The 248,078-nt window shown below is 59.2% G+C and overlaps 23 protein-coding genes across 41 annotated transcripts; 15 read left to right on the plus strand and 8 right to left on the minus strand.

The window, feature by feature from the left end:
• The first annotated feature begins 4,507 nt into the window (after nucleotides 1-4,507).
• Nucleotides 4,508-8,140, plus strand: AQP5 (aquaporin 5). Its single transcript, XM_054807072.1, has 4 exons — nucleotides 4,508-4,913; nucleotides 6,352-6,516; nucleotides 6,768-6,851; nucleotides 7,427-8,140. Exons 1-4 carry the CDS (start codon nucleotides 4,551-4,553, stop codon nucleotides 7,610-7,612), a joined length of 798 nt encoding a protein of 265 aa, XP_054663047.1. The 5' UTR covers nucleotides 4,508-4,550; the 3' UTR covers nucleotides 7,613-8,140.
• Nucleotides 8,141-20,123: 11,983 nt separating this feature from the next.
• LOC129197970 (exendin-3-like) lies at nucleotides 20,124-21,298 on the plus strand. The gene is made up of 3 exons (XM_054806810.1): nucleotides 20,124-20,253; nucleotides 20,954-21,106; nucleotides 21,226-21,298. The coding sequence occupies exons 1-3, from the start codon at nucleotides 20,153-20,155 to the stop codon at nucleotides 21,296-21,298; spliced, it is 327 nt and encodes a 108-aa protein (XP_054662785.1). The 5' UTR covers nucleotides 20,124-20,152.
• Nucleotides 21,299-25,653: 4,355 nt separating this feature from the next.
• SLC4A8 (solute carrier family 4 member 8) lies at nucleotides 25,654-44,674 on the minus strand. The gene is made up of 25 exons (XM_054807252.1): nucleotides 44,494-44,674; nucleotides 39,022-39,103; nucleotides 38,179-38,313; nucleotides 37,749-37,884; nucleotides 37,379-37,539; nucleotides 36,285-36,473; nucleotides 36,059-36,147; nucleotides 35,781-35,938; nucleotides 35,335-35,422; nucleotides 34,707-34,853; nucleotides 34,435-34,526; nucleotides 33,764-33,938; nucleotides 33,497-33,630; nucleotides 32,590-32,835; nucleotides 32,379-32,484; nucleotides 31,317-31,478; nucleotides 30,494-30,607; nucleotides 30,008-30,169; nucleotides 29,164-29,415; nucleotides 28,309-28,377; nucleotides 27,649-27,822; nucleotides 27,412-27,549; nucleotides 26,878-26,975; nucleotides 26,277-26,381; nucleotides 25,654-26,032 (listed from the first exon to the last, which is right to left on the minus strand). The coding sequence occupies exons 1-24, from the start codon at nucleotides 44,536-44,538 to the stop codon at nucleotides 26,294-26,296; spliced, it is 3,240 nt and encodes a 1,079-aa protein (XP_054663227.1). The 5' UTR covers nucleotides 44,539-44,674; the 3' UTR covers nucleotides 25,654-26,032; nucleotides 26,277-26,293.
• A 2,148-nt stretch (nucleotides 44,675-46,822) lies between these two features.
• On the minus strand, nucleotides 46,823-53,755 carry LOC129198159 (TRAF family member-associated NF-kappa-B activator-like). The gene is made up of 4 exons (XM_054807256.1): nucleotides 53,708-53,755; nucleotides 51,929-52,051; nucleotides 50,406-50,938; nucleotides 46,823-49,304 (listed from the first exon to the last, which is right to left on the minus strand). The coding sequence occupies exons 2-4, from the start codon at nucleotides 52,044-52,046 to the stop codon at nucleotides 49,140-49,142; spliced, it is 816 nt and encodes a 271-aa protein (XP_054663231.1). The 5' UTR covers nucleotides 52,047-52,051; nucleotides 53,708-53,755; the 3' UTR covers nucleotides 46,823-49,139.
• On the plus strand, nucleotides 52,795-65,955 carry GALNT6 (polypeptide N-acetylgalactosaminyltransferase 6). 2 transcript variants are annotated; one of them, XM_054807253.1, is made up of 11 exons: nucleotides 52,795-53,058; nucleotides 58,161-58,778; nucleotides 59,627-59,799; nucleotides 60,742-60,891; nucleotides 60,985-61,219; nucleotides 62,498-62,615; nucleotides 62,714-62,914; nucleotides 63,434-63,565; nucleotides 64,408-64,509; nucleotides 64,607-64,759; nucleotides 64,910-65,955. In XM_054807253.1, the coding sequence occupies exons 2-11, from the start codon at nucleotides 58,291-58,293 to the stop codon at nucleotides 65,021-65,023; spliced, it is 1,866 nt and encodes a 621-aa protein (XP_054663228.1). In that variant the 5' UTR covers nucleotides 52,795-53,058; nucleotides 58,161-58,290; the 3' UTR covers nucleotides 65,024-65,955. The 2 variants fall into 2 exon arrangements, with proteins under 2 accessions (XP_054663228.1, XP_054663229.1); XM_054807254.1 differs by lacking the exon at nucleotides 52,795-53,058 and adding an exon at nucleotides 55,806-55,854.
• Nucleotides 65,956-67,004: 1,049 nt separating this feature from the next.
• CELA1 (chymotrypsin like elastase 1) lies at nucleotides 67,005-69,031 on the plus strand. Its single transcript, XM_054807004.1, has 8 exons — nucleotides 67,005-67,081; nucleotides 67,192-67,274; nucleotides 67,381-67,481; nucleotides 67,732-67,857; nucleotides 67,961-68,097; nucleotides 68,390-68,535; nucleotides 68,636-68,785; nucleotides 68,900-69,031. Exons 1-8 carry the CDS (start codon nucleotides 67,018-67,020, stop codon nucleotides 68,915-68,917), a joined length of 825 nt encoding a protein of 274 aa, XP_054662979.1. The 5' UTR covers nucleotides 67,005-67,017; the 3' UTR covers nucleotides 68,918-69,031.
• Nucleotides 69,032-69,689: 658 nt separating this feature from the next.
• BIN2 (bridging integrator 2) lies at nucleotides 69,690-77,759 on the plus strand. The gene is made up of 12 exons (XM_054807003.1): nucleotides 69,690-69,782; nucleotides 70,907-70,987; nucleotides 71,114-71,168; nucleotides 71,356-71,450; nucleotides 71,635-71,730; nucleotides 71,811-71,918; nucleotides 72,017-72,102; nucleotides 72,802-72,877; nucleotides 73,091-73,173; nucleotides 73,489-74,260; nucleotides 74,409-74,489; nucleotides 74,642-77,759. Exons 1-12 carry the CDS (start codon nucleotides 69,705-69,707, stop codon nucleotides 74,741-74,743), a joined length of 1,713 nt encoding a protein of 570 aa, XP_054662978.1. The 5' UTR covers nucleotides 69,690-69,704; the 3' UTR covers nucleotides 74,744-77,759.
• On the plus strand, nucleotides 75,300-79,474 carry SMAGP (small cell adhesion glycoprotein). 3 transcript variants are annotated; one of them, XM_054807009.1, is made up of 4 exons: nucleotides 75,300-75,436; nucleotides 78,291-78,363; nucleotides 78,520-78,597; nucleotides 78,686-79,474. In XM_054807009.1, the coding sequence occupies exons 2-4, from the start codon at nucleotides 78,333-78,335 to the stop codon at nucleotides 78,856-78,858; spliced, it is 282 nt and encodes a 93-aa protein (XP_054662984.1). In that variant the 5' UTR covers nucleotides 75,300-75,436; nucleotides 78,291-78,332; the 3' UTR covers nucleotides 78,859-79,474. The 3 variants fall into 3 exon arrangements, with proteins under 3 accessions (XP_054662984.1, XP_054662983.1, XP_054662982.1); XM_054807008.1 differs by lacking the exon at nucleotides 75,300-75,436 and adding an exon at nucleotides 76,208-76,342; XM_054807007.1 differs by lacking the exon at nucleotides 75,300-75,436 and adding an exon at nucleotides 77,899-78,092.
• A 137-nt stretch (nucleotides 79,475-79,611) lies between these two features.
• DAZAP2 (DAZ associated protein 2) lies at nucleotides 79,612-84,247 on the minus strand. The gene is made up of 4 exons (XM_054807006.1): nucleotides 84,121-84,247; nucleotides 82,438-82,559; nucleotides 81,684-81,926; nucleotides 79,612-80,978 (listed from the first exon to the last, which is right to left on the minus strand). The coding sequence occupies exons 1-4, from the start codon at nucleotides 84,131-84,133 to the stop codon at nucleotides 80,850-80,852; spliced, it is 507 nt and encodes a 168-aa protein (XP_054662981.1). The 5' UTR covers nucleotides 84,134-84,247; the 3' UTR covers nucleotides 79,612-80,849.
• A 605-nt stretch (nucleotides 84,248-84,852) lies between these two features.
• POU6F1 (POU class 6 homeobox 1) lies at nucleotides 84,853-107,571 on the plus strand. The gene is given in 15 exon segments (XM_054807277.1): nucleotides 84,853-85,125; nucleotides 85,850-85,907; nucleotides 96,477-96,542; nucleotides 96,544-96,565; nucleotides 99,148-99,167; nucleotides 99,170-99,244; nucleotides 100,050-100,242; nucleotides 102,025-102,146; nucleotides 102,615-102,840; nucleotides 103,465-103,700; nucleotides 104,100-104,228; nucleotides 104,417-104,635; nucleotides 105,433-105,571; nucleotides 105,898-106,072; nucleotides 106,627-107,571. Coding segments are annotated over 14 exon segments (1,977 nt in total). The 5' UTR covers nucleotides 84,853-85,125; nucleotides 85,850-85,898; the 3' UTR covers nucleotides 106,973-107,571.
• A 1,068-nt stretch (nucleotides 107,572-108,639) lies between these two features.
• On the plus strand, nucleotides 108,640-126,803 carry TFCP2 (transcription factor CP2). Of its 2 annotated transcripts, none has more exons than XM_054807234.1 (15): nucleotides 108,640-108,952; nucleotides 114,395-114,546; nucleotides 115,150-115,226; nucleotides 115,558-115,663; nucleotides 115,830-115,936; nucleotides 116,607-116,759; nucleotides 119,047-119,157; nucleotides 119,942-120,030; nucleotides 120,534-120,582; nucleotides 121,093-121,186; nucleotides 121,834-121,924; nucleotides 122,866-122,972; nucleotides 124,175-124,317; nucleotides 124,996-125,047; nucleotides 125,179-126,803. In XM_054807234.1, the coding sequence occupies exons 1-15, from the start codon at nucleotides 108,831-108,833 to the stop codon at nucleotides 125,214-125,216; spliced, it is 1,491 nt and encodes a 496-aa protein (XP_054663209.1). In that variant the 5' UTR covers nucleotides 108,640-108,830; the 3' UTR covers nucleotides 125,217-126,803. The 2 variants fall into 2 exon arrangements, with proteins under 2 accessions (XP_054663209.1, XP_054663208.1); XM_054807233.1 differs by having other exon boundaries at nucleotides 108,641-108,952; nucleotides 120,534-120,612.
• A 1,321-nt stretch (nucleotides 126,804-128,124) lies between these two features.
• CSRNP2 (cysteine and serine rich nuclear protein 2) lies at nucleotides 128,125-141,753 on the plus strand. Of its 8 annotated transcripts, XM_054807012.1 has the most exons (7): nucleotides 129,819-131,274; nucleotides 131,365-131,513; nucleotides 132,366-134,188; nucleotides 135,843-136,098; nucleotides 136,539-136,798; nucleotides 137,895-138,191; nucleotides 138,420-141,753. In XM_054807012.1, exons 3-7 carry the CDS (start codon nucleotides 134,138-134,140, stop codon nucleotides 139,293-139,295), a joined length of 1,740 nt encoding a protein of 579 aa, XP_054662987.1. In that variant the 5' UTR covers nucleotides 129,819-131,274; nucleotides 131,365-131,513; nucleotides 132,366-134,137; the 3' UTR covers nucleotides 139,296-141,753. The 8 variants fall into 8 exon arrangements, with proteins under 8 accessions (XP_054662992.1, XP_054662987.1, XP_054662986.1 ...); XM_054807011.1 differs by having other exon boundaries at nucleotides 129,819-131,513; nucleotides 132,728-134,188; XM_054807013.1 differs by lacking the exon at nucleotides 131,365-131,513 and having other exon boundaries at nucleotides 129,819-131,335; nucleotides 132,728-134,188.
• Nucleotides 141,754-142,035: 282 nt separating this feature from the next.
• Nucleotides 142,036-147,670, minus strand: LETMD1 (LETM1 domain containing 1). Of its 2 annotated transcripts, none has more exons than XM_054807020.1 (9): nucleotides 147,514-147,670; nucleotides 146,732-146,877; nucleotides 146,480-146,595; nucleotides 146,275-146,357; nucleotides 145,396-145,582; nucleotides 145,184-145,285; nucleotides 143,936-144,088; nucleotides 143,533-143,629; nucleotides 142,036-143,034 (listed from the first exon to the last, which is right to left on the minus strand). In XM_054807020.1, exons 1-9 carry the CDS (start codon nucleotides 147,636-147,638, stop codon nucleotides 142,964-142,966), a joined length of 1,080 nt encoding a protein of 359 aa, XP_054662995.1. In that variant the 5' UTR covers nucleotides 147,639-147,670; the 3' UTR covers nucleotides 142,036-142,963. The 2 variants fall into 2 exon arrangements, with proteins under 2 accessions (XP_054662995.1, XP_054662996.1); XM_054807021.1 differs by having other exon boundaries at nucleotides 146,732-146,844; nucleotides 147,514-147,661.
• Nucleotides 147,671-147,786: 116 nt separating this feature from the next.
• Nucleotides 147,787-170,906, plus strand: SLC11A2 (solute carrier family 11 member 2). 5 transcript variants are annotated; one of them, XM_054806907.1, is made up of 19 exons: nucleotides 147,787-148,114; nucleotides 148,862-149,024; nucleotides 149,741-149,819; nucleotides 156,078-156,164; nucleotides 157,479-157,615; nucleotides 158,372-158,497; nucleotides 158,753-158,872; nucleotides 159,908-160,014; nucleotides 160,696-160,766; nucleotides 160,850-160,917; nucleotides 161,053-161,208; nucleotides 161,617-161,775; nucleotides 162,059-162,145; nucleotides 162,722-162,841; nucleotides 163,089-163,238; nucleotides 163,558-163,631; nucleotides 163,791-163,944; nucleotides 166,487-166,540; nucleotides 169,633-170,906. In XM_054806907.1, the coding sequence occupies exons 1-19, from the start codon at nucleotides 148,104-148,106 to the stop codon at nucleotides 169,708-169,710; spliced, it is 2,001 nt and encodes a 666-aa protein (XP_054662882.1). In that variant the 5' UTR covers nucleotides 147,787-148,103; the 3' UTR covers nucleotides 169,711-170,906. The 5 variants fall into 5 exon arrangements, with proteins under 5 accessions (XP_054662882.1, XP_054662884.1, XP_054662883.1 ...); XM_054806909.1 differs by lacking the exons at nucleotides 147,787-148,114; nucleotides 148,862-149,024; nucleotides 149,741-149,819 and adding an exon at nucleotides 151,090-151,204; XM_054806908.1 differs by lacking the exons at nucleotides 147,787-148,114; nucleotides 148,862-149,024; nucleotides 149,741-149,819 and adding an exon at nucleotides 151,103-151,201.
• A 5,222-nt stretch (nucleotides 170,907-176,128) lies between these two features.
• Nucleotides 176,129-178,809, minus strand: TSFM (Ts translation elongation factor, mitochondrial). Its single transcript, XM_054806916.1, has 6 exons — nucleotides 178,636-178,809; nucleotides 178,040-178,189; nucleotides 177,410-177,538; nucleotides 177,190-177,312; nucleotides 177,008-177,092; nucleotides 176,129-176,752 (listed from the first exon to the last, which is right to left on the minus strand). Exons 1-6 carry the CDS (start codon nucleotides 178,675-178,677, stop codon nucleotides 176,331-176,333), a joined length of 951 nt encoding a protein of 316 aa, XP_054662891.1. The 5' UTR covers nucleotides 178,678-178,809; the 3' UTR covers nucleotides 176,129-176,330.
• Nucleotides 178,810-179,399: 590 nt separating this feature from the next.
• EEF1AKMT3 (EEF1A lysine methyltransferase 3) lies at nucleotides 179,400-180,952 on the minus strand. The gene is made up of 3 exons (XM_054806811.1): nucleotides 180,657-180,952; nucleotides 180,139-180,250; nucleotides 179,400-179,890 (listed from the first exon to the last, which is right to left on the minus strand). The coding sequence occupies exons 1-3, from the start codon at nucleotides 180,927-180,929 to the stop codon at nucleotides 179,400-179,402; spliced, it is 876 nt and encodes a 291-aa protein (XP_054662786.1). The 5' UTR covers nucleotides 180,930-180,952.
• Nucleotides 180,953-184,362: 3,410 nt separating this feature from the next.
• METTL1 (methyltransferase 1, tRNA methylguanosine) lies at nucleotides 184,363-186,630 on the plus strand. The gene is made up of 6 exons (XM_054806918.1): nucleotides 184,363-184,508; nucleotides 184,854-184,984; nucleotides 185,440-185,624; nucleotides 185,863-185,976; nucleotides 186,235-186,336; nucleotides 186,428-186,630. Exons 1-6 carry the CDS (start codon nucleotides 184,417-184,419, stop codon nucleotides 186,557-186,559), a joined length of 756 nt encoding a protein of 251 aa, XP_054662893.1. The 5' UTR covers nucleotides 184,363-184,416; the 3' UTR covers nucleotides 186,560-186,630.
• Nucleotides 186,631-187,613: 983 nt separating this feature from the next.
• Nucleotides 187,614-193,849, plus strand: LOC129197999 (25-hydroxyvitamin D-1 alpha hydroxylase, mitochondrial). The gene is made up of 9 exons (XM_054806913.1): nucleotides 187,614-187,913; nucleotides 188,839-189,029; nucleotides 190,844-191,040; nucleotides 191,647-191,847; nucleotides 191,929-192,083; nucleotides 192,167-192,333; nucleotides 192,747-192,828; nucleotides 192,923-193,120; nucleotides 193,201-193,849. Exons 1-9 carry the CDS (start codon nucleotides 187,710-187,712, stop codon nucleotides 193,312-193,314), a joined length of 1,509 nt encoding a protein of 502 aa, XP_054662888.1. The 5' UTR covers nucleotides 187,614-187,709; the 3' UTR covers nucleotides 193,315-193,849.
• Nucleotides 193,850-195,190: 1,341 nt separating this feature from the next.
• On the plus strand, nucleotides 195,191-200,099 carry CDK4 (cyclin dependent kinase 4). Its single transcript, XM_054806917.1, has 8 exons — nucleotides 195,191-195,299; nucleotides 196,540-196,790; nucleotides 197,281-197,416; nucleotides 197,511-197,678; nucleotides 198,621-198,730; nucleotides 198,883-198,933; nucleotides 199,050-199,185; nucleotides 199,459-200,099. Exons 2-8 carry the CDS (start codon nucleotides 196,573-196,575, stop codon nucleotides 199,549-199,551), a joined length of 912 nt encoding a protein of 303 aa, XP_054662892.1. The 5' UTR covers nucleotides 195,191-195,299; nucleotides 196,540-196,572; the 3' UTR covers nucleotides 199,552-200,099.
• Nucleotides 200,100-200,216: 117 nt separating this feature from the next.
• Nucleotides 200,217-203,371, minus strand: TSPAN31 (tetraspanin 31). The gene is made up of 6 exons (XM_054806919.1): nucleotides 203,174-203,371; nucleotides 202,373-202,540; nucleotides 201,582-201,662; nucleotides 201,139-201,288; nucleotides 200,911-201,039; nucleotides 200,217-200,813 (listed from the first exon to the last, which is right to left on the minus strand). Exons 1-6 carry the CDS (start codon nucleotides 203,234-203,236, stop codon nucleotides 200,739-200,741), a joined length of 666 nt encoding a protein of 221 aa, XP_054662894.1. The 5' UTR covers nucleotides 203,237-203,371; the 3' UTR covers nucleotides 200,217-200,738.
• A 1,347-nt stretch (nucleotides 203,372-204,718) lies between these two features.
• LOC129198001 (uridylate-specific endoribonuclease C-like) lies at nucleotides 204,719-207,432 on the plus strand. The gene is made up of 6 exons (XM_054806915.1): nucleotides 204,719-205,030; nucleotides 205,654-205,856; nucleotides 205,958-206,074; nucleotides 206,447-206,553; nucleotides 207,020-207,162; nucleotides 207,278-207,432. The coding sequence occupies exons 1-6, from the start codon at nucleotides 204,756-204,758 to the stop codon at nucleotides 207,390-207,392; spliced, it is 960 nt and encodes a 319-aa protein (XP_054662890.1). The 5' UTR covers nucleotides 204,719-204,755; the 3' UTR covers nucleotides 207,393-207,432.
• A 1,016-nt stretch (nucleotides 207,433-208,448) lies between these two features.
• Nucleotides 208,449-221,968, plus strand: AGAP2 (ArfGAP with GTPase domain, ankyrin repeat and PH domain 2). Of its 3 annotated transcripts, XM_054806893.1 has the most exons (19): nucleotides 211,646-213,112; nucleotides 214,936-214,994; nucleotides 215,075-215,162; nucleotides 215,594-215,679; nucleotides 215,760-215,901; nucleotides 215,996-216,130; nucleotides 216,443-216,564; nucleotides 216,658-216,810; nucleotides 216,978-217,064; nucleotides 217,153-217,257; nucleotides 217,339-217,501; nucleotides 217,584-217,703; nucleotides 218,274-218,420; nucleotides 218,758-218,817; nucleotides 219,130-219,281; nucleotides 219,374-219,464; nucleotides 220,144-220,366; nucleotides 220,454-220,709; nucleotides 221,084-221,968. In XM_054806893.1, the coding sequence occupies exons 1-19, from the start codon at nucleotides 211,825-211,827 to the stop codon at nucleotides 221,288-221,290; spliced, it is 3,684 nt and encodes a 1,227-aa protein (XP_054662868.1). In that variant the 5' UTR covers nucleotides 211,646-211,824; the 3' UTR covers nucleotides 221,291-221,968. The 3 variants fall into 3 exon arrangements, with proteins under 3 accessions (XP_054662870.1, XP_054662868.1, XP_054662869.1); XM_054806895.1 differs by lacking the exons at nucleotides 211,646-213,112; nucleotides 218,758-218,817 and adding an exon at nucleotides 208,449-208,709 and having other exon boundaries at nucleotides 221,084-221,955; XM_054806894.1 differs by lacking the exon at nucleotides 218,758-218,817.
• Nucleotides 221,969-223,391: 1,423 nt separating this feature from the next.
• On the minus strand, nucleotides 223,392-226,341 carry LOC129198000 (glycoprotein-N-acetylgalactosamine 3-beta-galactosyltransferase 1-like). The gene is made up of 3 exons (XM_054806914.1): nucleotides 226,157-226,341; nucleotides 224,909-225,570; nucleotides 223,392-223,694 (listed from the first exon to the last, which is right to left on the minus strand). Exons 1-3 carry the CDS (start codon nucleotides 226,317-226,319, stop codon nucleotides 223,527-223,529), a joined length of 993 nt encoding a protein of 330 aa, XP_054662889.1. The 5' UTR covers nucleotides 226,320-226,341; the 3' UTR covers nucleotides 223,392-223,526.
• Between the last annotated feature and the right edge of the window lie 21,737 nt (nucleotides 226,342-248,078).

The raw sequence follows: 248,078 nt of genomic DNA on the forward strand, positions 1-248,078 counted from the left end.
AACCAGGTGATTATGTGAAAAATTCAGCTTTTAAGAGTTTCCAGATTTCTGTTACATTATTTATGACTTTCATGGGTGCCTTGGAGCCTGGTCGTGCTTTTGGTTCCCCTCTGCCTTGATGCAACCCAACCTTCTCCACCCCAGAGCTGGCCCCTGCCCTCCAGCCAGCTCCATGCCTTCCCATCCCAGCAGCACGCACAGCAGGCTGGCATTGCCAAGGCGAAGAGGGGAGATCGCTTACCCCGATGGCAGCTCTCTCCCCACATCATTTCAGCATTGATTCTCAAGTGTACTCCTTGAAATCTTGAAAGGAGACTGCATGGGTGAAGAAGACATTTCTATGGCAAACGCATTTTAAGAGGAAAAACACCACTGCCCCAAACACAGCTCTGTCTGAATCCTGAGGACACCGATAAATGGCTGCTGGCCCGTAAGAATTCAAAGTATTCATCTAGATGAGCAGAAATGCAGCCTCTTAATGTCGCTGATGGAGGTGGCTTTGCTGGAAAGGGCTGGACCTGAAAATCAGGACGCCAGGGTTTCCAGCCCAGCTTTCTCACCGCGTGATCTCGTACAGGTCTTTTTTCTAACCGGCCCTTTGCTTTCCCTGATACACATTATTATCCTCATGTGACGATTTAATGATGATTTCAATGCAAATTAATTATTAAGGATGCTGGCGTTTCCATTGCAGACCAGCCCCAAAGCATTTGCATCCACTTGTACGCCTCAGAGACCGCCAAGTAATTTCTAAGCGAAGAGCAGAGCGATGCTGTTATTAAGCATTAACACTATTCAGCATTTAAAGAGCATCATCCCTGTTTACAGACTCACGGGTTACAAGGTCACTGTGACCACCCAGCTCAGCATTGTGGCCACCAAGGGCTGGGGGGCAGCTTTAGGACCCTCTTCTCAAGCCAAAGCGGTGGGACAGCAGCAAGGGATGGGGGGGGGGGGGGGCATCCCCAAAGCCAAACTTGGGCTCACAGGTTTTTGGTTTGGGGTTTGTTTTTTTTTTTTTTCTCCAAAGCTGGGTCAGGTTACCAGGGGAAGCAAAAGCTTTGGTGCTCCAGGGCAGGAGAAGGTGGAAACACCACCAGCCTCAGGCCAGGGGAGTAATCCCTCAGAGAGCGCAGGCAGATCGTGGGTTAGATTAGAGAAATCCTTGAAAGCCCTGTCTGAAACACCAGTACAAGACATTGCCTCGTGCTAGAAAGCAGCGAGGCTTTGCGCTAATCCCACCACTTTCCCTACCACCACGGCAAGAAGCAGCCCCAGGAACTGAGGATGAAGAAGGGGAAAGTTTGCTGCTTCTTGCTCCACTTTTAATTCCCAGTGCATATTATTTTTTTTCCTTGCTGCAAACTCCCAAAGCTGAGCCAGCAGGAAACAGCCTTGATCTTAAAAACAAACTAAACCAAACTTTCTCCTCTGGCCATCTAATCCCAATTAATCACAGATTCCAGTGGAAGGAGTTGTCTCCTGTTACTATTATTATTCCTGCTTGTATTATTGTGCCAGTTTTAAGGTCCTGGGTCTAGATGCAGAGCCAGGTGAACGGGAGGAAAAAAAAAACCCAACAAGAAACAGGCTGGTCTGAGTCTCAGCAGCATTTATAATCCGAATTTGGCCACCTACAATACCATCTGCCAGGCTTTGAGGTCCACCCCGGAGTTGAACTCATCAGAAATCTGGGCTGCCACGGAAATGACAAATTAATAGCAGCCCCGCGCGGGCTCAGAAAATGAAATCAGCAAACTGGGGACAACAGGGACCAACACACGTATTCAGTTAATAACACACACGCCTCCGTGGGTGAGGCAAAGCCTTGGGCGAGGATGAGGTACCAGCTGCCTTCCTCCCACCCAGGCACCCTGCTCCCCGACCCAGCGGTGGGCTCAGGTCCCTATCCCCCTCCAGCACATCATCTCCAAACCGCGTGGCCCCGCAATTGAGTGGTAGGTGTGGGTGATTTTTGGTTGTGCTGTTTGCGTGCCAACACCAGCGAGGAGGAGGAGGAGGAGGGAGACAGCTAAACCTGTCCTCCTTGCAAAAAGCCTCCTCGTTTCCTTTCTTCCAAAAGCCACGGGGTGAATGAAACAAGGCGTGCATGACCCCACCACGTAGGTGTCCGTCTGTCAGCAGGGACCTGAGTAATGCCTTCTCAACGTCTTGCCTAATTCAATTAAATTTGAAACATCAAAGGCGCTTTCGGTTCATACAAGCTCCTTGGAGGGCATGCAGCCGAGGAGAGGAAAAGGAGCCTTCCCAACGCCTTCCCAACGCCTGCCCAACATGGTTAGACATCAGAGAAGCCAAGCAGGAATTCCCCAGAGAGAAAAGTCTAGCAAACAGCCTCAGGAAAGTGGGTTTTGCATGGCACATTGTTAGGGAAACATCTTGTTTCTCTCAGGAAGTTTTCCCCATCGTTTTCAGCCTTGTTTGATTACATCTCCTAGCCAGCCGGAGGATTTTGCTAGGACGTTATTACCCGCAGTTGGGAATCTGGGAGAGCATCTTTCAGCTCAACGCTGCTTTTTAGCTAAAGCGAGGCGTGCGGCGAAGGAGCTGCCAGCAAAACGCGGCCACCTCCGAGGGAGATCTGTGGCGGGCGCGTTACGAAAGGGTTTGGAGGATGGGAACAAAGCGCATTTTAACCAGCTGGAGCCACAGGCAGGGCTGAAGGGAAGTGGCAAGCAATTACTCCAGCTGGAATCCGGCCAGGGTGTCTTGAAATACCAGCTTGCAAAACTTTCACCAAAACACGCCAACGGACCAGGTGTTTCTAGGATAACAGATCTGGCCTTTAACTCTGCAATCTTCCCCAGGATCAGCAGAACCAGGAGAAACCCATTATCAGGAATTAATGCTGTAACGGATCCTCAGTCCCTCGAGACTCTCCAGGTCTGTTTGCTGAGCTCAGGACTTTGCGTACAGCTGGAGGAGAAAGACCCATTTATTTTTCAGCTCTGGAGGAAGAAGTCCGCTCTTCTTGCTCTGAAGAGGAATCCCTCCTAGCTTTTGACCCTGCAGAATGTGTGCAGGTCTGACAGCACCCAGCAGAAGGCAGCAGTGGATGCAACCTTTTAGCGCTTTTTAAATTTAAAAAGGGATTTAAATTATTTTACCAGTCTCCTGCATATAGCGCTTTGCTCCACCGCGTGCTGGAGTGCGACTGCTTCTGCAGAGGCAGCTGTGGATAACTCCAGCCCGGGCTTGCTGCATTATGCACGGAGAGATGGGATTACTTGAGAAAGGCGAGATGCAATCAGCCAAGCAAGGAGAGCAGATCTGGCACCCAAACCCATTTACAAAAAAAATAAATTAATCCTGGCGCAAGGCTGCGAGGACCACAAGGGAACCAAGAATTCATTGTTAAGTGTCACTGGAGCCTTTTTCCACCCCAAAACCTCAGCCCCCCAACAGCTCTCTGTTGCGCAGCGCTGAGAGCCTCCCCTCTCCGCTCCCTGCCAGCCGAGGATTTGCAGCTGGACAGATTTAGGATGGAGGACAGCGCCACAGGAACATAAAAGGAGACATGCAAACATGGCCTGTGTCCATGCAAAGCCTGTGGCTTTATGCTGGCATTCCCAAGAGCAAAATCATTGACCTCGTTGAGCAATAGCTTGACAAGCAAAAAGAAAAGAAAAGGGCCTGAGATGACAGGGGTAGGATACACCCTCCCTGGCTACAGGCAGCGAGCACCCCCCAACCACCAACCCACACGCCAGCAAAACCCACACGCGATGCAGAAAGGCAGCAAAGGTCCACAGTCAGGCTCTCCAGCGATCAGCCCTCTTGATCCGAGTTGCACCGTCCCATTCAGCCTCCACCCAGGCACCTCGAGGAAGCCCCAGATTGTTTATGGCTCCCCGGCTATGCAGAGCATCCCCCAAACCCTGCCCTGCTCCCCGGACAATTGCAAGCTGCTTATTTCCTGGGGTTGAGCTGTCCTGACAGCCTGGGAGCAGCTCCAGGCGCTTAGCTTCACTTTATCCTTCAACATCCCGTGTAAATCGAATGCACCGGGACCCCTGCCCCGGGAGAGCTCCTCCAGCTCGACACCGGCAACAAGACTTTTCAAACAAAACTACGGTCCTCTCCAGTCTGCAGGTAGAAAGAGGAAGGGAATATTAACTACACCTCTGCTAACGAAACACCCGGCACCTGGCGAGAGGTAGTAAAAGGGAAAAGCAGAGGAGGGACCACAGCATCGTTATGCAACCGCGTTATCTAACGACCACAGAGACACCCTATAGGGGCTCTTTGTTTGCAGAGGGACAGAGAAAGAAATGCCACCAATATCTGAGTCATTGGTTCACCAAGAGGCTCCGAAGTTATTTTCAGATGGAAACTTTTCCAGTTTCACACGATAATTTGGGAGGACTGGCTAATTCCCTGGCTCCACCCACCGCCTTGTAACACAGCTCCCTGCTGCTCTTGCATATATAGATAGGTATGGCCCTACAACTGGGTGCAGACAGAAGAGCCTGGAGACAGAGGAAACCTAAACTTCCTTCCTTCCTAGCTGCCCTCCACCCGCTCCCACCATGAAGAAGGAAATACTAACCCTGGCCTTCGCTCGATCCGTCTTTGTCGAGTTCATCTCCACACTCATCTTCGTCTTCATCGGCCTCGGCTCAGCCCTGAAGTGGCCGTCTGCTCTCCCCAGCATCCTTCAGATCTCGCTGGCATTTGGCCTGGCCATCGGTACGCTGGTGCAAGCGTTTGGGCACATCAGCGGCGCCCACATCAACCCAGCGGTGACCATCGCCTTCTTTGTGGGGAACCAGATCTCCTTCCTCCGGACGCTTTTCTACGTGATTGCCCAGCTGGTCGGGGCCATTGCCGGGGCTGGCATCCTCTACGGTGTGACACCGGTCAATACTCGTGGCAACCTGGCCATCAACGCGGTAAGTCTCCCCACCTGGAGATGGTTCTACCTTGCTGCGCGGGCTTTCCTTTCCTTGTGAACGAGGAGCTGGTGCTGGCACCGACCCGGAGAGCCAAATCCATAGGGATGGTTGGTCTCAGCACATTGTCCTGCATGCACAGAGGGACAGGAATGGGATAGGAGCAAACACCGACATAGCCAGCAGAGTATTGACATGACAGCTTTATTGTGCGGGGTAATGAATGGCATGTTTTTTTCCTCCTTTAATAAGCGCTTCCTTTATCCTAAGGGCCTGAGTGAGTCACTCGCACCATTGAGATGTTCTTGACTGCAGCCTCTCCACCTGGAGATTAGTGCTGGGATAGGAGCCGCGCCAGGACAGAGGGGGGAGGGCAGGGAGCAGAGCCCAGTCAAACCAGTATGGGCAGGGGGAGCAGAAGCCCACTGTACTCAGTGCGTTGGTGGAGCTGGGAAATGGAGGTGGATGGAGAGAGGTGGTGGTGAAGAGGTGAAGGAGCAACGTGGGGGAGGGCACGGAGAGGCTGAGAGGGGCAGGGTCTGCTCTTGGAGGAGGAGGGGAGATAGTGGGACCCTCTGATAAAAGCGGGGATAAGGAGCACATCTCAAACCCTTGGAGCAGTGCTGGAAAACCACCTGAAATGGGAATGGTGGAGCTACCGCTCCAACCACGGCCAGGTCTGGACCCCTCGGAGCAGCACAGATGTGTTGCAGAGGGTTTGATCACTAGGATGAGGTGCTGCAATGCATCTTATTCCCACATGCTTCATGTCCCAGGTCAGTCAGCTTTAGCTAAAAAACGAAGCTGCGATGGCTTGGGTCGCTTTGCCTCTCCCATGCCCAGTGGGGTTGAGTCCATCTGACAGTCCCCAGTGGTTAGCACAGAGGCAATGATATGATGACAGCCCACCTTACCCCCATGACACACCCCAACCTTCTTCCCACCCCTCGCTCTTCATCCCATGCCCCTCCGTGGTGGCTGCTGGCTGCTCCCCAGCCTCTTGGGGAGGTGTTCCACAAAGTGCAGGGGAGGAGAGTCAGGATACGACGGTTTGCAGTGAGCAAGGGGGAAAGAAATGCAGGGAGTGGAAAGAGACACACAAATTGGTGGGAGATTTGGTGGGAAAGCACTGAGTGTTGCGGAGACAAACAAACAGAGAGACTTGGAGAGCCCTGGGAAGGGAAGGGCTTGGGGGAAGAGAGATTTTGGAGCATTAAACACAAAGAAAGAGAATTTCTTCCCTTATGGGGAAAAGGGCAGTGAGCTTGAGCAGCAACCAGCAATAGCACCTTGTGCCCCAGGGCTGGGCAGAGGACCTGGAGGGGCTTCTTGTGCATGGCTTTGTCAACCCAAATCCACCAGCAAAGCACCTAAGAGTCCTCCTGGTGATGCTGAGCCCCAAGACAGTTGATTAATTGTCGATCTCGACTGTTCACAGCTCAACAACAACACAACCCCAGGCCAGGCCCTCGTGGTGGAGATCATCCTCACCTTTCAGCTGGCCGCATGCATCTTCGCATCCACTGACAACCGGAGGAACGGCAACGTGGGCTCCCCGGCACTGTCCATCGGCCTCTCCGTTGCCGTAGGCCACTTGGTGGGGGTGAGTGTCCAGGCAGGAGGACAGGGCTCCCCAAAACACTCTCATGCAGTTAGTCCCGGATAGAGCTGCATTGGGAGAGGCAAGATGGGACATACTGGGGGGCTCCTTCCTCATGATGATGGGAGAGGACCTCTACCTCTCTGCAAGAGAAAGAGTATCAGGCACTGCTTCAGTCCCTGCCTTTGAAAAGTTGGTCGTATCTGCTAAGCAACACAATGCATCTTAACTTGGTCTCCTTTCCACACTGACAGATCTACTTCACCGGCTGCTCCATGAATCCAGCCCGGTCCTTTGGGCCCGCGGTCATCGTGAGGAGGTTCAGCCCAGCACATTGGGTGAGCATCAGCAGCATGTCAGGGTGTGCTGGCCCAGAGGCTGCCAGGGCCAGATGCAGGCAACGATGGGAGAGGGCAGCAACTGCCACAGGGATTACAGGGCTGGGTGTTTCAGAGGCCATCCCAAGAGCAAAAGGGTAAAACAGGGCTGGAGAATGGGGGAGGTTGTCCCCCTTGATGCATAAGGAACAGGTTATCCCCATGGCACAGAGCCAGCAAGGAGACAAGCATAATTCCCCCCGTACAATGGCACACCGAGCTAGGGCATCATCTGAGGTCAATAAAGCCCAGAAAAGGCCAGCTTAGGCTTTCCACTCACTGGTTCAGACCCAGCCTTGCAGAGCAGGCTTCGTGCCTCCTTGCCAACACACCACATCTCTGCACTCATGAAGAGCTTGATGTCTTCAGCAAGCAAAGGTTGAAGGCATTTCAGCCCAAGAAGTCTACTGGACAGGGTATTTGCATCTCTCCATGGGCTAGGAGATGTGGAGCAGTGAGGGATGCTGGCGTGATGGCTGGACCTGGTGCACCAGTCTCCAAGACCTGCTCTCACCCTCTCCGTTATTGCTTTCTAGGTGTTCTGGGTTGGACCCATCCTTGGGGCTTGCTTGGCTGCTGTGCTGTACTTCTACATCCTCGTCCCCTACTGCATGAACATGTCAGATAGGGTTGCCATCATCAAAGGCACCTACGAGTCAGAGGAGGAATGGGAAGAGCAGAAAGAGGAGAGGAAGAAGTCCATGGAGTTGACCCCACCGTAGGAACAGTTGGAAAAGCCAAGCAAAAGGAGGAGAGGAGGCCCCACACATGGGCTCATGCGTACACCAAAGCCCAGGAGTGAACACATCCAGCTACAGTAGACTCTTAAGCAAAAGTCTTTTATCTCAAAGACCATCTGTGACTAAGAAAGTATTGCAGTGTCTGTGTATATAATCCCTCTACGTGAGCGTCAGTGCTAGAACCTATCCTAGCTTAACCGCAGCCAGCTAAGCCCAGCAAAGGAGTCTCAGTCTGGGGCAGCCTCTCAGCTGCCTCCCTGCCCTCCCAGATGCCAGTTTTGCACAATTTTCAGAGAGGCCTGAAACCACATGTTCTGACACACGCAGGATTTCACCCCTGCATCTGATGGCCCAGGGGAGGGGAACACCGTGTAGATACCAGCAAAGAAGAACGACCGCTTTGGGCAGGTGGGTGCAGCAAAACCCCCTGCTTTCTCCCCACCACAGGGCCCACGCTGCTCATAGATGCTCTTTCATGCCTTACCTGGTGCTGGTGAGTCCTATTTATTCATGGCTGCAGAAAGAACGTGATTTTTGGATTTTGTGTTGAGATCTTTGTGATATAGTATATTATTTATTGTGAATAAAGGAAATTTTAAGAGAGCCGTGGGTGCAAACCTGCTTGGGTATCAAATTTTAGGAGCAAAAATGGGTTAAGGTGGATGCAAAGCCATCCCAAAGAGCCAGGGAAAGAGCAAATACTCGGACCCCAAATCCTGCGGCAGCTGGCACCACGAGCAGGAGGGCTGGGAGGTGATAGTCATTAAACCCAAGAAGGAGAAATGGGCACTAGAGTTGGAGTTGGGGGGAGAGCAGGAGGTGCCCCACAGCAGGGCGCCAGGTCCAGGGCAGTTTGAAGCCCATCTCCGAGGCTGGCATGGGCTGGGAGGAGCCGGCAGCAATCCTCCTTCACGCACTTTGCCGGTTTGACTCAGGCACGGCTTTCTGCCATACCAGTTCTCCCAGACGGCTCCACAGGTGCCCTCAAAAACTGACCCACAACCCTCCCCAGCCCCCTCGCCGGGTGCCAAACCCACACCTTCACCCTGACCTTCTGCTGTAGCCCTGCTCTTCCAGTTCTGCCACAACCCTCTGCCAAAGCATCTCGCTCCCAACCTGGGCACGGGGACACTGCACGCTGGCACTGTCCCAGCCGTCCCTCCCACCGGTTCCCTAAATCCAGCCCCATACAAAGCTCTGCCATCACAGGTGGAGGAGAAAAGGAGGTAGAAAAGCCCTTAGTTTGGATCACCAGGTCAGCAGCAGAGCTAGGAAGCTAGAATTGCAACCCCACAATCTGTCTTAACCCTCCCACCTCACGCCTCTGCAGGGATGGGCCAAGATCTACAACGCTTCTGTGCCTCAGTTTCCCTTTTCATAAGGAAGAAGATTAAGCCCCTTCCTCATCAGGAAAGGGCAGCACGCTCGCACGCAGCACAGCCACCAGCCTCAGGGAAACATTAAAGCACCTCCAGCTCCCAGAGATGCCCCCTTAGAGTGACCCACAGGGCTGGGGCAGCACCCAGCCCACGTCACAGCAGGTCAGCACCTCCAAAAGCCACACCCCAGTCTCCTTCCACTGCACCCCAGACCCTAAAGATGCACCCAAAGGGGGCATTGAGACCCCCCCAGAGCAGGCAACCCTGGGCATCCCCCCTTGCTTTGCTGCTCTAAACCCCATCAACCCTCGTGGCGGAGAAGAGACCCAGGAGTCCCGGCATATCCCACAGCCATTCCGGCAGTGGGAATCGGGGGCCACTGCAGCACCCCACGGAGGGACCCAGCCCACACCAGCACCACCAGCGTGATCAACACCCGGGAGAAGAAACCCAGCCTGGGTGTGAGCCCTCCATGGGGATGAATCAGAGGATCCTGTGGCAGCAGCTTTGCGTCAGCACAGAAAGCATCCAGGACCTGGCTCGAAAACAGGGGCAGGATGGCCCCACGCGGGGCTGGGGTCAGCAGGAAGGGGGCACAAGCGATTAACCCCCTTCCCCAAAGCACAGGCAGAGACAGACCCTAAACCACGGGGTAAATGGAGGCTGGAGCCCAGCGAGCACACCGGTGAAGCATCCTTCATGGTGCAGAGGTTTGGTGCTCAGCATGGGCCCCGGCGCACTTTCCCCATCCGGCTTCTCGCCGGTCCACGTTGCATTGAATCTGGGCAGAGAAGTTGCATTTAACCCAGACCAAACCCTGGCATCCAGCAAGCGCCATGACCTCACCTCCGCCAGGACGGGCATGGGGCAGAGCCTGGGTCGCAGCTGGGAAACCCTGAGGTCCTCCTGCCTGTTCTCACCTGCCCAGGAAAGGCAACAGCAGCGCTTAAAAACAAATGGAGAATTATTTTTTTTTTATTAAAAACATTCAAGCTTCTTCAGCCCCATTTTGAATGGGATTGTCGCAGCTGGCCACCAGCCTTTCAACACTCCGAGCAGAAATAGCCATTTCATAGAAAAAACCCCCTTTATTTCAGCAGACACAGCAAGGGCCGATATAATCCCTGCGCATTCAAACCAGATTTACCTGTAGCGCACAATAATGTGGTCACAGCTACGCCACGCTCGTTTTCCCAGCTTCTCCCCCAAAACAGGGGTTTCCATTTCGGGAGCAGCGTCCCAGCACTCCTCCATCCCACACACCCACGCTGCTGCCTACGCGTCCCTACGGATCCAACACCACTTCGGTTATAAAACTGAGCTATATTGGTGCTTTGCATTACCAGCTTTTTTTCACCCTATTTTAGAGGTATATCACCAGGTGAGACATTACACCAAAGCGTACCATCCTCGTACATATCCACCCTAATTAAGAAGGGGGAATGGATGCAGTTATTTCCTAAATATGCCTACTAGCAATTTCTTTGCACTAAGAGGATTTCACAGACTATCTCATTCTTGAGTATCTTTTCCATTAGCAGGTAATTACTGCATGGCTTTAAAAATTTCATTTTTTTTTTCCTAGCAGGGAGGAAAACCCCAAATATTTTCACATGTTGTAACAACCTAGAAACTTTATATGTTTTTACACATCAAAGGGCTGTCAGTCTGTTTAAGGAAGGTCTCCAGTAGCTCTGTGCATCATTTGTCCCTGCAATGAGCTTGCTGGGACAAGGGAAGGAACCAGGTGCTGGAGGAGAAGCAAGACCCAGTGGCAATATCTCAATTAAAGATTTCTCAATGGGTTTCAGGTGCTTCTTTGCTTCAGTCCCTTGCAAAGGGTCAGCCCCATCTCTCTCCATCCCTCTGCCCCAAGTGAGAGGCAATAATGCTCCACGACTCAGGAGTACATCCCTTCTACCCTGCTACCACCTCAGACTATTTTGCAACCCCAAGTGCAAAAAGCACTTTGCTTAAAGCCGCGGTTTCTGACTTCACGTGAAAAGCATGAGGCTGGTTTCACCTGGAGAACAAAGCAGAGCAATGCCCAGTCCTGCTTGTTGAAAACAGGATGAGAAATGAAAAAGAAACGCAAACAAATACCAGGGAAGGTGGAAGAGCACTGCTGAGGGGTATTGCAGCACGCCAACCATCCCCAGAAAACCCAAGCAACACAGGGCAGCACCCCCCACCATCTCCAGGAGGATCTCCACCACTTTGCTAGAGAGTCTCGAGCATTCAGGGACCAACTCCGGAGCAACGCGAGCCACAGAGAAGCCAACCTAGAGACATCCTCCCTCTACATGTTGCTCCGCACCACACAGAGATGCGCAAAGCTGGAAAATAAAGGAGTTCCCAGTGCATCACCCAGGGCTGATGGGCAGAAACGCTCCCGACAGAAGAGAAACCTCTGCGCAGAGACATGGCAGAGGCTGGCATGGGTGTTGGCGTTAGTCACGGCACAGACAGTGCCAGCACCCACCTCCTTTTGAGCGCAAGCACTGAATCTTCCCCCTCCTACTCAGCCTCTGCCCAACCTATAGTTGCTGCAGTACCAATTCGTTACAAGCCAGGAAACAGCTCACACGGCCTTTGAGGGCCAACAGCCACCCTTCCTGTTGTCAAAAGGCATCACCCCGGCCAGGTAACGCAGCCTCCGCCTGAAGATCAGCTGCTGTAATTTGTATTTTGCTCACTGACTTGTATCATGCACAATTTGGGCTTGAATGCAATGGGTGTCCTCACCTGGGCCGAGCTGCCCATGCTCACGTAAGTGTGAAGCCACCAGTGCCCTGCTTGGGCCTTGCTTCAGCATCATCTCAGTGCACCAAGACCCTGCTGTGTGCATGGGCAGCCGCAGCCCTATAATACAGAGAAATTCAGGATAAGATGAGTTTTGCCCTCAAATAAACCATGCAATTAAAGAGAAGAAGGGCAGAAGATGTGCAGAGACTGGGGAGGGCAAGAGTAGATGTGAATGGTGTCTCTGTTCCCCCCTCAACACCCTCCTACAGCCCCAAAAATGGCTCTTTAAAGCCTGGCAGAGTTAGAAGTCATTAGCAGGTGCCCCAAGGTAGAAGGGAACAAGGGGTCAGCCTGCCCTGGCACCAAGCATGGGTGCTCTGGAGCAGCACCCATGGGAGAGCAATGGGTGCCCTGGGCATCTCTTGCTGCCCTCTGCTGGGATGCTCCATGGAGAACAGACACAGCATCAGGGAAACCCTCACCAGAACAGGTCCATCCGAGCAAAAAAAACCCCACTCTTGCTTCCACCCACCCTTCCCCAAAGACCAGCCACGCTACCCCACATGAAAACAAGGTTCCCTCCTTCCCCGACACGTGGGGACCGCAGGCTCAGCGCCGGCTGGATCGGGGCTGCGTTTCTGCTGCCAAGTTTCCTCTTGCTCAAACTTTTGGCCTCCGCTTTCCAGGATACAGCCCGCCGCTGCCCGTTTGTTCTTAATCACCCTCCTGCAAACAAGCAAAGTCCAATGGCAGCTGATATAATGGATCCTTGTGCTGCTGGGTGGTGCCATCAATAAAAAAAAGAGCAATAAGTAAAGAAGGGAAAATAAAAAAGCAACCCTGCAGCCCCAAGGTCTGCCAGACAAAGGTGCTTTGTTGGGAAAGGTCAGGTCCGGAGCCAGGAGGGTTTCCCAGGCACAGCTGCCGAGAGCAAGGAGGATGCAAGGATTTAGCAAGCAAGGAGGGGATTAAGTGCAGTTTTGCTAAACCACGGCCCAGTGGAGGCCTCTGAACTGTCTGAGCTCCCACCCAGGGGAGATGCACGCTCAGGATTTGGGCTCGTTTACTCAAAAACAAGAGGTCCCCAAGGTCATTGCCTCCAACCAGCATCAGGATGCAGAGGAGCAAGGGAGGATGAGCCCTCGAGGACGAGCCCTCGAGGACCCTTCGCATGCAGCAAAACTGCAGGACTAGGCACGAGATCAGGGAACTGGTTCAGCTCAGAAACAACCCCCAAAAAATAACCACTAACCAACAAAATAAAACAAATCCTCTGGCATGTGTCCTCCAGGAGGCCATTCTCTGCCGGCTTGACATTAATCCTGTTTGGCAAGACAGCAAGAGCTCTTTTGCCCACAAGCAAGGTGCAGCTGCAGGTTGATATAAAGCCCTCTTGTGCAGCCTGGAGAAAAAAAATGTCCTACACAACGTGCCTTTTTAAAAAAAGGCCATAAAAAGAAAAATCAATTCCCCTTGCCCAACAATTCTTTCAGCTTTTAACAACTGGGATTTTTCACCTATTCCCAGGAGCTGTATTTATTTGGTGGCAGAGCAACCCTTTTCCTGCCAAAGCCCTTTCTCCACTCTTAAAAAAAACCCTCCCTATTTTTTAAGCTAGTTATCCAAACAGCCAATTGCTTTCTCACTGTGAGCCATTGCCCCCCCACAGATCAGAGTCCATAGGAATGATGATAGCTGTTATCAGCACCAGCCACCATCATAAAGGGAAGGGATATAAAATGCTATCAGCTTATTTTGTTCCAAGTAGATAAAACATCTATAGGTGTTTCACAAAGAAATCCCGTAAGAACAGTTAAGCAGTGGATAAAGCCTTCATTTGAGTGTGTAAACATGCACCTCCTAGCACTAGTGATATTCGCGGGCTTTTTATCTATACGGCTTTGTCCTGGAATTTTGCCACATTGTCTGTGTTAGGATTTTGCTTTGGGTTTTGAGCTAAAACCGCAGCTGAATATCATTAACCAGCAGAGCTCAGCTCTCCCTCTCTGCAGGCAGCATCCCTGCAAGAACAAGAGCCTGTGCTTGACTCTACTCATCCCTTCCGTATCATTCCACCCCCAAATACTCATTTTTTCATGGAAACAGCAATGCATCTGAAGAACACACCTTTACTCCTGCAGCCACCCCAAATTTTCAGTGGTTCAAGCAAAACAACGTCTCGCTGCACTAATAAGACTCTTCCCCAGCACATCCACCCGCATCAGGGCAGGCTCCAAGCCTAGCTGTAAATGAGACATCCCGCAGCACCGGGATCATCAGGAGCAAACATCCAGCAGCAGATTAGCTGCTGGGTTTTCAGCTCGTGTTCTCATTATTTTACCAGCCCTACAGTCTCAAAACTAGATCAGAGTGGTCAAAACAGATACGCACGAGTGCAAGGAGCTTTTCCACCTGGGCATGGGAGCTGCAGGTCTGAAGACAACCCCTGCCCCAGTCTGGTGGGACTCAAATCCTCCTGTGCAAGGCTGGAGCACCGCAAGAATAAGTTCTGCATGAATGTCTTGGAGAAAGGAGGGCTCAGACAACTCAAAGTTGCTGAAAACTGTCGGTGCAAGTGAGCAGACAAACCTTCGGTCTCCAGGTGATGAAGCTGAGGTCAAAGGGTCCAGATTCTGCAGCTGCAGCAGGGTGCAACTTCCCAAGTTTATCATTTGACATCCCCTGGGGTAGATTGAAAACCATAGCCAAACATCCCTGGCTGAGCAAATGCAACTTCTCTATATAAACAAGCAAGTGAATCTTGAGGCATAATTTGTCATCTAATTGCACCAACACACCCAGGATTAATTGTTGCATTTGAACATGAAGAAGTTTTGATTTATGGCACAATCAGGTTTCATCAGCCGGTTACCAACAATTGCTGCCAAACTAAAAGCCATTGCAGACGGCCAAAGAAGGTCTCTAGTAGGGGATTTTTTGCAGAGCTAAAGAATCAAGGGTTATTTAATCACACACAAGCCTGCTAAAGGCCCAGAGAAATCAAGAGGGTGAAATTAAAACCTCTGCCACATTTGCTCCAAACCCTACTGAGGGCTTTTTAGCCCGTGCACAATGGTGACTTGTCTCATTAGGGTCTATAAGATTTTTATGGCATTATGGGCGCAAAGAAGAGGCAGGTCAAAAAAAGAAACCTGACAAAGTTTTCCATGTTTCAAAGCCAAGGGGCCATTCAGCAGAAATAAACTATTAACCACCATCTCCCTTTGTCTCAAATAAAGAAGGGTAATTAAAAAAACCACTCTAACCCTAAATCAGGATTTTGGCAGGCTGCAGGCACATAACCACTGAGGCGCTGAGCCAAACCTTCCCATGGCCACACAACCCCATGGGCATCGCCCCAGGAGCTCCCCACACGCTCACAGCTTCACTTGCCCAGTTCAGCTCCCGCAGGGCCCCAGCACAAACCAGCAATCGCTTGGTGCAGGGCCAGGGTGCCCTGAGGGACCGAGCCTGCTCAGCGCACCCACAGCTTGCTCAAAAACCACCTAATAGCATCTGGCACGGCTCACAGCAACCGCTCTTCTCCAAAACCAAAAGGGAAGCACCCACCTCTTGTTGCAGAGCATCATGCTGAGAGCGCACAGGGTGCAAGGAACAGCCAGGGAGCAGAGGAGGATGGCAGGCTTGTAGAGCTGAAGGCCATGGAGGGGCTGAGCACCAGGCTTTGTAGGCAACGAGGGCTCGGCCAGGTGTCCCACATCCTGCTCCACCTGCTGAGGCTGATTGCTGGGGTTTGGCCAAAGGAGGTAAAATGCACTGGTTAACCCAGGTGGAAGGACAGAGCCTCTAACCTGACCTTCATGTGATCCCCAAGGACCACATGTGAGTGCCCCACGCTTGACCCCAATGCATTTTGCCTGCAACTCCCCATTAGCTCCCCCATCTCCCAGTCCAGCGCAGGTGCAAGCTGGTCCTTCATCCAACCACCCATTAATGAAACCCGTTGCACTTCTCCAGGCTCACATTCAAGTTTCCTATGTGGGAAGCACGTCCTTGGCTGTGGCACCAGATGGCTTTCCTTGCCATGCGTGCATCATCGACATTTAGTGCTCAGGAAAGGTGCTCGGGGACAGGAGAGCGATGGGAGCTGGGGCCAAGAGGGACCTCACCCAGTTTCTTTTTAACAAGAAAGCGATAAAAGTGATAGATTCATCAAAAATGGAGATCCACCATGTGGTAGATAGAGCCTGAGCTTGATTTCAGGAAGGGCTACATGGCATCGACCCCTATTCTTAAGGGCTCACAGCTCCAAATGAGCTCGTCACAGCCTGCCACGTAGCTCGGCACCATCTCTGCATCCCACCGCACTCTTCCTCCCTGGCAGCGAGGGTCAGCCACAAGCACAAGCCAGGAGGCTGCGGGCCCTCGACTCTGCAGCATCAAAGGCAGATACTGTTTTCTGCCCCAAAGAACATGCACAAAGGGGAAAAGAGGCAGGAAAATAATCCACATCCCTTCAGAGCTGCTAAAATACTTACTGGGAATGCAGAATATCTTTCTTTAACAGCCTTCCCCTTGCTCTTAAAGAACACCTGTAAAGCAAAACACAGGGAAAAAAAGCCCAAAAGATGCTGAAACCGAAACCGCGCACTCGGTGTCACCCTGAAGGAGGTGTTTCAGGTGAAACCACTGACCCGAGAAGGTCTTTCTTTGCCCAGCTATGCCTTGGCAGTAGCCGCTGCCAGCGAGAGGCAGCACGCTCTGACGCACAGGTATAAAATTGCCTCTTGTTGTGGTGGGGAAGAGCACAAGCACCTTCAGCCGTGGGGAAAATAAGAGTGGAGAGCACTGATTCCTGGGCCACCAAGCTCTGAAGTGTGGTTGCCAGGGGGACACAGTGGGAGCTTTTTCCATCCCTGGCCCTCTTGCGCTGGGTTGGATCCAAAATGCATCCCTGTGGGAAATGAAGGTCTTGTGGAGGATCCAAGAAAGTGAAGTCAAAGCATTTTTTTCCTCCTTGCTTGCAGCAAATTCCTCCAAAATTAACCATCACTTGGTTTGACTGCACCTGCAGCTACAGGACAGTAGTACTGGAGCAGTTTGATGCATCTAAGATGACTTCGTGGTTGCCTTCGAGGCATCCAAGCATGCCAACCTGACCCCACCACACCAGGCAGGGAAATCGAGCCCCAAAGCAGGAGCCGGCTGGTGGCAGAATGAAGCTCAGCAGGTCTGTGTTGTAATTTAAGAGCAGGCTTAAGCATAAACTCATCTTGTTTCCAGCCTGATTTTGGACAGCCCAGCAAGGCCACGTCCCACCATCCCCATCAGAGCAGCCTGGCTCCTCCAGCATCTCCCCATGCTTGCAGAGACCAAGACTGGCAGAGGCGGGCAGGTCGGCCACACAGCCAGTCCTGGGGGGACCTAACGGGACAATGCAGCAAAGGTTGGATGAGTTTATCTAAGGGTTGGTGGACATGGAGTACAGTCCAGGAGTTTTCCCCTTATCAGCTTCTTGGTCCATGCTCCATCAGCATGGGATACTCATGTGTCCTCAAAGGTGCTTCTCCAAAGATACACACGGAGCAAGAATTTAAACCAAAACCAACCCAACTGGGCTGTGACATCAACGTGCTGCCACCGACAGCATCCCTCAGCCTGGGATCTTCCATCCCCGAAGAGAGGGACATCAAATCACTTTGTCCTTGTGGGGACAGACCGGGTGTTTTGGGAGCCACCGAGCAATGAGGAGGAGGCTGTGAGGCAGCTGAAGGACGGGTAGAGGAAGGACAGGCAGAGGAAGGTCAGGCAGGAGAAGGATGGGCAGAGGAAGGTCAGGCAGGAGAAGGATGGACAGAGGAAGGACAGGCAGAGGAAGAACAGGCAGAGAAGGATGGGCAGAGGAAGGATGGGCAGAGGAAGGACAGGCAGGAGAAGGATGGGCAGAGGAAGGCTGCCACCTGCTGTCCATAAAAACCTCTCCAAGTCCTAACGTGGGACAAAAATCCAGATCTGCATGTGCTTATTAAAACAGGTCCATGTCCCCACAGTGCTGTCCCGCAGGGTGGGACACCCACCAGGAACTCAACCCAGGTGGGAGGGGGAAGACCACAGAGGACACTTGGAAAGGGGAGACTGTCGCGTCCCAATGGGCCAGTGAAAATCACCCGTGGACAGTAGAGAAAGCATCTTGTAGGACATTTCTCCAACCCACTCTGACAATGGGAGCCACAATTAAGAAAACCAAGAAGCAACACGACACGCGCTGCGTTGGCCGAGCTGAATTTCTCTTCTGAGCCGCCCCACCGCTGCAGATAGCTCGTGTGCCTTCCTGGGCCAGGGGGACATCGCAAATAGTGTCATCGTGAGCTAATTTGGTGGCATTAATAAATATCCCATCCAAGTGATGGGTAGGAGATCTGGACCTCTCCTCCGAAGGTTGAGCTAATTAATCTCCTACTTTCCCCCTCTGATGTCAGGGTTTCTCATAAGGCCATTGTTGGCCCTAATTAAAAGGCTTTTCAAGATGAGTGTCCCCTGAACACCAGCCGTATTTTGACAGCGACAATAATTACAGAAATCTCTTTGGTAGAATAATAATAATTACCCAACTGCGAGAAGAAAGGTCCCAGGAGCAGAGGACTGTAAGTGGTGGAGAAATCAGGACTTGGAGCCCTCATTTCTTCTAGTGGCTGGTGTTGGGCGAGGGAGAAACATGGCCCAGCTTCCTAAGACTTGCTTTTCTGCGCCCATCGATCATGCACCTGGGAAAAGGGCACATTTCTCCCCGCAAGCAGTGAACTGTAGAGACTTAGCCAAGAGTTCCCCAAGTATCTCAAAGCCACCCCAGAAATGCAGCCTGCTGTCAATCCTCCAAATGAGCAGCCCTCAAAAGCTCCTCTGACCTCCCAGCATCTTCAGGGAGCTGAGGGCTTTGCTCCGTGTCCACCTGGAGCTGTCAGCACCCTCTCCCCTCAGGGACGGATCTGGTTCTTTAGGGCAATTTTGCTCAGTTTTGCTCTACTCAAGCCTTTTTTTCCCCCTTCGCTGGACTTGAGGATTTGAAAAATGAGCCCAGTTCCTAGGAGACACCCCTGCAAAACTGTTGCCCTTGGCCTGATGAGTTCCAGATGTTCCTCCAGCTCCTGGACTGAGCCTGGATGTCCCATGGGGAAAAGCACTGACCCAGAGCTGCAGCCACCCACGGTGCCTCCTGTCATCCCCAAATCAAAGAAATGATGGTGAACGGCCCCAATTTCAGACCCGGCCTTGGGGGACAAATCCAGGCTTGGATCCAAAGCAGGGGCTGTCCAGTTGACGAGCTGCAATTTTACACTGCAGAAAGCAGCAGCAAGTGCTTGGGTACCCAAGCGCTCCTTTTACATTTTTGCTCTTACTTTTTTTGTAATGTTTTTAACTCAAACCGAAGGTGTTTGAAAGGGCAGCCCCGAGGGCAGAGAAATCATTTCTCCACGCAAGATGCGCTGTGGCAATAAGGGGCCATCTCACCTGAAAGGAGCAAACCGATAGGTCACTCCTTCAGTCCAAGAAGTGGGGAAAAAAAAAATAGAAAAGATAAGAGAAACAGCAACAACAACAACAACAACAACAACAACAAAACCCCTCCTCGCTGAAGGCGTAAGCTGGAAAATACGGCAGCAACTATATTTTTTTGCAACAGCCCCACTTAAAAAATCCTGTAATGATTCATAATGACCCATCCAACTAAAAAGAGGAGTACCGATGACCTACCCGTCAGCTTTTAGCATCCTGCTGGCAAGCTTAAAAGCACTGGTAAGGAGTTGAGTTTAGCCACAACCAGCTCGAAGGAGGAAAAAATAGGATCTTGCTTTTAGGAGAACGGTTGTCTTTGCAGAAGGTAAGTGCCTTTTCCTCCCTTCTTTAGTACCAATCTACGAAGAAATTAAACCAGAGCAATGGAAGTGCGTGGTGATAGGCAAACAAAAGTCGAATTTTCAGCAAATGAGGGGGAGGAGGGGGGGGTGGCATTTTACTCCCCCTGAACTGCTAAGGCATCCAGCAAAGATAAAAAAACGTACAACTCTAATTAATCAGCTCTTCTGCAAGGCGCTTTTCTGAGCAGCTAATGGTCGGCAAAGTTCTCCAGCACTCTGGTGATAAGCTCAAGAGAGAAATATTGCTCCTAGACAGAAAGGGGGAGGTTCGTGGTAAAGCGTATTGAAATGAATTATATCTTTATATTATATAAACCCGTTCTTGCGGCTGTGTGCCTGCGCCTGAACAACAGTAGACGTGAAAATGCTGCCAAGACCCCCAGGAAGGAGATTGTCTCCCACCGGGTCTGTCCCGTGCCACGCTGCCAGGGCTCCCGCGCGGGCTGGGAGTGGGGGGGGTTCAATGCCGATTGCAGCCCTGGACATTTCTACCTCGACTTCTGCCTTCTCCAGAAAGACAAATGCAGATCGTCCGGTGGCTGTACCTCTCCGGGCTGGTGGTTGCCATGCTGATCCCGGCAGGGCGGCAGATGAGCCCCAAGGACTTGGATGACACGTCCAGGTACGTTGGTGGAGCTGGCCCGGGGACATGGCCGGCGTGGGCAGGGGCTGTCGGAGCAGCTCAGCCCTCTCCGTGACCGTTGCTGCCGGCTCTCCCAGCTCCAGGGCTATCGCAATGTGCCGGTTTCTTTTGTATTTCTCCGGACGAGCTCCCTCCCGGCTCTCTACCAGCCCACGCAGGGATGTCGCCATCCCCCTCCCATGGGGATGCAGCGGGGCACAGCCAGGATGGGGCGATGCTTTGGGCTGGGTGCTGAGCCCCGCTCTACGCTGGCAGCTGCGTGGGAGGAAAATCCTTTGGGGAATCTTCTGCCAGGGGGGAATTTGTGGAAGGGGGGGACCCCAATGTCAGCTCTCTGGCCTGGAGCTGGAGGAGGTTGATCTAAACCTTGGGGCGGCACCACGCTCCCTCCCTCCCAGGCATGAACCCACCACAGCCGAGCAAGGAGTAGGGCAAATAATATGGGATAGGATAGTGCGTATGTATGATGTCGGGAACAACCCTGGCCTGGCTTGGCAGACCCTCCCGAGACTGCAAATTATTTTTCTTTATTATTAGAGCTTTTCTGGAGGATGCTGCACACAGTAAAGTACTTTACAGGACACAACCCCCGCTCTGGGCACCTCCCGCAGGGAGAATGCAGGATGCCACCATGTGCATTAAACCACATTTTCTTCCCCCATCCTTCTCTCCCGAGCAGATGGCAGTCGTACGAATCCCAAAGCGCCCAAAGCTTCGCCTCCAACATCAAGCGACACTCGGAAGGCACCTTCACCAGCGACTTCACCCGCTACCTGGACAAGATGAAGGCCAAGGACTTTGTGCACTGGCTCATCAACACCAAGCGGTACAGGTAAAAAGAGGAGAGGGGAAGGGGACCACGCTGGGAAATAACCTCCCACCACGCCACGATCCCAGTCGATAACGCAGTTTTAGAAGTTTTCTCTCCACCTGTTTTCTTATATTCGGCAGCTCCGCGAAGAGGTCCCCGAAGGAGGAGCCCCGTGGCGTCCCCTTCCCGGCCGCGTTCCCACCGCTCACGTAAGTCAGCCCAAACAGCAGACGTGGCCCATTAAAAACAAATAAAGGAATCATTTCAAAACGTAGCCACAAATCAGCGGGTGTGGTGCAAAGTCAGAGTCTGGCTTCCTACGCCTGACACTGCTTCTCATTTTTGCTGGCTCACGTGGCTTCTCTGGTGTTTACTCGTAATAAAATAAAACAAGGAAAATTAAGCTGCTTTGGGGGAGAGTTGATAATTTACGATGGGAAGAGGCTGTTTTGTTCTTGCCGTGCTCCGTGCTGACGTTTTGCATTTCATTTCAGTCTCAACGCGGCGGGATCATTTGCATTTACAGGGGATATTACCGTGTTGCGGTCTCGTCGAAGCAAAGCATTTGCTCCTTTGCGAACGAGAAAATCCGCTGTTCCCAAGCTCCTAAACCGATGTTAGGGGGAGTTTCTAGTCCGTGAAACTGTTTGGTGGTTGTTTGCTTTTTATTTTGAAGGTACAATTAAACGGCAACATCAGCTTTCCAGCAGCATCAGCCTGGGGATAGTTGCACCCGTCCATCACCGCCAGCGATGGGATGCTCCACGGGAAGGATTTATCCATCACACGCAGCCGCATCAATCAATCCCTTCGGTGTTTCCCAGTCACCTCCTCCGAAAATTTGCACCCGCGGATCAGCCTTCCCTTCAAACCTGGATTTCTCCGGCTTCATTTTCTCTCTAACAGCTCCGACAGTGCTGTAGATCCTGCGGCTTTCCCTAAACCGTAATAAAACCTTTGTTAAATCCGGCAGCCGGTTGGTGACGTCTCCAATGCTTCCGAGCATCCCATCGGGATCCCGCGCGCCGCTGGTCCCAGGGGATTTTGAGGCACCGGGCTCCGATCCCCGGCTTGGCTCAAGTGCCCCATTTTTCTCTCAATTCCTCGAGTTTTAGGTAAAAAGGTGATCGGGATGAACCTGCCTGACCCCACAGACCTGTGCCAGAGGGGATTTGGAAAGAAATTTTAAAAAAAAAAAAAAAAAAAAAGGAAGATAACTAGAACCTTTGGATTGAATGGTAATTAATTGTGTTGCAAATGGTCGAAAAAAAGCCACAAAAGGCAGGGGGGAGGATCTGCTCACTCTGGATGGGGCAACTTCTCTCGTGTACCAACACCTTCACCCCCCCAGTCCCATTTCTGAACTCCCCGCACACCCCCGGTCTGGCAGAGGTGACGTGGGTGATGCTGCTGTCCCCTCCCTCCTGCAACACAGAGCTCACTGCCATCACTTGCATAGAGAAATTAAAAGAAAATAATTTAAAAAAAAAAAAAATTAAATAAAAAAAATAAATAAACCCCCAAACCCACTGATTTCAACTCTTTCCCCAATCAGTTGGTTCCTGACCCAACATCCCAGGGAGATGGATTTCCCCCAAATCAGCGCTGCCCACTCCAAACCCCCCCTTAAAAAGCTCCAAAGATGCCTCCAACTCCTCTCCTCCCTTTAAAAGACTCGGGAGCGGCACAGCAAGACACACGAGACTTTTATTACATTCTTTTCCCATTACGTTCAATGGGTGACAAGAGAAAAATCAGACAGACACGGCTCAGGCGGGTGGAACCCGTCAGCCAACGTCAACCCTTCACGGACGGGACCCACGAGACGGCGACACAGATTTATATTATTTGAGTTTCACAGAAGGAACCCAAAATCAATCAAATAATAATTAAAAAAACCAAACCAACCCCAAAACACAGAAAGATTCAAAGTGATAAATAACACAGATTTGCTTGATGGATTCCCCCCCCACTCAGTTTTATTTACAACACGGAGCATTTCCAAACTAGAGCATCTCTTACCATAAAATAAATATATTTCAGCATCTCCAAAACGAAAAATATTTTCTGTATTTCTAAATGTAGCACATGGGGGGGAAAAAATGAAATAAAATTTTAAAAAAAAAAGTGCCAGCACTTTATTTATTACCTTTTTACATCTTTTTTTTCCCCCCTTAGGGATTTCCATGCACCTACATTTTAGGAAACTTCTTTCAAAGGGGCTCCCGGGAGATCTGGGGAGCTGTTTTAAGGCACCAAAGATGAGGAAAACACCCAGCACCCATCCTGCATCGATGGCAAAGGGGCTTTGCTGCCAACCAAAGCGTCACGGGTCACTTCAAGGATGGGTTTTTTTTTTTACTCAGCAATTCTAAGAACACCTTCGAGAGGGGTTTTTTTTTCCCCCCTCGTATAATTTTCCTCTGCACAGGGCAATATTAAATCCTCCCAAAATAAGGAGCCGTCCCTGGGTTTCTGGTGTCTAACGGGGGCAGGCAGCCGGAGCGCTGTGTCTCCAGCCAGGCTGGGGGGTTCCAAACACCACTGAGATGACCCAGAGTCACGTTAGAAAGTAAGACATCAGCTTTCATTTCAATTAAAAAAAAAGTTAAAAATTATAATAAATAAATTTTAAAAAAATAAAAATCTAGCCCTGGAAGTAGCCAAAGCTTCAAATGGAGAAGCTGAGGCGCGCCGAGAAAGCCTGGTTTGCTTTTTAAATAAGGAACTGCCCAGGCAGCTGCCAAATTTTTGCAGCCCCCCGAGGCCAGGGGAGATGCAGATCCCGGCGGAGCTGGCCCCAGCCCGCTCTTCGTTCAGCCCGGCCCCGTTTCCCTTCCCGGGTGGGTTTCTGTCTTTTCTTTCTTTCCGAGCCGAAGAGACGCCAGGCACGCGCAGGGAACAATCCCAGCCTCCGGCCCCTGCCAGGAGGGAGCCGAGTCCAGCCCTGCGCTCTCCTCTTACGGAAAAGAACAAGGACAAAAGAAAAACTGGCCGCTACGAGAAGCCAAATAATTTCATTTAGGGACAGGGCAGCAAGGGGACTGGTACCACAACCGCCCAGCTCCACGCCCATGCCCGTCACCGGCTTAACGCTTCTACCTCCACGGGAATTCAAGTTTATTTTCCAACTGGTGGAGAGCTCAGGGCTCTCCCCCACTGCGACCTTTTCTCCCTGGGGAGGGAGGGACGGCACGGGGGAGCAGCACAGGAAGGCAGCATGGACGGGAGGTGCACGGAGGAAGAGCAGCGAGAAAACCCAGGCTTTGCACCTTTCCCTTCCTCCAAGCCCTTTTTTCCCTTTTTTTTTCTTTTTTTTTTGGCCTCCCCTCCTTTTTGAAGAGCTAAACCAGTTTCCTCCCCCTCCACCGGTCATCCCGCCGTGCCGGCAACCGTCAAACTACGGTTTGCAAAGCCCCATCCCGTAAAAGCGTCCGATTTTGGCCCTGCTCGGTGATGTGCCGCTCTCACCCTTACAGAGCCATTTCACATTTTCTTTTCCCCACCCGCACGTCACTTTGGGTCGGTTTGATGCACAAAACGGTTCCCGCGGCGGATGGGAGAAGCCGATGGCAGGAGGGTTCGTGCGCCCGTCCCAGCTGGGCGCGGGGCAGCGGCCGCAGCCGCCAAGAGCCTGGAGCAGGTGCTGAGCCCCCAGCAAGGTGCAGGGCTGCAAGGGGACCTTTTCTTCTGGGTTGTCCTCTCCTCCCAGGCTCCAGGGCCACCCGACTCGACCGCATGTGCCTGGGGTGACGCCGCAGCCCAAGGACCCCCCCAAAACGTGAAGGGGGCACGAGAACCGTCTCTGCTGAACAGCTTGTTCCTGCAAAGCGGCAGGGAGAGGGAGGAGGAGAAGGCAGCTTCCCGCTTTCCTCCCAGCTCGTCCCACCCTGCGAGAGAAAAGACTTTGCAAGGACAGGGCTGAAAAAAGAAAAAACAAAACAACCAACCCCTAGAGTCCCAGGGAGGTAAAAGGAAGGAAAGCGGAGGAACAACGGGGGGGCAGCCCAGGGACGCAGAGCCCCAGGTCTCACCTGGCCGCTCCCAAAACCATGCGCTGTATTCGAAGTATTCGATTTTAAGTGGTGCCTTATATTCGGTTTACGGCCAGGGGACAAGAAAGGGGCATTTCTGCATTTTGCAGCTTCCAGGCTGATGGCAGAGCCAAAGGAAAAGAAAATAAATGCAATACAATAAAAATAAAAATAAAAACAAAATAAAAATATAATTAAAATAAAATAAAATAAAAATAAAATAAAATTAAATTAAAATAAAATTAAATTAAAATAAAATAAAAATAAAATAAAATAGAATTAAATTAAAATAAAATAAAATTAAAATAAAATAAAATTAAAATGCTGTAAAACTGGAGGGCAGGGAGCAAATGCTTTTCCTTCGCCTTAGCCCAACTGCTCGGACGCTCCTTAGGCTGCCCCACCAGGGAGGACGTCCCTCTCCCACCTGTAAGGGACGTAGGAGCGAACGAAAGCCTGGACCCCAAACCAGACCAAAAACCCGGCCGTGATAAAGAAGAAAACGGAGAATGCGTCAAGTATAACAGAAAATTATTTTGAACATTCAGAGTTTATATTTGGAAAAAAAAAAGAGAAAGGAGAGGAGGAATTAGATATTAAAAAAATAGCACTGAATGATAAAGCGGTAGCAGTCCCTCTACCACTACGAAACCGCGACAAACACACGCACGTACGCACGGAGGCTCAACAACACCGAACTCCCATTGACCGTGATGTGCACCTCAGTTTGCTGGTCTAGAGATACGGAATGCCTGAAGCACACCAAGGGTAACTGAAGACGTCTGCATGGCTTTAATGGGAATCCTCCAACTGGAAAAAAAAAAAAGCAGTTTCTCCCCGTGTCCGCGTTGGCACGTCCCTGAGTCACGTTCTCGCTCGTCTCCTTCAAAGTCAAGATTCCTAAACATGAAAACTGGGGAGGGGGAAGAATGGGGAAAAAAAAAAAAAAAAAAAAAAAAAGGGAGAGCATCATCAGTGGAAGATGGGGTTTGAGCCCCGTTCGTGGGACCACCGCGGCAGAGAGGAGCTGGTTGGCGTGCCACCGTCCTCGCCGCTGCTCGTGTGCTCAGCGTTGCCGGCCGAAGCACGGGAAAACCGTACGCGCGCGTCTCGTCGCTCGCGGAGGAGCACGGTCACGCTCGCATGCGGTCCTTTACCTTTTTCCTCCCCAAATTCAGACTGTTTCTGTGTTCATAGGGAGAGTCTTCCACACGGTCGTTTTCGACATTTCATCCGAGATATTAATCTCGGAAGGATCGGTCCTGCAATAAATATTTTACAGAGCAATCCGTGATTACGGGAACTGCTGCCGCCAAGTGCGTTAGCACCAGCAAGAGGACCAGGGGGGCCCGGGGAACCAAAGCTCAGCGTAAGCACCAGAGGTTTTGCTGGATGAGGAGTTTCGGGAGGCAAGCCTGTAGAACAACAGCTCCAGGCAAAGGCTCTTGCTGGCGTTTAGCCCTGGAGCGGGCTCCTAAGCCGCTGCTGCTCCAGGTCGTGCCTACACCACCTCTTTCTTAAATATGAGGATCTCCTGCTACCCTAAAGTCACTGATGCTGCAAGTTTTGGGGGTTAAATGGGAGTTGTGCAGCCGCTCTGCGCAGGGGCAGAGCCCCGCCATCGCCTCCGGCAGCCCTGCCCAGAAATTTGATTTTCCCGCCGAGCGGACCGCTTTACTGAGGGACGCTCGATAAAGACGGTGCCAAACACCTTCAAACGAATCTTGCCGGGGGTCCTGGCGCTTGGTGGCACTTTACCTGTCGCTGCTTTGCTGTGGGATATCCGAGTCGCTGGTCTTCCCCAGTTTCAGTTGAACCGAATTTGCAGCAGCAGCTTCCATCATCTTCTGGGACTCCTGACGGAAAAGGGACAAATCAAGTTCTCGGTCTTTAATCAAAGCGGAGATAAACTCAGCACCCAGTAAAGACGTTGCACGCTGTCCTCTCCTCCTGACCTGCGGCAGCTTTAGCTATTAGTGCAGTGGGGTGAAGACCTTTCACTCCAAATACTTTGGGGGGATTAAAAAACGCTAATATGAGTAAACCTTTCCGTAGTATTAATAATAATCATCATCTTTATTATAGGACTTATTTTTAAAATTAGACCTCTATTCCAGTGTTCAGCTCACTGCTAATTTAGGATAAAAGGTTACGATGTGTGATCCAGGCTATTAGGATCCGTTTCTGTTTAGTTCTGATCTTGCCCCGACATTTAAAGACGAGCTGTGACAGAAAGACGCAATCTCACAGCCCGAGGGAGATGCCCGGCCCCGAGCACCCAGCAAGCTTCACCTCTTCTTCTTTGGCTTCATTTTTGGCATCGTCCAACTTCTTCTTCTTGCTTTCTGGCATAAGGTCATCCAGAAAGCTGAGCTCTCGCTTCGAGAAGCAGAAATCCATCACTTTCCGGACAAAAACGAGAGCCAAAACCTTCACGAATAAGAGGGAAGATGCAGCGAGGTCAGAGATGATGCCACAGCTCGCTCCGACGCTACAAACACCCCGACGCCGAGCAGCACCGGCTCTTACCATCATGGGGAAGATGATGGCGGCACGCGACACCTTGATGGCCCAGAGCAGGACGAGGCAGATCAGCTGGATCATGGTGAAGCAATGCACCTTTCGCAAGGGGACGTGCCGCAGGTAGATGAAATCCGGCTGGTGTTTCGCCGGCATCCCAAACAGCTTCAAGCGATCGAAGAACTGTAAAATAACAGTGAGAAGTTTCTGGCCCCGGGGAGACGCGGAGGGAGTGTTCAGGATCTCACTTGCAATGAGAAATCCTGGATCCCACCGCGTTCCTCTGCGAGCAGCACCCAATTTTCCCTCCGCTCCATCTATAAACCGGCTTGCCCGCGAGAGCTGCCCACCGAACTGCAATTATTCCGCGTTATTCTGTTCTCAGCGTTTCTCAGCACGCTGAATCCCCCAGCAAGGATTTCCACCAGCCACAGAAATCGCCTTCCCTTCACGCTGAATTCCCCCATTTTCCCGTAACCTGCCCTGAACTTGCCCGGTCCTCCCGGCCCTATACGCCTCCTGTGCCTCCTCCAATCTTTTTCTTACACAAAATATTTTGATCGCTTGCTTTCAGAGAGGGTTTTTTTCCCCCCAATGCCACTGCTTTTTTTACCTGCTTCTATAGAGATGAAATACCAGGGACCCAACACGCTGTAAAAGAGGCCGTACCTGAATTCCTCTGAGCGACGACACACCCATGTAGAGAAAGACGCCATAAAGCACAGGCATTGGTATAAACTGGAAAAATAAATACAGAAATTAGTGCTTTTTTTTTTTTAAATTGCATTTTCAGTATTACCACTCTCTTCTACAGTCCCTGCCTAAAATTGCCTAAAGCCTTCCAGCTTCCACAGGGTTAGAGAAGTGTCGGATTTTAACCATCAGAGATTTTGTGCGTGCGAATGATTTAATGCTCTGCTTTAGGCTGAGCTTTTGAGTTACACTTCATCAGAATAATCCTGTTTTCCAGAAAGGTTGGAGGAAAATAGGTGATTTCACCCATGCTACCATACGCCGCGTTCTGCGACGGTAGAAAAACATTTCTACGTGTTCTTGGGGCAACACACAAGAGCAGCGTGCCTCCCATTAGCCTAGAGATGAGATTACTTTGTGGGAGGAACACGCAAGGAAGCCCACGGGGACGATTTCAGCGCGTTTAGCTACTGGGAACGGCTGTTCCGAGGCATCTGGGGGAACAAACTGCAACCGATAACGTGCTGCCTGGTTGAAAGAGCAGAGGTACTGCTCTAAATACGCTTCATCGTAACCCATAAACACGGGTGGGCCTGAAAGACATCTGAAAATCCAAGCAGTTGGCTTGCTCGCTTGGCTCGAGCGTGCCAAACTGGGGTCTGAAGGGCTGGGAAGTGCAACCGAGGGTGGTTCCCACCACGGATCGAGCCCCAAGGTTTGGGATCACCTCCTCCTCTGCTCCACAGCTACTCAGGCCTGGAGAAAGGGGACTAGTTTTGCATAACCTCCAAAAAGCTCGCGGTTGTTGGGTGGTTTCCATTTTCCTCTTACCTTTAACACCGAAGTGAAGAAGACTGAGCAGCCCATGAGCACAAAGATCATCAAGCCAGTGACTCTCTGCTCTCGTATCCCCAGAAACTTGGGTTGTTCTCCTGGAGCTGAGCAGCCAGACTCTACTTTGAGGCTATTCACGTGGGTGATGGACAGGACGGTCGCAGCCACAAACCACGGCAGCCCCATCACGGAGCACACCCCCAGCATCACGGCCACCATGAAGAGGTCCAGGTGGTACCCGCATCCTTTCTGCGGGGAGCGAAACAAGAAACAGAGCATCTCACGGGACAAGAGCAAGGACAACGTCGCAAGTCAGACCCAAACAACCCTGTTTGAGCTCAAGTCGACGTCTTGAAAATTTAAAACAAGAACTGGAAACAAATAAGGATGTATCCAGTCTTTGCGCAAGCACCTTGCATGACAATCTGGCAGCAGTTCAGACAAAGTGGATTTGGGGAGTTTGTATCTACTTCTCAACAAAAAAAACTTACTGTTTTTCATTCATAAAGACATTTCTACCACTTGCGAGTAAGATATGACTCTCAGTTATCCCTGGCAGCACATCAAAATGGTTCGTTCCCCAGCTGCTGCTGACATTTTAAAACAAAAACGTGCTTCTACAACGCTCTAAGCTTAATATGCTCCTCCGAAAGATTGCTCATCTGAACTCCCCTGTTGTCGTTTGCTCCCTGTGTCATCATTAAGCCAGGAGACCATCTCACCACGCTGCCTGACGTTGTTCCAAACCAACGCCTTCACAAGGCATTTGGAATTGGAGCTTCTCCCCGTACCTGCAGCCCAGAGCAGGTTGGGGATGGGGTTGTCTCCGGCAGCCCCTTACCTTCAGCCTGTGCTCCTTCCTGTTCACGATAACAGCAGTGATCTGCTGGTCCATGAATATCAAGATGGTGCAAAGCAGAGCTGGGATGAGCGCAGCCAACACCGTCCACCAAGGGTTGGGTCCTATGGGGTTGATGAACCACCCGCGGTCATCTCTGGTAGGCTGCAACAAAGCACACACATCAGCCTCGTCTCCCAGCCCAGCTACTTCACCGGCTTGGATTGTCCCCTCCATCCCCATGTCAGAGCATCTCCCAGCCCTGGTTTCACGTCACCCCGGGGGTCAGCAGTGCCACCATCCTCTTTGCAAGCACCTGTAGCTATTTCTCCTGCAGGTACCTAGTTTTGGGGCTGTCTTCTCATTTCCAGGAGGAAACGATGCACTTGGAGGTGGAGGAGGAGATGGTCACACCACCAGCATCTCCTCCAGACTCAGCCCTGTCCTGCCCCGGTGAAACCCGCTCCGTGCCACAACACCCCCCGCTACCTTGAACATATGGGGGACGTGGAGCTTCGGTGACGGGATCCCAATCATGAAGTCAATGAGCACCATGATGACGATGGTGAGGAAAACAGCAAAGTCACTTATTGTGGACCGCACCTGGGGCAAGAAACCAGAGCTGAAAGGGGCATCGCAAAGGGGGCCACAACATGAGATGGAAAAATGAGACAGCAACAACATTAAGGCTGGTTAACAAAATCCCACCACTCTGAGGACATGCAGCCAAATCCCTTGGTTAGCTACTGTTGCTGTGCTTGTCTCTGTGAGAGCTGGTGTCAGACAATAAAAAAAAAAAGTTTAATTAGGTGGAAGGGGGTTGTTTGAATTCAAACCTTAAGTAAAAAAAATATTAAAAAATAAGGAAGCAGATGGCTGCCACTGCAGCCACGCTCACCGCTAAAATGGGAATAAGGCACTGAGGCATCGTATGTTCCTCAAAAGGAAGAAAAAGTGTCTTTTCCTATGGCAGCTCCTCGTTTGAACCAACTTTCCCCTTGAGCATAATGCACAGAAGGTAAAAAAAAAAAAAAAAAAAGGCAAATAACCCCCCACAACTTTGGAAGACCTCATTTCCCACTGCCTGAGCAAAATATCGCTCAGGGGCAGGTCGCGAGGCAGGTGGGAAACGCTACGGTCGTTTAGCACTCATGGAAACGAGGGAGGGACATCCAAGCTGCTGGAGAGTTTGGCCTTCAAGGTCAATGTTTCCCAGCTTGACCAAGCGGTGGCAAATACTGCTTAGCGCTCCGGGAAAGCCATTTTGGGAAATGAGCGTGGAGACTGCTGCCGGCCACCATCTTCTACCTACTCTGGTTGGGAAGTAACGGCTGGTTTTAAACTTCTTCAATAAGCTCGACAGGACAAAGGTGGAGAAGAAGAGGATGCAGCACCAGAAGAGGACATTAGGCGCGTAGGGGCCATTGCGTCCACAGGCAGGTCCGTGAAACTCTCCATGCAAATACCGACATTCCTGGAGAAACAGAGCGTCAGGACACAAAGGTAGTGCACGTGCGGCAAGGAAACCTGGGATAACTCGGGGCTTTTGAGGATCTTGGTCCAAGATCCATGACCTGGTAACTGCTGCTGCTGATGGAGATTTATATTTAATGAGCAGCAGCTGAACAAGTGACACATTGAACCGCACAGAGGAGAGCGGAGAGGCGAGATGTGATGGGACACCATATCACAGACCCATGGCACATCCTCCGCTCGAATGGCAGGCAACCGTGGCTGAAGAAGACGCCAAGAGGGGAAGGAAACACTGGAAGTTCTTGGGGATAGAGAAAGAGGGAGCAGGGAAGGAGGGCTAAGACAACCGTGGAAGGAAAGGAGAAGAGACGAATCGTCCCTTCCCAGCGAAGGGCTCCCAGGACATGGCCAAGAGGGGATGAAGATGTCCTGAAGAGCCTCCCATCCTATGCCTGGGCTTTGCTTCCAGCAACAGCAGCCCGAGAGGCTGCTCAGACGTGCAAATTTATGCATGGACCTACAGACAGTGCTGAGTAAGCAAGCAAGGACTGGAGTTCTTAGGAACCAATTAAGGAAGCTAATTACTACCTTCAAGCATGAACTTAAGTCCTCCAACTTCTACAAGAATCAAACCACCCACTTAACCTTGCTCCTGGTCAGAAAAATTGTCCTGCGACAGGGTCAAGGAGGACAGTTATTACCCACGATGTTGGGGGGACAAGGTGGACTCTCCTTCCCAGGACCAAGCGGGTTAAAACCACACGTTAGATTTAAAGAATGACTTTGCAGAGCAGCACTAGCACAGTCTGAAGCCCCTCATCACCCGAAGGGCTCTGACTTTTGCAAAACGTGAACGCCCCTGGACCCCGCGGCCGCGGAAGTAGTGGCTTGGGGCACTTACAGTCACCGTGAGGTTTTCCCAGGTGATGCCAGACACGTTGATCTCGTTGCTCTCCCAGAAACGCAGGGTTGCGTTGCTGGGATGGCTTGGTGCCTCACACTTACAGCTGGGAGGAGAAAAGCCAAGACGAGGGTGAGGGAAAGGCAATGGAGGTGCAGCCCTGAGCTCCTGCCAAGGGGCAGCAGCCTTTTAGGAGGAAAAAACAACTCACTAGTAGACGGTGAGGAAGTCGAGCTTGCTGTGCATGTGCACAGGGTAGGTCTCTCGCAGGTGACTCAGCTTCTCCAGAGCCTCGTAGATGAAGATGATGCAGATGAGGGAGGCGAAGGCTTCTTCGGTGAAGCGGGTGATGTAGCACACCAAACAGCTGGCGTCGGTGGCCACCAGCACTATGCAGAAGAAGGCAGTCCACAGCCCGATGCAGGCCCGCAGAGAGAGATAGGAGAGCGCGTACTCCCTGGGAAACCAAAATAAAACAAAGGGTGGAAAGGCCAGGAAGAGGCGCCGAGCCGTGCCTTCCTTCGGGGAAAATCACAAGCAATTTAGGAGCACGTCAAGGCTGCAGATGGTAAATGCAGTTTCCATGTCCTACTACAGACAGCCTTGGGGCTGCGGTGCAGGGTGCGGACCTGCAGGAGGAGAGGCCAATTATTTCATGATTGTTATTTAACAATTAGCTTGTGTTAAGGCCTTGGAGGCTAATTGAGGTCAGGGCCCTTTGTGGAAGGTGGTGTCCTCCCACATCACCCCCATGCCCTAACACCAAAACCCCGGCTGATTTTGCACCCAGTCACCTGCTACCAGCAAGCTGGGGCTGAAGAATAAAATTAATTGCAATAAGGGTGTCTCATCTCACATCAAAGTCATCACAACACAAGAATCCCCATCCTTATGGCTTCTCCTCTTCCTGCTTCATTTTAACCCTAAAAACCCCAAACAACCTCATCCATCCTTCAGAGACCAAGGGCTCTTGCACCATCACATACTAAAGCAGCAGCGTGCAACGTCTGCGACACAGAAAACAACTGAAATCTAACAACTCTCACTGAGAAAAAGACAAGAAAAACATCTTTTCTCCACCAGTGCCTCCTGAAGGCTCTCGCGGCACTCGGCCTTACTTGCAGAATTTGTAGAGGATCTTTTCGAACACGAGGACGGGTCCGGTGCTGCCGAGGATGGTGAGAGGTTGGCCAGCAAAGAGGGAATACACCACGCCGGTCATGGATGCGCCCAGCAGTGACTCCATGGCACTCTGTCCAGGGAAGAGGCAGCGGCGAGGAAATAAATCAATGGGAAAAAGAAGAAAAAACCCAAAGCAAATTCACTGCAGCGAAGATTTTGCATGAGTTTTGCGCTCCCCCACGCCACCCAAGAGAGGTGCTCACTACGTGGCCGTTGGTCGCCTCCCCCAGCAGTCCCCCGAAGGTGATGACAGGGGACATGCAGGCACAGTAGAGGAAGAGGAAGGACGCCAGACACTGCAGGCTCAGACCATCCCGAAAGTCGCTCCAGAACCACGGGGCTTTGCGCTTCACGTCCAGGATCAAACCTCCAAAGAGCCTGGAGGAAGGAAAAACAAATAGACTGGTTCCCTGGAAGACCGCACAGAGGGGTTTTTGCTGCAGAAGGACAAGCCCAAGCAGACAGTAACCTTCATCGCTAACCAGCAGCAGTCTCCTTCGGCCGTTTTATACCCGGCAGAAACCAAGCAAGCACAAAAAACCCCTCCAACAAAAAGAAAAAGGACCAAACCTGAAAGCCCATCCCCTCTTACTGCAACTGTCCCTTGCTTGGAGAAGCAGCAGAGCTCTCCCTGGAGGTATTTACACAGCTGCTTCCACCCCAAATCAAGAAAATCTGTCTGCAGTGGTGCTGTGGCTGAGCCCAGCTGCCCAGATCTCACCTGCCCAGCCCAGGGGACCGAGCTGGTAATGTGAAGCCCCTTCACTGAACCAACTAACCCCAGAAAACTGCTAAAAGGGAAGGTGCACGCTCCGATTCTAGAGGCAAAGAGAAAAAAAACCCAACAAACCCCACAAACTATTAAAGCTCACACCTTCCCGTGCGCTCCAGTTCAGGACCACTGTGTTTCTCTGGCTTGCTGTGAGAAGCACTGTCATCGAGAGCTCCTGGCATCTTCCTTTTCTCCTGTTAAAAAGGAAATAAGGCAAAGCTATGGATTCGTAACCACTGGCTTGTTGGGCTTCTGGTCTGGGTATGTGACTGCGTCAAACTGGGACCTGGTGAATCTGGGTCCCAGAACAGCATCCCCGGCCGGCCGCCGTCCTGCCTGTCCCCCCTCGCGCCTCCCTCCGCCGCAGCACCCACCTGCGAAGGGACGTTTTTCGGGGGCTCGATTCGGATCGATGGATCCCATTCTCCTGGCGGCAAGACCGTGACCTGATCCAGAAACTCGTCGATGCCGGCCACGAGGTCAGCCCGGTTCTTGGCTTTATAGGCAACGTCATGGAAAACCTGCCGACAGGAGACAACCTGCTCAGAGGACAACCCATCTCCGATGTCCTAAGCACTACAGTAAGCTCCTGGCTAAATGCAAGATCATTTTCCCCAAATTTCCTGCTTGTAATGGCAGGAAATATTCCCCCAAATGGAAAAATCTGTCCATCACGGTACTTGTAATCATCTCCTCCACAAGGTCCCCATCCCTCATGGCACACCATACCCTTTTGCTTAAAGCGGGGAAATTTCACTGGCCCTGGCAACGCCACCACTGGGGACAGGGTGCTGGGGACCCCGGGGAGGTGCAGGATGCACACCGGGTGGGATTTCAACCTCCAAGAGGTGGGGTGATACAAATCCGTGCGTTTGCTTCGGCGTGTGAACGAGGGGTGGGCTATCTGGAGAGGTGTGGGCAGTTGGGAAGCAAATCCTCTTCCTCACTACTGCAGAGAGGTGAAGAAAACCAAAAATGACCCGGAATTCTCTCTTCTCGCACCTCATCCGTCATGATAGTAGCCATGGACCTGCCGATCTCATGGTACTGATGGGCTTTGCCTTCTGGTCCAAGCAAAACAAACAGGAACCTGGGCAAGAAAAACACAATGAGTGAGAAGAACGTGTCCTTGCTCAAAGGACACCCAAGGAAATCCCTGGGAGCCCCCAGCCCCGAGCGCAGCTCAAGAGGGGACACGTAGGCTCACCGACTCCGCCATGAATTTGAAATTCCCCGAAACCGATCGCAAATTTAATTTTTGGGCCAATTTTCATTAAAATTGGCCAAGGGGTTTAAAAGACACAGCAGGGAAGGGATGCGAGTGGGAGAAATGTCCTCACTCCCCCTGGGCTTCTTCCCTTGGGACGCCAAACTGATGCATGCACCTTGATGTTCTTTCGTTGGGTGGGGGTTTTTTGAAATAAAATCTTTGTGCTTCTCGTTCAGACCTTGTTGGGATGGGAACTTCCGTCATGCCCGAGAGGAGGACAGCCGGGGTCAGGCGGACAAATGCCACGATGGGCTGGCGAAGGAAATCCAGCTCTCCTACGAGCACGTTGGATGCTTCAGCCCCGGTGGGAATTTTCTTCATGAAATGCAGCTCCGCCTAGGCACAACAAGCGATTTTCAGGCAAATACCCCAAAAGCAAAGCCCTCAGCACTCTGCAGCCAAATTTGCAAGACCAAATCTGACCCTAAAGGCATAAGAGAGCTACGAGCGTCTCACCTTGCTTAAGTCCATCGCATTGCTCTCATGGTTCACCCCATTTTTAGCTTCTGCAGTGGTAGGAGAAGGATGCGGGGTGAGTGTTTGGGCTGGTAGGAAAAAGAAAGACACTCAGAAAGACGGACAAGGAGCAATTGGGATGCTTCTCCTCTGCCAGGACAAGTCTGATGGGACCAGAGCCCTGCAGGAACCCTCACCTGGTGCCAAACCCTGCAGGAACCCTCACCTGGCTTGTCAAGGAGGTGCAGGTCTGACTGCTTCTTGCTCACATCAGCAAACGAGCGGACGATGGGAAGAAGGTTGTTTCTTTTCTTCTCATTCTGATGGTGATGCTTCTTCAGTAGGACTTCTCGAACTTTTGCCCGCACGTGCTCGTCAAACTCCGTGGACTGGTCTTGCTGGCCCAGGATCATATCTGGGGATGGCAAAGGGAAACGAAGCCGTCAGAGCAGAAACCCCCCCAGGTCCCCCCCTCCTGGGGGAAGGCTGTGCCACGCAGGATCCCCTGACACAGGCCCAGCCTTGCTTAGCAAGACATTTTAATACAGTTCAGCCTTTGCAGCGAAAGCAAGAATTTTCTTTTGCTAAAAAACACGAGCAAAGTGCTTATTCATCACTCTGCTAAGATAATTATTTCCCATTCAAAATAATGCAATTTTCTTGCCCCATCTGGCCTTTCTGTCTGACTCCACACATTTAACCAAATTATAAGCAATCTATAGCACAGACTTTCCCGGAGTTTCCTCTGCAAGTTGCCGAGCCCAGGGAGAAACGTGCTAAGAATGGCTCCGACTTCTCCAGCTCTTGAAAGGGCTGAATGGAGACCTGCCAGTCAAAGGTAATTTCTCCAAAGCTGCTTTTTCAATTAACTTCAATTATCTTCCCCACAGAAATACACTGCTTGGTCACCTGCCAGATAAACTCTACCTTTAAAACTCTTAAATCCTGGATGTTAAGGCAAAAGAAAAAAAAATAAAATGTGAGGAAATGGCTTGTAATAAATAGTTTCTTTAATGAGGTTCAGCTCTTAGGCAGACTCCGTATTTCTAAGAGCTAAGCCCTGACACACGCTCCTTTTCGGCTGGAGAACATTCTCTAATTGCTTCTCTAACCCCACAAATTGCTTTCAAAAGGATCCCATATTGGCAGAAAAAGCTGGTGTGACTGTTGCACGCCCAGCCTGCATCCAAAACCAACTTAAAACCAGAGCGGGGTTTCTGGAAAAGGACGCGCCGTTGGGGCAGGGTTTGATTCGGGAGCGGAGGGCACCGCGGCAAACCGAGCTCGGCCGTTCCCGCAGAGACACGGCGCCCGCGGTACCTGCAATCTCTTCGATGCTGTTGGCACAAATGTCCAGCAGCACCGTCCCGTTGATGATGCAACTCCTCAGCTCAAAGAGGCTGTGCAAGGACAGCGTGGCCACGTAGGGCTTGCTCCAGCGCTCGCCGCCGTCTTCCACGTCCTCCTCAAACTTCAGCCACCTGCGGACATCAGGTGCGATCAGCCCCATTGCGAGGAAACGGCCTCAGCTCCGCAACCCCTTTAACAGAGCTACAGGGCGGCGAGAGAAGGCTCCTCGCATCGGCACCTGCAAAAGCTTTGCCAAAGTCCCGGAGAGCGGAAAGCAGAGCCCGCGGGCGCTGCCGGCGAGGGGACTCCTCTCCCACCGCGGCCGGCAGCGGGGATTTACCTTGCCGTTTCCTTCCACTCGGCATCTTCACCCTCTTTCACGCAGATCTCATCCAGCTCGGTGAACAAGTCATGGGGAACGTGCTGCTCGTCCTCCTCGGTCCCGAGGATGAACTGCACTCGCTGGGACGGAGTGTCTGGGGGCAGAAGGCAAAGCCCCGTCCCGTTACCGTGCCCGAATACGGCCCGTCACGCTCATAGGCAAAGCGGGCATCGATCGGCACCATAAACATCAGTTTAAAGAAATAAAAAAATAAAAAAAAAGAGAAGAAAGAGGAAAGTTTGGGAAAAGAGAGAGGGTCCTGCTAAATGATGCCGCTTTCCCTCGGAAGAACAGCAAGCCACTCAAACCGGCACGGGGACCTGCTTGCAGAAGACCCCAGCACCCACGTAGCCCCGAGGAGTTCAGTGAACGCTGCGGCGGGACTTACAGTGGTAGCCCTGCTCCGTCGGGGCAGAGTCCTTCTCCCGTTCCCGTTTCCGATGCTTCTGGCTGTGGGGACGGTGATGCCGGTGGCTTTGCCTCACCAGCGGCATCCGCACGCCCACGTACAGGGTCCGGTGGCCTGCGAAAAAGCGGCGTTTGCATCGTTCTCGATACCGCGGAGACGCTTGACGCAGATGCCGCAATTAAATCAGTGCAGCCATCCCAGGAGGAAACACCAACTTCTCTTAATTTTCTTTTAACTGGGTCCCTGAACGTCACAGACCTGTCCTTTTTTTCCAAGCCTATTTTACTCAAACTTTGCAACGAGAGAGCAACAACAAGTGATGGTTCCCGATCATCTAAAAGCGCCCTGAAAGTATCCAACCTCTTCTCAAAGTCCAGCTTCAGCTGGACAACGCTCAGAATTGCTCGTTGAGCAGCAACAAAAGGTAATTATTTTGAAAATCTTTGTATGGCGCAAGGCGACAAGAGAAGATCGAATCAGTCCCACGATAATGAACTCCAGAACAAAAAAAAAAAAGAAAACCACAGCCCTGAGTCTGCAGCCGTCAAATTATTCTCCCACCCTCTCCAAGCTGGGAGCAACCTCTGCGAGAAAACAAGCCGTGAATTATCCAGCCCCGTGGCTAAAACTCACACCATGGCCTCCACTTAAAAGCCGTCATGTTAAAAAAGGTGAAAAGAACTGTGCTTATTTATTTAGAAGCACGCCACGTTTTGCTGCGCGTGATGCGTACGCCAAGCAAGGGACGTCGCAGGGACTTTGTGCGACGGGAAAAGGCGCTGGGCTGGCGGCTCCTCTACCGGGATCTCAGCAGAGACTCACCTTCCAACTCCTCCTTCTCATAGTGAATATTGACGACGTTGCTCGTTCTTCCTTGGTCAATCACTGCCTCTTCGTCGTGTCCCTGTTTAGAAATGAGAAGGGAAAAGTTGCGCAGAGCTCCCTTACGTCCTCCTGGCCATCGTCCACCCCCGCGTCCACCCAAATCCACGAGCATCACGCCTCCGCGTGCCTCCTCCTCCAGGCACAGCCCTAAAAGCACGGACTTGGAGGAGGTTTCTCTTCCCATACCCCAGTAAAACAGCCCGTAGCATCATCTGTATCGTAGACAAGGCGAGTCTGGAAGTATTTACTACAGGAGGAAAGGGCTGAGTATTTCAGACCCAAAAACCCCCCCCCACACCTCCTGCTTTGTTCTTACTGGGGAGAAAAAAAAAAAAATGCACTTTTGTTCACAGCAAGTTTCAGTCTCCAAACGTGATACCTGCAGGACTCACTAGATGGCACCTGGCCACAGGACATGGCCACCACCAACCTCCAATGCCCTCAAGAACCTGCAAGGACAAAGCTGCTTCTTCAGCCCGAGGATGCTCGGGCTCCCCTTGGCGCAAGCGCGCGTTTTACAAAACCCACGATTTTTCTCCTTGCAAAAGCCAAGGGCCGAGAGCTCGTGCCCTCCTCGCCTGAAACGCCACTGCCGGCGCCGCAGGAAGAAAGAGCGTTTGCACCTTAGAAGCCGAAGGAGAAGTACAGGAGCAAACAGAAAGTCGTTGTCTTGCTTCTCTTTTCCCTTTGCCGCCAGGGCTGGGGAAGGGGATTACTGGGATTACCGCCTTCAAAGAAATAAAAACCCGACCGCCTCTCACGCTCAAGTCGCAACCGCAGCTTTGAAAGGGCCTCCTGGAAACACTTCATATCTTTTTTTCCCCTCGTCAGGCTGCACTTTTAATTGCTAGGAATGTCTCAGATACAAAAGAAAATATGTTACCGCTGCTCTGTTTCTCCTTCCTTGCCTGCATGGACAGTAACTAATCCAAGAAAACCTAAATCTGTTCACCCGTGCAAAGAGAAACTCTGCAATTCCCAAACACCCTCTAGTTTTCACCAGGTTTTAAATTATTCCTTTATTAAAGGCACAAAGAAGAACGTTTGACACTACTGAATTGCTGACTTCTGTCTTTGCAAGTCTGTTCCCGTCATCGCAGCGACCAAAAGCTGTTCAAACACCAAAAAAAAAAAAAAAAATACTCCGAGATTTGCACCCAGTTGCTCGATTTGTGAAACCAAAGTTTCAAGAAGAGCAAAATACCAAGAAAACTTGGGGAACTGGCAGGGCTGTTGGAGGAAATTCAAGAAGCAAGAGCTACACCGTGCACTGGGAAACAGCCCAAAAGAACCAAACCCATAATTTAAAATAAAACTTCAAACGCCGCGCTGGCATATGCTGCCCGTCGTACTAATGATGATGCATTAATCACAAAGACTTAATAAAAAAAAAAAAACCCAAACCCAAAGCCAGAGAATAAATAACTTGTTACGATTTAAGCTGCAAACACTAACGCGAAATCTGCTTTTTATCCCCCAAATTCCTGCTTCGACTGAACAGCGTCACCTGCCACCGCGCGGCAGCGATGCTCGGGAAAGGCACCGGTTAATTTAACGAACAAGAGGAAGAAACGCTCCTGTCTGGAAACGAGTTTGCTGGTCCCCGAGTATTAATTTCAGAGCCGACCTGTTGCTAACTCCCCGCCAGCTCCCGGGACTCGCCCACGTTACCCGGCAGCCGGATTATCACGCGCCCGTGGCTTTCCCATCCTCTCTCCGATGACGGCCTCCGCCACCCTCCGTCCCCTCTTAGCAAAAATGCATCCTGCTCCCCTTTGGATTTGCCAAAAAAAAACCCCAAACCAAAAAAAAACCAACCCCAAGAAACTCCAAACCCCATGCTGGGAAAAGGCAGGGGATGAAAGGGCTTAATAAAATCGCTTTAAATCGCAATTTTAAAAAAAAATCGCTGTTTCAAAAAAAAAAATCACAGTTTCAAAAAAAAAAAAATCACAGTTTCAAAAAAAAAATCACGGTTTCAAAAAAAAAAAAATCGTGGTTTCAAATAAAAATCGCGGTTTTAAAAAAAAAAAATCGCTATTTAACCGAAATCACAAGCTCGAGCGCGTTAGGTGGGTGTTGGAGTGGGAATACACAGGGCGGTTTGGGAGTCAAACACCCCGCGGGCGACACGGGGAAAGTCTCCGTCTCTCTTAGAAACCGTTTTGCCCCCGTACTCCGACCAACGACGCTCAACCTGCTGCCAGGAGCCCTCCCCGGCACAAAGCATCTCCCCCCTCCGCATCCCTCTGCGCTCCGGGGAAATGCCGACGGGATTTCGGGGAGAGGTTTCCAACCGTTTGGGGCGGGGCGGGGGGGCATCGGGGACGTCGGGCCCCTCGGCAGAGCCCCTACCTGTAACTCTTCCAGCAGCGTCATTTTGTAACCCTCGTCCTGGCTCATCCCGACGTCGGTCAGCGGTTTTGGGGTTTTGGGGATCAATCAAGGGGGGTCAGACCCCCCCCCAGGACACCGCAGTAACCCTCACCGAGAGGAGCTCAGTGTCGCCCGCTGTGTACCAACTCCAGGTACACAAAAACTCATCCTGCTTGGAAAACTTAGTGGATGGGGAGAAACCAGCTCTGTTTTGAACCAAACCTACCCGGAGGAGAGAAATGGGGTGTAAACGCCGGGGCGAAAGGCGTAAGCGGCGTTTTGGTGCGTTTCACAGCACAAGCTGCCAAAATACGAGTGAGGCGCAAACCCTTGGGAAAATACCCGTTACGGGGCGGCACCCCGTATCGCCAAAACCTCCCGAAAACAATCAGGGCATTTCTGAAGGTCTCGCTGCGGCACGGCCTCCATCCCTTCGGTGCTCCGATAAATCCTCCTTAGCCAGACCAAGTCCTAGCATGGTACGGAAATGCTCGGAGAAGCGACTTTTTTTTTTTTTTTTTTACTCTCCTTGCTTCCTCCAGCTATCTCCAGCTTTACTTTATTTTCCAAGCTGAGCTAATCCGTCATTTCCACGCTACGAATTCGTTTGCTCTAATGAACTTCCTCCCCAGCACCGCTCGGCACAAAGGTTAACTGCCCGGCTTGCCCTGAAAGGCGACGCGGGGTGTAAAATAACACGGCGAAGGAAGGTGACACCGAGATCTAAGCAGTTAAAATCCCATCGTGATCCAAGCTCAGATCCCCCCGCTGCTTTTTTATTATTTAGTTTTAAAGCTTCAGGAGCAAACGTAGGAGGAAATTGGACAAGTGGGGATCTCCGGGTCCGTCGCGAGCTGCTCCGAGCATCCCATCGCCCTTCCCCGGCCACCGCAGCATCCCCAAAATCGCAGCGAGCCTCGCGCGGAGATGCCACCGAAGGAAACAGCCCCGCTCAAAACTCACTCAGTCCCGGTTAGGCCACTCAAATGGACTCTGAGGGGTTATTTCATTGAGGAAATTGCTGGAGGATTTAAGGATTTAAGAAGTCTGTGGGATTTGTGGATCCATGGGCTTGGGATGGGATGGAGCAGGAAGGAGAGATGCCTCCGGAAAGCAAATTATCCCATCCCAGCCTGGGTACCAGCACTTGCAGGCACTTCGCTTTCATTCTTCATCCTTCGCCACCGCTGCCAAGCGCCTGGAAAACATCAAATCGTTGAAACTGGGCTGGGAAAGAGGACGCCGAGCTTTGCATGGCTCACTTTTGAGTTTTGGAGCAGCCAGAGTTGTTCCACTTCACTATTTTCTAAGCAAAAAGCTCCAGCTGGCTGCTTCGAAGCTGGTTTCGTCGGGAGGCTGAAAGTAATTATTGCTTGTAAAAATGAAATCAGAAATCACTGGAGCAAAGGAGGAAAGCCCGTTTCGACATGGCTGCAGCGAACCCCTTCGTGTCACGAGCTCGGTGCATCCTCTCCCCGCGTCCATCTCAAAAAAACTTCTCCAAATTACGATTTTGCTGCGATTTTTTTGTCTCAGGAGACAGAGGGATTTTTGAGCGTCCTGCCTCAGTTTACCTGTCTCGGTGCAACTCCTCTGGTTAAGAAAGAAAAATCTTTCCCCGGGGAAGCTTCGGTGTAATTGAGGACAAGGAAAAGCACAAAGCAGAGGTTCAGGTCCGGCTTTGAGTCCTCCTGGTGCCGGGGGAGGCCGAAAGCATCGCGCGAGCAGGCAAACCTCGCGTCCCGGCCCCCCCGTCCCGTCACACGCTAGCAGGACCAGCCACTGGCAGCAAGAGGGAGGATTAATGTAATTAATCTCGCCCAAAGAGTAATTAATAACACTGATCCCGGTGTTATTACGGGATGAGGGTAACAGCGTGCACAGGGACACACTGGGGGGCTGTGGGGCTGCTCCGGCGGTGGAGCAGGAGACCCCCTCCTCGCCCCTCTCCATCTCCATCCCGCCCGGACGAAGCCACCGTACCCACGGCTCCCTCCTTTGCTCTGTCGTGGGGGTCGGCACCGTCCCCCAGTGGGGACCCCTCCAGCTCCTGGGCCAGGATTTGAGCTGTGACAGGGACTGGCCCCGGGTGCTTGCAACCGGCGGGGGGGGGACAGGTCTCTGGAGCCCCAAAGTGGGCTGTGAGGGGGGGGACGCAGGTCACGGCCGAGCATCGCCAGGACACGACTGTCATCCCTTGCTGGGGGAGACGCAAATTCCTTTCGCTCTTTCCCCTGAGCTGTAATTTCAGGGCAGATTAATTAATTCCCCACCTCTCGTTTGGCACCGAGAGCAGCTCCTCCAGCCGGGTCCCACGGGTGCAGCGGGGGGTCGGGCAGGCCCTCCCCGGGACAAGGAGATGCTGAGAGGGGGGGGACCACCCACCCGCCTCCCGCCTGCACCCCAGCACCGGGCGCATCCTTGCAAGCGCCTGATGGGGACAATAGCTGAGCCCCCCCCCAGTGACCAGGTGACGTGGGGCTCCGTGGGGACGGTGGCCTTTGTCCCCCCTCCAAAGAGGTCACAGCATCACCAGGGGGTCAGATCTAGATGTGGAGGAGGGGACAAGGGGGGGCCCAGCGGGGAGCCCCCCAACAAGCATCACGCAGGTGCCTTCCTCCCCTCCTCACATCCCTCCTGCACCCACGCTGAGCACCCCTCACCCCCCCTTTGCGCCCCCGCCCCTCCACCTTGCAGATCCCTTGCTGATGCCCTGCGCCCCCCCCCCCCCCCCCTCAGAGGCCTGGCACCCCCTTGCACATCCCCGGCACCCCATTTTACAGACACCTACCACCCCCCTTACACCCCCCACCTTGCAGATGCCCGTCACCCCCCTTTACACGCCCCTTACAGCCCCCCCCATGCACCCCCCCTTGCAGACGCCTTGTCTCCCCAATGCCCCCCCCCTCCCCGCCATCGGAAATGCCGCAGTGAGCAGCCACGGAGCATCCTCCGGCCGCACCGGCGACACGGCCCGCCCGGGGGTACCGGGCATCCCCCCCCGCCCCCCGCCCCTGTGCCGCTGCCCCCCACCTGGTAGCTGAGGATCCCATCGGGCTCGTTGCTGCCTGCGGGCATGGCTGGGCCGGGGGGGGGGGGCCGGGCTGCCCCCCGGGGCTGGGGCCAGGGGGGCCGCAGCCGGCTGCAGCCCCGGTGCCGCTCACACCGGCTCCACCATCTCCCGGAGCCGGGGCCAAACCCCGCCCAGGGCCGGGAGGAGGCGGCGGGCGGAGGGAGGAGGCAGGGCCGGAGGGGGGGGGGGGGTCGGGGGAGCTGGGGGGCAGCGCCGGGCGAAGGTACTGCGGCCCCGTTTCGGCAGCCCCCCCCCCCGGGTCCCCGCCAGCATCCTCCCCCTCCCCGGCCTCCTCCAGCATCATCCTCCCGCCCCTCCAGCGTCACCCCCTCCCCGATCCCCTCCAGCATCTTAGTGACCCCCCTCCAGAATCATCCCCCCTCTGGTCCCCTTCAGTATCACCCCCCAAAAAACTCCCCTCCAGCATCACCCCAATCCCCTCCAGCATCACCCCCAGCTCCCCCTCCAGCATCACCCCAATCCCCTCCAGCATCACCCCCAGCTCCCCCTCCAGCATCACCCCCAGCTCCCCTCCAGCATCACCCCAATCCCCTCCAGCATCACCCCCAGCTCCCCTCCAGCATCACCCCCAGCTCCCCTCCAGCATCACCCCCAGCTCCCCCTCCAGCATCACCCCCAGCTCCCCCTCCAGCATCACCCCCAGCTCCCCTCCAGCATCACCCCAATCCCCTCCAGCATCACCCCCAGCTCCCCCTCCAGCATCACCCCAATCCCCTCCAGCATCATCCCAATCCCCCCCAGCATCACCCCCAGCTCCCCTCCAGCATCACCCCAATCCCGTTCCTGCATCACCCCCTGATCCCCCTCCAGCATCCCCCCCCCGCTCCCCTCCGACACCCCTCCTGGCCTCCTCCAGCACCCTCCCACCCAACCCACCACCCCAAGCTGCAGCCAGCGCCGCCCCCCACACCCCCACACTGCAGCTCAGGGCAAACCCGGCTCTTTGCTCCTCCACGGAGCCCACTGCCCCAGGAGGAAAGGGTCGGAAACCTGGGGGCAATGGGCATTTCCCCCTCCAACAGGCACTTTACAAAAGTCTTGGCAAACACTTGACAAGCTGCTGTGCCTCCAGTGGTTGAGGGCTTAGCCACTCCGGTTTTGTGTCCTCTACGACCCCAAAAGCATTTAATATTTTCAAGAGAAATGGAGCTCAAAACCATCCTTCAATCCCTCACGTGGGGGACCGGCAGCAAGGCTCGCCCCGCTGCGGCAATCGTCCCCTTATCCCTTCCCGCTATTCCCAGTTGCCTGATTTTCCCCCGAGAAAGGCCTTTGGCAAAAAATTTAAATGAAAAGTAAAATCTGCTCCCAAAACCCACCGGCCCGAGATATTGCTGTTAGCTAAAACTCTTCTAATGACAAGACTTGAAAATTATTGGAATTGCTTGAAAATTTACATCCTTTGCTCCATCTTCCAGTTTCAGCTTCCTTGAGCTCATGTCCAAATGAAATGGGATCAAGAAACATTTCTCTTCCATTAATGGGAGATGAAAATACAGGGTCAGTTATTAATTAACAGAGCCATTAGCAATTTCCCATCTTTGCTGGTGGCACAGATGGGTTCCTGCTGCAGGGAGGGGGAGATGATCCCCCTTATTTCCGATAACGATTCCCAGAACAATCCAGAGATTGGGGACAACCACAGCAGTTGGAAAGAGTTTTTCCTTTGAGAAATATTGGTTTTGCTGTAGGAAATTTAAATATTTCATTGCTCTCCCCTTAGGGGGATTAAATTTTCCCCTCCTGCCCTGTGGGATCCCGGTTTCTTTTGGCTCCTCTGAAAATATGGCCCCAAAAGAGTCCGATATTGGAGTTTGGGGGTGTTCACACACGGTTTGGGGTGCTTGCATGCGTGCACACGCATGTGCACGCCGTCGGGACACCCACGCTCCCCCAGCACCTGGGCAGCCCCTTCTCCCTCACCATATCCCAGGCTCCTTCATTCGAAAACTCATCAACTGGAACGTTTTCCACCCAAATCTGCTTTTCAGCTGCATTTTTGCTGGCTTGGTTTTCCCTAGGAGTGTTATTGCCTTCTCCAGCTTTTTCAAGCCTTGGTTTGAAAACAAGAGCCGAGGGAGGAGGCGCATATTCCTGTGTTTGCCCAGCAGCGAGAATTAAAGCAGGTTTAATCCAGCGCATCGAGTCTTGATTTTCCAATTTCTCCTTATGGGAAACTGCCCTCACCCAGCTCCCGCCTTTTCCGAAACGACACCCACTGGTGAGCCGGACCTGGGCAAAAACAATAACATGCCACCCACTCTCCGCAGTTAAGCACCCTATATTTAAGGTTATTTAGGAAGCAGAGGCGCGTTCACGCCAATGGAAAGTGCTGGATTAAAAAAAGAAGCTCCTGTGTCATTGTGGACCATCTGGCTGGGAAGGGGGTGACTAATTGCACCGTACAACGCGACATCTAAAAATATAACGAAGCACGTTGAGAAAGGCCAAGCACTGAAGTTAAGTTTGTTGAACTTCAACTGCTCGACCATCCCGAGTCACCAGGGATGGAGCGTCAGCGCAAAATTTCATCACAAGTGACCCCAAACGTGATATTTTAATGTCGTTTGGGGCGATACGGTGCCTCACCCAGCACAGCTGCCTCAGCACGGCCGCTCGTGGAAGCCAGTGCTGCGCCACGGTTGCTTTGACTCTTGAGAAAAGCCATCTGTGCTTGCGATTTTTAAATTAAATTTACCGGACGTGCTCTCAAAGCAAGAAGAACCGGGCTGGTTTTCCTCCTTCCGGCAAATTCTGGATGGTTGTAACAATTTCATACCAAATAAATTTATGGCTCTTCTTGCTCCGACTCGCTTTCTGATCTGGCGTTTCCAGTAACGCAGCATGCTAGGAAGCATTATTTTCTTCCAGGCCCTATAGAAGAGCACAAAACACTATAAAACAATCCCACTGCCTAATTAATTTGAGGAGCCGGAGGAGGAAATTTGGAGCTGGAGATGCCAACGGGAAAGCTGCACCGTGATGTCAGAAAACCCACTTTGACCTTCAGCAAAATAAAATCCTGATTCTGCGCAGGGCAGACAGAAGTTCCGATATTCGCGCAAATGGAGGATCCAAGCTCGAAGCCGGGGCTCTAAAGAAAGAAGCTGGAGGATTTGTCTTGGAAAACGGTCCTTGGAGAAACGGCTTCGGCCACGCGAGGCAGGGTTTGGCCAGGGACCACGGTGCTGTCAACCCGTGCACATCAGTCCCTGCCTCGTCTGAAAGGACGAGATCCTCGAGACACGCAGATGTTTGTCAGCAGCTCCGCCGTGGCCACAGCAAATTCATAAACGCGGCTCCAATTCTGGGAAGAAACTTGAGTCATGACGTCAGACTATTATCCGCGCTGCTAAAGATGAGATGGTGGAGCTGGAGATCGCAGTTAGTGCTGATCCGTGGAAGCAGAGGAGAATCTGGCTAGCGATTTCAAGTTGCCTCAAACATGGGATGCCAAATCCATTTCAGATGCAACTTGAAAAACACAAAGGTCTGAGATGAGGGGGTTTTTAAAAAAGAAAAAAAGCTTATTTGGGGATTTGAAGCTAATCCGTGCTTTGTGCCTCAGTTTCCCCACCTCTGCGGGTGAATTCCTTTGCGAAACACGTGGACAGCAACTGATGGAGAGTGCTTTATAACAGTCGAACTACAGGTCACGTTAAGGAACAAATATAATCTTAATTCTGGTCGCCTGGATGGCAGCCTCACACGCAATTACTTGCTCCTATTATTCAGGGCAAGATCAAAACCTGGTTCGAGGGCAAACCGCAGGACCAGAAGCTGCATCCTCTGCATCCCCCAGTCACGCCCACCCACCGCTCCCAGAGCCGTTCATTCCAAAGACGTTTTCCCCAAGAGATTTAATAGAAAGACGGGACAGCACCACGCGTGTCGGTCACGTCCCTGCGCTGGGGGAGCCCCTTTCTGCTCCGCCGCTCTCTAAACACAGCCGGGAGAGCCGACCTCACACCGATGGGTGCTGATAAACCTCTTCCCACCTGTAGAGGGATCAATTAAAGTCCCATAACTCACTGAGCTGGAGCTGATGAGGTTTTAATAGGAGGGAGGAGAGCTCTCGGTTATGCCCTTCCCGGGAACACGCCTGGAAGGTGCAATCCGGTCCTTGTCATCACGTCGCCAGCCTCTCTCAAAAGGCCAAGTCAGGTTAAGTGACTGTGAAAACCTTCCGATTCTCCCACCCAACCTTTCCCGTTCTTGGATAAAGCCAATGTGACCTTTCAAACATCCCTATCTATTTATGGAAACTTCATTTCCACTCAGTTAAAGGTGAATTTTGAAAAAAATTCCATTTCCCATTGAGTTACAGCTCCCCTGCTCAGCCCCACACAGGTCCAGACCCCGGGACAGAAGCTGCTTTGATATCCACGAAGCTCGACAAGCCAAAACACATCCAGAGCCCTCAACCGGCCCGTCAAGCAGTGCATCAGGGACCAAGTTCGGACCAGGAGGATTGCCACCTGAGCTGGCCCCAGTCAAAGCCAGCGGCAGGATCTCATGAAGGTCCGGAGGCCGTCACGCTGGTCGAGATTGCAAATACATGGATTTCCGATCGTGAAGATGAGTCCTACTTCAAATGGGCTAAGACGTGCTTTAAATAGTCTGCTTGGCCCGCTGCATCCGATGGGAAAATCTCCTGGCAAATGTCACAAGCCTGAGCACCCTCGGAGGCGAGGACAGCGCCTTGCCCGAGCATACCGTCCTCCAGCATCCAGCCCGGCGTCCAGGACGTCTGCGAGGAGCGAAGGGGAAAAGCGGTCAGTGGGAACGGCAGAGGCAGCCTCTTTTCAAGCCCCCGGCTGTGTCTGCCACGCCGAAGCGCAGCCTCCAAAAGCAGACACCACGTTTTTGTGCCCGCGGAAAGGCTGGGCTAAGGGCTGCTCCCCCGTGCTGGAGTCTGAGGGGAGTTTGAGTCCCCATCCTCACCCACATCCACCGGAGGATCCTGTCTCCATGTGGCACCTGAGCATCCCCCATCACCCATCGCTTATCCCTCAGCAGCTACAGTCACTGTCCAAGCCAGAACATGAGAAAAGTGCTTTTGTAAGAAGCAAACTGGAGCGCATTTGTAATTTCCTTTCTGTGCCATTATCATTTAAGTGCTGATAAGGCACATTAGGGCTTTACCAGAGAGGTACCGCTTCTACTTCTTTCTTTCTTCTCCTTCTTCTTGAAAAGAAACTAGCTTCTAAATATAGCCCAGGCTGAAAATCAATAGCTTTCCCCAGGAATATGTAGCCACGGCAGCCGTGAAATAATTTTTAAGGGCCTCATTTGGGAGAAGGAATGAAAAGAAACGGGCTTGGCATTACAGGGATCCTCGCCGGTAAGTCCAGGGTTGGTGTCCCACCCGTAACACACACTGTGAAGGCTCACCAGGAGGACTGAGGGGCCAGAGTTTAGGATATCTTTAGAAATCATCCTTTTGGGGGTGTATAAATCAGAGAGAATAAAGGAAATATTTAAGAGCTCATTTAATTTGCAGATCCAAAGGAGGTCGAAACAGTTTTTCCCCCCTGAGACTGAATCGACTGCTTCAAGGGTTCCTCAAGGCCTCAGAAAGGATCATGGGAGGGACTTCTCCCAAAGCGCATCGGGTGCTGCTTGGCAGCCAGATCCCAGCGGCTTTTATGTACTTAATTCCCCTGGGAACCGGAGAATTAGGTGCCTAGAGACTTTTTCAGGCCATAACCCTAAACCTCCACTCTGCCACAGCTTCCCATGCATTACAGCAGGGCTGATGGAGAGGATGCTGAAGATTGACAGATGCCATTACGCTGGGAAGAGCACGCAAAAGTCACAGACAAAAACCCCCGTGAGCCTCACAATTTACCTTCACAGGTCCTCGGATCTCTACCGGGACTTTAGGCTCAGCAGGCAGAGCACTTTCACTGGGAGCATCTTCCCTCCGAAGGGCTTCTGGGGCTTCATAGAGGTCCAGAAGAGTCAGGAAGGAGTCCCCAACAACCGGGGTTGACGCCTCCAACTCCTGCGGGCTGCAGCAAGCTCCCACTTCTTTCTTGGGGGCTTTCACGGTAGGAAGCATCCTACAGGTCTTCAGCCACGTCTCTACATCCACCTTCTCGTTCCTCTCTGCCTTGTTGCTGCCAAAAGCTACGGCAAGAGCAGCTCCTCCAGTTCCAGCGCCGAAGACGCTGCCGTTCGCAGCGCTTGGTGCGTACTTGCCGTCGAAGCCGGGCAGCGTGTCGACAGCATGGGGCTGCACCAGGGGATGAGCAGAGCCCTCCGGGTCGGAGGCAGCAGACGCCGGGGCCTCTGAGCATTTCTGGTTGCTGTCCGGTGGCCTTTCCCCTTCCTCCATGACCATATCCTCCGTGCACTGGATCGGCAGCGACACGGGGATATCTTTGAAAGAAAGCAAGCCAGAGCCGTCACTCCCGGGACTTAACGGCATTTGTGTTTTGCCTTCCCATTGCCTCAATCTCCTTTTGCGATTGCAAAACAACTGGGCGCTACCTCCTCGCTGGCAAAGCTCGCCTGACCCCATCGCTCGATTAAATACGAGGCTGGACCAGCGAAGAAAGGGCATCTGAGGACAGCCAGAGAGGGCTGAGAGTCGGAGGGGTATTAGCTACCTTAGGAGACGTTGAGACATCGCTGCGTCCCCAAAAGCTGGGCTGATCCCAGTAACGGCTTTGGTTTAGGTCCTGTTTGGAGACATTTATTTGCGCGCCAGCCCCAGGAAGGACACACAGACGGCAGAGCTGCGGGGAAAGGAGGCGTGCACAGGGCTGGGGAGCACACGAGGCTGCTGGTCTCACACACATGGCAGCCGTTTGCCCAAGCCAATCCTTCCTGACCACAAAAAACACCCTTTAAGGTCAGGAACAATGTGCAAAACCCTGCGGGAGTGATGTGACTGCTTGGGGGGGCACAGACGAGCGCGTGGACCACAGCCGGGGGACTGGGAGGGAGATTATTCGGAAAACCAGGCAGGCTGCTGGAGAGGGCGAGAACATTTCCCCAGGTGGTTTCCAGGCTGTGGAGGCTCCACTGCCACCCCTGCTTCCCAAAAACGCTCCAGGCAATGCGTACCATCTGCCCCACGCTCCTTCCCCCTCTCCCCAGGGGTGAGACGTGTGAATAGCAGCGGTACGCCTGCGGCGGTTTTAACATGACCGTAAGCAGACACGCGCACACGTTACTCCGCGTTTGATGGAGAAGGCGAAGCCAAAAAGCCACAACAGCCAGCACGGGTTGCAGAGCACGTTTCTGCCTTAAACCAGCTTCACGTTACCCCCACTTTCCACAGCCAACTTCTTGACAAAGGTTCAAATTACACTTGTCAGCCCGGATCCGCAGTTTCAGTGCACCCTTCCCGGCCCCGCTGCTTACCGAGGATGGGTCCCTTCCTGGCAGTCAGCTTCTGAAGGAGCTTGCCCTGCTTGATGCACAGATCCTGCAGCCTGGCGACCTCCTCACAGAGCTGGAAGAATATTTCTTCCATCTCCATCGCACCTGATCAGGAGAAAAGCAAGAGGAAATGACCGGCTGGGTGTTATCCAAAGGCAGCGAGGAGCCGCCAAGGTTACCCCGAGCTGGTGGGATGGGGAGGACCGGGCTCGGTCGTGCTGCGGGATCCCTGGAGATCCCACATGCTCATGCGCGTAGGACTGCAAAGAAAGAAGCACTCCCAGTTCTCTTTCAATTTACACAGAAAAAAAAAACTGAAAAGGGAAGTGATTCTGTCCAACTCAGGGGATAACTGAACGGCCAAGTCGGGCTTTTCCACCCCTCAGCCCGCAGCTGCCGCAAGCTCAGCTCCAAACAACCAAAAAGTCCCACTTATTGAAAAATCTACCTGGAAAAAGTTGCATTTCCCTTTCACTCGGTACCAAGGAATCTCATTTTTGGTGCAACCGTGTGAGAGCAAACAAACTCCCAGCAACAAACCCGAACCCGAAGCGTGGGGGGCACAATTCCCCTTTCTTGAGATGTTCAGCCCCAAGCTGCCCCTTCTGCTCTCAGAAATACCCTGCAAATGAAAATCCAGCTCATGCCCACATGGTATGTGTTAACCAAATATTGTTACTATGAAGAAAAATCTCTCTGCATTGTGTTCAACACATTTCTCTTTGCTTTAACAGCTGTAATGTGGATTAGACTTTCCCGTTTTACCATACTGCACCAATTATTACCAGTCTGAAAGATAATAAATAAAACCAAAGCCTGGTGCAAATCTGCAAGCCATCTGCAAAGTATGTTTCAATTTGAAAGGTTCGCGCAATCTCGATTAGCATAAATATGCAAATCGGCTTTGCTTCCTGTCATATTTTCCAGGTTCGCTGCTGCTCAGCGCTGCAAATTTAAGCTCCGGCTCTGTAATTAGGGGCTCGGCTGATCGGTTTGATGGAGCCTCGTCTGACGCTCGGGGCAATGTGGATTCCCCGGTAAGGGCGAAGGGCAGAAATCCCGACCGGCCCGAAGGAAACGCACCCAGAGCAAGGAAAACTGCAGACGAAATGGTAAGGTTCGCTTCCAGTGCAGGGTATTTCTGCGCTTCTCACACCACAAACAAGCCGTGATGGTAACTACAACATATTTTCGGCTGTTTGGGTGCCACTGATTCTTAAAAACCAAGGATAAACATTTTGCACCCTCCAAAGCAGCTAATTCCGTAGCTAACATATCAAATTAAAGATTAAGAGGATATATTTTGTCTGAGAGTTATATTTAACTATGCCAATTAATTATTAAGAGGTGTGTGATTTGAAGCTGTCATTCCCAAGCAAGCCTGTATTGATTTTGTATGATCCCTGCTGGTTTTTTCAGTAGTTAGCTGCTTCTTCATTTCCCCCAAATTACTTTTGTGACACTAGGAGGATGGTGCACCAGGAGGTTTTAATCTCCTGCGTAACCTGAAAAGCATTTCACAAATTTCAATTAAAAGAAGCAATCTGAGAAGACAAAAATCCTGGGGAAATCAGATGCTCGGGGTTCACCGAGCGACTCAGAGGGGCAGGACTTGCCTTCAGCCGTGTTCTCCCTCGGTGCCGGGGAACGGGGCTGGTTTAATGCCGTGAAAAGCCCGTCCCCATCCCATCCCCTGCGACGCAGCCCGACGCGGACCCTGTGAAGCTAAAAAAGCTCCATTTTCCGCAGAAGCACACTTACTCTGGCGGGGGGCCCTCCTTTCCCCGGCCGGGCAGCCGCGGTGCGACATCAGGCTTGGCAAGTTGCAGCTAAAAAAAGTTCAGCAGTAGCAGCAAAGTTTGGGGTAGGGAATTTCCCCTTCAGTTTTTATGCTAAGAGCGAAACCTCTGCACAGCAACATGGCAGGAAACAAAGCAGCAGAGAATTACAGGCAGCCACCGCGCAAACCCAGGGTTTAAATTTAGCTCTGAAAAGCACAGGAGATGATTATGAAGGGCCAAGGGTGGCCTCACGGCGGGTGAGCGTTGGCTCCTCTCTGCACCACATTGGGTTAGGCAGGTGCCTTTTCTGTGACTTAGTTTCCCCCCACCTTTCTTTAGCGACTCGTTAGTGCTTTAACGTGGAGGCTGCTGGGTATTTGTGCGTCTGCGGTGCCCCAGAGCCCTGCCTGACTTATCCCCTGTAAGGCAGCTAATATTCAAGCTAATATCCCAATAATCCAAATTAATACTCACTCTGCCTCAGGTTAAATCCCCCAAATCCTCCGTACAGCACAGAAGCCAAGGTAAAATCCTCAGCTGGATGATTAAAACCTGCCCAGGGCTCGTCCCTGTGGGATCCTGGAGAAGCCGCCGGGGTTTTCCCCGTCACCCTCCTGCGCGTCTCGACCGTAGCCTCTCCTGGGGTGCATGGGGGGCTTGGGGGCTGCTCGCACCCTTCCTCGCAAGCGCAGGAATCCCCTGCTGAAGGGCTCGTACCTGTCACATCATCCCTGAAGGGGCTCTGAGCGGCTCTTTCACACCACCGATATCTCACCTGGCTTTTCCGGGGAGTTTTCATGGCGTGGCAAGCAGCTGCTGATCCTCAGGCCGAAGCTTCATGAAGATACCACCATCTAGTGTTAAAGACGGGTCTTGAGGAGACGGGAAACGGGGTGCTCGGAGCAGGGGGCTTGCCGTTTGGGGCTGCCGCCTTGTCGCGCGCTGGGGGGGGATCACGGCCCCATCCCCAAGCACGGGCTCGGGGCGCCGGTGGAGAGCAGCGAGCTGGTGCAATCGGCAGGTTGACGGGAAGATACACACTAATAAGGGATGACACAGAGGGATGGGAATAATTAGCAAGTTCCCGTGTTGGTAGTCTATTTATAGCAACCGGTGTGCTCACAAAAAATATTACCAGCAATTATTGCATCCTGGTAAAACTGACAGTAAATAAACTCCCAACCACAGGAAACCGCTGTCCCCAAGCCAGGAAGCTCAAGAGGCTCCGCAGCGCCCACGGGATAATTAATAAATAAGAATAGTAACAACAAACATGGCACGAGCTAAGGAACAAGCATGGGGAGGAAACGCACTCGCACTGTGCCGGTGCCTCTCTCCCCACCACCCAGCAGCCGGGCACTATAGGACCTGGCAGTATGGGACCTATAGCTCCCAGCACCCCCAGTGCCAGGCTTTTACTGGTCCCCAGCACACCTGGGGTCATGCCCCTATGGCCTCTACAGGCCCCTGTGGCTCCCAGCACCCCCAGTGCCAGGCCCTTGTAGCCCCTATGGCCTCTATAGGTCCCTGTGGCTCCCACCACCTGCAGCACCAGGCCCTTGTAGCCCCTATGGCCTCTATAGGTCCCTGTGGCTCCCAGCACCCCCAGTGCCAGGCCCTTGTAGCCCCTATGGCCTCTATATGTCCCTGCAGCTCCCAGCACCTCCCGCTAGGCCCCTCTAGCCCCTATGGCCTCTACAGGCCCCTGTGGCTCGCAGCACCCCCAGTGCCAGGCCCTTGTGGCCCCTGTAGGCCCCTGTCACCCCCTGCGCCCCCAGTGTCACGCCCCTATAGCCCCTATAGCCCCCTGCCACTCACGGTACCCCTCCGTGCCCAGCCCATACGGCTCCTATAGACCCCCGTCCCCGCCGGTAACCCGCTGTCAAGCCGCCGATTCCGCCTCTCCCCAGCCCGGGGAGGGAGGCGCATAGCCGGAGGTCGGCGCTAGGACCGCGGACGTCTCTCGCCTGTCTGTCGGCGCTAGGACCGCGGCAACACCGCCGCGTGCACCTGTACCCCGGGGCGGTGGCAGGTGGCGGCGGTGGCCCCGCCCTTCTCGCGCGCCGGCCCCGCCTCACCGGGACGGCACCTGCGGCTCCGCGCCCGCCGCTGCCGCCGTGGAGCCGGGTGAGCGGGGAGCGGGGGTGCTGCTGCCGCCGGGGCGGGCAGGGCAGGGCGTGCCGGTCCCGGTGTCCCGGAGTCCCGGTCTGGCTGCAGAGCCCGTGAGCACCGGGGAAGGAGCCGGTTCGGAGTCCCAGTACCGGGAGAAAAGGGGTTTGAGGGGTCCCGGTGTGGAGTCTTCTCTCTCCGGGGAAAGGGGAGCCGGAGGGTCCCGGTGCAGAGGCTGGTCCGGGGGTGCCGGTGTAGAGCTCGTTCGGGGAAGAGGTCTGGGAGTCTCGGTGGGGACCCCTCCTCCCCCGCGGTAACGGGGTCTGGGAGGGTCCGGTGCGGACACTTTCCCCCCCCCCCCGCCTAAGGGGGAAGGAGGGTCCGGGGGGTCCCGGTGCTGAGCTTCCCCAGGGGAGGGGCAGGGGCACCGGTGTGGACCCCCGGAAGGGTCTGGGGTCCCGGGACGGAGCCCCCCCAGGGATGGGGGACCCAGGACGGAGCCCCCCGGGGCAGCCCAGCGGGTCTCCGGGGCTGCGTGGCTCCGTGCACCGCGGTGAGCAGGATCCGGCCCCCTTTAACCCCCCCAGGGCACCCCGGCACCCACCGCCGGGGGGGGCAGAGCTGCCACCCAGCCCCTCTCCGGGGGTCCTGCCCCCCCCCCCAACACCGGGAGCGGGTCCGGGACCCCGAGGGCTCATCCCAACCGGGGCGAGGCCGGCGGCTCGATGGCGGGGGGCCCCGTGGGACCCCCCCTTCGTTCCGGGCAGCACCCACCTTCCCCTCGCACCCCCTGGATTCACCGGTTCCTAAAACCGGCGCCGTGCCGCGATGCTCCGGAGCCGAATACGGGAGCGGAGAGGAGCTCGCCCTCGGTGCAAAACCCACCCCAGCTATTTTATTTTTTTAATTTTTTTTTTTTTTTGGGGGGGGGGGGAGGGATTTTGGGGGGTTTTATTTTGCTTTTTGGTCCTTTCAGAGCCCCCGCGGGAGCTGCGTTGCCGCTGTTGTGCACCAGCCCCGAGTGCCACCCTGGGGTTCATTAGGATCGCAGGGCTAACGAGCGCGCTTCATTAATGTGGTCACAGCAACGTCGCAGGAAGGAGACTTCGAGAGACGCGGAGATAGTAGAAGCGAGGTTTTCCTCCCCAAAACGTGTTGCTTTTCGCTGCTCGACCTCCTTGCACGGCAGCGGCTTGTGCCGTGTGACGAAAGCATCGGGGCTCGGGGGCGCGAGCGGAGTGGGAGCATCTTTGCTCAGACGCGAGCAGAAATTGAGGTGGATTTGGGGTTGGTTTTTTTTTTTTTCCCCCTTAATTCTGCTTTCTTTTTACCCCTCCTGTGGAGCTGGTGCCACCCAGTCCCGCCACGACTTGGGAATGGGCGCCCTTGGCAGTGAAGCGTGGTCCGGCCGCCGGCTTTGATCCCCGCAGCGCTGAAAGCGGTGACCCCGGGGACCGCCTCGTCCCTCCTCCTTTACAAACCGAAGCTTCCTCGGCCTTGAAGTTGCTGGCAGGTGCCCTTCTCCGCTCCAGGGCCGCACCATTTCCAAGGCAATAAAAAGAAAAAGAAAAAAGAAAGAAAAGAAGCGAGGTGGGGGGGGGGGACGACCCCGAAGTGGAGGAGGAGGAGGAGGAGGAGGAGATGCTGGTGAATGGCTCCCGTGGAGCTTGTCCATGCTCCGGCGGCGGCGGCTCACAAAAAGCAACCGCGGGAGGGTTTGCTCACGGTGGGAAAGCTCGGCCGGTCGTGCTGCTTTCACCGGGTCCCGGCGAGGGATTTGCAGCTGGTGCTGAGCTCTCGGCGGCGTCGCACCGGACGCTGAACCTGCTGCTCCGATTCAGCCGAAACCAAAGCGCCACGGGGTCTTGCACGGGTTTTGCCTTCCCAGTGACGCTCCAGGCAGGAAAAATACCCGGGGAAAGGCTTTTTCCACGTGGCCAAAAATATTTTGGCAAATTTTGCGGCTTGATTTTTAGCTTCGTGGCGCTGGTCCTGGCGTGCACGAGGAGGTTGCGGTGCGGGGGGGGATGCTGCAGCAGCTGGCTTGGTCGCAGGAGAAACCGGTGGGGACGTCCTGCTCTCGCGGTGGCCGGGTCCAGCGCATCTCGCAGCGTTTTTCGAATCTCGTTTTTTCCTGGTGTTTCATTTTTAGTATGGATTTACGAGCTGGAAGGGCCATGGGGGGATTTTACAGGTCTTGTTTGCCCCCTTGCAGGGAGTGAACTTTATATTGAGATATAATTAATATTATACTAATATCAAAGGGATGCACGCGATGTGCATCCAGTCTGAATTAACCTGCGGGTGTTTCTCCTTCTCCCCAGGTTAGCGGAGCAGAGCGGAACACCATGAAGCACCCCGAGACCCCACGTCCCTGAAACTCCCGTTGCCGCAGGGAGAACCTTCCGGAAACCGCACAGAAAAAAAAAAAAATTTTAAAAAAAATTTAAAAAAATGAGGCTTTTCCGGAGACGCTACAGCCCCTTGAAGGTGGCTTTGGCAGGCGCCGTCTTCGTCATCTTCCTCTTCATCCTGCAGAAGGACGTGGGGAACAAGGACCCGAGCGAGGAACCCTGGCTGAAGAACATTGTCCAGGGGAAGGACCAAGTCCTCGACCTGATGCTAGGGGCGGTCAACAACATCCGAGACTCGATGCCGAAGCTGCAGATCGGAGCTCCGGTTCGGCAGGAGGAACCACCGCCCAGCGCTCGCTCCTGCCTGCCCGGCGTCTACACCGCGGCGGAGCTTCGGCCGCTGATGGAGAGACCCCCCCAAGACCCCGCCAGCCCCGGAGCCGACGGCAAAGCCTTCAAGAAGGATCGATGGACGCCGGAGGAGACGAAGGAGAAGGAGCGAGGTTACGAAAAGCATTGCTTCAACGCCTTCGCCAGCGACCGCATCTCCCTCCAGCGAGCGCTGGGACCCGACAGCCGCCCGCCAGAGTAAGAGCCGTCACCCAAAGAGCCCCACGGGTCTGTCTGCTCCCGGGGCGGGGGGGACACACAAGTTTAAGGGGGGGGGAAAGGCAGATCAGGAGCGGGATGTCCCTGAGTGTTGGCAGGGGATCGAATGGAGGGAGGGCTGAAAAAATACATATAATTTATTTCCCCCCCCCCCCCTAATTTTTGTCCTCTTGGGGTTGGTTTTTAAGAGCAGCGGGCGAAAGCTAGCGGCGGCTCTTTGTGTCTCTGCGTACCTGCTCGCGGCTGGGTGGCTCCGGCATCTCCCCCCCCCTTTCCCTCCTCTCCCTCTTTTATTTCAGCCGGCTCCAGCAGTCGGACTTTTTCTTTTCTTAGCCGAGTGGAACAACCTCAGACCCCGCTGGGGTTGAGGGGGGTGAAGGAAACGACGTAAACTCAAGAGATTTCCTCGCCTGCCCTCCAGCCGCGGGCGGCCGGATTAAAGCATGGCCCCCCCCAACCCCTGCCTGCTCCGGGGGAGGGTGGGGGGGTGGGCTGGGGAAGGCATGGGGAGGATTTTGGGGTGGAAAAAAAGACTTGAATAGGAGGTAGAAATCCAGTCCTGGCATGGAAACCGCTCCCCCCGCGCCGGCAGGCGATTATCCGTGCTTAGCAGGTGTAGCGGGGACAATGGGGGGGGACACCGGGGCCGGGCGGGCGGCAGGAATGTGATTCACTCGACCGGTAGAAATTAATTGAAATCAAAGCAGCGAAGAGCCGAGAGCCGCCAGGGCCAGGAGACGATCTCCTGCCGCGGGGTTTGGGGGGGATGAAGGGGGGGGGGGCTGTGTCCCCCATCTTGCTTAGACTGCTGCTTTTCTCTCTCGAAGGTGCATCGACCAGAAATTCAAGCGGTGCCCCCCCCTGCCCACCACCAGCGTCGTCATCGTCTTCCATAACGAAGCTTGGTCGACGCTGCTGCGGACGGTGTACAGCGTCCTGCACGCCTCCCCGGCCCTCCTGCTGAAGGAGATCATCTTGGTGGACGATGCCAGCACGGATGGTGGGTGGGAGCGGGATGCGGGGAGCCGTGGCGGGATGCGGGGAGATGCCGAGCATTTTTCCATCCCCGGGAGCAGCAGTTCTGAGCCGCTCGGAGGAGAAGCCGCTCGTGCCGAGTCTCCGACGCACCGGCAGCCCGGGATGCACCGGCAGTTCTTCCACGTGGTTTTGCATCCGCCCGGGAGCATCCTCAGGGATTTTTCCCTTCTCCAGCACCGCTGTTAATCCAGCCCTGGGGAAAAACCGGGCGCTACTCCCACATCCTGCAAACATCCCGTCCGCCAACCGGCCTGCCCACTAGGCTGCAATCCTCGTTAGCTACACCCAGAGCAAATTAACGATGTGGTTCAGCGTCAGGGCGCTGGAGAGGAGCGGACTTTGCCCTGGAGATAAATCCTCCCTTTCCACCCACGGCGTCTGCACGAGCGCCCAAGGAACAGAAACCCCGGGGCGGTGCAGGGCTTTATCGCCCGTGAACTTGGCTCCCGCTGCAGCGGGGACTTGGGGTCCCTTCCCAGGTCGGGTCTCCGGATATCCCAGTTCCCACCGGGCCATGCCCAGCTTTTGGCTTGGTTTATATGTGCCAAGGAAGGAGAGAAATCCCAGTTTCCCTGGGTGACACCTTATCCGCTGTCCCTTCCCTCGGTGACAGTTCATCCGCTCGGTCCCAGTGATGCTTTAACCGCAGGGCACAAGGCTTTCTCACCCCGTTGTTCCTCTAATCCCTCCTGGGTGGCCGGCTCTTTTGCAAAACTCACTTTCTTTAACCAAAACCACTGTTGGATTTGGAGGAAAGGAGGGTCCGTGTGTCCCCGGCTCTGAACCCGGGTGCAGGATGCGAGCGGCAGGGAGGGGATGGGGACAGCAGGGTGGGCTGGTGGGACACAGGGACTGGCGTCTGCCCCGCTCCGACGGAGCCGGTTGCTCTTTTTCCTCATCCCAGAGTACCTGAAGGATGAGCTGGATCGCTACGTGGAGCAGCTCCAGATCGTGCGAGTTGTGCGGCAGGAGGAGAGGAAAGGGCTGATCACGGCGCGGCTGCTGGGGGCCAGCGTGGCCAGCGGTGAGGTCCTGACCTTCCTGGATGCCCACTGTGAGTACCCACCACCTCCCGGGGGTCCCCAACGAGCTGCGGGGGAGCGAAGTTGTCTCCACTCGATGGCCAAACCCTTCCCCCGTGCCCCAGGCGAGTGTTTTCACGGCTGGCTGGAGCCCCTCTTATCCCGCATCGCCGAAGAGCCCACGGCCGTCGTAAGCCCTGACATCGCCACCATCGATCTCAACACCTTCGAGTTCTCCAAACCCGTCCAGAACGGCAAACAGCACAGCCGGGGCAACTTCGACTGGAGCCTGACTTTCGGCTGGGAGGTCGTCCCACCCCGGGAGAGGCAGCGGAGGAAGGATGAGACCTTCCCCATCAAGTAAGCTTTTGCGGGGAGGTATTTTTGGGGCTGGGGTGCTGGTAGCAAAGGTTGGATGAGCCCCAGGAATGGCATTTTTGGACCCAAAGGCTGCAAAATGAACCGGCTGAGCGTGCTTGGGGTGGCAAAGAGCTTGGTGCCCTGTGCTGGGAAACTGCCCCTTCCTCCGGTTGTTTTTGCTCTTTTTTCCAACAAATTTGGGGTTTTCCCTGTTGGTTTTGGTGCCTTCAGGTGGGTGACGCTGTCCCTTCCCGACAGAACTTCCCTTGTGGGATGCTTGGCTTGAGGGACCTCGGGTGGTTGGTGCCCGGGAGAGGATGCTCAGGCACGGTCAGAGCCGTGGGGCTGGCGGAGGAGAAGCCGCCCCTGGGGTTTGGTGAACATGGAGCCATAAAAGACCTTTTGCAAAACCACCTTTGAATTCCCTCCAGCCGTCTCTCTCCGCTCCTGCAAAGTCTCTCGTTCGGGTGGGCGCCTGCGCCGGCACGGGGGCCAGAAGATGTCACCTGCAGATCGGACTGCGCCAAACCCCCTGGTTTTACTTTCTTCTTTTCAGGCAGAGAAACCCTGAAGGGGTTTTCCTGCTGCACCTCTCCGCCTGTGCCCCACGATAAGCCGGGCGCTCCCACCGGGAGATATCGAACACCCTGCCTGGCCTCGTCCGCATCCCGTCCCCCGGCCGGCGGCAGGGCTGGCTTTGTGCAGAGGTCACCCAGGAGACGTCCCCGTCCCAATAAAGGTCCCTTTTACCACGAGCCGGCGATTTGGCTCCTGGCAGCGTCTCATCTCCGCTCGTCAGGAACGCAGCAGCTCAGCGAATCCTTTTTTTTTATTTTTTTTTTTTAATTTTCTTTTTTTTCCCCCCTTGAATAAAAGCAAGTTTCTGTTCCAGCCTCTTCTAAAGATCGGATGGAAAAGATTAGAGAAGCCGGCGGAGTGAATGGGGCGCCGGCCGCTGAGCTCTAATCTCCCCCCTTTTCTTGGCGATAGGTTTTCGGTAACAATATCCCCCTCTCGCTTTGAGTCGAGAGCCGGCGGCGAGGCCCCTCGGTGTCACGCTGCCGCCTCCGTCCCCTCCCGGCAGCTGGGTCTGGCCCCTCCGCCAAAGCCACCACATCTGGGGCACAGCTGGATGGGGCAGGGAGATGGGGGGGGGGACACACACAGCTGCAGAGCGCTCGCACCCGCCGTGAGGGCCGTGATGTCCCCAAAATTCAGATTTCTGCTTTTCTATTTTTATTGTAACCCTATTTTGCCCCCCTTCTCCCTTCCCCGTAGGTCCCCGACCTTCGCCGGTGGCCTCTTTGCCATCTCCAGGTCCTACTTCGAGCACATCGGTTCCTACGACGATCAGATGGAGATCTGGGGGGGTGAGAACGTGGAAATGTCCTTCAGGGTAAGGATGGGTCGGTGCCGTCTTCCAAGAGCCTCTTTGGGGCTGCTCCTTGTTGGGGGGCCGGACCCCCCAACGTCTCAGGCGTTGCCTCCCCGTAGGTCTGGCAGTGCGGGGGTCAAGTCGAGATCATCCCTTGCTCCGTCGTGGGTCACGTCTTCCGCTCCAAGAGCCCCCACACCTTCCCCAAGGGCACCCAGGTCATCTCCAGGAACCAGGTCCGCCTGGCTGAGGTCTGGATGGACGACTACAAGGAGATCTTCTACAGGAGGAACCAGCAAGCCGCGCAGATGGCCAGAGAGGTACTGGCCACACGGGGGGGGGGGGGGGCTTCCAGTTCTCTCAGGGGGGGCTGATCCTGCTGGGAGCTCAAGCCCGAGCAGAGGGAGGAGGGATGCTCAGCCTGGAGGTGGGAAAGAGAATGCGGGTGGAAAGATGTAGCCAAAAAGCTATTTTATTTTTTCTATTTGGCCATAACTTTTTCTAGTAAAAAAACCCGTCGACGTTTAAAATTGGTAAAATTTTTTTGTTACACCACCAAAACGTTGCGCTGCCATGCCAAAACATCCCAACCCTCTCGGTGAGCGGCCAGAGCCTGAGGGTACCTGCCAGGGACCGGGGATGTCTTGCAAGACCCCACCACTGGTCTCGGTCCTGGGCACGCCGTGACGGATGATGACAAAGCCGGGACGACCCCCCTCAGCTCTGAGCCCCGGCTTGGGAGGGTTGTTTTGGTTCTTTTTTTTTTTTTTTTTTTAATTTATTTTTTCCTTGCTGGCTTCGGAGGTTAGTTTAATTTTCTCACGTGACTTTGTCGATAGAAGACGTATGGTGACATTACAGACCGGCGCAAGCTGAGGGAGCAGCTCCGCTGCAAGAACTTCACCTGGTACCTCCAGACCGTCTACCCGGAGATGTTCGTTCCCGACCTGACTCCAACGTTTTACGGAGCGGTAAGTACGGGGGTGCCCAGAGCATCCCGCTGGGCTCAGTCCTCAGCTAGAAACAGCCCCAGCAGCAAAGTCCCCCAAAAGGTTGGGTTTAGGGGGTTTGGATTTAAACCGGCGCGCCAGAGGGTTTTGGTGCAGCCGTGTCCGTCGCCGTGTCCGTCACCGGCTGGCGGGGCCGGTCCAGGCTCTGGCTGATGGCGAAAGAGCTGGAATCCAGCAGAGCTGGTTTGGGGCAGGTTGCTGGGTGGGGGACCCGGCGCGGGGACGTGGCGTGGGGACGTGGCGTTGGGTTAAATCAGCCGAAAGAGCTGAAAGCTTCCGCGAGCACCGCGCCGGCATTGGCACGCGCGGGGGCGGATTTGGGAAAAAACCGAGCTGGGGACGGGCGGGATGCGGAGCGATGGCTCCGTCCCCGAGGATGGAGCTGCCAAAAAGAGGGGGAAAAAAAAAGGCAAAAAAAAAAAAAAGCCCCTTTCCTCTGAGCCGGGTGTTGGGCTCTGAGCCCGACCGTCCTCGGCCAGGGCGATGTGAAAGCGGCCGTCGGATGCGGCGAGAGCCGGGCACTGGCTCCTGTCCAGCTCTTCGTTCACTTTTGTTTCGCAAAACCTCATCCCGGGCGGCTCCCCCCTTTGACTCGGTGGAACGGAGGTGTTGGCACGGGCGTTCCTCACGTCCTGGAAAGGACAAGGGACCCGGACGCGGTGTCCAGTACGGGCGTTGTGTTTGTACAGCGATAATTAAGCGCCCTGCAAAGCACAAACCCGAGGCGGGTCCCTCTCCCAGGACCTCAAAGCCCAGCTCACCCCCCCATCCCTTTTTTTTTTTTTTTTCTTCCCCCCCCCCAGATAAAAAACGAGGGCACCAAGAGCTGCCTGGACGTCGGCGAGAACAACCACGGTGGGAAACCGCTCATCATGTACCCCTGCCACGGGATGGGGGGCAACCAGGTGGGCACCCATCAACACCCCCCCCCCCCAACCCACCCCGGGGTGACTTTCTTGGGGCGCAGCAGCGTGACGTCCCCTCTCTGGTCTCGCCCCCCAGTATTTCGAGTACACGAGCCAGCGGGAGCTGCGGCACAACATCGGGAAGGAGCTCTGCCTGCGGGCGGGCTCGGGCTCGGCCGAGCTGGGCGACTGCCAGTACCGGGGGAAGCCCGGGCGGGTGCCGGCCAGCGAGGAGTGGGACCTGGCACAGGTGAGGACATCCATCGCCACCCCGGGGGGCACTCCAGGGGACGGTGGCATCGTCCACGATGCTCCTCTGCCGCTTCCCCTCGGTCGCATCCTTTCTCCATCCCGCCGGCGTTGCTGAGCCAGTGCTGTCTTTATTTTTTTTTTGCGGCAGGGCCGGCTGATTAAAAACCCGGGCTCGGGTACGTGCCTGACGGCACGAGGGAAGCACCCGGCGATGGTTCCCTGCGACCCGGCAGACCCCCACCAGCTCTGGTCCTTCACCTAGGCGGGGAGCAGAGCGGCCCGAGCCCCCGGCCGTCCCCAGCCGCTCTCAGGAAACGAGAATCCAAAAAAAAAAACCACCTTCCCCCCCCACCCTTTCTTTTTTTTTTTTTTTTTTTAATTTAAGAAGTGAAAGCCTTAAATATGCTGCATTTCACGGTTGCCTTGAACTCAGTCCCGTGCCTTTGGAGCAGGGAAGCCCGGGGTGCTGAGCTCGGCCAGCGGTAGCCCACGGAGCCCGAAGCACGTGGGGACGCCGGAGGATGCTCGTTGGTACCCGCCGGCTGCTCGTCCTTCCCCTCCCCGGCTCCAGCCAGAGACTCCGAAAATTCCTATGGGGCATTGAAAAACGCGGCACGTGAAAGCCGGGTGGGAAAGTCCTTCCGGCGAGGAGGAGGATGGTGACAGGCCGTGCGGTTCATCCCGCGGGAGGGTGAACCGTGGCTTTTTTCGTGGCCGCGCGCGGGTGAGGGAATTCCCCCCCCCCCCGCCCCCCAGTACTGCCAGGATCGGACCCTCGCCCGCCGCGGCACCGCGAGCACCGTGCGTCGCTGCTGCCAGGATGGGAGGCGGGCTTGATTTGGGGCGGGGGGGGGGGGGGGAAGTTAGATTATTTTTATTATTATTATTATTATTATTGTTATACGATGATGGTTACTTGGTGCGATTCTGCTCGTGCTGATCTGGAGGAAGGTTTTTCCCGGACGGCGTAGCTCCAACGCACCGACCGTGGCATCCTCCCGGAGAGGCTCTTGCCAGCACCCGGGCAAAAAAAATCTCCTCTCTCCTCTGGTTTTGTTCAAGCCCGACTACTGTAGCTGCCGCTTTCGTGGCCGTTTCATTTATACGGGGGGGGTAAAACCCCTCCTGGAAGTGGCGCGGGGGTGGGAGAACCCGTTTTTGGATACGCGACCTCAAATAAAGAGATGATTTATTTTACAGACATCCCGTCTCCGGCGTCCTCCGAGCTCCCCCCACTCCTCTGATTTAATTTCCCTCCCTCCTCCTGCCCTGGAAACTCCCTTTTGCAGCCTTAAAGGGGGATTTAAAGCCACTTTTGCGATGAGGTGTCTAATTTGGGGGGGGTCCAGTTTGGGTTGGGGTATCCCTGTGCGGGGGCGGAGGCTTTGCTGCTGTCCCTCGCTGTGTTCCCTTCACTGATAAACCAAGTAAGTGATTATTTGGAGACCATGGTACCCACGAAATCTCGTGTTTTCCGCAGAGATAAGAGCAGAAAAGCAGCAGGTGGGTTTTTTCTTTCCTTATTTTATTTTTTTTTTTTTTTTTTTTTTTTGAACCGGGTGAACCAATAACCACCACTACCACAAACGCTGTTTTCCAGCAGCCGCTCCGTGAGCGTAGCGAAAACATCGCTGCTGCGGGTTCACCCCCCCCCCCCAAACCGGCCTCTATTTCTTTTTAAAAAGAGGGGGGAAAAAATAAAACTCTTTTGGCCAGAAATCAGGTTTTTATTACAAAACACGTTGGTGTTTCGTTGAACCTCAAGCTGCCCCGCGTAGGTCTCATCCAGTCCCTGCTCCCGTGCCGCCTGGCCTGGGCACGGTGGATTTTTTTTTTTTAATTTTTATTCTTTTTTTGGAGGATGTGAAGGTCTCGCCCTGCGTTTGCCTCGATTTTTTTTTTTTTCCCCATCCCGGGGCTGACGTGGGCACCGTTCGTGCGTTGGCTAAAACTCTTGGATGCAAGCCGGGGATAAACGCGACGCCAGAGTCACGGTTGGGGCTTGAGACCGGGAGAAACTCGTGACACCGTTGCCCGAGATGCCCGGAAGAGGAAACCCCCGGGGATTTGGGCTGCTTGTCCAAAGCCAAGGGAGACTTGGGGTGCACCCAGGGGTGTTCAGCCCCGGCCTTCGGGGCCGTGTGTGTTTTGGCAGAGGGACCAAGGCTGCTCGACAGGGCCGTCTCACCTGGGTTTCTTCCCATCCCTCCTTCTCCGTCCCCTTTTAAAGCCGCCGGAGCCCTCGTCCCAGAAGAAATGTCACCGCGGTGGTCCAGGATGATGCTGCAGCTCGTGCTCCTCGCCGCCCTCGCCCTCTGCGGTGCGTCCTCCGCGGGAAGCCGCCGGCCTCGTTAGCTGCTGACGACCCCCCTGCTTGCAATTCACTCCTTCCCTCCTTCCCCCCCCCCCCCCAAATCGTCTCTCCCGCAGGACGCTGCTCCGAGCAGGATCTCGATGGGGTGCAACGGGTGGTCGGTGGGACCGAGGCACGCTCGCACGCCTGGCCCTCCCAGGTGAGTCCTTCCCAGGGTCAGCCAGCAAATCCCATGGGGGTCTCACCCCCCCCCAGGACCATGCGGTTGAACCCCCCAACATCTCACGTCCCCTCCTCTTCCCCAGATCTCCCTCCAGTATTACTCCAGCGGCAGCTGGTATCACACCTGCGGAGGGTCCCTCATCCAGAGAAACTGGGTGATGACGGCAGCCCATTGCGTGGATCGGTGAGCGGGGACCCCCACCTTCCTCTCGTGGGAAAAAAAAACATTTTCCACCAAAAACCTTGCCAAGGAGAAATTTTGGCTGCCCCAACCCAGAGAGCAATGGTCCTTTCAGGTCTTCGCTGGCCCGTTAAGGGGTTTCACGGACCGTCTCTGGGAGCATCTCCTTGCGCTGATCCTTTCCGTACCAGCTCACGGTTAAAACGATAATAATTTATGGCCTGATCCTGTGGGTTTTTTTCCTTCCTGGCAGTAACCTGAACTTCCGTGTTGTGGCCGGCGATCACAACCTCTACTCGAACGAAGGCAGCGAGCAGGTCTTCAGCGTGAGCAAGATCGTCATCCATCCCTCCTGGAACAGCAACAACGTCGCTGGGGGGTAATGCGTGTGGGGAGGGGGATTTGGGGGGGGCGGGGGGGGGGTAGCGTCGCTGGGAATGGGGGGGATCCTTGCAACGTCGTCTTCCTCCTCTTCTCTCCAGCTACGACATCGCCTTGATCCGCCTGGCCACCTCCGCCAGCCTGAACTCCTACGTGCAGCTGGCGGTCCTGCCCGCGGAGGGATCCATCCTGGCCAACAACTACCCCTGCTACATCACGGGCTGGGGTCTCACCCGCAGTGAGTGCCGATGGGTCGCCCTGGCCCTAAATCGCCCAAAAAACGTGGGAAATGTGGGGAGCCGCATGATATTTTTAAGCTTTTTGAGGTGCCAGGAGGCATCATGCAGGGTTTTGCTCAGGGCACGGAGCTGCCCAACGTCGGGTGGGATCGTGCCGAGGTTTTGGGAGGAATTTACGTGGGAGAAGAGGTTTGGTGGCAGCCGTGGGCTCCGCTTTGGCAAGGGGAGGCGGTTGCTGCATCTCACGGGTCTTTGCCGGCGCGGCGTTAACCGGGGCTCGGTGTCGTGCAGCCAACGGGCAGCTCTCCAGCGTCCTGCTGCAGGCGTACCTGCCCGTGGTGGACTACCAGATCTGCTCCAGCTCTTCCTACTGGGGCTCCACCGTCAAGACCACCATGGTCTGTGCCGGCGGTGACGGCGTCCGCTCCGGCTGCCAGGTACGGCCCCGGCATCCCGCTTTCCCCCCCCCCACCCCGCTCCCCTATCCCGCCAGCATCCCCGTTCCTCCCATCTCATACGGGTTCCTCGGGCCGGCAGGGCGATTCCGGTGGTCCCCTGCACTGCGCGGTGAACGGGCAGTACCAGGTCCACGGCGTCACCAGTTTCGTCTCCAGTCTGGGCTGCAACGTCCAGCGCAAACCCACCGTCTTCACCCGCGTCTCTGCCTACATCTCCTGGATACAGAGCGTAAGGCGACAGCGGGGTTCGGGCGGTCGGAGGCTGAGACCTGGCGCTGTTGTTGCACCGATGAACCAGTTCCATCCCTACTCGACTCAACCGTTGCCTTTCTTCTCCTTCCAGGTGATAGCCCAGAACTGAGCGGTGGCACGAGAAGAGCCCAGTCCCTGGCTCGGGCGAGGGATGTCGTCTCCCCCCACATCTCAGGGGTTTAAAACTCGTAGCCGGTGTCAATAAAATCTGTTCCTCTCTCCAGCGTGCTGGTGGGTGCTTTGCCCCGCAATCCTTTCTCCTCCAGCCCTCGGCATCCTTTTCCCCTCCCGTATTCCAGAGAATCCCTTTGGCCCCGTCCTTCCTCTTCCTCGCCCCTCAGGAAAAGACCCGCAAGGAAAAGCAACCGGCCTCGTGCTTTCGGGGCAGCCAGAACGTCCTTGGGATAACGGAAAACGGGAAAATGCGGCAAATCCTCTCCGTGGGCAGTGACGCAGCCCTTGGGGGTATGGAGCGATCCGGTCGGGATTTTTCCCAGCCGCTAACTCTATTTCTCTTCCAAACCCGACCTCCTTTGCAATGAGAAATGTCGGATTCGGCGGCTGTCACCACCTTGCCCGCCGCTGCATCCCGGAGGAGCCAAAACCGTGCCGTAACCGCGCCTGGCACGGCGATAAAAAACCCCCCAGCACCGAAATTGCCCCCGAAGCCATATTTTAAACCCCAAACCAGATGCTCGCGCAAGAATTAAGAGGCGGGTACGAGTTCTCCGTCACTTCTTTGACCCACCCATGTCGCTGGGTGTACGGGGGAGCCTTTCGGGGAGGGGGGGGTGCCCGGGTGCTTGGCGGATGCCGACAGCTGCCTCGCCTCGAACTTCCTCCGTAGAAAACATCAAACCGCAGCGCGCGGCTGCGAGAGGAACCGAGCTGCAGCCATGGCAGAGGGCAAGAGTGGGGGAGCGGGGCTCTTCGCCAAGCAGGTCCAGAAACGGTTCAGCCGGGCGCAGGAGAAGGTACGGTGCGACGTCCGCCCGCGCTGCCCGGCCCCAAAATCCGTTATTTTATTTTACTCTTTAATTATTTTCGGCTATGGCACTGGGGGAGTGGCACAACGGGCACCGCTTGGCACCCGCGGGGACTCGTAGGGACTTCATTTGGGCGCTTCTGGATCAACGTCATCGTTGCTCCAAGGCAACGAGGCTTGATGGCATCTCCCCAAAGTTCCCCGAGCTGCTTTGGCAGCCACCGGGTTCTCTAAAAGTAGGGGGTTTTCCACCCAAAATTCCTTCCAGAGGTTACGGGGAGGGGGGGGGCACCGTGCGCTGCTGGCACGGGGTCCCTCAGGCTGGCCGGAGGTGACGGTCCCCAGCAGGACCCGGCGTGGGGGCTGGTCCTGGGAACACCAGCGCAGCCCCTGCCACCCGCGCAGGAAGCGAGGGGGAAGGGCTCCGGAAGCAGGCAGAAATGGGGTAATTCTGGGCTGTTTTGGGGCGGTTCGAGGGCGTCTCTTTCCCTTTCTCTCCCCAAAAAAGCAGGCAGCGACTCCTATTTTGGGGGCGACGCGAAGCCTGCCTCCCCCAAACCCACACGCCGCCGGGTTTCCTGGCTGGGGCTGGGTGCTAAATTCAGCTCCCCCGTGGCCGTATCAGCCCGGCCCAGGCTCCGGCCGCTTCCTGGGGGGCTCGAACTCTTCCTGGCCACCCCAGAGCTCCCTCCTGCGCGGCCCCAGCCTGGTCGTGCTCCTGCGATGGTGGCTCCGGAGGCAGCCTTCGGCCACAGACCATCCTCATCCTCGGCACAGCGTCACCGACGCCCGGCGAGGCAGCGCCCAGGGCTTCGCCTGCACCCATAGTCACGTGCATGGATGTTTTGGGGTACACAGGGCTGCGGCTATAGGGTTTTATAGGGTGGGGTGATGGGTTAGCACCCCAAAAGTCACCGTTTTTCGTCTAAAAACTAAAAGCACCAGGGGATGCACCAAAAGTTTGTATCCTCCATCCAAATCCCGGCTCGGCATCGGCTCTGCCGGATCCGGGGCGTCCCCCAAAAGGGGGGGTACCAGGAGGTAGAGCCGGGTGGGCAGCGCTGAGCTCGGGGCTGACGGCTTTTCCCACGTCTCCATTTCTCTCCATCCCAGGTTTTGCAGAAATTGGGCAAAACGGTGGAAACCAAAGACGAGCAGTTCGAGCAAAGCGCGTACAACTTCCAGCAGCAGCAGGTCGCACCGGGGAGCGGGGATGGGGACGGGGACAACCGGGGTCCCTCCGTCCCCAACGGGCTCACGGAAATCACCGCAAGCCCACGGGGGCATCCCTGACCTGTCCCCTCGCCGCCTTCTTTGCAGAACGAAGGCAATAAACTCTACAAAGACCTCAAGGCTTTCCTCGGCGCGGTGAAAGGTACGGCACCCCGTCCCCGTAAATACGCCGGGAAAATCCCACGGGCACCACGGAGGAGCGGGAGGGGGCCGAGCGTTGCCGTGTTTTCTTACCCGGGGTAATAAATAATATTTAATAATAAATAATAAGTAATAAATAATAAGTAATCATATTTTTGCCACCCCCGGCCGGGCTGGCGCGGCCGCAGTGATGCACGAGAGCTCCCGGAAAGTGGCTGAAACGTTGCAGGAGATTTACAGCACCGACTGGGATGGTCACGAGGAGCTGAAAGCCATCGCAGATGTGAGCCCCTTGACGTGCTCCCGCCGTCCCCAAGGGTCCCCTCTGAGCATCGGGGCGGGGGGGGCCAGCGAGCCCGGCCCGGGGGGGTCCCTGGGGATGCAGCCCGGCACGTACGGCTGGAGAGGAGGTTGGGGCGGGGGGAGCTGGGCGTTATACCCCGTCCCCCCCTTTTTCCTCCCGGCAGAGCAACGATCTCCTGTGGGACGACTACGAGGCGAAGCTGGCCGACCAAGCCCTGCGGCTGATGGAGAACTACCTGGCTCAGTTCGGGGACTTTAAGGTACCCCCGCCCCGTGCGCGATGTCGCAGGGGGGACACGGGGAGGGGGACGGATGGTGGCTCACCTTGCCCCCCACGCAGGAGCGTATCGCCAAGCGGGGCCGTAAGCTGGTGGACTACGACAGCGCCCGGCATCACCTGGAAGCTCTGCAAAGCGCCAAGAAAAAGGACGAGGCGAAAATCGCCAAGGTCGAGCCTCCCGCAAGACCACCGCCCGGCGCAGCCCCCCCCATGCCCCGGCCATGCCGGCAAAGCCACGTCCCCCCCCCCACCTTCCCTCCCCGCAGGCCGAGGAAGAGTTTAATAAAGCCCAAGCGGTGTTTGAAGATCTGAACAGGGACCTTCGGGAGGAGCTGCCGGTTCTGTACAGCAGGTACAGGGGACATCGCAGGGGTGGGCGACATCAAAGGGGCTGGGGGACATCAAAGGGGCTGGGGGTGTCATAAGGGCTGGGGGACATTGTGGGGCTGGGGGACATTGTGGGGCTGGGGGACATCGTGGGGCTGGGGGACATCAAAGGGATTGAGGGACGCTGTAGAGATTTGGGGCCATCGCAGGGCTGGGGGCCATCGAGGTGCTGGGGGCCATCGTGGGGCTGGGGGACATCGTGGGGTTGGGGGACATTGGGGTGCTGGGGGCCATCTCGGGGCTGGGGGCCATCGTGGGGCTGGGGGATGCTGCAGGGATTCGGGGACACGGCGGGGCTGGGGACACGGGGGGCCTGGAGCAGGGACGCGGCCCCCCGGGGATGCTCCTGCCCAGAAGCCGATGGCATCCACAGCCCCCCCCGTTCTCAAGTGGGGGGGGAGGCAAAGGCAGCCCCCTCCCCCTTCCCCCCTGCCGTGGGTCCCCGCAAGGAAGCATCACCCGAGCGGGAGGTCCCCGGGGCCACCGGCCGGCGGTCACAGCCGGGAGGTGGCAACACCATCGCCGCGGCGGGGTGGCCCCGGCCCCCCCCCGGAGGATGGGTGCTGACGGTGCTGGGTGCTCAGCACCCCGAACCCCCAGGGGAAACGGGTCAGCACCCCCGACCCCCCCCCCCCCACCTCCCGCTGTGTTTTCCCTCCCGCAGCCGCATCGCCTGCTACGTGACCATCTTCCAGAACATCTCCAACCTCCGGGACGTCTTCTACAAGGAGATGAGCAAGGTGTTGGGGCGGGGGGGGGGGCAAGGTGGCACCCCAAAACACCTCTCCCCTCGCCCCCCCCCACCCCAAGCAGTCTCGTAGCCTCGCTGCTCTTCGTTTAATTTAATAATTTAGAGCAGCTCGAGGATGTTCGTGGTGCTGCCGGGTGATGGGTGGCGCCGGGGGGGGGCCCCCACTGATGGGTTTCTCTCCCCCCCCCCCCCCACCTTACAGCTCAACCGTGACCTCTACGAGGTGATGAGCAAACTGGACAAGCAGCACTCCAGCAAAGTCTTCATCATTAAAGGCGTCCCCAGGTAAACGAGCGGGTGAGATCCGGTGGGGGGGGCTTCAAGTGGCCAAATCTTCCCCCCCTCCACCCCCCCCCCCCAAAAAGCAGAAGCGTGATGCAGCCCCCAGTGCTATAGTCCTGGGATGGGCGAGCATCTCCCGGCGGCGGGTTGAGGGTGCTTTGGTGGTGCCGGGTTAATTAATTAGGGTTGTTTGCCGATCGTGCTGGATGGGGAAGCACCACCAGCACAACAGGACGGTGCCACGTGTCCCCAAGGATGATGCTTGTGGGACGTGCTGGGGGGGGGGGGCTTAACCCCCTCTGTCCTCCCCCCACACAGCAACCGGCGCTCGCTGGTCATCTCCTCGCCGGTGAGCCCCCCGGCCATGTTTCCCTGCCCGGGGAAGGCGCCGGACTGGCAGCCCGTGGTGGAAGCGGAGGCGACGGCAACGTCCCCCGGGGTGGGCAGCGGGGCCACGGACTCCGTCTCCAACGGGGAGCTGGGTGCCACCATCCCTGGCCCGCCACCGGCTTCACCCGCCAGCGGTGGGTCCCTGTCGGAGACGGCGTCGGTCTCCAGCGAGGATGCTCCAGAGCCCGGCCCCAGCCCCGAAGCTTCGTCCCACGAGCAGGGGACGTCGGTGGCAACCGTGGAGCCGGGCACTGGCTCCCCCGGGCTCACTGAAAGCCGGGGTCCAGAGCCGGAGGGAGCTGCCAGCGAGGCGCAGGAGGGGGCCAAGGGCATCGCCACCTCCTTGGCATCACTGATTTTATCCGAGGCGATTGCCCAGGCTGCCGGCACCGTGCCACCGGAGCCAGAAAAAGCCCCGGCTGGGCCGGAGGTGAGCAAAGCCCCAGCTACCGTAGGGGACCCCGGTCAGCCAGATGGCGCGGCCACCAACGGTGAGGGTCAGGCACGTCCCGAGGAGCCACCGTCCCCAGCCCCGGCCATCCCCTGCGATGCCCCCGGTCCTGCGGCGCGGGCAGCGGCGTGTCCGTCCCTGGGCGGCGGGCAGGAGCCGTGCCGGCTCGGCGATGCCACGGGCGAGCACAGCGACTCCGAGGAGAGCGTGGAGGGGACGGACGTCGAGCCAAAGGCGGCCAAAACTCAGGTGAGGAAGTTCTGGTGCCGGAGGGGGGACGATGTGGCGGGGGGGGAGATGCCTGGCTCGTTCGGAGACCCAACCTGTGCTGGGGGGCGTGCGGTGGGGGGGATCTGTGGGACAAATCCAGCCCGGTACAACGCTCCTCTGCTGGCAGATGGGGCTGGATCTGACCCTCGACGCGGCGTCAAGCGGCTGCACCGGGGACGGCAGCCCCCCCTGTGGCTCCCCAACCGAGGTGGGTGCAGCGGCGCTGCGGGGGGAGACGCTCACCCGCCCCCCCCCCCCCCCCTCCCCGGCTGGACTCGGTCCTTCTTGGGTCTGGTTTAATCGAAGGACGAGTTCTCCGTGTCCCCCCCCGGCTTGGCGTCACCTCCGTGTCTCTCCCAGGAGCCAGGCTGTCCCCAGACACCGGAGCAGGACGCGAGCCAGGACCCCCCACCAGCAGCAGCCCCCCCCCAGGACCTGACCGAGACCCTCACCTCCCTGTGATCCCGGTGCCCCGCGCGGGAAACCGGCGTTTCACGGCGCCACGGGCCGATAATTGTGTTTCACCGCAACCGTACCGTGCTTCCCACCCCCCCGCCGTCCCGTCTGAAATAAAGGCAGAGGGCAGAGAAGGTGGCGAGAGGAGGGCGAAGACGTCGGCAAGGGCCAAACCTCCGTCCTGCAAAAGCCCATCACCAGGATGGGGGGGACACGGGGTGGGGGGGGCTCTGCCGGGGGGGGGGTTACGGCAGCAGAAGCCAAACGCGGGAGGGATTTGTCACCCTGTTCTTCCCCAGCACCCAACGCCGCTGCCTCGGCGCCTTGCGGTGACGCAGGAAAAAGGTGTCGAGCCGGTTTCTCCGGCTCCCATAAAATATGCTGCCATGCAAAAAAAAAAAACCCAAAAAACCCCCAAAAAACCCTGATTTTACCCCCCGAGCTGCAACCCCCCCCCCAATATCGAAGCAAAACCCCGTTGCCAATCGCCGCCCCGGTGCAAGAGCTTGCGTCGCCGCCCTGGCGATGGGCTGGCTCCCCAGCGAGCGAGGGGTTAACGGAGGAAGTTTTTCTGGGGTTTTATCATCCTCGCAGCCGGACTGGAAAGGTGAGGCAGGAAAAGGGCAACGCCTTCGCCTGGGCGAGACTCGGAGCTGCACATGGTGCCGGCAGCCGCTCGCCCCGGCACAGCGGGCGCAGGTAAGAGCTGGGGTGGGAAGGTGGGGGGGACACACACATGGCTCCTGGGGTGACACCCCCCCACACACCCCCCAAAAAAGAAAAATTTCCATCTTTCCTGGGGAGGTTTGAAAGGGATTTGGTTGCATCGGGCACGGGGATTTGCACAGGGATGCAACGGAGTCGTGAGACAAGGGACGCCGAAGCGCGCGGCCGGTTTTGGGGAGAAGCCAAGAGGTTTTTTTCGGAGAAAACCCGGAGAAGCCGGGTGTTTTCCAGCTGGATTTCAGGCAGGTGGGAAGGGAAAAGGCCGGATCCTGCTCCGGCGAGAGGCAGAAAGCAGAAAACGCAGCGGAAAAGCTGAGCGGGGTGCTGGGGAGACCCTGGGGGTCCCCGGGGTGACGGAGGAGAAACGGGGGGGTGAGCGGGCTGCGGGGATGGTTTGGTCATCCCGTCCTTCATCCGCCGGGAACGGGGATGGGGGGGGGGGGCTGCGAAGGCGCCGCGGAGCATCCCCGAAGGCGGGCTGCGCTCGGCGGAGCTTTTCGGGAGCAAAGCGACAGGGCGGGGAGGGTTTCGCTGTGGGAAAAGCTCTTGAGCAATTTGGCCCGAGAGCAAGAATGAGGAAGATTATGGGTTGGGGTTTTTTTGTTGTTGTTGTTTTGGGTTTTTTGTTTGTTTTTTAACACAACCCCCTGCCTCGCTTTAAAAAAAAAAAAAACAAAAAACAAAAAAAAAAAAACAAAAAACCCAAAAAAACCAAAAAAACACCAAAAAAACCCCAAAAAAACCCAACGAACCACATGGAGATTTGTCGGGATGCAGCGCGCTGGGGAAGTGAGTCACCCCCACTCCGTCACTCAGCCCCCTCCGCCGGCACAGCCCGGAGGTTCCGACTGCGCGGCGGCTGGATCCCGGCCTGGCAAGGTAACCCTGGCGCCGCAAAATATCCCGTGGTTTTCCGGGGCTCCTTCCCACGGCAGGAACGGCGAGGGGGTACCCGAGCGGAGCATCCCTCCCCCCCGCCCCGGGGATTCAACGCGGGGAGCTTTGCTTTCACGCTTGCCAACGTTTTGATGCCAAAGCGAGTCTTTCCCCGGGTAAAATTTGATTTTTAAACCTTCGGTGGGTCCCCAGGATCCCGTTTTGCAGGTGCTGCGGGCACAAAACTGGTTTGCGGTTCCCACCGGCAACGCCGAACGCTTCGCGATCGTCGAGGCGCACGGCTTGCACCGGCTCCCTTTTCATCAAGCAGTACTTTCTCCTCTTTTCCCCCCAAATCCTAATTCTTATTTTTTTGGGGGGAAATTTTACCCATTTTTTTTGGCTCTGAAGCCACCCAAGCAGCCGCTGCTCGGCGGGAAGGTTGTGGTTGGCTTCAGAAATTGCGTGAAGTTCCCCGACGCCCCGACATCGCTGCTGGAGGAGCCCAGCGAGCTTTAAAGCGAAGCTGGGTTTAAAGCGAAGCTGGGTTTAAAGCGAAGCTGGGTTTAAAGCGAAGCTGGATTGAAAGCGAAGCTGGGTTGAAAGCAAAGCTGGATTGAAAGCGAAGCTGGGTTCAAAGCGAAGCTGGGTTCAAAATGAAGCTGGGTTCAAAATGAAGCTGGGTTCAAAGCGAAGCTGGGTTTAAAGTGAAGCTGGGTTTAAAATGAAGCTGGATTGAAAACGAAGCTGGGTTTAAAGTGAAGCTGGGTTCAAAGCGAAGCTGGGTTTAAAGTGAAGCTGGGTTTAAAACGAAGCTGGGTTTAAAGTGAAGCTGGGTTGAAAGCGAAGCTGGGTTGAAAGGAAAAACTGGGTTTAATGAAAATTTGGGTTTAAAGCAAATCTGGGTGTAAAGCAAAACCGCGTTTAATGCAAATCTGGGTTTAACGACTCGGTGGCTCGTACCAACCTGAGCTTGAGCCCAGGGAAGCTGTCGTGCTCGGGGGGGAGCTGCTGCAGACTTGGGGTCCCGCTCCCCAGCCGGTGGGAGAAGGGTCCCACGACCATCCGTGCCCGCTGCTGGGAATGGGGAAAAAAAAAAAATTGTTTTCCCCAATTCCTGCGACTCTGTTAAGCCCGAACGGTTGCGCCCTGCTAGCGCTCGAAAGCAAAAAAACCTGCTGGCGTAAGGGATGTTTTGCAAACACCCGCCGGCGCTGTGAGTCACAAGGGCACGGTGGGACAAGCAGGGCAGGGCTGGATCCTGAGAAATTCATCCCGCTTTCCAAAATCCCGGAGGTCACCGGCAGGGTTAACATCGCCCCGTCCTCGTGAGATGCATCCTGACGGCACGGCCGCGCTCCCGGCTCCCCGCTCCTGGCCCGTGTCCACGTTCCCGTCGTTAAATTTCCTCTTTTTTTTTTTTTTAAAAAAAAAAATTAAATTTTATTTGCTCCTGACATCTAGCGGCGCGTCTCCACAGAGCCGCTGAGTCACTTGTGCCCGAGCGCCGGAGCCATTGCACGACATATTTTTTTTTTTTTTTTTAATTTTTTTTTTGGGGGGGGGTTACAAAGATTCTCCGTCCACCTCGGGCAGAACCGCCCAGGTCGGCTGAGCGGCCGCTGGTCCGGTTGCTTTTTGCAAGCGAAACGTTACGGCTGCGACATCAACCTCGGGAACCCCAACGGGGGCGGAGATTTAGAGGATTCACGGGCAATTCGAAGCTCTCAAAGTTTGAGAGGAAATCGCAGAGGTGGGGGTTGGTTTTTTTTTTTCCCCTGCCTTCACTACCTTCGCCGCCACCTTCCCTTCCTCGCCATCAACCAGAATAAAACCTTTGCCGCATCACCGCCGGCATCCCCCCCTCGTGGCTGCACCCTTCGGGGCGTCGCGTGTGAATTTATCGCTTTTATTCTTTTTTTTTTTCTTTTTTTTTTTTTTTTTCTGGTAGGTCTGAAGGAGCCCGGACCTTCGCCTGGAAGGAGCCGATGCGATGGAAGGAGATCAGCCCCCTCTGACCGCAGGTGAGCGCCCCGCGACAGCTCTGCCGGGCTCTTCGTGCCGTATAATCCTCGGCAAGACCTTGCCCGGGGCCAGGTCCAGCTAAGCCTGGCTCAGAGTTGGGTCCGGATCAGCCTTGCTCACCTTCTCCTCTCTCCCTCTCTCCTGGTTTGGTGAAGGAGAGCTGACAACCCCCTTGGTGAAGAAGGCTCACACCCCACCTCTCCATGAGGACGCCAACACCGTGGTCATCGCAGGTAGGGGCTCTCCTCGCCGGATTCACCCCGTTCACCGCGGAGCAGCTCGGGGGCTAAACCCTGCTCCTCTCTGCCTTCTCCCCGGCAGTTGTCATCACCCTGGTGTTCCTCACCCTGCTGACGGTCCTGGTGGTGATCATCACCTACCTGTACAGAAACAAAGGCAGCTACCTCACCTACGAGCAGCCGGCGGCAGAGACCGACGTCTCGGTGCAGATGGAGGACGCTCCATCCAAAGAAAAAGAAGAATATTTTATCTAAGCCCCCGGGTCCAGCTCTCTGACGCGCTCAGGTCCGAGTTACCTAAATTTCCTGGACTTGGGGATCTACAAGCTGCTGCTTCTTCTTTTTATTTTTTTTTTTCCTTAATTTATTAAGCCGACGATGGATCCCGGAGCAGACCAAGGGCAGGGAGGAGTTCAGCTAGGCGGAGGAGAGCAGACACGGCCGCGCTCCGGCCGCCTGCACCCACCGTGTCCCCTCCCTTCGGTGCTTTCCAATACAGCCCGGTGATAAACACTTCCAGAGTCCCTGTTTTCTTTTTTTTTTTTTTCCTTATCTCACTAAACAATTAAGTTATTCTGCTGATGATCTAGGGGTGGGGTAATTAGCAGGGTTAATTTGGAGGCTAAGGTTAAAGTCTGCTCGTAAAATAGGCCGATGGATGGTGCAAGTTACCGGGGAATCAGAAGCGGAGCGGGTTTGCTTCATCCGCAGAGCCGGCGTTAGCACCGACACGTAGGCACAGACGTGACTTTTCTTCTCCTTTACCGATGCGGAAAGACGGGGCGAGGAGCAGCTCCAGCCATCGCTCCTCCGCTCCCTTCTCAAGGGCCGTTCCTCCTTTAAATCAAACCCAGAGGGAAAAAAACCCCCCAAAAAAAAAAACCAACCCAAACCCAAGGGAGGAAGTTCACAAAATAGCAGCGAAGAGGAAATAAGTGAAGAAACCCGGCGGCTTGCGATGGGCAGGAGCCCAGGGGGTTTATTTGAGGTCTAAGGCAAATTTGCTACTTTATTCAAATTTTCAAAATAGTCTTTATTCTACTTTTTTTTAGTATAAAAAAATCCACAAGTTAAGTGCACCACAGTGTATACAGAGAGAGAGACGTAATGCTGAACTTTCGTAACAGTCAGTTGGATGGTTAAACACAACATATACAAGACACAGATTTAGATTAAACTGAAACCTCAAGATAAAATATATTTGAATCTGATATTTTTCTTCATAAAACAAAACCAAAACAAAAAAGAAAAAGAAAACCAAAACATTGAGGATCCCTGAAATATTCTTCTTAACCCTAATAAGACTTCATTATACCCAAGTCATTTTTAAAGTATGCGTTCGTAAAACAACCCATTAACCAAGCTAATTTGTGTGTTGATTGACAGTTGCTACACACCCTTGGGCAGATGGTAACCAGCCTCTCCGTTTGAACAACAGCCTTAAGGAGTTTTGGTGTCAAGACACCAGGTCGAGTTTAAAAATAAAGACGTTTGTTTATTAAGCATCGTTCTAAAAGCCTAGTTAGCATCGAATGAAATGTTCGAACATGAGTTGCATTGTGTTTCTGGCACCAAAGCATGGCTTTGATCAGATCTAATGTGCAAAGAAATCCAAGATTACTTGGAGTGTATAAAAAAAATCCCATGATACGCGCCAGCTGCATACCTTCCTAGAGGAAAACGATGGGCGAATGTGAGCACGGAGTGCTTCCAGGGATCCGTTCTAGAGTGAGGTCAGGAAGAAAGAAGCGCCAAGGTGCCCTCCCCGCGCCTGGGAAGTGACGTTTGCATCGCTTTTCTACCCAGCACCTTTGCTCGGATGGAAGGGGAACCAGCGGACCGGTACAAGCGTAAAGGGAAGGAGAAACCGGACCCGTTCCCTCGCCCTCCCCAAAGCCAGTGTATAGGTCGCCGATTAATAAAAGCTCAGCGCTGCGGTGTTAGCTCCGGTGAAACGCAAGGAAGAGGCAGGGCTGCTGAGCTCACGCTCATTTCGCGAATTAATCCCCCCCCGCCCCTTCCCCGTTTGAACGGAGGCGCCGCTATCGTTTTATCGTTATCGTTTCGCTTCAAATTGCCTGCAGGGCCGGGCACCGAACCAGGAAGACACCTCACCGCCGTGCGTCTAATCTGCAACTTCAGGTTAATATGGACTAAAGCAGTTACATCGTGAGAAGTGCTGACAGTATGTGATGTCTTTCCTTACACAAATGTAGCCCCCCCTCTCCCCCCTTCCCCTTCCTTCTTCACCAGATAGTGTAGCCGCCATCTGAGCCTCCCAGGAAGAAGTTTCCCTTCCGTTGCGTCACCAAGACGTTGGCTCCCTGCATCACGGCCAGCTGGGCGGCGTTGGGGGGACAGCCAGGAGGGGGGGGCTGCAAGACAGAGAAAGGGGAGGGGGGGGGGAATAACTGAGGTCGGCGCCGCCACGGGAGCCGGCACAAAGCCGCCGCGGGGACCCAGGCATCGCCCAGTCCATGTCCCTGTCGCTTGCTACCGAGCAGAGACCGAGCGACAGAGTCCCGGAGCCGATGGGAAACGCTCGGGCCCCGGTCTGGGCCCTGCCCTCTCTTTTCGGAGCCCGCAGCCCGTACGGCTGACCCTGCCTTTTTGCAGGGGCCTGTGAGCGGTGGAACAAGATCTTCACGTGGCCACGAGCCACAAGCGGCAAATCCACGGGAGCGGGAACCTCCCATAGCCCCACCGTAGCACGGAAAGAGGCCAAACCTGTGTTTGGGGTCAGGGAAATCAGGTCGCTAAGCAGCCCTACTGGCTTGCCTCCCCCCCGAAGCGCAGTATGCCACCGTCCCCAGGCCGAATCGGGGGGGGGCTAGCGCTGGCCACGTGATGGTTTTGCTGCGAGCCAGAACCACCTGCGAGCCCGCGTGGCTCCGGAGCCACAGGTTGGCCAGAGAGAGCAAACCCCAAGCACGGAAGTAGGAGCCTACTCCTCTCCCAAACGACGGATCGGGTAAGAAATCTGTTTTTCTCAGGAAAAAAAGGACGTCTTCTCCCCCACTACCATCTGCGAACCTCTAACGCTGAAGCACGCGGGGTTTTGAGGATACATTTGTACTTACGGGGATGCTGGCTGTTCCACCAGCCCCAAACCTCGCTCCGGCATCAAAACCACCTTCAACAAGGACCGTCGAGCCCGGAGGATAAACCGGTCCCACGGGGTAATACGCCATCGGGACCGACGAGCCGATCGGACCCACGGCCACAGACTGGGCCACGGGCAGGAAGACGGAAGCGCCCGGATACGCCGCAGACATCGTCGGTACGGTGGCAGCCCCCAGAGGCACGAAGCTGGGACGGTAAAGCTGGGGAGGGGTGGGGGGAAAAAAAGCCACGCAAGCAAGTTTAGAGGCTTGTTCTTCCCCACGCCCAGTTGTTTATTCAGCTCTGACGTCAGAGCGCCAGCCCTGACGCGAACCTTTACCCTCCTGCTCGCACAAGAGAATCCCCTTCCCTGAGCGTTTACTTTGGGGTAAAAAGAGAGTTTTTCCCCACTGCCTGCGAGGTATCTAACTAAGAGAGATTAGCGTAGATGTGTTTTACAACGACAGGTGAGCTAAATTCATCATCTTAACTCAAGGGGAAGCTCTGAACGTTCGTCACTTTGAGTGGATGATCCAGATCTCGTAAAAGAGAATCTGGGCACCGAGTGATACGAGCGGCAGATCAAGTCCTCCAGGCAAGAAAAAAAAAAAAAAAAAAAAAAAAAAATCAATATTGCAGCTATAAACTTAATCAGATTTTTTTTTTTTTTTTTTTATTCTTTTGGAGGGGCCCCAGAAGAAAATAAAACCTTCAGAGAAGCATCTGGCCTACCTCGGAGTAAGCAGGAGGTGCATCCGTGTAGGGCGGCGGCTGCGGAAGGGGCACGGTCTGCGGGTACACGGCGGGGTTGGCGGGGGACTGGACGGGGTAGGACGGCTGGGTGGGATATTGTCCTGCGGGAGAGAGGAGAAGTCAGCCCGAGGAAGAGACAAAGCCGGACGGAACGCTGACGAGTTGTTTGGTTAGTGTGTTATGGGTTGTTTTTTTTTTTTTTTTAATTGGAAAGCCCCGTTTCTTAATTATCACGTGAGCAGAAGGGAGGATCAGCTCCGGGAGCGTCCGTGAACAATTCGCTCGCAGTATTGCCTCGGTGGTTGATCCCGACGAGCGCAGACGCCCGGCTGTCCCTGCCGGGACTTTGGCACTTTACGGCAAAAAATAAGGCGAGAGTTAAAATACCGTCGCTCCCGGTTCCGGCGAAGGAGGAGGCAGGAAGCTCAGCAACGAAAAAAAAAATAATAATAAACCAAATTATTCTGGGGCGTAGCCAGTGCTCAGACTCGCAGAATTCTTAAACCGAAACCAAAACAAACCAGACCCAATACCTGCCCCCCCCCCGCCCCGGGGCCTTTCGTGGTTTTGGGGGGCAAAGACGAGACGGCAACGGGGGGGTGAGGCGTTTTCCCGTGTCCCCCCCCCCACGCCGCGGGGGGAGGGGGCTGACGTCCCAGCGTCGCAATCGCCTCCGCTCTGACGAAGCCGTGGGGGTTCAGCGGGCTCCGAATTCGGCCCCTTCCTCCGGGATCGGGCCCCCCGGCCTGGGGGGGTCTGTGTGTCCCCCCGCTGCCCCCCGGCCTGGCTCTTTTGGGGGCGGGGGGGGGGGGGGGGCTCAGCCCCTGATCCAGCTCCCCCTGCGTACAAGGGGGTCCCACGGGGGGGTCTCACCCACTCCAACCCCCCGCCCGGCGTGGGCCCTCCCCCTACGTCACCCGGGGGGGTCCCCACCCCCCCCCAGCTGCCCCCACAGGCAACGGGGTCCCCTTTACGCCACCCGAGGGTGTCTCCCCATTACATCACCGGGGGGGGGGGTCTTCACCCTATTACATCACCCGGGGGGGGGGGGCGGTCTCCTGCACCCTACCATAAAATGGGGTCCCTTCTGACGTCATCGTGGGGATCCCCTGCGTCAGCGGGGGGGGGGGTAGTGTCCCCCTACCTCAGCACCCACCTCATCTAACGGGTCCCCCTTGCCTCACGCCTGGGGGGGGGGGTCCCTCTCACTCCAGCTCCCCCCTCCACCTACTGTGGTCCCTCTTACGTCATCCGGGGGATCCCCTACGTCAGCAGGGTGGTCTCCCCCACCTCCCCGCACGGAACGGGGATCCCTTACGTCACGCCTGGGGGTGTCCCCCCCCCCCCGGCAGCAGCCCCCCCTTACGTCACGAGGGGGGTGTCCCGCCCCCCCCCCCCCCCCCCCCGCGTTCGGCACCCACAGGGTTAAGGCCGGGCCGAGGCGCGCGGCGCCATGGCGACCCGCGCGCCCGCCCCGTTCCCATTGGCCGCCGGGCACCCGCGCGGCCCCGGCCCGCTCGCGCGGTCACGCGCTGCGGCGCCACCCTTAAAGGCGCCGCGTCCCGGGACGGAGCTACCCGGAGTGGGGTGGGGGTGGGGAAAAGGGGGTACCGGTGAAATGGGGGGGGGGGGGGGGCGGCGGCGGAACGCCCCGGGCCTTGCCTTTGCCGTTCATGGCGGCGGCGGGACGGCGCTGGCTCCGGCGGCGGCTCCCGCTCTGCCCGCGCCGCGCGCTTCCTCCTCGGTGTCACTGCGGCGCTGCGGGAGGGGGAGGGCCCGGGGGGGGGGGGAGGGGGGAGGAGGGAGCAGGGGGCGGGGCGAAAGGGAGGAAGCGGGCGCTGCGGGCAGGCGCGCGCCGTGGCGTCAGCGCGCGCGGGGGGGCGGGGCCTCGCCCTCTTAAAGGGGCCGCGGGTGGTGGAAGGGTGGCGCTTGGCGGGGGCGGGGGCGGGGGGGGGGGGGGGCCGTCCCGAGGTGGGCTCGGAGGAGGGAGGGGGCCTCAGGTAGGCCCCGAGGGTGGGGGTGCAGGGAGGGGTCCCCAGGGCCTAGGCAGGCAGGCGGGGGGGGGACAGGTAGGCCCTAGGGCTGAGGTGGGGGGGCCATGAGCAAGGCCTGGCGGGGGGGGGGGGGGCGCTAGGTAGGCCCCGGGGGTGAAGGGGGTCCCTCAGCAGGGCCTGGGGGGGCCTAGGGTGGAGGGAGGGTCCCCAGGCAGGACCAGGGAGCAGACAGGGCCTAGGGGTGAAGGGGGCCCCTCAGCAGGGCTTTGGGGGGGCCTAGGTGGGGCCTGGAGTTGTGGGGAGGCCCCGGAGAGGCCCGGGGTGGGGGGGCCTCGGGCAGGGCCTGGTGTAGGGGTGGGGTCCCCAGGGGTGAGGGGGGCTCTAAGTAGGGCTGGGGAGGGGGCTGAGGGGCCCAGGCAGAGCCTGGAGTAATGCTGGGCCTTAGAGGGGGCCCTGGGTGGGAAAGGAGGGAGGACAGGGGTCCCCCAGCATGGCCCAGGGGTCCCCCAGCCCCCCTGCCTGTCCTGCCAGGCAAGAGCCTGCCCAGGGCCTGGGACAGCACTGGGGAAACTGGTGGGTGAGGGAGCCCCCGGTGCTTTCCCTGCTGCCTCCTGAACTGCACCCAACGAAAGAAGCCGCCTCTGAGTTCATGCATAAAAGATCAATGGAAATGGTTGGTAACCTCCAAATATTGTTAAGTTTAATTAAGCCTTAAGGACCGTGTGAAGCATCAGCAGGCAGAGCTGCTCGTTAGCACAGTGACTGCTACTGGTGACTGCAGCCTGAGCTCCGGGTTATGTTGGTTCTTCTAAACCGTGTCCTTGTGGTTGTTGTTACAAGCCCCGAGTCCTTCCCAGGGTCCTCCTCAGAACCCCATTTTCTGCCTCCCTGTGGCAGAGAGCCCCCGGAGACCCTCCTTTGGGGGGGGCAGCGTCCTGCCGTGGGAGCCATTGGCTTCAGCGAGGTCTCCCCCAACGCGCACGGGGTGCGTAAGGAACGGGTTCCTTTCCGAAGTGACCGCGGTCTCCCCTTCTTGCCCTCAGCGTAGCCAAAACCCTGCCGAGAAGCTGCTGGTGCGGTCAGGCACGCGCAGTTCTCAGGCTTGTTCTGCCGCCCTGTTCCCCTTCAGCAACAGCACAGGAGAGACCTCGGTGGATTTATGGAAATAAATCACCTCTTTGATTCAAGCACTCTTTTTGCCTTGTATTTGGGCCTGTATTTGCAAGAGCGGGCAGTCCCTACTCTTAATACCAGCCCTGTTCAAGAAAGTTCTGGCACCTACCTCGGCTTAAAAATGTTGTGGGGTTAAAGGAGGAGAGTGAAGTTTCTCAGGATAATCTTTAAGGAATTTGGGATGAGTTCTGGGGCCTAAATACTGTTCTAAAAATGTGTTGCAGGTGTCGCCCGCTGAAGATCAATCTGCCAGCAGAAGGTGTGGAGCTGTGCATGGAGAAGGTATGATGCAATCGAGTAGGTCGATGTCTTGTTTCAAAAAAATAACGTATATGATGACAATGAGAGGACCCCAATAAAGATGCTCCCTTAAAGTGTAAAATTCCCCCCTTTTTGGTGATTTTGATAAACTTTCTGGCTGTGTTTTGGCCAGAGTTTGAGGGCACAACTCTTTTTTTTTTTTTTTTTCCAAGCTCTTTTTCAGGCATCTCAATCAACAATATCATTGTTCTCCTCCCTATTTAAGTGAACTTCTCATGAATAATGTACCGGCTGCCTGATGAATATGCACGTTGGCTGGTGTGCCTGGGAGGGCTTCATCAATAATTCATGCCTAGAAAATGTTCTTCACCTTGCAACTGTACAGGAACCGTGAAAAAAAAAAAAAAATAATATTTACCCTTTAAAGTGGGAGAAAAGATGGTTTGAAATCTGCCCACGGAAACGTGGAGTGTGGTGAGTTGTAGTTAAGTGTGGTGAAAGTAAGCGAAGGGGAAGGCGATTTCTAGGGATTGACCCCAGATATTTTCACGAACCCACCCCTGGAACACCCTAGAGCTCGCTGGAACTGCGCAGGGTTAAGTCTTTTCAGCAGCTCCTGCCTTCGGACCCTGATTTATTTGAACAAACGTGCCTTTTTCCACTCTCCCGTTACCATTTCACAGAAAACTTCCTCGCAAAGGAACAGTGAAAACACTCTGTGAGGTGGGAGAGGTGAGGAGAAAGCGTTTCCATGTGGTGGAGCTGGGCTTTTCAGAAGGGACCTGCCTTCAAATCCCTTGGGATTGTTTTTATTTGTATTTTGATCACCGATTACCTCCTTTAAGAGCCTCTTAGGACTCCAGGAGGGAAAAAAAAAAGAAACAAACCCATCAAAACATCAAAAAGCTCTGAAAAATGGACTCGTTTTGCGTTGTGCGGCCCCGAAATGGAGAACCTAGAAAAGTCGCGGCAGTTTCTGGATGCCTGGCTGCGTGCCAGCGGACTTTGCTTCCCACGCCGGCCGCTTCTGAAAGGCGAAGGGGACGGTCTGCAGAGCGCCTGGCGCGCCGTCGCCGCTGCGCCGATAGCACGCAAAGCAGATAAAAGCGTAAATGGCCGAGTCTACTTTTTTTTGGGTGAGCGAAGGGCCCACGCTGAAAGTCCTTATTTACACAACACGGGGTTATTTAACCCTGATTAGAAGCCGAGCTGGCTGGGATAATACCGGTCGTTTGCTACTAAAAGCAGCAAAAACGAAGTAGCAATAAAAATTCAGGCGATATCAGCGGCCTTACGAGCGCATACGCATTTTGAAGCTTTACTCGTGTGAGTAATCAGAAGCGAGAGGTACTTTGAGGCAGGGAGCACCCTATGGGTGTAAGGCTATAATTAATTACATAAAAATAATGAATAAGCAGTTGTTAATTACTGGATGATAGCTTCCACCTAGGGAAAATGCTCTCCTTCCTTCTCCCACCACTGAAACCGAGGGGGTTCTTGTCCTTGCCTTTGCCAGGACCGGATTTAACCCAACGCTATGAAGTGGCCTAAAAATCCTCGTGGAAACTTTAGAGCCTGTTTCCAGCTTTAAGGGGAAAAGCGAGGCAGAGGCCGGCTCTTTCGCAGCACCGACAAACCCCCATTAACTCCCCCCCCCCCCCCGCAGTCTTTAAAAACCACGCTTAAACTCAGATTCAAGCAAGTTTGTGAGCAACCGGAGTCGCTTTGCAGCGTGGGAGGCAAAAATAAAATCCAGGCTCGCTTTTTTCCTCCACTTTCACCCATTTAAGTTTTTGGAACAGCTGGAATAAGCTGGTTTGTGGCATATATGTTCCTCGCAGGGCTAGAAACCTTTCTGTAGCGACTCAGACGTGCCAGAAACCGCAGGGTCAGGTGTAAACCCTCCGCTGACCCGTTGCTGGTTGTGATTAGAGCAGCCAAGTCAGCGAACGAAGCGCAGACAAGAAAGTGGTACTATTACTTTGGTCACCTACCAAAAGTTCTCGGTGACAGAGCAAGCTCTGGAACAAAGGACGTATTCTTGCAGTCAGCATTTTAGTTTTGCTGGCTATTCCCATCAAAGAGTTAATTAAAATCCCCCTCCCCTTCCAAACAAGCTCTTTTCCTGAAGAGAAAAAAAAAAAAAAGCTTTTCAGCACTCATAAAATCAATTCCTCTTCAAGAAAAATTAAAAATGCACCGTGCACCCTTTTCCCCATATGCATTATATTAAACAGTATGCCAATGTATGTAAATGAGTCTGAAATTCAACTAGATGGAAGTATTTAAATATTCATAATCACAGTACAGCATATGCAAACCAGGCTCTCAGCAGAATTGCGCTGCAGTCTCAAATAACAGCTGTACTCGGGCGAAGATGCTTTAACGTATCTAATTCGATTATTAATGAAAATGTGGTCAGCGCTGGCCTGCGTGTTCGTTAATATTCGTGCCTCGGCGTTAACCTCTGCCAGACTTTAAGCGCTCGCTTAATTCCTGTTGAATCTGAGCGTAGGCTGCAGCGGTAGGTGCTAATCGGCACTAACGATTATCATATTAAGTTGGTACTAAGAGGCTAGGCTAGTCTAAGTGACGTTAATTCCAGAAACCTTTCCGTGCGTGCAGGAGAGGACGTGGGACGGATTTAGCCTCGGAAGAATTGCACGTGGTATTTGCATTTATTTTTTTTTAACAGGGATGCCTGTTACGTCCGTGCTAATGTATCTATTCGCTCAGGGATGAGCGGAAGAGCGCTGTGGGAGCGGGTTGTGAATATCTTACGATGAACTCCGAAAAAGGTGTGTTGTGAGGCAAAGATTTAAATTAATCCATTAGGGTTTTTTCTGCGGAGGAAGATGGATGGTGCAATTCTTCCCAACTAATAGGGCTGGGAAAGAAGTAAAAATAATTCGGCTTTATCGAGCCGTGCTGGTTTTTAAGAGGTGCCAATAACTGAGATGTTATGTTGGAGTTTTTTGTCCTTTTCCTCCTTTTTTTCCTGCCAAGAGATAAGAAGGAAGTTACAATTTTAAAACTGTAAAAGATACAGAATGCAAGATAATAATATACTCTGCTTCCTTTCTTTTTAACGATTCCAAACAAGCTATAATTGGTCCATAAGTTGGCTTGAAAAGCCGCAGAATTGCACCTGCGCTTCTAATGAGCTTTGCAATTACGGAAATAGTTTTCTTCCTTCTTTTAATTACGTAGTGACAAGGTTAAAGTTGCACCTGAGCTCCCTTCATGGCACTTATTTCCTCGCTCCTTCACCCAGTCCGCAAAAAAAAAAAAAAGCGCCAGTGAGCTGGCAGGTGAGTACCGGGGACCAGGACTAATTCACGAGCAGCGTGCCTTGCACAAGTCTACGCGATCGCGCCTGGAAATTAAAATTACTGGTAGGATTCGGAGAGCCTCTGCTAGCGTATTCCCTCTCGGAGACACCCAGAAGCAAATCACATCCTCGTCTTTTGAACTATTATTGTCTGTTTATTGCTTCACTCCCAGAGCAGCCCTGCAGCCTCTCAGCTTGACGCTCAAACTTTGCACCGTCGGTGAGCGAGCACGAGTTGAGGGTGACCGCGAGTGCGGGCAGCCGGCGTGATCCCCGGTATCACGCTGGGGTGTATCCCCTTGTCCCTGCAGGAAGGTGCTGCTGCGGACAAGGTGGGTGCTAGCGCCTACATGCACCCTCATTTTTAGGACTCCACGGGTGTCCCGAGGTCCTGTATGTGCCGGTGAGGGAGCTCTCAGCTCCCCTTTTAAATCAGAGCGGCTCTAAGCGTGGGGTCTGAAGCCCCCCGGGCTCTTTCGAGCCCAGAGGAGGGCAGGAGCCCGTGGCTCCGCTCGCCCATGGACGCGCAGCCCCGGAGGGTCGGCCACGACGCCGGTGCGGGGAGCGGAATGCCGGCCGGCGTGCGGAGCTCAGCCTCCTGCATATTATGCTGGGAGGCTGGATCTGAAGCTAATGCGATGCCGGGAAGATGGAGCATGTTGAATTATTACTGTGGCTTCCCCGGGCGAAGGCAGGCGCTGCTCCTGCCCAGGCCCCTGCCTCCAGCTCCCGCTTTAACGCCTCGGGAAGGTTTTTGGGGTGGTTTGATCACTTAGAGAAAAGCCCCGAGCCCCGGCAGGTAGCGGGTTCAGCATCGGGGCTCGATCCCGAGCTGTGGCTCCGGAGCAAAGCGGATAACGGGAGTGGGGGGGGAAGAGAGGAACAAATTGAATCCTTTGTGCTGCCCCGGGGTGGTTCACGTTAATGTGATGATTAATGTATTAATTTATGATGATGAAATGCTGTATTAGGGTTTTGATGAGCTGGTTCGGAGCTGGGGTCAGGAGGGCTGCTCCAGGCAGGATCTTGTGGGGTGGTGCAGAGCCGGGGGCTCCCTCTGGCACCCAACCCTGGCAAATTGGGGACATGGCTGCTTGGGGGTTGCAAAGGGTGACCCCAAAATTGGGAGGTTGCTGCTGGGAATGGGGTTGGAGTGGGAGAGTCAGGGATTTAACTGGGCTGGGGTTTGGGGGGGTCTGGGGTTTTGGAGAAGTTGGGGGTGGGAGGCTGTGGGGTTTGGGGGATCCTGGCACTTTGGGGTCTGGGTTTGAGGGGGGTCTGGGATTGGCCGCATCTGGATTTTGGGGGATCTGAGTCTTGGGGGGGTCTGGGACCTGGGGGCTCTGGCTTTTGGAAGGGGGCAGCAATTTGGGCTCCAGTATTTGGCTTTCGGGAGTTTCTGGGTGTTCAGGGTGGGACTGAAGATGTCTGGGATTTCAGCTCCGAGTTTGGGAAAGTTCTAGGTTTGGGGAGGGGGCTCCCAGTTTTGGGGGGCTCTGGGTTTGGGGGTGCTCTGGATTTGAGATGTCCTGGATTGGGAGGTCTCCAGGCTGGGGTGTGCTCCTGTTACGGGGGTTCCAGGCTGGGTGTGCCTCCAGTTTGGGGGGGGGTCGGTCTGGGCAGAAATGAGTCTGGGGGATCTCCAGGCATGGGGTGCTCATTTTGGGGAGTTTAGGATTTGGGGAGGCTCTTAGTTGAGGGGGGGGTGGGTATGTCTGGTTTTGGGGAGTTCTGAGCTGTGGTGCTCTGACTTTGGGGGTCTCAGGGCTGGAGGGGGCTCTGGAGTCAGAGTCTGGGGGCTCTGAGGTGTAGTGGGGGCTGTGCTTTGGGGGTCTCGGGGCTGGGGAGGTCTCTGCTTTGGGGGTCTCGGAGCTCTGGGCTCAGGCTTTGGTTTTGGGGGGGGGGTGTCGCTGCTTTGGGGGTCTCGGGGCTGGGGGCTCTAGCTCTGGGGGCCGGAGGGGGGGTCTCTGGTTCTGGGGAGGTCTGTGGTCCGGAGGTGGGGGGCCCCGTGCGCCCCCGGTGGCGGCGGGCAGCGCGGCAGCCCCGCGGATGCGGCAAAGGCCTGCGCATAAATTATGTTCATGACGCAGCAGCTAAAAAATCCCCCCGGAGGAGGGGAAAAAAAAAAAAAAAAACAAAACCACCACCCAAACCCCACTCAACCCCACGGAAAAAAAAAAAAAACCCACCCCACAACCCATCCTCCCCACAACCCCCCCAAAAACCTTCCCCTCCCGAAGGGCACCCACCCCCACCCCCCCACCAGGACACGGAGCCGGGGGGTCCCGGGGCCGCTCCCCGCCTCCCGCCGCTCCCCCCCCCCCCCCCCCCCCGCCCCGCTGCCTCCCTCCCCTTTGTGCCGCCGCCGCCGCCGCTGTGAGATGAATTTTTAATTATTCCCCGGCAGAGGGGAAGGCGCGGAGCAGCGCGGAACGGTGCGGAGCAGCGCGGATTCCCCCCCCCCCCCCCCTTTCCCCTTCCCCTTCCCCTTCCCCGCCGCGGCGAGCGCCCAGCCCCGGCAGCGCGGTGAGTGCGGGGCCGGAGCGGGGCCGGGGCCGGAGCGGGGCCGGGGCCGGGCGGGGGGCGGCGGGCCCCGCCGCGGTGAATATGCAATGCCGTAATTAGCATAATTTATATATTTATGATAAAGAGTGATGGGGTTGTTTGGGGGGCGGGGGGGGGGGGGGGGGGGGAGAAACCGGCGCGGAGAAACGGCGGAGAGAGGGGTGCTGGGGGGAGGGATGGTTGGATTTTGGGAGGGGGGAAGGAAGGTCGGTGCGGTTTGGGGGGGGGGGGGCTGAGGGTTTGGGGAGGTGGTAAATTGGGGAGGACTGGGGACACACACACACACACTAAGAGTGGGGATGCAGATGGGGGGCAGCGAGGGAGTGATGGGGGGCACCGAAATGGGGGGGTTAGGATTAGGGCATGCCAGGGGAGACTGCGGCTAGGTGGGGGTCCTTGGGGGGGGCACGGAGCTGGGGGTGTCCAGGAAAGGGGGAAAGAGGGGGCTGGCGAGCCCCGGGGCAGGGAAGGGGGGTGACTGCCCTGGGGAGGGCTCGGGGGGGGGGGGGCGGGAGAAATTGGGGGCTGTGGGAGATGAGTTTTGGGGTGCAGAAGAGGAGAAACAGGGCTGGGGATGAACAGTGTTGGGGGGAGCGGACAGGAGAACAGTGTTGGGGTCCTGCCGGGGGAGGGCAAAGGGACCCCCGGGGTGGGAGACAAGGGACTGGCCCTGCCCTCGGGGTGCGGGTGCTGGGGGGTGCAGGTGCCAGGCAGGGATTTGGGTGCCCAGACACGTCAGGGGTGAGCAGAGCCCCGGGGGGGGCAGCTGCTGCAGCTGGGGGGGGTGGATGGAGAGTAGGGCTGGGGGGGTACAATGGCATTTTGGGGTGCTCCGGCACAATGTGGGGCAGGGAATAGGGTGCTGTGAGAGTTTGGGGGGGCCGTGCACCCCTGCACAGCCACCCTGAGCCCCTCGGTTTGCGTTTTGGGGTGGGGGGAGGATCTTTCCTGGGTGTTGCAGAGCCCTGGCTGGCAGAGGTCCGACAGTGCAGGGGATGGGGGGGCACTGTACAGGGTACAGCGGATCCCGACCGCCTGGGGGGGGGCAAGAAATGCAATGTGGGGGGCTGCATTCGCTCCTTCCCCGTGGAGGGGACAAGAGGCGCTGTCCCCCCACCTCGGACCCGTCCCCAGCACCTGCAGCCACCATCTCAGGGTCAGGCTTGGTCTTCAGCCGATGAACCCCGCTTTAAAAGCCCCTGGAGGGGCGATGAGGGGCAGAGCGCTGCCCCCCACATTGCATTTCATGGGACCGTAGGCTCAGTGGGGGGGTCCTGTGCCCCCCGGACCAACCGTGATGTCCCTCTGAGATGTCCTGAGCCCTCGAGGTGGCTTCCGCTCCCGGGGCGTTGGCAATACAGAGAGTGATTGATGCTCCGGGCGCTATTTTGGGGGAGACAGATGGGGAGCTCCGAGCGCACCGGCTTGGGAGATCCAAAATCTGCTCCTGGTTTTGCCACGTTCCTCTGGCATGACCTTGGGAGGTGAACTTAATCCCATCTCCTCTGTAGCGGGAATAAAAATACTTTCCCGTCTCTCTGGAGAAAGGAACGGATTCCTGGGAAGTCACCGTAAGCTGATCCGGCTGCTCCCGGCACCGCACGGCAGCCGGCGGGACGAGCCGGGTGGGATTTGCTTTGTGAACAGGCAGAGGAAAAGAGGGGAACCCCATCATCCTCAACACGACTGCGCAGGCAGGAGGTTTTATTTGGGATCAGGCTTTTGCCCCAAAAACCCCGTCGAAGGTGGGAAGCGAAGCAAAGATGAGGAGATTCAACCGAGGCGGCGCTGCCCGGCGGTAGCGGAGTGGGACGCAGCACGCCGGTCTCCCGTGCGTCTCCCCATTCGTGCCTGGCCTCCCTCCGGCGGGGAACGAGGGCGTTTTAGGGCAATAGGCACCAAAACCAGTAAAAAACCCCCACGCCACGGCCAGGAGAAAAATGTTTCTTATTAATGGTGCAAAGAGGATTGTGCAAATAACGGATTTTAACCGCCAAACTGGCAGGGAAGGCTGGTCAACTGGTTTGGGGTTTTCCCCCTTTTTCCAAGCAGGTTTTGAGACCCTCCGCCGGGTATTTCCTCTCCCTTGCCCCGGCAGCAGACGCTCTGCTGAAGCGATTAAAGGATCACCCGTATTTCTGCTCGGGATCGGGGTGCCGGAGCGAGCCACGCTGGCATCGGGGCTCGTCCCTGGCAGTTTTACGCAGGCTGGGGCCAAATCGATGCCAACCAACCTCTCCGTCCCCTGCTCCCATGCCGTTTGCATCTCTTGGGTGAGATGATCCAGGCGGGGAAGTGCCCGCTACGTGTCGGCAGCTCTATTTTTTTCCACGGATGCAAATTCCCAAGCCGGCTCCTGCTCCGACAGGCTCCTCGTGGCCACGCGTCTGGGCTCAACGTCGCCCCTTGATTTGCTTGCTAAACTTTATGATCGTCCCCGAGCGGCCCCAGCTGCACCTTTTCGCTGGCGTTGGAAGATGAATTTTCCCGGTAGATGAGTTTTCCCAAACTCTCCTTCGGGATTCAGCTGCCCCAGCCCCGGCATGGGGTTTTCCGGGCACGGAGTTGACTCAGCGCTGTGGATGAGGAATGCAGGGGAGCTGCCATGTCTCCTCCAAAAGCCTCCCAGCTGAAAAAAACCCCACCTCTGCCTTAAAAAAGATTTCGCCGTCCTGCCGATACGGATGCCGCTAGCTTTCCCTTACAGCCCCGATCTTCAGGGATTTTACAGCTGTAAAACCGGGCTCAGCAAAGCTCCGCGTCGGCCGTCTGCAGTCCCGGACCCGAAGCCCTACCGTGGTACCGCGCCGGGGGGAGTTTGGTGCAGGGCCAAAAGAACAGGGGAAAAACTGAGGTAGAAATTAGATTTACATCAGTTTGCTGCTTAGCGGAAAGGTTTTGATTCAGAGGTTGGGGCTGGCCGCTTCGGCTCCTCTCCCACCCAAAGAAAATGTCTGGTTTTCTTTTTCCTCCTGGCTCGTGGAGGGTGAGGTCAGGAGCAGGGATGCTCGCCAGGCCGCCCCGGGACGCGTGTCTTTGTCGGAGACGGATGGTTTTGAGGTCTGTCGGCGGCAACGCGTCGCATCTCGTCCCCTGCCTCAGTTTCCCCATCAGTAAACACGGTAAAATCTTAAAAGCGATAAAGTTTAGAGGAGTAAAAAAGACATTTTAAGCGGGAAGCTGGGGAAAAAAAACCCTTGCAAACTGCTCGAGTGCGCTTGGGTCCAGGTTTCCGCCACTGTGATACCTGGAAATATGCTCTGAAAAATAATTCCCGCTGACGGCGTCATTTCCAGCCCGGATCTTTCCGCTCCGAACGCGGCGAAGCTGGCGAGACCGCGGCAAGGGATGCTCGGGGCTGCGTCGTTACCGTAACGCTTTCTCTCCAGGGACCACGACCTGGACCTGTCCCCCTTTGCATCGGTGACGGCTTTGCCGGGAGGCGTCGGGGTGTGCGTTACCTCCACGTGCATTTGCACACTTGCCCCGTTGGTGTGCAAACCCACTTCGGGGCAGGAACCGGTGTCTTAGCAGCAGCTTTTAGGGCTCGTCTACCTGAAGCTGGGGTCTGCTTATGGCGCGTTCGAACTCCTCAGCCTGGGATCGGAGTGTCCATCCAAAGGAATTAATCCAGGATAGCGACAGCGAGTAATTAGGGAGTTGTAGCCGTGTCCAAACCGTCTTCTGTGCGGAGCAGGTTTAATTAACCTCTTAGGGTTTCTCACCTGTGGCAAGTTTGTTCAAACTTAGATTTCCACCCACTTGGGATCCAAGTGGCTACATCTCTGACTCATCAACACTCGTAATTAACACGGCAATTATATTCACAGTGAGACTCGGAGCATCTTAAATTATCCTTCTCTCCCCCCTCCCTCTTTTTTTTTTAAATATTAGTATTATTATTTTGTGCATTTCATTTCCTTGCCACCATCTGTTGTGAAATGGCTGTCTTCTTGCTGCGTGCACTTAACACCACCATCTGGACAAATTATTTGTCCCATTAATTGCAAAAAAAAAAAAAAAAGGAAAAAAAAGTGCGAAGAAACGAAATGAAATGGTACTGCCGACCCGCCGAACGTCTGCTAAAGGAGAAGCAGCCCACTCCGAAATCCGAAGCACGCCACCAAACTGCATCGAGCCTGACATTATGAAATGTCTGTTTAATCGTCTAGCGCACTAATTGGTCTCTTTGCACGGCACCGAGAAAAAAAAATTTCTCCTCTTCTCTCCGTGTTATTTGAGTCTTCCCCCACGGGACAGGCCTGAACAGATCCACGGCTCACGCGGAGATAAATACAGCAGTCGGAGCAGGGACGTTATTGCCCTCTTCAGCCTTTCGTCTCTCCAGTCGTGCTGGAATAAATCTGCGGCTCTGAGAGATTAACTTAAACTGGGATGGATGGGGATGGAGAACAGCGAGGTTTGGCGTTTGCAGCGGCGTTCGGCGCTGCTGACATCGGCGCGCTCCGAGAAAAGCCGACACGTGCGTGAACTTTTCGGTAGCGCAGGCTTTAGGGGCAGCGACGAGGAGCAGTAAGGGAGAATGAAGTTGCGAGGATGGGGGTGCTTTCGAGTTGTCCCCTCTCGCCAAGAGCCTGGCGCGCGGGATCCCTGTTGCTCCTCATCGGTTTTGGGGAGCGCAGGAGCAGGCAGAGCTCGGCACCCAGACAGCTCTGGTTTTCCTTTCCCTGCAGGCTAAAGCCGGAGTGCCCCGAGGAGCAGGAGGCAGCAGCCGGCCCCGTCTCCTGCCGGGAGTGTCCTTTCACCCCAGAGCAAACCGTGAGTGAGTCCCGGGGCCGCCTCTCCCCACACTGCCCTGGAGGACGCCGCGGCCTCCGTGATCCCACGGGATTTCAGCTACACACTCCCCACGCAGCAGCCCGGTGCTCCCCGTCCGCTCCAGGCTCTGCTCTCCGGTGCCTCCGTGGGTGGTTTGGGGTTCTGGGTGTGCCCCGGCTGTGCAGGAAGGGTCTCCCCGCAGACCAAACAGCCCCTTGGCCATCCCTTCCCTTCCAACTGCTGTCACTGTGCCCTCGCCTCCCAGTCTGGGATCCCAGTTTGGGCTCAACTACGCGCTCTAACGAAGAGCCCTGTGTGACAGGCACAGGGGGAGCTGGGGAGGGATCCCTGGGGCAGCGACGGCGGCAGGGAGGCGATGGCAAGGGAGCAGGAAGCTTTCCCACCTCTGAAATTCTATATAGCTGATATATAGCAGCGACCTGGAGCGAGCGGGTCACACCCCGTGGGGCGAATTCAGCAGGACGTAGGGTCAGAGCCCCCCCCGTGCCCCCAACAGCCCTCCCCATTGCCAGCTACGCTCCAGAGAAGTTCAGAAAGCTCCTCTGGAGCGTTGTCCTTCCCTTGCTCGCCCTTCTTCCAGCGGGACGCTCTGCACCTTTGTTTTGCTGGTCTGCCTGGCCCTAGCAGGCAGCGCAGACATCCCTTGCTCCGGCTTCCTCGCCGTTTGCTGGGCTCTGGCTGCTGGAGAGCTCATTAACTTTTAATAATGCCAGCTGCCTGCATAAGCCGCTCGCTCGTCCCTTGCTCTGTTCTCTGTTGCACTAGAATAAATTGTTAATTAAACTCTGCGCCGGCATCCCAAGGTGTTTGTCTGCTCGGAAGCTAAGGCCAGGTTTAAAAATTCACAGCAGCTATTGAAGTTCAGTCACCGGCTGCTCTAAAAGTCCTCACTGAACCTGGCAAAGGGGCTGGTGCTGGGGCCCGCGTGGATTTTGGGGCTGAGCCTGGCAGGGCCGAGCAAGGGGGAGAGCCGTGGCGAGCGGCTGGTGAAGAAAAAAGCCCCGTCTCTGCTGGGACCCCAAGCGTGACTTCGCTGCAGATAATAAACAACGCGTGGTGTGTACAAAAGCCAGCCTAAGGGAATTAGATGCTCAGCCCCTGTTGAGTTTCAAATGAGAATTTGGCGCTTAATTCAATTTAGGCCCCTTTGGATCAACAGGATCCGAATAACTATGTTTACTAATTGCATACAAATGCCAGCTCCGTCTCAGGATACGCTCGGTGGCCTCAGCAGGAGTCTGGTGGCTTCTGAGACGCAGAGAAACAATAAAGGGCTCGTAAAACGGTGCTGGGGGATGTTTCCTGGATCCTGGAAGTGCCTCCTGGGCTGACGTGACAGGTCGATGTATCACAGCGGAGCAGAGCAGTAGGGGATGCCCGCACCACGCCGGATTCCCTGGCAGAAGTAAAAACCGATGGATGAGACGCAAGTTTGGGGCTGAAATTCCCTTTCGGCTGAGTTGTGAGCCCGAGGAGGCTCTGCCCGAGCTCTGCCTCCCGTTTAACGCGCTCGGCTTCGCAGAGCTTGCCGATGGCTGAGCGGGCTGATCCGTGCGACACCAGCGTCCCGCGTGGGGCAGAGACAGGATCAGGCCCGGGACAGAGGGGGTCGGTACCCAGGTCGGAGCGGAGCAGACGCTGCCCGGCGTTTTGGGACGGCTCAGGCAGGGAGAGCTGAGGGTCTGGCTGCACCTTCCAGCCTCAACGTGCCCCGGGGCTCCCGAGCAGTTACACAAACAAGGACACCTTCGTGCATGCATCGAGTAATTTTGAATGTCATCCAGGCTGGCTGGTTAAATGCATCCCCGAGACGTTCCTAATAAAAAATTCATAAGTCTCTTATAAAGGCAATTACGCTTCTGCAAGGCAGCGAGGGGACAATACGTGACCAAATGAGTTAATGAGGGGCGTTGGAAGAGGAAGAGTTGCCTTCCAACAGGTGTGCCGAGCCCCTTCCCTCCACGAAAGACTCGTTTCACTGGCTTAATGAAGTATCCCCATCAATTCGGGTCCCCTCAGGAAAGAGCAAATTGACTCTTCTACTTCTCGTGGCCGGCGTCAGGGGCCTGGGGGAGCTGCGAAGTGTCACGCGGAGACTTTGGGGACCCGCTCTGGGTTTCAGACAGGGAGCAGGGACAGTTTCACGCGGGCTTTGCCTGGTTTTTCAGGGTTTTTGAAGCAGGCTGTAGAAATTGCATCCTCGTGTCCCAAAGGGAAAGGAGAGGGGGAAAGGCTTGGCCCTTGGAATAACCCTTCCCTTGCTCTGCTGTTTATATATTTGATGCTCACCCAATAAATTACGCTACCCCCTGTCCGTCACCTCTTTGCCAGGAGGATGGGAGGTACCTGAGACACCAAAACCTCCCCCGGGGAGGAGCACGCGTCCCCGCGGTGCGGGGCAGGAGGGCCTTGACTGGCGCAGAGAGGGAGAGGTGGGTGGTAGAGCCGGAGAGGAAGAGGGGAGCGGTGGGAAAGACCGGGTTTGCTCGGGTCGAGCCAGCACGTGAGTCCTGTGCCACTCGCTGGGTCGGTGACGGATCCCCCCCCCGTGTCCCCCCTTTGCAGCATGTGGAAGGTCTGAGCCCTCTCCCACCTTTGCCGGGACGCCATGGACACCGAAGCCGTGCAGCCCCAGGAGGCTTCGCTGACGGTCAATGAGCAGGTATGGGCATCGCCGGCTCCATCCCGCTGCTCCCCTTCGCACCCCACAACCGGGAGGGCCGAGGGGTGGGGAGTTGGGGTTCAGCACCAGCCCGAGCCCCGCTGTCGGGGGGGGAAAACCCCACCTTGTGCTGGCCCCACGCTCACAACTGGCCTGTTTGCCCCCACGCTTGGGCACGCAGATGTTCAGCTCCATCTTTTGGAGCTTGGCTGCCTCCCCTCGAGTTATTTTAATGATGAAGAGGAGGCGCCAGGTCTTCGTCCCGGCAGCCCGTCGAGGCTGCGGGTGCTGTTTGCCAGAGATCTTTGCTCCGGGGTTTGGCTCCCTGCAACCGCGGGAGGGCTGGAGGAGGAGGAGCAGGTATCTCTGCTCCTCGCTCCCCGTGTGTCCCCAAGCAATGTCACACGGGGGAAGTCCTATCGTGATTCAGAGGGCTCGCCCGGCCCCAGGTCAGAGCCGTGGGGCTGTGGGTCAGCTCTAGTGCCGCAGATACGGTGCTGCCGGCTCTGCCGGCAGTGCCACGGCCGCTGACAGCCGTGTCTTCCCTGCTGAAGACGTCACCCGCCAGTGCCCACAAGTCATCAGAGCCCGGGAGCTGCTGATTCACGAAGGCAGCGAGGGGATCGCACCGATCCCCCCACCCGTCCCTCCTCGAGGGGTCGGCCTGGGCTCTGCGTGGTTGGTTTTACCCCAAGACGTGTCCGAGCTGCTTCGCTCTGCCCTGGGACGCGTGGCCCCGTGGGAAAAGGGCTGTGGGGTCGGATGCCTGGAGCTGATGGATGTTTTGGGGCACATTTGTTTGCAGGTTATTGTCATGTCCAGCCACGAAACCATCCGAGTGCTGGAGGTCGGCGTGGATGCCCCGCTCCCGGCCGAGGAGGACCGGAAAGCTTTGGAGATGGCACCGGGGGAGGTAGCGCGGGGCTCCCCGGGAGAGACCGGCCCCCCGGGCAGAGAGGACGTCCCAGCCAGCACCCCGAGCAGCGGGGAGGCGGCCGGTAAGACACCTTCCCTCCCCGGGGCTCATTCCCTGGGCTGCCCCCGGTCCGTCCGTCTGTCCCTGCAAGCGAAGTTGGGCTCTGGACCTCTGGGTCGGAGCCGGGAGGATGAGCTGGGCCCACCGGCGCAGGCAGACTCACACCCTGCTCCGGAGCATCCCCGTGCCGGGCTGGGTTAGGAGTCAGCAAAGCCGATTCCTCCTCCAGTAGCTGATAGGGAAAAGCATCCTGCATCGAGGACAGCCCTCAAACACGTGCTTAAAATAGAGAGGTCGCTTGTCGATGAGACGTTTTGCTGGGGAGCTCAGTTTTCCCACAGCCACATAGAGCAGGGGCTTGGGTTTCCTCTCCCCCTCACCCTGGGCCGCTCCGGGGAGCCGAGCTCACTGCGGGTGCATCCCCCTTCTCACACGGCACCGCGGCTCTGGAAATAAATCTTGGGGCGATCCCGCTTTATTCCTCGCTGCTATTTGGCCAGCACCCCAATCTTCCTGCAGGCCGAGCCCGAATCCGCCCGCAAGCATCCCTGTCCCTCTCCTGCCGCTCTCGTGCTTTATTTATTAATAAGACTTTTCTCTGGTTGTCAACCAGATTCCCCTGGTTTTTGCCAAAAAAATAACGGGCAGGATTATAGTTTGTTTGAGGCCAAGTGGGAAGAGGAGGCAGCGAGCGTCCCTCCGCGCTGGGGGACGATGCTCCGATCCTGCTGCCGCAGGCTGGAGGGGAGGAAAAGCACGGCACGCTGCACAAAACCCATCGGATCTGGCAATTTGGGAAGTGCTGGGTGTTATCTGTGCTTGGGTTTTGGTAGGAAATTTTAGGAAAAAGAAAGAAAAAAAAAAAAGAAAAAAAAAAAGGCTTTTTTAAATCTTGCAGACCTGTAGTTATTTCTGGGCGAGGAACCAAACCCGAGAAACGTCTGGCTCTTAGCTGAGAAAAGTATTTATTTGGTAAAACTTTTTTTCTGCCAAAGGAAAAGGCAGGAAAAGGGTGTTTTTTCTTTTTACAAAAATAGAAGTGGATTAAGTGGATTTTATATTCAAGGGTTGCCATTATTAGAAGTTGAGCGGAATAAATACGAGAGGTTGCTCAAAAAACAAGTAGGTCTTTTGCAAGCAATAAATATGGATTAGGAGCAAGGATTCCTCTTACTCGGATCTTCACGGTAACTAAGAAATAGGAATATATTCTGGGAATTTGGGCGGAGGGTTGAAAGACGCTGAAGGAAGCTCAAGCCCGTGGGGACCCCCCTCTGCCGGGCGCTGGCCGGGCCGTCTCGGTCCCTTCCCGGCTGAACGGTTCGGGGGCTGACACCGCTTTAATCGCTGCTAATTTTGGAGCCGGCAGCTGGCAGAGGGAAATACCTCCTGCCGGATCCGACCGCCCGAGAGAGGCGCACGCAGCCCGGCAAACCACTTTTTATCCCCCGAACCTCCCTATTTCCCCCACGTACTGCTCCCCAAGTCACCCAAACCTCTCCCTTCTCCCTCCTTTGCCTCCTCCCCAAACATCCCCTAAGAATCCCCCAACGCCCTTCCCCTGCATCCCATAACCAGGGCAGCGACCCCACCTCGGGGTGCTGCTCCGAGGATGCCCCACGCTGGGTTTCACGCCCCCTCCGTGGGGCTGCGGCCCCCCAGGGACACCCGTCGGAGGGTGTTCGTTCCCCGGGTGCGCGTAATTCGGGTGCTCCCCACCGTCAGCCCCATCCTTTGCGCAGACGAGGTGCTATCGCTCGACCGGCAGCATCTCTCCAACCCGTCTCCTCTGTCCTTTCCCCAGGCAAAGCCAAACCGGCGGCCGGAGCGTCCCCCAGCACCGTCCCCTCCGTCGGCACCTTCAGCCACGCCACGAGCCAGCAGCCGCAGACGTTGGCCCCGCTGGCCGTGCAAGCCACCCCGCAGGTAACTACCCCGCAGCCGCGGAGCGGGACGGGATCGGGGCGGGGGGGGTGGAAAGGGCTGGGGTGGGGGGGACGGGACACGGCGGGGACCCCCGGGGAGGCGTCCGCTTGCTGTAGGCAAACCCCGAGGGCAGAGACGACGGCTCATGGCGCGGGGTGTAGGACCTACGCCCCGAACCAAGGCGGTTTCCCTCTGCTTGGCGCCCTCGCCAAGGGCCTTGCGCCGCCGAGGTGCTGCCAGAGACGCGTCGGGTGGTTCGCGAGGGGGAAGGAGGGGGGGATCACCCCCCCGTCTCCCCAATGGAGAGGGGGCTGCGCGGAGCTGGGAACCCAGCTGCTGAGATGGGAGGGACCCCGGGCCGCCCGGCCGCCGGGTCTACGCGCCCCTTTACAAAGACTTATGCTCCGCTGATGCTATCTGCAGTGGCGTTGATTTTTGTTCTTTTTTAAATCTTGTTTACTTTTGCAGGTCTTGACTCAGGAAAACTTAGCAACAGTTGTGACAGGAGTAATGGTTCCAGCAGGGACAGTTACTCAACCTCTTCTTATCCCCATCAGTATTGCAGGTCAAGTGGCAGGTCAGCAGGGGCTGGCTGTGTGGACATTTCCTACAGCAACGGTCGCTGCCCTTCCCGGATTGACGGCTGCTTCTCCTACAGGGGGAATTTTCAAACCACCCATAGCCAATTTGCAAGGTAACCGGTGCTCTTCTGCTTTGCAGCCTCCTTAATTCGTCCTCCCGCAGCTTGTTGCCGAATCCAGGCCGTCCCCTCCAGGAGGGGTCTTGAAACGGCTTTTAATTTTGGGGATTCGTTTGCGGCTCCCCGAGTACAAAAGGTGCCGGGAGCGTGGGAGGAGGGGAGGGCAGGGTGAGGATGGCGACAGGGAGGAAGGCAGCCCACGGGGACGGGGTCTGGGGTCCAGGTTAGATTTGGGGCTCTGGGTACGGCACCAAGAGGGAACCGTCCCCTCTCGAGCTCCCGCCAGGGAAGGAAGCCCGTCCCAGGAGCGAGTCGTAGATGGGGGAGATGACGGGACCCCGGAGGTGTCCCTCGCCCTCTGTGTTGGCAGCAGCACCTGGTTTGGGCTCGACCCAGCACCCCAGCCGGGCAGGATGAGTCCTGCTGCAGCGGAGGGGCTCGGCTCTGCCTGGTACACGGGACCTGGGGGGACCTTTCGGTGCAGAGATGAATCACCGGGTGATTCAGTTCCTTTGGGAAGGGACAGTGAGCGGCGGGGGGGACACACCGAGCTCAGGGTCTCCCCAGCGTCCCTGTCTTCCCCCCGGCTCACGCTCTCTCCGTCTCTTTGCTTCACAGCCGCCGCCGTACTGAACACAGCCATCCAAGCGCCGGTGCAGCCTGCCCAGCCGCTGCAGGCTGCGGTCCAGCCCCGGCCCCCCCTCCAGCCCCCCGGCGTCTTCCCTGCCGCGCCCAGCCAGCCCCCCATCCTGCCACAGCCCACCGCAGCGCCCACGCCGCCCGTGGCCAAGCCGTTAGAGACGCAGACCCAGATCACCGTCCAACCTGCCGGATTTGCCTTTAACCCTGGCATAGTAAGGAGCCTGGCAGCCCGCGGCGTGGAGCCGGGCGAGTTCGGCACCCGCTCCCCTTTATCCGGTGCTTTACGTGGCCGCGGAGAGCCGCGAGAAGTGGTGCTTCCCCGGGAACGAAGCGCTCCGATTCAGCCGTCATCTCCCCCGGGGGATCATGCAAGATCCCAGCCTCAGTTTCCCCATCCCCAGCGAACGACGAGCGAGCGAGCGAGCAGGCAGCTTTGCTTTAGGCAAAATCTAAAGGATGGATTTAAGGACGTCAAGGGACCGCATCCCGTCACGGCGGCGAGGCAGGAGTCACCCTGCCGCGGGGAAGGGGGTGGCCGGCCGTGCGCGGGGGGATGTGGTGGCCTGGGGTGCCACCCACGTCCCTGACCCCCGGCTTTCGGTTCTCCGCAGATCAGCGCGGCTTCTCTCGGGGGCCAAACCCAGCTCCTCGGCTCTTTGGCAGCCGCCCCCGTGATCGCAAACACCATCTCCAGCGTTCAGGGCATCACGGGCCAGATCCTGACCAACGCCCAGGGCCAGGTACCGCTGCGGGGGGGTACCTGTCCTTTGCAAACCCACCGCCGGCTGCCCCCTTCCCCGGCACCGGGGTTGTTTCTCCTGGGGAAGGAGGAGACGGACGCAGCCGGTGGGTGTGTGTCCCCCCCACCCTGGGGAAGGGTGTTTGCAGGGTGCAACCCCCCAGCCCCGGCTCTCCTCCCTTCGCCCAGGTGATCGGGACGCTGCCGTGGGTGGTGAACCCCCCCGGGATGGCGGCGGCCGGCCCTGCCCCGGCCGCTTTGCCGGCCCAAAACCTGCAGGTACAGGCGGTGACGCCCCAGCTGCTGCTCAATGCCCAGGGCCAGGTCATCGCCACGCTGGCCGGCGGCACCATCCAGGCGGCCACCATCAAGAAAACCGGCACCCCCGAGCCCCCTGCCAAGACCGAGGTGAGCCACGGCCACGGGGGCTGACGGTCGCGTGGCCAAAGGGCTGGCGGCGTCCCCGGCTGCGTGGCTTTGGGAGCGCGTGAGCGGCTTTGGGACCTGGCCACGTGGCTTTGGGAGCACGTGAACATTTTGGCACCCGGCCGTGTTGCCATGGGACCCGGCCACATTATTTTGGGATGTGGCCACATTACTTTGGGAGCCCATGAGCATCTTCGGGATTGCGGCCACGTTGCTTTTGGAGCACGTGAGTGCCTTCGGGACCTGGCCACGTGGCTTTGGGACCCAACCACGATGCTTTGGAAGCTCCTGAACATCTCTGGAACCTGGCCACGTTGCTCTGGAAGCATGTGAGCATCTTTGGGACTCAGCCACGTTGCTTTGGGATGGAAAGATGTTGCTTTGGGAGCACCTGAGCATCTTTGGGACCCGGCCACGTTGCTCTGGAAGCCCATGAGCATCTCTGGGACGTGACCCCTCCTGCCCCCGTGGGACATCCCGCTCTCTGTGCCCGCTGAATTCCCCAGCTGGGATGGGACGTGACCGAGAGCAGAGGTGCTGGCTGCCCCCAAATCTACGTGGTGGGACACCCCAAACCCAGTACAGAATTGTACCCAGCATGGAGCTGGGCGGTTCCCAGTGCCACCTCTCGGTCCCAGCCCATCTCCCCTGCCAACATGGTGGCCGCTCTCCTGCAACCGCGCGGACGGGGCCGGTGGGCAGGGAGCAGCCCGGTCGTGGTGCCGGAAGAGGGGGACCCCCCCCAGTTCTGGGGGTGCTGACCCCCCTCCCTGCCCCAGGTCCAGCCCATCCAGCCGGCCCCGGCTCTGTCCCAGCCGGCCGTGGTGATGGCAAACCCTGCCCCGGCGGCCAAGGCTTCCTCCGTGCCCGTCCCCATCACCTGCTCGGAGACCCCCACCGTCAGCCAGCTGGTCTCCAGTGAGTCACGACGGGGGATACTGGGGGGATACCGGGGTCTGGGATCCCCTGGGATAGGGAGAGGATGCTGGGGATACTGGGGGGATACTGGGATCTGGGATCCCCTGGGATGGGGAGAGGATGCTGGAGATACTGGGGGGATACTGGGGTCTGGGATCCCCTGGAATTTGGGAAGGATGCCGAGCACCCGTGCCCTGCACCCTTGGGGATCACCGCCGGCGCCCGGCCTTCGTTAGGGAGCGAAGGGTCTGCTCGTTACGGCGGGGAGGGGAGAGAGGCGGCTCCGTGGCCGTTTCACGGCAGCCCCCGCGTCCCTCCGTCGGCAGAACCCCCGGCTCCCAACAGCAGCGCCGAGGAGGACGGGATTAACCTGGAGGAGATCCGGGAATTCGCCAAGAACTTCAAGATCCGACGTTTGTCCCTCGGCCTGACGCAGACGCAGGTGGGACAGGCCCTGACGGCCACCGAGGGACCTGCCTACAGCCAGTCGGCCATCTGCAGGTACCGGGGGAGAGGAGGGAAAACGGGGAAAAGGAGGGAGAACGGAGGAATGGAGGAGAACTAGAGAAAGGGAGGAAAACAGGGGAAAAGGAGAACAATTAGAGAGAGAGAGGAAAGGTGGAGAACAGAAGGAAAATTGAGGGAAAGGAGGAAAATTAGAGGAAAGGAGGAGAATTGGGGAAAAGGGAAATGGGAGAAAAGGAGGAAAAATGGAGAAAAGGAGAACTAGAGAAAGGGAGGAAAATGGGAGAAAAGGAGGAGAATTGGAGAAAAGGAGGAAAATTGGAGAAGAGGAAAATTAGGGAAAGGGAGGAAAATGGGAGAAGAGGAAGATGGGAGGAAAGGAGGAAGATGGGAGGAAAGGAGGGTGGGTGAGGGCGCTGCCGGTTCCTGCCCACGAAGCCCCTCACCGCGGCGTCACTCCCCGCCGTGCTCTCACCCACTGAAGGCACCGGTGCCCCCGGCCCCGTCACGGCGTCCCCCCCCACCGGTGTGAATCCCGCCCCCGCCCCGTCCTCGTCGCGTCCCTGAGGGCTTCTCTGTTCCCGCCGCAGGTTCGAGAAGCTGGACATCACCCCCAAGAGCGCCCAGAAGCTGAAACCGGTGCTGGAGAAGTGGTTGAGCGAAGCCGAGCTCCGTAACCAAGAGGGGCAACAAAACCTGATGGAATTCGTTGGGGGGGAACCCTCTAAGAAACGGAAGCGCCGCACCTCCTTCACCCCCCAAGCCATCGAGGCTCTCAACGCCTACTTCGAGAAGAACGCCTTGCCCACCGGCCAGGAGATCACCGAGATCGCCAAGGAGCTCAACTACGACCGCGAAGTCGTCCGCGTCTGGTTCTGCAACCGCCGGCAGACCCTCAAAAACACCAGTAAACTCAACGTCTTTCAGATCCCCTAAATCGGGGACGGGGACGGGGATGGGGACGTTTCCCCCCCTCCCCGTTGCCCACCCCGACCTCCTGCCATCAGCACTTTTGCCACCGACTTTGTCCCCCCGACCCCGCGGGGGTCTCCACCACCCCACCGTGCCCGTAGGTGTGTCCGTGTGTCCGTCTGGCCCCTTTTCCTCCGCATCACACATGACCTAAGCGTGTTCACGTCGGGTGTCATGCCTGCCTGTAACGTGCGTGGTGACAGACCCCCTGCCTGCACGCGCCGCCTCTCCTTTTTCATTTTTTGGCCGTTTTCTGTGTTTCCAAGGTAGCGTTGCGGCTCGCTAGGGGTGAGCCCCAATTTAATTTCAACCCCCCCTTTGATTTCGGGGGTCCCCCACCTCCTGCCCGCTGGCTTCTCAGTGCGACGACCCCCCCACACACACGCCGTGGGTGGCGGTTGGGGACTTCACCAGGCTCGCCACCGTCCCGAGAGGGTTTTGGGGGGGTTGGGGTGAACCCCATAATGGAGGCAGCAGCCCCCCCCCCCTCCCCAGAGCCTGGGGGCCAGGTGGGTTTGGGGGCTCCATCGCTCGTCCCCTCTCGCCCGGGGAGCGATGGGAAGAGGCGGTGGCTGGAGGGGGAAGGTTGGGGGGGGGACAGGGAGGGGACGCCGGGTCACCCCACCGGGGACACAGCAGACTGATGCACTTGATGTAGTGGTGTGAAATAAACAGTATTTTTCTTTTTTCTTTTCCTTTCCCCTTTTTAGCAGAGTGGAGGGGGAAGGAAGAGGCATGGGGGGGGGTCCCGGGGGTCCCTCCTCACCCTGCGCAGTCCCGAACCCTGGGTGACACGGGGGGAGGGATGCTCTTGGCACCCTGCTGTGGGTCTCCATGCTGCCAGTGCCTGGGTTTTTGGGGAAGTGGCTCCGAGGATGGAGCTGGGTCGTCTCCAAGGGGCCGTATCGTTCCCTCCGTCCCCGCTCCAGCCCCGGGAAGGAGAAAGGCGCCCCCCGGCCCCTTGTCGGCTGAGACCCGCGCAACTCAGCGCACGCATGAGCCGGGGTCGGGACTCGAACCCGCGACCCTCCGGAAAGCGCCGCACCGACCCGAGCGCCCCACGCCGCGCCGCTCACGCCCCGCCCCCCGGCCAATCTCGGCTCGGCGGGCACGCCTCGAAGCTCTCCATTGGTTACCTCCCGCCGCGCGTCACCCGTCGGCGCGCCGCTCCCATTGGCTGTTCTCGGCGGTGGGGCGGGGTCACCTCCCCGCTGGCGGCGGGGGCGTGGGGTCCGCGGCGCCGCCGCCTCCATCTTGCGGGGGCCGCGGCCCGGGGCCCTCGGCGGGGCGGGAGCCGCAGCGGCGGGGCCGGGGGGGGGGCTCGGGGGGTGCAGCCCCTCGGGAAGGCGGCCCTGGGGGCAGCGCGGGGCCTTTGAGGGGGGTGGGGGTCTGGGGCCGGGGCGGCCCCTTGGGGGTCGGGGGTGCAGCCCCTCGGGGGGGTCGGTGGGGCTCGGGGTCCCCCCCCCCCGGGGGTGCAGCCCCTTGAGAGGGGAGAGAAGGGGCGCGGGGGTCCCCAGAGAGCGAGACCCCCCCCTCGGGGGTGGCTGTAGGCTTTGGGGTGTTTGGGGGCCGCAGGGTCCGGGGGGGCCGCAGCAGCCTGGGGGGGGTGGGGGGGGACTCGGGGGTGCCCAGGCCAGGAGGGGGTCCCCGAGGGGCAGCGGGTGGGGGGGGGCTCGGTGCCCCCAGGAGAAGAGAGGAGCGACCTCACCTCTGCGGAGAGCGGTGACACGCCGGGGCGCCCGCCGAGGAGCCCCCGCTGCCCTCCTCCACGGGGGACGCAGCCCCCCAGGCCGGGGCCGGTGCCCCGTGCCGGTGGGTGAGGATGGCCTGGGCCCTGAAGCTGCCGCTGGCGGACGAGGTGATCGAGTCCGGGCTGGTGCAGGACTTCGACGCCAGTTTGTCGGGTATCGGCCAGGAGCTGGGCGCTGGGGCCTACAGCATGAGGTAGGTGGGGTGCTGGGGAGAGGGCCCCCCCCCCACACCACCCTGGGGGGCTCGGGGGGGGCTGAGGAGCCCCAGAATGCGGCTGAAGGGGAGGGGGGGGGGACCCCCGCTCTGCTCTCAGGTCTTTGGCCTCTTCCTTTGGTTTTACAGGGCGTACCGTGATCGCCCCAGGAGCGGTACTTCGCCCTAAATAATTCCCCTCCCGGAGGAACACCGGCACGGTGGTTTTTTGGGTCAGAGCAGCTCCGTCCTCCTGACTCGGAGCTAAACCGGGGGCAGAGGAGAGGAGCAGGACCCCCGCGGGGGTTGTACCAGCCCGCGCGTGAGGTGTCGGACTGGACGGGCTCTGCCGAGTCGGGCTGCCAGCGGCCGCGCGTTTCCTCGCCACCGTCCTTGATTAATTAGCTCCATCGTGGGCCGGTGCAGAGCCGGTGCCATCTGCGAGAGAGCTGCCTTGGTGTAATTTGGGGTGAGAGCTTTCTTAGTTCAAATGCGACTTCTGTTCCGCTCGTTTTCATCCTGGGATCCCCCTGGGCTGGAAGCGAGGAGGGAGGATGAGCTGGATCCCTCTCCGCAGACCCGAGGCAGGAGCTGGGCAGGCGGTGAAGAAGGGTCTGGAGGTTGGGGCTGAGGTTTTAAGCCCTCCAGGAGGAGGAACGGGAGAGACGTGGCGTTGGACAGCCGGGTGGAGAAGGCGGCTGAGATGCTTGGGGAAAGCTGGCTTGGAGGTGTGAAGCTGGAGGAAGTTGTTCTGGTTTTCCCTCCGGCGCAGAGATGCGGCCAGAAAAAGTTCAGATAAACACTGGGAGGTGTCCTTGGCCTCTCCTCCCCACGCCAGAGGATGCCTTGATGCCAGACTGGGCTTTCTGAGGGTTCTGTGGTTGGAAATGGTAAATGTCAGAATTAAAAATGACCCATCGGGTGGTTGCTCACGGTAAAACAGGCTGGGAAGCAACTTCCAGCCCGCTGCCCTTTTCCAGGGGATGTGGAAGAGCAGCTCTTCTCATCCACCCGCCGTCCTCCTTTCCAGGGATAAGGAGAGGCAGCACCTTCCCAAAGTCATCCCTGACCGCTGTCAGGATCTGTCACAACCTTTGGGGTTTAAGTGCAGCAGTTGGAAAAAAACCAACTCAACATCTGTCTCCTCTCCCGAGCGCTGACTGGCAGCTTTTTGGGGGAGGGATTCCTCCTGCGTTACCTTTGATGGGGAGGGAGGGATTGACTTTCCAATTTAATGTGCGCAGGGGAGGTCCAGCTTTGCTCTGGGGGATGTCATGAACTTCGAAGCTCCTTTTCCTCCCCTTTCCCCTTCCTTTTGGGTCCTGTGCACAAACGCTCCCCTCTCGGGGTTAGCAAAGGTGTCGTGGATCGTCTTAACATGTCGACTTGCCTCCATGGAGGCAAATCCCGTTGGTCGTGCATCAAAGTTTTAATTGCACGAGGAAATCTTAACGGCTGCGAGCTTTGAAGCTGTTACATCCTTTACCTACCACGGCTGACCCGCCTGGGCACCGGCGGTTCAAGCGGAGGTTTCCCGAGGCTGCGGCTCTGCACGTCCCCGTTGCCGTGCACCAAACCGGCCGCGAAGCTTTTCCCCGCCGATATTACCGGTGCAAAAGGGCTTCGAGCTCCGTGCTGGTGGCGCGGTGGCTGTGCCGCTGCCGAGCTGCGCTCTCTGCGAGACTCGCTTGGCCGTCTGAAACCCGACTCTCTTTTTCGGAGACTTTTCTTGACCTACGCCACCCGTAAATAGAGCGTGTGCCCCCGTAGGTGAGCGTGCCGACCTTCCTGTCCTGACATCTGACATTTTCTCTCGTGTCGCGGGAAGGGAGGGAAAAGTTTCGCCAGGGGCTTTGGGTTTTGAGTGTGTTTGTGGCTTTTTTTGTGCCCGCGGGGGTTTTCTGTTTTCATCTCTTCTCCCTATGGAAGAGGCACGTTACTGCTGTGGGAACGAGTGCTGGTAGGTGGTGGTTGCTCGGGCCGGAAGCTTTTTCTCGTTTGAGTTGCACGGTAGGATTGCGCTTTGCGTTTGGTAACGAACCTGGATTCTTGGCGTTGCTGTTGTTCCCTGGAATTGGGTTTTTTAGGAGAGCGGAGGTGGCTTTGGACGCCATGATCGGGCATTGGCTGAATACTTCCATCCGCAGAGGTTTTCTGTAATTATTTCTTTCCCCTCTTTTCCAGGCGATTCTCTCCCACCCCAGAACCAGAGGCCTTGAGTGAAGTGTCCTTCCCTAAAATAGGTTAAATTACACAGTGAAATATTCTTTGTTTTTAAAGGGAGGTGTGTCCCCAGGCGTTGCAGGAACTTCTCCAGGTGCTTCTGGAGCAGGCAGGACCCTGCGTGGGTTTGTCTGAAGAAAAATCCTCGGTTTGGCCGCGTTGGGCGTCAGGGGGATGTCGCTCGTGGGACGTCATTGCAGGTCGTGGCCGTGGCTGCGGCGTTTTGCTGCCGTTTGCTTGTGGCTGAGGTTGTTCTTCCCCCGGAGATGCTGTGAAGACGCCGGGCCCAGGACCTGCTGAGCTTTCCCTTGCTGTTTTCTAACCACGCCGCCTCTATAAATATTTAATTTCTTATTGCGCCCTGCAACGCGTAAAGCTGACCCTAAAACCTGGGTCCTATAGCACAGAAACGTAACGGCGGCGGAACGACCGCAGGTCCCAGCCGAAGGATTGGCAGGGCGTCGCAGCGATGATCTCCCAACCTGTGCGCGCGGAGTTGCACTGAAAGCAGCTCTGCTTGCAAAAGGAAACCGTCGTTTGCTCGACGGTTATTCCGGATTAATTGGGTTGGACTCGTGTTCCAGGGGTGTCACTACCCGAAGGGGATTTTTGCCCTTTTAAACGTGGGGTTTGGCGTCTCAGCAGCTTGTGATTTTTTTTTTTTTAAATTTTTTTTTTTTTCAGCAGACCGCCACGCTGTGTAACGGTGATCCAGCATCGCGTGAGAGCTCTGCACGCATGGGAAAAGCGAGAGAAAGCCGGGATGACGGCCAGGCGCTGGTTTTCCGTGCGGGGAGGTTGCGGTCAGGCGTTGATTCTTTCTCATCCAAATTGGTTTTGTGCGAAACAAAGCAAAAACTGGGGTGTGCCGAGGCCGCAGCATCGCTGTGTCAAAGCCTACGAGGAAAACAAGCGCTTGCGCACGCAGAAGCGCATCCTGCGTTCGTCCAGCTGCCCGGAGAATTTGTGCAGGGCGCAGCCTTTAAATTAATTAAAAATTTTCCCGTCTGTCTTACGGGGATCGGTAACATCCGCGCTTCGTCCTGCCCCAGCAGCCTGCTCGGGCGAGGAATCCTTCTGCGGGAGGAAACACTGGCCCTCTGCTAATGAGATGGAGCTGAGGGAAGTTCGTCCTCTGGGTTGTGTAATTTGCCTAATTGCGTACACGTGCCTTGATGCCGAGACTGGGGCATCGGCGCAGCTCTGTAACGTCTGATAAGTTGGGATTTGGGTGGGGAAGGGCTCTCCCGCTCGGGTTTGGGCAGCAGCGATAGGTGTTACTGCCCAGCACTGGAGGAAGGGTGGATGTTTAGTCTCGAGACCAAAGGGTTAAAGCCCTGTTAGGGTGGGAGCTGGTATTGAGCCAGAAAAATCCAGTTTTTTCCTTGGGAAAGGTTTTTAATGTTCAACTAAAGAAAAAAAAAAAAAAGCCGATTTAACTCCTCCTTCCTTGCAATTCTGTGAGCCCAAAGCCTGTAACAGGAGGGGCAGGCGACCTGACTTCATCAGCGCTTAGTGCTTCGTTATCGCCCTTCAGAGGGACCCGAGTAGCTCCATTCCTGCGCCGCGTTTCACCTGGCCCCGGCAGCCGATCCACAGCTCTGCGGTTGCGTCCGTGCCGCTCGAGCGTGTTCGCTCCAGGCTCTGCTTGTGCGGATGAGTGGGAGGATGTTCTGGTTTATGAACTAAGGAGTAATTGCTCTTGGCCATTGTTATGGCTCAAAACAACTGCTGAGAGTCAGCTTCTGAAACAATTTCTATTAAATACGTGTCCGTACACTCAAGGTGATCACTGATGGGGTTTAAAGTAACGTTATTCAACAAGTTCTTGTTGCCACGTGGCTTTCTGAGTGTGGAAAAGTGTCCGAGTTTGCAGGGGAATGGAGACGGTGAGCGTTTTGCATAGTTGCAATGACCTGGAGCCATTCTTCTCCCAGGAAAAGTTGGTACCGCGGGGCTTGGGCACCCTCGCTGTGCCCAGCACCCCGAGGATGACGAGCCCAGGCTCGTGCTGGCTCAGTGCTGCTCTCTGTGGCGCGGTGCGGAGCTCCCGCACGACTCCTCTCGTGTAACCTGATGGCCGGGAAGGTGCTTGGGCTGTTGCGGGTTAGTGGTTTGTGGTGGAGCCATCCTGATGGCTCCCTGGGGCAGTTCCTCCTGCCCTTAAGCGCAGGCTGGGCAGGAGTCGCGGTGGGTTTTGGCAGACTGTGAGGTGTAAAAGAGGTGCCTGTGGTTGCTTCGGACACCCGGCTCTGGTTTCTCGCACGTCCCGTGGCGTGGGGACCCACGGCATAGGCTGTGCTGCCCGTGCCATGCAGCATCTTCTGAGCTCCGTGGGCAGCCCGAGCTCTCGGTTTGGGTCCGGGCTGGCTGGTTGTGTGGTGCTCAGCAAAAGGGCTCTTGGGTCTGGGGGCTTGTCGATGAGTTTGGGGAAAACTTGAGGGGTCCACCTCATGCCAGAAGGGCTCTTTCCGTGTCGGAGCCTGCACTGAGGTGCTTGTGTGTGTCGCGTAGCAGGTTACGGCTGCGGGAGGGAGGGTTTGGTGCTCTGACCGTGCCTCCGCCGCGTCCGATGTGCCCCGAGGTCTCTGCCTCCCGTTTCACCAGGACAGTGCGGGACTTTTGCAAGCGCAGAGGAGGCGATGGCGAAAAATTTGGTGACCTTGACGCGAGTGAGACTTCATTCAAATTCCTGCCAAGCCTCTCCTGGAGGGTAAACGAGCTCCTGGCCGCTCTGCTTGGGGCAGGGGAAGGGTTAGGGGCCGGTGTGGTGGCGGAGGCGAGCAGGCCGGTACTGCGAGGAAGAGGACGGGTGTTTATCGGCGCAACACGGATGTCGTTCTGCGTGCGGCTGTCTTTGCAGCAGCTCTGCGCCGATATACAAGTGGTGCAGGAGTCGTGTGCCGGAGGAGCTGGGCTTCAGTCTGAAACACAAACCCTGTTGTCTCTCAGCATCGAAGCAAGAAACGTGTGAGGTTTGGGTGGATGGGGGGACTAATTTGAAAACAGCTTTGGCGAGAGCAGATGTCAGGTCCTCTTCTCAGACTACTCAGTCTGCTTTAATGCTCCTTTGCAGTTCTGCAGAGAGATGTCAGGGTGTGTGCTTTTTTTTTAACTAAAAAAAAAGCTGAAATCTCTTCCTAGGAGGAGGAACTCAATCCCAAACACGTCATCTCTCTGTAGCCAGAGCTGAAATGAATCTGACACATCTCTTTGCAGTGACGTCCTTGCCCTGCCCATCTTCAAGCAGGAAGAATCGAGTTTGCCTCCTGAAAACGAGAACAAAATTCTGCCTTTCCAGTATGTGCTGTGTGCCGCCACTTCCCCCGCCGTCAAACTCCACGATGAAACGCTCACGTATCTCAACCAAGGTGAGAGAAGCCTTGTGCCCTCCGCCGGCCATGTGCGGCCTCCTGTAAACCCCCTAAAAAATAAAATTCTGCCTTTAAAATTTCCCCTTGGGAATGGAAAACTCCTCAATAGTAAACCCCAGATTGCTGCTGTTGGGAAGCACCGCCTCCTTCGCCTTGCTGCCTGCCCTCTGCTTACAGCGGTGAATCACCTGTAGGATTTAACCTAATTAAAATCTGCGCAGTGTAAGGTGATTAACTGGTGTATCCGTGCTGGGGTGCTCTGCAGCGAGTGTGTTTTACAGGTTCGAGCTGTACCCGGTGCTTTCAGGTAGAACTGGAAGATCAGGGTTGGTGACCTGAGCCAGACGAAGCTTGTGTAATCGATTTCTTCCCTGGTCTTGGGTTAATAAAGATAATTCCTGGAAAGTGCTGCTGTTTGTTCCTGGGGAGGGGTGACAGAGCTGTGGCTCTTAACGGCTCGTGCGACCCCTTGCTAAAACGTGGCAAGAAGATCGAGTGGCATGTCGAGCGTGGCAGCCAAAGATGTCAGAATGCCAGAGGAGGGGTGGCAGCGAAGGTCCGTCCCCGACTAAGCGCGAGGTGCCCTTGTCCTTCCCTCAGGGCAGTCCTATGAAATCCGGATGCTGGACAACAGGAAAATCGGGGAGCTCCCAGAGATAAATGGAAAACTGGTAAAGGTAAGCGGAGAGCGCGGGTACACACGTCCAGCCGCTCCATAGCGAGGTCTTGTCCTCTGTGATGACGTGTGGGTGATAGGTCTGGCTCGGTTGGGGGTTTATTTTCCCGTTCCCCTTCTCCCACCTTGTTGAGACCAGCCTGGCTGGTGGTGTCCAGCCAGTGTCACATCTCTCGCATTTCTCTCCCAAGGGTCCTTCTGGGCTTTTCTTTTCTTGCTTTGGCTTTTCCACGAAGCCTTCAGGCCCCTCTGTGACCGGGAGATGCCTGGCAGCTTGAAGACTGTCCGGTTTCCCGGGAAAGCTCCTGCCACCGACTGTTTCTCTCCTCTAGAGCATTTTCCGGGTGGTGTTTCATGACCGGCGGCTGCAGTACACGGAGCATCAGCAGCTGGAGGGCTGGCGGTGGAACAGGCCTGGGGACAGGATACTGGACATAGGTGAGTCCCCGTGGCAGCACCCTGGCTGCGGCTGGAGGAGATGCGGGTGCTTGAAGGTGCTGTCATGATTCTGCGCTTTGAGAGACGTGGTTGGTTCTGTACGTTCCATGTGAATCTCTTCGTCCTACTACAAACCACAGCTCGTTCTCCGTGTGTGCCCCTGCAGATATCCCAATGTCCGTGGGAATCATTGACCCTAGAGCAAACCCAACCCAGCTCAATACGGTGGAGTTCCTTTGGGATCCTTCAAAAAGGACTTCTGTGTTTATCCAGGTAAAAGAGGAAAAGTGGGGAAACTCCTGTTGTGGGGGTCTAGGGGGAAAAAATAAGTCTTCCAAAGGGGAAGATGATGATTTTTTTTTTTAACTCGGAGCACTGAAATAGCAGCTAGGTGCTACAGTGGTGGAAGGATGTCAACTAAAATACACCCTACGTCCTGCCTCAAGCAACGGAAGGAGCAGCAGTTCACGCGTTAGCAAGGCACAGGCACAGTTGACCACCAATAAGTTGTTTTACACGTTTTTGTGGTGGTTTAGGTCCCGCTGGATTTGCAATTTGGGTCTCCATCCTGCTTAGGTGCTTTTGCACATCTTGCCAGCCGCCTAAAACACCTCGTGGAAGTCTGGCCTTCCCGCCTGGAATAACAGGCTGCAGCATGTGGAGGCTGGCGCAGCCAAAGTCTCTGCCCTGCTAATCCAGGGCTTGCTTGTAACAGTAGGAGGTTGCAAAACTTGGAAGAATGTGGCTCCACCTCCGCCGTGGCATCTCCTTAACCCCTTAATGCTGGGGGTACTCCCTGTGGGCCCATCCCAGCTCCGTATTTCGCCCTTCTCACCGGGCTGCCCATTATGTGAGCGCTGTCCTGGCTCCCACAAGGGGAATGGGAAGTTTGGGGTCAAACACGGCAGAGTTACTAACCGCGGGATGCCTTGCCTTCCCCCAGGTTCACTGCATCAGCACGGAATTCACCATGCGGAAGCATGGAGGAGAGAAGGGGGTACCCTTTCGGGTCCAGATAGACACCTTTAAGGAGAACGAGAACGGGGAGTACACGGAGCACCTCCACTCTGCCAGCTGCCAGATCAAGGTCTTCAAGGTACCTCAGCCCGCCGATGGCCCCTCCCCGCTGGGAAACAAACGGGGAGTCAGTCTCGATTCCCGCTGCAGCCCCAGCGAATGTCACGGGTGCAGGACCGCGGCTGAGCTTGGCTGCAAAAGGGCCTCTCGGTCCTCCTGATCTTGCATTGCCGTTCTCTCCCTGGTTCCTCTCTGTCGATCAAGTCTGGGTGCCGTCGAGGCTACAAAACCAGTAAGCCAAGAACAATGTACAGGGAGAACGTGGGTTACATTGCCTCTGTCTGAAACCTCCCACGTTTGGTCTCGAGTCTTATCAGCTTGGGAGATCCTCCAAGGAGCTTTGGTGTCTGTCTGAACTCCTCGCTTTATTATTACGTGTTGCCGATGGTCCGTCTACATCTGATGGTCCGTCTGCATCCGGCCTCTCCCGCAGCGCAGGTGTCTGGTCCCTGTCGCAAATAGTTTGCGGAAACTCAAAGCCACGACCGGGTGGCGGCAGCCGCGGCACCACCGTGGCGTGGGCGGCTGAGAAGGGTCGTTCGTGCAGCAGCGCCCAGGTGTCGCGCCGCGGGGGCGGCTGTGCAGGGAATAAGTGGGGGTATGCCGTGCCCGGCGGGCGTATGCCGAGGTGGTCTCCGTTACCCCATCCTCCCCGTAACACCCCGCAAAATCTTATCTGTGGCTCCTCTCTTCTCCTCCCTTTAGGGACGCTTGGCACGGAGCGGGGCCGGTTGTCTGGCCGAGCGCCTGCGTTGCTTTGCAGTTGTGCCGTGAAGTTGCTGCGGGATATTGGGCAGCGTGCCCTGCTGCTGCTGGCTTGGCACCTTTCCCCTTCCCTCTCTTCTCTTTTGCCTGTTTGGATTATAGGATTTGGAAGGCAGGGGGGTGATTTGTTAGGGCTTGTTTGAGCTCTGGCTGGTATCTCGATGCAAATAGCCGAAGCGGATGGCTGCGGAGTTGGGAGTTAGGGGATGAGGCTGGTTCCAAACAAGCACCCGGAGGTGTCTCCGCTGCATTTCTGCTGAGCTTTAGCTCTTCGTGCCAGGGAATGGGGTTTTTCTTTTTTGGCTCTGACAACCTTGAACCAGGAAAACCCAGAGTGAAGCTGTAGCTCCCTGCAGAAGGTGGTCTCCGATGGTCTCAGCCTTATCTCCCACTCATTTGACGCAGCCGCTCCCCTGGGGTCAGGCCGCTTTTGGGGCGGCAGACAACAGCCCGCGCGTGTTTCCCCGTAAATGGAGGAGATCTGTTCGCCACAGGGTGTCCTTCGTGGGTTAACGTGATTCGGGCTCCTGCCCTGCTCTTTCCTTTCTCCCCTCTGCCCACCCCCCCAAAGCTGGGAGCATTTTGGTGCTTTCAAAATAGGTGCTGGGGGCCCCTTACCCACGCTGGTCGGTGTCTGGAGCGCACATCCTTTCTAGGAAAAGATAAGAGCAACCGTTAGATTTTCAAAGCACAGCTAAGCAGCACAGCTTGGAGCGTGGCGGTAGCTTGTTCAGGTCTCGGCTTTGCTGTCCACAGGAAAAGAGATTTGGAGATTTGGAGCTTGGGGGAGCAGGAATGCTGTGGTACCTGGCTGTGTTTGCAGTCCTAAAACTTCCCCGTGGGTGCCGCTCATCCGCTCAGGAGGCATCTGCATGTTGCAGGCAGCTGTGTTGGTCCACCGAAGCCAAATTCCTTCCGCTTGTGAGTGCAGGCAGAGACCGCGCATAGCCGAGTTTTAAGGGAATTTCTGTGGGGTTCTGCCGAGGGGAGCCCCGGGGAGCTTTGGTGGTTATAATGATGCTCTCTAACTTGCTGCTTTCTCTAGAGCTTTGAGTATTTAATAAAGGCAGCAAGTAAAATCATCTTAACCTCGCGTACAAGAGAGCGCACTGTTTTCCAAGGTCATGGCAAAGGCAAGGACGTAATCGAGCGCGCTTGTGTTCTGGTGCAGTTTGTGCCACTGAAATGCTGCCTCTCAAAGTGGCTGGTGAAGGTGCAGAAGACGCAGCTCAGATGTGTGAAACCGGCCTTTGTCCCCTCTGAGCCAGTGTCCTCCGAGAAAATGTTTCAGCTCCTTGTTCAGATGTTCTGGGCTCCATTTGGATCAGGATATTGGGGTTGTTACAGGAGTGATGCTGTTGTCGTAGTTAATTCTCTGTGCAGATAGTCCCAGCCCTCTTCCTTTTCCCTCTGTAAAGCAACAAGTGGGTGAGTAGAAGGATGAGTCACCTTTTCTGGTTCTTGCATTTCTTGCACATCTATTCAACCGCCTGCTGCCGCCCTTCCACGCTGCTCTTTTAACAGGAATATCTCCTTTTCAGCCCAAAGGAGCTGATCGGAAGCAGAAGACGGACAGGGAAAAGATGGAGAAGCGAACACCTCATGAGAAAGAGAAATACCAGCCTTCCTACGAAACGACGATACTCACAGAGGTGGGGTGCTCTTTCATGCAGCGACTGGTGTCGTCGTTTTAATGAAACCTGGCTTAACCTCGCTCGCAGGTGGCAAGGAACTGGCTGTTCTGCTGTGAAACGTTTGGCAAAGTTAATAGCTGCAAGACAAAAGCAAAATAAATTTTGTAGGCAGAGGAGGTGTTTCCTACTAGACCTGAAAAAGGGCTCTTGTGCCTGGAGATACGATGTTTTTTTCCCCACTGTAATAGATCATCTTGTAAAAGATTTTTACCTCTCCCTGCAAGCTTTGTTTCATCCAGGTGGCAACTGGCCACCAAGGTTGTGAGCTGGCAGAAAGCCCTGTTGTTTCCTCCCTCCGCTAGTGGAAAGCGTCGGGTCGATTAAAACGCAATTGTCTGAGGGGTCGGCGCTGAAAAGCGCTGGGGAAGGAGCCCTCGTCCTGCCCCGCGTGAATTTGGGGACGCTCGGGCTGGATCTGCTGCCTGGCTCGCGGTGCAGAGGTGCCCAGGCTGGCAGGTGCCGTGTGTGTCAGCCCGGTGCCAGAGCGACGGTGTAGATCCCGGATCTCTCTCCATTTGAATTGTGTGACTTTTGGCCTTTTGAGATTAAGAATCGCTAAATCTGAGCTTTGCGACCGTCTGCAGTGAATTGGCATGGCTTCTTTTAATCCCCTGCTTTATTCTTTAATTCTGTTTCATAGTCAGTTGTTGGTCAGCAAATAGCTGTTAACCTGTGCCGACCAGATCAGATGTGTGCGCTTGTTCAGAGCAATCCTGTGACTCTTCTGGCTTTTCCTTTCCAGTGTTCTCCCTGGCCAGAGATAACCTACGTCAACAACGCGCCATCCCCTGGCTTCAACAGTTCCCACAGCAGTTTTTCCATTGGCGAGGGGTAAGTCCGGAGGAGAAGCTGCCTAGCTATCGATTCCTGCCTTGCGTGAGAGATGGATGTGTCTGAGCTAGCGAAAGGAAGGGCTTGGTTCCAAGGCGTACGGGGGGGGTGGAAGCAGCCTAAGAGGCCGTGTCAGTGGCAGGGGGAAATAAAATTAAAGCCCTTGAAGCTGAGCACCGTTACCTTTCCTGGCTGCGGCAAAGCTCGGCTCTTGCATGAGAAGCCTGCGTGCGTTCGATCAGCAGTTCAGCTTCCGGCCAGCTTCGCTCTGCCTTTCCCCATCGCGTTAATCCTCCACCATAAACCGTTCGTTCTTGCAAAGTATCGCGCTGCGATGATGATGCTGTTGTCGTGGCCGCGTAGCTGTCCATCCCTGTGTTTCGGTGGTGTTTGTTATGGGAGCTGGAGGGTGGTGGTTGCTGCCTGCTGGGATCCGGTGCCGGAAGGGGAAGAGCGGCGCTAACCTCGTGTTCTGCTCTGTCTGGCTCTTTTCCCCAACCTAGCAATGGCTCTCCAAACCATCAGCCCGAGCCACCCCCTCCGATCGCAGATGTAAGTCACACCTCCGAGCTTATGCTTGTGGTAAGGATGGTGCACAGGTCAGAAAAAGGGGTTTTGGGATGGAGCGGGGGGGGGTTTGTGGGTGGCTGTACTTTGACGCGGAAGAGGCTGCTCTAGTTTACCATCTTTGGGGAGTGTTAACTTCTTTTTGAGTCCTCTTTGGAAAAAGAGGTGACAGGGTGAAAAATGACCAGCGCAGCCATGCGGAGCTGTGAGCGAGCATTTTGTAGCTTGCTGTGACCTTTACTTACTGCCTTGATCTTCACTCTGCTTTCCCCTTTGCTTCCTTCCTCTTTCTCTGTCCCTCTGAAGCCTTTTAAATCAAAACCTGTCCAGGGCTGCAGCCTTTATGGTGTGCGTGTGCTGCGAGCCTGGCACGCTCGGGTCTCGATTTAAGACTCTGATTATAAACACTGGCTGAGCTGACCTGTGCTCATTTCTCACTGGAAGTGGTTTCCACGTCACCTCTGAGGCTGTGACCCTTCTCTTCCTACGTTGCAGAACCTTTTGCCCACCAGCACACCCCAGGAGGCCCAGCAGTGGCTGCACCGAAACCGTTTCTCCACTTTTTCTCGGCTTTTCAGAAACTTCTCAGGTAGGTTCCGACATCCCCTCCGCGTCTGCCGCTTCTCTTTGCCGAGTCGCTCTGTCTCCTCTTGGTCCTGAGGCTGTCTTCATGTTACCGCCGCAAATATAAATGTTTGTGTTTGTGGTTTTTCTTTTTTTTTTTTTTAAATCTCGGGGTTTTTTGTAACACAGTAAAACTTGGCTTCCTGAAAGCTGTGTTCTTTGTTTCTGACCTCGCTCTCAACTGACAAAATAGTGGGGACTGGGGTGGTTTCTCTTCCAAGAGCTCGCAGCGCCCTCCGATCGTAAAACAAGCTGAGAAATGCTGATCTGGGGGAAAGCCCTGTGTGTAAAGAAATCCTTGGCGTTTATTTTCCTCTCCTTTCCTGGTGATACGATCCCTGTTATCCAGGGTCACCGAGGCGCTGGATAGCCGGCTGTAAATGATAGTGCGGGACACAGGGTTGCACTGAAAGACGCTCTTGCAAAACCAGTCTGGAAAAAAAAATCTTATGAGATTCCTTCTGGGGGGAAGCGGGAGGGGTTGTTAGAAACAATTTGAGAATGGGGTGAGCTCTGCGAGCGGGAGGGGGAGCTGGCGCAGCTGCGGTGCCCAGAGCCCCCTATTTGGGCTGGATTGGGTGACTTTCTTTCCTTTTTGATTTTTAAAACTAGGTGCAGACTTACTGAAGCTGACCAGAGAAGACGTTATCCAGATCTGTGGCCCTGCAGATGGCATCAGGCTCTTCAACGCGTTAAAAGGACGGTATGTTGTTTGCTTAAAAGCTGATCATGGATGGTAGGTAAATTGTATTTGTTTTAGCCTGTTTGCTTGGCTCTTGCTATTAGAGAGAACAGAGTTTCATTAACCTTCCTGAACCTCTTTCAGTCAAATTTGATAACTTAGCCAGCAAGGTAACCACTCCAGAGACAATTTGGGGAAGAAAATCCACGTGGGAGAGAAGCATTAGAAATGATCTTACTCTTTGAGTGTCAGAGAACCAAGCTGCGAGCCAGAAAGCCCTGCCGATACAGTACTCGTTCCCTCCGTCCTCTGAACCACTTCTCGGTGGAATTACCTTCCCAGAGAGGGAATATTCCTTTGCACCTTTCCCTGAAGAAGCAGGGACTGGCGTTTAACTCGCCTCCTGTCTGAGCTGGAGCATTTCAGAAGGGGCTGCTGCAGCTGGGCAGAGAGGGACAGGGTGGGCTGTACCCCGGAGGGAAGGTCTGGGGAGGCATCGGCATGGCTGCGAAGCATTCCAGGGGGTTAATGGACTGCCGCCGATGGCTCGGAGATAGCGGGGAAACGCGGTCACGCTGTGCTGGGGAGAAGGGCACAAAGGACGGGAGACTCTGTCGGCTTTTGCACTGCAAAATGAGACTGAACGAGAAGGAACGGGCGTGTTATCGGCAGAGCTCGGTCTGAACCTGCCGCTCTGTCCTTGGGAGCGAACCGTCCGATTTAGCTCCTCGGTAGCCAGCTGGCCACCGTGTCCCCATGCCGACTTCGTCCCCTTTTCGCAAAACGCTTTGTTGCATCAGCAAGGTGGGGACGACCATGACGGTTTTGCTTCGAGATGAGTTTGTCGACCTCCTCTTTTTCCTTCTGAGGATACTGGGGCGGGAAGAGCGTTGGCAAAGTGTCTGGAACGAGAGGTGTCCGTCAGCAAATCCGACGGCGTTCACTCACTGCTCTGTCCATAGGATGGTGCGGCCCAGACTGACCATCTACGTGTGCCAGGAGTCCCAGCAGCTGAGGGACCTCCAGCAGAAACACGAGGACGGGGACACCGTAACCAGTACTTTTTTTGGTAAGGGCTTTGAAGCCTGGCTGCGGGTACGTGGGCTTGGGTTGCTGCCGACAGGGCGAGGGGGGGAATTAACGGGGTTCAGCAAACAGAAACACGATGGGGGCTGTTTCCAGCCCCACTGCCCACAGCACTCAGCACCAGTTGCCTCCGATCCCCCCCGTCCCCACACTGCTGCCCCGTGCAGCAGCTCGAAGAGGGTCTGCGGCTTTTATTTTCAGCTGCTACAGCCTCGTGTTGGCTGCTGGCATTCTTGTCTCCTCACGTGCGAGCTCCCCTGTGACCTAACGCAGGCCCCGTACGCAAACCGAGGGGTTGTGCATGCTCTCCTTCGGCAAGGATGCCAAAAGATCGCGGCGAACCCTTTTTACTTGCCGTGGTCCTACCCAGCTGATTTCTCTCCTCGCCCGTCAAATGGGTGGCTACAGAATCTGAGTGTCGGCATGTTGCCTGCTCTGAGCCGACAAATGATAGCTCTTGTGAGAATCCAGCATTGCCCAGACAATGAGTGACCTACATTTGTGGAGCAGCCTGGCGCCGGTTTATCCGCTTCCATGATTGCAGCGGCAAGTGCAAAAGCAAACAGCTCGTCCTTTCCTTGCCCTGCTCCAATTTGGATCCTCTCGATCCCCACCCAGGACCTGCTGAGTGGGAGTGGGGGAACGAGGGGGGCTCTGGGGAGGTGCTTAGGGCAGCGTTTCCATCCTGCTGGGATTGAAAACCGCCAGGAATGGTACGAAACACTGCTCGCCTGATGCTAGTCAAAACAGAAGCTTTTTGGGACAAGGACTGCATAAATACAGAGCAAGCATTGCAGGACGCCGATGACAGCCAAGTTACTGTGGAGCTGATGCTTGTGTAGCTCGGGGCACGCCACAGCCGTGTAGCAAGAGCAGACACCAGACACGTTGCGGTTGCGTGTAGATTTAGCAGCTCGGGCTTGGAAAGATGATAGCTGCATGAGTCAGACGCACAGCGGGCGTTTAACCTGCTGAAAAGCAACACTCAGCAGACTGGCTGCGCACGGTCCCTTCTCAACGCGGCTGGGATATTCCTGGGCAGAGCGTGGCATGTTTGCGGTGCTCCCCGAAGCGTCTGCTCCCTAGGTTAAGCATGCCTGGCGCTAGCTGAAGCATCTCTGCATCCACGGTGTAGACGTGGAAGCTGCGCTCGGCGTCTAGCTGTAATAGTTCTTCTCCTTGCAGTGTACCACGCTATTTACCTGGAGGAACTGACGGCGGTGGAACTGACGGAAAAGCTGGCCCAGCTCTTCAGCATCTCTTCCCAACAGATCAGCCAGATTTACAAGCAAGGCCCGACGGGGATACACGTGCTGATCAGTGATGAGGTAACAGCCTCTGGGTGCTCCTTATTTTCGACCTCTTGCGCTGGGTTGCTTCAGCTGCTTGGTGTCTGATTGTGCTCTGAGCTCCGCTGCGGAGGTTCGCAGGACCCCGGCGAACGGCTCCCCTGGGCAGGTCTTCAGGAAGGGCCCCGCTCAGTCGCCTCCGGTTTCCAAAGGGTCGGAGTTAATTGTTGAAGCCTGTAGAGCCGAGGACGTTGGTGCTTGGGGGTGGTGCTCTGCTGCTGGGGGCACCTCGCTCAAACCCGTGGGGTTTATCAGGCATGAACGGCTCTCCCTGAGCTAGCCCAGGCTGCACGCACACCCTCCTTCGTGCTTGGGTTTCTTCTAGCTTTGCTGTAAAAAAACAGGGAGGGGAATTGCTGTGGGAGGACTTTGCTTTCAGACCCGCATCCCAGAATCTGATGGTTTCTCTCTTGGCTTGCTGGATTGGACCTTCAGTTCTGGAGAGCTGGAGGAAGGAATAAATATTTATGGCCGGTGCCTTTCCTACGTCCCAGAGCACTAAGCTCCTGCCTGAGCAGCTTCTAGCCCTTTCGGTACTCTAAATCAATGTTCATCCCTGAACGGCCGAACACAAAGCCTTCGCTTAGGGCTGTGAAGCGCTTCTGCTGTGTTTTAAATACAGCCTCAGACTGAACTGGCTTTTGTGGCTTCTTTCAGATGATACAGAACTTCCAAGATGAATCCTGTTTCGTTCTGGACACCATGAAAGGTGCGTAAATGCCCAGGTTCCATCTTGTATTTCCCTTCCGTGCTTCTTGGGGAGCTGCTCTGTCAGATGCGCTCGATCCAGCGGGTTCCTTTGCTGTTGCGGGTGGCTCATGAGCTTTGCTTCTTTTGCAGCTGAAACCAATGATAGCTACCACATCATCTTAAAATAGGAGGGGAGGGGATGAGGAAGACCCGCGATCCTCTCATCGCGCATGAAGACCCTTCACTTCCAGCACAAGGACACGAGCAGAGATCTGGAAACTCCTGGGCACCCTCTGGAAAGACCCTGAGCTGTCGGTTCCTCGGCCGTCTTTCTTGCAGGGAACCTCCTTGCTCTGACGGCATCTAAACGGCCGTTGATGGTAACGTGCTGCTTAATTGCTGAAGCTCTGAGGCTTGAAGTTGCCAGGTCGCAGCTCTCAGTAGAAATTTGCCGTTGGGACCTAAGACCTGCGTGAGGGCTTTTTTCTATGGCAGGCGCGCTCTGCTTTTCTGAGAGGCATCAGCTCCCGTGACGCTCGCGGACTGGCAAGAGAACATGAATTAAACTGGCCCAACAAAGCCAAGTGGCCCTCGGGCACGTGCTGAGCTGAGCAGGTCTCAAATCCGCTATGTACTGTGCTGCTGGAGTGGTAGGCTAGGGCCGGGAGGGATTTTCTTAAAAAGATTTTTGTTAAGCTTTCATTTAATATTACAACACATCTGTTAGACAAAGGCGGTGATTTCGTTTTTCTCCTCTCCACCCGCCCCGAAAATGGCATTGGCTGTGCGTGCGCAGGGGTGGTTGCGGTGCCGTCCTTCCTCCCTCGCGAGTGTAAGGTCGTCAGGAACTTTATATACAGATTTAGTGGTATAAAGCTGGAGCAAACCATGGAGTGAAGCAGAGTTGGATATAAAGAAATAGCTCATTAGCTTGGTCTGTGGGATTCTTTTCTGCGTGTTTTAGGGAGAAAACCAAAACTTAGCTGTCTCTGTTAAAAATTTGGAGCAATGTCTACCTGCTGCCTCATTTTCTGCCCCTGCATCCCCTGCCCAGTGTTGGGGCAGCTCCTGCGCTAAGGAGGAGGCAGACAGCAAGTTCAAAGGGTTATCGAAAGCCGTTGGACTTGATGGTGACGAAAGTGCCTCTGTGCAGGTTTCCAGAACAGCCCTGAAATCTCCAGGGTGAAGGAAATCCTGTTCCCTGTCCGTAACGTCCCCCAGTACAGACCGAGATCCCCGGGGTAATGCCTGCCTCAAACCAGCAGCGCTACCCGAGGACATTTTGAGCCAAAAAATAGGGGAAAAATACGATGTAAAGCAGGGCTCTTCTTTTTAAATAAGGCTGCAACGAGATCCAGCATGAGGCAGGTGATGTAGGTCCTGGCTCCGGCCGGGGAGGGCCCGTGGGGTGAGTGAAGGCACTGGTGGATGTGACAATCACGACAGCCATGTCCCTGCTGCTAAAATACAGCTGCTCTTCTGCGCTTGTAAGCCATAAAAGTTTCTGTTCCCATCTTCCTCAGCCAGCTGTCATCTTCTTGGAGGTGCAATCAAAATATCTAACGCAAATTAGAGCTGGTTCAGTCCTGGCCAAACCTTCCCATCCTTCACTGGCTCCCACAGCCGCTGCTTGTGACTCCGTTATTGTCCCCATCGCGTGTGACGCGTGTGCTTGCCCTGAGCTGCTGCGGGTGCTGCCCTGAGCTGCCAAAGCCTTGTAAATCGGTCGGGGGTAAAGATGCCAAGAAAAGTGATTTAAAAAATGGAATAATTTTGCTCGCTTCTCCCCATGAATGCCAAGGACCACCACCTTTGCAAGTGAAGATGCTCGTGTTCGGCCACTTGCCTTTTGTACGCATTTTGGTACCTCCAAATCACATCCAGTGATTGCAAAGATGTGTCTTTTAATCCTGGGTTTTTTTCTTTTTTTTCTTCCATTGGTATACGAGGAGTGTGATGAGCCCATACGGTAGTGACGTGGGCTGGGTAAATTTGTTATAGATGTTGCTGGGCACGCGCGGCTGATTTTTAAGCTATCGGATGAGGAAAATGCCGGCAAAGTGATTCGTCGCGCGTGGTGGCTCTGGGAGAATGAAAACCCCGAGGTGGATGGGGTAGCAACAGGCCAGTCCTTCCTGCAGCCCCGGTTGCTGGCTGGAAACAAGGGGGGAGACGAAGAGGTTGGAGGGAGGGGGGGGGGGATGAAGAGGATTTTTAATCCTATAACTTGACCTGCTTATTAGTTAATAACTCAGCTAATCCATAATCCAGGGGGGAAGCGCCGCGGCCGCTCGCTGAGCTCTCCTCGGTAGGAGCGTGGTGGAGGGGCTGCCGAGGTGAGTGCACGGGTCTCATGGAGGGGGGAAATGCCGAAGCGGGGAGACCCCCGGGGGAGGCTGCTCTGTCTCTTTGGGGCCCGCAGCCCTGCTCCGGCTTTGCTGTGGGAGCCTGGGGCAGAGGAGGATGGAGCCCGGGAGGGCTGAGGCCAGGCCAGGGCGGCCCCCCGCTGCCCTCCACGGTGAGCTGCCCTGTGGCCTCCCTGCCCTCGGAGCTGCAGCTGGTCCGTTATTGCTAAAATAAGGCGCTTTTGGCCTCTTCTTGCTGTTTCCAGCCTCGCTAATCTCTTGTCTAGACTCCGCCGGCGGCAGCTTTCGGCCACCCCCTCCCCTCCAGCTGGGTTTCTGTGGAGGACCGCGGCCTGGAGCCCCCCCCGGAGGCGCGTTTGGGGTGCTCCCCTCGTCCCCTTCAGGCCTTTCCCCAGCCCTGGAGGGGGTGTGAAGCCTCCCAGGGCCCTGAGCTGCGTCTCGGCGGCGGGGCGAAGGGCACTGGCCTGGGGCCCGGCCTGGCGCCCCCCGCCCCAAACCTGCGGCCTCTCTCCCTCCCTCAGACACTTCCGCACTACATTTCCCGGCGTGCCCCGCGACCGCGCGTCCCTCTCCCGCCGCCGGAACTCGCTTTCCCAGCCTGCTCCGCGGGGCGGGCGGTGGTGGGGAGGGGAGGCGTGTCCGTCACGTGACGCGGGGTATATAAGGGGCGGCGCAGCGCCGGCGGCCCCATTGTTGTCGGCGAGCGGCGGCGGGGCGGGTCCGCGCGGCCGCAGCCCCAGCGCGCGCCCAGCCGCCCCCGGGAGCCGCCCCCGCCCCGCCCCGCCGACCACCGCCCCACCCGTGGGGACCCGGTGAGTGGGGTGTGTGGGGGGGTCTCTGCCCCGGCGGGGTGAGGGGAGGCGGGTGGAGGGGGGGGGGTCGGCCTCTTCCTTCTCTTGCAGCTGAGGGGGCTGATAGGGGATGGGGGGGCTTCTGTAGCTGGGGGCCTATAGGGGGTGCGGGGGCCTATAGGGGATGGGGGGGCCTCTGTAGCTGGGGGCCTATAGGGGGTGCGGGGCCCTATAGGGGATGGGGGGGCTTCTGTAGCTGGGGGCCTATAGGGGTGCAGGGCCCTATAGGGGATGGGGGGGCTATAGAGGATGCAGGGCCCTATAGGGGATGGGGGGGCCTCTGTAGCTGGGGGCCTATAGGGGGTGCGGGGGCCTATAGGGGATGGGGGGGCTTCTGTAGCTGGGGGCCTATAGAGGATGCAGGGCCCTATAGGGGATGGGGGGGCTATAGAGGATGCAGGGCCCTATAGGGGATGGGGGGGGCCTCTGTAGCTGGGGGCCTATAGGGGGTGCGGGGCCCTATAGGGGATGGGGGGGCTATAGAGGATGCAGGGCCCTATAGGGGATTGGGGCCCTATAGGGGATGGGGGGGCTATAGAGGATGCAGGGCCCTATAGGGGATGGGGGGGCCTCTGTAGCTGGGGGCCTATAGGGGGTGCGGGGCCCTATAGGGGATGGGGGGGCCTCTGTAGCTGGGGGCCTATGGGGTTGCGGGGGCCTATAGGGGATGGGGGGGGCTATAGAGGATGCAGGGCCCTATAGGGGATTGGGGCCCTATAGGGGATGGGGGGGCTATAGAGGATGCAGTGGCCTATAGGGGATGGGGGGCCTTTTCCAGCTGGGGGGGGGCTATAGAAGATGCAGGGCCCTATAGGGGATGTGAGGGCTTTACAGCTGGGGGGCCTGTAGGGGATGGGGGGGTCTTTTCTAGCTGGGGGACCCATAAAGGATGCAGGGCCCTATAGGGGATGGTGAGGCTTACGGCTGGGGAATATATAGAGGATGCAGGAGCCTATAGGGGATGAGGGGGCCTTTTCTAGCTGGGGGGCCTATAAGACACGTGGGATGCCTATAGGGCCGTGGGGGCCTTTTCCAGCTGGTGGGGGCTGTAGAGGATGTGGGGGAGCCCTTATAGCTGGGGAACCTATAGGGGTTTGTGCAGGCCTTTTCTGGCTGGGGGAAGGGGGGTCTGTAGAGGATGTAGGGGCCTATAGGGGATGTGGGCCCCCCCTTACAGCTGGAGGACCTATAGAAGATGCGGGGGACCCTGACAGCTGCAGGCCTATAGGGGATGGGGGGGCCCTTACTGGAGTCCTATAGAGGACGTATGGGACCTTTGCAACTGAGGCTCTGCCCTCTCCTGTGCTTTGGGGGCCTGTACGGGCTGGGGGGCACCCTTATATTGGGGGGGGCTATAGGGGATGTGGGGGGCCCTTGCAGCTGGGGCCCTCCCCTGTACTTGTGGGGGGGGGTGAGGGTCCTATGGAGGATGTGGGGTGCCCTTATAGCCGCTTCATTCTCCAGCTGGGGACCTATAGGGGATGGGGGGGGGGGGGGGGGGGCTTGTAGGTGGGGGTCACGCTGGGGTGGAGGGTGGGGCCGGTACGGGGAGGTCCCCAAGGAGCCACATAGTGGTGGGGCCCCCGTGGGGTGGTGGGAAGGAGCCGGTGGTGATGGTGGGACACCTTGGTCCTGAGGAGGAGCCATCATGGTGGTCCTGGTCCGGTGTCCCCGAAGGTGGGGAGGGGTCGTTGCATGGGGAGGGGTCCTTGCACGGGGCGGTTCTCCCCGTCGCAGGCGTTGGGAGGTGAGGAGGGGGCTGGGATGATCCCCCCTCTTGGCGGGCGCTGGTGCTGGGACCTTCACTGGCCCACGGTGGAGAAGGTTCCTCCTTGCCCAGCCCTCGCTGTGCCGTGGCCCCGACCCTCCTCGGGATCGTTGCGGAAGGAGCCGAGGTCTGGAGTCCCCCGAGCTCAGGTGCTCCGTGGTGGCCAGGACCAGTTGCCTCCAGCTGTCCTCGGCCACTGTCCAGCGGGGGCCCAGCAGCCCCTGTCAGCCAGCACAGGAGGTCTTACCCCCTCACCCAGGAGAGCATCCAGGAGCGAGGGTTCAGCTCAGCAACCCCACGCTCGCCCTCAGGAGGAGCTGGACCAGTAGGACAACCACAGCGATGTTCTGCTCTACCCTTGCCCTCACCTTGAGGGTCTCGCATGCCCCTCGCCTGCAAGGTCTCCCTCATCTTGAAGGTCTCCCATGCCCTCGTCTTCCTTCAGGGTCTCCCTCACCTTCGAGGTCTTTAGATCAAGGTGTTCCATGGAGCCACCATGCTCAACGTGGGGTGGACCCACCTTTATGACTCAATTCTGGTGACGGGCAAAGGGACCGAGTGGCTTTGGGGTTTTTTTTTTTTTTTTTTTTGGACCAGCCTTTTCCGTAGCACCCGCCTGACCCTCCCCAGGAGGTCGGGCAGCAGCGTGGGAAGATCTGCCCATCATCGATGGATGCATCGAGGTGATCCGGGGCTCTAGGACAACCCAGACCCATCGTTACCAATTTGTGATGCTGGTTGCGTAAGCGCAGGCTCCAGCACCGGCGGTGCTTGAGCCGTGGGAGCTGTAGCCTAGATTTACTCGTTAGCTGCGTTCATTAGCGGCAGAGTAGAAGACGAAACCGAATTTTCTGCCGTTTGTCGTAAAAACCCGAAGCCGGTCTCTCGCTGAAGCGCCGGTGGTGTAAGGACCGACCGAGGCTGAACTCGGATCTCCGGCGTGCCGACCGGCCGCAGCGTCCCTGAAACGCAGCCCAGCAAATCCATCAACCTCCAGCCTGCGGAGGCCAACGGCCGAATCCTGTGGGAAAACCTCCGACGACTAATTTGTAAACGAGCCGAACTGCTGAACTCTTCGTGGTGGCCGAGCGGCCGTCCCTTCTGTCCCCACCGGGGTGGAAATGATTTATTTAATCTCATTTCTTGGGCTCATCAATACGAGCTTCTGCCCTAATTCCTGCCCCGGGATAATTAACGCCTGGATTTGACGGACCACGGGCCGGGAGCGGCGTGCACCGTGCCGGGTGCTGAGTGGACGGAGGTGCGTCCGGATCCGACCGTTTGTGCCAATTCCTGGTTTAATTCTGTAGGAATTATCAAGCGTGAGTTTAATTTTTTTCCCCCTTCGGAGGGGGGTTTACGTGTCCCGCTGCATCCAGCCACGTGCTCGAGCGTGCCGGACCCTTCCCGAGCGGTGCCGAACCTAAACCAAAGTCCTTCCGCCGTGCCGGGCGGGGGGGTGCCGTGGGGCTCCCCGTCCTGTCGGCCGTCCTTGAGGAGGTGAGCTGCTTTATTTGCTGTTTGGAGGAAGCGCAGAGCGAGCTTTCGGCTTCTCCCTGGGTTTCTGTTTGCTTGCCCTCGGCAACAAACGCCCCTTTCCTCGTCCTCGGCGGGGGCTACGACGCGGGGACGGCGAGGTGGTGTTTCGGGGTGACGGTGGGAGCTGCTTTTCTGCTTACCGGGGAGCGCTGGAGGGTGTTTAATTCTGCGCGACCGCAAAGCTACGGGGCCGTGGTTGCTTTTGGGGTCGGAGGCGAGCGGGGGGTGCCGGGCACCTCGGCGCATTCGCCGCCACCCCCCTCCACCGCCGCTGCCCGACGTCACGGCGTGATGCTCTGCAGTGATGCTGCCGTGTCATCCCCGGCAATGCAAATCCTGCTGCATAATTGGTAACGAGGGAGAGAACCGAGCTGGGGAGTGACTGCCGGAGGGGAAGCCCTGTTTTGGGTGGGTTTCACCCCGGGGGTGAGACGTTTTCCCCTTGAAATCGCTGCCGAGAGCCCTCCTCGTCTCGGGGGGGTGGGAGGGGGGGGTGGTGGATACGAAATTGCAGCCTGGCTCCTTCCAGCCGCCGGCTCTGCCTTTGCGCTCCGGCGTCGCCTTCCTGGGAGATGCCGAGCGCTGCGACGGAATAAAATGGGTTCCTTCGGTTATTCCTCGATTATTTTTTTTTCTGGCTTTATCCTGCATGCCGTGATCCGATCTTAAATCCACCCGTTACCAACCAGGACAGGGTTGGGATGCTTCTCCGACGCCTGACGGGCTGCTGCTTAGCCCGGGGGTCTCTCCCTGTATATATATATATTTATTTTCTTCCTTCTTGCATATCGTTCCCACCTTTTCCTCATCCAGCTGCTGAAATAATCCCACGTCCCTGTATTTGACACCTCCGATCCCTCGAAACCCTGGGAGGCTTTTGTCAGGATCCGCTTTTGGTTCTTGTTTTTTATGGGAAACTTATTTAAACCGGTCTCCCCCCCCGCCAAAAATTGATGCTCGAGATTAAAGCAGTTTGTAGAGGGGAGTAAATACAAGGAGGAAATCTTGAGCATCCTCCGAGTTACTCGGTCCCCGAAACCCTTGATCCGTGCGGGATTTTTGGGAGCCGTCACAAAATCCGTAGGATGCCCAGAGGATCACAAAATCCGCAGGATGGCTCGGAGGGTCCCCGCCTGGTAATTACTAATTACTCTGAATATCTGGAATAAAACCAGAATTGCCATTTCGGTCTCCGCCTGGACCAGCTGCGACGGAGGAACGGCCTGGCAGCGCATCCGAGATGGAGCGGGGGATCGTCGGAGGCGACGCCGGAGTCACGGAAGGCGAAAGGAAACTCGTTAATGGGACTCGGATCCGTCGGCAAACGAGCTTTGGGAACCACAGCAGCATCCATCCCTCGCCCAGAGACGCTCCCGCCCTTCCTCCTCTCCCGAAAGCTGGGAACCAGCAAACCAGGAGCGTGGGGTTGGTTTTTTGGTTTTTTTTTTTTTTGCAGCATGACAGCGTTAATTCCTCGTGATGATTTGGGCTCGTTAATCGACTCCGGATGAGCTTTGAGCCGGCAGGTTTTCCCGATCGGATCTTGGAGCGTCGTGGCTGGACCGGCTCTGTCTCGGGAGGTTCTTTGCATCCCATCTCTCTCCTGAACCCCTCCTCGCTCCCAAAGGCAATTCCAGCAACGACGGACGTGAAAAAAATTAATATTTTCAGTTGAGCTCTTTTTGGTGTGGTTTAATAGCGAAAAGAAGGGGAATTGGGGTCACGCGACCCCTTCCTCACAGCGTTTGAGTCAAGTTTTTTCTTGCCGCATCCCAAATCCCCTCCTTGGGGCTTTATCTCCATTTAAAAACTGAACAAAACCTGCAAATGGTTTATTTTCATTTTTTTCCCCTCACTCCGCCTCTTCTCGCCATCATTAATAGATTTATTATATTATTTTTTTTTTCCCTGGCTGTATCTTTGGTTGAGGAGGGAGGAGGAGATGCTTTCCCTGCGGGATGAGCATCCCTGCCGTAGGCAGGACCCGGCTCTTCGCCCCCTCTCTCTTTAAACCTTCCCTTAAGCCAGACCTAGACTCTGGATTAAAATCCTCGTCTCACTGCAGAGTAAAATCCAACGTGAGGACGAGGGTCTCTGAAATCCTCCCGCTCCGTGCCGGGTCTCGGGGGCTTCTGAGCTGCCGGGCTCGGCTCTGCGCCCTGGGTGTTTTCAAAATTATTCTTTTTTTATTTCAAAGAAAGGGTAATTTGAGCTAATAAATGAATTAAACTGGCCTCTGCATCGCACGGGGGGCAGCTGCCGCCGCGCCGATAAAGGAGGAGGAGGAGGAAGAGGATGCCCGCGTGGGCGGGGGAGCTTTGACCGGGGAGAAATGAGATAAAACGTTTATTTTTCCGGCTGCCCCATCCCCTGCAGCGTCTCGCCGCTCCCCGTCCGCAGCCGTCCCTCGAGGCAGCCCCCCGGGTGGGCGCCCGCCTTGCGCCGTTGGTCCTTTATAGGAAACACCGTTACCAGGAACCACAGAATTATTTACGTTCAAAAAGACCTTTAAAATCATCGAATCCAACATCTCCCGATGGATCCGTCCAGGGGAGGATCCGGTCTCCGATCCCGGCCGGAGTTTGATGCCGGAGGTGGAGGCGGCCGGTCAGACACCGACGCTGATTTTCCTCGCCGTAAGCACCCGAGGGAGAGGGGGTTTAGATGATATTTTGAAAATTTGCTGTGGAGGGAATGGGAGAAACCGCGGAGAGGCTCCTCGTTAATTATCTCCTTCCTAAAACGAGGCCGATGAAGTTGGCTGAGCCCCGGGACGGGCAGCACCCGCAGGAGCCCGGCCAGGGACGTGCTGGGCACGGAAACGGGGCGGTTTTGGGGTGATGGAGGTGGTAAAACAAGGTGAGGGCGTTGGGGACGTGGGTGCGGCGATGCTCGAGCGGGTGTTTTCCGCCTCCGCTTATCCCCTGGGATGGCGTGCGGGATCAGCGTCGTTAAATCAGCTCCTTAATTGGGCTGACGCTTACGCTGGTTCAACAGCTGCTTTTTTCCCCCCCCTCCCTTTAGTAACAGGATTAAGCAATTTGCCTACCAAAAAATACCCCCAAAAGCCGTATTTAAACCCAAACCATGGCGTTGGCGGGTCGGGAAATCGCACCCTGCTCGGTGGATTCACCGCGGCCCCGGCGCTGCTGCGGTTTTGGCACCGGCACGTCCTTTTCGGGGGAGAAGAAGGGCACCGGCGTTTCATTTTCGGCTTTAAAGACGCTGGAAGCGACGCGGAGCCCGTCCCTGAGCTTTCTCCGGGTGCGGGCTGTGCCTCCCGCTGCCCCTTTGCCCCCCGAATCGCATCTGAAGACCCTCTGATCCCTCCCCCCGTCCCCCCGAGGCTGCCGGGTCCCGGGGTTCCGCAGGGATGCCGTTGGTTTTTTTTGAAGCCGGTTGTTCCGTTGCCATGAGAACGGCGGTTGGAGCGGAGGGAACACAAAGCGGAGAGAGATGAGACGGCACAACCGGGTGGGTGCTGGGCTCCCCCGGGGACGGTGGCAGCGGGGACGATGACGGGGGACCGGGCATCCCGGGATGCTTCCCGCTCCAGCCTGGCCCTGGGGACGGGGGATGCGCCGGATTCGGTTCAAAAACGGTTACAGTGACCCAAAAGCAGCGCGAGGCCGCGGAACGATGCTCGCCGAGTCTTCCCTTCGGAGGATCAGCTCCCAAAAATTCCTTGGCCCAAGCTGGAGCCGAGCGTTTCCCGGCTTCGGGCAAGCCGCCTTTTTTGGAGCCTAACGGGCAGGAAAACGCCAGAGACTCTCATGGCGTTGGGGGTTTATTCCCTTCCTACGTCTCGGATGGAGCCGTCGATCCGGCGTTGCCGATGGCTGGGTAACCCCCGGCGCGTCCCGAGGCCGTTTTGGGCTTTAGGGGTTTTTTAGCGAGGGAGTTAGCCGGCAAAGGTTATTTCACGGGCGAAGCGCGAGGTGCCGGGGCGGTGCGAGCGCCTTTCTTTATAAAACCGCCATCTCCTTTGGCTTTCGGTTCGGTTACGAATCGGTTTAGAACAGAAGAGTTTGGTTGGAAGGGAGCTGCGGCCGTCACCCTGCCCAACCGCCTGACCCCTCCGGGGCTGCCCAAAAATTCAAAATTTCATTAAATATCATGAAATAACATGAAATAACCGCACGCAGCTCCCTTGGAGAACGCGGTAACGCGTCAGGGATCGGGGGTTTTATCCGGGGTGGGGATGGGGAGAGCCAGGGACACCTTTCCTGGTTATCCCGAGTGACTCTGGCTTATCCGAAATGCCGTTACGGCTTTTCGCCTTGTCCGCAGGGACGCGGTGAGCCCGCCGGCAGCACCGGGGGCCGGCACCGGAGAGCTGGTGGCAAAGCAACCCCCCCTCGCCGCCCGCCGGCTCTCCATGCGAACCGCGGCCAAATGGATGCGATCGCGAGCGCCGGCCTCAAGAGGAAGTTTGAGGATGCGGACGTGGGCTCGCCGGGCTCCAACTCGGACGACGAGATCTCCAACAGCGACAGCGCCGATAGCTGCGACAGCGTCAACCCCTCCAGCTCCGCCGGTTTCATACGTGAGTGGTCGGGGACGGTCCCTGTCCGTGTTCCTTTGCCGTCGAGCACGAGGCTTCTGGATGCGGAGCTGGCTCCGCTCTTCCCTTCTTCATCCCTTACAACCCGTTTTGGGGCCGTGAGCAGGGTCCCATGGGTACGGGTCTGCTTGTCCGAGGTCCATCCTGGACCTTTTCTATCGCCCTGAGATATTTTGGTGGCGGTGTAGGGGTACGGGGATCAGCGGGGTTGCTCTGGGACGGCGTCGGAGGGAAGAGCTCAGCCCGTGCGGACGCAGCCGTCTTCCCAAAACCGACACGGAGCCGCCAGCACGAGCTCGACCTGCTCCTGGGAGCAGAAAATCCACTTTGCAATGGGGTGGGAGATCTTTGCGGGATCCCCCGAGGGTTCGTTGGGGTTTTTATGGCTCCTAACACCACCTCTCTGGCTTCCCCCGCCACAGCCACCTCCATCCTGAAGCGGCAGAAGCAGCTTCGCAGGAAGAATGTCCGCTTCGACCAAGTGACCGTCTACTACTTCGCCCGACGCCAGGGCTTCACCAGCGTCCCCAGCCAGGGCGGCAGCTCCCTGGGCATGGCCCAACGCCACAACTCCGTCCGTCGCTACACGCTCTGCGAGTTCGCCCAGGAGCAGGAGGTGAATCACCGGGAGATCCTACGGGAACATCTCAAGGAAGAGAAACTCCACGCCAAGAAAATGAAGGTATTGCTGGGGAAAAGGGGTGGCGCCGGTGAAATCCGGGCGATGCCGCAGCCGGATTTCACCTCGCTGAGCTTTGGTGGAGCTCGAGCGTAAGCCAGGTCGGAGGAGAGAGATCCAGGCTGCCGTTTCGCACGGACAGGATGGATTTATCGATGCTAAACTCTTCCTTTTCATTTCTTTTTTTTTTTATCGCGTCGCGGGGCATCAACCCGTGCCGGGTTCAGAGCTGTCGGTCAAACCTCGCCAGGTCCGTGTCGGTAGAAATTCCGGTCTGGGAGGAGGCAGCTGGGCTGCGTTGGGGGAAGATCGGGATCTCGGTGGCTCTGCCTGTTTTCCGACCCGTCCCCAGGGTTGGATCTGTGCCCTCGGGATTGCCCAGAGCCTGGGCTCTGCTCAGTGGGACGCTCTGCAGAGCCTGCGATCGGCTCCCGCTGCCCCGACAGCCTTTTGCTTTGGGCAAAGGGACGCAAATCCAACCGGGCGCCTCTTTATTTTCTTTATTTTTGAACTATTTTTTATAAACGGAGGCTTTTCCACCAGCTCTTCAGGAGGTCGTGGACATCTCTGTCCGCTGCCTCTGCGTGTGCCGGCTCTCAGAGGGCTGGGGACCCCTCTTTACCGTAAATGCCAAGATTTGGAGTGTTTGAGTGCATGGGGAGGAAGGGAGTTCGAAGGACCGGAGCAGGGAGGTTGAAGACGCGTTGCAGGATCCGCTCTGGCCCCTCCATAGCTTTCAAACCTCATTTTCCCGGGGCGGATGCTCTGCAGCTCCACGGCTGCTGCTGCTCTCCCAGGAAGACGGAAAAGGGATTCTCTGCTCTGAATTCTTTTATTATTTATTTTCCCCCCCCTCCCTTCTACAAACTGCCGTGAGCCCGCTCGCAGTCTGGCTGGGGGGGGGGGGGTGGAACTCGCACGGGGACGGCTCTGGGCAGGGGCTCAGCTCGCCGTGCCGGACCCTGCTTGGTGCTGGGGGGGCACGGGAAGGCTCTGAGCTGGGGGGGGGGGGGACCAGGGACGTCCATCCTCCATCCTGCCTCATCGGGGGGCGGGGGGGTTCAGCATCCAGGGCTGACCCTGCCCTCCCACCCCTCAGCTCACCAAGAACGGCACGGTGGAGTCGGAGGAAGCGGACGGCCTGACGCTGGAGGACGTCTCGGACGACGACATCGACGTGGAGAACGTGGAGGTGGACGACTATTTCTTCCTGCAGCCGCTCCCCACCAAACGCCGCCGAGCTCTGCTGCGAGCCTCCGGCGTTCACCGCATCGATGCCGAGGAGAAGCAGGAGCTACGGGCCATCCGCCTGTCCCGGGAGGAATGCGGCTGCGACTGCCGCCTCTACTGCGACCCGGAAGCCTGCGCCTGCAGCCAGGCGGGGATTAAATGCCAGGTGAGTCGGGGAAGGAGACGCCGGCGGCGAAACCGAGCTGCCGGGGCTCATCCTGGTGCCGGCATGCTCTCCTTGGGTGCTGGGCTGCAGCTTCAGCTTGTTTTGGGGACGCCTCGTAGGGGGAAAAACTTCCCCCAGCGCCAAATTCCCGGTGTCGGGATGGATTTTAAGCTCCGGGGAGGGATCCTCTGGGATCCTGGAGCTGCCATGTCTCCGTCTCCCTGCCAGGTGGATCGCATGTCCTTCCCCTGCGGCTGCTCCCGGGACGGTTGCGGTAACATGGCCGGTCGGATCGAATTCAATCCCATCCGGGTGCGGACTCACTACCTCCACACCATCATGAAGCTGGAGCTGGAGAACAAGCGGCAGGGCGGGCGGCCGCCGGCGCCGGAGGAGGAAACGGCCGCCGCTGCCGCTCACGGTCCCACCGGCGACTGGCTGGGGCCGCAGCCGGCCGAAACGCAGGACTTCCAGGAGTTCATGGCGGAGAACGAGACGGCCGTCATGCACCTGCAAACAGCGGAGGAGTTGGAGAGGCTGAAGGCTGAGGAAGACTCCAGCAACGGTTCCGGTGTGGAGAGCTTAGGTGTTTGCATCCTGGAGGAGCCCCTGGCCGTGCCGGAGGGTTTGTGCCCGGGTCTCGCCGCCCCCATCCTCATCCAAGCCCAGTTACCTCCGGGTTCGTCCGTCCTCTGCTTCGCCGACGGCTCGGAGCAGGCGGCCTCGGCGGTGGGCGACCAACCCTACTTGAACGATGGGCCCGTGGTCTACTACCAGGTGGAGCAGCGGCCGGTGCTGGGCACCAAGGGCGAGAGCAGCCCGGCAGAGCCGTCGGCATCGTCCTCCTGCCCGGGCGAGAAGGACCTCGGCGTCCTCCCCGTCCCCGTGGTGACTTGCAGCCGAGCCGCCGCTGCCGCGAGCAAGGGGGAAGCAGCCAAAAATCCTCCCTCGTCCCCGGAGGCCGCGCCGTCCTCCAAGGGCTGCCGAGCACCGGCTGCTCCCCGCTGCCCGCGCTCCCCGTCCCCCGTGCCGCCGGAGCAAGCCCCGGAGCGGCCGCACGAGCCGCCCTCCGCCGAAGAGCGCTCGCCCGTCCTGCCCGTGTGAGCGGCCCCGTTCCCCCCCCTCCTCGGCGCTCGTTTATTTATTGCCAATAATATTTTACGAACTGGCGGCGGCCACCGGTGGTTATTTAATTGCTGGGGGGGTGGGGTGGGGGGGGAAGAGCGGGGGCTGCTTTGTACAGAGGATTTTAAACGGCGTCCCCTCGCCCGGTGCCAGGAGCCTTTCGCTTGCCCGGCAGAGATGGTTTTCGCGGCTCGGCCGATGCCGGCGGCCGCTCGGTTGCCACCCGCGTGCCGGGACACGCCTGACCTGGAGCCTCCTCTTCCCACGGCAGCTCCTTCCTGTCCCCCACCGCAGCCCCGGGCTGCCAGGAGACCTCTGCCCTCTGGTTTTTAAGGAAAAAAGACCTTTTTTTTCCTTTTTTTTTTTTTTTTTGTTCCTTTAATGAATGTTTACCAGGCTGTGTCACAACCCGGCGCCTCCGAGTGATGCTCCCCCTTCCCTACGGCACCGCCGGCCACCGCAGCCGGCGCGAAGGGGCCAGGACGGATCGGGAAGGACCTGGAGCCGGCGGGGAGGTTCCGATTGCACAAGAGAGGCGACACTGCGGCCCGCGAGCTCTCCTAGAAAATTTTGGGGGGGGTTTAACCACCTCAATTTGAAGAGTTTGAGCCCTTCGCGGCCGCGATGGTGAACTGTGGCCGGCCGGCCGTCCCCGTGCTCCACGTCGGCCTCGAGGAACAGTCAAGGCATCCAGCTGCCGCGTCCCCCGGCCAGAAGCAGAAGCACTTTCCGTCCCCCCGGCTCCGCCAGCGCCGGGATGGGCACCCCCCCCCCCAACCCCCACTTCGCCTCCTGCCCAAACCGGCCCCCTCGAAGGTCTCGGCGCTGCGTCTCGAGGGGCAGGATGGGGGGGGGGGGGGGTCACTTCTCCGAGCTCCCCTTCCCTCGGCTTTAACCTCCGCCCTCGCTCCAGCCTTATCCCGGCCAACGGGACGCGTCTCCCCTCCGTCTCCCGCCGTTTCCCGGACTCTGGATGAGCAAATTCAAATTCACCTTTTTTTTTTTTTTAAGGCAAGAATCGGGAGGAGAGCGGGGAACGAGGAGCCCCCATGCCCAGGGGCTTCCGCTGCTGGAGGGTCCGCTCCAGCGCAGCCCCGGGGCTGCCGCCCTCGCTTCTCCTTGGGAAATAATAAAAAAAAAAAACCAAAACCCCTCGCAGGGGACGCTGCTCGAAAGTGGGGAGGAAAAACTGCGGCCTGACGAAGTGCTTTAATTGTTTTGGGGGGGTTTGTTGGGGTTTCAGGCTCTTCTTGTGCTTCTGGCGGTCGCCTCCCTCTGTCGAAAGGGGTTTAAAGGGGTTTTTTAAAACCCCTTTGCTGCTCTCGCCGCCTCGGTGAGCGGTTCCAACCGAGCCTTAAGCCTGGCAAAGCGGCTTTTCCCCGCCAGCCCCTTCTCCGCGGGGCAGCGCGGAGGGGAAGGTGCCGCGTCCCGAACCGGAGGGGCCGGGTGGACGTTTCCCCCCCCCGCCACCGCCCGCTCTCCCTGCCCTCGGCCGGCACACAAGGGCTAAATCCGGGCGGAACGAAGCCTTACCCCCTTGTCGGGCGCTTCGCCGGCCGCGTCCCCACGTCCCTTCCCGGCGGGGAGCTGCCACCGTGCCGGCGCCGGTTTGGCCGTGGCAGTGGAGGGGGGGTTTTATTATTTCAGCTCCCGCACGAAACGGAGCAACTCCCAGCTGGAAAAAAATAAAACAAACGGTGACACCCGGATGGGTTCAAGTCTTTTATTTTCCCCCCCCTTTTTTTTTTAATTTTCAACGGACTCTGCGCTCCCTCTCCAGCTCTGCGTCCGGGCCCTCGGCCACCGCAGCCAGGTCAGGACCCGCTCGTGACTCGTTAGGCGATTCGTTAACGAGCCCGGAGACTCCGTCAACCCGACAGAATGAATCCTAAGACGCCGGAGAGGACGGGTGCTTTCACAATAAGCAAAGAACTAATAGGATTTATTCTATTTTTACAAAGAGAACTATGCTGTTAATAGTGCAATGAAAGCGCATTTCTGCCTTTTATGATTATTAATTTTTTTCGGTTGGATTAAACGTACTCACTGACACTAACGCTGGGTCCTGCTCGATTCGTCGCCGTGTAAGAAACCAAACAGCCCGGCTCCTCCCTGGTGCTACCGAGCTGCTGCGGGCACCACGGCACCGCCGAAATCCAGGCGTCCCCCCCCCGCCCCCCCCCGGCTCCTCGTCCTATTTAAACAGTGACTCTGCGACTCCTAAACCGCCCCGTCTCACACTAAGGTGGCTTTTTTTTTAATTTTATTTTTTTAATTTTTCCAGTGTGAATCCAAAGCTTGTCCTCTGAATATTATTTTTTAATTTTTATTTCTCTCCCCCCCCCCCCCCCCGGCCTTTTCTGTTCTTTTCATGGTGATAATGCTGTATTTAAAGAGAATATTTAAGTGTAAAAATAAAAGAAATGCTCAAACTTGCACGGCGGGTTGTGTCTTAAAGGGGGTTAAACCCTGAATTCCTTTTGGTGAGGGGAGCGGCTTGAGTTCCTGCAAAAATAGCGAGGGCAGGGGTTAGGTGAGGGGTTTTCTTCTCCGGGAGGAGCTCAGAGCTGGCCTGGCACACAGGTAGGTGATTTCCACTCCTCCTTTTTCCCTAAATAATGCTTAAAAAGGACAATTTTCCAGGTGTTAGTGGGCCCTGTCAGAGTATTTCACGGCGCAGGAGGCAGCCGGGGCCTCCAGAGAGAGACGCTGGAGCCGCTTCGCTTGCTTTTGTCTTTAATAAAACACTTCAAGTTGGTTTAAATTCACTCGACAGCGGGAGGTTTCTCATGCAGTGACGGGACGAGGTGAGACACGGTGGGGTTCGGCTCCCCCCCCCCCCAGAGCCGCCTCCGCCGAGCAGAAAACGCAGGGCTAAGATCTAATTAGGCGGAGAACTTGACGAACGCGCGGCCCCGTGGCCTCCGCTGAAGGAATCGGTGCAGTTCAGCGCCATCTTTCTAACCCCATTTGTGTCGGCAGCGGCGTTTCCAGCCCTGGCAACATCCCTCCGTCAACCAGCGAGGGCTCCCCGGGCCAGCGGCCGGGATGGGGACGCTCCGGGACGCAGCCGAACAAAAACCCAAGAACCCCCCCTGAGGCTCCGGGTAAGGTCACCCGGGGATTTGGGGTCTTTTCTTAACCCCTCAGGGAAATTTTTATATTTAAGACTGCTCAGTGGTGTAAAGAAACTAAGTAAAAACTCTCCAGGTGAGGCACAGAGCAGCAAAACCCAAGCTGAACGGAGCCCGCTACTACGAGATACTAAGGGAAGCGTCCACAGGCAGCGGAGACGTTCGTTCTCGCCTCCCGTAATTAAAGTGACGCAGTTTAAAAGCCGTAACAGCGAAGGGACGGGGCTCAGCCCCGCGGCATCGTCAGCCCGCTCCGACTGCACGAAGGGGAAGAGAAGAGCCGGCGTCGGCACGAATCTCCGGCGCGGGAGGGAGGGAATCACGTCTTCGCCCCCGCGGCAGCGTCGGGGCTCCTCTCGTTGACTCCGGGCTCTGGTTTCGCATCACCGAAAGGCGGGTTGTTGTTGGGGTTTGGTTTTGGGTTTTTTTTTTTTTTTTGCGGCACCAGGCTGGGAAATCACCAAGTCGGCGCGCGATGCCAGGGGTGAGGGTGCGCAGCCGGCGGCTCGGCCGTCACTCCTTGGCCCTGACGTAGTTGAGGGACAGCAGGACCATGCTGTTTGCCAGGAGGGAAGCTTCGGAAGCTGGGAAAAAAAAAAATAAATAAATACAAGAGCGGGGGTCAGAGCGGCGCTGCCGCGGCCTCGCTGCTCCAAATGCGCTCATCCCGCGCTGCCGGTGCGGCGCCAGGGGCTGCGGGGCTGCCCCTCGCCCCCGGCCCCTCTCTCCAGGGGCTTTTTGCTCTGCTCTGAGTCACCCATTTCCCTCCCGCTCCCGTTTTGTTTCCCCCGATGCTGCTGCGGGGTTCGAATCTGCCACCACGAGGTCTCTGCAGGACACGGACGCCCGGGCACAGGTTGTCCCTTGGGCGTATTCCACGCAGAGAGCGCCTGCGTGCTCCGCCACGTCCTCCTCTCTGCGACGAGGCCCCGGGAGATCGGAGGGGCAGCCCAGAGGGGAATAAAACCACCGTTTCCCCCAAATTTCCCCGGAGCCGATGCTCCCTGTGCCCAGAGAAACCCCAGAGGGTCCCAGATCCCCCCTGCCCCACCAGGCAGGAGCTGCCCCTCGGCCGCCGTTACCTTGCAGCTTGCAGGAGAGCCCCAGCCACTGCTCCAGCCACGCTCGGCACTCGGACATGCCGAGGTGAGTGGAGTTCAGGCCACGGAGGTAACAAGCCTGCGGAACAGAGAGGGGAAAAAAAAAAATAAGGAAACGGTCAGACACGGGCGCTCCCGGTCACACAAAACACCGGGGGTCGCGCCATGATCCTTCCTCGGGGCTGAGCAATGGTGAACCATGCCCCGGCACGGAGAACGGGCTCAGAAAACGCCTTCCCGGAGAAAAGCGGCCGCAATCGGCCTCGCGGTGGGTCCGGAGGAACGTGCTGTGCCTTGCCACGGCTCTGCCAACGAGCGGGGAGGGCCGGGATGAGGCAAGCCCGGGGTAAAGCGGGCGGCGTGGGGCTGGAGGAGGCGTCCTCACCGCTTTCAGCTCCTCCTCGGACAGCTGGCCCAAGCCCAGGCGCAGCATGGCGCGGTCCAGGTGCCGGATCTCCAAGACGTGGCTCCGCAGGCGACGCCTCAGGAAAAAGGCCGGCAAGTGAGGGGTCAGAAACAGGACCTGGCTCAGGGCTTTCTGAGAAGGAAAAGGGGACGAGTCACCCGTCCAACCCCTCCAAAAACAGCTGTCTGACCCGTTCAGGCACAACTTAAACCAGACAAAACCTCTCCCGTCCCAGACGGGCCCCGTATTTTGTTTCCCTTTAATCATCTGCCCCCAGCAGTTCTTGCGACGCCCAGCTTGGCCGCCCGGCCCGGCGAGCGGGGCAGGGAGTGGGTGTCACAGAGACACGAGCGCTGCCCGGGGCCGGACACGGGTGGCCGGGACGAGTTCAGCTGCGTGGGACGGCTCAGGTGTGGAACGGTCCCGCCGAGGCAGGGAGCTACAGCAAGGACGGACAAACGGTCTCGTTCTGGGGCTGTTTTCATGGAATTGGGTTGAAGGGACCCCACAGCCCACCCAGTGCCACCCCTGCCATGGGCAGGGACACCCTCCACCAGCCCAGCTTGCCCAAAGCCCCATCCAACCTGGCCTTGACCACTGCCAGGGAGCCAGGGGCAGCCACAGCTTCTCTGGGCACCCTGTGCCAGGGCCTCAGCACCCTCACAGGGAAGGATTTCTGCCTCACATCCCATCTCCATCTCCCCTCCTGCAGCTTCAGGCCATTCCCCTTGGCCTGGCACTCCCTGCCCTTGGCACCAGCCCCTCTCCAGCTTTCCTGGAGCCCCTTTAGGTGCTGGAAGGGGCTCTAAGGTCTCCCCGGAGCTTTCTCTTCTCCAGGCTGAACCACCCCAACTCTCAGAGGTGCTCCAGCCCTTGGATCATTTCTGTGGCCTCCTCTGGACTCGCTCCAACAGCTCCATGTCCTTCTTGTCCTGGGGACCCCCGAGCTGGACGCAGCGCCGCAGGGGGGTCTCAGCAGAGCGGAGCAGAGGGGCAGAATCCCCTCCCTCGACCTCCTGGCCACGCTGCTTTGGTGCGGCCCAGGCTACAGTCGGCTTTTCTGGGCTGTGAGCACACGTTGCCGGCTCACACCCAGCTTTACATCCACAACTGGACTGGTTTTAGGGCACAACGCCCTGTTTGGGGCACAACCGAGCGGACGGGCACCTCCGCGCTCTTCGGGAAGAGCCAGCTCCGAGCTGGCGGCAGGAGAAAAGCCGCACTCACCACGTGAGACACCCGGAGCTTGTTCAGACCCAGCGGAGATCCCGAAAACAAATGTCTCACGGCGTAGAGCTCGGCCACGCGTGGCTGGGAACCTCGCTGCACCTGAAAGAACCACGGCGCGCGTTACCGACACCTCCCACAGGCGTTCATCACCACCGGGCAGGGCCGAGGCGGCGGCAGGACGGGCAATACCGGCCGCGGCGTTGACGTACCTCGGCGCAGAGCTCCTGCAGGCGTTTTTGGAGCTGCGGCTCGGGCAGGGAACGCGCTGCCAGGGCTAAACTCTTCACTACATCCGGATACAAGTCTCGCCGGATGGCGTCATAGGCGTCCAGGAATTCAATCTGCTGGTTGGGGGTCCAGAAGTAACGGATCAGGAGCTGGCGTGGGAAGAAATACCTTGGGGAGAAAAGGAGGGAGGGATTCAGGGAGGAAAACCAAATGCGTGAGCCGGGGCGGTCGGAGTTTGTGCTGCTGGAAATAGGCACAAGCAGCGTCCTGCTCCGAGAACGGCTCATCTCGCCCCGTAGGAGCTGCAGATGTTCGCTCCTCCGAAGGGGTGAGTTTGGGAATCCCGGAATCGATGAGGTTGGAAAAGAACCTTGAGATCACCAGACCGGCTGGAGCTTCAACGCAACCCAGAGATCTCTCACCCACCCGCAGGACACAAAAGCCAGGGAAGAGAATTGAAAAATTCACGGATTTAACCCGGATTTAGCTCCGGCAGCAGGACAGCTGGCAGGGAGAGGGACATCCGAAGCGCTCCGCAGACAGCTGGGAAGGAATCGTGCGAGGTTTCTCCGGCCAAGCACGCACGGGGCTGTTCCCTGCGTGCCGGGGATTATTTCTGCACGTTAGAAAGAGGGAGCCAGGCAGGTTGTTGGCACGCAGGAGCCCGTATTGCGAAACGATCGCTGGGCTCAGTGGGCTACGGGTATTTTTTATTACAGCAAGAGGCAGAGGGAGGAAGGGAGACTGGCGGGTTGGATTTATAACTCTCAAAAAACCCTGCAATTCCATTAAATTTAAGATACTGGAGTCAAGGAGCACAAAGATCGGGGCGGCAGCGTCACCGCGCTGCCGGTACTCACATCAGGACGATGACCAAGAAGTTGGCGAAGGGCGGGATGGCGATAATTCCGATGGGAATGGCCTTGATCACGTCCCTGCGAAACTGCCTCCGAAATTAGAAGAGAGAATCAGGATCCGACACCAAACTCGCGAAATTCCCTCAGCAGGGAGGCAGAGCCGGGCGTCGCGGCACCGAAATGGGTTTCCCCGAGCGCCGCGCCGTACCTGCCGCAGCCTCTCCATCTCCCGGTAGGGAAGTTGCTGAACGCTCAGTCTCTGACAGGACATTTTAGATTTGATTTTTCTTATTTCTTTTACTTCCACGAAGAGCGCTTGGATTCCTGCCGAAACGGAGAGCACCTTCGGGTCCCGATTCCTGGGCAAACGCCTCTGGCGATGGGGTTTTTAACCCCGGGAAGGGACCAGGCAGCGTTTTCCCTGGAGAAGCGCAAACGTTCCCTCCTCGCTGGAACCCACCTTTGGTGAAAGTCGCGTACAGCACGTAGAAACGGGGGAAGGTCCTTTCCAAAAACCTCTCGTATCTCCCGTTGATGCGTTTCACTTTGGACGCCAGGGCGGCGAGGACAGACCTGGAGCCCGTGGAGAGGCGAAACGCCGGGGACCTGCAGCCAAACACCCCCCCGGGCACCCCACACCCCACCCCCCCGTTATTCTGGAAAAGGCTCCGAGGAAAGCGGGGGTTGGCTCTGAGGGAGGGGGGACGTTGGGCTGTGGGACCCCCGAAGCCCCCAGAGAGGGAACAGGGCGCTGGGACCCACCCTGTGCACTGGGGGGGGGGGATCAGGACCAGGGCCTGGGGGGGGAGGGAGTTTGGGGGGTCCCCCAGGGCCTGGGGGGGCGGGGGGGGGCCGTGCTTGGCGCTGGGGGGGTCACGGTGGCACAGGCGGGGAGGGAGGGCAGGGTCGGTAATGGGGGGGGGCACGCCTGGCGCTGGGGGGGGGGGGGGGGTAACGACCCCACGGTAAGTAACGGGGGGGCGGGGGGCACTGGGGACCGGGGTGGGGGGGTATGGCCAGGACCGGAGGGTGCACCGGGGGGAGGCCAAAGCCTGGAACTGGGAGGGGGGGTGGGGACACACACGACTGTGGCCAGTACCGGGGGGGTGTCGGGGGCCACGGCCGGTATTTGGGGGGGTCGGGGCTGTGGCGAGGGGGGGGGGGGCGTCACGGCCGGTGCCTGGGGGCGATGTCTGGTACCGGGACCGGGGAGAAGGTCGGGGTGGATCGGTCCCCGCTCACCTCAGCGCCCCCCGTGCGGGGCGCGGCTCCAGCAGCCCCCGGGCGCGGCTCAGGCCGGTGGCGGGGCCGGGCCCAGGCCCGAGGCGCCAGAAGGCCCCGCAGCAACCGGCCCTGGACAGCGCCATCTTGGCAGGTCACGGGGCGGGGGGGGCAAAGGGCGAAGGTCACCGAGGGCGGAGGCGGAGGGTGGGGGGCGAGAGAGCCAGAGAGAGAGCGCGCGAGGGGCTGAGCGCTGATTGGCTGACGCGCCGGCGCCCGCCCGGTCATGTGACCAAAGGCGGAAGTGGTCTCTTAGGGCCGCCGGGGCGCGAAGCGGGGCCTGGACTGGGCCGGGCCCCTCCGGTCTCCGTTACGGGCCCTGGAGGCCGGGCACCCCCGGAGCCCCCTGCAGCTGGGGGCTGAGCACCCCCGGAGTCCGTCCCCCTCCCCCGGAGTCCGTCCTCCCCCGTCTCCAGCGCTGTTTTAAGGCCCACGGAGCAGCGCCGGGGGAGCCCGGGTGGGCCGCGGCCTTAATCCCGGGTTGCCCGTTCCCTCCCCGGGCCTTTGGCTTCCCGGCGCGCCGGGCGGTGTCACGTTAGGGTAGTTGGTGAATGCAGGCGAGGTGAGCTGGGCCCCCTCTCCCCCTTTACCTGCCACAGCGGGTGGTTGGCACTGGAGCAGGGGGTTAAGCCCCTTCCCCGGCCTATGGAGCCCCAGAGCCGGGCGTTAAACCCCTTCCCCGGCCTATGGAGCCCCAGAGCCGGGGGTTAAACCCCTTCCCCGGCCCATTGAGCCCCAGAGCCGGGGGTTAAACCCCTTCCCCGGCCCATTGAGCCCCAGAGCCGGGGGTTAAACCCCTTCCCTGGCCTATGGAGCCCCAGAGCCGGGGGTTAAACCCCTTCCCCGGCCCATTGAGCCCCAGAGCTGGGGGTTAAACCCCTTCCCCAGCCCTTTGAGGGCTGCCCCTGCCCGTGGTGGGGCTGTAAGTCACCCTCAGCTGCTGCTGCCCGGCCCCAGAGCACGGAGAGGGGAGAACAAATCCCCTGCGAGGGACGGCGTGGCAGCGGAGGGGCTGTGGTTCCCAACCCAAGCCCCACAGTCCCCGCTGCGGGTGGCTCCCCCTGCTCTGCCTCAGCTTCCCTGGACGCCTCCGCCTGTCTGTCAGGCACTGAGCGACCGAACCCGTTCTGCAGCTGCCCCGGGGTAGTTTCATATGGGTCACGTTTGTTTTCTGGATTCTAAGTGCCGTAAGAAATGGTGTCGTAGGCCTTTTGGGAAACAACCGCTGCCCCTACCCCGCCTGTGAGGTCTGTCATCTCCTTTTCCCCCAGACATCACTAAAACCAGGCGCTACGTTGCCTCTTTCTAGGTCTCTGGCAGCTCCTCCATCTTCCGTGAATCCTCAGGGATGCTTTTTGCAGTCCAGACCCCTCTCCTTCCTCCAAACGGACCCCAGAACCCCCCCAGCAGCCCCGGGAAGCTGGAATGTGTGGTGCCGGTTGTGTACGCCCGTGTCTTTGCCCTCTTGCCTGGTGAGTCTTGAAGTGTTGCACATTCAGCTGTTGCTTATCAGAAAAAGGCACCGAGGGCCCTTTTTACAGAGACAAAAAGAGAAAAAAAAAGCGCCCGACAAAGCCGGGGTTATCGCTCTGCCTCCGCAGGTTTCGGACCAGCGGGGATCGCTGATAATAGATTGTATTGATCCAAACTGGGAAGGGATCGCGGCTTATCAGCACTGCACGTACCGGCAGCTGGAAAATGCCCTGTAAATGCCAGTTTGGGCTCTAATCTGTCAAATAACTCTGGTGGAGCAGAGTCCAGGCTGTTTCATGTTCTAATTACCAGAGCACATCTGATGCTCGAACCAAACGGCCTTTTAATTGAGCTCCTGGGTTGATAATATGCCCCGGCCAGCACGTAACCCACCTTTCCCCCCCAAGCCCAACGCCACCGCTCGCCACGGGGCTGAGTTTCCACATCAAAGCGTTCGGCTGTCCTATTAACCCCCCCTTAACTCGTTTGTGGGTGGTTTATTTTTTATAGTTATTTAATAAACGATAAGGTTGAAGCGGATGCGGTTGTTTTCGGGAGACTTTGAATTGTCTCCTGAGCTCCCCTCGGGGAACTCTGCACCGCCGGATCGGTGCGGGTGCTGCGGGCGGAGGAGAGAGGGAGGGGAGCCAGCGGGGAAGGGTGGGGACACCTCTTATATAGAGAGAGGAACGCTGACCGGGCTGTCTGCTCCCAGAAACCGTCGAGGGAGAGGAGCGCCAACACCATGCCCAAAAAATACGCCCTCAAACCGAGCTCCCCCAGCTGCGAATTGGGTGAGTACCGCAAACGCCGATACCGGCGAGCTCGCCGTCCCTACGGGGTCGTCTTGCCGATGGGAGGCATCGCTCTCATCCCCAAATATCCTGGGATTTGGAGAATAACGTAAATTTACCAGCTTCGGGCCACAAGCTGTTGGTAAACCAGCTCCCGCGAGGTTTCTCGCACCTGTAGGTGCTTTTGGCGAGGCCGGGTGCTGCACTCGCCTTCCCATGCGGCAGCAACGCTGCAGTTTGGTTTTAATTTCCCTCTCCCGGTGCCCACGCTGTCGTCAGAGGTAAAGTTAAATCCGCGATGGCAGAGTCTCCCATCTCCCGCATTTCTCCTCTTATTTTTCCAGGATTCAGTCATTTCAGCAACATCTTGTGATTTTTCCTTTTGTGTTTAAACAATAATGAACGTGGTTGCAAAACCTCCATGTTTGGGTAAGGAAGGAGCTGCCTTCCCCGCTGCCGGCAGCTTTGCTCGGCAAAGGGTTCTGATTTTTAACAAGCGGCTTCTCCCGTGCAGGTCGGGGTGTCCCGTTCCGTTAGCCCGGATCCCCGCACGCTTTCCCATCTGTTCTCGGTCAGGTCGTGCTTCCAAACGAGCGTTCCTGGTGATCTGCCGAGGAATTAATCGGGCTGGTGGAGATAAGAACACCCGTGCGCTGCTGCCACGTGCTATTTCCTTGGGCTGGCAGGTTTCTTGTGTGTCTCGCCAATTAAATCTGTTGGTTTAGTTCTCAGGAAGGGGTTGCTTTTAAAAAAAAAAAAAAAAAAATCTAAGTTTTCAAGGGAATGTGCAGAGTAAGAGGAATTCTGTGAAAAAGCAGTGTTTCTCTGTGGAAAAAAAGACAAAAAAACCCCAAACAAAACCCAAATCAAGACTCTTCTCCCCCAAAATACAGAGTATTCTTTGTGACGGGCATCACTTGTGATGTGACACAGCTGCATTCAGAAATAATTAACACCTAGATGTGTCTGCAGCCTTTTGCTGCCGGCCAAAAATCTAGAAATTTGGGGTTTTGGCATGAAAAGCGCTGGCGAGGTCCTGGCGGCCCTGGCTGGCTCCTGACGGATCCGTGTTTCGGGGCGGAATAAGCCGCCGTAGGAAAAACCTCGGAGCAGGAACGGGGCTCGGCCTGGGCTGCGGTTGGGGCTCAGACCCCCACGCTGGGCCCGTGTTCCCCCTCGCCCCCCGTGCTGGCACCTGCACCGGGGCCCTGTCCCCTGCTCCGTTCCCCGTGTCCCCCCGCACCGTGTCCCGCGTCCCCGGTCGCACGGAGCCGCGTCACGGGGCGGGCCGAGCCCTGCTGAGCGAAGCCGGGCTGGCGGCGGCCGCAGGAGCGCGGGCCGGGGCATGGCGGCGGCAGCGAGGGCAACCGGGGGTGGCTGAGGTGGTGAGCGGCGGGGGCTTGGTGGGGGGGGAATGGTGGGGGATCCCCCCTGGGGGGGTCCTCTGGGTGTGGTGGGGGGGGATCCCCCCTCATTGAGTGATCACTGGGTGTGCTGGGGGGGGGATCCCCCTTCGGGTGATCCCTGGGGGGTCCTTTGTGTGTGCTGGGGGGGGGGGGTTGATGCCCCCTCGGGTGATCCCTGGGGGTACTGCAGCATCCCCGGGTCAGCTCTGCCGGGGGGGTGCCATGGAGCCGCTGGCCCCCAGCACCCCGGGCACTGCGCCCCCCCCATCGCTGGGGCTCGGGGAGCCCCGCGAGGCCGGGCTCCCTGGGCGCTCTGTGACCTTGGGGTGTCCCCTGGCCCCCAGAGGGGGGGTCTCCGAGGACAGGCGCTCCTCGCCCCACAGAAACCGCTGATGGCACACGCCGGCGGCCGTGGCTTGGCCGGCCAGATGCCCCCGAGCCTCATCCTCTGCCTTCCTCCCCGAGGGCTGGTCAGACATTAATCCTCCGGCGTGGTACCCTCCCCTCGGGGTTTAGGATGAAACCGTCCCGCGGAGCCCTAACCTTGTCCCTTGCGCGTCTGAGGGCTCGACGCTGTTTCTCTATGAACTTCATGGCAGGGTTTGGGGGTACGACGAGAGAACGGCTCTTAAAGCCTTGGCTCGCTCAGCAGCCGCCCCGTGGAGCTCTGCCTGCATGGGCTGAACGCTCCGGGACACGCGTTCCGTGTCCTGTTATTGCTGCAGAGCCACCGTCGAGCATCCCCGGGGGTCCAAACTCCGGCACGTTCCTCTGGTTATTGGGATGGGGAGGATGAGGCCGGTTCCCGGTGCGGTTCTGCCAGCGGTGTGATGCCGGGCCGAGCTCAGCGAAGGTCAGTGTGACCCTGGCAGGGCTTCACCTACCCGGTCTCAGCCTCACCCTGCGGAGGTGCAGTTCCCAACCAAAGTCCACACGTGATTGCAAACCCTCGGTTTCCTCGGAGGGGGGAGGTGATCTCTCCTGCGGTGAGCACAGCTCGTTAAATGGGCAGGGGGAACTGTCAAACGAGCTCTTGAGCACGGGGGGTTTGTTGGGACAGCGGGATGCTGCGGTCAGCGATGACATAACGGTTCTGTGTTCGATTTGGGGCATCCAGGGTGATATGAAGACCCCCAGTCCTGCCGCAGCACCCTGCGTGATGTTCCCACGGCTCAGCCTCACTGCTCACCTCTTTTTTTTCCCCACTTTACAGCACTTCTTAACCAAAATTTCCACAGCCTCAAGCACTGCCTTGTGTTTTTTGAGGGCATTTTAAATCCCTGAGCCTCGTGGCTGCTGCTAAAACAGAGCTTTTCAATCAGTTTGATTAATTACATGTTGTGAAAATACTTGAAGTCTCAGGTGTCTGTCAGCCCCCCCCCCCCCTTTTCCATGCTTACAAAAAGCAGAGGAGAGCAGCGGGGAGCAGCTGCAGGGGCTGGCTCCTAAATCCAGGAGCCTTCAGATTGAGCAGGCTGGGGAGGAGAGCTGCTCCTTGCTTCCAGGTTGGTTTTTCCTAAGGGTTGTTCTCCTTCCGTAGAAATAAATCCGTCACGCTGTGGTTTTCTGGGAGAGTAGGCTTGGGTAAGCAGGGCGGGTTTATCCCCCCACGCCTCGGTGCCCTCCTGCATCCAGGGCACCTCTCAGCTCAGGAGTGTGGTACGGGGTGAACAATTAGCAGGGAACGAGCTCGTCCAACCCATTTAGGAGTCAACCAGGTGAGCAGGGACCTCAGCGATGGGAGCCAAGCTGGTGTCACAGCCTGCTTTTATCATCTCTGGTTATCGCAGGAGCGTGGGCGAGAGAGCGAGGAGGAATTCTGCAGGGACAAACCTGCGGTGCTGCCACCCCAGGTGACTCTGCACCGGGTCGGTACAGAGGAGAAGGTTTTTCCGGGGCCGGGACCTGGCGGTGCTGGTGCCGGCAGAGCGGCGTGGGTGTCCGGAAAGCGGGCAAGGGGGTGACCAGGTTGTACGGTCGAGGAGTTACCTCTGTTGGGACAGCGAGCGAATAACCGGATTGTCTGCTCCGGTTTTGGTAGGTGCGTTGCACTCAGGGCTGCCCCTGTGTGATTTGTATAATGTGAGCTGGAAGGAACAGGTCAGGTTTTTGGTGTGACCGTGTAAAGGGCTGCTCGGTGCGGCCAGCCCGTGAGGGTGCCTGCGTATGAAGAAAATAACGAGACGTCGGCTCTAAAACCTCTCTAAAAGAGTTAACGATGGTGACGTGCCCCGCAGGAACCAGCCAAGTTCAAAGCCTGACATCAAATGCAGAAATCTCAATCACAGGAACTGCTCCTGGCCTGAGACGAGACTCATCCAACAAACCCCCGTGTCTCCACGGTGAGGATGAGCGAACAGCCGTCGGCTCCTCGCCTTTCCCCGGGGCTTTGCTGCTTTTTTGGCCATCGAGAAGAAAAGACCCGTTGGCCCGAGGCTCGTAGTTTCATCAGCGTGCGTGGAAGAATGATCCGTTGTTCGCTCTGCGGGTGTTGAAGGTCTAGACAACAGCGCTAGTGTCTTTGCTTTTTTGATTAGCGCAACCTCGTGATACTCCGCTCTTGGTTGGTTGGGTTTTCTTGCCTTATTCCAAGGAATATTCCTCCTGGGAAGGCGATTGCCTTGCCTGAGTGGGAATGTGGTGTATAAAGTCAAACCGCCGATGGTTATGGCAAACACTCTACCTCCAGGAGTCAGAACGTGGCCCGGCAAGCCTGTGTCTGGCATTGAGGAATCGCTTGAAGATGTTCACAGAGGTTACAGGTAGAAGGAGCGATAAATCCCAACCTTTTTTATCCTGTAATTTCTTTATCCTCTAATTTCAGCCGCGTTCAGAGCCGCAGCAGGGGGTCACTAGAGCCGTTCTTTTAGAAAAGCACCCAGTCGTGGAGACAGAGTGGGCAAAAACCATCCCGCAGGTGCGTTTTCACCATCTTTTCTCTTGCCAACTCTCCATTTCCCAACTGGGCTGGAAACACGTGGAATATTCACATCTGGCTACAGCTGGCGGCTGCTTTTGCGGGAGCTCCATGGGAGAAGGAACCACAGGGAGCGTTTCCAACCCGGCACGCGTGGGAAAGCGTTCCCTGCGTCGGGTCGTGAATGAGCACATCACGAGCTCGGCAGCTGCCGGCGGAGATAGGGGAACCAATTTTGCTCCCGCCCAAGCTGGGATGTGTTTTGCAAGGAGATATTTAGGTCAGTCTCGCACTGTAACGAATAATTCGCCGTGTGATCTTCTTCCTCTTTGCCTTTATTAATGAAGTGAGAGTTTCGTGGGACTTGCTGCCAGGGTAAGCGCTGTTCCTCCTGAAGGAATTAGATTTTTGGGGAAAAGGTGGCTTATTGCTAAACTTTAGCGTAAGGTCTTTCATTAAAAAAAAGCTTAGTGCTTTAAAAAGGAGCCGGTAAAGAAAGAAAATAGTGTAAGTGTGTGCGACGGATAAAAGTTTTGCTCCAGCCTTGAGGGTGTGCCTGTCCAAGCGGGAGCTGCCGGAGGGAGAAGTCTCGGGGGGCTGCGGAGGCTGGAGAGGTGGCACTTGTCCTCTCGTGGCCGAGGTGACAGGAGGTATTTACTCACCCTTTCCCCCCACAGCGTGTAACGGTTTGGTGACAAAACCGGGCAGGGGCTGTCCGGGCCCTCGAGGTGTTTTAAGTTCATGGTGGCATCGGGGAATCTCGCTTCCTTCCAAGTCGCGCTCGTGGAGCGCCGGGTTTGTGCTCTGCAGGAGAGGCAGAGCTGGCTGACGTGCAGCCAAAAAAAAAAAAAAAAAAAAAAACCCAAAAGTGGGATGAGAAATCTTACGGTTTGGTGAAACCTCATCGCCTCGCTCCGCACCGGCACGGATGAATTCTCCTACGTGCTCGTCCCGAGCAAACGCTCAAGATTATTTGATGGGTTCGTTGACGGGTGCGAGCGGCGAGTTGTGCAGAGTTCAGATCTCCTGGAGCGTCCTCTATTCATCTTCTTGCCCTAGAGTCAACAGTGTAAAATCTTGAGTATATTTGGATAGATAAATAATAATTGTGGCCCTGCCTACAAGAAATGGTATCACTCTAGCCCTGCGTGAAGTAACTCTCTCTGGATTATTTTAGCGCGCCTGGCTGGATTACAAACCACCTTTGGAGCTGGAACAGGGGAATTAATATTTGAAAACCTAAAATGGGTTCAAATCACTTAAAATGAATTCCTGGCTAATGTTTCCCTTTTATGCGTTCGCTGAACCAATATTGCCTTGTTATAAGGAAATCTCCCGTTAATATACAACGGGATTTGAGGGAGATTAAGTGCTTTACATACCGAACGTATATACTGTTGGTACTTTAACTTGTCCTTGAGGGGTTTGGGTGGGGTTTGACCTTTTAAAGCCCGGAGGACGCCAGCTTCACCCAAAGTCCCGTTCCAGATCCTGGTTGCGTGGGTTAGATTTAAAAATACGCCGTGATGAAAGAGTTACGTCGTGCCCTTAAAAGAAACTTTAAATGCCTTGTAAAGGGAGCGGTGTCGATGTAATCATCGTGCCTGGAAGGGGAGGGATGGTATGTAATTTTTACACATAAAGGAAATTCCACTCTTGTTTCCTTAGCTGGAGTTTCACAACAGGCACCGTCCTAAGCCTGGCTGCTTGCAAACCTTTCTGTGGTCCCCTCACCCCCTCCTTTGGGTTGTTGCAACAGGAGTTTCCAAGCAGGACCGGGGGCAAAACGTTCCCCTCCTGGTCCTACAAGGTTCTTCAAAGCTGAAAAGGGCCGAGGAAGTAAATCTGTCCCTGCCAGGAGCTGTTGGCTCTCTTGTGGGTTTTTATTCTCCTTCTTGACAGGTTTTTTTTCCCCCCCCCGGCTCTGCTTTGCAGCCAACGTGGCCAATCTAAACCAGTTTCCAGACCACTGGAAGGTTTGCACCATGGGGAACTCCGACACAGACCAGAAGGCATCCTACGGTAAGGCTCACACAGCCGATCTGCCCTCGTACATCGACCTTTAATCGAATTCATTCCTTTGTCCTGCAAAAAAAAACCACCCCAAGGATTCAGTGTGCCCGTTTATCGCCCCGTACACCTGATTATCGTAGCGGACACAAACCCTCACGCCTTTGAGATGACCCCAGCGGGAGATTTACAGTTCTCAGGGCTCACTCAGCCTTGTTTAACAAGACGAACAAGCCCATCTTGTGCACACTGGATCTCTCTCCTGCCCGCACACACACACAGGTTGCTCTGAGTCCATTATGTAAATGGATTTGCAGGCAGGGCAGGCAGCTCTGCCAGGTATTTGGGAGGCAGGGAAAAAAAGGAGGAGCAATCAACTTGAGTTTACTCTGATGATGCAATAGGCAACTTGGTAAAAGAGCCAGTCTGGGGTTTTAGTCCTCCTCTTAAGAAGGCTGGGCGCTCGGGACGCATGCTGCTCTTCAGCTCTTAGAGCAAAATGCCACGTAGGGAGAGTAAAAGTGAGTAGTGGCTCCGTTCGGGAGAAAGGGCTGGTTGCTGAAAGCGGGGAGGGGAGGAATCGGGTGGTTTTACAAGTCTTGACACGTAACCTGTGGGAACGTGCGTTTTCAGTGCTGGAGTCACCCTGCACGCCTTCCTCGCAAGTTTGAATTTAGAAACTGTCCTGAAAATTCATCAGGGCTGGCTCTCCCGCCTGCCTCTCGTGCTTTAGAAGTGAAAATCGTCGGGCAGGCTGCTGACTGTCCCTTGCTTCCGAACAAGCGCTGCATTGTGTGTTCCCTGGATAGCAACACATTGTGTGTTCCTTGGATGGCAACAGGATTCTGCGGGGCAGCGGGGTCCTTCCAGGACTGAACTCCTCACAGAGGGTCTGTTCAGCCAGGAGAGTTTGGGGTAACGTTCTCCGTAATGGTGCAAAAATAGCCACGGGTTTCTCTTGGATCTGGTTTGTGCAGTCCCGGTTAATCATTACGGTAATTCTCCAGGGCTGCCATTACATCGCACAGTGCCCCGTGACATTTTTTTTTTTTTTCTTTTAAATTAATCTGAATAAATAAACTGCCCGGCTAGCTGGCCTCCTCTCACCGCCTGGCAGAGGGAGAGTTCAGGCAAGGCGGTGCGCTCTCCTAGGGTGGATTTACAGCGGTACGGGTTATTTTCACTTGATTGATTGTCTCTTAATAATTAGCATTAGCTGTGAGGGCAGCTCCTTTTCTCTGCCTGAGGGTCTTGGCAGGTTTTTCTCTGTTTTCAGGGACTTCATTCACTCCTTTCTTTTCTGCTTCTCTTTCACCCCTGCGGAAGATGCCTCTGGGGAGCACGGGGACATCGTCAGTACAATTTCCAGCAGCATGAACCCTCTGCAGCCGCCGGACGCCTCCTCAGAGGAACCTTTTACCACCTACTTCGACAGCAAGATCCCAATTCCCGAAGATGAAACGGTGAGTGCCGCCGGACGCTCCTCCACTCGCTCCGATAGGAAAATCCCATCGGGAAAAATCTGCGAACGCTTGGTAGCCCTGTGAGCCATTCCCTTGGGGCCAGTTTCCCTTTTTGCCTAGACTGGGAAGGGGAGCCGGGCTGCTGGATGGGGATCTGGGGGAGAAGAGGGTGCGGGATTTCCCCGTGCTTGCTGTGGAGTTAATGATTCATCACTCAGGATTTGTCTCCTGCAAAACTCCAAGCAGCAAGATGTGCTAAAGAGCAGAGAAATGTCTGGTTTGTAGCTCTAGGGGAGAGGGGACCTTGGTTCTTTGTTCCCTTATCAAGGAAAGGGAGCTGTAGTGCTTGGCTGGCCTTTGGAACAGCATTGTCCCCTTTGCAGGGGGGTACAGCTGCCCTCTTTGCTTTGGATTAAGCAACAAGGCAGCATTTTCGGCTGCAGGCACAGGAGAATTCATCTCCCACCCAGATTTACATGAGTGTGTCCTTGGCTGTCCCAGAGCCCAGTGTTAAACTCTTTAGACGAGGACCAGAGATTGCTGGAGAGTTTAGGATCGGATTAAAGAACAGACTGATCTTACCAGCACCGCTTTCTGTTGTGGCAGTGAAGGAAATTAAAATCAAACCCTGTTTCTTGCCATTCTTTATGCCTGATAGCTGGGGCGGTTCGTGGGGACGATGCGTCCCCTGCGTGAGGAGGGGGCTCCGCTGCAGGGCTCGCTTCTGAGATCTCCATCCTCTCTCCCCTTCAACAGCACTCGTGCTTTAGTTTCCGCAAACTCTGGGCTTTCACGGGGCCGGGCTTTCTGATGAGCATTGCCTACCTGGATCCGGGCAACATCGAGTCGGATTTACAGTCTGGGGCTGTCGCAGGATTTAAGGTCAGTACAGAAACCTACGGATTAAACGCTGTAAGTTGTGCAACCCATGTACGTGTCGGTGGTTTAGGGCAGGAGTACTGAACATGCTGCTGAGCCGAGAACACCCCAGAGAAGGAGAAGGGGGGACTAAGACACTCAATAAGGTGTATTATTGGTTCCTAAAGGTATATGTGGGGCACGGGCATCCTAGGGAACCTGGGACTGTCGTTTCTTGCTGCCCCAGCTCACCTGCTGCTGCCTTCGTGTCTCCCTCAGCTGCTGTGGGTCCTGATGCTGGCGACGATCATCGGGCTGCTCCTGCAGCGGCTGGCCGCCAGGCTGGGGGTGGTGACGGGGCTGCACCTCGCCGAAGTGTGTAACCGGCAGTACCAGAAGGTGGGTGACCTCGGAGAAGCTCTTCCGATAGTCCCTGCGTCGGTGAGGTTCTTTCACCTGGGGCTGGCGGGTCTCAAAGTCTTATGTGCCAAATCCTCCTCAGGAGAAAGTGTTCTGGTTGCTAAAATACATTTTCACAGTTGCATTTGGCTTTATTGCCCAAGAAGCTGGAGGGGGGGGTTAAGTTGATTTCTGTTTTGGCTTGCAGAAAGGCAGGTTTGGAGGAAGATTTTAATTGTAGCCCTGATGTAGCACGAGTGAAGGGTTCGTTAAGAACCTGGGCTGTTGGGAGAGCAGATGGGGGACGCTTCAGCTGTCTTCCCCGTCTTGGAAAAAGGAAAACGCAAGGAGGGAGGTGGAGTGAAGGTCCTGGCATCTGCCACTGAATCACAGAGTCAGGAGTAAAACCCAGGATTTCAGCTTTTCTGTTTGGACTGCTGTCTCCCCAAGTTGAAATACTCATCACTTAAATAAGCTCAAGGAATCATGAGGAGAGAAATGGCCCTTTGGAACAAGACCGTTCCGTGGCTGCTAAATTTCCCTGCTTAAGAAATCTTCACGGCTTGTGCAAGAAAGGGCTCTGCCTCTCGTTCAGCTGGAGATGAGTGAGGCTGTCCTTCGGGAAAGGGCTGGGGGGAAGTCGGTGATGTCCCCAGCTCTGTGCGGTTTGATGTTTCTCATCCAACACCTGAGACTTTGTCATTGCTCTGACCACGTGAAACGTCTTCCGATCCTTGTTTCCAGTGCCTCGGCACACGTAAAACATCCGATTTTGCTCTCGCAACGAGCAAAATGTATTGAGGCGAGTAATTTAGATTATATAAGTGACCCGGGAACCTCCTCCCGTGATTGCCACAGGTAACCTGGATTTCTGCTCCGGACCAGCTATGAAGTGGCAACCGTCAACATGTTTTCCGTGCCACGGCCAGGGAAAGGAGGCCATTCCTGATCGCCACAGCCCCGTGCTCATCTAGGAAATTAAAGGGAGAAGATGTTTTCTCTCTTTTTAATGACGTTGGGTATTTTTACCTCTAGGTTCCTCGGATTATCCTATGGCTGATGGTTGAACTCGCTATTATTGGCTCCGATATGCAAGAAGTCATCGGCTCAGCGATTGCTATTAACCTCCTGTCTGTGGGGAAGTAAGTTGGGTTTGTCGTCAGAGGGCAGGAGGAAATGAATGGTCCCCTCTAGGGTTAAGAAAGTGACACCATGTGTGCCAAAAGACTCATTTATTTCCTATAAATCTTCCAAAATAAGCTCTTTGTAGAGGGTGATTCATCTGAGCTGTGCTAGCTCTCTTAGATGACTCAGCCTTTGGTGCTATTTTTTTTTCTTTTGGCTACAAGGAGAACTGTAGGTTCCGGGTTTTATTTTAGCTATAACTGCTATACACCAAAATTGGGCTGCAGCTTTCCTGGCAAATTTTATATTCCTAATAAAGGACTACCAGAAAGATGTCCTCTTCGGCCAGGGAGGCTGGAAATACAAACGTAACAGGAAGCTACAATTTTGTACTTAATTCGCTATTAAAAGTCTTTCTCGCTCCTGTCGTTCTCGATGCGGACGTGGGATTTGCTCTCAAGATTTGGGGAGAGAGCTCTTATCTGAGCGTTTTGTGCAGAAAACACACCTACGGTCCCTTGCCCCGTGCCGCTGAACCTCTTGTCAGGCTGCAAACAAACCCTTGGACATTGCGGTTCCATCCCCAAACAAGTGCCCTAAATAAAAAGAGATTTTGGGACTCTGAAGCGGTCTAGTGGCTGGCGGACGAGGTCGAAGTGTTCTGTAAGCTGATGTCCGCTCGTGCCCGTCTCTCGCAGGATCCCGCTGTGGGGTGGCGTGCTCATCACCATTGCTGACACATTCGTGTTTCTCTTCCTGGATAAATATGGTAATTTCTCCTTCTGAATTCCGGAAGCTAAATCTGAGATTCAGCTTTTCTCAGTTTGCTGATGATCCTTTTTCTTGTGACAGGCTTGCGAAAACTGGAAGCGTTCTTTGGTTTTCTCATTACCATCATGGCTCTAACGTTTGGATACGAGGTATCTTCACCGTCTCTCTCTGCCTTTCCACCAGAGTGACACCTTCCCTCTCGCCCCAGCACCAAAACAGAGGGGCGAACGCTTCAAATGAAGGATATTTGAAGCTCTTTTTTTTTTTTTCCTCTCTGTGCCCAGTATATCACAGTAAAACCCGACCAGGAGAAGCTGCTAAAAGGGCTGTTCATCCCGTACTGCCAGAACTGCGGCACGCCCCAGCTGGAGCAAGCCGTGGGCATCGTGGGCGCCGTTATCATGCCGCACAACATGTACCTGCACTCCGCCTTGGTCAAGGTGAGCGGCTGCGCCGCTTAACATGTACGGGGATGGCACGCTGGGACACCTGAGCGGCCGCGGCCTCTGGGACTCCGCTTTGAGCGTTTACTTCGGCGGGGACTTAGCAAACCCCCGAAGGGGGCTGGGTGGGCACGGGGAAAGCCGTCAGAGCTTCGGGACGCACGTCCTCTACGTGTGGGTGTGGGAGCAGGAGTGTGCGTCACTTGGCTAGCGCAGCCTCGCTGGCAGACCTGGCCGTTACTTGTTCTGCAAATGTTGGGGTTGGCTTCATTTTCCCTCCAGCCTGTTCTTTTCCCGTCCAGTGACCCGTGTCCCACTGTCTAAAATGGTATCATTACAGATATAAGTAATATAATAGCACGTTCCTGTTTCTCAAGCCTGCTGTTGTCACCATCTCCTTTTCAGTCCCGGCAAGTGAACCGTGCAAACAAGAGGGAAGTACGAGAAGCTAATAAGTATTTCTTCATCGAGTCCTGTATCGCTCTCTTTGTCTCCTTCATCATTAACATCTTTGTCGTGACCGTCTTCGCTGAGGCTTTCTTTGAAAAGACAAACGCGGATGTGGTGAGTTGGGGCTCGGGATGGAACCGTGGAGCCGTTAGAGCAGTAACGGGGGGCAGAGGGGCAGCTCCGAGCCCCTGGGTCAAGCAAAGCCCATGTATTCTGCGTGTAAAGAAGGGGGGAAAAAAGGACAGGGGTGCTGATTATTTCCATTTAAACCAGTCTGAAGAGGCACCCAGCAGTTTGGGACCTCCAGCACCCGCTGCTCTTCGCGTGCAGCCTTTTCTGCTCGTCCTCGCTTCTCTCTCGCTGAGCAAACGCAACCTGCTCCTTCATGTCGTTGCAGAGCAACGTCTGCACGAACGCCAGCAGCCCGCACTCCTCGCTCTTCCCAAACAACAACCAGACGCTGGAAGTGGACATCTACAAAGGGGTGAGTGACCCGCAGAACGGGACGGCCTCGTCTCCGGCAGCCTGGCGTCCTTCTCTGGTTGCTTTTGGGTAAACGGGGAGTGTTGAAGGCCAGGACCTGTAAAAGAATCGACGAAAACAGAGCTGGAGGGAGACCCCTGGGGATCCTTGAGCCCTTCGACCAAGCAAAATTATCTCTCCCTTTGCTAATCGTGCTGCAGCTTGGCCATGCCAAAGTTTTTCCTTGCATCCATCCTGAATCCACGTTGTTAAAGCTGCAGCCCGTGGGGCGTTGCCTTATCTGCTGCCGACGTGGAGAATGCTTTTCCCTCTCTGTCATGGTTTAACCCCGGCCAGCAGCTCAGCCCCAGAAAATTGGAGGAGTAAAAATCAATGCTGTTTTCAGCACAAATCCAGAACACAGCCCCTGCTAGCTACTGTGAAGAAAATTAACTCCAGCCCAGCCCAAACCAGCACACTCTCCTACAAATTTTTTCCTTCTCTTTCATTCGGTCACAAGGGAATTCGCCTGCTTTTTCTCCTTCCCGCTCTCAGATGTGGGACTGAACTGACGTGAGGCTGCAAATCTCTGTTCCAGGGTGTCGTTCTGGGCTGTTACTTCGGCCCTGCTGCTCTCTATATCTGGGCGATCGGGATCCTCGCTGCCGGCCAGAGCTCAACGATGACGGGGACATACTCCGGGCAGTTCGTCATGGAGGTAATTAATGCTCTTGGTGTCTGCCTGCATCCCCGTTCTCTCTATTCCCAAGCCTTTAAAGCTGATATTGATGATTTCCCCTTCCTTGGACACACAGCTCTTGCTGGAAGCTCCGTAAAAACACCCTGACGTGCCTTTCAAACAAATCAGCTTTTAATCCTGCCCCGCGCCCCTCCTCTTCCTGCCGCGCTTGAAGTCTCCTTACTGTTCTCACCCAGCAGCTGCTCTGTTGTGGTTTTTTCCGTAGGGTTTCCTGAACCTGCGGTGGTCCCGTTTCGCCCGGGTGCTGCTGACCCGCTCGATTGCCATCACCCCCACCCTCTTCGTCGCCATCTTTCAGGACGTCGAACATCTGACTGGCATGAACGACTTCTTAAATGTTCTGATGAGCCTCCAGGTGAGCAGCAGTCACCTGATTTGGGGGTCGGGGCTTGGAGAAAAACATCTAGAACTGAATATTTCGGCTTCTGGTGCCTAAGGGTTTGCAGGAGCAGCTGAGCAGAGCGAGATGTTGGTCTGCTGGGGGGAGGTAGAGAGGATCAGCCAGGGTCTGAAATTATTTCCTTCTTCCAGCCAGGGGAAGTCCCTTTGAGTCACTTAACAATAGCTTTGGGGAAATGCTGTCAGAAACGAGCCAGCCTTGGATGTTTGTCCGTGCTGAGATAATCAGAACAATTTCCACTCTTTATTCTTCCCTATTTCCTTGCTTATTCCAGCTTCCGTTCGCTTTGATCCCCGTCCTGACCTTCACCAGCCTGCCCAGTGTCATGAACGATTTTGCCAACGGATTGTAAGTACGAAGGGAATCGCCCCCGAGCGGGAGACGACGTGTTGCTCATCTCAGGCACGCGTTTCGTTCCTCTCCTCGCCTCGTGGCCTAGAGCATCTCCTCCAAAACGTACGTGTGGCCCCTCCGCCTCACCTCGTTTTGCTCTGGTTTTGCTCGCAGGTTCTGGAAGATCGCCGGTGGCGTGCTGATCCTCCTGATCTGCAGCATTAACATGTACTTCGTGGTGGCCTACGTCATGTCCCTGAACCACATGGCTTTGTACGTCGGGGCTGCGATTCTCAGCGTGATCTACCTGTCCTTTGTGGCGTATTTGGTAAGTCTGGTTCAAGCTGAGACTCCTCGTAGGTGGGATAAGCCGCTGGATTTCTTTTCTCACCATTAGATTAATATTATCACTTTTTACGGGCATTGAAGTCGGCCAAAGGGTCGGGACCGATGGGGAAGTTGAGGCTTTTGCGGCCAGATTTGCTTGGGAATCTGTTCTGCGCTGTGCCTCCTAACCCACACGGCCTTTCCTCTGCTTTTTCGACCGTCTCTTTAGCCATTCACATGTTTGCTGCTCCCAAAACGGCCTCGATTTAATGTCGCAGCAGGTGAAAGGTTGGCGGAGACTTTGGAATGAGGCACGGTTCCTCTGGATGTGTCTGTACATTGCCAGAGGTGTAAGATCATGAGTGATCGGAGAATCCCAGCCTGGTTTGGGCTGCAGGGACCCCACAGCCCACCCAGTGCCACCCCTGCCATGGGCAGGGACACCCTCCACCAGCCCAGGGTGCCCAAAGCCCCATCCAACCTGGCCTTGAACACTGCCAGGGAGCCAGGGGCAGCCACAGCTTCTCTGGGCACCCTGTGCCAGGGCCTCAGCACCCTCACAGGGAAGGATTTCTGCCTCACATCCCATCTCCATCTCCCCTCCTGCAGCTTCAGGCCATTCCCCTTGGCCTGTCACTCCCTGCCCTTGTCACCAGCTTTCCTGGAGCCCCTTTAGGTGCTGGAAGGGGCTCTAAGGTCTCCCCGGAGCTTTCTCTTCTCCAGGCTGAACCACCCCAACTCTCAGAGGTGCTCCAGCCCTTGGATCATCTCCGTGGCCTCCTCTGGACTCGCTCCAACAGCTCCATGTCCTTCTTGTCCTGGGGACCCCCGAGCTGGACGCAGCGCCGCAGGGGGGTCTCAGCAGAGCGGAGCAGAGGGGCAGAATCCCCTCCCTCGACCTCCTGGCCACGCTGCTTTGGTGCAGCCCAGGCTACAATCGGCTTTTCTGGGCTGTGAGCACGTGTGGCCGGCTCGTATTCAGTCTTTCATACCCCCAAGTCCTCCTCGGCAGGGCTGCTCTCGATCCGCTCATCCCCCAGCCTGGATCCGTGTTTGGGGCTGCCCCGACCCAGCTGCAGGACCGTGCACTTGGCCTTGCTGAAGTTCACGAGGTTCACATCAGCTCCCCTCTCCAGTCATTGGCCCCTCTGGATCGATCCCTTCCCTCTGGAGTATCAACCACCCTGGTGTCATCCCCAAACTTAGTGCCACTGTCCATGTCCCCAGCAAAGATGTTTAATGCTACTGGTCCCAGTACAGACCCTGCGGGACCCCGCCCATCCCCGGTCTCCACAGCTGTTGACCACAGCTCTTTGAGTGCCACCATCCACCCAATTCCTTATCCACCGGTGGTCACAGAATCCCAGACTGGTCGGGGTTGGCAGGGACCTCTGGAGATCATCTCGTCCAACCCTTTGCTAAAGCAGGATCACCCAGAGCAGGTCGCACAGGATCGTGTCCAGGCGGGTTTGGAATCTCTCCAGAGAAGGAGACTCCGCAACCTCTCTGGGCAGCCTGTCCCAGGGCTCGGTCACCCTCAGAGTGAGGTTTCCTCATGTTCAGATGGAACTTCCCGTGTTCCAGTTTGTGCCCGTTGCCCCTTGTCCTGTCACTGGGCACCACTGAGAAGAGTCTGGCCCCTTCCTCTTGACACCCACCCTTTAGATAGTGATAAGTGTTGATGAGATCCCCTCTCAGTCTCCTCCAGACTAACCAGCCCCAGCTCTCGCCGCCTTTCCTCGTACCAGAGATGCTCCAGGCCCCTCATCATCCTCCAGCCCTCCGCTGGACTCTCCCCAGTAGTTCCCATCTGTCTGGAACTGGGGAGCCCAGACCTGGCCACAGAACTCCAGCTGTGGCCTCACCAGGGCAGAGCAGAGGGGGAGGAGAACCTCCCTCGACCTGCTGGCCACGCTCTTCTTAACGCACCCCGGGACACCGTTGGCCTTCTTGGCCACGAGGGCACGCTGCTGCTCATGGAGAGCTTGGTGTCCACCAGGACGTCCAGGTCCTTCTCCGCAGCGCTGCTTCCCAGCAGGTCACCCCCAACCTGTCCTGGTGCTGGGGTTATTCCTCCCTGGGTGCAGGACCCTACTCTTGCCCTCGTTGAACATCATTGGGTTCCTCTCCACCCAACGCTCCAGCCTGTCCAGATCTCACCAGCCACAGGCCTCCGACTCGACCCCGCGCCGCTGATCGCAACCCTCCGGGCTCCGCCGTGCAGCCGGTTCTCAACCCACCTCGCTGTCCGCCCATCCACCCCACACCTCCTAAGCTTCTTTGTGAGGGTGTTACGGTGCAAAAAGCCTTGCTGAAGTCGAGGTGGACAACGTCCCCCACTCTGCCCTCGTCCACCCAGCCGGTCGTGCCGTCATGCTCCACCCTCGGCGTCCATCAGCTCTCGTCTACCCCCAACCCGCGCCCGTATGACTTCCAGTGCCAATTTATTCACCGCGACGCACGCGATAACGCCGAAACGAGCAGAACCCGAGTCTCTCTAATATTCCGCTGCGTTTCTAATCACCGATATCTCTTAATTACAGAGCTGGCTGTGTCTGATCGCTCTGGGAGTCTCCTTCCTGGCCTGTGGGAAAACGGTAAGCGTCACCAGGACACTTCTCACGGAAGAGTCACCTCCTCACTCCGCTAAATAGACGCAGCGTCCGTACGCAGCGAGTAGCCATCAGAGCCAGTGCGTTTCTATGGTTTACTGTGTGAACGTATACAAACGTATGTGCGGTTTGCACAGGGAAATAACGCGCGCTTGTGGAAAAAAAAAAAAAACCCCAACCAACCCAAAAAAAAAAAAACCAAACACCTTCATAATCGGATATGCGTATTGGAAAACGCGTTGCTGCTGAAATAGTTAAAGGGTGGATGTTTTCTTTGCTGAATGCCTCTAATCGCGCCCGTAAGGAGCGATGTGCAATAGAGGGGCTGCCTGTTCTCTCTCCGTGTTTTTGCGTTAAACCCGGCAGATTTTTCTCATCCCTTCGCGTTTTAATCCACGTAGCAGAAACACTGAAGCTCCAGGGTATTATTTCTTCCGCACTGAACTGGAGGATCTAGAAAAATAAGCTAGGAAATAAAAAATGCACCTTTCGGGTGATGTTTGAAGGATGCTCCGGCCGCTGACACTAAGCAAAGTGCGACGCTGCGTCCAGAGTCTACCTCTGCGGTCGGATCGTGGCTGCCGTTCACGATCTGACCGGATTTTATTTTTATTTTTATTTTCACTTGAAAACACTTTTAATTCCGAGCGGGGCTGAAGGCGACGCGCAGTTTCCGCGACGCGGAATGACGTTTATTTACGATTTTACTCGCCTGGCGTGTGATTTTTGGCGGTCAGCAAAGGAAACGAGTTTTAACGTTTGTGCTTATTTATGGGTTCGTGAGTTTATTCCCTGTGTATGTGATTAACGGAACCACAGAGTTCTCAAAAACCCCCGGTTTATGGCTCAAAACCGTCACGTTGCAGACTACACCCATCGCCTTCTCCAGGGGGGTTATCACTGTAGCACGACTTCAGGTTTTTATTTGCCGATCCTGCTGTAAATTCACTACCAACCCTTTCTCGTTACCCTTCTTGTTAGCATTTAATGAGTTTCAGTTACCTTTCCGGGAGAAACGAATTACGATAGAGAGAACGGTACGTTCTGCTTCTGCCATTAGAAGAGGTCGTCCATCGTTTCGCCCGGCGGCAGATGAATTACGAGGTTACGTCCCGCGCGGCCGGGCGCTTTTAGATGTTTTTGTCGCGGAAAATCTGGTGTCGGAAGCCGTAAATTGGGTTTATTTAGCGAGGTTTCTCTTCTCTGACCGTCCAAAAGCCACGACTGGCTGCCACGGTTAAGGCACGGCTCCACAAAAGGTTTTTTTAGGTACCAAAATGCTTTTTGTGGATCCGAAAGCCCGAACGTGGATGGTTTGGCGTGGCACAACCAACCTCTGCTTGTAGATGAACCGAGCCCCGGTTGATTCGGTGCCCGCGGTGACGGCTCAGGACCGGGCTCTGCCCGCACTGGCGCTTTACAACCTTCCCCCTCTGGAGCAGCGAACGCGGTTTGGTTTGGTTTTTTTGGGGTTTGTTTTTTTATTTTTCCCCTGCAGTGGTTTATTTTGGAGAGTTTGGTCAGGACCACAGGCACCGCGTGGTTTGGGGTTTGGTTTTAACGGCGATTTCTTTTCCTGCACGAGCAAATGCCAGGCGTGCCGCCCCGCTCGCTCGTCCGACGGCGAGCCGGAGGTGAACAGCACGGTCGGAGGCAGCACGCTCACGGTTTGGGCTCTCCGGAGTGTTTTAGCCGTCGCTGCCCGAGGTTTCGGGGAATTTCAGGATGCCGATGACACGTTTCTTAGACGCAGGTGACAAAACTCAAAGCACGGTGTGAAAACTCCATTTTAATTACACGCAGGATCGTTTACGCTCTTCCTACCCTTTACCAAACCAGCTGAACTTCACTTGCTCCCCCCAAGCAAGCATTAAAACACAATAAATCTCTCGTTTTCAAATTATTAGTTCAAAAATTTCGGATTTAACCCCCGTATTGTAACACTTGTAGGTTTTACACCTATTTCCACAACCAAGAAGCTGCTGTGGGCGTTGTAGGTGGGAACTGAGGGGGGGCAGAGTTGTGTTTGCGGCCAGCGGATGGCTCCGCAATCCCACCGTATCGATCCCTCCGATTTTTCCTGTATCTGGGATTTTTTTGATCCGTAAGGCATCGGAGGAGGTCCTTCCCCCCCCCTGCTCTGCTGAAATAAGAACTTTCAGGCTGTAAATCTGCGGCGGAGCCTCCAGATCGAGTTCTCACTCTCAGCTTCTCCCCGTGAAACTGATTTTATTTTATTCCCCCCCCCCCCGCCCCCCCGTATCTGCCTTTGAACCAGTTTGTACAAACTCCCTTTGCAATTAAAAGACAGATACTTTTTCAACTTGGCTTCTTGGGTCTTATTTTTTTGGGGGAGGGGGCGGGGGGGACGTTGCTCTGAATCGCTAGCGATCCCCGGCTATAACAAGGAGACCCCCAAGGGCTCCCACGCCCCCGCCGGCACGTTCCCCCGTCCCCGCGGGGAAAACCAAACCCTCCAACCTCCGTATTTCCTCCTGGCCGTCCCCGTGAGCGGGTCTGTCCTCCCCCAAGAGAGCGAACTATGTGTTTCTCGGGGTATTTTATTCTTATTTTATTAATCCGTCAGCTGCCGCGATGCTCTGGGAGAACAAAAGCCCTTTGGGGTTTGTTTCTACCCGGGAAGGAACGCTGGTGGTAAGTCCGGCTTTGTTAAACCCTTGCGCTCGCCGCCTTGATTTGCAACAGCCGAGGGACGTCCTCAGCCGCACGCGGCCTTGGCGATTCCCACCGCGCTCCCCGCAGATTAATTAAGCGCTTGCAATTACCTACCGTCGTTCGTTAAGCGCCTGGCCGCGTTTCGGAAGAGCTCAAATATCGATTTATTTTACTGTCGCGTGAAAAAGCCGCTTTAACGCCGCTTGGGTTTGCCTACCTGAGAACGGAAACCCAGAAAGTCCAAAACTTTGGATCCTGCAGGTGGAAATGTGCCGGTGAGCGGGATGGGATCAGGGGAGCTCAACTCGGGCTTTGTTAAACCCTGCCCAACCCGGCCTTTGTTAAACCCTGCCCAACTCGGGCTGTTCCCAGCTCTAACTCTCGTCCTTTGCCTCTTCCAGCGTCACCTGGGATTCGCCGCTCACCCCGAACTCTTCCTCCTCAACAACGTCGACGCGGACACGCTCGTCACCAGATGATTCCAACCGCCGCGGTCGTAAGGATAGAACCGGTTTTAACGGAAAACCCTTCTTGTGCCGCAGAAAACTCTTCTCCATCGCTCGAGTTTAGCACAAAACCAGGCACGCGGTTGGGAATTGTGAACGGAGACCGGGATTTATTCCGGGGAGGATGACGGGATCAGACCGTCCCGTCAGCGGCGAGAAGAACTGCGGAGCCGGCGCCTCGGCATCGGCCACGGGGGAAGATCCCGGGTCCAAACCACGACATCGTCGATCTCGGGGGCTTGCTTTTAGGTACCTCAAAAGTTTTTCCCTCGCCTTCCCCCCCCTCCGCCCCAAATAGTTGATCTGATCAGGGCTGCGATTCGTTGGTTTTTTTTTGGTTTTTCCTGATTTCAATTCAAATTTTTCCTGCCTGGTTGGTGGAACTGGTGTGACGTTAATCCATTTATTATTATTTCCTTCCCTAATTTGGGGGTAAAAAAAAAAAAAAAAAAAAAATCCAGGCTTGGGAAACTGTTTTGTTAGTAGTGATTTTATAGAGGGGGTGAGCTCAAATTAGGAGGAACGAGAGAAACCGCGGTGAGAAGCCACCGAGAAACCCAGGTTTCGCGGCCAGCGGGACGATCCCCCGGCCCCTCCAGGTAATTACGGCCGGTTTTGCCGTAAAACGCGGCCGATCTGACCTCCTCCGCGCGAAGATCTCCCGCTCCAAGACGACGGCTGCTTCTCCTTCCCACGGGCGTTTTTTTTCCCCGATTCGGGGCCGGTATCTACCTCTGCGCAGGCAGCAGGGAAGCTGCTAATTTCAGAATTTCAATTAAAAAAGCGAATTTCCCTGCCAGGCTCCGTTCCGTAAAGACCTCTCGGCCAGTAAAAGCCGGGCAGGGTTTGCACGCGGCGGGATGGACCCATTTTCTGGACGTTTTAAGCAATTTCGGGTGCTGCCAGGAACTTCCCGGAGCCCAAAAGCGACCCTGAGACGAACTTCAAGGTCACGCGTGTTTTATATCCCCCGGCTCCTCTCTGGTTTATTTTGGTTGATTTGTTTCTACGTACTCGACACCGACTTTATCCAACGCGCCGACCACGCCGCGGCTCGTGAAGGATGCGACGGAGGGCCAGAATTTTCCGGTAAAAAAAAAAAAAATTCGATTTAACCTTTTCTGTTCAGCTTTCAGCCCGTTTTAGAAATAAAACTGATGTTCCCCGTCCTTTTTCCCCGGAGGAATTAATTCTGTTCCCAATTTTTCCATATTTAAATTGCCCCGTTGGCGTTCGATAGCGTAGCTGCTGTATTTAAGGTACGTAAACGTGGGATCTACGCTGCGGGTAAGTCCCAAATACCCCGCGGATGCTCGGAGAGGCCGGGATCCGGTCTCGGATTTACGGGAAGATTCGATCCCCGGGGATTTCAGGGAATTCGCTTCGAAGTTTCCTTCAATTAGCAGCATGGCTTAATGAGCGTGCCCCAGCTGGAGCTTGAGCTGGGCTTAACTAAGCCGGGGGTTAATATGGATCGTGGTGACCTAAAGCTGCCTGGTTTTGGGGGCGTCACGGGGTTGGGGGGGGGGTCGGGGTGGCTGGGGGGGGGCAGAGGGGCCGTGTGTGTCCCCCCCCCGGGAGGGTCCCTCTGTCCCCGCTGGGGAGGGGCTGGGGGGTCCCTGCCCCCCCCCTTCCTGCCCTTCGGTCTGGGGGGGCCCTGGGGGGGGGGGGATGTGGGGCTCGGGCTGGGGGGGCGAGAATTGGGGAGGGGGGTCCCCCACTTCATCCCACCCCCACTTCATCCCGCCCCCCCCCATCGCTGCCCCCCCCCCGGGCCCCCCCACCTCCAGGCCCCGCCCCCAAGCTCCGCCCTTCCCCGCGCCTCCCTGGCGTCACGCAGCGAACAGCCAATAGGGAGGGAGAACGGGATGGGCGGGGCGGTGATTCGAGCCAGCCGGATGCTGACGTGGCTCCCCGTCCCTTTCGTCACCCGCGGCGCGTGAATTAATTACCTGACGGCACCGCAGCAAACCCCGTCGGTCTCTGCTAAGCCGTCCTTAACCGAGCTGAGCTTTACTAAGCCGCGCTCAACTAAGCTGAGCTTTGCTAAGCCGCGCTTAACTTTTTGCTAAGCTTTGCCTAACTCTGCTAAACTTTTCCTTATTCTTTTTTTAGCCTCTCCATCATTTTTTCCAGCATCTCTTTCACCTTCCAGCCCCCGTCCCCTCTCCCGCTGCCGAGCCGGGAAATGCCACAACCGAGCGCGTCCGACAACCCCGACTCCTCGTTTCGGGGCGGATAAATCCCATTTTGTCCCATTTATTCCTGGAAAACGCGGTCGGTGCCACTCCCGCGGATGAGTTTTGGTGCTTAATTTAGGAGGAATTCAACTTTCCCCTAGGACTTTGCTGCAAATCTCGAGGGATTCGGCGTGTCGCGACGCCGCCGTCGGCGTCCGCACGTCCAGGTGTCCGGGAACCCATCGCGGGGATGCGGCGGGATGCGGAGCAAACCGCCTGTGAGGTGTCGGCTCAGGAAAGAACCGGGAAATCCCTGGGGAACTGTGGGAAAGCGGCTCCCGACGGTGCCAGGAACGAGCCTCCGGGCTGGAGCAAGGCCGGAGCATCCGCACGGATCCATCCCTCCGCAAGCATCCAGGTCCCTGGCAGGACTGACATCCTCATCCCACCAATTTGGGGATTCTCCACGGGGATTTTGGGGACGATCCCTCTGCAACGTGGCATTTTGGGGGGGCTGAGGGAGATTTCCTCACTCTGATCGCCCCCCCAGGGACCCCCCATGGACCCACAAACCACATTTTTTCCCTCCTTTATTCCAACAACTTTTAAAAAAAAAAAAACATTTTACCATTTTCCCCCCGATTTTCCTAGACAGAAGCGTCGCGATGTCTTCTCATTTATAACTCAGCTCAAGCAGGCACCAAACTGCCCCTAAAATGCAGAAATATTCACTTTATTGGAGATTTGAGAATTTATCGCAGGATTTGGGGTTTTCTATGGCTGGACCACTGAAGCCCATCCCCAATTTCTCACCTCTCTGCAGCATCCAGATGGAAAAAAAAAAATGTTTAAACTCATTATTGATGATTTTTTATCTTTTTCCCAGCAATTACAAGCGGCTTTTCACTCCATGAAGTCCCCAGATGAACGAACCATCTCTGCGGCTGATGCTTTTACGTAAAAAAAACCCCACCAAAACCCCTCAAAAATAGGCAGGAGCAGTATCTGGCGTCATGAAAACCCCAATTCTGGGGTAATTATCCCCAAAATGTGGGATATTTATGTGGGGGAGGGTTGGATCGGGCTGTGGGGTTTATTCTGCTCTGGGTGAAGGGCGGGTGAAGTGGAGCTGAGTCGGAGGGAGGGAGGGAGGAAGGGATAAAGGGGTGGAGGAGGATGGAGGGAGGGTGAGAGGGAGGAATGGATGGATGGAGGGATAAAGGGAGGGAGGGAAGGAGGGATGGATGGATGGATGGAGGAGGGGATAAAGGGAGGGAAGGATGGAGGAATAGATGGAGGGAGGAAGGGATGGATGGAGGAAGGGATAAAGGGAGGGAGAGAGGGATGGAGGGAGGAATGGAGGGAGGAAGGGATAAAGGGAGGGAGGGATGAAAGGAGGAAGGGAAGGAGAAGGATGGAGGGATGGAGGGAGGGAGGGATAAAGGGATGGAGGAGGATGGAGGGAGGAATGGATGGAGGAAGGGATAAAGGGATGGAGGGAGAGATGAAGGGATGGAAGGAGGGAAGGATGGAGGGAGGGAAGGAAGGAGGGATGGATGGATGGAGGAAGGGATAAAGGGAGGGAGGAGGGGATAAAGGGAGGGAAGGAAGGAGGGATGGATGGATGGAGGAAGGGATAAAGGGAGGGAGAGAGGGAAGGAGAGATGAAGGGATGGAGGGAAGGGAAGGAGGGAGGGATGGAGGGAGGAAGGGATAAAGGGAGGGAGGAGGAGGGATGGAGGATGAGAGGGAGGAATGGATGGAGAGCAGGATGGATGGATGGAGGGAGGGAGGAAGGGATAAAAAAGGAGGGAGCCCCCTCCTGCTCTCAGCCCCCTCCACCCTCGGGCCCCAGGACGGTTCCTGCAGGGGCTGAGCCGGGGCCTGACAACCCCCCACCCCCCTCCCCGTGCGCGGGGGCTGCCGGGGTCCCTGGGGGGGCGGGGGGGGGACACACACAGGGATCGGCCCCATCCCATTGCGCTGGGCAACGGCCGCGTCTTCTGAGGGATCCGGCTGCTTCGGGGGGAACCCCGATAACGGGGGGGGGCACACACGAAGGGGACCAGCCCCCCCCCCCCAGCTCATGGAACCCCCCAAACCCCGGGGGGGCAACTTGGGGGGGGGGGTGGTGTCTGGTGATGGCGCGGGGCTTGGTCTGCTGACTCGGAGACGCTTCCTTGGGCTTTGGGTGTTATTTTGGGGGTGGAGGTATCCGTATTCTGGGCTGGGGGGGGTCCCCAAAATACCCCCCCCCCCCATGACCCCTCGGTGCTGCTGGGGGCTCATCGTCCTCCCACAGCCACCGCTCCGCCTGCAATAGGTGCAATAGGAGGAATTTGGGGTGAAACAGGAGGAATTTATTTAAATTAAATTTATTTTCAGGCATTTCCCCCCCCCCCCCCCGTCGCGCTTCCCCTAATAAATAAACGGGCAAACCGGGTAATTCTCCTTATTGACCAAAAATAACAACTCACTAGTTTATTTTAAAGCAGAAAAGGGGCTGAAATCCCAGTGACACCCCCACCCCCCCTCGGCCGGGCCGTTCCCTGGGGGGAAGAGGATTGGGGGGGGGGGGGGGGGCAGATCCCGGGGACCCCCCCCGCCGCCTCCAGCCCGAGGCCCCGCCCCCTTGCGAGGAAAGGGGCGTGTCCTCCGCGGGAAGCCCCGCCCCCGCCGCCAGGAATGTTTGCGAGGTAAACACCGCCGGGCCCCGCCCCTGAACGCACTCCCGGCCAATCACCGCGCCGAGGCTCCTCCTCCGCCCATCGCCTGACCAATCAGCGCCCGGCGGCTGTTTCAAGGCTCCCCCCTTCTTCCCCCCCCTCCCCCCGCCCGCCGCCGTCGATACCAAAATAACAAAGCGCCGGACGCGGCCGCCCCGCCCCCACCCGCCCCGCCCCCCGCCTGGCCCCGCCCCCATCCCGGGCGTGGGGGGGGGCCTGGAAACCGCCGCGGCCCCGTTTCCTACGGCGGGCGCGTGCGGGGTGGTGCGGGCCCCTCCCCCCCCCCCCGGTGCGGGGTCCCCCCCTCCCCCCCTTCCCCTCCCCCCCTCCGGGCTCGACGGCGGCGGCAGGTACCGGGGGGGGGGGGGTGTGGGGTCGGAGCCCCCCGGTGGCGGCGCGGGGCAGAGCGGGCCGGGGGGGGGCGGGGCCGGACGTCGCGTGCGTGTGTGTGTCCGTCAGTGCCCCCCCCCCCCCGGCCTGTCACCCCCTGTCACCCCCCTCAGTGCCCCCTCGTCACCCCCTGTCACCCCCCTCAGTGCCCCCCCTCCCCCCTGCCTGTCACCCTCTGTCACCCCCCTCAGTGCCCCCCCTCCCCCCGGCCTGTCACCCCCGCTGTGGGTTATGGGGGGAGGAGGGGTGTCCCCAATTCCCAGCCCCGTGTCACCCCCCACCAGGGACGCCGTGACCCCCAGGGACCTGCCGAGTGACACGGAGGGAGCGGGGACATCACTGGCGGGGACGGGGCGGGGGGGGGACACGACACGGGACACGGGGGGGGGGGGGGGGGGGGGGCAGCAGAGTGGCGGCCGCGGCCCGGTTCAAGTAATCCAGGATAGGCTGTTCCAGCCCGGCCTGTTCCCGGTTACTTGTCCTGGGAGGCGGCCGGTGACGACACGGGGCCGGGGGGGTGACACGGGGGGGGTGACAGCCCTGAGGGACCATGGGCTGGGGGTGGGGGGGGTGCAGAGCCCCATCCCATGTCCCAGCCACCGCCATCCCCCATCCCCTGCTGCCACCACCCCTTGTGTGTCGTGTGTCCCCCCCCTATGTCCCCTGTCCCCCCCCCAAGCTCTGCCACTGGTTCCCAGAGGGGCCAGGACTGGGTTGAACTGGTTGTGCCTTGGCAGGGTGGGGGGGGTGACACCCAGGTAGGGGCCACCGCTGTTCCCCCCCCCCATGGCCAGGGTTCACCCCCCACCAGCACAGGGTGCCATGGGACACCCCCCCCCCTTTGGTGTCACCCTGCTCGGCCCAAGGGGAGCCAGAAAGTGTCCCCCAAAACCAGCCCCAGCGTGTCCCCCCGCCTTCTGGGGGGGTCCTGGGCACAGACCCCACCCCCCTCTGGTTTTTGGACCTTTTGTACCGATTTACCGTTAAAAAACCAAAAAACAACAGGAAAGCAGCGGCTCCTGTGGGGGTTTCGGGGGGCCAGAGGGATGTTGGGGGGCCCCCGCCGCGTTCCCACCCCATAAAGCACCGCGGGCCGGTTCCTCCACGGCTTTATTCTGCCTCGCCCCCCTCCCCGAGATGCTGGGGGGGGCTCACACTGCCCCCCCAACCCCCCCCAAAATCCTGCTGCTGGGGCTTCCACGACGCCCCGATCCTGACCCGGGCCGTGGGCCCGATCCTGACCCAAGCGTGGGGCTGAACCCCGCCCCCCCCCCCCCCTTTCCCCTCGCTCCCAGCTCTATCCTGGCTCCGTCGGCCCGGCGTGAATCTCCTCTCCGCAGCGGAAGCGGAGGAAATCCCGCACGGCCATCGCCCCCCGCGCCCCCAGGAACTGCCCCAGGGTGAGCTCCGGGTCCAGCAGGAAACTCTGCGCCAGCAGCCGCGTCTCGTCCTCCCCCCGGGGCTGATCCTGGGGGGTCCCCACGGCGGTGGGCGCCATCCCCACCACGTGCTGAGCCACTTTCCGTCCCACCTCCTCCAACGTCGCAGCCGTGGGATTCGGCTCGGTCACCTGAAAAGCCACCAGCGCCCCGTACGTCCCCATGGCCACGGGCGCCGTCGCCGGCAGCCACCCGTGGGCGTAGGCGGAGATGTAGCCGTCTTCCTCCGGCACCCTCAGCCAGGCGGCGCGGCGCAGGGTCACGTTTTCACCTAATTTCCCTAAAAAAAAAAAGAAAAAAAAAATTAACAGGGTCGGCAGGATGGAACCCCGGGGTGTGTGTGTGGGGGGGTCCACCCAAAGCACCCCCCACCCCTCCCTGTTCCCAAATTCCTTCCTGAGCCACGTCCCTGTACGTGTCCCCAGGGAAAGGACGTGGCTCCGGTCACCCCCCCCGGGGGTTTCTCACCCTCCCCAGGGGGTTTCTACCCCCCCCCCCCCCCCCGCGGGGTTTTTGGGGGGCCCCCAGCACTCACCTATGGCCAGCGCCAGGCGGTCGCTGAGCAGAGCCCCCTCGGGCCCCGTCCGGAGCTGGGCCAGTTCATCCGCCTGCAGCAGGTGCTGGGAGAGAATGGGGTGGGGGGGTGGTTTTGGGGTGCTGGGGGGGGGGGGTGTGTGGGTTACCCCACCGCCCCGGTGCCCCCCCAGCCCCCCTCACCTTGGTGCAGGAGGCGGCCGGCGCGGCGGCGGCCCGGCAATGCGCCATGGTGCCCAGCGCCGCCTGCTCCACCAGCCGCTGGAATTCGGCGTTTCTGGCTACGAAATCCGTCTCGCAGTTCACCTACGAGGGTGACGGTGACACCGAGGGGCCCGGGGGGGCGGGGGGGGGGGTGTCCCATCCTGCCCCCACCGCCCATTGCGTCCCCCGTGTCACCCACCTCCACCATGACGGCCGCCGGCCCCTCCCGCAGCAGCCCCACCAGCCCCTCCCGCGTCCGACGGCCCCGCACTTGGGTGGCTTTGCTCCAGCCCTGCCGCTGCGCCTGCTCCTGCAGCCAGGCCTCTGCCTGCGGGGGACAACGGGGGGTCACCGGGGGGTCCCCAGTGTCTGCCCCCCCCGTTTCCTCCCACACACCTCCCTTGTCCCCTCTTGGCTCCCCGTGGTCACCCCAAGGTCCCCCCCGGGTCCCCCCACTCTGCTCCCCATCCCTCCTCCTGGTCCCCCGTGTCCCCCCCCAAGTCCTGTCCTCCCCCCGGGGTCCCCACCGGTCCCCTGTCCCCCTCCATGTCCCCCCAGCTCCCCATCCCTCCTCCTGGTGTCCCCCCCCAGGTCCCCCATGTCCCCCCCCAGCTCCCCATCCCTCCTCCTGGTCCCCCATGTCCCCCCCCGAGTCCTGTGTCCCCCCTCTCCATTTCCCATCCCTCCTCCTGGTGCCCCCCCGGGGTCTCTCCTGGTCCCCCCCCAGGTCCCTCATGTCCCCCCGCCGGGTCCTGTGTCCCCTCCATCCCTCCCCCTGGTCCCCCCCGGTTCCCCGCCCCCGGTATCCCCGTGACCCCTCCACGCCCACCTGCCCCAGCTCCCCCCCGCAGCGGCGCAGCGCCTCCCGGCACTGCACGAACGGCAGCCCCGTTCGCCGCCGCAGCTCCAGCAGCGCCTCCTTGTCCGCCGCCGCCACCACCACCGGGGGGGAAACGCGGAAGAACCGGGACGGGGGCACCTACCGGGGGGGGGGAAGGGGCGTGAGCCAGCAGCGGGACACCCCCCCTCCCCCCGCGGAGGGGACCGGGGAGTCCGGGGAAGGGACCGGGGGACTCGGGGTGGTGGCGGAGGGGTCCCGGGGCAGGGCCCGGTGTCGGGGAAGGGTCCCGGGGGGGGTAAAGAGGAGTCCCGGTGCGGAGGAAGGGGTCCCGGGACGGCCCAGCTTGGCGGGGGGGGGGACACGCGGGGGGGTCCCGGAACGGGGAAAAACGCCGGGAGGGCTTCGGGGGAGGGGGGGGGGGAGCCCCGGGAGGGCCCTGGTGTGCGGGAAGGAGACCCGGGACGGTGGCGGAAGGGGCGCCGGAAGGGTCCCGGGTGGCGGGGGGGGTCCCGGGGCCGGGATCCGGGGGGGGGATCCCGGGGGGGGATGCCGGGGGGGGGGGGGGGGGTGTTCCCGCCGCTCACCCGCGCCGCCCCGCAGATCGCGCTCAGCGCCGCCCGCTGCATCCCGGCCAGAGCCCGCGGCGCGCACTGGTGACGTCACGGCGCCGCTCTACGGGCACCGCCGGGGGTCAGAGCGGCCCGGGGGGGGCGCTGCTCAACGCGCATGCGCTTGGCGGGGTTCCGGCCGCGGATTGGCTGCTGGCCGCGGGAAGGGAAGGGGCGCGCGGGAACGTCACTCCGGGCGCGACGGCGCCGCCATTGGCTGGGGAGGAGACGAGATACCACCCCCCACCCCCCCCCCCGGGCCTATGGAACCCCCCGGACCCCTGTGGAGCCCCCCGATCCCTATAGAGCCCCCCCCTAGATCCCTATAGAGCCCCCCCCGGACCCCTGTGGAGCCCCCCGATCCCTATAGAGCCCCCCCGGATCCCTATGGAGCCCCCCCCTAGATGCCTATAGAGCCCCCCCCCCGGGATCCCTATAGAGCCCCCCGATCCCTATGGAGCCCCCCCCTAGATCCCTATAGAGCCCCCCCCCCGGGATCCCTATAGAGCCCCCCGATCCCTATAGACCCCCCCCTAGACCCCTATAGAGCCCCCCCCGGATCCCCTATAGAGCCCTGCAGCCCCTTAAAGAGCCCCCCCAGCACTAACCAGCCCCCCCAGGGCCCTCAGACAGCCCCCCCAGTCCCCCCCCCAGAGCCCCCCTGGCCTTGGCCAGCTGCTCCCCCCCCCCCCCCCCCCAAATCAGACACAGCCGGGGGAGCCGAGGCCCCTGGTGACCGTTTAATCCCCCTCAGGGCACCCCCAGCCTGGGGACAGCCCCTCCCCGAGTGACACCGAGACGGGATGCGCCCCCCCCACCCCCCCCTCTTCTAGAGGGTCACCCCCACCCCTGCAGGTCACCCTATAGATCTCGATCTCCTCCTCCGGCTCCCGCCGCAACAGCTGGACCCGAAAATACGGAGGTAACATCCGTCGGAAGAAATGACGGGAGCCGCCGTCCCCCCCCCGCATCTTGGCGCAGAGGAGGGCGAGGGAGCGGGGGCCGCAGAGGTGCCGCAGGGTCCCCAGGAGGGGGGGGAAGGAGGGGGGGTGGTACACGATGTCCGACCCCAAAATCACCTCGTATTCCCGAGGGAAGGAGCCCTCGTCCCGGCCCCACACGAGGGATCGCACCTGGGGCCGAACCGTCGCCGACGGCGGGAAATTCAGCCGGACGTTTTCTCGGATTTGTTCTAACGCCGCCGGTTGGTCCGTGATGGTGACGTCCCCTCCTAAAAGCGGGGGGACGGGGGGGGGTGTCACCACCCTGCACCCCTCCCCAAACCCCTCCAGGTCCCCCCAAAATCCCCCAGACCCCAATAAACACCGGGGACATTTGCACCAGTTTGCCGGCTTTCCGGTTTCTTACTGGGGAGGACTGGGGGGCGTTGGAGGGGGATCAGTGCCCCCTCCCCCAGCCCCAGGGGTGTCCCCCCCCAGCCCCAGGGGGGTGTCCCCCCCCTCCGGCCCCGGTGCGCACCCAGCAAGGCAGCGAGGATGCCGACGATGCCGGTGCCGGCGCCCAGCTCAATCACCGTCCGGCCCCGGAAATCGAAGCGCTGCTCCTCCAAGTACCGGCACAGGGACAGGGCCTGGGGGGGGGCGGACACAGGACATGGGGGGGGCTGGGGGGGGGGGCGTGGGGACATCCCCACCCCCTGGCACCACCCGGCCCGGGGCCCCGGGGTGGCTGCTCAGCCCAGAGAGCCCCCCCCCGCCAGCTGCATCCCCCCCGCCGGTGCCCCCCCCTCGGTCTCCCCCATCCCCCGGGATCCCTCCTCCCCCAAGCGATCCTTCCCCCGACCCCCCCATCTCCCGGTGCCCCCCCCGGGATCCCCCGACCCCTCAATACTCCCAGGGCCACCCCCCCTCCCCGGTGCCCCCCCTCCTCTTCCTCTCCCCCCACCACCCAGCGCTCCCGGTACCCCCGGGATCCCCCCCTGCCGGTGCCCCCCCATCACTCCCGGTGCCCCTCAGGGCCCACCCCCCCCCACGCACCGCCTCCCAGACGGAGGCCGCCAGCCCCAGCCGCGGCCCGTGGTGCTGCGCGATGCGGAGGACGTGCCCGCAGAGCCGGTACCGGCGCTCTACCGGGAAAACGTCGGCGAAGAGCGCGGGGTCGCGGGGGAAAACGGACCGCAGCGCCCCGACCCCGGGCTCCTCCCCTTCCGTTTCCGTTTCCTCTTCCTCTTCCTCCTCCCCCCCGGTCGTCGCCGCCGCCGCCGCTTCCCGCCGGGTCCCGGGCCCCACGTGGCAGCTGGGCGCAGCCATTTTGGCGGAGGGGCGGGGCCCAAAGCGGCCTCCCCTCGTGATTGGTCAGAGCGGGCACCGCCCCCTCGGGAGGGGCGGGGTCGGGAGCTCAGCCCGCGCCGCTGCCTCGTCCCGTCCCGGGGTCCCCCGGGGTCCCCTGCCCCGTCCCGGGGTCCCCGTCCTGCTGTCCCCTGCCTCCTGCCCAGTGTCCTCATCCCCGTCCCGGTGTCTCCGTCTCCGTGTCCCCATCCCGGTGTCCCCTGCCTCCTCCCCGGTGTCCCCCGGTGTCCCCTGCCTCCTCCCCGGTGTCCCCATCCCTGTCCTGGTGTCCTCTGCCTCCTCCCCGGTGTCCCCCGGTGTCCCCATCCCCGTCCCGGTGTCCTCTGCCTCCTCCCTGGTGTCCCCTGGTGTCCCCTGCCCCGTCCCCGTGTCCCCGTCCCGGTGTCCCCTACCTCCTCCTCAGTGTCCCCATCCTCCTCCCGATGTCCCCTGCTCCATCCCAATGTCCCCTGCCCTGTCCCAGTGTCCCCTGCCTCCTCCCTGGTGTCCCCTGCCCCAGCCCAGTGTTCCCTGGTGTCCCCTGCCCCACCTCTGCTGTCCCCTGCCTCCTCCTCAGTGTCCCCTGCCCCGTCCCGATGTCCCCTGCCTCCTTCCCGGTGTCCCCATCCCCATCCTGGTGTCCCCAGACAGGTCCCAGTGCCACCCTGCCAGTCCCAGCCCCTTTCCTGCCCCGTCCTGTCCCTGTTCCCATCCCTCCCTGGTCGTGTCCTCGGTGCCACCCTGCTCCCAGCCAGCCCCGTCCCGTCCCTGTTCCCTTCCCAGTCAGACCCCACTGGTCCCAGTCCTGAGGTTTCATCCTGGTGACATCCTTGGTCCCCTCCTGCTCCTGTCCCTGTCCCATCACCACCAGTGCCACCACAGTGCTGGCCCCTGGGAAGGGCCTCGAGCCCAGCCCCAGTGTCCCCAGCCCGTGTCCCTGACCCCAGTGTCTCTGGTCATGGTGTCACTGGTGATGGTGGCCTTGGCAACCCTGACCCTGATGTCCTTGGTCCCAGCATCCCTGACCTTGTTGTCCCTGATCATGGTGGCCTTGGTCATGGTGTCCCTGTCCCCTGGTGTCCCTTACCCAGTTGTCCTTGGACCTGGTGTCCCTGGCCTTGGCACCCGTGTCCCTGGTGTCCCTCGTGTCCCTGGCCTTGGCACCCCTGTCCCTGCTGTCCCTGGTGTCCCTGTCCTTGGTGTCCTTGGTATCCCTGTCCTTGGTGTCCCTGTGTCCCTGGTGTCCCTGTCCCTGGTGTCCCTGTCCCTGTGATCCCCAGTGTCCCTGTCATCCCTGGTGTCCCTGTCCCCTGTGTCCCTGTGTCCCTGTCATCCCCGACGCCCCTGCGTCCCCAATATCTCTGTGTCCCTGTCCCTGTGTCCCTGTCATCCCCGATGTCCCTGTCCCTGTGATCCCTGGTGTCCTTGTGATCCCTGGTGTCCCTGTGTCCCTTGTGTCCCTGTGTCCCTGTCCCCTGTGTCCCTGTCATCCCCGATGTCCCTGTCCCTGTGATCCCTGGTGTCCTTGTGATCCCCGGTGTCCCTGTCCCCTGTGTCCCTGTGTCCCTGTCCCCTGTGTCCCTGTCATCCCTGGTGTCCCTGTGATCCCTGGAGTCCCTGTCCCCTGTGTCCCTGTGTCCTTGTCCCTGTGATCCCCGGTGTCCCTGTCCCCCCGGTGTCCCCGTGTCCCCATCCCCGGTGTCCCGGCACCACGCGACCCCCACCGAGGGGACACACGGGGGCCCAGTCCCCTCCCGGCGCCAGCCCCCGAGCGCTGCCCAGCCCCCTCCAGACACACAGTAACCGGGGGGGGGGGGGTGGGGGTGACCCCCGGGGGGTCCCGCGGGGCTAATGAACAACCTGCCCCGGGCCACCCCCCCCGGGACCCCCCCGGCCCCCCCGGCCGCCTGCGTCACCGCCGCGCGTCACTGGGTTAATGCTTGTGGCGGCGGCGGGGGGGGGACACCCGGTGTCCCCAGGGGACCCGGGGGGGGGGGGGGGGGCTGGGGGGGCTGATCCCCCTGTGTCCCCCCCCACCCCCCGTGCAGCCCCGTGACTCCCCCCCCCCCCCCGCCCCGAGTCACCCGTGGGTGCCGTTCCTGGAAGGACGGCCGGATCCAGCCCCGCGTTGCTCAACCCCCCCCCCCCCGACCCGGCCCCCCCCGACCCCCCCGGCCCGGCCCGGCCCGGCCCGGCCCCCCCGGGGCTTTCTCAGAATTCGCCCCCGGCTTCACCGCAGCCCGAATTCCCCAACCGCCCCCGTGCCGGGAAGGGCCCGTGCTGGGAGGCACTGGGGGCACTGGGAGGCACTGGGAGGGGGGATTGGGAGACACTGGGAGGCGCTGGGGGGGTACTGGGGAGGTACTGGGGGGGCATTGTGGGGCACTGGGAGGCGCTGGGGGGGTACTGGGGGGCATTGTGGGGCACTGGGAGGCGCTGGGAGGGTACTGGGGGGGCATTGTGGGGCACTGGGAGGCACTGGGAGAGTACTGGGGGGGCATCGTGGGGCACTGGGAGGCACTGGGGGAGTACTGGGGGGGCATCGTGGGGCACTGGGAGGCGCTGGGAGGGTACTGGGGGGGCATTGTGGGGCACTGGGAGGCACTGGGGGGGTACTGGGGGGTACTGGGGGGGCATTGTGGGGCACTGGGAGGCGCTGGGGGGGTACTGGGGGGTACTGGGAGGGCATTGTGGGGCACTGGGAGGCACTGGGGGGGCACTGGGGGGCTCTGGGGGGCTAAGGGGACTGGGGGCAATGTGAGGTTCCTGTGGTACGGGGCAGCACTGGGGAATACTGGGGATACTGGGGGGCACTGGGACAATGCCAGGTCCCTGAGATACTGGGGAGGACTGGAGGGGACCAGAAGGCACTGGGAGCACTGGGGGGCACTGGAGGGGCACTGGGGGGGGACGACTGGGGGGAACTGGGAACACTGGGGGGCGCTGGGAAGGGCTGGGGAGCACTGGGAGCACTGGGGGGCACTGGGAGCACTGGGAAGGGCTGGGGAGCACTGGGAACACTGGGAATATTGGGGGGCACTGGGAGCACTGGGAAGGGCTGGGGAGCACTGGGAACACTGGGGGGAACTGGGAGCACTGGGGGACACTGGGAGCACTGGGAACACTGGGGAGCACTAGGGGGCACTGGGAACACTGGGGAGCACTGGGGGGCACTGGGAGCACTGGGCGGCACTGGGAGCACTGGGGGGCACTGGGCGGCACTGGGAGCACTGGGAACACTGGGAACACTGGGGGACACTGCGGAGAGGGCCCGGGGTCGCCGGGCCGGGCGCGGGGGTCACTGGTCGGACTGGACTGGGCAGACTGGTCGGACTGGTCGGACTGCGCAGGCGCTGGGAGGGGGGCGGAGCCTGCCCAGACCCCGCCCCTGACGGCAGGTGCCGCCGTGACGTAACTCAGCGGCGCCGCGCGGTGACGTCTTTACCCGGCGCCCGCCCCTCAGGCCGCCATGGAGGAGCGGGAGGAGGCGGCGCCGCCGCAGAAGCGCTTTTACCGGCAGCGGGCACACGCCAACCCGCTGGCCGACCACACGCTGCGCTAGTGAGTGCGGCCGGGACCCCCGGGACCCCCCCGCGGCCGGGCCGGGCCCCCCCCCAGGGCCTCCCCGGTAACATCCGGCCCGGGCCCCCCCCCTTACAGCTCGGCCTGGGGCCCCCGGGACACCCCCACCCCCCCCCGGCCGGGTCCGGCAGCCCCGGGAGCCCCTCACAGCCCCCCCCCCCCCCCCCCGGTAACACCCGGTCTGGGCCCCCCCTCACGGTCACTCGCGGGTTTCCCCCTCCCAGCCACGGCCGCGCCCTCCCCGGTACCACCGTGACGCCCCCCTCCCCCGCGTTCCCACGGTCCCGTTGCCTCCCCCCCCCACGCGTGACGCCGTTCCCACAGCCCCGCCAGACCGCAGGACATGGACTGGGCTCCGCTTTTCCCGGCTTTCTTCCCTCCCGCCGCCTCCCCCGGGCAACCGCCCCCCCGCGTGGAATTCGCCGACGTGGGTTGCGGCTACGGGGGGCTGCTGGGTGAGCGGGGGGGGACGACGGGGACACCGGGGGACGACGGGGACACCGGGGGGGGTCTGGGGGCACCGGGGGGGGATGACGGGGACACCGGGGGGGGGGGGATGGGGACACCGAGGGGTGGTCTGGGGACACCGGGGGGGGGGATGGGGACACCGGGGGGGGGGATGGGGACACGGTGGGGGGGTCTGGGGACACCGGGGGGGGATGGGGACACGGTGGGGGGGTCTGGGGACACCGGGGGGGATGACAGGGACACTGGGGGGGTACAGGGACACCGGGGGGGGGGATCTGGGGACATGGAGGGGGGGATCTGGGGCACTGGGCATGTCTGGGGACACGGGGGGGAGGGTCTGGGGGCACTGGGGGGGTACGGGGACACGGGGGGGTCTGGGGACACCGGGGGGGGGTCAGTGGGGTTGGGGGTGCCCGGGGGTGCCCACTGACCCCCCCCGCAGTGGAGCTGTCCCCCCTCTTCCCCCGCACGCTGATGCTGGGGCTGGAGCTGCGGGTGAAGGTGGCCGCCTTCGCCGGGGAGCGGATCCGGGCGCTGCGGGCGGCCCAGCCCGGCCGATTCGGCAACGTGGCCTGCGTGCGCGCCAACGCCATGAAACACCTCCCCCACTTCTTCCGCAAAGCTCAGGTGGGGGCACCCCCCCCCCCCCAAATAACCCCCCCCCCCCCCCAAACCCTCCCCAACACCCCAGGTGGCCCCCAGCCCCCCCGGGTGCCCGCCCCCCCCCCCAGCACCCATTTCCCCCCCCTCAGCACCCATTCCCCCCCCCCCTCCCCAGTGCAGGTGGGGAGGGGGGGTGGTGCCAAGCGGGGTGCTGCCCCCCATCCCCTGGACACCCCCCCCCATTTTTTTACCCCCCCCCCAGCTCAGCAAGATGTTCTTCCTCTTCCCCGACCCCCACTTCAAGCGGACCAAGCACAAGTGGCGAATCATCAGCCCCACGCTGCTGGCGGAGTACGGCTACGTCCTGCGCCCCGGGGTGAGTGCCGGGCCCCCCCGTGTCCCCCCCACGTGTCCCCATGACCCCTCCGTGTCCCCCCCATGCTCCCAACCCCCCCATATGCCCCCCATCCCTCCCCGCCCCCCCCCAAATTTCCCCACCCTGGGGATGCACCAGGAAGCAGCGAATTCCCAGGGATTTGGCGGGGGGGGGAAGGATCCAGCCCTCTTGGGGGGGTGGGGGGGGTGTTGGGGATCCCCCCCCCCCAATTTTGGTGACCTCGCAGGTTGTCCCTAGGGCCTGGTGTACACGGTGACGGACGTGGCGGAGGTCCACGAGTGGATGGTGAAGCATTTCGGGGAGCACCCGCTCTTCGAGGAGGTGCCGCTGGCCCAGCTGGTGAGTTGGGGGGGGGGGGCACTGGGAGCTGACTGGGAGCTGACTGGGAGCTGACTGGGAGCTGACTGGGCCCCCCCACGCCCCCCCCAAGGCTGCAGACCCCATCGTGGCCCGGCTGGGCACGTCCACGGAGGAGGGACGGAAGGTTCAGCGCGGCGGCCGCCAGATCTTCCCCGCCATCTTCCGCCGCCTCCAGGATCCGGCCGCGGGGGGGGACGCCTGAGGGGACACGAGTGGGACAGGTCTCAGCTGACACCCCCCCCCCCCTATTTCACAATAAAGCCACCAGCACGTCCCCAAGTCTCGTCCCCTCCCGGCCGTGCTGTCACCGCAGCCCCCCCCAAACCCCACCCCCCCCACCCCACGGGGCTGGTCCCACTCCTGCACCCCACGGGGGCGGGGGGGGGAGGGTGTCAGGAATTGCCCCCCCCCGGGGTAACGTGGGGGTGGGGCACAACTACTTCCTGCCTCAGTTTCCCCGGGGCGTGATCTCAGCCTGGGGAAGGAAACCCCCGTGGGGGGGGTGGGACACACACACGCTCTGCCCCCCCCCCCCCCCCGTGGGGTGTGGGGGCCCCCACTTCCCCCCCCATCCCCTGTGGGGGGTTTCCACTGGCACAGCCCAGCGTTTCCGGTGTCGCAAGCCGGTAATTCCCAAGAATCCAGCAGTGGGGGGGGGGAGGCCGCACCCCCGTGTCCGTCCCCCCCCACGGGGGGTGTGGGTGGGGGTGTGTGGCAGCATAACCCCTCCCCCAGGCTTCCCACGGGACTGGGGGCACTGGTTGAACTGGGAGGGGGGGGGTGGGAGAGCTCACCAGGCTGCAGAGTGACGCGGGGGGGGGGGGGTGTGCACGGGCGTGGGGGGGTGCAAACGCGGGGGGGTGCACGCGTGGGGGGGGTGCACACCTTGGGGGGGGGGGGGGGGGGCGTGGGGGTGCCCAGGTGGGTGCACACACGCGTGTGTCCCTGGAGGGGGGTGCCCACGTGCGGGGGGGGGTGTGTGTGTGTGTGTGATCGTGCCCACGCGTGTGCGCGCCCCGCGGGAAGAGGAGCTCACTCCCTCCACGTGACCGCCCCGGCCCTTCCCGCGCCCTGATTGGCCCGGGGGGGATCTTTTATGCAAATCTCTCCGCGGGAGGGCGGGGCGGGGTTTGGAGACAGGAGGGGGCGGGGTTTGGGCCCGAAGGGGGCGTGGCCATTGCCCGAAGGGGGCGTGGCTCGCCCAGCTCCACGTGGGCGCTTATAAAGGTCCCGGCCGATGCCAGCGGCTCAGTCGAGGCGCGGCCCCGCGGTCCCCCCGTGCCCCCCCACGGTCCCCCCCCGTGTCCCCAAGCCACCCGCGTCCCCAAGGCCACTCCACCCACGTCCCCGCCATGCCGCAGAGCCTGCGCCTGCCTGCCCGGGCAGCTCTGCTGTCCCGTTGCCTGCCCGAGCTGGGGGTCCCCCGACGTCCCCCGGTCCCTCCCGCCGCCAACCGGGGTCCCCGGAGCCTGGCCGAGATGCCGGGACCCAGCCCCGTCACCTTCCTCTATGACCTCCTCTGCCGCGGGGGTCTGCGGAGGCTCCACGAGCTGCAGGTAATGGCGGGGGGGTGGGGTGGCTCGGGGGACCTGGGTCTCGCTCCCCTGGGGCTTGGAAGGGACAAGGGGGACCCCGGTCCCACCACGCCGCGGCTTGGCGAGGATGGAGGGACCCCGTTCCCACCACTCTGGGGCTTGGAGGAGCTGGAGAGGAGCCCAGTCCCAACACCTTGGGCTTGGCGGGGCCAGCAGGACCCTGGTCTCACCTCCCTGGGGCTTGGAGGGGACAGGGGGGACCCCGTTCCTTCCACCCTGGGACACGGAGGAGATGGGGGGGGATCTTGGTGTGGTCACCCTGGGCTCGGTGGGGACAGCAGAACTCCGATCTCACCGCCCTGCGGCTTGGAGGGGCCAAGGGAACACCAGCCTGACCGCTCTAGGGCTCGGGGGGGCCGGGGGGGGCCCCGGTCACACTGTCCTGGGGCTTGGAGGGGACAGGGGGGCCCCTGGTCTGACCGCTTTGGGGCTTGGAGGGGACAAAGGGAACCTGATCTCAATTCACGAGGCTTGGAGAGGACGGCGGGGACCTGCGTCCCACTGCCCTGGGGCTTGGAGGGGCCAGGGGGAACCCCGGTCTCAATCCTTGGGACTCAGAGGGGACAAGGGGACCCCAGTCTCAATCCCCGGGGCTTGGCGGGGACAGGGACCGGCCCCAGGCTCTCACCGAGCCGCGGCTGCTAATGGTTAACCCCTCACCGTGCGCACTGTGCCCTGGCCGGGCTCCCGGGGCGGGTGGGCAGCAGCACCCAGGACGGGGCCCACGGGGCCACCCACGGGTGGGCACAGCGGGGCTGGGACCCTCTGGGACCCCAGGACCACCAACCCCGGTGTCACGGCCGGTCCTCTCCCATCCAGCATCTCCCTGAGGCTCCGGGTCCCTTCCCCGGTGCCAGCCCGGTGCCATGTCCCCGTGTCCCCGCAGGTGGAGGGCCGTGCCCGGTACGGTCCGGTGTGGAAGGCGAGCTTCGGGCCCATCCTGACGGTGCACGTGGCGGAGGCCGGGCTGATCGAGCAAGTGCTGCGGCAGGAGGGCGACTTCCCCATCCGTTCCCACCTTTCCTCCTGGAAGGATTACCGGGTCTGCCGCGGGCACGCCTGCGGGCTGCTCACCGCGTGAGTGGGGCTGGGGGCTGTTCGTGGGGGTCTGGGGGCTGTTCGTGGGGGTCTGGGGGCTGTTCGTGGGGGTCTGGGGGCTGTTTGTGGGGGGCTGGGGGCTGTTTGTGGGGGCTGGGGGCTGCCCACGGGGGTCTGGGGGCTGTTTGTGGGGGGCTGGGGGCTGTTTGTGGGGGGCTGGGGGCTGCCCACGGGGGTCTGGGGGCTGTTTGTGGGGTCTGGGGGCTGCCCACGGGGGGCTGGGGGCTGTTTGTGGGGGCTGGGGGCTTCACCTGGGGGGGGGCTGGGGGCTGCACGTAGGGATCAGGGGTTGTGCGTGAGGCCTGGGGGCTGCACAGAGGGCGCTGGGGGCTGCGCCTGGGGGTCTGGGGTCTCTGTATGGGGGTCAGGGGTCTGCTCGTGGGGTCTGGGGTCTCTGTATGGGGGTCAGGGGTCCCTGCACGGGGGTCAGGGGTCTGCTCGTGGGGGCTGGGGGCTGTACATGGGGGTCTAGGGGCTGTGCAGGGGGGGCTGGGGGCTGCATATGGGTCCGTGGGGGTCCAGGGGCTCCCCATGGGGTCTGGGGGCTGTGCGTGGGATTGGGGGCGGCATGCAGGGGGCTGGGGGCTGCACACGGGGTTCGGGGGGTTGCACGAGGGGTCGGGAGCTGCAGAGGGGGTTGGGGGGCCGCACGGGGGGTTGGGGGGCCGTACACGGAGCCATGGGGCCGCGCGTGGGGCCGGGGGCTCCCCCGGGGGCTGTGGGGTGTCTCCCTGCCCTCCCCGGGGGTCTATGGGGTGTCTGTGCCCCGAGGGGCTCCCAGCCCCCCCCACCCCCCCGTGCCCACGCACCCATTCCAGGAAGGGCGTCCCGTGGGGCCGCAGCCGGCGGGGCGGGCGCGGGAAGGGCCCGGCGAGCCCGGGGTGACTCAGCCGTGATTCAGGCCCCCCCGGCCCTGCCGCTGCCCACCCCCCCTTCCCCAGCCGCTCCCGGCTCCCCCGGGCCCCCCCCGGCCCCCCCCCCCCCCCCCACCCCGCAGGATGTGAGTAACTGCCAGGGGAGCGCCACGGCCCCTGCGTGGGCACGGGGCGACAGGCCCGGGATCCCCGAATCCCTGTACTCAGCCCCCCGACCCCGTGTGCAGCCCCCCAACTCCATGTGCAGCCCCCCAGCCCCGTGTGCAGCCCCCCAGCTCCATGCTCAGCCCCCCGACCCCATGCAGGGTCCTTCAGCTCCACGCAGAGCCCCCCGACCCCATGTGCAGCCCCCCAACTCTGTGTGCACCCCCCCAGCCCCATGCTCAGCCCCCCCAACTCCATGTGCAGCCCCCCGACCCCTCGTACAGCCCCCCCAGCCCCATGTGCAGCCCCCCCAGCTCCATACTCAGCCCCCTGACCCCATGTAGGGTCCTTCAGCTCCATGCTCAGCCCCCCAACCCCATGTGCAGCCCCCCAGCTCCATGCAGAGCCCCCCCGACCCCGTGCTCAGCCCCCCGACCCCTCGTACAGCCCCCCGACCCCTTGTACAGCCCCCCAACTCCATGTGCAGCCCCCCAACCCCATGCTCAGCCCCCCGCCCCCACATGCAGCCCCCCCGCCCCCATGCACGACCCCCCCCCCCCCCCCCCCAGGGCTGCCCGTGGGCACCCACCCGTGGGCACAGGGGACGTGCACGGGCCCATTGGCACACGCGGGTGCCCACGCTCACACCCGGGGCGTGCCAGCCTCTTCCTTCGGGGCGGGGGGGGGGGGGATCCCCCGTGTCCCCGTCCCTCCATCCCCCCCCCGTGCGTGTCGTCCCCCCCCCCCGCGTCACCCGTGTCCCCGGTCCCACAGGGAGGGCGAGGAGTGGCAGCGGCTGCGCAGGCTGCTGGGGCGGCTGCTGCTGCGGCCACAGGCGGCCGAGGGCTACGCGGGGCCAGTGGCCGGCGTGGTGGGCGACCTGCTGCGGCGGCTGCAGCGCCAGCGCGACCGTCACCCCCAGCACCTCGTCCCCGACCTCGCTGCCGAGTTCTACAAGTTCGGTTTGGAAGGTGAGGGGGGGACACCCCAACCCCTCCCCCCCCCCCCCAAGGGGTTCCCCGTGGTTCCTGGATCCTCCAGGGTGTCCCCCCCCCTCCATGTCCCCAGGACTTTCGTGTCCCCTTGGGGCTCCCTGTGTCCCCCAGGACCTGCTGTGTCCCCGTGTCCCCCTGGTTCCTCCAGGGTCTCCCCATGACTTCTGTGCGCCCCCCCCCCCCCGGTCTCCCCGTGTCTCTCAGGGGCTCCCCGTGTCCCTGGGGACATCCCATGTCCCCTGGAGTCTCCCATGTCCCCAGGGTACCCCTTGTCCCCACCACATCCCAACCACGTCCCCCAGGGCTCCTGGTGTCCCCCAAGGTGCTCCCCATGTTCCCCAAGGTGCTCCATGTCCTCAGGGTGCCCCTTGTCCCCACCCCAGACTCCCGTGTCCCCCAGGGCTCCCCGTGGTGCTCCTCAAGGTGCCCCTTGTCCCCACCCCATCCCCAAGGACACTCCAGTGTCCCCAAGGGCTCCTGCTGTTCCCCAAGGTGCTCCTCACGTTCCCCAAGGTCCTCCCTGTCCCCAGGGCTCCCCTTGTCCCCTGGTTCACCCCCTTTTCCCACCCCCACCCCAAACAGGAATCTCCTCCGTCCTCTTCGCCTCCCGCCTGGGCTGCCTGGAGCAGGAGGTGCCGCGGGACACGGAGACCTTCATCCGCTCCATCAACACCATGTTCGTCATGACGCTGCTCACCATGGCCATGCCCAAAATCCTCCACCGCCTCTTCCCCAAACCCTGGCAGACCTTCTGCGAGGCCTGGGACTACATGTTCGCCTTCGGTGAGGGGACACCGAAGGGACGCGGGGGACACCTGCCATCCCTCGGCCGTCGTGACGCTCACTGGGCTTCGTCCTCTCCAGCCAAGGGTCACATCGACCGACGCGTGGCCGAGGCGGCCGAGCGGGGTGGACCGGCGGAGAAGACGTGTCTCACCGACCACTTGGCCCGGGAGAAGGTCCCCATGAAGACCATCTACGGCAACGTCACCGAGCTGCTGCTGGCCGGGGTGGACACGGTGAGGAGGGGACGTGGGGTGGTGTCCCCACCTCCACGGGGTCCCGTTGACACCTTCGCCCCCCCGCCCCCTCTCCACCGCAGATCTCCAGCACCCTGTCGTGGAGCCTGTACGAGCTGGCGCGGCACCCCGGGGTGCAGGCGGAGCTGCACCGGGAGCTGGCGGCGGCGCTGGGCACCGGCTGCGGCCCCTCGGTCACCGCGCTGGGCAGGGTGCCCCTGCTGAGGGCCGTGGTGAAGGAGACCCTGAGGTGGGGACGGGGACATGGGGATGGGGACGGGGACAGGGATGAAGATGGGGATGAGGATGGGAACGGGGATGGAGATGGGGACAGGGACAGGGGTGAAGATGGGGATGAGGATGGTGGCTGGGATGAAGACAGGACAGGAATGGAGACAAGGATGAGGACGGGGATGAGGATGGGGACAAGGGTAGGGACAGGGATGAAGATGGGGACGAGGATGGGGATGGAGATGGGGACGGTTGGGGACGAGGGATGAGGATGGTGGCTGGGATGAAGATGGGTGGGGGACGAGGAAGGGGATGAGGACAGGGATGGGGATGGAGATGGGGACAAGGATGGGGATGGAGATGAAGCCAGGGATGGGGACGAGGACGGGGATGGTGACGGCCCCGGTGACAGCACCCCCCGTCCCCCCCCAGGCTCTACCCCGTCATCCCTGCCAACGCCCGCGTCGTCCCCGACCGCGACATCCGCGTGGGCGACTACCTGGTGCCCCGCAAGGTGAGCCACGGGCCGGGCCTCCCGCCGTCACCGGTGGGTCCCCGCGTCCCCGCTCACCCCCGTGGGCGTGTCCCCATGTGTGTGTGTCCCCCAGACCCTCATCACCCTCTGCCACTACGCCGCCTCCCGGGACGGCCGCCTCTTCCCGGCTCCCGACTCTTTCCGCCCGGAGCGCTGGCTGCGCCGGGACGCCGCCCACCACCCCTTCGCCTCCCTGCCCTTCGGCGTCGGCAAACGCAGCTGCGTCGGCCGCCGCCTCGCCGAGCTGGAGATCCACCTGGCGCTGGCGCAGGTGAGACCCCCCCCTGCCCCGCGTGGGCCGTGTCCCCCCCGTCCCCGTCGGTCCTCACCCCCCGTCCCGGCTTTCGGCAGATCCTGCTGCGCTTCGAGGTGCGGCCGGAGCCCGGCGGCGGCCGCGTCCGTCCCATGACGCGCACCCTGCTCGTCCCCGAGGCCACCATCAACCTCCAGTTCCTCAGCCGATGAGCGGGGACCGGCGAGGGACCTGTGGGTGGACTTGACCCCGGCGGTGACCTTGACCCCAGTGCTGGACTTGACCCTGGCGGTGGCCTTGACCCCAGCGGTGCCCTCCGGCAGTGGCCTTGACCCCATCGCTGGCATTGACCCCGGCAGTGGCCTTGACCCCATGGGTGACCTCGACCCCAGCAGTGGCCTCGACCCCATCACTGGCCTTGACCCCGTGGGTGACCTTGACCCCAGCAGTGGCCTTGACCTCAGTGGTTCCCTCCACCCTGGCGGTGGCCTTGACCCCATCGGTGTCCCTGACCTCAGTGACGGCCTTGACCCCATGGGTGACCTTGACCCCATCGGTGTCCCTGACCTCAGTGACGGCCTTGACCCCGTGGGTGACCTTGACCCCGGCGGTGCCCCCCACCCTATTTCCCGCCCCCGGCGCTATTTATGGCTCCGCCGGGTTATTTAAAGGTTTATTTATTGGCTAATAAAGGGGGATTTGGGGGCGCGGTGGTGCCGGGGTGCTCCCTGCCCCCCCCCAGACGGCTTTTCAGGGTGACTCAGCACCCGCCATGCCCCCCCCCCCCCGTGCCCCGTGGGGTGTCGGTGGGTGGGTGGGTGCCTGCCCCGACGTGCCGGCAGCACCCAGGGGTGACGTGGCCCCGCAGCCGCCGGGCGCGGCACAGGGTGGGGGCAGAGCGTGGGGGGACCCCCCCCCCCGCACCCCCCGCACCCCACTGCCCGGCTGCCGGGGGGGTGGGGGGGCCACACACCCACGGGTGACCCCCAGGGGGGCAGCGAGCCCCGCCCCATGCCGGCCACGGGGGGGTTAACACGGGTGGTGCCTCCCACGGCGTGGGGGGGGGGGGGGTTCAATGTCCCACGTGGGGACAGGGCTGACGTCAGCACTGGGGACTCTGGACCCTCGTGGGGACCCTGGGGCAGCCGAGCGTGGTGACACCGGCATGGGGGGGGGGCACCGCGCTGACCCCACCCCCCGGCCCTGGGGCACCCGTGGGACCCCCCCCCCCATCCTGGGGTGGCGTGAGGCTGGGGGGGTGTGCCCACGCATGCACGAGGGGGCTGCACGCGTGTGAGTGCCCCCCCCCCCGCCATGGAGCCAGGTCTCCCCGTGGGCTCCATCACAGCCCCCCCCCCCGTGATCCCGCTGCCGCCGTGGGGCCGTTTCAGCACCACGGACAGAGCCCGGGGGCGCCCGGGACCCCCCCCCTCCCCCGCACCCCCCACGCCCGTGTCCTCCCGTGGGTGCCGTGTTCCCCTGTCCCCCGTGTGTCGTCGTGTTCCCCCCCCCCCCCGGGTACTCCCGTGCCTCGGTCCCCACGCAGTCCCGTGTCTCTCCCCCAGCCCCCTCTGTGTGTGTGTGTCCCACGCGGGACAGCAGCTCGGGCACGGGGGGGCGCGCACCGAGCGTGGGGTGTTGGAGTGGGGCTGGGGGGGTGTGTGTGCGTGCGTGTGTGTACACGGCGCGTGTCCGCGCCCGTGGGTCCCGTCTCTGCGCACGCGTGTCCCAGCCTATCCCACAGACACCCCCCCCCGGCACCCGCCTGTCCTGAAGCCACGCGTGTCCCGGTGTCTCCCTTTCCACGTGCACCGTCACGCCCCCCCGCCGTGTCCCGCTGTCCCGCGTGTCCCTCCCGGAGCTCCCAGCGCAGCCGCCAGGGGGCGCCGCGGGGCCGCTCTGGCCGCGGGTTCGAATCCGGCCGGGAACGCTCCGCCCCCCGCCCCTCCCCCCAGCAGGGCCCCAGCCCCTCCCCCACCCCCCGGGAGGGCCCCAGGTGTCCCAGCGCCCCTCCCCCCCCCCTCCCCGGGGAACCCCCGCGTGCGGGGCTGCCACCCCCTCCCCTTCCCCCCCCCCCCAGGTGTCCCCTCTAGCCCCCTCCCCCGGCCCTTCCGGCCGCCCCGTCTCGGTGGTTCCGGTCCTCCAGCCCCGCCCCCCCGCCCGGCTCGCGCCGCCGAGTCCCGCGCGCCGCCGCCCGGTGAGTCCCGGCCCCCGCCCCCCCCCCCCCGCGCACGTGGCACCCCCCACGCGCGAACCCCGGCCACGCGGGTGCCCCTCCCCTCCCCCCCGTGGGGGTTGGGGTCCCTGCCCCCTTCCACGCGTGTCAGTGGCGGTCCCGGGGGGGGAGGGGCAGTGGCCGGGGATTGGGGGGGGCTGAATGGGGGAGGGGGGGGCTGGGTGGTGGTCAGTGGGTGCTGGGAGGGGGCTGGGTGCCGGTTGGGGGGGGTGGCAGGGTGCTGGGTGGGGGGTTGGGGGGTGCCGGGGTGCTGGTTTGGGGGGTCCTGGGGGTCACCGGGGGATGGGTGCTGGCCTGTGCTGGGGGGTGGGGTGCTGGGTGCCAGGAGAATGTGGGGTGCTGGGGGGGTCTCGCTTGCTGCGGGGTGCTGGGTGACAGGGGGGTGCTGGGGGCTCTGGGGTGCTGAGTGCTCTGGGGTGCTGGGGGTGTCCCGGTAGGGTGCTGGGTGACAGGGGGGTGCTGAGTGCCGGGGGCCGCAGGGAGCTGGGGGTGTCCCTGTAGGGTGCTGGGTGACAGGAGGGTGCTGAGTGCTCTGGGGTACTGGGGCTGTGGGGTGCTGGGTGCTCTGGGGTGCTGGGGGTGTCCCTGTAGGGTGCTGGGTGACAGGGGGGTGCTGGGGGCTGTGGGGTGCTGGGTCACAGGGGGTGCTTGGTGCTGAGTGCCGGGGGCCGCAGGGAGCTGGGGGTGTCCCTGTAGGGTGCTGGGTGACAGGGGGGTGCTGGGGGCTGTGGGGTGCTGGGTCACAGGGGGTGCTTGGTGCTGAGTGCTGGGGGCTGCAGGGTGCTGGGGGTGTCCCTGTAGGGTGCCAGGGGTCTCGCTGCGGGGTGCTGGGTGCCAGTGGGGTGCTGGGGGTGTGGGGTGCTGGGTGCCAGCGTCTGGGGGGTGCTGGGTCACAGAGGGGTGCTGAGTGCCGGGGTACGGGGGGCGTTGGGGGTCTCTGTAGCATCCCAGGGGGTCTCGGTGCAGGGTGCCAGAGGGGTGCTGAGTGCCGGGGTACGGGGGGTGCCGGGGGTGTCTCTGCAGGGTGCCGGGGGTCTCACTGCGGGGTGCAGGGTACCAGAGGGGTGCTGAGTGCCGGGGTGCGGGGGGGGGTGCTGGGGGTGTCTCTGCAGGGTGCCGGGGGTCTCACTGCGGGGTGCAGGGTACCAGAGGGGTGCTGAGTGCCGGGGTGCGGGGGGGGGTGCCGGGGGTGTCTCTGCAGGGTGCCGGGGGTCTCGCTGCGGGCGCGGGCAGGATGGCGCAGGAGGGGCGGGCGCAGTACGAGCCGGTGGCGGAGATCGGCGTGGGCGCCTACGGCACCGTCTACAAGGCGCGGGACCTGCAGAGCGGCAAGTTCGTGGCCCTGAAGAATGTGCGGGTGCAGATGACGGAGAACGGGCTCCCCCTCAGCACCGTCCGCGAGGTGGCCCTGCTCAAGCGCCTCGAGCACTTCGACCACCCCAACATCGTCCAGTGAGCCCCACGGCGCCGCCCCACGGCGCTGCCCCACGGCGCTGCCCCACGGCGCCGCCCGCCGTCGTGCGTGGAGGGGTTTTGCATCGTCCCGCGCCCACCCCGCGGTCTCGTCCCGAGGTCGTGGGGTGGGGGACGCAGGACGTCTCCTGCCCCGCCGCCGTGGGGCTGCGGGGGGGGGGGACACACACACGACAGGAGCCATCTCCCGCCTCTCGGCTTCGCCCCGTGGTCCTGCCCCACGGCCACGGGGTGGGGGACAAGGGACAGGCGCCACGTCCTGCCGTGGGGTGGGGGGGACAGGAGGTGGGGGACCACGTCCCACCCTTGTATCTCCTGGGTGGGTGGGGGAGACAGGGAGCAGCGATGGGGGGGTCCCAGGGGGACGGTCACCCCACTGAGGGGGGTCCCAGGTCACCCCACTGACCCCCACCCCACTGAGGGGGGTCCCAGGTCATCCCACTGACACCCCCCCCCCCGCTGTCCCCAGGCTGATGGACGTCTGTGCCACCGCGCGCACGGAGCACGAGATCAAGGTGACGTTGATCTTCGAGCACGTGGACCAGGACCTGAAGACCTACCTGGACAAGGCGCCCGCGCCCGGGCTGCCCCTCGACACCATCAAGGTGGGTCAAGGGACCAAGGACAATTTTTTGGGGGGACACTCCAGTGTGTCGGGGGGGGGGCTGCTCACGCCGGTGCTGTCACCCCCGCCCCCAGGACCTGATGCGTCAGTTCCTCTGTGGCCTCGACTTTCTCCACTCGAACTGCATCGTGCACCGGGACCTCAAACCCGAGAACATCCTGGTGACCAGCAGCGGGCAGGTCAAGCTGGCCGACTTCGGCCTGGCCCGCATCTACAGCTGCCAGATGGCCCTGACCCCCGTGGTGCGTGGTCGGAGGGGGGGTGAGATGTGGGTCCCGGGGGCCGTGGGGCTGGGTGGTGGGAGCTATGGGTCCTAGGTAGGTGGTCACGGGTCTTGGTGGCCATGGGTTGGGTTGGCCATGAACCCCAAGGAGCTGTGGGTCCCAGGTGAGCTCAGATCTGGGTGGCCGTGGCTCCTGGTGGCCATGGGTTGGGTTGGCCATGAACCCCAAGGAGCTGTGGGTCCCAGGTGGGCTCAGATCTGGGTGGCCGTGGCTCCTGGTGGCCATGGGTCAGATTGGCTATAAATCCAAGGAGCTGTGGGTCTTGGGTGGCCCTAGAACCGGGTGGTCTTGGCATTGGGTGCCACAGGTCTGGGTGGTCAGGAACGTGGTGGAGCGGTGGGTCCCAGGTCTAGGTGGCTTTAGCGTGTGGCTGTGAATCCAGGGAGCCCTGGGGCTGGGTGGCCACAAATCTACAGGAGCTGTGGTTGTCCCACATAGGCACAGACTTAGGTGGTTGTGGGTCCTGGTGGCCATGGGTTGGGTTGACCATGAACCCAAAGAACTGTGGGTCCCAGGTAGGGTCAGCTTTGGGTTCCTGTGGCTCCTGGTGGCTATGGGTCATGTTGGCCATGAACCCCAAGGAGCTGTGGGTCCCAGGTGAGCTCAGATCTAGGTGGCCATGGGTCCTGGTGGCCATGGCTTGGGTTGGCCATGAACCCCAAGGAGCTGTGGGTTGCAGGTAGGATCAGCTCTGGGTTCCTGGTGGCCACAGGTTGGGTTGGCCACGAACCCAAAGAGCTGGGGGTCCCAGGTAGGGGCAGCTCTGGGTTCCGTGGGTCCTGGGAGCTGTGGATCCCGGGTGCCCGCAGGTCTGGGTGGCCGTGGGGCTGATGTAGGTGTGAAGCTGGGTGGCCGTGGGGCTGGGTGGCCGTGGGGCCGGCTGAGCGGGTGCCGTGGCAGGTGGTGACGCTGTGGTACCGGGCGCCCGAGGTGCTGCTGCAGTCGACCTACGCGACGCCCGTGGACATGTGGAGCGTGGGCTGCATCTTCGCCGAGATGTTCCGGAGGAAGTGAGTGGGGGGGGGGGGCAGACGGGGACACAACACTCACATGGGTCCCCAGGGTGCTGCTGGGTGGGGGGGACAGTCAGGTGTCCCCCCCCCCCCCCGTGTCCCCCCCCAGCCTGGTGACACCCCTGTGTGTGTTGTCCCCCCCACCCCAGGCCACTTTTCTGCGGTAACTCGGAGGCCGACCAGCTGGGCAAGATTTTTGAGTAAGTTTTTGGGGTTCTGGGGGGGATCCTGGGTTGGGGGGGGGGGGAGGTCGGGGGGATCTGGGATGGGGCTGGGCCTGGGGGTCCCCCAGCCCTTACCCTGCCCCCCCCCCCAGCATGATCGGGCTCCCCGTGGAGGACGAGTGGCCCCTGGACGTGGCCCTGCCCCGCTGCGCCTTCACCGCCCGGCCCCCCCAGCCCGTGGAGGGCTTCGTCCCCGAGATGGAGCCGTTGGGGACCCAGCTGCTGCTGGTGAGACCCGGGGGGGGGGGGGGGGGGGGACGACACACACGACACTGGGGGTGGGGGGGGGACAGGGGACACGGTTAGGGACACAAAACACCCTGGGTGGGGGGGGGACACGGGGCAACGATGGGACCCGCGTCACGCCCTGAGCGCTGCAGACCCCTTTGGGTGCACGGGGGGGGTGCACACACACACACACTGGGTGGGGGGGGGGGTTGGGGTGTGTGTGACGATGGTGACCCCCCCTCCGGTGTGTCGTGTGTCCCCCCCCCCCCCCAGGAGATGCTGACCTTCAACCCCTACAAGCGGATCTCAGCCTACGACGCCCTCCAGCACCTCTACCTCCAGGACCGGGGGGCGGGCGAGGGGTAGCGGCCGCCTGGGGGGGGGGGGCACTGGGACTGGATTGGGGGGGGGGGGGGCACCCCACTGCACCCCCCCGCGGTTACAGACACAGGGAACGGAGCCGTTCCCAGCCCCGGGGGCGTGCGAGGGGCTCGCACGGGGTTTTGCTCCCGCTGAGTGCCTTGGACATCCCCCCTCCCCCCCTTGCACGAGGAGAGTGTAAGGCCCTCGTGCAAGCAGGATGTGCCCCCCCCCGCAATCCTTGTGCAAGAAGGATGTGCCTCTCCCACACCCCCCCGTGACTTGGAGGGACGTGAGCCCCCCCCCGTCCTCGTGCGAGAAGGATGTGCCCCCCCCATCCTCGTGCAAGGTAGAAGGACGTGAAACCCCCCCCCCCCAATCCTCGTGCAAGCCGTGTGCAAGGGAAGGCGCCGCTTCTCTGCACTGGTGCTCCGCTCGCACGACGGAGCCGGGGGAATCGGGGAGCCCTCGTGCAAGGGCTGGGGGGGGCAGAGATGGGCACCCCACTTCTCTGCTAATAAAGGGGGGTGGGCAGCACCCCAGCCCCCACCCGCCTCCACACCCGCCTGGCCTGTGTCACCGGGGGGGGGGGGGGGGGGGAATGGGACACGGGGGGGCTCTGCCCCATGGCAGGGGGGGACACGCTGCCCCACAGAGAGCCGGAGCCAGAGTCACTGGAGGGTGTTTATTGGGGACACGGTGACGTCCCTGTGGTGGCAGCGAGGGGGGGGGGGGGGGGGGAAGGGACGTGCCACCCTGTGTGTTGTGTCCCCCCCCCCCCCAGCAGTGTGGGGGGCACTGGGGGGGGCGCGACACACACGCCGTGGGGGGCTGGGGGCTGCTCGTCCCCTTCCCGGTGTATAAATAACCAGTACGCACCAGTTTGGGGGGGTCCAGAGTGGGATGGGGGGGGGGGCTCCTGGCACGGTGTCCCCTCCCAGTGTGTGGGGGGGGTGGTAGCCCTGGGCCCCCCCCGGGGTTGCTGTCCTGGGTGGGGGGGGGGACACGGGACAGGGGACACACGTGCCCAAGGCTTCATGTGGCCGCGGGGGGGGGGGGGGGCGGCCGATCGGCAGCCGGGGGACATGGCAGGAGCCACCGTGTGTGCGTGGGGGGGCGGGGGGGGGGGTGTCCCACACCCCCCAGCAGGGACGTGGCCCCCCCCCAGGCAGGGACGTGTGGCCCCCCCCGGGCTATAGGAAGGCGCTGGGGTTGGCCCGGGGGTCTTTCTGGTTGCGGTAGCGCATGGCCAGCCACACTCCCAGGATCTGCAAGAGAGGGGGGGGGGGTTGCAGTGGGGGGCTGCAGTGACCCCCCCCAAACTGTGTGAGAGCCAAGACACCCCCCCCCACCACCTCCCCTTACCTCCGTGAAGCTGAAGAAGAGCCCGACCCCCCCCAAAATTTTCAGGGCTTCATCCGAGTGCTGGAGCATCTTCTCGCCGCACGTCAGGCACTTGGCGCGGGGGTCTTTGCCCAGGAGGGTCTTACACTTCTGGGGGGGGGGGGGGGGGCAAAGAGATCGGCTGAGCGGTTGTGGGGGGGGCCAGAAGGGTTTTGGGGAACCCCCCCCCCATCCTAAAAACCCACTCACAGCGGGGCAGACGTGGAAGTCGGCCTGGAAGGCGTGCGCGGTGGGGGGGTCGGCGCTGCGGTTGAGCAGCCCGCAGCAGTCCAGCCGCCGCTCCAGCTCCGTCTTCGTTTCGTTGCTCAGGATGGGCCAAGCGGAGCTGAAAAGCCCCTCCTGTGCCGGGGAGAGGGGGGGGGGGGCACCAGGCAGGGACACCCCCCCACCCACCCCCCCAAAAAAAAAAAAATATTCAGCCAGTGATTTTCCACCCACGCCCCCCCCCCCCCGCTACAGGGAGAACCCCGCCAGCGGCGAGGGGTGGAGGGGGTGTCCCCATCCCAGCCCTCTGCACACTTTTGGGGGGCTGTGGACCCCCCCCCAGGGCATGCACGGGGCTGGGGGGGGTGTGTGTGTGCGCGCCCCCCCCCCCCCGTGGTGGTGCAGGCAGGGGTGCGGGCAGGACTCACCTGCCTGCTCCTGTTGATGGCCAGGCAGGAGCAGGAGACGCCGAACTGGAAGATGAAGACGAGCCCCAGGATGATCATGTACTGGGGGGGGGGGGTTAAGGGGGGGCCTGGACACACAGGACTGTGCCCCCCCCCCAGCTCTGTCACCCCACAAACCTCACTGCCCCCCATCTGCCCATGGAACGGGGGGAGCTCTTCTGGTCCCCGGTGGTGGCACTTCCAGCACTGCCCCCCCCCCCCTTCCCCAAAACAGGGGTACCAAGCCCCCCCCCCCCCATATTTCTAGGGTTGGGTCCATGCCAGAGTGCTCAGTCCTGTGTGTGTCCCCCCCCCCAGTTACAGGATACATCCCATGGGGGGGGCACACAGGCTGATGGGCTTGGGGACACTGATGGGGTTGGGGACACCTGGGGGGTGTCATCTGTGCCTCCCCCCAAAATATTTCTGGGGTTGAATCTATGCCCAAGTGCTCAGTCTGTTCCCCCCCCATTAAAGGATACGTCCTGGGGCAGGGGGGGGTGAGGGACACAACGCTGATGGGCTTGGGGACACTGTGGGGAGGGGTGGTTGGGGACACTGGGGGGGACACTGGGGGGGTGTCATCTGTCCCCCCCCCCCAATATTTCCAGGGTTGGGTCCATGCTGGAGTACCCCCCCCCCCCCCAAATTAAAGGGTACATCCCATGGGGGGGCCACACTGATGGGGTTGGGGACACTGAGGGGGGGGGTGTGTTGGGGACACCGAGGGGGGGGTGTCACCCGTGCCCCCCCCCCCCCAAACGAAAGGATACGAAGAAGAGCATGACCTGGTGGTGGTGGACGGCCCCCACCAGCCCCACGATGGCGATGAGGAGGAGGAAGACGCCGACGGCGATGACGCCGCCGATGAGGTGGATGCTGGAGACGATGCCGAAGCCTTTGCCCCAGGCGGCCACCCCGATCAGCAGCAGCCCCACCAGCTGGGGGGGGGGGGGGTGTCACTTGGGGACCCCCCCCCTCGGATAAGGTGGGGAGGGGGGGGGTCGTGGTGTCACCCTGCCTCAGTTTCCCCAGTTGGGTGAGGAGGAACTGGGCTCACTGGAGGCTCATGGGGGGGTGCTGGGGGTGCAGGGGGGTCCCAGTGTTGTGTGTGTCCCCCCCCCCCGGGATGTCACCCCCCCCCCCGGGTCCTCGTGGTTGGGGTGAGGCCCCCAAGGCCATGGGGGGGGCACAGCTCGAGGCCCCCCCACCCCACTGGGGTCCGTGGGGGGGGGTGGGGTGAGGCCGGGGCTGGCACAGGGACACTGGAGGGGGGGGTGGGTGTGTGACCTTTGACCCTGCTCCCCACTTCTGAGCCTGGCACCCCCCCCGCCCCACAGCCCCCCCCCCGCCCGGGCGGGTCCCGGCCCCCCCCAGCCTCACCCTTTGAGGGGGGGATGGTGTATGGGGGTGTGCCCCCGCCACCCCGGGGGGCTCCCAGCAGCGGGGGGACCCCCACCACAGGAGGGACCCCCCCCCCCCCGCCCCAAATCCGGGGGCGGGCGCCCCTTACAGGCCCCGGCCCCATCGGGCGCCCCTCCCTCCCCGGGCCCCCCCCCCCCGGCCCCGCTCACCACATAGACCACGTTGAGGGCGCAGAGGGCGTTGCGGGAACAGGCGAAGCCGCCGCACACCATGGCGGGGGGGTCCCGGGGAGGGAAGGGGGGAGCAGCGCAGCCCCGGCCGCTCCGGCCCCTTTAAATCCCGGCCCCGCGCCCAGCGCCGCACCGCGCCTGCGCGCCCCGCCCACCGCCGCGCGCCTGCGCGTGCTCCGCCACTTCCTCCTCCTTTCTTCCCGCCCCCTTCCCCACCCCCCCCTCGGCCTTGTCTACGCATGCGCGCTGGGAAAAGCGGGCGGAAGAGCCTGCTGGGAAGGGCAGCGCATGCGCCGAGTTAGCCCTGAGGCCGTGGTGGGAGTGAATGCCCGGATGGCGGGGGGAGGATCTGAGGGCCCAGGCCCGGCCCCCCCCCCCCCCCCAGGTCCCCTATAGCCCCCCAGGCCCCCCAAGGCCCCCCAGAGCCTCCCCGGTTGCCTGTTGCCACCCAAGGTCCCCTAGCCGCCCTCCCAGGCCCCTCATGACCTCCTGTAGCCCCGCCATGTCCCATAGACCCCCCATACCCCCCCCCCAGCCCCCCCGTACCCCCCCCCGGTCTCCTATAGTCCCCTATACCCCCCAGGTCCCATAGACCTCCTAAAGTCCCCCCCAGGCTGCCCCCATCCTCCGTGCCCCCCCGCCCCATGGCCCCCACATTCCCCCAGGCACTCCTCAGCCCCCCCATAGCTCCCAGGGGGACTCTTCCCCCCCCCCCCCAAAGCTTCTTCAGTCCACACCATGGTCCCCTATAGCCCCCCCAGGTACCCCATAGCCCCCCACAGTCCTCCTAAGCCCTCCCAGGGTTCCCCGCAACCCCCCATGTACCCCATAGACCCCCCCATACTGCGGGGTGTCTATGGGGTACAGCCCCCCCCCCCCCAATCCTTTAGACTGCCCTGTGGTCTCCCGTAGTCCCCCCAGTACCTATAGGCCCCCATGACCCCCCCAAACCACATCCAGACCCCCCCCCATAACCTACCGATCTCCCCACGGCCCCTGCAGCCACCCCAGTACCCCAAGACCCCCACACTCCACCCCAGAGCTGGGTGCAGGGGGGACCGGGGAGGGGCTGTGCCCTCCCCCCCAGTCCCTGGGAAGGCCTTGGAGGGGCCACATTTGGTCCCTTAAATATTAAACAGCCCCAGCGATAAGGTGGGGCTGCTGCCAGGCCGCTCCCTGGGGGGGTGCCCAGGGATTTTGGGGTGTTAAACACCCAAGGAGGGGGTTGGGGAGCCCCTGCCCTGTGTGGCCATGGGGGGCAAGGGTAAAATGGGGGGGGGAATGTCCCCAAATTGCCTCTTGGACAGCCAGGCTCTGAGCGGTGCTGAGCCAGGGGGGGTCGGCCAGTGCCTGGACAAAGCTGGGGTGACTCACGGGGTACGGCTGAACCCCCCAACCTGCCCTGGCTGGGCTTGGGGTGTGTGTGTGTGCGTGTCCCGGGCACTGGTGTCCCCACCTCATCGGGGAGGCCCAGCTGCTGCCAGCCCGGCCTTCGGGCGTTATCGGCGGCGATAGTGGCGGCTATAAACCCCCCCCGGCCGGGCCGGCACGGCCGAGCACCATGGCGGCGGCGGCGCTGGGACTGCTCTGGCTCCTGGCCTTTGCTGGCGTGGGGGGCAGTGGGGGGCCCGGCCCGGTGTCCCCCCTCCCGGGGCACCACTGGGACGCGGCCCCCGTCACCGTCCTGTTGGTGTCGGAGCAGGAGCTGAGAAGCCTCTCGGAGCAGCTCTACAGCGCTGACGAGAACCGTGCCGGCACCGGGGACATCGTCCTCCACCTGCAGCACCGGGTCACCGCCGAGCAGGCCAGAGCCGGCACCGACTACGCTGCCCAGAGGTGGGGGCCGGGGCACCTTCCTTTACCCAGCGGTCTGTCCGTCCCTCCCTCCTTCCATCCCTCCCTCCATCCCTCTGTCCATCCTTCCGTCCCTCCATCCTTCTGCCCATCCCTCTGTCCATCCTTCCATCCATCTCTTCCTCCATCCCTCCCGCCATCCCTCTGTTCTTCCATCCCTCCATCCATCCCTCCCTCTGTCCATCCCTCTGTTCCTCCATCCCTCCATCCTTTCCTCCCTCCATCCTTCCATCCCTCCATCCATCCATCCCTCCATCCATCCCTCCCCATCCCTCCCTCCATCCCTTTATCCACCCACGCGTCCACCCAACTCTCCGTGCGTCCATCCATCCGTCTGGCCTTCCTCATCCCCACGTCTGCCCGTCCGTGCGTTCATCTCTCCGGCCATCTCCCTGCCCACCGGGTCCAGCTATCCACCCCCTCTTGTCCAATGTTCCACCGTCCCGTCCATCCGTCTGTCCCATCCATCCGTCTCATCCATCCCTCTGTCCCATCCGTCCGTCTCTCCCATCCATCTGTCCCGTCCATCCGTCTGTCCGCCCCAGTCCTTCCATCCACCCCATTCCCTTCCCGCCCCCGTCACCCCCCTCCTCCCCACATCCCAGGCTCTTTTCCTACGTGGCGGAGGAGCGGCTCTTCTCCCGGCCCACCTTCTCCCGCTTCCTGGCCCTGCTGGACAACTACGAGGAGGTGACGGGCCACGACGAGACGGTGACGGCCAAGGAGGAGAAAGAAGAGGAGGCCTTCCTCGACGCTGTTTTCCAGACACGCGTCATGGCCACGCTCACCAGCTTCTTCCTCGCCAAGGGTAGGGGGTGAGGATGAGGAGGGCTGGGGGGGGTCTGTGGCCAGGTGGGGGGTGGCTGTCCCCACGGTGGGGCTGTCCCCACGGCGGTGCGGTCCCCGCAGGGCTCTACCCCTCGGAGGAGGCTTTCCGGGCTGATCTGAAGGAGATGTGGTTCGGACTCTACTCGCGCTCCAGCGGGAAGGCTCTCGACTCCTCCGGCTTCGAGCACATCTTCCACGGTACGAGGGGGACGGGGGGGACACGGTGGGGACAGGGGGGAGACTGTGGGACAAGGGGGATGGAGCTGGGGGGGGGGCGTGGGGGGGACACAGGGAGGATGGAGCTGGAGGGGATGAGGGGACAGGATGGATGGAGCTGGGGGGGGATGTGGGGGGACAGGGGGGATGGAGCTGGGGGGACAGAAGGGACGGGGAGGCTGGAGCTGGGGGGACAGAAAGGATGGAGAAGGTGGACGTGGGGGGACGTGGGGGGACAGGGAAGGTGGAGCTGGGGACACAGAAGGGACGGGGAGGCTGGAGCTGGGGGGACAGGGGAAGGCGGGGCGGGGGGCCGTGGGACGCGTCGGTGCCACCCTCACCTGCGGTGCCCAGGGGAGATCAAGAAGGGGAAGGTGTTGGGCTGCCACAGCTGGGTGCAGCTCTACGCCCTGGAGCGCTCGGGGCGGCTCAACTACCTGAGCTACAGCTACGACGGGCCCGTGAGTGCGGGGACGGGGACACCGGGAGGGGATGGCCGCCACGGGGACCCGGCTCCTGGCAGCCCCCGGGGTCCCCATCCCCACCACCAGCACCCGCAGGGTCCCCAGCCAGGGTCTCCATCCCCTCGGGACCGTCCCCAGGGTCCCGGTTCCTCCGTGACCATCCCCGAGGTCCCCGCCATCGCTAACCCCTCCCCATGAGCGTCCCTAGAGCCCCCCCCCCGACCCTCCTCGTCCCCCCCCCACCGCCACCATCCCTGTCCCCAGTGTCCCACCAGCCGTCCCCACCGTCCCCCTCACCCCCATCACCGCCTCCCCCCACCCGGCGCATCCCCGACGTCCCCGTTTCCCCCCGCCGTGACCGTACCCAGAGTCCCCCCCCTCTCCGTGACCGTACCCGGCATCCCCTCGGTGGCCGTGCCCGCTGTCCCCCCCTAACACGTGTCCCCCCGCCCCGTGCCCGCAGTGGGACACCTTCCCCGACGTCCTGGCCCTGCAGTACCGCTGGAGCGGTTACCTCAAGAGCGTGGGCTCCACGTTCGTGGGCTCCAGCCCCGAATTCGACCTGGCCCTCTACACCCTCTGCTACAAGACCCGACCCGACCGCCAGTGAGTTGGGGACCCACGGGTGGGACGGGGTGGGGTGGGGGGGACAGGGGACACACGGAGGGGTGCGGCGCGGCTTTTGGCGGGGGGGGGGGTGTCACGGTCGCCATCCCTGCAGGTGCCACGTGAGCCTGGGGGGTAAAGCCGCCACCATCCAGACCTACTCCTGGGCCAACTCCTTCTACGGGGACAACGAGCGCTTCGTGGCCTCCTCGTACCCCCTCAGCCCCTGAGACCCCCCCAGACCAATAAACCTCCGCTCGCCACCCCCCCCCCCCCGTCTCCCCGCCTCTGCTTGGGGGGGGACCGGGGGACAGTGCCATTGCTGTTGTCCCCCCACCCTGGGGGGTGCTGGGCCACGTCAGGGTGGTGGGAAGCCGTGGGGTCGTGGCTGGGGAGGGGGGGGAGGATGTCCCCGAGGGTCCCGTGGTGTCCCCGTCCCCTCCCCACGGGACCCCGTGGCCGCCTGACGTGAGGGTGGGCTGTCGCTAGCGTGTCCGTGTCACTGTACACATGTCCCTAGCGTGTCTCCGTGGCTGCACACGTGTCCCTAGTGTGTATTCGTCACTGTACACACGTCCCTAGTGCGCCTGTGTCACTGCACACATGTCCCCTGCGTGGCTTCACGCGTGTCCCCAGCACGTCTACGTGTGTCCCTAGCATGTCCACGTGGCAGCACACATGTCCCCTGCGTGGCTGCGTGGCTGCACGCGTGTCCCTCACATGTCCATTTGGCTGTACAGATGTCCCTAGCACGTACATACGGCTGCACGCGTGTCCCCAGTGTGCCCGTGTCACTGCACACACATCATTAGCGTGTCTGTGTGCTTGCACACGTGTCCCCAGCGTGTCTGAGGCTGCACGAGACTCCCATGGGCGCACGTCTAAGTGTCCTGGTGCATCCCCAGCACACGCGTGTCCCTGGCATGTCCCCGACCAGTGCCCGGCTGCGTGTGCGTGTCCCGTGCCGCTTGTCCCCACCGCCCGTGTCCCCAGCCTGTCCCCCCCCCACCAGCTCCCTCCCGTCTCCCCTCCGCGTCCCCACTCGTCGTGGGGCTGCCGGAGGCGGCGAGCGCGGGCGTGCCGGGCCGTGCCGTGCCGTCCGACGGGCTCCGGCGTGTCCCGACGCGTTGACGGGGCCGGGCACCGCCACGCCGCCCCGGTGCTCCCTGGGTTCCCAGGCCCAACCCTGCGCCCGCCGGCGGGCGCCCGTGCCAGCCCCACCGGGGTGACGCCAGCCCCACCGGGGTGACGCCAGCCAGGAAGCGCAGCCCGGCGTGGTGGCGGGGCCGGATGAACCGAGGGGTTGACGCCGCCGAGCGGGGCAGAACCCCGGGTTGAGCCATGACCCCGGGGACCCGGCGGGACCCTGCCCGCACCTAAGGGTGCCATGACCCCCCCCCGGCAGCAGGTGCTGGCCGCCATCCGGGCGGAGGTGAAGCGGCACGAAGGGGCCAAAAAACACGTGAATAAGTTGATTCAGTTGGTGGAAACGGTGCCGGATCCGCGGCTCAGGGCCAGCCTCACCGCGTCCCTCTGCGTGGTGCAAGGTACGGGCAGCACGGGGGTCTGGCAGGGAGCGGGCAGCGGGTCGGGGGGGGGGTGTGGGCAGGTGAGGGAGGGATGGGCAGAGGGAGGGATGGAGGAATGAGGGCACGGGGGGGCGGGTGGATGGATGGATGGACGGACGGACGGATGGACGAACAGGCAGAGGGACGGGCAGAGGGACAGGCAGAGGGACAGGCAGAGGGACGGGCAGAGGGACGGGCTGGCGGATAGACGGAGGGATGGATGGATGGACGGATGGACAAGGTGACGTTGGTCCTCCCTGACCAGCACCCTGACCCGCTGCTGGTGCCCACCGGTGCCTGCGGCCGCGCTGGGGGTGCCTGTCCCAGCTCGGAGGGGTCCCCCCACTTCCAGGGGGTCACCCCAAACCGTGAGGCATCGGCACCCCGGTGCGGCCGAGGCCCAATCCTGCCCGGTGCCATGCCAGGGGCCTGGCTGGGCCCAGCAGCACCGCTCCCCCCTGCCGCCCCGCCATGGGGACACATCTGGGGACACAAGGGGGGCGCAGGGACCCGCCGTGGGGGGGCTGGGGGTCGCAGCCCCCCCTTTGCCGCAGCTGTGCCGTCGAGGTGGTTTCCGGTGCAACAGTCCCAGCGCTGCGGTCGGTGACGTGGGCCGTTTCCTCACCTCCGGCGGTCGCCAAGGGGGGGCCCTGCTTCTGGGGGCGCCCACAGAATTTTGGGGGGGGCTCTCCCACCTCATGTTTCCCCCTCAGCGGGTGTCTGCTGGAATGGCGTCACCGGGGGCACAGGTGCCGGCGCGCACCCCCCCCCCTTCCTGGTGCTGAACCCCCGCATCCCTGTGCCCCCCCCTTGTGTGCTGGCATCTCCCCAGCATGGTTGCCATGGTGACAGGAAACAGGGGGATGCCTTGTTGCTAAGCACCCGTAAAGTGGTACCCGCAGCGATGGGGGGGATGCAGGACCCCCCCACCCCAGCCCCCCGATTCCAGGGGGAGCACTGGGGGGGGGGGCAACAGGGCCTGGCGATGTGGGATGGGGACACGGCTGTCCCGGCGGGGGGTGTCAGGCCTGGCGTGACCCCGTCCCACCCCCATAGCGTGGGACATGGTGTCACGACGGCCACCCCCAAGCGATGGGGGGTACTGGGGGGGCACTGGGAGGGACCGGGCTGTACTGGAGGGGGGGCAGCACTGGCGCCATGGGGGGCTGAGAGGGGCCAGAGCCCCCAGCCTGGCATGGGGACAGGGTCCAGCCAGGGGCAGCGTGTCCCTTCCCTGGGGTCATGGGGCTGGGGTGACAGGGAGGGACAAGGGGGGGCTCAGGGGGTGCCCCCCCCCAGCCCTGGCGGGTGCTGGGGGGGACACACATGCCGCGGTGGCTCGCCGTGGGCGGGTTGCTGGGACGACGCGCCCGGCTCTGTCACGAGCACCAGAGACGTGCCAGATCCCCGGGGACCCCCCCGGGGGGGTGGGACACGCAGCCCCAAGCCCCATGGGCCACCCGTGTCCCCTCAGCACCAGGCACCTCTGTCCCATAGGGGACACGGGGTCAGGTCCCCTCCCCATCCTTGGGTGCCGGGGTGCCAGCACCCACCTCCCGGGCGCCCTGCGGTGGGCACAGAGGGGTGGGGGATCCCACCCCGCCGAGCCTGAGCACGCGCCGCGTCCCCAAGGTCCGTGCCTGTCCCCAAGCGCCGTGTCTGTCCCCAAATGCCACGTCTGTCCCTCGGCATCGTGTCCGTCCCCGTGCCCTGTGTCTGTCCCCATCCCCCTGCCTGTCCCCGGGGTCCCACGTCCACCCCAGGACCCTGCGTCCGTCCCCAGGCCCTGTGTGCCCCCCCCCCCAAGCTGGCAGCGTGTGTGACCGGGGCGGGGGGTCACGCTGGCGGGGTGGGGTGGGGGGGGACACACACGGACACGACACAGGCCGGGGAGGTGGCCGGGCGTGGCGGTGACAGCTTGGTCCGGGTGTCACCGGTGGGTGCCACGGTTGGTCCCCCATCGCCAGCCCTGCTGTTGCCGTGGCAACGGGATGCGGAGGATTTCTGCGCCGCTGCTAAAAATGCCCGAAAACGGGCGGCTGGGGCCTGCCCCGTGTCATGGCCACCCCCGGCCCCCCCAAGCTCCCCCACCCTCCCCCCGGTGCCCCCCCCAACCCCCCAGTGCTGCCCCAGGGGGGTGCAGGGTGCTGGCAGAGGGGGAGGGAGGGAGGGATGGCGGCGGGGGGGGGGCACAGCGAGGGGGTGCAGGGGGGTGCAGAGGGCAGGGGAGTGTCGGGCAGCGCAGGCAGGTACCGGGGGGGGGGTATCGGGGGGGGGGGGCGCCCGGGAGCGCTCGCGCCTGCCCGGTAGCGGCGGGGCCGCCGCCCGCCCCCGCCCCCGGCCCGGCCCCGGGAGCGGCGCATGGCGGAGAGCGGCGGCCCCGGCCCCCCCGGGCCGCGCAGGGCCCCCCCCGCCGGGCCCCGGCCCCCCCCCGTCCCCGCCGCCACCGCCTCCGCCAAGGACGAACCCGTCGGGGCGCTGCCGTGAGCCCCGGTCCCGGGGGGTCCCGGGCATGGCCCCCCCCGCCCCATAACCCCCATCTCCCCCCCCATAACCCCCCTCCCCATCACCCCGCGCCCCATAACCCCACCCCACTCCATCACCCCCCCATCACTCCTCCCCCCCATCCTATAACCCCCCCCCCATCGCCCCCCTCCACCCCCACCCCCCCCCATCCAGCTCGGGGAAGGGGGGGAGGGAGCCCCCCACGATGCCCCCCGGTCTCTAACCCGGGGTGGGGGTGAGTGGAGGGAGGGGGGGCGGCCCCGATCCCGGCGGGGAGGGGGGTGTGGGGTGTGGGGGGGGTGGATTTGGGAAAGGGGGGGGGGCGCGGCGGCGGTGCCAACCCCTCCGGGGGCGGGCGAGCGGGGAAGGCTTCGGGGAGGCAGGGCCGGGGGTGGGGACCGCGCCGAGCATCCTCCCGGCACCGGCGGACGCGGAGCCGGCGAGGGGAGGGAGGAAAAAAAAAAAAAAAAAATAAAGGGGGGGTTGGGGGGGGAAACGAAACGCCACAGGGAAGCAGGGGAGGGGGGGCTCTGCCTGCCTGCCTGCCCGGCTCGGGGGGGGTGGGGGGGTGTTTGCCCTGCCCGCACCCATGAGCAGGACCACCGGCCTCCAGCGCCGGACCACCTACCTCATCTCCCTCACCCTGGTCAAGCTCGAGTCGGTGGCAGCCCCAGGGGAGCAGGAGCAGGCGGGGGGGGGAGGCGATGGAGCCCCCCACCCCGGGCAGGCGGCGGATGCTGCCCGCGCCGAAGACCCCGGCGGCGGCGGCGGCGGCGGCAAAACCAAGAGGCCCGAGCGGCTTTTCCAGCGCCAGGACGCTCTCTGGATAAGTACCGCCGGTTCCGGCCCCACCGACGCCCCGGTGACCCCCGGCAGCCCCCGGACCCCCAGTCCCGGCCCAACGCCGACGGGCGAAGGTTCGGTTGCCCCACGGCTCGCCGAGCCCCGCGGCGGGCATGGCGCCAACCGCCCCCGCTCACCCGCCTCGACGCCTGCCGCCGGCCCGCCCGCCGTGCCCCCCAAACCCGACCCGGCCTTGTTGCCCCCCGCCGTGCCCCCTAAACCCGACCCGGCCTTGTTACCCCCCCCTCCGGTGGTACCCCCTAAACCCGACCTGGCGTTGCTGCCCCCCCCTCCCGCCGTACCCCCTAAACCCGACCCGGCGTTGCTTCCACCCGCCGTGCCCCCCAAACCCGATGCTCTCGCCCGGGGGGCCAAGGGCACCTTGGAAGCGCCGGGGGAGCGCGGTCGGGCACCCCAGGAGTGCCCCCACCCCTCGGCACCCCCCCGTCGCCCGCTGCTGGGCCAAGCCAGCTGGGGTTACCCCGAGGCTGCCCCGGACGGGGGCAAACCCCCCTCCCACCCGGCACCCGGTGCATCCTCACCGCACCCAGCCGCCGGCGCCCGCCGGTTACGCCTGGCCGGCACCAAACCCTTCAAGACGGTGACCACCAGCGGTGCCAAGGTGGGCTCCGACGCCAAGACGGGCAAAAGCACCCACAAAACCGCCGGCAGCCGCCTCTCGTGGCCCGAGGGCGAGGGCAAGGGGCGCCCCAAACCGGGGGGCAAAGCGGGTGCCGAGGGCGGCCCCCGACCGCCGGCGCGGGCTCGGCTCTCCCCCCGCAAAGGCAAAAGCAAGACCCTGGATAACAGCGATTTGCACCCGGGACCGGGCGGTTTGGCGCCGGTACCCGCTCCCCCTTTGACCGAAACGGGATTGAAACGGGGGCGCGAAGGCGGCCGAGCCTCCACCCGCGACCGCAAGATGCTCAAGTTCATCAGCGGGATCTTCGCCAAGAGCCCGGCAGCCACCCCCACCCACCCTGCACCCCCCTGGGCCCTGCTCAGCACCGACCTGGGCAGAGGCGCCTCCCCCAGTGAGTACTGGGCTGGGGGGGGGGGGGCTCGGGGGGCTTTTGGGGGGGGTCAGGGGGGCAGCTGGGGTCCGTCGTGCCTCAGTTTCCCCTGCATCCCTCGGTGACCTGGATGCAGGAGGGATGGGGGGGTGGGTACCGCCGGGTGCCCACGTCCATGTGCCGGCTGTGCCGTGGGATGTTGTGCCGTGCCTCAGTTTCCCGGTGGCTGCGTGTGGGGAATCTGGGATGGGAGAGGGGGGTGCTCCCGGATATGTGGGTTCACTTGCCGGCTGTGCCCGTGTGGGGCTGGGACTCATGTGGGGCAGAAGGACCCGGCTGCGCCCCACGGCTGAGGGGGGATCGGTGGGTGCTGGCGTACGTGGGGGGGGGCTGGTTGAGGACTTGTGACCCACCAGGCAGGGCCACCCCCGCGTGGGGGGACCCAGGCGTCCCGGTCGGTGCCCGGCCTTGGGGTCCTGTGGGGCAGCTGACATGGGGGTCCCCAGGGCTGACCCTGGTGGGAGCTGCTGTGCCTCAGTTTCCCCTCTGGGGCTGGCTCCATCAGGCTCAGGGACCGACCCCCCCCCCACCCGTCTTTCCGTCCCAGCGTCTGTCCGTCCGTCCGCTCCTCCATCCCTGTCGCCGTCCCTGCGTCACACATTCGTCCGCCCGTCTGTCCCACTCGCCCCACATCCGTCTGTCCAGCTGCCCCAGAGCCACCCTGTGTCCGTCCCTCTGTCCGTCCTGCTCCCAGCCCCGACCCACTGGTGCCGTGGGGTGCGTGGGCAGAGCCTGCCAGGGACCCGGGGGTGGCAGCGGGGACACCCGTGGGTGGCAGCTCGGTGACGATGTGCGGGGTGACAGGCAGCAGCATTAACCCCTCGCCTGCTGCGCACCTGGTGGGGGGGGCAGCCCTGCGTATGGCACGGGGGAAACTGAGGCACGGGATGGGGAGGACCCTCTGCCTCTGCCCTGCCTCAGTTTCCCCTTCTCGTGGTGCAGGAGGTGAGGTGCCACGCTGCCCGAGGGGTGCTGGGGGTGCTGGGCAGGGGGGGTGTGGGGGGACGCAGGCAATGACCTTGTGCCACGCCGCGTGCTTGTGCCATGCCACGTCCTTGTGCCCCAAGCACGCTGGTGCCTGCCATGTTGTCGTGCACCACGTCCATCGCATCCTCGTGCCCATCGTGGGCCACGCTGTGTCCTTGTGCCATGTCGCACCCCGGTGCCCGTCGTATCCTCGTGCCACGCCACGTCCTCGTGCCACGCTGTCTCCTGGCGCTCATCGTGTCTCCGAGCCATGCCGCGTCCTTGAGCCACGCTGTGTTCTCATGCCCATCGTGTCCCCGTGCCACACCACGTCCTTGTGCCACGCTGCATCCTCCTGCCTGCCATGTTGTCACGCACCACGTCCACCGCATCCTCACGCCCATCGTGTGCCGCATCACATCCTCGTGCCGTGCCGTGTCCTGGTGCCCATCGTGTCCCTGTGCCACGTCCTCGTGCCACATCGTGTCCTGGTGCTCGTCATGTCCCCTTGCCATGCCACGTCTTCCTGCCACGCTGCATCCTCGTGTCCGCCGCATCCTTGTGTCCGCCGTGTCCTCGTGCCCACGGCCACATCCCTATCCCCGCCACGTCGCATCTCCGCATCCCTCCTGCCACCCCCGCCAGGCTCGGTGCGGTGCCGTTGCTTGGTGACAGCTCGTGGCCGCCCACGCAGGATGCTGCCAGCGGCGCTGCCGCAGGTCTGGGGGCGGCCGTGCCCCCCACCCCCACCCCGGGCTGGGGTGCCGGGGGGGTGCTGGGGGTGCCCGGGCACCATCTCACCCCTCTCCTCCCCGCAGAGGCCTTGGTGAACAGCCAGGAATGGACCCTGGGCCGCTCCGTCCCCGAGATCCGCCTGGTGGGTACCGTGTCCCCGTGTCCCTGCCCCGTGTCCTCCCGTCCTCGGCTGCCCTGACGTCTCCTCTGCCCTCTCCCCAGGGCGTCCTGGGCAGCAGCAAGAGCGGGAAGTCGGCGCTCGTCCACCGCTTCCTCACTGGCTCCTACGTGGGCCTGGAGCCCACCGAGAGTGAGTGGCCACGGGGCTGGGCATGGCCGTGGGGCTGGGCATGGCCGTGGGATGGGCATGGCTGTGGGGCTGGATGGGGCTATAGGGTTGGGCGTGACCACGGGCTTGAGCTTGGCCATGGGACGGACAAGGCCGTGCTGCTGGGCATGGCCACGGGGATGGACAAGCCATAGGGTTGGTCATGGCCATGGGATGGACGAGGTCATGGTACAGGGCACGGCCACGGTGCTGGGCACAGCCATGGGGACAGAGAAGGCCACGGCTGCGGGGCGGACAAGGCCACGGTGCTCGACAAGGGGATGGGCAAGGCCGTAGGGTTGGGCATGGCCATGGGGCTGGTGAGGCCATGGTGCTGGGCACGGCCATGGGATGCTGAAGGCCGTGGGTCAGGCGCAGCCACAGGGCTCCCCCCTCTCCTCCCTCGGCTCCAGGTGGTCAGTTCAAGCGCGAGATGATGGTCGATGGCCAGAGCCACCTCTTGCTCATCCGGGAGGAAGGAGGCGCCCCGGATGCCAAGGTATGTGGGGGCTGGGGGCCAGGAGGGAGCCGTGCCGGCCGGTGCCGAGCCCTGACCCCCCGTCCGCGTCCCCCCCCCAGTTTGCCAGCTGGGCAGACGCCGTCATCTTCGTCTTCAGCCTGGAGAACGAGAGCAGCTTCGAGGAGGTGACGCAACTGCACGAGCTGCTCAGCGGCTACCGGGGCGCCAGCGAGGTGGCCCTGGCGCTGGTGGGCACCCAGGGTGAGCTGGGGATGTGGGACCACCCCCATGGGGACGGCCACGGGCAGGGGACGACCCCCCCCCCTCCCCCGTCTCACTCCTTTGCTCCCCCCAGACAAGATCAGCTCCTCCAACCCCCGGGTGATTGAAGACGCCCGGGCCCAGGCGCTCTGCGGGGACATGAAGCGGTGCCTCTACTACGAGACCTGTGCCACGTACGGCCTCAACGTCGACCGCGTCTTCACTGAGGGTGGGTGTCCCGGGGCGCTCAGCTCCACTGGTGGGGCCGGTGGTGGGATGGATGGGGGCCGTGGCCGGTGGTAGGGGTGGGATGGAGGCTGGTGACCAGGTAGGACAGGGACCGTGGCCAACGTGGGATGAACACTGTGGTTGGGTGGGATGGGAATTGTGGCCAGAGGGGCACTGTGGTCAGGTGGAATGGGGACAGTGGATGGTGGCAGAGGTGGGATGGAGACCACGTTCAGGTGGGACGGGGACCATGGCCGGGTGGGTTGGGGGTCTCGTCAGCGTGGCCCGCCCTGACGCGAGGCTCCTGGTGCAGTGGCCCAGAAGGTGGTGGCACTGAAGAAGCAGCAGCAGCTCATGGCGTCCTGCAAGTCTCTGCCCAGCACCCCCAGCCACTCGGCCGCATCCACCCCCGTCGGGGGCATCCACCCTGGCCAGGTACCCCCCGGCTCGCCCCGGGCACTGCCCCCCCTCATCTGTCCCTCCGGCCACGGGACGCTGGTGCTGGGGCTGACCACGTGTCCTGTCCAGGCCAGCAATGGTGGCCACACCAGCGACTACTCATCCTCGCTGCCGTCCACCCCAAACATCAGCCACCGGGAGCTGCGGAGCGAGACCCCGGCCCCCCTGGGCACCCCCAGCTCTCTGCACCGCGGGGCCAAGCGCCGCACCAGCCTCTTTGCCGTGAGTGCGCCGGGACCCCGGCGGTGGCGGGGGGAGGACCTGTGGGACGTGTGGTACCCACGGTGTCCCCCCGGCAGGGTGCTGATGGGGGACACGCACGGTGTGTGACCCCCCCGCCCCCCCAGCAGTGCCACGCGTCCCACTGACCCCGTCCCCCCTCCCTACAGACGCGCCGGGGCAGCGACTCGGAGAAGCGGAGCCTGGACAGCCGGGGCGAGGTGGCGGGCAGCGGCCGTGCCATCCCCATCAAGCAGGTTGGCAGGGCGGTGGTGGCGGTGGTGGGACACGACGAGGTCCCCAGCTGTCCCCTCCCTGTCCCCCTCACTGTCCCTTCGTCCCCAGAGCTTCCTGCTGAAGCGCAGCGGCAACTCCCTCAACAAGGAGTGGAAGAAGAAGTACGTGACCTTGTCCAGCAATGGGCTCCTCTTCTACCACCCCAGCATCAACGTGAGTGTCCCCGTCCCCAGCGCTGTCCCCACGGCGGCGGGGGGAGCCCCTGGTCTCAGCCCCCGCCTGTCCCTGCGGCAGGACTACATCCACAGCACCCACGGGAAGGAGATGGACCTTCTCCGTACCACCGTCAAGGTCCCCGGCAAACGCCCGCCCCGCGCCATCTCTGCCTGCGGCCCCTCCGCCAGCATCAACGGGCTGGTGAAGGACGTGGGTGGGGGGACGGCACCTGAGGGTGGTGGTGAGTACCGGCGTGGTGGCGGCGATGGTGGTGAGGGGCTTCCGGGGAGACCCCCGTGTCACTGGTTCTTCTCAACCCGCAGCCGGCGCCTCCCCCGTGGGGCTCAGCCTCCCCCCAGAGCCGGGGATGAAGGGTGCGGGCAAGGGTGAGCGGTCCCTGCAGCGTTGCGCCTCCGCATCCAGCGCCAAGCTGTCCGGCTCCGGTGAGTGTCCTCGTCCTCATCACCTCTCCCGCTCGTGGACCCGGCCACCTCCCTGGGACAGAGCCAGGGACCTTCCCTGTGGTGGCCCCACTGGACTTGGTGGTCCCTGGTGAGCCTGGGGACTCAGTGGTCCTTGGTGGCCACAATGAACCTGGTGACCCTGGTGAGCCCAGTGGCCCCAGTGGATTTCGTGACCCTGGTGGCTCCAGTGGTCCTGGTGACCCTGGTGAGCCAAGTGGCTCTTGTGGTCCTGGTGGCCCCAGTGATCCTGGTGAGACCTGTGGACTTGGTGACCGTGGTGGCTCCAATGACCCTGGTGACCCCAGTGAGCCCAATGGCCCTGGTGACCCTGGTGACCCCACTGGCTTTGGTGGACTTGGTGACCCTGGTAGCCCTGATGACACCAGTGAGCCCAGTGGCACTGGTGGACCTGGTGACTCTGGTGGCTCCAGTGGCCCTGGTGACACTGGTGGACTTGGTGACCCCGGTGGCCCTGGTGCTCCTGGTGAGTGTGGTGGCCCTGGCGAGCTCCGTGGCCCCCAGCACCCCAGCATGTGGGTCTCTCAGCAGACGGCCCCCCCACCTTTGAGGCCATATCCAGCCCCAGCAGCTCAGGCAAAGACCCGCCGCCGTCGCCCATGATCGACAGAAAGAAGCACCGACGGAAGAAGCTGATGACGCCATCCAAGACGGAGGGCTCGGCAGGGCAGGCGGAAGGTGAGAGCCGTGGGGACGGTGCCCCGAGCCCCAGTCACTCGTGGACAGTGGCCACGGAGCCGTGGGGACAACGCCACCGCGCCCCACGGGGATGATGCCCCAGGGCTCCGTCGAACGGAGGATCTGGGCCTGATCCTGCCCCTGCACACCTCCTTGCCACGCTCAGCCACCGCTGCCCTGCCCATGCGTGTCCCCCCCTTCGCTCTGCCACCGCCTGCCACCCCCCTGCACCCCGGTGCCGTCCCCCGTCCCCCCCCCCCGGGGCTTTGCGGGCTCCTCTCGTGACTCTCTCTCCCCCTTTCCTCTCTCTGCTCTCGCTGCCCCGGACCCTCCGCAGCCAAGCGCAAAATGTGGAAATTAAAAAGCTTTGGTAGTTTAAGAAATATTTATAAAACAGGTAACGTGGTGCGTGGCGCGTGGCCTGCTCCACTCATGCATGTGGCTGTGTCCCATCCTCGCCTGCCGCCATCGCATCCCCTGCCCCATCCTCCCCTCGCTGCCCGGCGGGTGGGCAGAGATGGGGGGGGGGTGTCCCTGGGAGCGGGTGGGTGGTGGGGACCACCGAGGTGGGCACCCCTTTGGGTGCAGGGAGTGGGTGGGTGTGCTGGGGGGGGGGTGGGTTCGGTGGGCGCTGGGGCAGCCTGGCACCCTCCCGGGTATGGGAGCCCCCCGTCCCACCACCCGTCGCGGGGGGTCTCTGGTCCCACAGAGGAGGAGAACTTCGAGTTCATCATCGTGTCCAGCACGGGTCAGACGTGGCACTTCGAGGCGGGCAGCTTCGAGGAGCGTGACGCTTGGGTGCAGGCCATCGAGAGCCAGATCCTGGCCAGCCTGCAGTGCTGCGAGAGCAGCAAGAACAAGGTAGGACCCCGCGGGCAGCTGGGGGGGGGGGGGGCCACGATGCCACTGACCCCCTCCCTGCTCACCACCACCACCGCCCCCGTCTCCCCCAGGCTCGCATGGACAGCCAGAGCGAAGCCGTGGCCATCCAGGCCATCCGCAACGCCCGGGGCAACTCGCTCTGCGTGGACTGCGGGGCACCCAGTGAGTCTCGGGGGGGGGGGGGGGCAGCACATGGGGCCACAGGCCAAGGGGGGGCATTGGTTGGATGGCGCTGTGGGCTACATGGGGCCATGGCGGGGGGGCCATTGGTCACACAGTGCCGCAGGCCATGGGGGGCCATGGGGGGGGCCATCAGTTGCATGGGACCATGGGCCGTGGGGGGCTATTGGCCATGTGGGACAGTGGGGCCACGGGCCGCGTGGGGCCATTGGTTGCGTGGTGCCGTGGGCCATGCGGGTCCATGGGCCTTGGGGCGCTGTTGGCCCTGTGATACCACGGGCCACGTGGGGCCACGCAGTGTCATTGCTCTTGTGGTGCCATGGGCCACGCGGAGCCACGGGCCGTGGGGTGCCATCGGTCACACGGCGCCATGGGCCCTGCAGTGCCATGAGCTGTGTGGTTCTATGGGGTGACAGGATGCCACGGGCCACCCAATGCCCTGGGCAAGGAAGAGCCATGTGCCACGTGATGCCGTGGGCCACACGGTGCCATGGGTCACACCGTGCCGCGCACCGTGGGGTGCCACAAGCCAAGAGGTGCCACGGACCACGCAATGACCACAGGCTGCCATGGGCCGTGCCATGGGCCAGGCGGCCCCGCGGGCCACCCAATGCCCCCAGCGCGGTGCCCACGGTCTCTGTGCATTCCCCCCTTCCTCCAGACCCCACCTGGGCCAGTCTGAACCTGGGGGCCTTGATCTGCATCGAGTGCTCGGGGATCCACCGCAACCTGGGCACCCACCTGTCCCGCGTGCGCTCCCTCGACCTGGACGACTGGCCCCGGGAGCTCACGCTGGTGCTGACCTCCATCGGCAACGCCACCGCCAACAGCATCTGGGAGAAGAACCCGCAGGGCCGCTCCAAGCCCACCCACGAATCATCCCGGTGGGTGATGTCCCCCACCACCCGCCACGTCGATGCCGTGCCACCTCCCCGGTGCCACGCGGTTCCTCATGCCACCCATCTCCCCAGGGAGGAACGGGAGTCGTGGATCCGGGCGAAGTACGAGCAGCGGCTTTTCCTGGCGCCGCTGCCAGCGGCCGAGGCGCCGCTGGGGGAGCAGCTCTTCTGTGCGGTGCAGGAGAAGGACCTGGAGATGGTGCTGCTGCTCCTGGCCCACAGCAAGAAGGAGCAGCTCAACGTCAGCACCGGTGACAAGGACCGGCGCACGGCACTGCACGTGGCCTGTGATATGTCCCTCGTGGTCATCACCCAGCTGCTGGTGTGGGTACGTCGTGGCAAGGGGGCGAGGGGGGGGGGGCAGGGGTGGGTGGTGGAGGGGCTGTGGCGTGGCATGGGGGGGCGTGGGGTGGGCGTGGGGCACGTGGAATGGTCATGGGGATCATGGCATGGTTCAGGGGGGACACGGCGTGGCTGTGGGGACGATGACATGGCTACGGAGGGATGTGGCGTGGTCACGGGGATGATGACGTGGCTACGGGTGACCGTGGCGAGGTCATGGGGACCGTGGCGTAGCTATGGGGGGGAGATGGCACGGCCACGGGGATTGTGGCATGGCCGTGGGGGACGTGGCATGGCCATGGGGGACGTGGCACATCCATGGGGGACACGGCACGGCTGACGCGTCAGCTGTGCCCGCAGTACGGCGCGGACGTTCGGGCGCGGGACGCGCAAGGCCGCACGGCGCTTTTCTACGCCCGCCGCGCCGGCAGCCAGGAGTGCGCCGACATCCTGCTGCAACACGGCTGCCCCGGCGAGGGCCCCGGCGGCCCGGCCACCCCTGGGATACGCCGCAAGAGCAGCTGCGCCAGCGTGGGTCCCTGCGAGCCCCGGACCGCCCTGGTATAGCCGGCAAGGGGCCCGGCGCCCGCTCGGCATCCCCCCCCCCCCACCCGGACTGCAGGTGCCCGTGGGCCCCGGCTCGGCCCCGGCATCACCCACTGCCACCCCACGGTTTGTATTTTTGATGCTCTATTTATTATTCAGCTCCCGCTGGGGTCTCTTCTGGTCCTGTCCCCCTGCCAGTGCCACATCCTCCCCCCCCTCCGACCCCACCGGGGCTCGCGGTGGTGGCACTGCCACCCGGATGCCCGGGTCCCCCTCCCGGTGCCACCGCGACCCCCCCCCCCCCCCGTGCATCGTGCCCCGGCGCGGGGTGGGCACCGCGTCTCGGCACAGCCCTGCCGGGGTTGGGACACCAGGGCTCCCGGGCTGGCGCCGTGGCCGGTGACACCCCTGCCCGTGTCACCCCCCCTCATGCCACCCCTGCCTGTGCCACCCCCCCGCCCCGTGGCACCCTGCTCACATCACCCCATTGTGCCGCCCCCCCCCGCGTCACCCCCAGTCGTGTCACCCTCCCCATGTCATGCCCAGCCATGTCACCCCCTCTGTGCCCCCCCCCCCGGCCGTGCCACCCTCCCTGTGCCCCCCCCAGCTGTGCCACCCCATCCCCTGGCGCAGCCCCCCGGCTCCGTGGCAGGAGCAGAGCAGACCCCCCCCCCCCCTCGTTTTCTACAACAACCTTTTGTACACCCCCTCCCCCCTGCCGTGGCCTGACCGCGCCCCCTTGCCCCCCCCCCTCCCTTTTTCTTGGCGTCCCCTTGGGAACCTCTTTAATTTATTGCTTCGTTTAGCGTTAGGATAGAGCCAGCCCCCCCGCCACGGTGCCACGGTGCCCGGCGGGGGGGGGAACCACCGGCGGGACCCCTGCCACTTCTCCCGCTGGCCGTGGGCCTGGAGGGGGGGGCCCACCCCACCCTGTCCCCTGCCCTGGGACCCCCCCATGAATGTAGGGCCCCCCCCCTGCTGTGACGCCCCCGACGTGCCCCGCAGCCGGCAGGGCTGAGCCAGGACCCCCAGGTTGGGGGTCTGGGGGGTGCCGGGGGGGGTCCGGGCCATGCTGGGGGGGGGGTCCGGGCCGTGTACAGCGTTTTCATCTCTCGGATTGTAACTGTAAGTACGTAACAATGTCAGACTTGGCGCTGTGACCGTGGCTGCTCCTTCCTGGCGTCGTGGCACGGGGTGGCGGGGGCACGGGGGGGGGGTGGTCAGGCTGCGGAAATGGTCTGGGGTGCGGCCACGGGCCTGTGGCGTGGCTGGGTGGGTTGTGCTGTGGGGCTGTGCCACGGTGCCACGCCGGTGGAGCTGTGCCACGGCTCAGTGCTGGAGAGCCACGGGGCCGAGATGGTGGTCCTGTGCCGCGGTGCGATGCTGCAGAACCATGTGATGGGGCCACGGTGCCACGGGTTGGTGATGGAGAGCCACGGTGCCACACCGGTGGAGCTGTACCACGGCTCGGTGCTGGCGAGTCACAGTGCCATGCCGGTGGAGCTGTGCCACAGCTCGGTGCTGGAGGGCCACGGTGCTACGGCTCGGTGCCGCTGAGCCACGGTGCCACACCAGTGGAGCTGTGCCAAGGCTCAGTGCTGGAGAGCCACGGTGTCACGCCGGCGGAGCTGTGCCACGTCTTGGTGCCGGAGAGCCACGGTGCCACGCTGGCGGAGCTGTGCCACGGCTCAGTGCTGGAGAGCCACGGTGCCAGGGCTTGGTGCTGGTGAGCCATGGTGTCACGCCGGCGGAGCTGTGCCAGGGCTCGGTGCTGGTGAGCCACGGTGCCACGCCGGCGGAGCTGTGCCACGGCTCAGTGCTAGTGAGTCACAGTGCCACGCTGGTGGAGCTGTGCCACAGCTCGGTGCCAGAGAGCCACGGTGCCACGCCGGCGGAGCTGTGCCACGTCTCGGTGCTGGAGAGCCACGGTGCCAGGGCTTGGTGCTGGTGAGCCATGGTGCCACGCTGGCGGAGCTGTGCCAGGACTCAGTGCTGGAGAGCCACGGTGCCAGGGCTTGGTGCTGGTGAGCCATGGTGCCACGCTGGCGGAGCTGTGCCAGGGCTCGGTGCTGGTGAGTCACAGTGCCATGCTGGTGGAGCTGTGCCACAGCTCGGTGCCAGAGAGCCATGGTGCCACGCCAGTGGAGCTGTGCCAGGACTCGGTGCTGGAGAGCCACGGTGCCACGCCGGCGGAGCTGTGCCACGTCTCGGTGCCGGTGCCCCATGGCGGATGCCGGGTGCCGGCGGTGGGGGCAGCTCAGGGTCGGTGGGTGGGTGCCGGGGGGGTGCCGGGGGGCAGGGGGGGCCGGTAGCGGGGCCGGTAGCCGTAGGGGCGCAGGCGGTGGGTCAGGTACTCCAGCTCGTACATCTGCTGCCCGCTCACGTAGTGGAACGACACCGACAGGTCCGAGCAGCAGGCAGCTGCCTGCAGCGGGTGGGCGGGGCTTAGGAGTGGGCGGGGCTTAGGAGTGGGCGGGGCTTAGGAGTGGGCGGGGAGAGGTGCGGGGCTGAGCAACCTGGGAGGGAGGGCGGGGTGTGGGCGGGGTTTGTATGCTAATAAGGTGGGTGGGGCTTGGAAGGGCAGCATCAGGTGTCAGGGCGGAGCTAGGATGCAGATGAGGAAGGCGGGGCTTAGCGGGGAGTGGGCAGGGGAGGCGGGTGGGGCTCATGGGGTGGAGGGCGCTTTGGGGGCACACAGGGTGGGCGGGGCCTGGAGAGTGGGTGGGGCTCAGTGGGCGGGGCCTGGTGAAGTGGGCGGGGCCGATGCTGCCCTGTGGGACCCACGTGTGCGGAGATGTGGGTGATGGGCTGGGGGACGTGGGGGGGGGGGGACACACGGGGGGGGGGGGTCAGGGACACCGAGAGGGGGCTTGGGGGGACATGGGGGGGGGGCAGAGACACCGAGAGGGGAACTTGGGTGTACACGAGGGGGGGTCAGGGACACTCAGGGGGACACGGGGGGGGGTCAGGGACACCGAGAGGGGGTCAGGGACACCCAGGGGCTCAGGGGGACACGGGGGGGGGGGGTCAGGGACACCGAGAGGGGGGCTTGGGGGGATATGGGGGGGTCAGGGACACCGAGGAGGGGCTCAGGGGGACACGGGGGAGGGTCGGGACACCGAGGGGGGGTCAGGGGGACATGGGGGGGGGGTCAGGGACACCGAGGAGGGGCTCAGGGGGACACGGGGGGGGGGTCAGGGACACCGAGAGGGGGTCAGGGACACCCAGGGGCTCAGGGGGACATGGGGGGGGGTCAGGGACACCCAGAGGGGGGCTGGGGGGGTCAGGGACACCGAGGGGGGGCTCAGGGGAACATGGGGGGGGGTCAGGGACACCGAGGAGGGGCTCAGGGGGACACGAGGGAGGGTCAGGGACACCCAGGGAGCTCGGGGGGACATGGGGGGGGGTCAGGGACACCAAGAGGGGGGCTTGGGGGGACATGGGGGGGTCAGGGGGACACAGGGGGGCTCAGGGGGACATGGGGGGAGGTCAGGGACACCGAGAGGGGGGCTCAGGGGACATGGGGGGGGGCTTGAGGATGCAGAGAGGACTTGGGGGATGCTGGGGCCACCCAAATGGAGGACATGGGGGAGGCGGGGGGGGGGGGGTCTCGCCCAGGGCGGGGGCATCCTCACTCACCCATTGCACGGGGTAGTAGGAGTACTGCGGGTAGAAGCGGTCGAGGGGCAGCGACTCGGTGAGGTGCCGCTCGAGCGGGAAGGGGTGGAAGGTCTCCCGGCCCCGCGTGTCCCGCGAGTCGCCCGCTTCCACCCCCAACTTCTCCAGGCACTGTCCCAGGGCCAGGTCCTCGATGGCGCTGGTGTGGGTGCAGGTACGGGAGGCGAACGCGGCCACCAACCGCCGCAGGGCCTCCTTGCTGAGCACGTAGCCCGCCCCGCCGCTCATGTAGCCCTGCTTGACGAAGGGTTTGAAGCGCTTGCCGAAGTAGACGGGGCGTTCGGGGGCTTGGCCGGCCAGCAACCAGCGCAGGTTGGCCATCACCACGAACGTGTCGTCGTCCGCCTTGAGGAACCAGTCGGCCTGGCCCAGGTGATGCCGGTGCACGTACTGGAAGGCGCGGATGGTTTTCCAGTAGAGCTGGTGCCGTCCCTCCTGGACGGGCAGCCCCACGGCGGGGAAGCGCTCGTCCGTCTCCGAGCTCATGAAAAGGGCCACGTTGCAGTGGCGTGCCCAGGTGTCCCGAACGTGCCGGGCTTTGGTCTCCAGGGTGCGGGGTCCCGTCATCACCCAGCACAGGACGCGCACCCGTTCGTACAGCGCCCGCGCCTGGCTGCTGTTCACTGGGGGGGGAGCAGGGGGACGGTGATGGGGAGGCGGTGGGATTGTCCCACGGGGGGCAGGGGGACACAGGGGGGGACCCGTCCCCAGCTCAGAGCAGCCCCCGAGAACCACGCCGTCCCCTCCTCGAACCCGGCTCGGAGCTCTGGGCACGGCCCGTCCTGCCCCAGCCCGGAGCTCCCTCCCCTGGCCACCCTGTCCTGTCACCCCCCCCAGCTCAGAGACCCCCCCACGCTGTCCCCTCGCTGCCACCACTTCTCACCTCCAGCCCCCCCGTCCCCCGCAGCTCCCACCTTGTCCCTTCCTCGTCACGGCGGCAGAGTTCCCACCGCGGGTCACGCTGTCCCGTCCGTGTCCCCCGCTCGCACCTGCCACCCCCCCCCAAATCCTCCCCGTCCCCCCTGTGTGTGTGTCCCCCCCCCCAGCCGTGCCCGGTGCCCCCCGCTGCCATCCCCCTTCCCTCTCCGTTGCAGCCCACGGGTGTCCGTGTGTCTGTCCGTATCCGTCAGTGCTTCCGGGACCGCTCCCTTCCCCCCCCCGCCCCGTCCCGTATCCGGGCGTCTCCCGTGGGGCCTCCCTGGGGCTCACCTGTGGGCTGGGGGAGGCTGCGCAGGTGGGCGATCCGGGGGGCTGCGGGGGGGCCGGGGGGGACCCAGAGCAGCTGCAGCCCTTGCAGGAGGCTGCCCCCCAGGGCCAACCCCACGGCGAAACCCAGGGGGAACCAGGGCACCCGTGGGTGCCAGCCACGCATGGCCCCACCGCGACGTCCCGAGGTGCTGAGGGGAGACGGGGACAGGGGACGGGAGGGGTCGGTGGCCACAGAGGGGGCTGGATCTGCCCCCCACCCCCACCCCCGAGCCACCAGCTCCGTGTCCTGCTGAGCCCCCCCCCCCAATCCCTCCCTGTCCCCTTCGGTGTGTCCCCGGTCCCCCCAAAGCCACCACCCCCCCGCCCCCCCGGGTCAGGGACATCCAATTCCAGCAAATCTCATTACCGGCCACTAATTAGGCCCACGGGGGTCTGGCTGGGGGGGGGGGTGGTGGGGGGCATGGCGGGGGGGGTGGGGGGCATTTGGGGTCTCCAAGTAGCAATGGGGCATGGGGTGTGGGGGCTTCCCGCCCCCCCGGGACCCCGTGTCCCGTCCCCCCCCCCCCCCGGTGCCGGATCCGGTACCTGCCGCTGCCGCGCTCGCCCGTCCCGCCCAGCACCGCCCGGGGCGGGGGCCTGATCCTGCCCAGCCCTGGGGCGGAGGCGGCCCCAGCCCGGCCCCCCCCCCCCCCCCCCGCCGCCTGCCACCCCGCTATGGGACCCCCCCAAACATTGGGGCAGCTTCACACGCCCCTAAAACGTGGGGGGCTCCTGGCTCGGTGGGGGGCCGGGGCTGCACCCCAAGCCCCGGCGGTGACAGTGGCCCCTAAACGAGGAACCGGCGCCTCATCCCGGGCAAAGGGCTTTAATTTGGGGGGGGGGACACACACACGGTGGGGGGGTGACGGCAGCACCCATGGGTCCCCACAGCCCATCCTGGCCCCTTCCCCGGGGCCACGTCCCTGTCCCACCACCCACCCGGGGGTCCCTTCACCCATTGGTAGGACCCCCACGGACACCAGCCCCCCCCATCCCGCTGTGGGCTGTTGGGGGGCACCATCCCCACCCGCTGTCCCCGACCCCCAAACCAGCCCCCGTGGCCACTGACACCCCAACGATGGCCACCGAGAGCGGCTGGCCCGGTGGAGGGGGGGTCTGGGCAGGGGCAGGGGGGCGTTGGGGGCCGGGGGATGGCGCAGGGCACTGGGGGAAGCGGGGGGGGGCACAGGGCACCCAATGCCCCCCCCAGGTGCCACAGGGCAGGAAGGAAGGTGGGGACTGGAGACTGCCCCCTCCACCCCCCTGAGCCCATCACCGTGGCCTCTGGCCGGGTCTCCCTGAGTGGGGTGGGGGGCACTGGAGACAGCTCCCCCCTCGGGGTGCCCGGTGGCAGTGGTGCCCCCTTGGAGACATCCTGATCCCCCCAGCCCGTAGTGCCCCCCCCAAAGCCACCAGCCCCCTGCTCCACCGTGACCCCCGCGCCTGGCTGCTGCTCACCGGGGGGGAGCAGGGGGACGGTGACGGGGAGGCGGTGGGATTGTCCCACGGGGGGCAGGGGGACACAGGGGGGGACCCGTCCCCAGCTCAGAGCAGCCCCCGAGAACCACGCCGTCCCCTCCTCAAACCCGGCTCGGAGCTCTGGGCACGGCCCGTCCTGCCCCAGCCCGGAGCTCCCTCCCCCGCCCACCCTGTCCTGTCACCCCCCCCCCCCCCAGCTCAGAGACCCCCCCACGCTGTCCCCTCGCTGCCACCACTTCTCACCTCCAGCCCCCCCGTCCCCCGCAGCTCCCACCTTGTCCCTTCCTCGTCACGGCGGCAGAGTTCCCACCGCGGGTCACGCTGTCCCGTCCGTGTCCTGCCACCCCCCCCCCAAATCCTCCCCGTCACCCCCCCCCATCTCTCACCACCAGCCATCCCCAGTGCCACCCCCCCTTCTCTTTCCATTGCACCCCACGGGTGTCCGTGTGTCTGTCCTACGTCTCTCTCACTGTACACCAGATCATTTCGGGGTGTAGGCGAGCCCGCAGCCCCAATGGGAGTGGGTCTGTGCGAGGGCCCCTGAGGGAGGTTTCTGTCCAGAAACATCTTCTCCATGGCTGATATTTCTGTTGTGCATTAAGGACCGAACCTTCCCAGCTGTGTGCTGGGGCTGGGCAGCCCAGGTGGGTCCCATAAGGATGGGGCTGGACCCGGGTTTTCAAAAGGCTGGAGGTGGGGAATGGTCAGGGTGGTTCTTTGGGTGCTGCTGAGGATGAGGATGGTCCTGGTGTGCCGAAGGCTCTGGTCCTGGGAGAGAAACGAAGGGGCTGCGACAAGGAAACCTGCGTGCTGGTGGTGCACGCTGTCGTTGAACGCTTTTCAAGCGTTCAACGACAGCGTGCACCACCAGCACGCAGCACCGGGAGCTCGGTGCCTCCGTCGGCCGCGTGCGTGAGCTGCCGTGCGTCCGGGGACCCTGGTGGGAGAGGAGCGTCGAGGCACCCGCCACCCACTCCTGGGTGGGCAAGGGTCGGGCAGCCGGCACTGTGGAGGAGGAAGGGGGGGGGGGACATGCAGAGAGAGCCCTCGGCGTGGCGAAGGTCTCCCGTGGGTGCCAGGAGGTGGGGTGAGTCGTGTGTCCATCGCTGCCGTGCTTCTCCAGATCTCTGCCTGCATCCTTCCCATCCCTGCCTCCGTCTCCCTTTCAGCCTGGTCGGATCCCTGGGGATTTTTGCTCTTCTGCTGATGCTGCCCTGTACCCTGCTGCGCTCCCTTTCTGGCTCCTCACCCACCATCGTTTTATTCTTCTCACAGTGCCTGCTTCCCCCATTGCTCATGAAGATTGCATTTCTAGCTCTCCATTTAGTTTGCTGCCCCTATTTTTTATCCCCCCCCCCCCCCTTTATTTCTCGATTCCCCTTGCTTTTTCAATTTTTTTTTTTCTATGCCTGGGTTTCCCTTCCCACCTTCTTATAGCCGGACTCTGGTAGACAGCGAGAGAGATGTCAGGCGCTGCTAGGGCTGGAGCAGCTATGGAGACAGGCTGGGAGAGTTGGGATGTTCAGCCTGGAGAAGAGAAGGCTCCGGGGAAACCTTAGAGCCCCTTCCAGCACCTAAAGGGGCTCCAGGAAAGCTGGAGAGGGGCTGGTGCCAAGGGCAGGGAGTGACAGGCCAAGGGGAATGGCCTGAAGCTGCAGGAGGGGAGATGGAGATGGGATGTGAGGCAGAAATCCTTCCCTGTGAGGGTGCTGAGGCCCTGGCACAGGGTGCCCAGAGAAGCTGTGGCTGCCCCTGGCTCCCTGGCAGTGTTCAAGGCCAGGTTGGATGGGGCTTTGGGCAAGCTGGGCTGGTGGAGGGTGTCCCTGCCCATGGCAGGGGTGGCACTGGGTGGGCTGTGGGGTCCCTTCAGCCCAAACCAGGCTGGGGTTCTGAGAAGGCAGGTAACAAAAAGGTGGTTTCAGTTTCCACTGCACCTTTTCAGATCCTACAGACCCTGCTACCTGCAGCTCTGCACGTGGGTGTACATGCTCCTCCAGGACCAGAACCTGGCAAAAGCGGAGTTCTGCCGGTCTATCAATACTCGCACAGAGGCGTTTGATTCGCACAGCTTGGCTGGTCGCCGTGCAAATCCCTGGCTGACAAAACCTTGTGGTCTCCAACCGCTCAAAGCCAGAGGACATGCAGAGGAATGCAGCATCTCTTACTGGACCGGGACAGGCAGCCTTTCTCCTAGATGAGCGCTTACATACTTTAAAGATGCCTATTTATTATTTTTTTTTTTTTCCCCTCTGCATATTTCTAAGGCAGCGACAGACTTTGCTGCGGTAGCGGGTACCAGCAGATGGCAGAGGATTTCCATCAATGAGCTGCACGGCACAAGGTGGAGGTGTCTGCATTGCTCTTCCCATTGCCCAAGGAAATGACCGGGCAGCAAGTTTAAAATGAAAAAGGAAATATTTTTTTTTTCCCCCATATAATGGAACTGAAACCACCTTTTGTTGTGTAAAACCAGCCTCTGCCTCACCAAAATATTCGACCTCCTTGTTTTCGAATGCTTTGAGTGCACAACCGAGAACAGGCTCCCTGATGATTACGCTCACCCAAATTACCCAATGCTGGAAATCAGATCTATTCAATTCCTCCAGATAAAGGTGCCCTAGACATTCTGCTTGACTAAGACGTGACCATCAGATGGCACGTAACCACCGGAGGCTGGATTTGCTGCCGTGGGATGGTGTGGGGAGCTCTAGCTGGAGACGGCAGCGAATAACTTTGCTCCAGACGTACCTGCTTTCCCCTGAACCGGATGGGAGATGCTTATGAAACTTGTCTTTTACAACTGCAGCAAGAGCTGGGCAGCTTCTCAAGCACGCAGAGAGCTGTTACGCGTTTCAAAATCTTAGGCTGAAATACCTTCCTGAAGTGCCTATCTCTCCCGAATTAATCTAGCTCCAAAAAATACGAGGATTCGACTGGCTGTTTACAGCCTGCTGAGCCAATGAGGTCACTGCAAAGGCTTGATCAACAAAAGAAAAATAATTCTAGGGCAAAGAAAGTAGATGATAGCGAGGGGTTCGGTTAACTGACCTCAAAAACACAGCCCTCGCTGTCTGCCGTCTACGTGCCCGCCTCGCCATCTCGCACGTTCAAAGGCTGTGTCTGCAAAGTGCTGGAAGACGCTCTGATATCAACGAACTCCCCTGGCTCCTCAGGGAGGGCTTCTTATCTCCAAGAGCAAAGCCTTCCCTTCTATCAGCACTTCGAGAGACACTCAACTGTCTCCCAACCGCTCTGATGCGGTGATAAGCCCGGAGCGTTTGCTACTCTGGCGAGGCTGGGAAACTCCAGAGCCCCAGTGTCCGATCTAGGGGTAGGCAGCTTGGCGATGGAGAGCAGCAAAAACCCCCTGCCCTGCTGTAAGCACGCGGAATAGTTCAGATCCAGAGAGTTATTAACAGTTCCTTGGTGATGGAGAGCAAGAAAAACCCTACCCTGCTGTAAGCACGTAGAATAGTTTGGATCCAGAGAGTTATTAACAATTCCTGCTCCGTTTTGACCCAACTCCGTCCCCGCAAAGGGCTGCAACCTTCGCGCCGCCTCCCAAGCCAAGGTAGCGCAGGGCTACGTGGCGAGCAAGGGTGGTAGAAGCCCAAAGTGGCTTTTCCTGATGTGCCCCTTGTGCTGCGTGCGGCAGCTATGACCTGGTGAGGACGTGAGCTCTGGGGAGGAGAGGTTTCTCCAGGGGTGGGAATGGCCAAGACCCGGTCGTATCATTCCAGGGGACTGAGGATGGTTCGGCTGGGAGCGTAATATGGGCATGGAGAACGTGCCTGGTTGGTCGTTTCAAAACGATTGATGAGGAAATGGGAGAAGGACGTGTGGGGAAGACGGTTGGCTGCAATAGCTCGGAAATAAGACCAAACCCTACGCTCCTCCAAAGCCAAGGCGTTGCAGAAATCTCAGTTCCTATCTGGTCCTAACTCTTCCCCCAGCAACGACCGCCTGGGGCAGAGGCCACAATGTTCCAAACCGACTGTTTTTCTAATTCTGGATTTGGAATCTCTCTTCTGTGGCTGTGAGGGGGGGGTGTCTCTCCTTGTCTTCTGGATTTGTAGCATGTTGTGGGTCAGCAGAGGGAACGGGGCCGCGGAGGTGAGCGGTGACTTGCACTTGAGATGACCGGGACCTGCAGCCATTGAGAGCGTTCGTGGCTGCTGAAGGAGGCGGCGAACGGCCCGAATTCTGGCAAAAGCGCTGGGGCTGAATCCCAGTTCTAGACCATAGGTAAAGGGTACAAGAGGATCCATGGGATTTGCAGGGTTGTTAGCTAACGAAAGCCAGAACGTGAGAGAAAATCAGATCCTCTGATTCCAGCGGCCCGCTGCTGGTCCAAAGGCACGTGGTCCTGCTATCGTGGCATAAAAGTAATGAGACGTTGTGGTGTTAAGATTTCGATAAGATTGCAGCAGTAATATGCGAAGTTCTGAGCCAAACTCTGAGAGCGATGGGGAAAAGAAGAGAAGCTGAAGCGATGACAACCCAACATAACGTGTAGAAAGAAAGAATAATAGTCAGTGGATGATTTAAACAATGTGTTAATTAAAATAATATAGATATTGAAGGACGAGTTTGTTTCCTGCACAACTGAGAAACAACCAGAACGTGGCACGCTAGTGAACAGCAGCTGTGGGTGAGAGTAGGCAAGAAGATCCTCCCCAGCGAAATGTTTAGGTGCTTTGCATGGGTTTAAAGAATGTAAAAGTTCTGAAATGTGGCTGAGCTCATGGAAAGTCCTACGGAAACAAAACAAAAGGGTCATCAGGTATCGGTTCAGGACAACCTATTACTCTGGGTGTACCTGAGATGAACCGTAGCCGATTCTACAATTCCTTGGATTCTTCCTTGGGTAGGAGATTACTTCACCGGTAAGGAGCGGAGAAATTGCTGTATGTGGAGAGGGAAGACCAAGGGAACAGCAGAGCTAGGTCTTTCTCAAGAGAAGAAGCTAATAGTGGGTAATGCCAAGAAGGTCAAAACGGGATCGATCAGATAAGTGACATAATTGACATAAATGGTAAAGAGGGAAGAAATCTTAATACGGTAAGGAAAGAACAGGCTAGAAAGCACTTATGTTCATTATATACTTTCTAATTATCTGGGCAAGATTAAATTCACTCAACAGGTAGGAGAAAGTGGGGAAGGAAGCCTCCACTAACCTGGGGAGGATGGAAAATGGTCAAGAAAATTGCCAAAGGTTTCTCTTAAAAAGGAGAGCGAAGGCGAGGAGAGAATTATGTGGTGTTGGGATCTGGGAAAACAGTGGGACAAGCAGTTAAACGTGTTGTTTGTCAGCACCTAAAGAAGAACACCAAAGAAAATGAGTAACAGGCAATACTAATTTGGCAAGATCCAACCATCCTGAGCTAAGATAATTTACTTCTGCAATGATGTTATGAGCGCCGCGCTCCAAGAAGAGGCAGTAAATACAGTTTTATGGCTTTTGACACTGTTCCACGTAGTACACGAGCAAGCTAAAGAAACAGAGTTCAGATAAAATCACTCCAGAGTGGGTCCAAGACTGAGTGATGAGCCCTACTCGGAGAGGAATTTTCAGCGGTTTCCCTGCAAAGTGGAAGGATAGAAGCATTGCAAGATTTTAAGAGCAGGTTAAAGAAATGGGTCGGGAAAGATGTAACTGGTCTTTCCAGTTAGAGGAGGATATTTCTTTCTCACCTCTGTGAATGGATAATGGAGGATATTTTGGAAAAGAATGCAATTTTAATTGCCATGAAACTAAGAAAAAAATTTTTTTTTTTTTCAAGAAGGAAACCAAAGTATACCTTGAAACAAGAAGCTGTCAGCAGCTTTAACTAACTAAAGATAACAAAAATATAGTGCAAAGTGGCTACAGATGGAAAGATCATTTAAAAAGTGTTAATTCAGGAAGAAATAGCTCAAACTGAGCCTGGATGCCGGCTCTCCCAAGCAGGGATGGAACCTGATATTTCTGCAAACGTCTCCACCGCACTGTCTGTTCCTGAAAAACCCCAATTTCCTCAAGTGCGGTGTTTCTCTTGGGACTTTGCTCTCTGAAATGTCGGTACGCTCTTGCTGAGAAGGATTTTTACCCTTGGCCAAAGTCACGAACGAGGGATTACATGATGTGATTTCCTGTGCGAGCAAAACTGGGTTTGACGACCCGCTGAACCTCTCAGCCCTGAAGGTTGAAGCTTGTTTTCTTGGGCTTTAACTTGGAACCAGTTCAGCAAAGTCTTTTTTGTCCTAACTTTTATCTAAACACACAAAAAGAAAAAAAGGGGGTGAATAAAAATATACAGTGTCTTCTAGAAAAAGAAAACAAACTCTATCACTCCCCTCATTCTGACTCTTCCTCCATCAGCTTTCAGGAAACCAAGTGACAGAGGTGAAATTGTTTTATATAAACTATAATTTCCACCCGTTGAGAAGACAGCTCCCTGCTCACGTCTCCATTGAGTGGAGCCGGGCTTGGCCATTTCTCCCCTCGTTGAGTCCAACGGTCTAATCCTGCACGAGACGTCTCACCAGGAGAGATGTCCATTCAAGCAGGTTTTCCCACGTGCTTTCAGCTGCTCACAACAGCATCTCCTGGAAGCTTCGCTTCTGCTTCATCCACTTGTTCTCATCCAGGACGTATCTGAGCCAAGAACTGCATGAAGTTTAACAAAACCAAGTGCCGGGTCCTGCACTTGGGTCACAACAACCCCATGCAACGCTACGGGCTTGGGGAAGAGTGGCTGCAAAGCTGCCCGGCAGAAAAGGACCTGGGGGTGCCGGTTGACATCTGGCTGAACGCGAGCCGGCAGTGTGCCCAGGTGGCCAAGAAGGCCAACAGCATCCTGGCTTGTATCAGGAATAGTGTGGCCAGCAGGACCAGGGCAGTGGTTGTCCCGCTGTACTCGGCTCTGGTGAGACCACACCTTGAGTGCTGTGTTCAGTTTTGGGCCCCTCAGTACAAGAAGGACACTGAGGCGCTGGAGCGTGTCCAGAGAAGGGCAACAAAGCTGGTGAAGGGTCTGGAGCAAAAGTCTTATGAGAAGCGGCTGAGGGAACTGGGGGTGTTTAGCCTGGAGAAGAGGAGGCTGAGGGGAGACCTGATCACTCTCTACATCTACCTCAAAGGGGGTTGTAGTGAGGTGGGCGCTGGTCTCTTCTCCCTACTAGCGAAAGGACAAGAGCAAATGGTCTCAAGTTGTGCCAGGGGAGGTTTAGACTGGATATTAGGAAAAATTTCTTCACCGAAAGAGTGGTCAGGCATTGGAACAGGCTGCCCAGAGAGGTGGTGGAGTCACCGTCCCTGGAGGTGTTCAAAAAACAGGTAGATGTGGCACTTCGGGACATGGTTTAGTAGACACGGTGGTGTTGGGTCAACGGTTGGACTTGATGATCTCGGAGGTCTTTTCCAACCTTAAGATTCTATGATTCTGTCACTGGTGTGTGGCAAAGGCACGGCGCTGTGTGTATCTGCCAGTACCATCCCACCAGCTGTTTTAGTGGCTTCAAGTATATGTTGAATTAGACAAAAAGAAACGTGTGGTACTCGCGTTTGTAGCATCTTTGGAGCCCGCATTTGGGGACGCAACTTGGTACGACCATGGTGGACACTGGTTTTGTATCTGCTGTCTACTGCTTGGCCAAAGTCTTCTCTAGGGTCACGTGGCTGACAAAGACCTTTTTTCTTGTGGTTTTTTTCCCCCTTTTTCAGTTCAAAGTACCTGAAGCACTGAGAAGGCTGTCAGAGCCTTCCCGAGTGGTTTATTTTTAGCACGGCATTAAGAGCACGCTCTGTGCCCTGAGGCGTGCTGTTAGGTGATGCAAAGACCCTTGAAAACATAAAACTCCCTCTTTTCAAGAGAAGTGAGCTCTTAAACCTGCCTGGACTTTCTAGTGACTTCATTCAGTCCTTGTGATCGTATTTTATTTGACGGGATTTCATTTGACGTTCCATTTTCCAGACGTTGCTCCCCACGTAAGTATATCTCGAGTCCCTCAACCCCCTCTCTCCTGAAATCTCTTGCCCTAAAGGCATTGAACGAGTCCCGTGGCGCTCGGATGATCCCGGCGGCAACTTTGGCCCCCGCGATTGCTGACTGCGTGAAACGAGAACCCCTGATTATTTTCGCAGGCGGCGTTCCTGAGAAGCAGTCTCGCGGCGTCTCGGCCCCTCGCTTATGAAACTCTCCGTGTGTGCAGGCAGGAGGCGTTTCATCCGGAGCTGGAACACATCAGCCAAGCAGAATTTCCTTTGAGCTTGCAGATAAGCAGATTCTGGTGATAGAGAGGCCCTGCTCAAACAGACGCCGGGGCTTCCAGCTTTCAGAACAGCCTCCAGGGCCAAAGGGGAAGGAAGTATTTAATATTGTGAACATAGGACATATAGAGAAAAACAACGCTTCAAGATGCATCGCCCTTAAAGCTGAACGCCGTGAGCTGTGAACCCGCTGCCAAGGGTGAGCATCCCCAAAGCAGCCTTGGAGCTTTGGACATGAGCAGCAAGGCTAAAAGGTGGTTTTTTTCTTTTTCTTTTTCTTTTTTTTTTTTTTTTTTAAGCCTGTGCTGTATTTGGTAAGAATTCCTCAGGAATCGGCAACAAAGAGTCGACTCATTGTGCGGGGAAACCTTGATCAGCCCTGGAGAAAGCTGATCACGGGCTTGCGCGTATTGAAAAAATCAAGTCGTCTTTGTGAACAACCTGAATGGTCAGATTACAGAAAGCAAATCTGCACAAAAAAACCCCCAACAATTCCAGCCTTTTCACTGAACGCCGCAGAGCCCGGCTTGCTTGGCGTTGAGTTGTGAAACATGTCAGGGCACGCACAGGATCGCTTCTTAGAAATCGTAGCTCTTTTCAGCATCAGCGGAATTAAAAAATATAATAGTCTCCACTTTCAAAAGCAAACAGAAGCAGCACTCTGCACTGTCTGAATACTATCAAAAAGATAATATGGGATAATAAAGTTGTGGTCAAAACCAGCAGAAGATAAAGGCAGACTCTTAGGCAGTCTGGCTCTTGAAGGAAAATCTGAGAAAAATCGATAGCAGATCAAGCACAGTAATATCAAACCAAGAATTTCTGGAAAAGTGACGGAAAGCATTTCCTAATTTCAGGTGGACCCACCGGCGCTCCGGTGACAAGCACTACTGAAGAGCAGAGAAACACAGGCAAAAAGTTACGCCGGGGGTCACAGATGACATAAACGCACAGATTAGAGTCAGCGGCAGGAAAAAAAAATACGGTTTTAGGGATGCGGGAGAGTGTGAAACATCTCATCTCAGGGCCACCTGCCAGATCAGTGGATGACGTGGTCGGATATCCAGTAACAGAGGCTTTGTCCGAGGGTACCGGGCTGAAGAAAGGAAGAATAGGATAACCACCTGCTATTCAAGGACCTTGAATCCCAAGGTCGTGCTGTATCCCTGTAGATATCGGTGGGAGGGAGCTCTTCAGCCTGGCAGCATCCCGGAGGCTGCACGGCGGCTCCCCGATGATGCGTGCATCTCACCCCACGGAGGGACGCCCGCATCTTCATCCCCACCAACCCCCAGCCCGGTGAAAGGTGCTACAGGAGATGGTCTGCCCACAGCTTCCAGAAACTGCCTCAAGATGGTGCTCCAGCCAATTTTCTGGGTTTTTAGAAGAATTTGCGTGCGTTACAGATGGCTTTTCTGCGCAGGTCTTTGCTTAATAGTAACAAACGAGGGTGGACCAGGCTCGGTCCTTGCAAGGAGCCTTGGGCTGCCTCTGCCGAGCCATTCCTCCCTTTGAAGGGCTCGTTGCTTCCAGCTCATGGACTGGAAGCCCCCGAACGGCTGCCAGGAATGAGTCACAAACAAGGTCCCCATAGGAAAGGAGAACTATGGATTCGTAACCTTGACCATTCTGGGTAGGAAAAGTTTATTTGTCCGACTTGCTTTATAAATAACTCAATAAAGCAACAGTTTTGTTTTCATGATCTCGGACTGGATGTGCAGAGGAACCTCAGCAGAATGCCTATCCAAACCCTGGCAGCCACGGCCAGGGAGACCGGTCCCTGGGCAGGCATTTAATTTAATGACTCACAGCACACAAAATACCCCAAAGGGAGCAGGATCCGTGCCTCTGTGGGCACTGAGGACCTTCCTGCTCCCTCTGGCCCCTGGATCTTGCCAAAATATATCCTTCGTCCATACTGTGTCTCGCAGTACCGTAGGGAGGAACGTTAGCAGCCCGCCCCACGAGATACTCGATATTGCCGTGTCGCTTCCCGAGCGATAAAAAGGGTTAAAAAAGAAACTGGAGCGATTTTGTGGAGAATGGAAAGAGTTGAGGTCAAAGAGCAGAATGCGAACGGAGGGATGTGCGCAGGGGACCCGTGGAGTCAGCTCTCACCGCGCAGGTAACTCCAAGGAGAAATTGAAACCCTGAGAGGACAATTAACCTCACGCAGGCAAGGTTAACCCTTGCGTTTTAAGTCTGTTGGCAGGGACGGTCTTCTGGCAACCGCTTGCTGCTGGGGCGATGAATCAGGGATGTTGAATTGGGAAAGGTACTTGTTGTTTGCTTGCAGGTTGGAGGGATGCCTGACTTCCCACAGCCGCCGTCGGTGCAGGATGCCCTCTCGGAGCCGGGTAGAGATGCCGTGGCTAAGGAGGAGCCGGACCTCATCCTGACTGCTGTCCCACAGGAGACTCCTTGCTGGTCCCATTCCCAGCACTGGAAATAAGAGGATCGCCTGCGCCCCCCAGACGAGTGGTATGGGGACAGAGAACAGCATTAATGCTGAGCCGATCCTTCCGTTGATCATGGGGTTTTTTGGTCAATCCCTCCATCATACGGTGTTTTTCCCCCCTCTTGCAGGGCAGAAACAGCTCCAGCTGGTCTTTTTATTAGAGGATTTGAACTGGTGCTGGCAAGGGGCGAATGCTCTTTTACACCAAGCAATAAAGCTGAGAAATGGCAGGATCCTGCAGGAATGGTAAAGGCAGACATCGCCCAGGCACCTGAGCCCAGCATCGTTGGACGGGAGACTTTACAGAGCCTGACAGTGGTCGGCTAACGAGCACTGAAATCCTGCAAGCCTTAGTCATGGGATAAGCACTGGGCACAGAGAACTTTGCAAAGTATGTGGAAAAAGAGAAAAAGTGGAGGGTGACTAGAAACCCTGTACTCAGCACTTAGGGACGTTTAGCCTGTTTCTCCCGTCGCAAGCAGTTCTTCCCCGGGCAGCTTCGCCTCCCCGAAGTCTGATTTGCAGAATATTAAGAACTCAAACAAATCTTTAGAACTAGATACTTCCCTTACCCAACCCACTCTTCCTTCAGCCCTTATCTGCCCTTACCTGTCTCCACTAGGTTGCTTTAAAAGTCCCAGACACTTCCTTCCTTTGTTTGTCTTGGCCAGAAAGGGAAATGTCTTGTGTGTCAAAGGTTTAGTGCAAATTCCTGTCCAAGCTCTTTACTACCTCTGGCCTCAGTAAATCAAACTTCTTCTCCTGACTAGAGATTTGCACAGTCAATCAGACGGTGTCTCCTCGTTCTCCCTCTCCTGCACGCACACGGGATCGAGGTGCAAGCGACAAACCAACAAGGGGTTAAATCCCTACTGGCTGGTGCAAATGGGAACTGGGAAAGAAGATTTGGGTCTCGTACGGGTTTGCACAGAGTTTCTCGAGGTTTCGGCCACTGTCCCGGCTCTCCAAGGGCCTGGCTGAGATGGATGAAGAGCAGGTTCATGAGCCCTGAAGAAGTGGTGGTTTATTGGGAAATGGTCAGATTTCAGTGATCAAAATCTGTGCCTCTCAGGGAGCACGGGGTCCACCAGGACCTCTTGGAGATCTCTCCCGAGAGCCTTCTCTTTTCTCCTGCCATCTCACTCCTCCTGTTGTGTCCACATTCCTGTTACCACTCAGGTTTTGTCCTACATTTTCTGCATCCCACGAGATGCCTGTTCCCGTGTGGCAGCTCTCAGGACTCAGAGGAAGCTGGAAAAATGTCCGTTACTGAAGCAGGCAGAACAGGGAGAGGAGTTTTAATGCCCCCTGTGTGGTGAGTACGTGGTATGGGACTTGAGGTTTTGAAAGAGAAACGTCCCATCACCAAGACATCTAGCGACCCTGTGGGCATGAAGCTTCCCCTGCGGGTGATGAAGACGCTCAGAAGAGTCCCCATTCTCCTCATTTCACAAGAGGAAATTAGTTATTTTTGGAGCAGGAATTTATGATGGGACTGGCACAATGGTTTGATGACAGGAGAGGTTGCTGGTAGAAGAAAGCTTGGGAAGCATCGTTCTCCGGCACGTTGGACTGAGCGGCTCTGATGGGATACAGCACTTGTCTTAAAACTGGCACAATAAAGCCAGGGGCAAAATTGAGTGTGAAAGGGGTAATTTTCAGGAATTCCCAGCAGCTCTCATGCCTGAATTAGCTTCCCTGGGTTGTTTTCCAATGAACTGCTCCGTGCTGCGTCTGAGCAGCACGTTAAGGGGGTGGAGGGAACGGAACGATGAGCGTGAAACGTCCCTGCCTGGGCTGGGTGATGTTCCTGAGCATTCTGCTCATCCCTTCCTCTTTAGGACAATCATCTGGACTTAGAGACTCAAAGCGGGACACCGGGGTCCTGGCTAGAGATGTGGGCAGGAGGGACGTCCTTTATGAGCTCTACCTGGACCGCAGCACCCTTTCCCTGGGGCGTACGGGAAGGAGGGGGATTGAGAAGACCTACAGTTCCTATCGACCTGGAAGAGTGACAAATGTAAACCTGAGACACGTTCTGAAGAGACCTACAGGTCTCCCATTTTTTCATCCCAGGGTTTTGCTGAAAAGAAGAGAAAAAGAGACCTCTCCATCGGGTGAGCAGTTCAGCAGCAGCAGGTGCAGAACAAGAGCATCAGGTTGAGTTTGAAGCTCTCCAAGCCTCGACAGGGAGGGGTGAACTAGCTAGCCACAAGCCTACCACGCAGGCAGCACTTCGGTTGGAAGCTCCTTCCTTTGCAGATGATCACCTTGATCTCAGCTCCCCCCCCTCTTCTCCTTCTCACCGAATCAGCCCTGTGCGGTCGCTCGAGCGCAGCGCACCTGACTGCGGGGTGCCTGGTGCCAGCAGCTGCTTGAAACCACAGCTTGAATGAAGCCAGCCTTCCTCTCCCTCGCTCAAGAGAAGGCTGCACTGCACGAAAACAAAACCCAACCGGGCTGTTCTCACCCTAAACTCTCCTGGCAAACAGGAAGCTACGAGCAAGGGTGGAAGAGCAAGTTTATGGGCTCTTGGGTAACACCAGGAACATACCCCGGACACCACCTGCAGCGAAGTGAAAGAAATGATTTCCAGGTAAACACACGCATCTGGGTTTACCTGGCCAGCTGAGGCACTGACATCTGTATCCAAAAGAGGGGACGAGTCGAGCACTTGCATTCCCCTCCCTGAGCTTTGTCTTCAGGCGAAACGTTAAACTGATGCACCATCTGCCAGAGCAGCAGTTCAGGTGCAAGCGGCTGTTGCCCGAGCTGCCGTTAGAGCCAGGGAGAACAACCGATGAAGAGCCAAGAGATTAGTTGTCAGCAATGAGTTTCCTCCATGCCGGTGCCGCACGAGCGCCAGGTCTTCAGATTAAGTCATCCTCCCTTGGAGAGGGATGGTCTTTCCTCCCCCACAATGCTCCTTCCATCTCTGAACTCCTCCTGGAGTAAGTCCGTCTAGGAGGGATGGCCCCAGCTAAGGCACGCGAGGCTCCCTCATTGCAAAAAAAAATTTTTTTTTTTTTTTTTTTTGTCGTGGGAGATGGCGATTGTCTAACCTGTACGTTGATGGAAAGAGGAAAGGAGCAAGCGTGTGCCCCAGGGAAATGTGACCGAGTCAGATAAAAGCTGCTTTGCAGTGAAACACGCTTGGCTGTGGAACTACCTGCCCAGGGAAAGTCTAGAGGGGAAAACAATCCATTTAAATAAATTGATATTAAATAGTACAAACGCCTAAGGAAACACGCACCCAGCAAAAGCCGGGTAGGTTATACTTCTGTAAAAATGCCGGCACCAATTTAAGAGCAGGACCTGTCCAGGTTTCTGCTGCACGTGCACACTGAGAAGCAACTTTCCTCTGCCTGACACTGGCAGTGCAGAGCCCTGGATGGTATTACAAGCATTTCTTTTTAATCATTAGGCGTTTTTCAGGCTGATGCAGAGGGCAAAGGGAAGCTTTTGTGTCCAGGCTGCTGATGCAGCGTCACCTGGCCAGGTGTGTATCTCTTTGGCAGCTCCAAAATGAATCACGACGAGGAAGAGCAGCATCTTCTGCTTATCTCTGCCGAGAGGCCACTGGCTCGCGAGAGCGCAGGAGGAGGACGGTGGTCCCAGCAAAACACCTCCACGTTTCTCCACCTCTCCTTTTTCATCCTGGTTTCGCTTGGGTTGCATATTAGGTATGTGCAAGTTCAGAGTTTTTCACCGCTACCGTTCTCAGCTTTTCATTGCCAGCTACGCACAGCATCAATATTGGAGCTCCCTTGATCCAGCACCTGCCTGTTCTTGACATTTCATCTATCCGTAGCGATTAGGATCTGTCACGAAGGCAGAGCAAGAGATTTTTTTTTTTGAGGGCAATACGAGAGCAAACAGCCATTTTTGTAGGTCTTCCCGCTGAGTCCACCCTGGAGATGCTCCTGCCTCTGGCACTCACAGTCTGCCACCGCAGCCGAGGGCCACCATGGGACACGGGCGGGATGATGGATTGGAAAAGTGGCTGTGAAATTTCTCATACATTTCCTGCAAGTTTTGAAGTCAGGCCTCCCTGTATGACATCTCATCCCTCCTCTTCACAGCTGCTTTTAATTTCCAGCCATAGTCTTCCTGTTTTGCTGGAATTCTTTCTTTTTTTTTTTTTCCCCTTTTTTTTTAATTTTTTTTTGAAAGGTGGGGGGGGCTGTGCTTAACAGCTGCACACAATTCTCCCCTGGCCCTGCCTGCTCCCATCACTATATATAGCCTCAGACAGGCCAAACAAATGGAGTAGGGCTGGGGTTAATAATCACAAAATGGAGTTCAGCTGTCTCTGAACTGTGATTTACTGGGACTGAGGCCAGGCGAGTTCCTCCTCACGCCCTTGCTGCAGAGTCGTTTGCAAGGGACTCAGCCTTTTCAAGAAGGGGAAAACTTATTTGAAATGCCTTTTCGCTAGCTGAAACTCGAGAAGATGTGAGAGGATTCAAGCAGGTCTGTGCGGTGTCGGATGAGGTCTCCGGGGAGGTGCTGGTGCGATGTGGAGGGGCACCGTGCGTGCCGATGTGCCACCTTCTCCATCCTTAGGAGAATGGGTGAGTTTAACCCGGCCCTTGTTCTTCACTGGGGCTTGCGGTGGCTGAGCAGTCGCTAATGGAAATACCCCAGGAGGAATACGGTTGTTGGGGCTGCGGTGACTGATTGAACAGCGGGAAGGTCTGCTCTGGGGTCAGAGCTGTGAGGGTCCGTCACTCTGTGTCCCCTACCTGTTTCACACCACGTGGCCAAGATGTTCTTGGTGTTGGCTATCTTGCCTGGGTGTCACGTGGATGGACTGGGGATGGCTGTCCCCTTTCCCAAGAGGTTCTAGCCTCGTTGGTGTCACCTCTGATGGGCGCTGCTCGGTGCTGTGCAGGGGCACCGAGTCCCCCTGGGGTGACCTGCCTGGGGGGGGGCTCCTATCTCTGTTCCCTGCACAATCACAATATCAATGTGGAGAACCTGCGGAGCGTGGCTGGGGCTCAATTACTCTGTGCACTAATTATTAACAAACAGGCTGAGCCAGGCTGCTGCGCTCACCTTGGAGCCTAAAACAAAGGCCAAAGTACGTGGGCAGGGTTCAGGCAGCGTCCAGTTTTGTGGGTCCTGGGCACCCCAACCCTTGGGTATGCTGAACATCACCTCAGGCCGTCCCCTCTGGAGGAGGCTGTAAGGAGGCCATGGAGCTGTAGATGCGGCATTGCCACCTTCCCCCCGGACACGGGGCACCCATCGCCCGGTGGCGTGCTCTCCCAAGCGACCTTTCTCGTATACCCCGGTCCTCGACAGCTCGGAGTATTTTTAGCTGGCGTGCCTTGCAGACATAACTCTTCTCCTCCTGAAGAAACAAACCTGCTCATTTCCTGCCTTCTATGGAGAGATGCGGCTCCAGGCAGCTCTCCTCCCCCTGCCTCGCGCATCCACTGCCTGCACCCACGCTGCTGCTGCTGCTCCTCCAGCTTTTGAGCCAGCCGATGGCCTGCTTAGTGTCTAAGGGCAATTCTGGCAGTCCGCTTCTCCACTCACCTTTCAGGCAGGGAGGTGGACCTCCGGCGATGTGAGAGCAAAGACCAAGCTCTTGTACGAGCGTGCCAGGGCAGGTGGGATGCATCTGACTTCGCTCAAGACCCTGGGACCCAGCAACGTGGCTGAGATCTTTGTGCTTTGACTGAAAGAGATGAGGTCCTGGAGGCACGTTCAACCCAAAGATACAGGCAGCTAGAAGGACTTTCAGCAAAGCTCGTGTTGTTTGTTACCTCAGAGGGCAATGCGGCACGGCCGAGGCACCGTGCCTTTCTGCTGCGCCCCCATATCACCCACTGATGGGGAGTTCTTAACCGGACTGTTGTACCAGCATCGGGGTGGTGGTGGGGTGGCAGTGAGGGGAAATCTTGCATTGCAGGAGAACTGCACAGGTTAGTCCATGCTGAGCCACAGCGTCTGGTGCGCTGGGCCGCGCAGGGCTCAGGATGGGGACTGTCAGTGGCAGGTATGCGCTGGGAGGAGACATCCCAGGTTTAACTGGGTCCGTCATCTGCAGAGAAGAGGGACAGCACAGAAAAAGGCTGAAGTTGTCCCTCCAGAGCTATTTCATTCCCCGTCCCGTATCAATCTGCTGCGCAGATTGCAAGTTTGCAGAAAGCTTGGAGGCTGCGCGTACGCACAGCATCTTCTGGGAGCGTCCTGGAACATCATTCCCATGTGGTCTGAGTGTTCTCCATGTATGTCTTTATGTTCCTCTGCGTTAGCCTACGGTTCCCCTGAAATGTTGAAATTCCTCCTCTCCATGTACATCCTTAAATGCAGCAGGGTGTGCCCACGAGGCGACCGTATGAGTGGCAAATAAATGCTTGTGGACTACGTGAAGATTTCCCTTTGAGAGAGCTGTGTACGTAGCTAGGGATTTTAGGAGTCCACTGGAATGTGTAGAGGTTTGGGGTTTTTTTTCATGATAAAGCCTTGAAGAAGTGCTCTTGGAAAATGCCAGCACAGATTAGAGCACTGAGGCTTAGCATTTGCACAACTGTGGGAGTTCAAAGGAACCAGGCGTATGCTTCCCTTCAGAAGATGGGTCACGGCATGGTTTCTCAAAGCCTTGCTCACTGCCAGCTCCGTCCCTGGGTCTCTGCGTTCCCACCTTGAAGACCACTGGGTGCCACTTTCCAACTCCTACAGCGTGAACCCACCACCCACGTTTGCAGTGGGGGGGTGTCTATGTGCACTCACAGCCTCCGTGCACGCACACGTACCATGGCTAGTCTACCCCAAAAGCTCTGTATGGCCTGTTCCCTCCTGCTGTCCTTCACTGCATGTGATGTTGACCCTTCCAAGAGACTCCAACCGCTGTGTGCCAAAGCAGCCACGTGCACAGAATCCGTCTCTCTCTCATCCAGCTGACTGTCCTACTGAGTAGCGTTCAGAGTTTGCCTTTGGCTTCAGGTGCCTCTCATAGAGACAGAACTTCTTTGGGACGCAACTTATTTTGGTTGGCCATCACGAGCATCTTCAGGAACCTCCTTTGACCCAACATCATCAACCCAACTTCCCGTGCTCGAGCTGCCACACAACATCTTTTGGGTTCTCCGCTTGGTAGAACGTGAGCTTTCCTGGCTGGTCTCCTCTGCCTTTGAAACACAAAGATTTTAATCTTTCACCCTTTTTCTTCCTCCTGGGAGACTTTGGTCAATCTTCTTAATTAGACAGGATTGCCTCACTTCCTTAGATATGGAAATGTCTCTTTGTTAAACGAGGCACTATCTCTTATCTCTGCCTGGCCTTTAAACAACTCTGCTCTTGGCAATTCCTTCTGTGTCCTTACACCTAACCTGCAAATGATGCAAATATCCAACTAGGTAAAAGTTTGTAACTCATTATAAACACTCGGCTCAGACCCGGAGCAGGAGTGACCCTGTTTGAGGACATTCAATTCTGCGTGACTGATTGCCAAAGTATCTCCCAAGCACATCTTTACCACAGCAATTTTCTTCCCCCGGGGATCTTTATTTTTATTTTTCCTTTTTTTCCTCTTTCAGGTTATCAGGTTCTTTTATCTGAGAACAGAGTCAGAAAAAGATCCCAAGAACGGGTGTTTTTTTTTTTTAACCTGTGGGACTTCTCTAGGACAGGACTGGGACACCCCAGGATGTGACTTGTCATTTGGGGGAGAAAGCAGCCCTTGGTCGCGGCTTTCTGAAGTCTGATGGATCCCTCCCTGCCAGAACTTGCCCTGCTGTTACCATGAATATGAATTTTGCCGCTGCCAGTCGTGAGGACAAATAAGCAATTTTGTCCCTCATCCTTGTGACAGCAAAACTAAACTTTTGCTTTTGAGAAGACTTTGGGTTTTTCTCGTCTCAGGAGTTCGCATCTATGTGCCAGAGCAGGACTGGCATCGCTTGGTTTTCAGAGGTGTGAGAAGGACCACCGTGCTCCCTCTTTTCTCCTGACGCTGTTCCAGTTGGCATTAAAGGATAATTTGTGCTTGGGTATGGAAATAGCCAGGACAGGTTGGCTATGATTCTCCAATCCAGGAGCGGGGCAAGGAGCCCAAACTCCGCTCTCGGGAGAGTTTGTGTGCTCTCTGCACAAAGCAGGGCAACTTCAGCGGAAGAGGTGGAGTCCATCCCAAGGCTCCTGGGAGGATTCTCCTGGCTGCTGGAGATTTTCCTTCCCTCCGACGGAGGCAAAACCTGTAGCCAGGCCTCCTACGTTAGGACAACTGCTGTTATCGAAAGGGACACTTGGGGTGGCAATGGGTGAGGCAGGAAGAGCGTTGCTATCGTCCTCCTGGAGCTGAACCCTGGAGGGCAAGGTCCTTCAGAAGGGTGAAGGCACAAGCCTTGGAAGTGGTTTGGGGCTAGGAATCCCCGGTGGAAGGAGCCACCTCCCGGAAAGACTAAGGCTTACAAGCTCTGAAGGACAGTCCCTCAGCTTCTCCCCTGCTCTCCTGCTTTCCTTCTCGCACTCATCATCCTCATGTGCTCTTCTTGGACTAGGTGACGGTGAGATGCTCAGAGCTGCAAAACTATTGTGCTACAGCCCAAATCCCCCTATGGATCTATTGGAAGATGCTACATCTGTCTCTCTCAGCATGGAGACACGGCCTTTTACACGAACACCAGTGGCTCCTCCTCAAAGAGGAGGAATGAGGAGCGAAGGGCAGGTAACGACGTGGCCAAGACCCTTGAGGATTGGGGGGACGGCTGCGGGAATGGAGCTATGAACGGAATCTCACCCTAGAGAGCTTCTCTTGAGCGACCAGAGAAGAAGCCCTCTCTTCAGCCCCCCGTGACTTTTCCGTGCCAAAAACTTCAGTGAAAATTAGATACGGGCATCTAAATGAGTTCCGTGCTTTTGAAAGTGCCACCCAGCATTGTAAGAGACTTTAGCACCTTGGAGTGCAGCTGGCTTAACTTTTCTGAACAAATTCAAAATAAAATCCTCGCACTGGAGACTTTTTTTTTTTTCCTCCCCCTGATTGCAGCTGAATTTGTGTTTGAAATCTGCATGTTTTTCCCTAGACGAATCCTTGAAAGGAAGGACGGCTTCAGGCAGGGCAGAGATCAGCTCGTCGCACGGGAGCGGGAACAGGAGAGAGCGTGACTTGCAGTAAGCTATTGAAGGAACTTAAATCTGTTCCGTACATCGAAACCCAACGGCCTCTCAACCCGTTATTCCACTGTGTGTTAAGCGACACCGGAAAATACTGGATTTGACTAGACTTGAAAGTGATAAAATGCATCATAATAATCAATTTCCAGGAGTTAAAGCCAGGCACAGTCAAACAAGAAAAAAAAGACGCTGGTTTTGGTGGTGACTTAACATCGTTAAAAAAGCGTTCCTTGTTAGGCTGTTAAATTATTGAGGAAAAAATTGAGAAGCTCGATGTGTGCAAAACCGGGGCAGATGCTTCGGGAAAACGCTGTAGACCTCGGGCCCAGTAACTGGTTGTTTTGGATGAAAGTTCTTGTCTTGGGGACCATCGGATGAGGAAATAATGCTTTTCTGACCCCCAAAATCTCAAAGCCCGCGCCCGAGAAGTCATGCTTCAGCGGTTGAGGTCTGTCCCTAGCCGTGCCCGAGGACGTCCGTGCAATTTAATTTCCCTCTGGCTCTCCGTTCCCCACCTGCTCTACCCGATTGACCGTTTCCCTTGGTCTCCTGCTAAATCCCTGCAA

The sequence above is a fragment of the Grus americana genome, chromosome 31, assembly GCF_028858705.1.
Source record: "Grus americana isolate bGruAme1 chromosome 31, bGruAme1.mat, whole genome shotgun sequence".
NCBI classification, from domain to species: Eukaryota; Metazoa; Chordata; class Aves; order Gruiformes; family Gruidae; genus Grus; species Grus americana.

Excerpts from the sequence above, each read along its gene's own strand:
- AQP5 (XM_054807072.1), top strand. The coding sequence starts at position 4,551 with ATGAAGAAGGAAATACTAACCCTGGCCTTCGCTCGATCCGTCTTTGTC. Across the intron at positions 4,914-6,351 it reads GCAACCTGGCCATCAACGCG|CTCAACAACAACACAACCCC; the intron begins GTAAGTCTCCCC and ends GACTGTTCACAG. Across the intron at positions 6,852-7,426 it reads GGTTCAGCCCAGCACATTGG|GTGTTCTGGGTTGGACCCAT; the intron begins GTGAGCATCAGC and ends ATTGCTTTCTAG.
- BIN2 (XM_054807003.1), top strand. The coding sequence starts at position 69,705 with ATGGCAGAGGGCAAGAGTGGGGGAGCGGGGCTCTTCGCCAAGCAGGTC. Across the intron at positions 69,783-70,906 it reads TCAGCCGGGCGCAGGAGAAG|GTTTTGCAGAAATTGGGCAA; the intron begins GTACGGTGCGAC and ends TCTCCATCCCAG. Across the intron at positions 72,103-72,801 it reads CTGCCGGTTCTGTACAGCAG|CCGCATCGCCTGCTACGTGA; the intron begins GTACAGGGGACA and ends TCCCTCCCGCAG.
- LOC129198001 (XM_054806915.1), top strand. The coding sequence starts at position 204,756 with ATGGCGGCGGCGGCGCTGGGACTGCTCTGGCTCCTGGCCTTTGCTGGC. Across the intron at positions 205,857-205,957 it reads CAGCTTCTTCCTCGCCAAGG|GGCTCTACCCCTCGGAGGAG; the intron begins GTAGGGGGTGAG and ends CGGTCCCCGCAG. Across the intron at positions 206,075-206,446 it reads CTTCGAGCACATCTTCCACG|GGGAGATCAAGAAGGGGAAG; the intron begins GTACGAGGGGGA and ends TGCGGTGCCCAG.
- AGAP2 (XM_054806893.1), top strand. The coding sequence starts at position 211,825 with ATGAGCAGGACCACCGGCCTCCAGCGCCGGACCACCTACCTCATCTCC. Across the intron at positions 215,680-215,759 it reads GAGGCGCCCCGGATGCCAAG|TTTGCCAGCTGGGCAGACGC; the intron begins GTATGTGGGGGC and ends TCCCCCCCCCAG. Across the intron at positions 215,902-215,995 it reads GGCGCTGGTGGGCACCCAGG|ACAAGATCAGCTCCTCCAAC; the intron begins GTGAGCTGGGGA and ends TGCTCCCCCCAG.
- SMAGP (XM_054807009.1), top strand. The coding sequence starts at position 78,333 with ATGGAAGGAGATCAGCCCCCTCTGACCGCAG. Across the intron at positions 78,364-78,519 it reads TCAGCCCCCTCTGACCGCAG|GAGAGCTGACAACCCCCTTG; the intron begins GTGAGCGCCCCG and ends GGTTTGGTGAAG. Across the intron at positions 78,598-78,685 it reads CAACACCGTGGTCATCGCAG|TTGTCATCACCCTGGTGTTC; the intron begins GTAGGGGCTCTC and ends TCTCCCCGGCAG.
- TSFM (XM_054806916.1), bottom strand. The coding sequence starts at position 178,677 with ATGCAGCGGGCGGCGCTGAGCGCGATCTGCGGGGCGGCGCGG. Across the intron at positions 178,190-178,635 it reads CGATCTGCGGGGCGGCGCGG|GTGCCCCCGTCCCGGTTCTT; the intron begins GTGAGCGGCGGG and ends CCCCCCCGGTAG. Across the intron at positions 177,539-178,039 it reads GCGGGGGGGAGCTGGGGCAG|GCAGAGGCCTGGCTGCAGGA; the intron begins GTGGGCGTGGAG and ends TGTCCCCCGCAG.
- SLC11A2 (XM_054806907.1), top strand. Across the intron at positions 163,945-166,486 it reads TGTCCTTTGTGGCGTATTTG|AGCTGGCTGTGTCTGATCGC; the intron begins GTAAGTCTGGTT and ends TCTTAATTACAG. Across the intron at positions 166,541-169,632 it reads TCCTGGCCTGTGGGAAAACG|CGTCACCTGGGATTCGCCGC; the intron begins GTAAGCGTCACC and ends TGCCTCTTCCAG.
- EEF1AKMT3 (XM_054806811.1), bottom strand. The coding sequence starts at position 180,929 with ATGGCTGCGCCCAGCTGCCACGTGGGGCCCGGGACCCGGCGGGAAGCG. Across the intron at positions 180,251-180,656 it reads CGGCCTCCGTCTGGGAGGCG|GCCCTGTCCCTGTGCCGGTA; the intron begins GTGCGTGGGGGG and ends GCCCCCCCCCAG. Across the intron at positions 179,891-180,138 it reads CATCCTCGCTGCCTTGCTGG|GAGGGGACGTCACCATCACG; the intron begins GTGCGCACCGGG and ends CCCCGCTTTTAG.
- LOC129198159 (XM_054807256.1), bottom strand. The coding sequence starts at position 52,046 with ATGGAGATGGAAGAAATATTCTTCCAGCTCTGTGAGGAGGTCGCCAGG. Across the intron at positions 50,939-51,928 it reads CAGGAAGGGACCCATCCTCG|ATATCCCCGTGTCGCTGCCG; the intron begins GTAAGCAGCGGG and ends TTTCTTTCAAAG. Across the intron at positions 49,305-50,405 it reads AGATCCGAGGACCTGTGAAG|ACGTCCTGGACGCCGGGCTG; the intron begins GTAAATTGTGAG and ends CGCTCCTCGCAG.
- CSRNP2 (XM_054807011.1), top strand. The coding sequence starts at position 134,138 with ATGCCGGAGGTGGAGGCGGCCGGTCAGACACCGACGCTGATTTTCCTC. Across the intron at positions 134,189-135,842 it reads CGACGCTGATTTTCCTCGCC|GGACGCGGTGAGCCCGCCGG; the intron begins GTAAGCACCCGA and ends CCTTGTCCGCAG. Across the intron at positions 136,799-137,894 it reads TCCACGCCAAGAAAATGAAG|CTCACCAAGAACGGCACGGT; the intron begins GTATTGCTGGGG and ends CCCACCCCTCAG.
- LOC129198000 (XM_054806914.1), bottom strand. The coding sequence starts at position 226,319 with ATGCGTGGCTGGCACCCACGGGTGCCCTGGTTCCCCCTGGGTTTCGCC. Across the intron at positions 225,571-226,156 it reads CAGCCTCCCCCAGCCCACAG|TGAACAGCAGCCAGGCGCGG; the intron begins GTGAGCCCCAGG and ends CTCCCCCCCCAG. Across the intron at positions 223,695-224,908 it reads CCTACTACCCCGTGCAATGG|GCAGCTGCCTGCTGCTCGGA; the intron begins GTGAGTGAGGAT and ends CACCCGCTGCAG.
- SLC4A8 (XM_054807252.1), bottom strand. The coding sequence starts at position 44,538 with ATGCCCGCAGGCAGCAACGAGCCCGATGGGATCCTCAGCTACCAG. Across the intron at positions 34,527-34,706 it reads CGAAAAACGTCCCTTCGCAG|GAGAAAAGGAAGATGCCAGG; the intron begins GTGGGTGCTGCG and ends CCTTTTTAACAG. Across the intron at positions 33,939-34,434 it reads GAACTGGAGCGCACGGGAAG|GCTCTTTGGAGGTTTGATCC; the intron begins GTGTGAGCTTTA and ends TCCTTCCTCCAG.
- METTL1 (XM_054806918.1), top strand. The coding sequence starts at position 184,417 with ATGGAGGAGCGGGAGGAGGCGGCGCCGCCGCAGAAGCGCTTTTACCGG. Across the intron at positions 184,985-185,439 it reads CGGCTACGGGGGGCTGCTGG|TGGAGCTGTCCCCCCTCTTC; the intron begins GTGAGCGGGGGG and ends CCCCCCCCGCAG. Across the intron at positions 185,625-185,862 it reads ACTTCTTCCGCAAAGCTCAG|CTCAGCAAGATGTTCTTCCT; the intron begins GTGGGGGCACCC and ends CCCCCCCCCCAG.
- CDK4 (XM_054806917.1), top strand. The coding sequence starts at position 196,573 with ATGGCGCAGGAGGGGCGGGCGCAGTACGAGCCGGTGGCGGAGATCGGC. Across the intron at positions 197,679-198,620 it reads AGATGGCCCTGACCCCCGTG|GTGGTGACGCTGTGGTACCG; the intron begins GTGCGTGGTCGG and ends GTGCCGTGGCAG. Across the intron at positions 198,731-198,882 it reads GCCGAGATGTTCCGGAGGAA|GCCACTTTTCTGCGGTAACT; the intron begins GTGAGTGGGGGG and ends CCCCCACCCCAG.
- LOC129197999 (XM_054806913.1), top strand. The coding sequence starts at position 187,710 with ATGCCGCAGAGCCTGCGCCTGCCTGCCCGGGCAGCTCTGCTGTCCCGT. Across the intron at positions 189,030-190,843 it reads GCCTGCGGGCTGCTCACCGC|GGAGGGCGAGGAGTGGCAGC; the intron begins GTGAGTGGGGCT and ends CCGGTCCCACAG. Across the intron at positions 192,334-192,746 it reads GTGGTGAAGGAGACCCTGAG|GCTCTACCCCGTCATCCCTG; the intron begins GTGGGGACGGGG and ends GTCCCCCCCCAG.
- GALNT6 (XM_054807253.1), top strand. The coding sequence starts at position 58,291 with ATGAGGCTTTTCCGGAGACGCTACAGCCCCTTGAAGGTGGCTTTGGCA. Across the intron at positions 60,892-60,984 it reads GACCTTCCTGGATGCCCACT|GCGAGTGTTTTCACGGCTGG; the intron begins GTGAGTACCCAC and ends CCCGTGCCCCAG. Across the intron at positions 61,220-62,497 it reads GATGAGACCTTCCCCATCAA|GTCCCCGACCTTCGCCGGTG; the intron begins GTAAGCTTTTGC and ends CCTTCCCCGTAG.
- LETMD1 (XM_054807020.1), bottom strand. The coding sequence starts at position 147,638 with ATGGCGCTGTCCAGGGCCGGTTGCTGCGGGGCCTTCTGGCGCCTCGGG. Across the intron at positions 146,878-147,513 it reads CCCGCACGGGGGGCGCTGAG|GTCCCCGGCGTTTCGCCTCT; the intron begins GTGAGCGGGGAC and ends GTTTGGCTGCAG. Across the intron at positions 145,286-145,395 it reads TGCAGGAGCTCTGCGCCGAG|GTGCAGCGAGGTTCCCAGCC; the intron begins GTACGTCAACGC and ends TGGTTCTTTCAG.
- DAZAP2 (XM_054807006.1), bottom strand. Across the intron at positions 81,927-82,437 it reads CACCTCCTGCTTACTCCGAG|CTTTACCGTCCCAGCTTCGT; the intron begins GTAGGCCAGATG and ends ACCCCTCCCCAG. Across the intron at positions 80,979-81,683 it reads GTGGAACAGCCAGCATCCCC|CCCCCCCCTCCTGGCTGTCC; the intron begins GTAAGTACAAAT and ends TCTGTCTTGCAG.
- TFCP2 (XM_054807233.1), top strand. The coding sequence starts at position 108,831 with ATGGCCTGGGCCCTGAAGCTGCCGCTGGCGGACGAGGTGATCGAGTCC. Across the intron at positions 108,953-114,394 it reads GCTGGGGCCTACAGCATGAG|TGACGTCCTTGCCCTGCCCA; the intron begins GTAGGTGGGGTG and ends ATCTCTTTGCAG. Across the intron at positions 120,031-120,533 it reads AGTTTTTCCATTGGCGAGGG|CAATGGCTCTCCAAACCATC; the intron begins GTAAGTCCGGAG and ends TCCCCAACCTAG.
- LOC129197970 (XM_054806810.1), top strand. The coding sequence starts at position 20,153 with ATGCAGATCGTCCGGTGGCTGTACCTCTCCGGGCTGGTGGTTGCCATG. Across the intron at positions 20,254-20,953 it reads GACTTGGATGACACGTCCAG|ATGGCAGTCGTACGAATCCC; the intron begins GTACGTTGGTGG and ends TCTCCCGAGCAG. Across the intron at positions 21,107-21,225 it reads ATCAACACCAAGCGGTACAG|CTCCGCGAAGAGGTCCCCGA; the intron begins GTAAAAAGAGGA and ends TATATTCGGCAG.
- CELA1 (XM_054807004.1), top strand. The coding sequence starts at position 67,018 with ATGTCACCGCGGTGGTCCAGGATGATGCTGCAGCTCGTGCTCCTCGCC. Across the intron at positions 67,858-67,960 it reads AGCAACAACGTCGCTGGGGG|CTACGACATCGCCTTGATCC; the intron begins GTAATGCGTGTG and ends TCTTCTCTCCAG. Across the intron at positions 68,098-68,389 it reads GGGCTGGGGTCTCACCCGCA|CCAACGGGCAGCTCTCCAGC; the intron begins GTGAGTGCCGAT and ends GGTGTCGTGCAG.
- TSPAN31 (XM_054806919.1), bottom strand. The coding sequence starts at position 203,236 with ATGGTGTGCGGCGGCTTCGCCTGTTCCCGCAACGCCCTCTGCGCCCTC. Across the intron at positions 202,541-203,173 it reads CCCTCAACGTGGTCTATGTG|CTGGTGGGGCTGCTGCTGAT; the intron begins GTGAGCGGGGCC and ends CCCCCCCCCCAG. Across the intron at positions 201,040-201,138 it reads ACTTCCACGTCTGCCCCGCT|AAGTGTAAGACCCTCCTGGG; the intron begins GTGAGTGGGTTT and ends CCCCCCCCCCAG.